Below are 206,449 nucleotides of genomic sequence, written 5' to 3'. Positions count from 1 at the left end.
TCTCTCTCTCTCTTTCAAATAAATAAAATCTTTAAAAAAGAAAAAGTCACCTTTCCGGATGGGCAGACCCATGTGTCAGGTGGATCTTGACTTTTAAAAGAACCATCTAAAAAAAAGAACCATCTAGCACGGAGGCTATCAACCCTGCTTTTAAAGTCATCTGGTCCCTATTCCCCTATTATTCTCCTCCAGCTTATTCTGTCTGCAGATGAGGATAGGGACCTGGGTACCACACCCAAAGGGTTGATGGGAGGGATCGGTCAACTGCAAGTTGGAGGAGGGCACTCCCTGATAATAAGGGAAAGATTAGGGATCCGGGACATCTCTCAGGCCAGCCCAAGGTTTGGGATGCCTAGAAAGTGGAAAGGGGTGTAGTCTGTTTCTAGGTCCTCCAGGATCAGGGTCATCCCAGAGGATTGGAGAGAAAGGAAGGACATGTGTCTTTTTATGTAGATGTATGGTAGATTTCAAAATTTTCCCCTTTGGTTGTTACTCTGTTTAGCACTGTCAAAATGCTGGCTTTCTTGTAGTGATCACGTGTGGAGTTTTTTGTGGGTTCCATGCTTCTTACCCAAGCTCATACTCCTTGATGTGGGAAGTCTGGCCTGGTTCAAATGCTTTCACTCTCCCTTGTCCCCACCCTCTCCAAAGGTACAACCACAGCTTTTTTCTTGTGTGGAATATTAGCAAGAAGGCTCCAGCCCAGCCACCTTCCCTGTGCCCATTGGTCCTATGAGGACATAACAAAACTGGAGGTGTCCAGTCTGCTCCACAGACCTCCCCACTGTCTACTGTATTATGCTTTCCAACTAGCATCTTTAGGTGGGCTCAGAGCAGATCAATACAGGCACTGTACAAGCTGACACCCCTATGGAGAGTCAAAACTATTCTGGGCACTTGGATCTTCCAGATTGTCCTCTTGAAATCCCTCCCTTACTTGACAGTGATGGAGCCCACCCTCTCCACACAGTAATAGGAGAATCCCCTTTCATTACAACACTGCTCTCCCCCAAGACTGAGGACTTGGCTGAGAAGACTCAATCTCCTCTCTCTCTGGCTTTCCCACAGAGATACCTGGAGGGAAGGAAACCAGAAAGTAAGGTGGCTGAGCTGCTTCTCAGTAAGTCCTGGGGAAGGTGTTGGGCTCCATTTTTGGCCATCTCCTAGAGCCTATTTGCAGTTGAGGCCATAGCGACAATTTCAGGGAAACAAAAAGTGTTCACTCAACATTCTGTACCAGATAAGATTTAATCCTGTTGTTCAAATACTCTGTATCTTTCCTGGTTTTTGTGTCTCCTTGTTCTATCAGTTGCTGAGAAAATTGTGTTACTCCCAGTGTGATTGCAAATATATCTATTTCTCCTTTTTGTTTAGTTAATTTTTGCTCTCTCTCTCTCTCTGCCCATATATATATGTGCTATTGGGTGCATATAAATGTGGAATTGTTATACCCTCTGGTGGACTGGCCCTTTTATATTATAAAATGTCTCTTTCCTTTAGGACTGCTCCTTGCCTTAAAATGTACTTTGATGTTAGCATAACTTTCTTTTGACTAGTGTGTCTTTCTTCAATTTTACTGAATCTTTGTATGTAAGGTGCATCCCTTATAAGTAGTGAGTTGCCAATTTGATATCACCAGATATCTAGTTGAACAATCTTTTATCTTTAAATAGGGATATTTAGGGACACCTGGGTGGCTCAGCGGTTGAGCTTCCGTCTTTGATTCAGGGCCCGATCCTGGAGTTCCGGGATCCAGTCCCACATTGGGCTCCCTGAGTGGAGCCTGGTTCTCCCTCTCCCTATGTCCCTGCCTCTCTCTTTCTGTGTCTCTCATGAATAAATAAACAAAATCTTTAAAAAATAAAAAATAGGAATATTTACTCAATTTAAATGTAATGTAATTACTGACATATTTGTGTATAAGTTCACCACTTTTATACTTTGTTTTCTACCTTTCCCCCTTCTTCCAGGAAGATCAATCTTTTCTGTTAAGGTCATTGCTGATGGGGTGATGGGTCATTGCTCCCCTATTGTGGAGGATAATCTTCAGTACTTGAAGTCTACTGATTTAACTGTTAGTTTCATCTTAAAAATTCCTCCAGAGAAACACCTACATTAATATTTGTCCAAATATCTGGGTACTGTGGCCTAGCCAAGTTGATACATAAAGGTGACCATTAGGAAAGCCCAGAGTACTTGACAGGCCCCTCCCTACAGTGGCTCTGAACCCAGTGGTTCTCTCCCTTGCCCAAGTCTGCCAAAAGCACTGTTAAGCTTTTTAGTCTCTTCGTTCCTCCTCAGCTGCTTCTTCTTTTTTCTTTTTTAAGATTTTATTTTTAAGTCATCTCCACACCAAACATGGTACTTGAACTCCCAGCCCTGAGATCAAGAGTTGCATGGTCCACTGACTAAACCAGCCTGGGGCCCCACTGCTTGATCAACTGCTTGATCAACTGCTCTAGCATGGAAAGATGCCTCAAGAGGAAGATGGCACAGAATACCAGATTTACCCAAATAAGTTTACTCTCTCTAGAGACCTGGCCTTTTATGTCCAGCCTGCTTTGGTAGTTCTAGGTGCCTTCAACCAGATATGCTTTCATATTTTATCCCAGTGGAGGATCATTGAGATGCTGAAATGGACATTTTATGAAATCCAACTCCCAATGAATAACTCTTAAACTTAGAATGGAGCAATGCCTCCGTAAGATGAAAAATAATGCACATTATATTAAATAATACTAGAATAGGATCCTCAACGGTGTATTGGGAAAGAATATACTTCAATATTATCTGTGTAGCTAACAAAGCACAGTCACCTGGATCCCCCCTCAGATTTAATGAATCAGAACCTGTGGAGGTTGGAGGGGATGGGTTCAAAACACCAAACTAGACACATTTTAATTAAATACAAGGATCCCATTTGTAAGGGCAAACATTAAACACTGTTTTGCAAATTCTAAATAGTGTAATAAAAATACAAAAAATAAAAGGCAGAAATATTGGTTGAAATAAATATTTTCAGATGATATCTACCTAGAAAAGAAAAACTTCAAACTAATAAATTTATTTTTTAAAATATTTTATTTATTTGTTTATTTGACAGAGTGTGAGAGAGCACAAGCAGAGAAAGTGGCAGAGGGAGAGGGAGAAGCAGGCTCCCCAAAGAGCAGGGAGCCTGACACGGGGCTCGGTCCCAGGAACCTGGGATCATGACCTGAGCCAAAGGCAGACGCTTGCTTAACCAACTGAACCACCCAGGCACCCCCAAACTAATGAATCTAGTTAAATAACTAGATATGTGTGTATAATAATATATGTGTATATAATTAAAAATATATATTTCTTATACATCAGTAATGAGTTAGAAAATAGAATAAAGGGCAGCCCTGGTGGCCCAGTGGTTTGGCGCTGCCTTCGGCCCAGGGCCTGATCCTGGAGACCCAGGATCAAGTCCCACGTCAGGCTCCCCGTGTGGAGCCTGCTTCTCCCTCTGCCTGTGTCTCTGCCTCTCTCTCATGAATAAATAAATAAAATCTTTAAACAAAAAAAAAGAAAATAGAATAAAAATGTTAATATAGTAGCAATAAAAATCTGAAAACCTAATTAAGAAAACAGAACTCTGCAGAATCTGAAGTCTACTGATTTAAAATATGATATGATATGGTATACTCAAACTGTGGAAAGAGCCAAGATGTCCACTGACAAGTAAATGGATAAAAATGATGTGATATATATACACAACAGAATATTACTCAGCCATCAAAAAGGACAAATACCTTTTGTCCTTCATGTAAATATAAAGGACGTTTACATCAATGTGAATGGAACTGGAGGGTATTATGCTGAGTGAAATAACTCAGAGGAAGACAATTTCCATATGGTTTCACTCATGTGAAATATTAGAAAGCACAGAGGATCATAGGGTAGGGAGGGAAAACTGAGTGGGAAGTCATCAGATAGGGAGAAAAACCACAAGAGACTCTTGACTATAGGGACACCTGGGTGGCTCTGTGGTTGAGTGTCTGCCTTTGGCTCAGGGTGTGATCCTGGGATCCAGGGATTAAATTCTATATCAGGTTCCCTGCTTCTCCCTCTGCCAGTGTCTCTGCCTCTCCCTTTGTGTCTTTCATGAATAAATAAATAAAATCTTAAAAAAAAAAGAGAGAGAGAGAGAGACTCTTGACTATAGAAAACAAGCTGAAGGTTGATGGAGCAGAGATGTTTGGAGGGATGTGGTAATTTGGTGATGAGCATTAAGGAGGGCATGTGATGTGATAAGCGCTGGGTGTTATATGCAACTGATAAATCATTGCACACTATATATGAAACTAAGTATGTACTTTATATTGGCTAATTGATTTTAAATTTTAAAAAGAGAAAAGATTAATAACTGAAAAAATACACAAATTAATACATATTGGCAATAAACAAGAAAAGATGTGTAAAGAAAAGATGTGTAAATCGAGTATGGGACTTGATCCCAGGGACTCCAGGATCACACCACGGGCCAAAAGCAGATGCTCAGCCGCTGAGCCACCCAGGCGTCCCAGCAAAATGATTTATAATTAAAATGTGCATTCTACTTGATCAGGAAATTTCTTTTTGGAATGTTCTAAGGAGATAATCCCAGAGGTTCACAAGCATAAGTGAAAACATATTCAACACAGTATTGTTTATAATAGTGACAAATTGGGGACGCCTGGGTGGCTCAGCAATTGAGTTGCCTGCCTTTGGCTCAAGGCATGATCCCAGGGTCCTGGAATCGAGCCCTGAATCAGACTGCATGGGGAGCCTGCTTCTCCCTCTGCCTATGTCTCTGCCTCCCTGTGTGTCTCATGAATAAATAAATAAAATCTTTAAAAAAAAAATAGTGACAAATTGGAAACTAGTCAGCCAAACAGTAGAAGATTGGTTCAGTAAATACATTGAAATATATGCAGCCAATAAAACAGATGCTGGTAAAAAAAAAAACAAAACAAAACATATTTATGGGCACAGAAAAAAGAAATTCCAAGACATTGTGTTAGGTGGTAAAAGTGGGATTTGTTTATTTCTTCATGTAACCAACATTGAGAGCCCACATACGTCAGGGCCTCCTCTGGTGACAGGGAGATTCAGCAGTGAGGGAAAAAAAAAAAGTAAAAGTAACTCTTGCCTTCCTGGGGCCAACATTCTAGTGGCAAATGAAAGATAATAAGAAGTGAAATAAATTATGTAGTTATAAAGCTGTGTGTACAGGATAATACCATTTTTCTAAATGTGTATTTGTGTTGAAAATGTCTGCAAGGACTTTATTTAATTCATAGTGGCTTTCTGCATGGTGGAGATTTTTATTTTTCACTTCATACCTTTTATTCCCTGAAGTGTTTTGAATGAGTATTCCTTTTAAATCAGAAGAAGATAACTAAATTTCCATTTTGACAAAAATAAAATGGCAAAATAATGTCTGAATAAATGATACTCACTTTTGCCTTTCCTCAAAGAAATTAAAAGATCAACAACTGTCAAGTGGAAGAGATTTTTTGACATTAAAAAGAAGTGCATGAGGTGCCTGGGTGGCTCAGTTAGTTAAGCCTCTGACTCTTGATTTCAGCTCAGGTTATGATCTAAGAGTTGTGACATGGAGCCCTGCATCAGGCTCTGCAGGGGGCAGAGAGCCTGCTTAAGATTCTGTCTCTCTCACCCTACTCGCACACATACTATCTCTGTCTCTCTAAAACTAAGAAGGAGGAGGAGGAGGAGGAGGAGCAGCAGCAGCAGCAGCAGCAGCAGCAGCAGCAGCAGTGGCAGCGGCACACAAATACTGATCAAAATCACAGTGATGTGGAGTAGCATTGCTGGTGGAGATGCAAAATTATACAACCATTTTGGAGAGCAGTTTGGAAGTCTCTTACAAAACTAAGCATACCCTCACCTAAATACCCAGCAGTCACACTCCTTGGTATACAAATGAGTTGAAAATTCACATCTATACAAATACCTGCTCAAGGGTGTTTGGAGAAGCTTTATTCTTAATTGACAAAATTTGGAAGCATCTAAGATGTCGTTCAGAGAGTGAATAGATAAACTGTGGTACATCCAGACAATAGATTATTATTCAGCACTAAAAAGAAATGAGCAATCAAACCATTAAAAGACATGAAAGGAACCTTAAATGCATATGACTAAGTGAAAAAAAGCCAATCTAAAAAGGCTACAAAAGGGGATCCCTGGGTGGCGCAGCGGTTTGGCGCCTGCCTTTGGCCCAGGGCGCGATCCTGGAGACCCGGGATCGAATCCCACATCAGGCTCCCGGTGCATGGAGCCTGCTTCTCCCTCTGCCTATGTCTCTGCCTCTCTCTCTCTGTCTCTCTGTGACTATCATAAATAAATAAAAATTAAAAAAAAAATTTAAAAAATGGTTTAAAAAAAAATAAAAAATAAAAAAAATAAAAAGGCTACAAAAAATAAAAATCCACATACTGTGCAATGCCAACTGTATGACATTCTTGAAAATGAAAACTATGGAGACTGTGAAAAAAATCAGTGACCGCCAGGAGTTGGAGTGGGTGGAGAGGGATAAATGGGGAGCACAGAGGATTTTTAGGACAGCAAAACTGTCCTGTATGACACTGTAACAATGGATACATATCACACATTTGTCAAACCCTATTGAATGTACATTAAAAGTGAACTCTAACATAAACTGTGGTCTTTGGGTGATAATGACATGTCAACATAGGTTCATCAATTATAACACATGTATCAGTTTGGTTTGGAATGTCGATAGTGAGGAAGGCTATGCATGGCAGGTAGGGCACGTATGGTAAATCTCTGTACTTTCTGCTCAATTTTTCATAAACCTACTCCAGAAAATAAAGTCTATTTAATTTTTTTTGAACACACAAGAGCTATCACCTCCTCTCCATTAGGATGGCTACTATCAAAAAATGTTAGTGAGGATGTGGAGAAATTGAACACTTATATGCTGTTGGTAGGAATGACAAATGGTGTAGCTGCTGCGGAAAACAGTGTGGTGGTTCCTTAAAAAAACTTAAAATTACTATGTCATCCAGGAATGCCACTTCTGAGTATAAACCCAAAAGAATTAAAAGCAGCGTCTTGAAGAGGTATTTGTTCATGTTCATTAGCATTATTCACAGCAAACAAGAGGTGGAAATAACCCAAGTGTCCTTCAGTGGATGAATGAAGAAATGTGGAAAATGCCTGCAGTGGAATATTATTCAGCCTTAAAAAGGAAGGAAAGTCTGACACATGCTACCACATGCATGAATCTCGAGGACATGATGCTAAATGAAATAAGCCAGTCGCAGGGCAGCCCCAGTGGCGCAGCGGTTTGGCGCCGCCTGAAGCCTGGGGTGTGGTCCTGGAGACCTGGGATCGAGTCCCGCGTCGGGCTCCCTGCATGGAGCCTGCTTCTCCCTCCTCCTGTGTCTCTGCCTCTCTCTCTGTGTCTATGAATAAATGAATAAAATCTTTTAAAAAAAATAAGCCAGTCACAAAAAGACAAACACTGTATGATCCCGTTTACATGAGGTACCCAAGTTTGTCAAAGTTGCACAGACAGAAAATAGACGGCTGGTTGCCAGAGGCTGGGGAAAGTTGTTGTTTAATGGGTACGAAGTTTATTTTTTGCAAGATGAAAACATTCTGGGTATTGTTTGCACAGTACAGTGAATATACTTCACATTAGCCAACTGAACACTTAAAAATAGTTAAGATGGTACATTTTATGTTACATGTAGCTTACCACAATTAAAAATAAAGAATAAAAAAATAAAAGAAGTGCTCAATCTTCCTAAGAATGTTGTGAAACACAGACACCAAAAAAGAAAGAACTTTGTTTTGTTTGTTTCTTTTGTTTTGTTTTTTAAGAAAGACCTTTGATTAAACTTCAGTAAAGCAAATGCTACCAGACAAAATCAAAAGGCAAATCAAAATGTTAAACTGGGAAAAAAATGCATATTTGCAATTGTTGGGATAGGCAAAAGGTAATAGTATCACTAATGAAACGTACCAAGAACTCTTACAATTCAAGAAGATCAAAGTGAACCATCCAATGGAAAAGTAGACGTGAACCAGGCATTCTCAGATAAAGACCAAAAAAATAAAGTTAATAAATGCCGGATGTGTTCATTCTCATTAGTTACCAAATAATTTTGCATTTTAATCTAATTTTATTTTTTCTAAGTTTTTTTTTCTAAGTATTTCTGAGTATTATTTTTTTCTAAGCCCAGCATGGAGCACAACTGCGGTTTAAACTCAAAACTCTGAGATCAAGACCTGAGCTGAAATCAAGAGTCAGAAACTTAACTGACTGAGCCCCTCAGGTGCCCCTGAAATTTAATTTTAAAACAAGAAGGTCGTGGGCCACCTGGCTGGCTCAGTCAATAGAGCATGTGCCTCTTGATCTCAGGGTCATGAGTTCAAGCCCCCCATTGGGCATAGAGCCTACTTAAAAAAATAAAATATGAAACAAGAAGATACTAAGTTTCTCCTTTTGAATTAGGAAAAATTTAAAAGATGGCTAATTGCCACGTGGTTCTTTTGGGCACAAGGAGAGCTGGAGAGGCTCAGTTGAGCTATTGCCCACTGAAGCAAACAACTCAAGATGCAAACACTTATTTCCAATTTTTCTTAAAAAAACAACAACAACATTGTGTGTATTACTTTTACAATTAGGAAAAAAACAATTCTAAGTTGATAAGTCATATGAAAATTACATATTTCCAAATGTAATAAATGTACTGGACCAAAAAAAAAATCATTGCTACACAATGTCTGAAGTGTGTGAAGAAGGAGGTGGTCTCATAAACTATCGGCAGGAATGTAAACTTGTACAACATTTTCAGAAGACAATTTGGCAGTTTCCACCAATATTTCAAATGTTTTTGCTTGGACGCCTGGGTGGCTCAGTGGTTGAGTATCTGCCTTTGGCTCAGGTTGTGATCCCAAGGTCCAGGATCCAGTCCCACATCGAGCTCCCTGCAGGGAGCCTGCCTCTCCCTCTGCCTGTGTCTCTGCCTCTCTCTCTGTATCTCTCATGAATAAGTAAATAAAGGCTTAAAAAAAAAGTTTTTGCTTGATCAAACAATTCTGTTTAAGAAAATTATTATATAGATACACATGCACATAAATGCACAAGTATAAAGTTTTATTAATTGCAACAATGTTTACATAAGTAAAAAATTGGATGATGGGACACCTGGGTGGCACAGCGGTTGAGCATCTGCCTTTGGCTCAGGGCGTGATCCTGGAGTCCAGGGATCAAGTCCCACATCGGGCTCCCTGCATGGAGCCTGCTTCTCCCTCTGCTTGTGTCTCTGCCTCTCTCTGTGTGTCTCTCATGAATAAATAAATAAAATCTTTAAAAAAATGGAAATGACCCAAGAGTCCATCAATAGGATATTGTTTAAATAATTTATAGTATATCCCTACTATGAAAAACTATGCTAGGGTTTAAAAAATTATATGAACTGATTTGGAAAGACGCCCAAGAATATTATTAAAAGAATGTGGCAGGACGCTTGGGTGGCTCAGCAGTTGAGTGTCTGCCTTCAGCTCAGGATGTAATCCTGGAGTCCCAGGATGGAGTCCCACATCGGGCTCCCTGCATGAAGCCTGCTTCTCCCTCTGCCTGTGTCTCTGCCTCTCTCTCTCTCTGTCTCTCATGGTTAAATAAATCTTTAAAAAAAAGAGAGAGAATGTGGCAACTTTCAGAATAGTTGTAAAAATATATGTTATCATTCCATTTTTATAAAGCAATATAAAATTGGTAGAAAAATCTGGAAAAATCAGAAAGAATATACATCATACTGTTAACAGTGGCCACCTCTGATTCAGGTCTGTGTGAGATTGCAGGAGAGGTTTCCTTTCTAAAATACACGTTTTTGTACTCTTGAGGGTTTTTTTGCATTGAGTTTTGAAACCCCGGGTGGGGGGGAACAAATCTGAAATGTGGATTTCCTCATAGTATGAAAAATTGAGTACCTCTGGTACCTGATTTAGCCTCCTGCTCCCCCCGCACCCCCACTTCTCTCTGTCAAAGTCCAGGCAGACTGCACCTCCCTAAGAATTTCCTCAGAGCTTCGGTTTATTCAGATGGCTTTCCTTTCTGATCTCTGGGCTCCTTGGACCCGAATCACAACGAACTCCCTTTGATTACAGGTTCCTTATTGTTGACTCTGCCAACCAGGTATGAACATCCTGGCCTCAGTGCTGAGTGCTTAGAAGGAAACAGAGCCAACCCTGACACTGTGAAGGGAAGTGATGCCCACCTTGGATTCCTGATCAGGATGAGAGAGCCTGATGCCCTGTACCCCACCCATGGAGGGAGATTCAGGAGCTCCTGACCCGGCCTGAGCTCCTAGCTTGGCCGGCGAGGACTGACAGCACTCTATCCCTGCTGGACAGCTCCTACCTTGTCTGTGGCCTTGCATGCCCCACCATCTAGTGAGGGCTTTTGCAGGGATCTAAAAGGCTCAGGGAAGCTTCCCGTGAGGCCCAGGATTTAGACCTCACACTAAGCACTCTGGCTAATTGTCAAAATGTAAGTATACCTCACGATGGCTAGTGGCCCTTCCTCACAGGGGACAACCACAAGCCCTCGTGTAAAGCCTTCCCTAACCTATCCTCTGGTTTCTTTCACACCTTATCCACACTTCTATTAATCCTCAGTTCAGGGATCCCTGGGTGGCGCAGCGGTTTGGTGCCTGCCTTTGGCCCAGGGCGCGATCCTGGAGACCCGGGATCGAATCCCACATCGGGCTCCCGGTGCATGGAGCCTGCTTCTCCCTCTGCCTGTGTCTCTGCGCCTCTCTCTCTCTCTGTGACTATCATAAATAAAAAAAAAAAAAAAAAAAATTTTAATCCTCAGTTCATGAGGAAGACAGACCTGTACGAGGCCATTGCCCCAGGATACCCAAAACCAGGTAGAAGTCCCATGCAGTGTCCCCGGAGTGGGTGCAGTTGCACCTGTCTGGACAGCTGAAGGGAAATGTCATTCATACCTGGAAAAGAAATCCAGCATGCCCTCCTTCCCTGCTGCCCTCCACACAAGCTCCTTAGTCTTGGGCTGAGTCACGAAGGGGGCAGTATTCCCAGGACACCTTAAGCAGGTATTTGATGCATGCCTCTTCTGGTGAAGGATAGGTATCCTGGGCACCCCCAGAGTTTCTGATTCCACCCATCTGGGTGGAGCATGAGAATGTGCATTTCTAACAGGTTACCAGGTCATGCTGGTGCTGCCTTCTGGTAAGGCTGACGACCACACTTGGGAATTTCTGGCTTTGAAGATGAAGCAGAATCAGGAAGACCAGTGTCAAGAAGCTGTGTCAGGACAGAGCCTGAAGCAGAGCAGGGCTAGCAGGGGTGAATGGCAGGCTGCAGAGCTGAGGGGGCATCTCCAAGAGGAGGGCCACCAGGAAGGGAGCCCAGCTGGTTGCAGAGCATGAAGGAGAGACTAGTGTCTAGACTGGCCTGGAGTCTCCAGCCCAAAGGACCAAAGGGAAAGACTCTGAGGTAGAGAACCCAGTAGACCCAGCAGTGTTGAGGAGGGGACAGGGCTCAGGTTTGGAGGGTCATCTAGGGTGAGGACCCCAGGGATGTCCGAAAGGCACCCAGTAATTTCCATCTGGATTAATCATCAGGTGTAAGGACTGTGGGAATGTGGGGCTGAGAGGACCTGCCCCAGAGCTGGTGGCCGATAATGATAGTCTCATTTCCCACACTATCAGCCCAGAGGGAGTGCATGAACTATGGAAAGAAGAGCAAGAACCACAGGACTTGAAACATTCTATAAGCTTGTGAGTCTTGTTAGGCGTGTTAAGGCAGCTCCCTTGGTCTGTAATTTCCAAAATTTAGGAACTGACAGAGGGAATCCAGTAAGGAAAGGAAAACAGGAGGGGACAGTGAAGTTCCAGAGGTGGCTTACAGTGTCCAGGCTGACTTGACCCAGCATTTAGAAGCTTATGCGAGGGGCAGCGGGTGAGTAGGGCACATGGGATTTCTTTCCCAGCTATGAATGGCATTTCCCTTCAGCTTTTAGCCGTCCTGGGCTTGTATCAGACAAGGCAAAATTACACTCCCTTTGGGGCCCAGCATGGCTGTCCCAGGCCGACCCCAGGGTGGGGGTGCTGCAGGCAGCAGGGCCTGAGGAGGGAGGTGTGGAGGGAGGAGGCCCACTGCCATTCTTGGTATGGTTCTGTCTCAGGGAGCAGAGCTGCATCTGGCCTCACTCTGGGCAGCTTATAAGGCCTGGTGTGAGTTTTGTTGATGCAAGTGCAGCATAAAAGGAACAAATCCGCCAGCACCAGGGCTGTTGCCACTGGAGTCCTTTTGCATACATTTTTCAAATGATAATTCACTCTACCCAGCCCCCTTCCCCACCCCCCAAGGCCGATTTATTGAAAAAACCACCTTATATGGTAATATTGTTAACACACCGTCAGCTGGCCTTTTTAGGGACTCTGTTTAAAGAAGATCCGCCTCTGGGGTTTTATATTGCTCTGGTATTTATGCCAAAGACGCAGCAGCCCTCAGTCACTGGGAGAAGGACCTCTCGGATACTTGGTGAGTACCGCACAGCTTCTGCTAGCCCTAACTTTCCGGGGCGCCGCCTGGCCCCCGGGTGCAGGAGGCGCCTCCAGATTGGCCTGGCTTCTGTGACGCCGGCCCAAGATCACACGTCAAGGCACTTGGTGGGCAGTGGTGCCTCCAAGCGTGCCTCTGCCTTCCAGGAAAGGGGGATCCTGGACAGCCCTGTGCCTGGACGGCGGGCGGGATACAACACCTGTGGCCTCTGTTCACCCTGCTCACCGGGGCCAGTGCGGATCTCTACCCTCACGGCCTTTGTCATGACTCAGAATGTCTGAGAGTCTGTTTCAGGAGAGCAGATGCTTTGTGGGGTATCTGAATCAAAGCCAACAATGGTCCCAGTATCTGTGAGATGTCTGTGTTGAGAATGGGAATGTATTTTCTTCAGTCCCTTATGCCGTCTGATTCATACTTGGCTGAGATGAATGGTGTATTTTCTCAACCCCTGAAGGCTCCAGGGTCACTGGGGGTGTGGAAAGTCGGGGCTGGGGCAGGGGCAAGTGTCCTGTGACATCAAGCAGTTTGAGGGCTGGCAGGGACAGGAGAGCCATCTAATTCATTCTGAGGACACTGAGGTCTAGAAAAGTTAAGTGTTGCCCAAAAAGTTCACAGCCAACTGTGAGATCCCCCGCCGATGCCCGTGTCCACCCCGCTCATCCCCTCAACACATACACACACACAAATAATTGGGAGGGGAAGGAGACCAAGGGACTATTTGCACTCTTGTGACCAGAGTCTGCTAACATCTGCTTGTGGCTGAGGCAGCTTGGTGAAGTGGTAGGAGGCCTTGGAGACAGACTGCCCAGCTGCCAGCGTTACTGAGTGACCCCAGTTTTCTCATGTGTAAAATGGGAGTACTGGTATCTCGTCGGCAGGGCTGTTGTGGGGATTAAATGAGATCATTCATTTACAGGGTGCACAGATGGACACTGTCAGTGCCCTGCCCTGAGTTTTCAAACTTTAAGAATCACCTGGAGGACGAGTCAAAACCTAGATTGTCCTACCCCCTACCCCGGTCTCTGATTCAGTAGGCTGGAGTGGGGCAAGTTCCCCGGTGATGCTAAGGCTACAGGTCTGGGACCACAGTTTGCACAGGGAGGTTCTCAGCGCTTGCTTTTCCTAGCTGAACAAGTTTAGACTTTGAGGTCAGCCCTTAGGGCCAAAAAGCAACAGAGCTTCCTCTAATGGAGATGGATGAGTACTGGAGAAAATGCAAAGAGCAGTGGATACTACATGCCAGGCCTGGGACACCAAATGGGCAGTATGATGTCATGACCTTGAGGCTAGATCTCTTTCCTCCTTCCCTTCGCTCATTCCACCAGCATTTATTGAGTACTTTTTTATGTGCCAGGCACTGTTCCTGCTCCTTAGGGACAGTGTAGGGGCTTCTGCAATCACTAGGAGGGATGACCAAAGAAGTAGATAAAGAAAGCCCAGGAGGAGCCCTCACCCAGCCCAGGAGTAATCAGGGGTGGCTTCCTGGAGGAAGGGGTACCTGAGGTGGGTCCTGAAGTAGGACTAGTCGCCGTGTCAGGGAAGCATGGTCTTTGGACTGTTTAAGTGGTTCAATTCCACCGAATTTAGATTTCAAGGCAAGAAGCAGGGAGAGTTAAGGTCAAGAGGGGCAAGCAGAATCGGATTAGTAGGGTTTCATACACTAAAGGATTAAGCAATGAGGGACCACAGAAGGGTGAGGGCAAGAGATCTGCCCTTTGAAGGGACTGCTCTGGCAGCTGTGAGGAGAGGGGACTGGAACCGGGTGGGAACCGCAGTGTGCCGGGGTCCTGAGCTGTCCCCCCACGCCGCCAAGTGGCTCCAAGATAGAAAGAAGAGAGCCTGAGGATTGCTTGGGAGGCGGTGGGGAGGAGTCGGGTGTTGGCCTGGCCTCCAGGGTGGGCGGTGCTATTCTCGGAGGCGCAAGTCCAGGTAGAGGACAGTGATGAGCCAGAGTACTGGAGGTGGAGTGAGGTGCCACGGGGCCTGGGGTGCACTTGCCCCGCAGGCAGTTGGTTCTGAGGGTCTGGAGCTCAGGAGAGGGGTTCTGGACTGGAGTGGAACCAGAAGAACGAGTGAGAGACCCGGATGAAAAAACAGAACAGGCCCAGATTCCTGAAGATCAGAAATATTAGTAACCAGAGTCACTTTTAATTTAATTAATTGTATATCAACCAAGTCAAGATAACATAAAGGTGATTAAAGATGCTGCTAGAGTTTTCCACCGCAGAAGTGTTTTTCGTTAAATTATTTCTATCTGCCAGCCTCACCAATTGTGTGGATATCTGTGTGTATGTGGATTAGGATAGGCAGCTGCTTAATGTCATTTGAAGCCCTCCCTCCAAAATATTTCTCCAACTATTGTTTGAAGTCTCACCATCTGAGAGTCCTTCCTTTTAGGGTTTAAACTTTTCACTTAAATGAAAATGTTTTTGGAAACTGGAATATATTCAACCATCCCTTCAGTAATCATTGATTTGTGAAGTGAATGGTTCCTCTCCTTCCAATATGATAGATTTCATCCTGGGAGCAAATTCTTTTTTTTTTTTTTTTTTTTTTAATTCATGAGAGACACACTCAGACAGGCAGAGACATAGGCAGAGGGAGAAGCAGGGTCCCCACAAGAAGCCTGAGGCAGGACTTGATTCCAGGGCCCTGGGATCACGACCTGAGCCAAAGGCAGATGCTCAACCAATGAGCCACCCGACTCCCAGGTGCCCCTGGGAGCAAGTTCTGATGGACAAGAGTAAGAGAAATCATAGGAACTATTATTTTTGCAGCCCTTTACAACAGGGGTTGGCAAACTTTTTCTGAGGAGGATCAGATAGTAAATATTTTAGGCTTTGCAAGTCTAAAGGTTTCTGTGGCAACTACTCACAATTGCCATCATAGAGAGAGCAGCCATAGACAGTATGTAAATGAACAGGTGTGACAAGTTCCAATAAAACTTCATTTATCGGCATTGAAATTTGAATTTCATGTAGTTTTCTTGGGTCATAGAATATCATTCTTTGTTTTTTTTTTTTTTTAATTTTTATTTATTTATAATAGTCACAGAGAGAGAGAGAGAGGCAGAGACATAGGCAGAGGGAGAAGCAGGCTCCATGCACCGAGAGCCCGATGTGGGATTCGATCCCTGGTCTCCAGGATCGCGCCTTAGGCCAAAGGCAGGTGCTAAACCGCTGCACCACCCAGGGATCCCCTGTTTTTTTTTTTTTTTTTTGCAACCATTGAAAACTGGGGCACCTGGCTGGCTTAGTCAGTGGAGCATACGACTCTTGATCTCAGGGTCGTGAGTTCAAGCCCCATACTGGGGATAGAGATTACTTTAAAAAATAATAAAAAAGTTTAAGAAAAAAGAAAAATGTTGGGATACCTGGGTGGCTCAGTGGTTGAGCATCTGCCTTTGGTTCAGGGCGTGATCCTAGAGTCCCAGGATCGAGTCCCACATCAGGCTCCCTGCATGGAGCCTGCTTCTCCCTCTGCCTATGTCTCTGCCTCTCTCTCTCTCTCTCTCTCTCTCTTATGAATAAATAAATAAAATCTTTAAAAAAAAAAAGAAAAAATGTCAAAATCAATCTTAGCTGCTGAAGTGTATAAAAAGTGGCATTAGTTTGCTGACCCCAATTTACAATTTATGGAATACTTTCATTTCCGTTATTTCATTTGCTCCATCATACCAGGAGATAGCCATTACCTTTTCCATTTTACCATTGAGGAAATGGAAGGCCAGAGAGGGAGGTGAGGCGGGGTGTGGGGGGACTGGGCCATGGGAAAGGGTGCCCTGAGGGAGGAGGAGGGCAAAGAAAGGGAAGCTGGAGGGAACTCAGAAGTCAAACTTTGAGTCCTTCAGAGCGACAGGTTGTGGGGCTAACATCTCTGCCCTCATATTTGCCTGAGAGTGGCCAGGGACACGAAAAAGTGGACAAATTCTTTGCACTCATTGCATCTTTGGGTTTTGGTCACCTTGAGGGGCGAGGGTGGAGCTGTGTTTCTAACTCTGTGAAATCCTCAGCGAAGACCAGATGTAGTACGTGCCAGAAAAGCCAGAACAATTTGATTGACTTTCTCTGAGCAGAAAGTGGTTGTGACCCCAGGAAACCACAGTGACTTTGGCTCTGGCTCAGCTGACACGCTAGAACCTAGCCACAGATTGCCAGCGAGCAGCTGGGGAAGATCTAGAATTTCTCCTGGCAGAGACATTCCCGGAGAGCCTGGCTCCACAGTAAAACCCTTCTTCCCAGGCAGCGTGGGGCCCCATGGAGGCCCCACTCCAGGCCAGCAGCCCCACCCCTGCCCTCACCTCTGTCATTTCTCATTTGGTTCTGACTTCAGAAAAGCAGATTTCAATTCACCTAAAGTGCTACAGAACAGCATTGTTAACAGCTTTAAGTTGCTTTGTGGCTTGTCTCAGCTGCTCTGCTTGGGAAAACAAAGTCTGACATTCTCTTTCTGGAGGGGGATGCAGGGGGAGACAAAGGTGTACGTTGATAAGCCAAGCAGGCTTGAACTATAAAATCACACCAGAGAGAAATGCTTAGGGGACCCTCAAGGGAGATAGTCATAGATTCGCAGCTTTTCCTCTTGGCCACCTTCTAGCTTTTGAGGTAGTTTTCCCCTCACAATGGACCACCTGCTAGAACAGGGGAGCACAACTATTTGCTGACTGCCTTGTGAATAGTGGGCATGAGAATGGACTGTGGGGACACAGGAATCCCAGGGGCAGCGCAGACCAGGTCTGGGAGGGGGCCACTCAGGTGGTGGGACTGTCACCCAGCACATATTGAGCACCTACTATGTGCTTAACGCCCAATTTAGGTTTGGGGGCTGTAAACATAAATCACAGACTACACACATAAACACAGACTTAGTCCTGCCATAGGAGGAGTGCAGAGACTCAGAGAGAGAAATGAACACAGACTCTTTTGTTTAGGGCTTTTGCTGCCAACAGCTCTAGAGAGACAAGCAGAAGCAGAAACACCAAACATGGAGAAGTTAGGACAGCTTCACTGAGGTGATGAGGAAGGTGTAAGCTTCGGGCTTTGGAATCTGTCCGGGTTGATGCCCGCCTTGCCTCTTCCTGGCCAAGAGACCTTGGGCCAAGTTCTTAGGCTTCTCTGAGACTTGGCTTCCAAATCCGTAACATAGAAATAAAAGATATCTTCCTTTGGGGGTTTTGTGGCGATTAAATAGATAATTTATGTGAAGAGGTCCACATTTTTTAAATTAAAAATAATTTTTACCAAAAATGGAAACATGGAATATTCTATGTTTCACCTAGTGATGCAGCTTGCACCTTTTCCATTGCATTAAATACTCTGCCCTCTCCATTGTATGAAGGTTTCTAGCAGTTAGTTACAGACCAATTTATTATTCAACAACTTCTTTTGACATTAGGTTGTTTCTATTTTTGGTTATTTTTTTTTTTAACTTATTTTTGTTTATTTATGATAGTCATACAGAGAGAGAGAGAGGCAGAGACACAGGCAGAGGGAGAAGCAGGCTCCACGCACCGGGAGCCCGACGTGGGATTCGATCCCGGGTCTCCAGGATCGCGCCCTGGGCCAAAGGCAGGCGCCAAACCGCTGCGCCACCCAGGGATCCCTATTTTTGGTTATTTTAAGCTGTATTACATCAGCTCTTATCCAAATCTTTGCATGTACCCATGAGTGATTCCCAAGGATAAATTCCTAGAAGTACCTTTGTAGAGTTCAAAAGATATGTACAGGGCAGCCCGGATGGCTCAGCGGTTTAGCACCGCCTTCAGCCCAGGACGTGATCCTGGAGACCTGGGATCGAGTCCCACGTCAGGCTCCCTGCATGGAGCCTGCTTCTCCCTCTGCCTATCTCTGCCTCTCTCTCTCTGTCTCTCATTAATGAATAAATAAAATCTTTAAAAAAAGAATTAAAAAAAAAGATATGTACATTTCTAAGATTTCCGATAAGTTTTTTCAAATTCCCCTTCTGTACTACTTCTGAAAAGTAGTACAGTTTGATGATCATCAGTTATGAATGCAAACCCACCTCCCCACAGTTTTGTCAGCAAAGGTCGCCCCAAGAATTGGACACAGTATTCCAGCCAGAGGTGGGGTTAGCTTTTATGCTGGCCACAAGAGTGGCCAGAGTACTGCTAACGGTCCAAATATCCCAGGTCCTGCTCACAGATGCTAAACCAGAGTATCACAGTTTGCTAATTTACACTCATGTACAGAACCTCGTATTTACCCTTTTAAATTTAATATTATTTGCTTCAGTTCATTTTCTCTGTTTCTTGAGATCTTCTTGGGTTTTGATTCTTCCTTGCAACATATTTAATATTACACCCTCTTCCAGCTCTGGAAATTGGTTGGCATGTGCTCTGTATTTTCATCCAACGCATTTATAAAAATGTGTGACAAAGGACCAAGAGTGGAGCCCTGAGGCATATCGCTGCCTCCAGGTTGATGTCGACCCATTAATTAACACCTGTCAGTGACAGTACCTCAGGCAGCTGTAAATATGCCTAAATGAATTGATTGTTCAGCCCACATGGCTTTGTCAATATAGATATCACAAGAGACCTTGTCAGATGCCACAATCAAGTTAAGCTTGTCTCCCACCTTCTCCTGCATTCCCAGCCCACAGCTGTCCTGGGGAAGAAAAGGGAAGGCTGTCACTGCCAACATTTGTTCTTGGTAAACCCTTACTGATTATAAGAAATCACTGCTTCTTTAATCATGCTTTCTTTAACAGTGCCTTCTGGAACCTGCTTAATGTGCATATCAAGATTATCTGAGGTTTTAAAAATCCTCTTTCTTTCCCTCTTTGAACACTGGAACACACTTTGCCCATCTTCAGTCTTCTGACATGGTGGGAAGTTAAAGATCTCTGCAATCCCGAAACTGCTCGGGCCAGAAACAACATTGTTCTAAGCAGCCAGGTGAAGGGACTTTCTTTCTGTCTCCACCACGTCGCAAACCTTGATTTCCCCTTACCAATGTTGGGTCTTATTCTGAAAATTCTCCTCGACAACCAATGATTAATTCGCTCATTCATTTCGATGACAAACATTTAAGAGCCCACTTTGTGCGAGACATTGTGTTGGGCACACTTGAAGAATCGCGGGGGAACAGGACAGACTCAGCTCTTGCTTTTGCAGAGCTACAAACAAGTCAGGATACGCGGAGTTGATCGCTGCTTGTGCAAGTCCAGGGTGCTGTGGGGCAAAGAAGGGGGGACCCAACAGACAGGTGGGCCAGAGGGGCCTCTTGAAAATGCAGTGTCCAATGCAGAGGGCTGGCAGGTGACAGGAGTTACGGTAGCAAGCAGATGTGTATTGGGGAGAGTGCTCCAGACTCTGTGTCTAAAGGTCCAGCAGGGAGAGAAGACAATACAGTTCAGAAAGAAAGAAAGTCCATATGGGCAAAATGAGAAGGCCAAGAGGGGGCAAGAGGGAAGGAGAACCTGGAGTCACAGGCCAGGCTAGACCTTGGGGAATCTTGTACCCTGAGTCAGAGATCTGGAGCTTGATCCACGGCCATGGGGAATCATGGAGGGGACAGGGACAGAGGCAGAGCTGGATCTAGAAAGTCACAGTGGCCTCTTCCCTAGCGAACACTGCTTTGAACATAACAGGGAGAGCTCCCTTTTAGCCTTAAAATTATGTTACTAAGCTTCTGCTGAGCCTTGACTTAGCCTTTCTGACGTCATATGCATAGGTCTAAGGCTCTGTCTCCTCTTTCACTTTGTCCACCTTCAGCATGAGGTCACGGAGGGACCAGCGTGAGGTCACGGAAGGACCAGGTCTCTGTAGCACTTAGCTCCTTCCCGCCTGTGGTCGGGTATTCTGAATGAAGCTTCCACAGGCCCCTCCTCAGCAGCCACCTCGTCCTTTCTCTGGACTGCTGAGAGTTGGCCTCCCTGAGTCCTGGGACAGGGCCCTTCTCACCGCCACCCAGTCTATCGCGCCACCCCCCACCCCCGCTCCCCCTGCCCACCCCCCTGGCTCCCCAGGCTAGGAGGTTGTCTGCGCACTGATTCCTGAGCTTTTGCTGCTTCTCCTTTGTCACTGAGTGCCAAGAAGTTGCCAGATGTTGTCTTCTAGCCTCCCCGAAGGAAAGAAAACCTGCAACAGGTGTGGGAAAAATAAATTCCCTCACCACGTTGCAGCCATCCCAATGTCACGAGGAGCATCAGCAGAGGGTCTACTGTTTTCTCTGTGAGGAGAGAGGGGACCATGCTTCCCATCAGGAATCCTCTCTCCTCTTGGGCTGCCCTTCCTCTCTGAGGCCCTTCCACCCTTAGGATTGAACATTTCGCCCGTAACTACTGCATAATTTTTTCCTTAATGGCATGTTATGATGTTGGTTTTTCTTATAACCTATACATGAATACAGGGTCCTTGGGAAAAAATGGAAACATGATGGCTTAACCCAGCACCTCCTCTTCCAGGCCCCTTCCTCCTCCAGAGGTAATCAGGGCAATCAGTTGAAGACTTTCTTTTTCGGAACTTTTTTTTTTTAATTTTTAATTTTTTTATTTATGATAGTCACAGAGAGAGAGAGAGAGAGAGGCAGAGACACAGGCAGAGGGAGAAGCAGGCTCCATGCACCAGGAGCCTGACGTGGGATTCGATCCCGGGTCTCCAGGATCGCACCCTGGGCCAAAGGCAGGCACTAAACTGCTGTGCCACCCAGGGATCCCTCTTTTTCGGAACTTTTTGCTCTGAGTTCATGTCCACAAAGAGAAAATGGTGGAAAATACACAATATTGCTTTGTGCTTTAAAAAGAACTCCTGTAAATTGTTTTATATTACACGTTCTACTCTGCAACTTGTTTTGTTCACTCAGTGGAATGGTTTACAAACCTATCCACTTTATTTTTTTTTAAAGATTTTATTTATTTATTCATAGAGACACACAGAGAGAGAGAGAGAGAGAGAGAGAGAGGCAGAGGCACAGGCAGAGGAAAAAGCAGACTCCATGCAGGGAGCCTGACGTGGGACTCAATCCAGGGTCCCCAGGATCAAACCCCAGGCTGTAGGCGACGCTAAACCGCTGGGCCACCGGGGCTGCCCAACCTATCCACTTTAATCCCTATAGATCTGCCTGCCTCTTCTCTGGACTTCAGTGTGGAATCCTACAATTTGGATCTTTGAGTTGTTCCAAGTTGTAAGTTGGTGTTTTTCTCGAGTTAGAGTACCTGTTTCCCTACACCTTTGCCAACACCTACGGAATCTTAACACTATAATGGGTGAAAATGGTCTTATTTCCCTTGTACTTCCCTGATAACTAGTGAGGCTAAGCATCGTTGCAGACTTGTGGGACATTTCTATTTCCTTTTCTGTCAATTATCTATTCATACTCTGTTTTTCTTTTGAGCTGTTTACTTCTTTCTTAGTGATTTGTAACAATTCATTTATATTATAAATAATCCTTCGTTGAATATACTGTGAATTTTTTCAACTCCTATCCTAAACTTCACATCTTTAGAGATTCTCTTCATTGGATTAAAGCTTTGTAGCCATTTCAGGCCCTTAAGAGACACATGGATTCATTTGTTAGGGCTGTCAGAACAAAGTACCTTAGAGAGGGTGCCTTAAACAACACACATTTATTTTCTCCCAGTTCTGGAGGTTAAAAGTCTGAGTTCACAATGTTGGCAGTGTTGGTTTCTTCTGAGGCCTCTCTCCTTGGCTTGAAGATGACTACTGCCTTGTTGCTGTGTCTTCACGTGGTCTTCCCTCTACGTGTGTCTGTGTCCTAACTTCCTCATCCTATTAAGATATCCATCTTATTAATTAGATTAGCCATATTCAACACCAGTCAGATTAATGACTTCATTTTACCTTAATTACCTCTCTAAAGATCCTATTGCCAAATACAGTCACCCTCTGACATCTTGTGGGGTTAAGATGTCAACATAGGAATTTGGGGAGGGGAGGAGAACACAATTCAGCCCATGACAACAGGGTAGAGAGAAGAAGTCCACCTGCCAGAGAGTGGGAGTCCAGGTCTATGCCTGTCCCTGGTGGAATTGGGCCCTGGTTGGAGGTGGAGTCAAGCTCCAAAACCGAGAATCCTGTCTCCAGTATGATTGTGACAAGTGGCTGACTACTTCTCTTCTCCCCCTGCTCCAAAGGTGCTCCAGTCCCTGGTTCACTTGGCCACCCTCACTATGTGTGAAGAGGAGACCACCGCGCTCGTGTGTGACAATGGCTCTGGCCTGTGCAAGGCTGGCTTCGCAGGGGATGATGCCCCCCGGGCTGTCTTCCCCTCTATCGTGGGCCGCCCTCGCCACCAAGTATGTGCTCATCTGGACCCAAAGCTTTGAGCTACTAGGAAAAAGTGCCGCATAGTGGACACCGTATTGAACTCTGAGTGTGTGTGAGAGTGTATGTGTGCATGAGAGTTGTGTGTGTGTGTGTGTGTGTGTGTGTGTGTGTTGAAGGTGAGGGACTCTCTTCTGAGTCCCTTCAGATAGAAATATCCAGGACCAAACCCAACATACCCCAGGCATGCAGGGATGGAATTATGTCTGGCTTAAGTCTTTGGGGTTGCTAGGTTTGGAAGAAACTTTTTACAAACACGTACAAGTAAACAAGACCATGCCTTTAAGAAATGAATACTCTGTGAACTAACTTGAGATCACAGGCTAACAGAGAGACAAAATACTTCACCAGGGGGAACGTAAAGGAGGGAGAGATTAAATCTGAGCAGAGGAACCAGGGAAGGAGAGGCTTTGGATAATTGAGGATGTGGATCTCCGCATAGAGGGGAGAGCAAGAACCAAGATCTGGAGATGTAAAAATGCAAGCAGAGGTGTTTGAGGAAGACAAGTACCAGTCCTGTGTGTGCGAAGTAAGGCAAGAAGTGTATAGAAGGCCTTGCTCGCTCAGAAAATGATATTGCCTTAGGAGCGAGAAGAGAGGTGAGCCCACAGGAAACCCTCTGCCTTCTCTCCCTGCCACCTCCACGGTCATGGGTGTCTGCCTTGCCCTTGTCTCTTTCTGTCCTGTCTCCAGGGAAGAAGGGTATCTTTCCTATCTGTATCCTTCCTCAGAGACCATCCAATTCCTGGGTCACCCTTCATGAAGCCCTCAGCCAACTCACTCCTTCTTATCTTTTGCATCGCAGGGTGTCATGGTGGGAATGGGCCAGAAAGACAGCTACGTAGGGGACGAGGCTCAGAGCAAGCGAGGGATCCTGACTCTCAAGTACCCCATTGAGCACGGCATCATCACCAACTGGGACGACATGGAGAAGGTATTGGTGGACTCACCCTTTGGGTATAATAATGCATCATCATGACCCTCATCTCCCCCAGGCCTCCGCCCTGTCCACTGCCTCTAAAATGTTTCTCATATCCTTCTTTTCCTTCCTGTCCAACCACATGGCTACTCTCCATGGGGCTGCCAACAGCTCTCACTGGATGGTTGCAATGGCTTCCTGATTTCTTTGTCTCCTGCCTCACCATCCATGAATTCTCTACATTGAGGCAGAACTTGTCTTTCTAAAACCAGATCACATCACTCACCTCTCTGGGAATCTTCAGTAGCTCCTCATTGATTGGAGTAGGAATAGGTCCCTAACTCCCTGTCTGGCATCGAAGGGCCTGTCCCACCCAATGCCCAGGTTCATCCTTGCAAGCAGCTCCCAGCGAGCAGGGCTTAATGCTACCGCTGCCACCCCTTCAGGCATAAATGGCTTCTCTCCCTTTCATGTTCTCTGTCATGATCTCAGGTAGGTACATTGATGCCAGGTTGTTATGCTGATTCTCTAATGAAAATTCTAAGTAGGACTCTCTATAGGTTTTTAGAAGCTTGTGTGTGTGTGCAAGAAGATACAGAGGTGGGGGGCAATTTTTCAATGGTAGTTTGTGATCAACAAAACCATGTGTGTGAAATGCTAATGGAGCTCTTCTAGTATTCTTTTGATAAATTCTGCTGACATTAGTCTGAGAATCCTTGTTTCTGTGAGGAGTGCCTTTTGAAGTGTAATAGAACAGACTGCAACCAGAAATAAAGAATGTTGCTGTGAAGTCTGTAATGCACCCTACTTTTCTCTAAATCCCAGACTCAGTCACTCTGGGTGTGAGATAAATAGACACAACACTATAGTTTTCGCTTCGCACCATGGAGTGGCTAAGAGCTCCTGCCCTGGAGGCAGTGGCAGGGAGGTCTGGGAGCGAGTCTTCCTTTTGAGCCTCAGTTTCCTCATTTGTGCAGATAAAAATACTTTCTTCATTAAATTGCTTTGGAAATTGAATTAGGTACTCAGTATAATCTCAAGGCATCCAACATACTTCATTCTCAATAAATAGCATATATTATTCATATGGATCTAACAGCATCTAATTCAAAAACATATTAGACAAAATATTTTAGTATAAATATATTTTAGCACAGTAGTAACAACGTGTGAACTCTTTATTTCTAAATTTTTTTTTAAATTTCATTTATTTATTTGAGAAAGAGAGGGAGAATGAGCGGTGGGGAGGGGCAGAGGGAGAGAGAGAAAGAAGCAGACTCCCCGCTGAGCAGAGAGCCAGTTGTGGGGCTTGATCCTAGAACCTAGAGATCATGACCCGAGCCAAAGTCTCACACCTAACCGACTGAGCCACCCAGAAGCCCCTCTTTATTTTTTTTATTGTTTTTTTAGATTTTTAAAAAGATTTATTCATGAGAGACAGAGAGAGAGAGAGAGAGAGAGAGAGAGAGGCAGAGACACAGGCAGAGAGAGAAGCAGACTCCATGCAGGGAGCCAGATGTGGGACTCAATCCTAGGACTCCAGGATCATGCCCTGGGCCGAAGGCAGGCACTAATCCACCCCGCTGATCCACGCAGGGATCCCCTCCTCTTTATTTTTTTTATATATTTTATTTATTCTAAAGATTTTTTGGGGGGGCAGCCCCGGTGGCTCAGCGGTTTAGCGCTGCCTTCAGTCCAGGGTGTGTTCCTGGAGACCCGGGATCTAGTCCCACATCAGGCTCCCTGCATGGAGCCTGCTTCTCCCTCTGCCTGTGTCTCTGCCTCTTTCTCCCTCTATGTCTATCATGAATAAATAAATAAAATCTTTAAAAAAAAAAGATGTTTTAAATTTATTTGAGAGAGAGCAAGAGTGAGGGGAGGGGCAGAGGGAGAAGCAGGCTCCCCGCAGAGTGAGGAGCCCAACTTTGGACAGAATCCCAGAACCCATTCCAGTAAAAACAAACAAACAAACAAACAAACAAAAAAAAAAAACCTCACAATTTAAAAAATTGTATATATTTAAGGTGTGACCTAATGACTTGATAGATATTTATATTTGTAAGAGTTACTACATTCAAGCTCATTAATGTATCTATCACCTCATATAGTTACTTTTTTTCTTGTACTGAGAACCCTTAAGATTTACCTCTTAGCAAATTTCAAATACACCATGCTATACATTAAATCTCCAGAATTTATTCATCCCACATAACTGAGACTTTGTACACATTGGCCAACATCTCCCTATCTCCCCTCCCCCCAGCTCTTGGTAAATACCATCCTACTTTCTGCTTTTATGAGTTTGAGTAAAAAAAGAAAAAAGAATCACCATTTTTAATCCTGAAAAATAATCATAAGGTATGTCTGGAGAAATAAATAAAGCTAAAATTTATGAGAACAAAATGAGTGAGAAAAACTATGACAGGAGACTTGCCATATCCACATATTAAAATATAATATAGTTATAAAAATTAAAATAGTTTGGTGCCAGAACAAAAATAAAGAGGAAATACATGATAAATGAAACTTTGAACTCTAAAAGGAGAAAAGGATTATTCAGTGAATTATTCCAGGACAACTGATGAGTTATTTTAGGGATGGAGAGTCTTCTTTGCCTTATACCATTTCACCAAACACATATCAATTGAATATAAAAGCTAAATATAAAAATTCAAATGATAAAAAAATACAATATAGTAAGCATGAACAATCATCAAATTTCTGGTGAACGTAGTCTTAGAGGAAAAGATAACAAATGTGATTTCTTAAAAATTATAACTTCTAGTATGTGAAAAAAAATAACCAGGTTTAAAAGATAAACAATAAATTGCAAAAAAATTCATGAGTGCAATGAAGATTACATTAACAGCTAGTGTAAATTGATCATTAAAAATACATTTTCACCAGACAAATAAACAAAGGATATGATCAATTTGCCAAACAGAAATTGTAAAAAGTTGCAAATATGAAAAAACTTAAACTCATTTGAAAGAAATGTAAATTTTCAAAGTTAAACAATGTTTCCCTATCAAATTATTTCATATACTAAGAGCAAGACCCCTGAATACAGGTATGGGTAAAACGGGCTTTCTTGTTCTGGAGTAGAGTGATATAACCTCTTTCTCGGGAATAAAAATCAAAGTCTTCCAATTGCCGTGCTCTTTAGCCTAGTAATTCCACTTTAAAAATTTTTTCAGGGGGGCCCCTGGGTGGCTCAGTTAAACATCTGCCTTCAGTTCAGTCATGATCCCAGGGTCCTGGGATGGATCCCTTTGTAGGGCTCCCTGCTCTGTGGGGAGTCTCCTCCTTCCTTTCCCTCTGCCCCTCCCCCTGCTTATGTACACTCTCTCTCTCTCTCAAATAAATAAATAAAATCTTTAAAAAAATAAAAAATAAAAATTATTTATTTGGAAACATCCTGAATAGAAAAAAAATATAATATACACAAAGATAACTATGACAGGATTATTTATAAACAAAAATCAAAGATACCATGAATAGTAATATTAAATACATGATGGTATATGATGAAATGTTATGTAAGCATTAAAAATAAATGTTCCACTTATTAAACATAAATGTTTACTATGTAAAAGGATATTATTTATGTTATAGTAATTGCAAAATGGCAGGAAACAAAATTGAGTGTAAAAGTATAAAAATAGGGGATGCCTGGGTGGCTCAGCAGTTTAGCACCTGCTTTCGGCCCAGGGTGTGATCCTAGAGTCCTGGGATGGAGTCCCACATCGAGCTCCCTGCATGGAGCCTGCTTCTCCCTCTGCCTATGTCTCTGCCTCTGTGTGTGTGTGTGTGTGTCTCTCGTGAATAAATAAATAAAATCTTTTTTAAAAGTATAAAAATAGCATAATAATAAATGAATACAAGTATATAAGATAAATAAATGGTGATAGAAATAAGTTTGAAAATATTTAAAGGTGAAAGATTAGTAAGAAGAAAAAGCCAAAGTGCTAATTATTTATTACTAGGTGATGGAAATGTGGCTGATTTTTACTCCTCCTAAAAATATTTTTCTAATTTTAAAATTATTAACATCTTTAACTTTTAAAGTACTTTATAAAAGCTCTAAAAAGTGAAATGAAATAAAGTGCAGGTGTTGGGGCCTAACACTCAAGATTCTGATTCATGGGTCTATGATACGGCCTGGGAGCCTTCACCTATGACAGTCATCCCAGGTGATTCTGCTACAAAGCATCTGGGGCCCATATTTGAAGAAATACTGACATCACTCAATTAAGACTAATTGCCATTCACGCCTTCTGTGAAACTTTCACAGACAGGGCCTCTGTCTACTTATGCCATTTTGTCCGCCTCAGATGCCCTTCTCAGCTGCTGGAGACCTTCCTTTGCCTGCAGGGCTCGCTCAAATCCCCCAGATAATGAACTGCCTCTTCTTTTACTCAAAATGTGGATGTATCTTTGTATGTTGTCTTCTTGGGTGTTTTTCTCCCCTCCAGACTTTGAAACCGAGGTCCAGGGGCCTTATCTGATTCATATCTACCTTCACCACAGTTAGCACCATCCTAACCCAAAGTAGAGTGCCCACAAATATATGGGGGTACAACAGAGGCAGATGATCCTATGCCCTGCCTCTGAGGAAATCAGAGCCTATGTCCCTGCCACTTTGCTGAATCCCTCTGAAATAAAGACTCCTGTTTGGTCATCTTGGATCACTGAACATAGTGGGAAGAAATGACTTCCTCTAAGGCAGTAATTCTCAACAGGAGCAATTTTGCCTCCTGGGGGGCATTTGGCAATGTCTGGAGACATTTTTGCTTGTCACTGCTGGAGAGGTGCTTCTAGCATCTAGTGGGTAGAGTCCAGGAATGCCAAACATCCTATAATGCACAGGTCAGCTCCCCATGTCGTGGAATTATCCAACTTAAAATGTCAAAGTGCTGAGGTTGGGAAACCCTGCTCTAAAACACCAGCCTAGTAATAAACAGTGACAGTTCAAGCATATCTGTCAGGTTCCCAGCAGGACATAGTATACACTCAGTGGGTGTTTTAAAATTAAGGAAGGACTGCTTAGAGAGGTGTGAACAGGGTTATGGGACCAGAAAGGAATGTTGAGGCAGTCAAGTACTAGGAACAGAGGAAAGCTCTTATACCCATAAGCGTGAAGGATGGGGGTGGGGTAGCATCACTACAGCTGGAAGAGGGGCCATCCAATAGGAGCTGGGCTCACAGAGGGCCACAACATTGCTTGGAGAAACACCCTAACCTCTCTCCTCTTCCCACTCCCAGCCTCTTATTGATATCTTTCATCAACCAAACAGAGACAGAAGCCAGGAAGCAAGGAATACCGAGAGATGTAATTGGCCTGGCCCTGCCCCCAAGGAAGAAAGCAGGGGAGAGACAGAAGAGTAAAGAGGAGGGAAGTTCACATGGGAATAACCAATAGACTGAGTATATTGGCTACAGGTCCGCGTCCTATCTGGGACCCTGTTGAAAAGGAACATAATCTCTAAAGGTCAAGCAGAGTTTCCCAGGACTCACAGTCTCCTCTCCAGAACCCAGCCTTTGCTGTGAATATCGTGTCATGCTCCCCCATCATGGGCATACCAACTGGAATTTCCTAGGAGTCTCCTTGTCTCATTTGACTTTTGTCTCAACCAGATCTGGCACCACTCCTTCTACAATGAGCTGCGGGTAGCACCTGAGGAACACCCCACCCTGCTGACAGAGGCCCCCCTAAATCCCAAGGCCAACAGGGAGAAGATGACCCAGGTAAGAGCCCAGAAAGTCTTGAGCAGAAGAATACAGCATGGATCCCTTATCCCTTTCATGCATCAGTACAACAAAAAATTTTGAGGACATGCTCTGTGTATAGTCTATGCCAGGCCCTATGGGAGGTGGGAATAGGATAAATAGGCACAGCCCTTGCTCTTAATAAGGTCCCAAACCATCCTGTGGGCCAAGAAGTGCTGTGATTTCTGTCACATCATCTTTTATCCTGCACTGTCCTTTCAGATCATGTTTGAGACCTTCAATGTCCCTGCCATGTATGTCGCCATTCAAGCCGTGCTCTCTCTTTATGCTTCTGGCCGCACAACAGGTGAGTCTGTTCCCTTCCTGACTTAGAGGGGCAGAAGGGAAAGTGGGGCTCCTGCAGTGGTACCTGCTCAGGAGAATCAAAGGGACAGCCAAAGTCCAGGGAAAATCCTGCTTAGGGCTAACAGAAGGGAAGCCCACGTGGAATTCATTCAGGTCTACCCAGTAGAGCTGGCAGGAATTTACGTGGACAAAACATGTCTAGTGCATCCAGCGGGGGCATTTTCCCTCACAGCCGTCAGTCCCCAAGATTACACACACTTCCCACAACACTGGAATGTTTCTGCTCGTGAACCTGTGATGGCAGATGTATATGTGCTCTTGGTATGGAAAGGTGCTCAAGGAAATGGAGGGAACTTCAAGATAAAGCAATTTGTCATGGGGACTTGACAGCTTCCATGAACATAGTTCAACATTCATTCACTCAAGTATTCATTATTTGTTCATTCATTCATTCATCAGATATTTTCCATTACTCCCTACCATGTGCCAAAGACTGTACCAGGCCATGGGCCATGGGCACACACTGACAGGCAAGAGAGCCCTGCCATCATAGAGCCAACAGTCCACTGTGTGTGTGTGTGTGGGGGGGGGTGTTCACAAAAACAAAATATAATTTCACTGCTGATGACAAGGACAGTGATGGGGAATGTATGATGGTTCTATAGTTTATTTGTTTTACTATTTCTCTACTACTGGACTTTCAGGTTGTCTCCAGTTTTAATATTTTATTGTAAAATATGCTGTGATCAGCATCCTTGTACAAGTATAAGCTACTGGTCCCTGGATATTTATTTTGCCCTACTGAACCATCTTATTAGTGTTAATCATGTCTCAGTTGTTTCTCTTAGGTTTTCTAGGTATACAGCCTCATCATCTACAAACAATGACAATTCTATTTCCTTTTGATAATACTTCTAATTTCTGTTTTCTGTCATATTACATTGACTAGAATGTTTAGGACAATATTAATAATGCAATCTAACAGTATTAACAGTTTCTCCATTGATTATGAAATGGCTGTTGGATTGAGAGAGATTTATTATCATTTTTTTTAAGATTGTATTTATTATTCATGAGAGACAGAGAGAGAGAGAGAGAGGAAGAGACACAGGCAGAAGAAGCAGGCTCCATGCAGGGAGCCTGACGTGGGACTCGATCCCTGGTCTCCAGGATCAGGCCCTGGGCTGAAGATGGCGCTAAACTGCTGAGCTACCTGGGGTGCCCTATTATCATTGTTAAAAAGCTCATTTCCCTCCATGGTTTACTAAGTTTCATCAGTAGGGAATGTTAATTTTTTTTTCAAATTGGCTGGTTTTTATAGTCCCTTCCAGATCTAACATTCTCCATGCACGTACATATGTGTTAGTTTAAAGCCAGAAGGATGTGTAAATTATCTAGTCTCTCTTAAAGAATGTGCAATTGAGATGCACGTTGACTAAGTATGCAGTACTGTGAAAGTGTTTTAAGGAATACAAGAAGAGGTTTTACTTACCTTCTATAAGGTTACAGTCTCATTTGGGAGAAAAAATGATGTTCGCAAAAAGTATTATTGATGATACGGTGGGTAAATTTTCTCAGCTGCTAGAGAAAAATATGGTAGTTGAAGACCATGTGGCAACTGGTCCAGAAAGATGAAAGACAAGAAATTTTCATAGCTCCTATCCCCTCTGTCCATAGGCATTGTGCTGGATTCAGGGGACGGTGTCACCCACAATGTCCCTATCTATGAGGGCTACGCACTGCCCCATGCCATCATGCGCCTTGACCTGGCTGGCCGTGACCTCACTGACTACCTCATGAAGATCCTCACAGAGAGAGGCTATTCCTTTGTTACCACAGGTATCCAGCCCCTTTCCTGATTTTAACTTGAGCTCAAACCAAATCTGTTCTAGGACCAGGTGGTCTCTGATGAAAAGTCTGTGGGCCCCCTGTCCTCAAACTCTCTTGAAATAGATGGGGAGGATCCTAGGCTGGGGCTGGGCCTCTGGACAAGACCAGATGATCAAGGCAGCCTTACTTATGGAGGAAGGTTCCCAACCAAGATGCTCTGGGGATAGGGACAAGGTCTCCTTAAGTGCCCTTGCACAGCATTCCCTCTTTCCCCAGGGATCTCCCACCTCTGTGTCTACACCAGGATCAGAGCTGGGTTTTCCAAGGTTGAATGGTAGTAAAAATCTGATGACACACTTTGTTACCTAGGGGCATTTATGGTTTGTCTGAGGACACATGGAATAAATAAGGTCCAAATTTCCAAGGTGGAGTTGTTATGCCTCAATGCTCACCCTGGGCAAGAGGAGATTTTAGGCAGGGGCTTTCCTAGATTCTGTAAGACCACATCAAATCCTCCTGTATCTCTACCATAAAAGTGTCCTATAAGGCCCCCAGGAAGGCCCATAGCTTTGTCAGCGCAGAGTAAAGACACAAGGAGAAAAGCCCCTGCAAAGTTTTGCCTGAGAATCAAGATTTTTGAACTTGCACTTTAGGAAGAGGAATGAAAAATTAACATGAGTCCTAAGAATGAATCAAAGCAGAAGAGGAGGTTTTCATGGAGATCAAAATAGGAAAACTAACAGAACAGAGTATCTACTTTCTGTCATTTCTACTCTTTCTAGCTGAGCGAGAAATTGTGCGAGACATCAAGGAAAAGCTATGCTATGTGGCCCTGGACTTTGAGAACGAGATGGCCACGGCAGCCTCCTCTTCCTCCCTGGAGAAGAGCTATGAGCTGCCAGATGGGCAGGTCATCACCATTGGCAACGAGCGCTTCCGCTGCCCCGAGACCCTCTTCCAGCCTTCTTTCATTGGTGAGGTTCTGCCCACTGTCCCTGCTAATTGGTGTGGAGGATGTGGAGGACTGGGGAAGGGAGGGAGAAACACCAGGAGTCATGCACACTTTGTTTATAGTTTATACATAGCCCACATTCCCAGGAAGGGCCAAAAAACACATCAACAATACAATCAGATAAAATCTAATTTTTATTTATTTTTAAGATTTTATTTTGTAAGTAATCTCTACATTCAACATGGGACTCAAATTCGCAAGATCAAGTGTCACATGCTCTACCAACCGAGCCAGCCAGGCACCCTGATAAAATCTAACTTTAAATAAAAGGATAAGAAAATCAAAATAAAAGAAAAGCAGAATAGGGAATATAACATAAAACTAAGAATAAGGTTAATACACAAAGCACTTCTTGGATTGCTGAACATTTAGGTCACAGGAGCCAAAACCCAGAGCGGTAAGTTGGATGGGTTTGGGGTCAGATATGGTCTCAGATCCTGACTCTGTCCTTTCAAAGTCTGTCACCTTGAATGTGTTACCTTCTTTAAACCTCGGTTTTCTCATCTATAACGTGGAAATCATGATAGTACCAACTAGATAGGGTTGTAACAAGGATTACATAAGAATATTTCATACAAGGACAACTACTTTCTTGAGGAGTGTATAGGAAGAGTTGGGCCTGTAAGCAAATGTTAATAGACAGTGTAGTGGTACATAGCAACTGAGCAAAGTGATATAAGCCTAAGAAATCAGTAAAGACTTCTTAGGGAAGGAGAACATTTGAACAGAATCTTGAAGAATGAGCATCATTTGATCGTATCTGGGGATGGAAGGAGTGCAGAATGGGGAATGGCATACAGGGTAAATGGAAGGGTACATGTAAAAGCACGGTGGTTGAAAGGTCATGTTCAACTTGGGACATGATGAGAGGAATGTGGTGTGTGCGTGTGTGTGTGTGTGTGTGCGTGCACAGGGGAAACTAGAGGGAGTTGCTGGACCACACAGAGTGTGGTGGTTAATCATACCAGCAATGATGTCCCTGAAAGTTTTAGGCAGCAGTGTAGCAAGACCAGGTTTGTATTTTAGAAAGATTCCTCTAACCTCAGTGTGGAATTTTGTCACATGCAGAAAAGACTAGAGGTGGGGGAGGCCAGGTAGGTCGGCATGAGCTGGTTTGGCATGCAGACTTTCACTGTGAAAGGCCTTGCTGCCAGGATAACATGGACCTGTAGATAAGGGGGGGGGGGGGCTGTCAAAGATGACATGACATTGCATGTCAAAGAAGACACACAATGGAATATTTTTTGACAGTAAGGCTGCATATTGTATGATTCTATTTATAGGAAATGTCCAGAACAGGCCAATTTATAGAGACAGAGAATAAATTAGTGGTCACCGAGGTTAGGGGGAGGGAGGAAGAGGAAGATCACAGTGTCTGCTAATGGGTATGGAATTTCTTTTTGGGGTATTATAAATGTTCTAAAATTTTGGCAACAGTTGCACAATCTGTGAATCTACTAAAAACTACTGGACTATACACTTTGGAAGGGTGAATATTATGATATATGAATTATAGCTCAATAATGCTTGAAAAACGCTGACTCAGGGAAAGTGTTCCCTTAGAAATATACTTCAGCTGATCAATGTGAAAGATCAATGAGAACAGGAGGAACCAAGGGCCAATTAAAGGTCGGATCCTGTAATCTATTTAGGAGGTGATTAAGGGTCTGAACTAAGGTAGCTGCAACAACAGAAGAGTCACTTGAGGAGTCGAAGGTGTGGGTATTTATGAAGTGATGGATGCTGACTAGATACTATGGCCTATGCTAGGCATGGAGTCTGCTGGGATTCATGAAACCACCTACAATTCCATCATGAAGTGTGACATCGACATCCGCAAGGACTTATATGCCAACAATGTCCTTTCCGGGGGTACTACCATGTACCCTGGCATTGCTGACAGGATGCAGAAGGAGATCACAGCCCTGGCCCCCAGCACCATGAAGATCAAGGTGAGTCCTGCCCCAGTTCTCCCCCATCCTGTCCTTCGGACAAAGACCTGCCTACCTGAGCAATGCTCCAAAACAGTCTGCCGGGCCCATAGAGTGGTGGTCTCCTGAGCTCAGTGTTGTCCTGGCCTGGGACAGATTTCATCTCAGAGGATTATGTCCTTGAGCACTGATGAGTTGGAGACATGTTTAGCGTGAGATCTCAAACATAATCGTATGATGTCATATGATTTGAGAAGGTGGTGAAAGAATTTGGGATGAGAACATTGAGGGGTTTGAGGATGCAATCAGGAGGAGAGAAATAGAGGGCAAAGAAAAGAAGCAACACTACAGCATCTTTAGACTTTAAAAAGATGTGGGGGGATGCCTTTAAAAGGATCAGGCGCCTAGGTGGTAAGTGGTTGAGCATCTGCCTTCGGCCCAGGGCATGATCTGGGAGTCTCAGGATCGAGTCCCACATTGGGCTTCCTGCATAGAGCCTGCTTTTCCCTCTGCTTGTGTCTCTGCCTCTCTCTCTCTCTGTGTCTCTCATGAATAAATAAATAAAAATATTTTAAAAAATAAAATAAAGGATGTGAGTGTTACCCCAGAGGAGAGTGAAAGTTCCAGAGAGACAGTTCAGTGTGGAGCAGGCTGCTGGTTCAAACTCACAGGGACATCACTTGATTCCTGGACAGCCTGTGATCTGTTGTCTCTTTTTTTTTTTTTTTTTTAAGATTTTATTTATTTATTCATGAGAGAAACACAGAGAGAGAGGCAGAGACATAGGCAGAGGGAGATGCAGGCTCTCTATGCGGAGCCTGATGCAGGACTTGATCCCAGGACCCCGGGATCATGACCTGAGCCAAAGGTATACGCTCAACCACTAAGCCACCTAGGCGCCTCTGTTGTCTCCTCTTCTCTCCCATCCTCCCCATGTGGCTGCTCACCCAGGCAGCTCACCTCACAGGCCTCATGAGAATGGAGGCCCACCTGTCTTCCACTTCTCCCCAGCCTCTGGTCCCTAAGAAACCATACAGAGCTTTCTAGGACTTCTAGGAACTTTGCTCCTAGCAGGTTTAGAAAAGGAGTTGGGAATCGACTAGAGATAACGAGTAAGTTGAAAGTTACAAAGTCTCACAATAAAGTTGGTCTCTGGGAGAAGGCCTCATTTGAGGAAGTGTATTCTAAGCAACTTTTTTTCCACAAAGGAAGGCTGCCCCAGGCCTTCCCCCTGCCTAACAGATGGCCCTCAGCATAGGGAAGCAGAGGGGGTTACCAGAAAACAGGGAGGAACCCGTGGGCCCTTCTCACCGGGAGCCACTGAACAGCCACGCTTACTGAGGCCTGCCACACTGGAGGCATGGCACCAGGCCTGAGGCAGGGGCTTTTCACCAGGTCTGTGTGTCAAGATACCACACATCATTTCACCCCTAGATTCTGGCTCACCAGATGCGGGGTGCCCCCATTGATAAACAAACACCAGCTTTTTGATGCATATCCCAATTTGTGAGCCACTGCCCTGAGTTTAATGACACGTGCCAGCCTTCAAGGAGTTTAGGATCTAATCAGTAGACATGATCACCGAGAAGGCAACGTAAATAAGACAAGAGGAGGGAAAAGGGTGCTTGAAGCAGGGGAAATAGAGTGAGCAGAGGTGCCCCAGGGTATGTGTGCAGGTATGAATAACCCAGCCAAACAAGACAGCCAGGTTTGTACAGTGGAACCAAGGAGATGGAAGAAGAGAAGTGAGGTGAGGTGGCATCAAACGGGGGACCTCCAGCCCAGGACTATTCAGACTCTTCTCACGACTAGAGCTGTGCAGGAATAAGGCGGCTGTGCTGGTCCTTGAGGTATCAGTCCAAAGGGTGACCGAGTAACCTTTGCCTGACTGAATAACTTCTAAGAACCCTTCTTCTTCTGTAATTCCGTGATCTCTGCAATTTAGGAAAGATGTTGAGAGGGTCTAAGGAGACAAAAATAATCAATTCAGTGTTCGGTTTATTCTAGCACTGAATTCTTAGACTCTATAGTAGCAGTCCCTCTGGAGCCACTTGTAGGTAGAGTTCAAAGTTGTTTCACAGGACAACCAATTTCTAGAGGCTAAGCTCAGGACCTCCAGTGGTGAGGATGAACCATGTATCTGTGAATTTAAGAACTTGTCAGATACCAGTGGCTATTGACAGATGAAGCTCAAGACAGGGTCTGAGTGGACTGGCTGACTCAGGATTGGGAGAAGCCCAGCCTGTGCTGCCCATGCATCTAAACTCCAGGCAGGAGCAGAGAGGCACTTTCCCTCTAGCTGTCTATGTTGATCATCTATCGCTGAGGGACAAGCAACTGTGAAATCTCAGGGATATATCAGTAAATATTTATTGCTTGTGCATCTACAGGTCAGCTGAGAGTCAGCTGATCTAAGTCAGGCATGGCTAGGCAGCTCTGCCGGTCTAGCCAGCTCAGGTCAGGTCCATAGCTCTCAAGATGGGGCCCAGGCTGAAGGGCCAGCAGCTTCTCAAGGGAAGCCCTTCTCATCAAGATGGCAGAGCCACAGCTGTGTGTCTGAGGTACCTTTAAGCTCCTGTTTGTGTTGTCTCTGCAAACGACCCATCAGTCAAAGCAAATACAGGGCCCAGCCCAAAGTCACAGGGTGAAACAGTGCATCCTTCCCATGGCGGGGAAGACGAGGGAGTAAAGATTTGAGCAACAATCTACTCTACCACAGGGTTTATCCTGTTTGTTTCTGACTGTGGAGGCTGTCCTTATCTCGGGCAACCAGGCACTGTGATGAGATGATCTCCTGGATCACCTCCCTGTTCCCTTGGGCACTAATCATGATACACCACATTTATTCTTTGCAGATTATTGCTCCCCCCGAGCGGAAGTACTCAGTCTGGATTGGAGGCTCCATCCTGGCTTCTCTCTCTACCTTTCAGCAGATGTGGATCAGCAAGCCCGAGTATGATGAGGCAGGGCCCTCCATTGTCCACAGGAAGTGCTTCTAAAGTCAGAACAGATTCTCTGGGGATCCCCTTGAGACTGCTCTGTTACCAGTCATGAAACATTAAAACCTGCAAGCCTTACTTCTCTGTGTGGGGCTTTTTTTCCACCCTGGGCTTTTACATAGTGCTAAGGCCTTTTCACTCCTTATTTCTAATCCACACAATGATCCTGTGAGATGCATATATTCCCATATTAAAGATGAGGAAATTGAGGCTCAGAGAAGTTAAGGACTTGCTGAAGATCACAAAACCAAGATTAAAATCTAAGTGTGTCTGACTCTAAAGGTAGTACTCCTACTATACTACTTTGTTTCCCTTTCCTTGAACATGAATAAGAATGAGGGCTAGATGACTCTTTGGCAGGGGTGGGAGGTTAAGAAACAAAGGCTTTCAGAGATGTAAGTCCTTGTGCTCAAGGGCAATACACAGGGAACATGACTGGAAAGAGAAACACAAGGTCTTATAGGCTGTGACCTATAAGTGGTTCAAACACAATGTTTGAATTTGGGTGGAGAAAGATCATAGTGGGCTTAAGATCTCTATGAGGCCCTTTGTTATTGAGGATTAGGCTGTACCCTGCCCCAAAACTAACCAAGAAAGGAGGAGCACTCTTAGGAAGAATATTTTTTTCTTTACCTCCTCTCCTCCTCCTCCTCCTTCTCTCTCTCTCTCTTTCTTTTTATTTGTTCCCCACTCCTGCCCTTGGTCAATTCTGTTAAATTTCACAAGTATTTTCTGAATTTTTAGCATCTCTTATTACTTGGTAAGGCCACGCGAAATTTACATATCCAGCAAAGATGATTCTTTCCCATCAAAATCTCACTGCATAAAGTGAGAGAAGACACATACAAGACAATGATTTGAGGTGCAACAGAAGCACCCACAATGTGCAATGAGAAAACAAGGGGTAATAAGAATAGCTGACATTGGTCAAGAGCTCACAATATATAAGGTCCTGGGTTAAGTAAGAGCTTTCCATGGGTTTCCTCACTTAATCCTCACCATAACCTATTAGCAAATACTAGTATCACTCCCATTTCATAGCTAGTTTACAAGTTAACTTGTTCACCCAGCTAGCTAATAGCATAACTAGATTCCCACCTTTGCCTGGTGTACCCTTCACTCTCTCAAGGGTAATCAAGTCCCACCCTTGATGCTCTTGAGCAGATCCCACTTGGCTGTGAGCCTTCCCAGACACACCTATTTGGAGACAGTGGGCCAGTGGAAGAGCACAGACCTGAATGTCAGACACTCTCCTTCTACCATCCCTACCATTTGTCCTCGGGGGTGGGGTGGAGAAGCATGTTTTACAAAAATCTTTAGTGGACTTATGTCTTAGGACAGATTTCTCAGAAGCAGACCCTGAAGTGAGGATACACGGGCAAGTGATTTAGGGAAGTGCTCACAGGAGAAACAGTGAGCAGAGTAAGAGAAGCAGAAGAAGAAAAGGGAGGAAGCCCAGTAGGGGACCTCTCTGATATGAGTCCCTGAGTCCCAGAGCAGGTGGCTTCACCCCAGTCCCGAGGCAGCACGTGTAAATGCCTGACTGGATGCAATTGGGCTTTCATACTGGCCTATCAGGGATTGGGAAGGCACATTCTGGGGGGAGGTAAAGTCCCAGGCTTTCCACAGGTGCTGGGAAAGGCTTCAGTAGGTCAACAGCAGTCTTGCAAAGAAGAGCTGCAGGCACAGGCTGTTGGGAGAGAAAGCATGGTGAGGAGGCCAGAGGGCACACACACACACACACACACACACACACACAGGATCCAAGGAAATGTGGAGCACTGACAATCCCTGCTATAGAGGAATGCATCAGACTGGGAGAAGATGGGGAGTCTGACTGGTTGTTCCTCACCCTGCCCCAACCCAGTCTTGCCCCAAATCAAGAAGCGTTGTCCTTGAAGTCTTCATTGGAAGTCACATCATGTGCTGATAGTGAGGGGGACATGGATGGGTTGCAGTGGCTTGAGGAGAAAGGAAACACAACAGGAAGTCAACTAAAGATAAATAGCTATAATGTCCCAGGCACTGAAGGTCATACTGAAGGAAGCCATTAGTGAGTATGGAATGTGTACTGGGTGGTATCTGTGTGCAGGTGGTAAGTGCTGCTTATGGTGGGTTATCTTTGTTAACCCTTACCCCTGGGGCTATCGAGCCCACACTCTTAATTACTCCTTAAATGCCTCCCTTTGTGATTAGATGTATCAGTCAGAGTGTATTCTGGGAACTTCTTTAATACAGAGGTTGCTGAAATAGCCAGTAAACTATATGAAAAAGTGTTTCACTGCTTTAATCATCAGGAAAATGCAGATTAAAACTATACACTGCAGACTGTGCAAAATGAAAAAACTTACAATACCAACTATTGTTAAGAATGTGGGACAACCACAGCGTTCACTCATGATGGTGGCAGTGTCGATTGATACAAACACTGTAGAACTATCTACTGTTTGGAAGTGTTTGCTAAAGCTAAACATACAAATAACCTATCACATAGCAATTCCACTCACAGATATTACCCAAGAGAACTACATGTCTCTACTGAAAGATATATGGAAGAATATTTGTGGCAACCCTATTCATGATAGCCCCAATCTAGAAACTCATAAATGTCCAGCAATAGTAGAACGGATAAAATACATTATGGTATTGCGACATACTGAAATATTATAAAACCACAAGAATGAACTATTGCTACATATACAGCATGGTTAAGTTTCACAGATATTATGTTGAATGAAAGAAGTACTTCCTATATGATTCCATTAATATAAAGAACAGGCAAAACTATTGTTTGCTGTTAGAAGTCAACAGACCATTGATTACATCTGGTGGGTAGTAAATGGCAGGACAAATGGGTGCTGGAGATGTTAGCAACGCTCTATTTCTTTATCTGAATCCAAGTAACATGTCAGTTTGTGAAAATTTCATTAAACTGTACACTTATGATCCATATTTTATTTCCTACGTATTACACTCTACTATAAAGTCTAAAAAAGTAAAAACTTTTAGTAGCTCTATTAGAGGGTTGTTGCCTGTCTGCACCTACAGTTGCTGACAATTTCCTCATTTAACCTTCATAATGAACCCAATGGCAGTGAAGACAGATCTTCTGGGCGCTGAGATCCTCTCTTAAACTTTTTTGTATGAATATTTTCCAAGTTTGAGTTTTCGTAGATAAAGAAATGTAGGCAGTATTTTGATACAGAGGTGGTTGTAAGAGTGAGAGCAGAGGATGGTGACAGACTTTAGCTGTTCCAGGATCTATTAGTGCTCCATCCAGGTTATCCTACATAAATTTACAATCTTTATTTTTTTTAATATTTTATTTATTTATTCATGAGAGACACACACAGAGAGAGGCAGAAACACAGGCAGAGGGAGAAGAGCAGGCTCCCCGCAGGGAACCCGATGTGGGACTGGATCCCACATCCTGGGCTCCAGGATCATGCCCCGGGCTGAAGGCAGGCTCCAAACCACTGAGCCACCCAGGGATCCCTACAATCTTTATTTTTTAAAAATGTGCTTAAAAAAAAATAAAATAAATAATAATAAAATAAAAAAAATAATAAAAATAATAAAGATAAAAAATAAAAATGTGCTTAATATACAAACACCACGTCGGCCATCCCATATAAACATCAGTACAACAAGTACCACAACAAGGTCTGTGCTTTTTGTGCAAGACAGGTGTCCCAGCCACCCACCCCTCCGCAACTCCTGGCAATCAGGTCCGTTTCCTAAAACCTCCCACCTCTAGGAGGTTTAACTGTTGGACTCCTGGTTTGACTCTTGTGGTTTCAACGATGGGAAGTGGAAATACCCTCTGACAACATTTCATGAACCGTTCACCGGGAGGTCGTTATGATAATGGGGCGTGGCAGGGCCAAGCCAGTCAGGGCCTCACCCAGGGGGAGCAGCCCAGAGCTGCCCTTGCCGGGCTGCAGAGCACCCCCCTCCACCGACAGCGGGACTCCAGCCTTGTACACCAGCGAGTCTCTCTACCTGGGCTCTGCTCATCCTGTGACCGATCCCCTGCAGATCCCCCCGCGGGCCAGCGTCCCACCCCTTCACCACTGCAGAACCCACTCTATCCGGTTTCAATGAGTTCCACTCACACCCTGAAGCCTCCACCCACTTTATTCTAATGGGACTTTTGGCCACTATGCAAATCGACCGAGGGGACGTCTATTTATTCACTCAAAAGATAAAATAAGAGGTAGGGTGTAATGGACTAATTCGTTGACTCAGTCAATAACGTGCCAGCGTTGTGCTGCGCGTCACAGTGGATGGGAAACAGTTAGTTTGTGTCTATCATCAGACTGCGTCATTTTCCTACTTAAAATAGCTCAATTTCTACTTATATCAGAAAAAAAAAATAGCAGAAAACAAACACCTGGGGGGAAAATCTCGTTTAAAATCACAATTGCGGGGATCCCTAGGGTGGCGCATCGGTTTGGCGCCTGCCTTTGGCCCAGGGCACGATCCTGGAGATCCGGGATCGAATCCCACGTCGGGCTCCCGGTGCATGGAGCCTGCTTCTCCCTCTGCCTGTGTCTCTGCCTCTCTCTCTCTCTATCATAAGTAAATAAAAATTAAACAAAAAAAAATAAAATAAATAAAAATAAATAAATAAAATCACAATTGCTTTGTCTTTAGTTATGACTTATTTTGAAGTTGCACGAAAATACAAAGGTGATGAGATTGGTGAGTTTATGTTTCTTTTACTATGTCGCTTGTCCCACAAAAACCAAGGGGCTCAGCCGCCGGGGCCGCCGCACCCCCGCAGGGGAAGTCTCCGCATCTAGCTACGTTCTCCGCAAACTTCGCGAGAATACAGCCGTCCCTTTGGCCCCTCCCCCAGGCAGCTCGTCCACACCCACTTCTTGCCCGGCGGTCTCCTTGACGTCATAGGTGCGCCGGAGCGCTGGAAAGGCCGTGCCGCGGGCGGAAATGTTCTCGGCGGAAGTGGTCGCTGCGCAAGTCGTGGGTGGAATGACTGCGGGCCGGCTCCTCCGAAGGCTGTTGCGGACACCTTCCAGGTCCATGGCACAGAGCGCAGTCGGTGGCGTGTGCCCCTCCAGGGGCTTGCACGCGGAGCTCGGGCCTCGAAGTCTCTCCATCGAAGGAAACATTGGTAAGGGCCGAAAAGTGGCTGCAGCCAGAGAGGCTGAGAAAGGGAGCTGGACCCAGACCACCTCTCCCAGTCCCAAACCCGCCCCCGCCGCCGCTTCCCCCGCAGTCTGTGCCGCGGGGCCTTTCACCTCCCAAAGAGGCCTTTGTCTTTTTGATTTTTAGGATTTTCAGTACTCTTCCACAGCCACGAAGTCTGTAGATAGAACAAGAGTTCTACCAGCTTGTTGTGATCGAAATGGATGTGACAAAGAGCAAGGTGCAATTTCCTTGTTCTCCTAAGATAGGGTTGCCAGATTTAGGCGGGGAAAGGTGCTCATTTAAGATAGGATTTCAGGGGATCCCTGGGTGGCTCAGCGGTTCAGCGCCTGCCTTCGGCCCAGGGTGTGATCCTGGGGACCCGGGATCGAGTCCCACGTCGGGCTCCCTCCCTGCATGGAGCCTGCTTCTCCCTCTGCCTGTGTCCCTGCCCCCCTCTCTCTCTCTCATGAATAAATAAATAAAACCTTAAATATATATATATATATATACACACACACACATGATAGGATTTGAGATAATATACCATTTTAGTGTGTGTCCTATGCAATATTTGGGACATATGCTAGAAAAAATTATTAATCTACAATTAAAATTTCACTGGTGTCCTGTATTTTATCTGGCAGCCCTACCCTAAGAGTTCCCAAAATTCAGTTATTCAGATACCACTTACATTAATTTTACCATGTTTTTCTTCTAGTCCCATATAATATCTTAGAATAAACTCAAACTTTTAGACTTAAAACATGTATTAAAAGTAATTTCAAAAAAAAAATAAAAGTAACTTCATAAGAGTAGAGACCCAGTATCTTAAATAAAAAGTAATAATAAAAAAAGAAAGCAAAACACTTCAGCTCACTATTAAATTCTGACTTGACGCCTTTACTAGCTAAGGTGCTGAGCCCTAAAGGGATTAGTAGGTGTTGAGGATTGAATACATTCTAGCCGCAAATTGAGAATTTCTCATTTTATTCATTCAGTAAATAACCCTTTGAGCAACTTCTGTATGCCAGCACTGTTCTTGGCCTTGAGGATAAAGCACCAAACAGAACAAATACAAATCTCTGCTCTTGTGGAACTCTAGTAGCCATAAGTAATAAACAATACAAATTGGGTAAACAGTATATTAGATAGTAATGAATGTGATGGAGAAAATTAAGGGATGAGGGATTAAGGGAAATGGCAGTTTTAGATAGGGCACTCAAGACAGGCCTCACCAAGAAGGTGACGTTGGAACAAAAATCAGAAGGAAACAGGGAATGAAACCATGTGGAAATCTGGGAGAAGAATCTTCCAGGCAGAGGGGAGACCAAGTGCAAAGACCTTGAGGTAGATAGTGTGTTCAGGGAACAGGAGGAAAGCTGTTGTGGCTGGAACAGAGTGAGCAAAGAGGAGAATGAAATGGGATGAGGTGTGAAGGTAAGGGATGGATTGTATGGGTCTTGCAGTCCATGGTGGATTTTTACTTACCATTGGAAAAGGTTTAAGCTGTCAAGTGACATGATTTGACTTAAATTATAAAAAGGTGACTGGCTGATATGTTGAAAGTAGAAGGTGTCAGTAGGTTATTGCAATGATGAGTTGCCATGAGTTGGAGCAGGGTAATAACAGTACTGGTAAGAGACAGTTGGATTCCAGTTACCTTTTAAGGCAGGGCAAATTGGATTTAGCAGATGTGGAATGGGAGACAAAAAAATCATTTTGGCCTGAGCAACTTGAAAAATGGGAGTTGCAAATTTTCTTAAATGGAGAAGGATGGGAAGAGCAGACTGGGGGCAGGGATGGCTTCAAGATTTTATCTTTAGGTGTGTTAGGTTTTTCTGTGCTTTTTATTAGATACCTAAGTGGAGATGTTGAAGAATCAGTTGGATATGTAAGTCTGAAGTTCAGTCTCCCTGGACTGGAGGTACAAATGTAGACGGAATTTGAAGTCAGGAGACTGTGTGTGTTGATGGAAAGGACTAAGCCATGGGGCACCCACATGTTAAAGAGATTAGGGAAGGAACCAGGCGAAGGAGACTGAGAAGGAATGACCACCGAGGTCAGAGCAAAACCAAAAGAGAAAGAAGGGTATCTGGAAGCCAAGTGAAGAAGATGTTCAGGAGATGGGAATGTTCAACTGTGTAATGCTGTTTAAGTAACAGAACTTTTTTGGTGAACTTGAGAAGAACAATTTTTAGAGGTGGTAGGGGTGAATGTTTGGCATAGTTTCAAGGAAAACGGGAGGTGAGGAATTAGGAGACCCGGGATTAAGACAACTGTTGGGAAGTTTTCCTGGAAAGAGGAGACATAGGGTGGTAGCTGAAATGGGAAGAGGGTTGGAGGGGGTTGTTTCTAGTTTTTTCTTTTTGTGAGAGGAATTCGATCATGTGTGGAAGCTGATGGGAGCGGTCTAGTAAGTAGAGAGGGAAAAAAATTGGTGAAGCAGGAGACAGGATGTAATTACTGGAGTGACTTTAGCAAGCAAGAAGGAATGGAATCTATTGCTGAAGTGGAGAGATTAGCCTAAGCTAGGAGCATGGTTTATCCCCATTAACAGTGTGAATGGCAACAGAAATGAGTACTGACTGGAGTAGGTGTGGTGGGAACTTGGGACTGGCCTTTTGGTGGTTTTCTCAGTGAAATTGGAAGAAGGCTCAGCTAAGCAGAATAAGCGTGAAGAGAGAGGAAAGACATGAATTAGTCTAGTGAGTGAGCAAGAAAAATGTCGAGCTGCCAGGTAGTAGTAAGGACCCACTTGGACCTAGTGGCCATGAATCGAAAATGAGACCGGTCACCATGGCTGTTTCTCCAGCCGAATCAGAAACATCAAAAAGATTGAGAAGGGAGGGTCCTCCTCCCTGCCTGATGGTGTTAACCACGTTCTGTCTTTGGGAAACATGCCTCTAAAGGCAGCTCTGTTCTCAAGAGCCCAGAGAACTACTGACGTACTTCACACAGTAAGTACTGGGACACAGGCCATCGAATGAAGTTTGAGCTCCGTCTCCCAATTTTCCTGACCTTTGCTTCTGAACCTTTCTAGATGTATATACTTGTTCCTTGCTTTCACTCAGACCAAGACTTACTGAATACCTTATATGAGGGTAGACTCACATGTGGTACAGTTCCTGTCCTATGTGGAGCTCATAACCAGGTGGGAGGAGCAGACTTCTAAACATAATCTCTGTACCATGTGATGAGTGTTTGTTTGGGCGTGGAAACTCCAAATCTCTGGGGTAGGAATCCCCAAGGGGAAGACAAGGAAGAAATGTTGCAGGTAGAGGAGGTAACATTTGCCAAGGTAAAGCCTGAAGATACATGCAGTTTTCATAATAGATGTGCCTGAATGGCAGAACAAGAGGCTGGAAGGGTAGACTTGCCAGATGTTGAAGAGCCTGTGCACCATGCTGCATGGTGAGAGGCTACTGAAGACGTGAGGCCAGCATGTGCCGTGACCAGGTTAATTTTGAAAAAGAAGTTGGCCGGATGGAATGAACAGAAAGCTCCATAAAGCAGGCACTTATCTTGTTTGCTTGCAATACCCAGAGCGCCAGGCATCCATTGTGTTGAGTGAATGAACAGGAACAGAATTTGGAGTAGATAGACCAGTTTTGTGGCTGTCATAGTAGTTGGAGTGTGGGAAGATGCAGACTTGGACAGAGGGAATGGAAGGACAGAGAAGAATGGAAGTTTGAGAGGGATTTTGGAAGTGAGATTGACAGGACTAGGTGGCCACTTGGAGGTAAGGGTTAGAAGCATAGAAGTTGACAGGTTTACAGTTTGGATGCTACTGAAAACAGGATGGGAATAAAGGAAGAGGAAGTCTGGGGAGGTAAGAGTAAAATATTTGGTTATCAGGTGCCTCTGAGACCTACAGAGACAGATGTTCTGAGGTAGATTAGGAAATATGCCTGAAACCAGGAGAGATGGGATGGAGATTTCAGATAAGGAGGCTGTTGATTGTGGGGGTGACTGTTGAAGCCTTGGGAGTGAATGTACTTGCCCAAGGAAAATGTGACTAATGGCAAGTGGACTGGGGGAACCCTAATCTGGCTGTTCCAAGTTTTACCTCCTACTGCTCTCCATCACCCCACACACCATGATGACTGTCCTCAGGCAGAATTAGTCACTGCCTCCTCTGTGTGCTCTTGTAACATTTTGTACCCACAGCTGTTGCAGCACTTGAGTTCTGTGGGGATTGTTTGCACATTCAACACCTTCTCTGGATTGGCCACTTAGTGTCTGGCTCATCTTTGCATCACCAGCCCCTAGCCCCCTGCCTTACCCATTGTATTCTTTCAGTGTTCATCAGATGCTTGACTCCTATGGTGTGGTACCATGTGGAAGTTAGTCATTGGTGCCCACGGAGGGAATATTTTAAACTGCTTTACAATCAAGTCAGGAGTGATCTCATTCTCTAATCACAGGTGACATCCCCAAACAAATCAGCACCTCTCCAGGACACCTGAATAGGGGAAGGTAAACCCCTGTCCTAACTCAAGTTAGATATATATAGAGGGACTTTTGTAATAGTTGTGCTACTCTGAGTCTGTTGATCTGCTCCTTTAAGTACAGACCACAACATGTAAGGAAAATGGGTCAGTGAAGTAGCACCTAATGGCACCTAGTTTGAATTATGAAGGCATATGTCATGTGTGATTGAAAATCAAAAGCTTGGTGCCTACAATCCCTTAAAATGTAAGAAATAAAATAATCTATCATGTAAGTGCATTCATGGCTGCAGTGTATTATTGCTTCCTAGTTAGTTATATATATATATAAAAGCCGGTTATTTTATAATTACAGAACTCATTTGAAGAAAGGATTGCTGTATGAAATGCTGGCAGTAAGTTGTCTTAGAGCATTCTCACTTTGATTTTCAACCAAACCAAAAAAGAAGAAACGTTGTCACTTTCACAGTCTAGAGAGTTGTACATAAAGCAGAGGAGAGAGCTTCCCTAATAGCATGTTCTGTATATTCTGACGTCACTAATGTGCATCTATTGCTTTTATTGCATGTAAATAATTGGAAAGAATCGTAGGGGGGAAATGCCCATTTACTCTAAACGTTGTATATTGAAGTCTTTGTTTCTGTGATTCACCTCATTCCATCCATCTCCTTTCCTGGTACCTGGCTAGATACTCAGGATACAAAGGAGTATCCTTTGTATGAACTGACATGGACTGACAAAAGTCTTCAAAGAGCAAGGGGAGAGAGTCATGGGTCAACAAATATTTATAATGTAATACCTTGGGAAATCAGAGCAGGCAGTGGTTAGGTTAGCTCTGCCTCTGGGTGAAGTGGAGCCGGAGAGAGTTCATGAAGGCTTCACGAGAAGGTGACAGTGAAAGAATGAATCAAGTGGTGGGCAAAGTAGGGGGGAAGGTGTTCAGATCAGTGAGAGGCTCATGCAGAACAAGAGGGGTTTGGATTGTGTGCTGGGAACTGGGAACAACGTCTCTATCTATCTATCTATCTATCTATCTATCTATCTATCTATCTATATCTATCTATCTATCTATCTGTCTGTCTATCTATTCATCTATCTATTTAGTAAGCATAGTTTTTCAAGGGAAAAACAGTAAGAGGAATCAGGGCAAAAGGTATTAAGTTTCTTTTAAGCCTGCTGAGTGATTTTTCTTAAGTTTGCCCAGAATGCTTTTGGGCCCAGAGCCTTTCTGACCTTGGGTGCTTTGTTTCACCAGTGCAGTATAAGCTCCTGGAGGGCAGGGTCTTAGCCTCATTCATCACTTAAGTTACAGTACCTAGCACTTGGTAGCTCTTCCATAAAACATCCAGTGAGTCAGTAAGAGTGAATAAATGGAGACAGCATTAACTGCAGTGCCTGAAATACAGGCTTTAAATGTTCTTTGGAAGACTTTTGTTTAAGAAGTTTTATATTAAAAAAATAATAATAAAAGAAAAGAAAAGAAAAGAAGTTTTATATTTACTGCATTAGTTTGCTTTTTGGTAAAAGGTTTCAGGATTGGATGTTTGCCACATATTTCATTTTGCTCAGGAGAGGGAAATGCCTGGAGGTGATGGTATGTTTAAGAGGCTCGTATGAAATACAACTGTATTACATTGAAAATAACATATTTGGGGTATTATATCAGATAGTATCTTACTGCTAGATTTTAGCAGAACATAGCAATAGCGGGCATCGTAGTTTATAGAAAAATTTGTGGAAGGAAAAAAAACATGACTTAGGAAAGGATGGAAATTACTGACAGAACTCTTTGATTCAGTTTGTGGAATGACAGTCCTGGTGCTAATAAAAATCAACATGTTGAACTAATATACTAAGAAAGTACCTCCTACCTTTTTTCAAGTCAAGGCACATATAATAAAGTTCAGTAATAGGAAAGTTTGATTCTGAGATCTGATACCTCCCAAATTTCATGATATTAAAAAGTTTATTGAGAGATAACAGTGAAGCTAGGATCTAAATAAATTGTGAAAATGATATCATAAGAGGCTGGTGCTCTGCATAGAGACCAGACAAAGGAAGGAATTTATCTTGTTTGCCCAGTGCTACATGAAGAGGAGTGGTTTGGTGGGCAGGGAGTGTTCTGCTCGCCAGGAGGAGGCCAGTGTAGCAGGGAAGAAGCAGACAACACCACTCTTGGGAAGCCCCTGGGAACACTTAAAACATAGGTCATAAACAAACAAACAAAAAAACCCAGGAGCCTGGGTGGCTCAGCAATTGGGTGTCCGACTCTTGATTTTGGCTCAGGGCATGATTTCAGGGTCATGGGATCAAACCCTACGTCAGGAGTTGGCTTGAAATTCTCTGTCCCTCTCCCTTTGCCCCTCCCCACCCAAATAAATAAATTAATCTTAAAAAAAAAAAAAAAACCCAACAGTCAAACCCAAGCAGGAAGAAAAAACTTATGCTTAGATATTCTAGCACTAAAAAGGTTATACTGTGTGTGGTTTTAATATAAATATATAACTTTATCTTTTAAAATTATTCCATATTTGTGGTTGGTGCCTGGCACAGCTGAGTTCCATTGGAATACAGCTTAAGAAATACTGCCCTATGGCAGATGACCCAGGCTCTGAGCTTTATAGCAACCTGAATAGCACAGCTCTGAGGACCTGCCACCACAATTTATTGTCATTCTTTGTTGCAACTGGCTTTTGATTACTAAACTGGCTTTCCAGAAGTTTCGAATGGGCAGTGGGATGCAGATAGAAGTATTGTCCTGGTGTAGATGTTCCAGTAATTGGAATTGTATATTTTCCATTACATCAAATTTGTTGGCATTCCGGGTTTTGTGTGTTTAAATGGCATGAGTCAGTTTCTCAGAGTTCTGACTGCCCTTAGATGAACTAATAATGTCTGATTTCAGAGGTGAAGCTGGCACTCTCTAACCCTCAGGGCCCTTTTCCTCTGCAGTAGTTTCTTGGATTATTTTTAACTTCCAAAAAATGTAATTCCAACAATCATTCAATCTCAGCCATCTCAATTGCCTTAATCTTTTCCTATTAATTAAAATAGCTTTTTGGCTGACAGGCAGGGACCATGTTTTAGATTTAATCAGCAACCTGCAATCTAAATTTTGCCCATCTATGCCAAATATTTTATTTTATTTTTTTTTTATGCCAAATATTTTAAAGTAGAGGCTACTCAGGACAGGCAGGCATCTGATAAATATATAAACTCAACCAATTTGTAATTCCTGTCAGTCTGTTAGGTGCTTCATGACAAGCCTATAGGCTTTTTTTTTAATAATAAATTTATTTTTTATTGGTGTTCAATTTACCAACATACAAAATAACACCCAGTGCTCATCCTGTCAAGTGCCCCCCTCAGTGCCCATCACCCATTCACCCTGACTCCCCACCCTCCTCCCCTTTCCACCACCCCTAGTTCGTTTCCCAGAGTTAGGAGTCTTTATGTTCTGTCTCCCTTTCTGAGATTTCCCACACATTTCTTCTCCCTTCCCTTATATTCCCTCTCACTACTTTTTATGTTCCCCAAATGAATGAGACCATATAATGTTTGTCCTTCTCCGATTGACTTACTTCACTCAGCATAATACCCTCCAGTTCCATCCACGTCGAAGCAAATGGTGGGTATTTGTCGTTTCTAATGGCTGAGTAATATTCCATTGTATACATAAACTACATCTTCTTTATCCATTCATCTTTCGATGGACACCGAGCCGTGGTCATCAAGACAGTGTGGTACTGGCACAAAAACAGACACATAGATCAATGGAACAGAATAGAGAACCCAGAAGTGGACCCTGGGTCAACTAATATTCGATAAAGGAGGAAAGACTATCCATTGGAAGAAAGACAGTCTCTTCAATAAATGGTGCTGGGAAAATTGGACATCCACATGCAGAAGAATGAAACTAGACCACTCTCTTTCACCATACACAAAGATAAACTCAAAATGGATGAAAAATCTAAATGTGAGACAAGATTCCATCAAAATCCTAGAGGAGAACACAGGCAATACCCTTTTTGAACTCAGCCACAGTAACTTCTTGCAAGATATATCCACGAAGGCAAAAGAAACAAAAGCAAAAATGAACTATTGGGACTTCATCAAGATAAGAAGCTTTTGCACAGCAAAGGATACTGTGAACAAAACTAAAAGACAACCTACAGAATGGGAGAAGATATTTGCAAATGACGTATCAGATAAAGGGCTAGTTTCCAAGATCTATAAAGAACTTCTTAAACTCAACAACAAAGAAACAAACAATCCAATCATGAAATGGGCAAAAGACATGAAGAGAAATCTCCCAGAGGAAGACATAGACATGGCCAACATGCACATGAGAAAATGCTCTGCATCACTTGCCATCAGGGAAATACAAATCAAAACCACAATGAGATACCACCTCACACCAGTGAGAATGGGGAAAATTAACAAGGCAGGAAACCACAAATGTTGGAGAGGATGCGGAGAAAAGGGAACCCTCTTACACTGTTGGTGGGAATGTGAACTGTGCAGCCCATAGGCTTTTATTCACTAGTCTGGTATGTGGTTTTAGAACCTATATTTTTAATTTTTTTTTAGGATTGTATTTATTCATGAGAGACACACAGAGAGAGGCAGAGACACAGGCAGAGGGAGAAGCAGGCTCTCTGTGGGGAGCCTGTTGTGGGACTCAATCCCAGGACCCTGGGATCACACCCTGAGCCGAAGGCAGATGCTCAACCACTGAGCCATCCAGGTGTCACTAGAACCTATATTTAAAAAAACAAAAAAAAAACCCACCTCTGTTGATTTTGATCAAATTGTTCTGGATAGCAACCTCAAATATAAGTATGCATCAGGATCATGTGGAACATACTTATAATTGTGTATTCCTAGGCCCCAACCCCAGCGAGTCAGATCATGTTAGGCAACCAAAATTAAGACCCAATGAAGCAATCAAAACAATTAAATGCAAAACGTCTCATAAATAGTTAAGTATTAGTTGATTCAGTTGCCCAATGCGGTAGGAATTCCATGTGACCTAGAGACATTCTAAACTTTATGGAAGAGGTGGGGCCTTAGGCAGAAAGGATTTAGACACAGGCCAGGAAGAGCAGGGGAAGGCATTTATTCACTGAAGTGTGGGAAGAGAAGAGACTGGGCGGATGTACAAAGGCACACATGGGCTGGGTGGAGATGGAACTGAGAGATGAACATGACTGTACAGAATACACAGATTCGTGTTGTTTGTTCTTACCCTGTGTTGTTCAGACATGAGTTGGGGTGGTGTGTAATCAATGGCACATATTGGATGTGTGGGCTCTTCTGAGACATCCTTTCACTCCCTTTTTTTTTTTTTTTTAAGGTTTTTATTTATTCATGAGACACACAGAGAGAGAGAGAGGCAGAGACACAGGCAGAGGAAGAAGCAGGCTCCATGCAGGGAGCCCGATGCGGGAATTTATCCCAGGACTCCGGGACTGTGCCCTGAGCCAAAGGCAGATGCTCAATCGCTGAGCCACCCAGGCGTCCCCATCCCTTCACTCCTGATCAGTAACCTCGAGTGGCTGATAGAATTGACTTGAAGGGTGCCTCCCTTCCTTCTCTTGGTTCCATTCAGATTCTCCCTAAGGATACAATTTGTTTGAGAAAGATCATCTATGATAGAGGGAATTGAACTCTGACATACTCTTAAGTCATTTTTTGATTTTTATTTAACAAATGTTAAGTAAATTTTTTTTATTTAGCTTTTGTTTATTCAGACACAGAGGTGTTTTTTTTTTTTTAACGTTTTTTTTAACATTTGTTAAATAAAAATCAAAATTGCAGTGATGAATTCTTACCCAGAACTCTAGGCCAAGTATAAAGGATGATTAGCTAGTCCAGGTCAGATGTGTCAGGGTCTGGAAAAGCTTTATACAGGAAGCACATCTGGGCAGATTCAAAGATTGAGTAGGAGGTGACAAGTGAGAGAAGGTGCTCCAGGAAATGGGAGTACATATGCAAAATCACATTTGCAGGAAAGAACATGGCAGGATTGGAGTTGCAAGGGGTTTAGTCAGCAGTTCAAGGTGCCTAAAAGAAGCTGAGGCCAGGGAGGTACATGCAGGGACCAGATCTTGATGTGTCTTGTAGACCTTGGATTTTGTCACGAAGGTAATAGGGAACTGTCAAGAGGGTTTTTTTTTTTTTTTTTTTTTTTAAGATTTATTTATTTTATTCAGAGAGAGAGACTGAGAGGCAGAGACACAGGCAGAGGGAGAAGCAGGCTCCATGCAGGGAGCCCGACATGGGACTCGATCCCTGGTCCCCAGGATCACACCCCAGGCTGCAGGCGGTGCCAAACCGCTGCGCCACCAGGGCTGCCCTGTCAAGAGGGTTTTAAGCAGTGTTATTTTGTGTTCAGTGTGGCTGTAGTATGAATGATGGATTAAAGAGGGCAAAACTAGACTCAGAGAGGCAGGAGATGAGAACCTGAATTTGAGCTTGGAGGTGGGAATGGAATGAAAAGGACAGATGGGGAAAATGTAGAAGGCAGGTGTGGAAGGACTTGATGGCTCCTTGAGGTTTGGCAGAGGTGGTTTGGAGGGAGAAGTTCTAACAGTTAGTGGATGCTGCTGCCATCCCCCAGGGTCTGGGGGTTATGGGAGAACGTTCAGTTTGGTGGGGATGATGATGACTTCATTCATGTAGGGAGCAGATTAACTTTGAGGTGTTTGTGGGACATCCTACTGGAGGTGTCTGGAAGGTGCTTGGATAGTGAATCTGGAGTACAGGGAGGTTATGGGCCAGACATTGGCGTAAATGGGAAGAGGTTCTTTGTTGTAGGGTGATTTCATCTCAACCACTGTTTTCTACCTCCTGCCATCCCATGGTTCAGGCTGCTATTCTAATTGGTTTGCCTACTTCTGTGTCAGTCTGTTCTTACACAGCTGGGAGAGTAATCTTTTAAAAATGACATGGGATGGGACTCCTGGGTGGCCCAGTGGTTAAGTGCCTGCCTTTGGCCCAGGGTGTGATCCTGGAGCGGGATCAAGCCCCGCATTGGGCTCTCCGTGGGGAGCCTGCTTCTCCCTCTGCCTATGTCTCTGCCTCTCTCTCTCTCTGTGTCTCTCATGAGTAAATAAATAAAATCTTTAAAAAATAAAAATAAAAAATTAATGAATTAATTAATTAATTTAAAAAATGAGATGGAGGACATCTGGGTAGCACAGGGGGTGCAGTGATAAACAAAACATAGGATGGACTTTGCCCTCAAGAGGTTGTATGGGAGATACTAAACAAACACCGAGGTAACTAATACCAAATTGTTACATGCTAGGAGAGAAAAATGCAGGATGACTCTATAATAGAGCTCAGGAGACCAGGGAAGGTTCCTCTGAAGAAAATGCTGTCTGAGGTACGATCTGAAAGGTGAGGAGTTAGCCAGGCTCTGGGTAGGGGAGGGGCAGTCCAGGCAGAGGGAGCCATATAAACAAAGGCAGGGAAAGAGAAAGAACTTAGTGTATGACAGGACAGAAGAGAAGCCTGAGCCTAGAAGAGGCCTGGTCAAGTGAGGGAGAAGAGTAGCTCCAGAGGTATGTAAAGGCAGGTAGGCAGGCGAGGCCAGATCAGCCAGGGCCTCCTAGCCTGGTAAGAAGTTTGAATTTATTCTAAGGGCAATCAGAAGTCCATGGCAATAGTTTAAGCAGGGAAGTGATAAGATTCCATCTCATTTTTATTTTTTTATCTTATTTTTTGAGATTTTGTTTATTTATTCAGACACACAGAGAGAGACAGAGACATAGACAGCCCTATGAGCCCATAGTAAGGACTCCAGGAAATACTGGTTAGGTTTGTTGAATGAATGAGGGTCATAATCTTCATTTTCTTCCTTGAAAATCTTTTTTTTTTTTATTCTGTCACAAAATAAATATGATTCAAGCCTGACAACTTAAGTAGCTGATTTCCTCTGCTTTTGGTAGTCCTATTACATTTTCAACTGTTATTAAATTACTCTGCCTCTGGGAGGTTAAGGTGTTAACCTGCAAGTCAGATCTTAAGGGCATTTTCCACCCTCTTGCTTGTGTTAGCACGGCCTCACCCATCATCAGTTGGACAGTGGTATGGTGCTGAGCTTTGAAATTGGGAAAACTGGTACTTGTTGCCTTAAGTTGGGCCTCAGTACCAGAGTTTAGTAGCAGCCTTCTTCTGCCCGGATTTGGGAAGTGTCCCAATACATGCTCTTTGCATTGCAGCTGTGGGAAAGTCCACCTTTGTGAAGTTACTCACGAAAACTTACCCAGAGTGGCACATAGCTACAGAACCTGTAGCAACATGGCAGAAAGTCCAGGCTCCTGGCACCCAAAAAGTAAGTTTTCAGTTGTGGTGGGTAGTTGGCAGGCACAGGTGAATAAACTAATTGTAATAATCTAATTTGCTCTGAGTAGGTGAAACAGCCCAGTTTGAGTCTCTTTTCTAAAATACTTTCATTCCAGAAAGCAGACCTCATATGCCAGAGAGGATATGTCTTGTTTGAATATGTTTAGTTTTGATTTTTGTGGTTTTTACATGTCTACATAAGTGACTGCCTCTGTTCTTTGTGGTTTCCCAAAGCATGTCCAGCCATCCTGGCTTTGTCATTCCTACTTTTGAGTATATTACTGAAGCTGACCTTCAGGATTAATAGCTAATTATAGTGATTTTTACTTATTTATGAAGTGTTAGAAATTGGAAGGGACTTCACAAACATCTTGTCACACTCTGAGTCAATGCAGAAATAAGAACCCACATTTATAAAGCACACACTTTGCCACACACTATGCTGAGCACTGTACATTTCACTTAGGCCTCATGACATAGAACCTAGTGTTAGGTCTGCTGCTTTGTGAAGGCACCAGCCATATTCATGTGAGTAGGAGTTTGGATGTGAATCTTAGAGGTAGCTGAGGGAATGGCACTACATTGCCGCAATCCATACACTCCTCCTATAGCCACCAGGAACATTTCACTCAGTGGCTTTTTCTGGTTTTCAACAAAACTCTTAATTGTTAGAAAGTTCTTGTATGAACCACTTGGCGTCCCTGTGACTCTGACTCATTGGTTCAAGTTCTGCCTCTTAAGTTTTTAACTTTTCTACATGACAACCATTTGTATAGTTGAAGGAAATGATTTGTTTGCTCTTTCTCCTCTTTGAGCCTTCTTTCAAGCCAAACACCATTTTCTTCCAGATTGCCCCTCATTCTGAAGTAACTTTGTCTAGGCATTAAGATCCAGTTTGTTAGTTTTTCCACTTAGAATTTACTAAGAATGAAAAAAAGAATATTATAGAACTTGTTCTAGGTGGCATTTTTCTGTTATTCCAACTCAGAATTGTGTTACCTATTTTGGCAGGCACGTCATACTTATTGTGGACATATGTTTTTTAGATTTGTGTCTCTGTGTGTATGTATGTGTTTGTGAAATTCGCTTCCCATTTTTATAAAGATGTTTATTTATTTATTCATGAGAGAGACAGAGACAGAGATATAGTCAGAGGGAGAAGCAGGCTCCCTATGGGGAGCCTGATGTGGGACTTGATCCCAGAACCCCAGGATCATGGCCTGAGCCTAAGGCAGATGCTAAACCACTGAGCTACCCAGGCATCCCTTATTTTCCATTTAGAAATTAAATTACATACCTTTCTCTGAGTATGCCACAGGTTACCTTTTGTGGAAATCTAAAAATATTTCCACAAATTGTTTGATGAGCTTTTATTTAATTTTTTCCCCCAGTCTCTGACTTTATTTATTTTTTGTATTTTTTTTATTGAAGTTCGATTTGCCAACATATAGTATAACACTCAGTGATGAGCTTTCCTTTAAGAGGTAAACCCTACTCTTTGAGTGTGGGCTGGACTTAGCGACTTGCTTCTGATGAATAGAATGTAGCAGGAATAACAGTGGAACTTGCTAGAGTAGGCCTTAGAAATTGTCTCATTTGCCTTGTTCTGTCTTGATCACTTTTGGCTCTGGGGTTAGCCAGCTGCCATGTCATGAAGCATCCTGTCTGTGAAGAGGCCCGTGATGCAAGAGATTGAGTTTACCTGCTAACAGCAGTGTGAGTGAGTCTTGGAAGTGGATCCTTCGGCCCTAGTCAAGTCTTGAGATGATTGGCCTCAGCAAACATCCTGACTGAAACTTCATGAGAATCCGTGAGGCAGAACCAGCCAGCTAAACTGCGTCCTGATTCCTCACCCAAAGGAACTAGGATAATGAACATTTTTTGTTTAAGGCACCAAACTTTGACACAATTTGTTATGCAGCAGTAGATACCTAATACTTATATAGTCCCATTATCCAGAGGTAAATTGTTAATGTTTTAGTTCTCTTAGATTTCTTTCTAATTAGGATAAAAATGTATATATTTACATACACTTATATGAATGTATAAAACATATATACATTTACTTTTTTATTTTTTTAATTAATTAATTTATTTATGATAGTCACACACAGAGAGAGAGAGAGGCAGAGACATAGGCAGAGGGAGAAGCAGGCTCCATGCACTGGGAGCCCGACGTGGGATTCGATCCCGGGTCTCCAGGATCGCGCCCTGGACCAAAGGCAGGCGCCAAACCGCTGCGCCACCCAGGGATCCCTACATTTACTTTTTTAAAACAAAAATTGGGGCAGCTCGAGTGGCTCATGGGCCGGGTGGCTCAGCAGTTTAGCGCCTGCCTTTGGCCCAGGGTGCGATCCTGGAGACCCCGGATGGAGTTCCACGTCAGGCTCGCTGCATGGAGCCTGCTTCTCCCTCTGTTTGTGTCTCTGCCTCTCTCTCTGTGTCTCTCATGAATAAATAAATAAAATCTTTAAAAAATAATAAAAATAAAAAACAAAACAAAAATTGTAATTGTTACCTGCATGGTCTTTGATATATAAGGTCCTCCTTTCATAGTAATTTTAATGATTGCAGTGTCATTAAATGCAGTATACTGCATACTATGATCTTTTTAATTTAATTAATGTAATTGATATACTTAATATATGTACTATATGAATTTCTTCCTGTTACAATGATGAATATCTCTTTTCTTGTTAATAGCTAAATATTGTGCACTTTGTATTCTCTTAGGATAATCTACAATTGGAATTGTAATGTCCAAAAATTACACACCTTGTTGACACCTGTTATAGTTTACAAAATTTTCCTTCAGAAAAGCTGTACTTCTGTAAGCTTTCCCATACTTCTGGCAAGACAGTAGTATTGTTTTTCATCCCTTCTAATATGAGGGGCAAGAAAACAGTGTGTTATTTTGTTATACATTTCTCTGATTACAGTGAATTCAATGTCTTTTTATGTTTATCAGCCATTTATTAGTATTGTTTAGTGACTTGCCTATTCAGATCTCTTACTTTTTTCCCCCCCTTCCACTGAGATCTTCAAATTTTTGTAATGGCTTCATGAGAACTCATTATATGTTAAGTATCTTAACTCTTTGTCACATATTGCTGATCCTTTCCCCAGTTTGTCATTTTTCTTTTATCTCTATATATCTATATCTCTATATATGATGCATTCTGCAGTATAATACTTCTAATTTTTTTATATAGTCAAATCTTTTTCTTTGTAATTACTGCCCTTGATAAAAAAGTTTAAAAAGACCTCTCACAGTCCAAAATTATAAAAAACATATGCCTATATTTCTTCCTCTTACTATTATGGTTTTATTTTGCTCTTTATGTGACTTTGAAAGTTATAGGAGGCTTATTTTCCCAAGTCATTATTTACTTTTCATAGAAGTAGTCTTGTTTAGTTTATTCCTGAGTGGTTATTTATTTTCTTATTATTGTGACTGGGATCTGTTTTCCTATCATCTTTTTCAAACTGATTATTATTGTTTTAAAGGAAAGCAGTTAATTGTTGTTTGTCTTATAATTTTTTTTCTTTATTTACTTGAGGATTTAGAAAATAATGGCTTTCTCTAAATACTTCCCATTTGTAAGTTTTCAGATATCCATACTTCACCTCTGTTTTCTTGTTTTCTTTTATTGGGTAGAAGTTCCAGAGCAGTATTAACTATAATAGCATTGATGGTAGTCAGGCTTATCTTGTTCTGTCTTTAATGAAACTATCTCTAATGTATTAGTGTTAAGTTCTGTGATTGTTGTTTCAATAGATCATGTGGAGGAAGTACCCTTCTAATTACTAGGATAGGAACTGTTTTCCTCAGGATCAGATGTTGAATTTTCATCAGAAGCCTTCTTAGATAAATTGAGTGTGTGTGTTTTTTTAATCTCTTAATATTAGTCAGTAGATCTGATAATGGTGCCATCTGTATATTCTAGAATGAACCCTTTTGATCATGGTACACTGTTCCATTAATTTGCTAATAGATTATTTGAAGTTTTGCATGTATATTTGTATATTTAATTGGTATTACTGTTTTATGACAAGTGTTACATCAGGATTATAAAAATGAATTGAGAAGTTTTACACTGTTTTAGTGTAGGAATTACCTATTCTTTGAAGGTAGACTAGAAAGCATTTTTTAAATAATGTGGATTCAGTGCTGTTTGGGGGGAATAGTTACTGGACAGCTGTTTCCTCAGCCATTCAGGGTTTGTGGGTTTTTGGTTTTGCCTTTTTTTTTTTTTTTCCTTCTTGAATTGAATTTGATAATTTTGTTTTCTTAGAAAATTGCCCTGGGGCGCCTGGGTGGCTCACTTGGCTAAGCATCTGCCTTCCACTTGGGTCGTGATCCCAGGCTCCTGGGATAGAGCCTCATGTCGGGGCTCTCTGTTCAACGGGAGCCTGCTTTTCCTTCTCCCTCTTCCTGCTTGTGTGCTCTCTCTCTCTCAAATAAATACGATCTTAAAATAAAAAGCAGAATCTTAAATCTTTTATTGAGATTTCAAATTTAATAGTGTAAAATTAGTACTTTTTTTATACTTTAATCTAGAATTACTGTGTTTTTTTGTCTGATATTGCTCATTTGTATTAATATTTGGGGAGAGATGGGCAGCCCAGGTGGCTCAATGGTTTAGCGCCTCTTCGGCCCAGTGTGTGATCCTAGAGACGAGGGATCGAGTCCCATGTCAGGCTCCCTGCATGGCACCTGCTTCTCCCTCTGCCTGTGTCTCTGCCTCTCTCTCTCTCACTGTGTGCCTATCATAAATAAATAAAAATTAAAAAAAAAAATAAAAAAAATAAAAATAAAAAAATATTTTGGGAGAGAGAGATTTGATAATTATTCTTTTTTAAAGACCCAGTTCATGGATTTCATTAATTCTCTTAGGACTTGCCTTATAACTCACTGATTTTGGCCTTTGAATTTACTCATTTTTTCTAAGAACTTCTTTGTATATTTAAAGCTCTTTAAGTTGAATGATTAGTTTGTGTATTTTTCCCTTTTTCCTGCTTTAATAATAAAAGCATTTGTGACTGAAAATTTTCTTCATGAGATAAGCTTTGGCCTTGTCTTCTAGAGTTTGACATACAAGGTTTATACAAGAATTTTAACTGAAATTTCCGAAGAGGTACACCTGGGTGGCTCAGTCAATTGAGTGTCTGCCTTCGGCTCCGGTCATGGTCCCGGGGTCCTGGGTAGAGTCCTGCATTGGGCTCCTTCATCAGCGGGGAGTCTGCTTCTTTCTCTGCCTACTGCCCCCACTGCTTGTGCTCTCTTTCTCTCTCTCTCTCTCTCTCACACAAATGAATAAATGAAATCTTAAAAAAAAAAAAACAAAAAAAGAAAAAATTTCTAAAGAGTTTTTAATTGTAGTTTTGATTTATTCTTTGCCCTAGAAATATTTTTAAGGTATTTTACATTTTCTGAGTAGATATTGTGTGTGCATTCTTTTTTTACTGTAATTTTATTTTGTTATGGTCAGAAACAGGGCTTATACAGTTTCTAATTGGGGGAATTGCTGAGGTCTTCTTCATGGCTTATGTATTATTGATTTTTAGGTATGATCAATTTGGTAAATACCATGGACTTTTAAGAAGGATGTATTATCTCTAAGGTATGGAGTTTGATGTGACATATATTATAAATTCTACGATGCCATTGATTGTAAGATACATAATCAATTTAATAATACTTCTAAGGAATTATTAAAACGTCTGTTAAGGGGACACCTGGGTGGCTCAGCAGTTGAGCATCTGCTTTTAGCTCAGGGTGTGATCCTGGAGTCCTGGGATTGAGTCCCGCATTGGGCTTCCTGCATGGAGCCTGCTTCTTCCTCTGCCTATGTCTCCTCCTCCCTCTCTCTGTGTCTCTCATGAATAAATGAATAAAATCTTAAAAAAAAAAAAAAATGTCTGTTAAGTTTAACGTAAACCTTGTAAGATGTACCTCAATTCCAGGTATGTGAAAAATAATAATGATTTAATGGTAACAATTTAAAATAAGCTCTCATTTTTGGGGTCTACTTTTTAAATTCTGAGAAAAATGTGTTAAAGTTTTATACTTTTATCCATTTCTCCTTGTATTTTCAAATTAGCTCTGCTCTTATATTTCTATTAATTGCATGTAAAAAGATTCATGATTAAAAAAAGATTCATGATTCCTTTGTGTAGTCTTTATTGGTTTATTGTATAAAAAACCCTCTTGGAGCATTTAATTTTTTTTTTTAAATACAATTTTGCCACATCTGCTTTCTTTTTATTTGCATCTATTTTGTGGATTTCCTGTCCTGTACCAATGCATGTCATCTTGTTATAGGTATTTTTTTTTTTACAGGATTTTTAGTTTCTATCCAGTGTTAGGGTTTGCTTTTTCTGGAATTTGTCTTTTTTTATGTTTAATTTCTTTCTGTCACCTTACTTTGTGCTTTTATCTCCTTTTTCCCCTTTTTGTTATATTTATTTTCTTTCCTTTTTCTCCTCTTTATTCATATGAGAAACTTACTATTTTTATCCTAACAACAGAAACACGTAAATTAAAAATGTACACGTTTAAACCTATCTTTCAGTGTTATTGGAGTCTCTGTGAAAAAGAAGCCGAAACAGAACTCTACTTTTTTATTACCTTGTCAGGTATATTGAAATTATCTGAAATTTTGTAGATCCAGAATGTTTTTACATTGTGAAATTTCTTTTTTAACAATAGAAATGCGACATTCAATTTCATAGCCATGTAAATAATAGTTCTTTAGTTATTACGCTTAGCTCTTTTCTACTGGTTGATCACTGACCAGTGTTTTCTTACTACCACATCTTCCCATTTCTTAATTTTTCAGTTAGTTGAAATATAGAGAATTTTTTCAGAAATGGTATGTGGGTGGTATAATTTCTCAGTGATTGCTTGTCTAAAAATGTCTTCCTTTTGCTCTGGAATATAAAAGGTAGTTTCTGTTGTAGAGAAGTATTATATGGTTTCAATCCTTTTTTTTTTTTAATAAGTAATTCATGTGATTTCCTCCACCATTAGGTTTTTGTTTTATTTTTATGAATTGTCAGCATTTTGGCAGGATAGGTCCTATTGTAGGTTCTTGTGCATGTGTGTGCATGTGTGTGTGTGTGTGTGTATTTATGAAAGCTGTGTAAGTAAATATATATGAAATCTTTTCTGGTACTCTGAATTTCTCTGGTGGAAAGTGTCACGTCTCAGATTTTCTTTAATTTTTTTTCTTTGGCTTTAGCTCTTGTATGAGATCAGTTCCTTCTTACTATAACCTCTAGTTGTACCATGGTTTTATTTATTTATTTATTTTGTACCATGTTTTTAAACTTTGTTCTTAAATACCTAGATACTACATGGTTCTATTAATGATTCTCAGTGATGATGAAATTTGGTAAGAGAGACACATACTTTATAAATAATGGTCTTCTTTTGCCTATCTCTTTGTTGGGGGTGGCATTTCCCTTCTCTATATTCATTTCTTTAGGTAGCTTTGTCTGAGCTATAAGTACTATAGAGTTGTGGATCATTTTAACTCTTGTTTGGAAAGTTGTTTGAAAAATTCAAACAATTCAAACAAAATTCATTACTGTGGGGTGGAACACAAGTGACATTACATCCTGATATATCTTTCCAGAGGAAAGAAAGGAAAGGCAAAAAATACCCTAGAACAATATCACAGTGTCAGATCTCCTCCTCCTTCTAACCTATGTGTCTTCATTTCTGTCATAATTTTCTGGGTATTTTTTTCTCTTAGTTTAAGGAAAATGTCTCAAGCTTATATTCTGTATAATATTCACTAATTAGGTTTACTGCAGTATATAGTCTGCTAGCTACTATCTTCATAGGGTGCTTTGTTTTGGCAATTGCATTTTTCTCCTCTAAGAATGTTCTTTTTATATTATTGTTTTTATGACAGCCTGTTCTTATCAGTGTGGCAATCTCTTGAATCTCATTGAGATTTTTCTGTTTTCTTTTGTTTCTGGCAACAGCTCTGTCTCCTAAGGGGCTGCTTGTCCTGAGCATACACATTAGTTTTCTCCCTTTGAATTGCTGAATATTACTATATCCGGTTATGGTCCCTCTCTTTGTTTATATGTTTGAAAGGATGTTTGCATTTGTTCTGTAGCTGAGATGGGTTCTTTCAGAAATTGTTTGCCCTGTACAGTTTTTTGTTACAGAACAGTCTCTCTTTGGTAGCCCAAAGGCTGCTGATGGAATAGCTCCCACCCGGTCAACCTAGTACATCTGTATACACTCCATTCAGTGGGCTTTCATGCAGTCTCATAACTATGCTGCACCCCAAGGGCTCCCTACAGTTTCTAGTGACACCATTAGACACTCAAGTGGATTCACATTCGTCCTCCTGCTTCTACTTCCAGCTCTTAACCAGGGGCCATTTGTGAGACTGCTGCGTGTTTGAGGGTTGGAGGATTGGAAGGAAGAAAAACATGTGATCCATTCTGCTCTATCTACATTGCTCCCATGAAGCCTTTCAAAGAGCTGGGATCTTTCTTTGGAATCTGTGGTTGTATTAGCCAAATTGGACCACTTGTGATTGTCTTAACCTTTTCCCTTTCCTCTTTTTCTCCACCCCAAATGCACTTTTCCCCATTTCTGTCAGTGGAAATTCCATGTATCATTTACTTCCCAGCTTATCTTTATATGGAGAAACATTAGAATGAAGTTAGGGGAAGCCAGGTTTGAGTCTCTGTTCTGCACTTAACTTGAAACCTTGGATAAGTAAGTTACTTGACCTTTCTGAGTGAATTTGCCCCTTAAGAAAATGTGCATAACAGTAGTGCCCTCTTCATGAAGCTGTTTTGAAGGTTAAATGACATAATAGCATGTGAACACTGAAAATAAATCTTAGTTTTGTTTTCTGTACCCCTGACAGTGTTGACCCTTTGTTACACCTCATCCATGTAGGCCTTCAGTTGATGTGACTGCATGAATTCAGATCCAAAGTGCTTTGTACAAAATTCACTTTTGTCCTGAGTCAGTGGCAGAGCCCAGGAAAGAATTGAAGGCTCTTGATATCTCACACATCATCCCACCTGCACATGCTGGGTCTTCAAGGTACATTTCATAAAGTCTCCAGAATGGTGGAGGAAGGTTTTATTTGTTTTAATCCCTTCTGTAGGAGAGAGAGAGAGATCTATTTGGTTTAGTTGGATTTTCAAAAAAAAAAAAAAAAAAAAAAAAAAAACCCATTGCTTTCTTGTCTGGGTTGAAGTTTTATAAAGAAACAGCCACAGATGGAAGCTCAAAAGAGAGGGGACATAGTGTTACAATGGAAAGATTTAATTCCAAGTAGTCTTAGATGGTTGTTGGTTAACTCCTTGTCAGACAGACTCCACAAACAGTGAATGTCCTGATTCTCTGTGTGTTTCTTCCTCTGCTCTTCTCTGGTTTGTTGAAGGTGGCATGTCCTCTCCCTCTCAAATCCTCAGTTCATCAGGTAGGAAAATCTCTTTCTTGATTATATAGCTTTGATGAAACTAGGGGATAGGATTATGTCTTTTTAGTAGAAGGAAATGTTTGTAATTGCTTCCCTCATTGATTATTAAACCATGGAGATGGAGAGGAAACACTATGAGATAAATACACCTTCTAGGAAATTCTCCTTTTTTGCAATTTCCCTCTAGGCCTTCACTGCCCAAAGTCTTGGAAACTTGCTAGATATGATGTACCAGGAACCAGCACGATGGTCCTACACATTCCAGACATTTTCTTTTATGAGCCGCCTGAAAGTACAGCTGGAGCCCTTCCCTGAGAAACTGTTACAGGCCAAGAAGGCGGTACAGATCTTTGAGAGGTCCGTGTACAGTGACAGGTAAGACCCTGAGCCCTTCACTGGTTACAGGCTCCATGCTCAGCACTGCATGTTTTCCCTTCTTGCTCTGCTGTGGGTATTGATAATTGTACTTTGAAAAATGCTGCATTTTCATTGTCCATTTACATCTAAAGATGCTAAAAGTTGGTTACGCATTTATTTCCAAATTAAACAAACTAGTTCTCCTTCTTAATGTTCCCATAAAACCTCCTAGAGGGAAAAAATAAGTGTTGTGTAATTTTTTTTAAGATTTTATTTATTTATTCATGAGAGACAGAGAGAGAGAGAGGCAGAGACACAGGCAGAGGGAGAAGCAGGCTCCATGCAGGGAGCCTGATGTGGGATTGAATCCCAGGACTCCAGGATCACACCCTGGGCTGAAGGCGGCGCTAAACTGCTGAGCTACCTGGGCTGCCCCTGTGTAATTTTTAATCTCAAAATCATGCAAAATATATAGAACAAATCCTATGGGCTACATCTTCCTTCTCTACCCCGAGAGAGCTCACTCTTTATAAAAGCTAAATATGTGAATTACAGTAATTGGGCTATAGGTTTTGGTTCTTTTACAATTGTTGGGTATATTACTACATATTTTTCTCTCCACTTTCCCAAGCCATGCCTCCTGGACTAGGAAGATGAATTACATATAACAATCCTGGTTGCTTGGAAACATATTCACCATGGATTTTTTGATTTCCAGCCCTTTAGTGAAGTAGGCATGTGAGAGACCCCTCAGAAAAAGAAAGACTTTGTTTAGAAGCTATAAGATCTTAACGTTTTCTTGTAAAGGAAGAGATGAGAACTGATTTTTCTATTGGCAACTACACATTCTCAATGTTTTCTTTAGGGCAGCCCCCGTGGCGCAGTGGTTTAGCACCGCCTGTAGCCCGGGGTGTGATCCTGGAGACCCGGATCGAGTCCCATGTTGGGCTCCCTGCATGGAGCCTCCTTTTCTCTCTGCCTGTGTCTCTGCCTCTCTTTCGCTCTCTCTGAATAAATAAATAAATAAATCTTTATAAATAAATAAATAAATAAATAAATAAATAAATAAATAAATACTCTCTTTAGAAGGGGGCATTTTTGAGATAGAATAATTCATTATATATTCTAATTGTGAAGATGACTTAGATCCTTTCCCTTTAAAAAATTCATTCATTCACTTCTTTGCTTAGCACAGATTTATTAAATCCCTGCATGTTCAGATACCAGGCTAGAACCTGGGGCTGTAGCAGCAAGCAAGGCAGACCCAGAACCTGCCTTCAGGCAACTCTCTGGGACCCCGCATGTCCTCATATGTGTGATATGTGTCCCAAAGGAGGAATACATTTGTTGTTTGGGAGAGTGGATGACTGGGAGGAAGACATCTAAATCTTTTCTGTTTGAGTTAAAAGAAACAATAGTATGTGGTTCTAGAACAAGGACCCTGATGCCTAGATCCTTACACTCATTCTCTGTGTCACCTGCATGATGACTATAGTACTTCCCTCTCCTTAGTCCTTTGCACCCCAACTCTCTCCCTCCCCATCACCACTGGCTGTGGAAAATTGAGAGGTGTTCCTCTTTAAGAAAGGGAGGGCTTGGGATCCCTGGGTGGCGCAGCGGTTTGGCGCCTGCCTTTGGCTCAGGGCGTGATCCTGGAGACCCGGGATCGAATCCCACGTCAGGCTCCCGGTGCATGGAGCCTGCTTCTCTCTCTGCCTGTGTCTCTGCCTCTCTCTCTCTCTCTCTGAGTGTGACTATCATAAATAAATAAATTTAAAAAAATGTTTATTAAAAAAAAAAAAAGGGAGGGCTTATTAACAGATAATTCATTTCTCTCTCTTTTTTTTAAGATTTAATTTATTTATTCATGAAAGAGAGAGAGAGGCAGAGACACAGGCAGAGGGAGAAGCAGGCTCCATGCAGGGAGCCCAACGTGGGACTCCATCCGGGGTCTCCAGGATCAGGCCCTGGGCTGATGGTGGCGCTAAACCACTGAGCCACCCGGGCTGCCCTCATTTCTCTTTTAATAAGATTTTAACTTCTAAGTTTCCTGTGAAGAAGCTGAAAGTATTTTTCAGAATTGAATTACAAAAGTCATCTCTTTGTTGCCTTCAGCTAGACTATAGCTAAACCATTCCAGACTGAGAAAGTTGACTTTGGGAGCTCCCAGATTAATTCCTCACAGCCTAGCAAAGAAGCAGGTATAGTAACAACAAAGATGTCTTGCATACTTTGTACTAGTCTTCCAAGCACCTTGTAAGTACTACATCAATACTCAAAACAATCCTATGAGTCAGGTTCTACCCTTATGTCTTTGTACAAAGGAAGAAATGAAGCTGAAGGAATTTGATGACTTGGCCATGGCAACACTGTCTGAATTTTGGGGCCAAGCTCACACTCAGGAATGTGATGGTGCAGCCCATTCTCTTAATCACAAGACTTACAGCCTTGTGGTATATATTTCTTGGGCCATTCCTGCACAAGGATTCTGAATTTCATTTTCCCAGAAGTGGCCAGTTGCTAAGTGTTACCTTAGAAACTGGAGTTCATTGTTTAGGACGTAAATTGTGTTTTGTATCAAGATGCCTGAGGTTTGAAAGTAGAATTGACCCTTCTGAAGCAGTGGTTTCTTGTTAGCTCCAATTTCCTATTTACCAGATGCTCCTTTAGTTGTGGAAGTAAGCAAGGGGCAAGCTAGTTTGATTTTTAGATTTAGCTTTCTTGTACCTGGATTAGAAGCTCAGCAGCAAAGGAAGCAAGTGAGTAAGGGCTCATATCTGCTTTCTTGATAATACTGTAGTTAATGAGAAATGCATCTCCTACTCAATAGGTGACACCGCTTCAGTACATTTCCTTCTCCACTTACCAACCACACCCGAGGATGGCTCAGCAGCCTGTAGACTTGGAAGCCCTCACAAGCCCTGAATTGTTTTTTTGTTTGGGGACTAGCTGCAATAATAAATCTCTAAAGTGTGAGTTTTCATGAACCGTATGCCGTATTTTCTGGCTGGTCTGCAGCAGGGAGAATCACTGGTGACCAATGATAATCTTTTCTAGTGCCTTTTCTTCAGGGGATTAATGCAGTCGGAGAGCTGGGATTTTTGGCTTCCAAAGTCAACATGCTATTTCCCATCTTATTGTCAAACAAGGAAGGCAATACAGGTTAAGAATTCAAATTTCTTAAAGATTGATGAGCTAGAAAGGTTAGGTGGCTTGAATAGACACGGAACAAGTTGAGTATTGATTTTTCTGCATCTCTCCCTTTGCCTTTCACTCCATTTCCCATTCTTCTCCCCTCTCCCAATGCCACCTATATTTCCAACCAGGTATATCTTTGCGAAGAATCTTTTTGAAAATGGTTCCATCAGTGACATCGAATGGCATATCTATCAAGACTGGCATTCTTTTCTCCTGCAGAAGTTTGCCAGCCAGCTCAGATTACATGGGTTCATCTACCTCCAAGCTACTCCCCAGGTAATGCGGAACGGAACGTCAGGCCTTAATCTTCAGGGCTATATGAAACCTAAGAGGTGACATTCTCCAATACCCGATATTCTGAAGAAATTTTTTTGAGAAGTTAGATTGTGGGTATTATCTGGAGCATGGAGAGCAGTGTAGGTCAACAGTCTCCTGTTCTGGCATCGAGCACCCCATTTCCTACAAGCTTTCTGCAGCAGAGGGCTAAAGCTGATGACTTCTAGAAAGGGTTCTTCTCCATGTAACACCAACGTAGAGAAAATTGGGCATTGCCTTTGCCAGCCAGAGTTTGCAGATTGGCTCCTCTGTATAGGTCACCTATAGCCAACTGCTCAGCTCTCCCTTCCCTCAAACTGGGTCATTGGAGTCTGGTGGTCTTGATGGTTTCCTAAATAGGATGCCAGGAGGATGTGGAGAGTTTCCTCACCTCACCCTGATACTATCATAATTTATAGCTGCCTTTTGAACCTTAAGGGTGCCACTGGTAAGTCAGAATGGGCTACAGAAGTTACATTCTGTGTCTTTCTGATTTGGATGCTGGAGCCAGCCTCTCATGCATTAGGGTGATGTCATGGAAGGAACACCGAAGTCTCGGACTTCAGACCGTGGACAGCCCTTAGAAACTTTTCCCCTGGAAGGGTTCTTGTCTGTCAGACCCAGTGGTTCAGACTAGTGGTCTCTAAGGGCTCTTCTGGAGTGGGATTCTGAGTCAAGGCTGGAAGTATTTTTTGAGAGATGTGTCGCTCTCGGCTTTCAGATATGTGTCGTGTGTGGTCACTTGTCAGGTATACTGCATAATTTTAGGAGGTATGCTCCCTTCTGACTAGAGGCCATACTTTTTGGAGATGAGACTGAGCCTTGTGGATGGAGCAGGCCTGAGAGCAAACTGAGCAGGGTCAGAAAATAGTGGGGAGAGCCCATTCCATGGGCTTGCAGAAGAAGGCCAGCAAGAAAGTCTTCTTCATTCCTTTGTGCACTTGGAATGACCGTGAGAAGGGGACAGTGATGATGACAACAGTGGTGGTAATCATGATGACAATGATGCTGTGACCAATAGATCTTTATGGAGAGACTGACTGAGATCTTTCATCTGGGGTAGAATGAGGGGGTTTGAAGGATTCTTGCAATTTAGTCGTAGAAAAAGCAAAGCTTTAAGACTGGATGGAGATTTTGGTGGTTTTTTGATGGTTTTAGAGCCAGAGACCCAGGAATCCTTCCCCAGAATCACCCCTGATCCCTCCTGTGAGATTCAGAGGGGACTATATCCAAGGGAAGAGCAGAACAGAAGTGAACACATCTCTGTGTGAAAAGCCATGCAATTGCCCCATACTCTACTACAGAACTGTGGGAAATACTGAGGTTAGAGCTTGTGAGATGGACCTAGTTGGGGCATTTTGCTCCTTTCTACCTGTTCTTCCCTAAGTTCTAAATAACAAGCAAGCCAACAAAAAAATCAGTCAAAAGAGAAATATCTGGGCCTCAGTGTCCCCACCCCACCCTATGGAATCAGGAATTTGGTGCAGCCAGCCAGGCCTTGCCAGGGACTGTTGGCAGCATGGGGACAGTGTGTTGGAAATGCCTGGCTTAGAGGGCACTTGGGTTTAGTTTTGGGAAGCACGGTGGCCAGATGCCCTAGCAGAGTCATAGTCCAATTGCTGTCCAAGCAGCCACTCTTCCTAGGGCAGTTGTTGAAGGGAGCAGGTCACCAGGAGGGGCTCCCCTTGCTGTTCACAACCACACTTTCTTACATTCAGGCGAGCTCCCCTGGACGACTGATGTCAGGAGACACAGGACTAAAGCACTGCTTGCACAGAACTTTTTAAAAAAGAATTTGTTGTAACCATACCAGTGAAACAAGAATTTTACCAAATGCTCAAAATAGGAGTTTGCCTATTAATCATACTCCTTGGAATTTACTCCATAACTGTGCTCCCACATGGGCATAGTGGCCCCTGTGCAAGCCACCTTGTTTGTAATAGCAGATCATTGGAAACAACCCAAGTGCTCATGAGTAGAGACTGGTTGAATGTATTATGCTCTGTCCATTCATTGGAAGACTTGAAGCCACAAAAATGGGAAAACACTATACTAATATCACAGTTTCCAAGGCATTGTTAAGTGAAGAGAAGCTGGCACAGTGTGTGGGATGCTTTTTACAATTATGGTGTTTTTTTGAAAGGTGGTGGTAATAAGGTGTATATGCATGAATTATTTCTGAAAACATACCAAAAGTTATCATCAGTTGTGAGTGGGACAGAGAACTGGACCGCTGGAATTCGGGGCTATAGAGCTGTGTAATGGGGAATAGAGGCAAACAATGGGAAATGTTTTGAAGGCATCAGAAGTAAGGGTAGGGTGTAGGGCAGAAAGAGAGTGGAAAAGAAAAAGGAGGTTCATAATAAAGGAAGGTAGAAAAAGAAAAGATGAAAGCAGGGGAAAAAAGGTAAATATAGCTGGGGGATGAGGTCAGAACTGCAAACTGTGAATACTGACCACTGGCTCTGCCAGCCTAGCGCTCAGCCCTGAAAAAGACAGACTATGGCTCTCAGCCACTGTGCCCCCTCTGCACACCCTCTGTTGCCTAATACAATGGAAATGCCACCAGTGGCCTGTGTTTCCCCAGGACCTACTGCATGCTCCAGAGCTGGTACCAGAGATAAAGGGGGAGCCCCTGCCTCCTCCAGGGAATACGTCTCTGACTGCTGGGGCCCAGGGCTCCCTCCCTTATCTGAACTGCTACCCTGAAGGTCCAGACCTCACAGTTTAGCACATGTTTTGTGTATCACTTTACTTATTATCTAACTAAGTTATAAAATTCCAAGGACAAAGACTTCATCTAAGTTTGGGATGATAATTGATTAGGGGAAAAGATTATTGAGGAGTAAGTGCTAAAAGTATTAACCTATTAGATCTGTCTCCGTTAATCTGAAAAGTTGGACATAAGCTCATAAATGAAATTTTTTACATGACTTCGTCTCTTTAGAGGAAAAGTGGGGTACACAGCAAGGACTCTGCATCTTCAGGAATATTACACACTTCATTTGGGAAGTTTACATTTGGGAATAAAGTTTTTTAGTGTTTGAAAGTGGATAGTCCTAGGTCAGTGGTTAATCCACCTTTTCTTCCCAGGACAGATGACATTGAATGATGAAATGTTTGCCAGGTGAAGAGAGGAAGAGAAGTAATCAGACAAAACAAACATTTGGAGCAAAAGTCTCAAGGTGGTAAAGAGCTTGGCCTGTCCCTTGGGTCCAATCTGGCTACCACTGACTCCAGAGAGGTACTAAGGAATTTGAGGGTAGAGGGCTAGAAGGGGTGGCCAGAATCCGGGATGGCCTTATGTGACAGGTAAAGGAGAAGACGACATTCTCTGAGCCAGTGTGCTTCAGATTTTACTACCAGATGAAGGCAGAATGGAATGGTGCACTCTCTGGAAAGGGGGAGCAAAGGAGAGTTAGTCTTAAAGCTCTTTTTTTTTTTTTTTTTTTTTTTAGTTCTTTGTTTTATCTTTGACCTGTGCAGAGTTTGCATTCTGCTCCAGAGTCAGTGAGTGACAGGATATGAAAGACATGTTTCAGATTACTTAACTATTTTGTAAATTGGATGCTCCTCATACTTCCTTGAACCTGGGGCTTTATGGCTACAGGCAGTAAGGAACCTGTGAGGTGTTTGCAGCAAGGAGAGTACTGCCTTTCTCTTGCATCACTATGGAAGAGTGGGTGGAGGAGGTTCACTGGGAGGAGAGAGCAGCTATGGCCAGGAATTTGACACACCTTAACTTGGTGAGTCCTCACAGCTCCCCGTGGGGTGAGTGGAGTGGATGAAAGGGAAGCCCGTAAAGATGGCACCTCTACTGCATGCATGGTGAAGACAGGAATTGAATCATGGATTTTCTGGCTTTAAGGCCTGTGCTCTTCCCATTCTCTTCACCACCCTCAGAAAGCAGAAGGAGGGCCAGAAGGCTCTTGCCATGGTCTAGGTGAAAGGTGATGAGGACCTGACTAAGGCAGAGGTGAGAGAGATTAAAGGGGATTTAGTGACTTCCTGGATGGGATTTGGAGGAGGAAAAGGTTGAGTAATTATAGCTTCCCAGGGTGGATGAAGTTTGCCATTAACCTGTGACTGAATAAGAAAACAGGATAGTAGAAGCAAAGTCGTGGCTTATCATTCCCAGGTTCGACATCATGAGAGGGTCTGAGAGACCCTGAGAATTACATCATCACAGCCAGCGTAACACATGAGCCCGTTGTAGCCCAGGGATTGTCTTTTAGGTTTGTTTGAAGAGACTACACCAGAGGGCCAGGGAAGAGGAGAAAGGAGTTGAGCTGACGTATCTCGAGCAGCTTCACGATCAACACGAAGCCTGGCTTGTTCACAAGACAACTGAGTAAGTGGAGAAGAAGATAGTACCACAGACACCTGCCTCCCTACAGCCAGTTGCTCAGACATGAGTCCAATAGGCAGCCCCATAGGAAGGTTCAGAATGTACCCAAGTGGTTAGAAATTCAACTGAGAAACTTAGTATTAGATATAATCTGTATATTCTTTTTTTTTTTAATTTTTATTTATTTATGATAGTCAAACAGAGAGAGAGAGAGAGAGGCAGAGACATAGGCAGAGGCAGAAGCAGGCTCCATGCACTGGGAGCCCAATGTGGGATCGATCCCAGGTCTCCAGGATCGCGCCCTGGGCCAAAGGCAGGCGCCAAACTGCTGCGCCACCCAGGGATCCCTAATCTGTATATTCTAAGAGACTTTTTATTAGATTGTTTCTCCAGCTTTTTTTGTTTTTTAACGTTTCCCTAGATTGAACATTGTAATTGATGATGGTGATATAGTTGACTCGGGGTGAAGGGCTGAAAAATTTTAGAGAAATTGTCCATTTTACTAAGTTGTCAGTCCTAGTTTTGGCCTTTCCTCCTTTCAGGCTTGGTATATTTGGGGCTTAAATATTTGGGGCTCTGACCTTCAGTATCCATCTCAAGACTAAAGAAATTTCAATCTTCCTCTTTGCAGCCAACTTTATTAAATTCTTCTTTTTAAACTGTTATTTACATGCAGTTTCATTGAGAAGCCATGTGACTTTAGATCTGTTCTTGGGATTATTAAGATGTGGTGAGTGTGTGAAGGTTGGTTCAGCTTTCCTTTTTCTGTCCCCTGAATGTTCATACTTCTTACAGGCTCCACTTTGAGGCTCTGCTGAACATTCCAGTGCTGGTATTGGATGTCAATGATGATTTTTCTGAAGAAGTAACCAAACAAGAAGAACTCATGAAAAAGGTGGGGAGCACCTTAACTCCTGCTTTTAGTGATTTTCCTTTATCACACTTTTATCTTTGCTTCAGACTTCAATATAATGGGTCTTGTGCTTTGTGCTTTAAATTGCATTTCATACTCCAAAGCCTGCGGGACCTTGTACAAGTTACAAATAGAATCCCTCTTTTCTGAAGCATTTGGGGCTAATAATTGTTAAATAATTGACTTCCCAGCTAACTTCCTCCTCAAAGGTGTTTTTGAACTGGGGAAATGTAATTTTTGGATTCTCTTCCCAGCTCTGCCACTTGATACCATCTACCCTGCGCAGGTCATTTCCTCCCCTTGCCTCTTTTCCCTAACTCACAAAACCTCGTGGACATGACTGCATACGCAGTGTGGGTGGACTATTGTAGAGTCCGCTGAAAATATGAAAGTTAACTTTTGGTTTTTCTCTTTACCACAGGTAAACATCTTTGTAAAGAATCTGTAACTGGTACTAGGATGTTCTGGCCATGATCTGGGCTAACTTTCTAAAGCTGGAAAAATCCTGAGTCATGCACCTTGCTATCTCCTTTTACCCCTAGAGTCCTCTGACTCTCATGTCTATGGTTGGTATTAGTCTTCGACTTTGCAATTATTGTCTTTTATATCTCAAGGACTTATACAATAAAGTGGAAGTTTTGCTTCTTTTGCTAATTCAGTTGTTGGTTTATCTCTTGGTGTCTGCTCTGAATTCTCCTCCTGATGAGGACGACTTGAGGACAGCCATAGCTTTTCTTCTTGAAGTCTTCCCCACCCAGACTTCCATGTATCATACAAGGGAGACTTCTGGTGTGCTCCGTTGTTCCCTCTGACTTGCCCAGGCAGGGATTGTTTGCAGGATTCCCAAGCAAGCCCTGCCCTGCGCATGAATGAGAGAAGTACAGTGGCTCGGGAGAGGGTGGACACTCAGTGTGAGCTCCTAGAGCTAGGGAATGGAACCTGAACTCTAGGATGTTCCTTCCTCTCTTCCCATCCAACACTCTTGCTAGGAGGCATGGGGCACTTAGACCTTTGTGCTAGATTGAAGAATGAAAGGGAGGGAGAAAACAAATCAGGAGCCCCATAGTCCAGTATCTCACATTTAGAGTTTGTTCATCATAGCACTCTGGCCTGCCCTAAATATCGTCCCCAGAGGGTGTCAGGTGATCTCAATGGAGTGACTGCGCTGGAAAGAGAATTTTTTGTGCTGCACTTCAAGCTCCAAGGACAATTCATTGTTAAGAGAAAAAAAAAAAAAAAATGCATGGCTGTATAGAATTGAAGTGTTCCATTGCAAGAAACCTGCAAGTCCATGATTCCCCAGGAGCAGAATTCCTGCACTGAGCCCTTGACAGTTGTGCAAGCACACAGGAAAACAAAGCTCAGGCATCAGTGTCCCAGAAGACAAACCTGTGTTTTCCTTTATGCTTTATGAATATGAGTGTGAGATTGGCTTCTGACAAATGCATGCTTGTTATGAAATAGAAGCACAGCATTTCTTTACCCTGCTTAAATTTTTAACAGCTTTATTGAGATATAATTCACATATCATACAATTCACCTAATTAAAGTGTACAATTCAGTGGTGGTTAGTATAGTCCATAGGGTTGTGCAACCATCACCACAGTCAATTCCAGAATGTCTTCATCACCCCAAGAAAAATTGCCAACCAACTAGCAGTCATTTCCCATCCCCTGTCATCTCCCTTCTCCCACCCCAGTCCAGCTCTAGGCAGCCACCAATCTACCTTCTGTCTCTAGATTTGCCTATTCTGGACATTTCATATACATGGAATCATATAAGATGTGGCCTCTTGTGAATGGTTTCTTTCACCTTCAAGGGTTTCAAGGTTCAGCCATGGTGTTTCATGCATCAATGTATTCTTTTTTATGACTAAATATTTCATTGTATGAATATACCACATTTTGTTCATCCATTCATCTATTGATAGACACGTGGATTCTACTTTTTGGCTATTATGAATAATGCTATGAAAATTCATATACAAGTTTTTAGATTTTAATTTTTCTTGGGTATATACCAAGGAGTGGCATTACCGGGTCAAACGTTTAACTCTTGGAGGAATTACTAAACTTTTCCGAAGTGGCTGCACTGTTTTACGTTCTCTCAAGCAATGTATGAGTGCTCCAGTCTCCCCAGGTCCTTGCCAACACTTGCTGTCATTTTGATTATAGCCATCCTAGTAGGCTGTCATGGTTTTGATTTATATTCCCTGATGGCTAATGATGTTGATCATCTTTCCATGTTCTTACTGGTCATTTGTATTCCTTCTTTGGAAAAATACCTCTTCAAATCCTTTGTCCTTTTTCAGTTAGGTTCTTTGGCTTTTTTTTTTTTAATGTTTTATTTATTTATTCATGAGAGACACAGAGAGAGAGAGAGGCAGAGACACAGGCAGAGGGAGAAGCAGGCTCCTTGCCAGGGCGCCCGATGAGGGACTCGATCCCGGGACTCCAGGATCATGCCCTGAGCCAAAGGCAGGCGCCAAACTGCTGAGCCACCCAGGGATCCCCGGTTCTTTGGCTTTTTATTGTTGGGTTGGAAGAGACTTTAGATATTCTGAGTACAACTTTTTATCAGAGACATAATTTATAAATATTTTCTCCCATTCTGTGGGGTATATTTTGATAGTGTGCTTTGAAGCACAAAAGTTTTGAAAGATTTATTTATTCATGAGAGACAGAGAGAGAGAGAAAGAGAGAGGCAGAGACACGGGCAGAGGAAGAAGCAGGCTCCTCACAGGGAACCCGATGCAGGACTTGATCCCGAGACTCCAGGATCACGCCCTGAGCCGAAGGCAGACAGTGAACCGCTGAGCCACCCAGGCATCCCAAGAAGCACGAAAGTTTTTAATATTGACTAAGCTTAGTTTAGTCTTGTGCTTTTGGTGTCATGTCTAAGAAAGTTTTGAACAACCCAAGTCAAACATTTGCTGCTGTTTTTTTTCTAAAAGTATAGTTTTGGCTCTTATGATTAGGTCTGTGATTGATTTTGAGTTAATTTTGGTGTGTGGTATAAAGAAGGGTTCAGTTTCATGCTTTTGCATGTGCATATCCAGTTGTCCCACCATTAGTTATAAAGATTATTCCCTTCTCCTACTGAATTGTCCTTTTACTCTTGTCGAAAATCTGATCCACTTGTTCTTATGTCTGTTTTCTACTTCAGGCTTTGGACAAGACCTGGGATGGACATAGGATTTAAGTACATTTTAGAAACTCAATGGTTTTGGTTCTTTAGCTTTTAGGGGCCCAAATATTTAATTTCCATTTACAGGAACCACTAATGTAGAAATCACCTATACACCCAGAATAAGAGCACTAGGCCCCCACCCTCCTTCCTCTTTCCCTCCCTCCTTCCTTCCCTTATTACTTGTTTGTTTATTTGTTTATTTATTTTAAAATATTTTATTTATTTAGTTGACAGAGAATGAGAGAGCAGGAGCAAGGGTGGAGGGGCAGAGGGAGAGGGAGAAGCAGACTCCCCACTGAGCAGAGAGCCTGATGCAGGGCTCCATCCCAGGACCTTGAGATCATGACCTGAGCTGAAGGCAGATGCTTCACCAACTGGCCCACCCAGGTGCCCCTTTACTCATTTAATTAGTCATCAAACAGTTATATGTGCTGTCTGCTAGAGACCGAGGAGATAACAGTGAGCACAACAGAAGGCAGACCTTGTCCTTACCTTGCAGAATTCATCAAATAATGGTGAAGGTGAAGACCACCGAACAAATAATTGCAGGTGTGTTGAGCGGTCCAAAAGGAGAAGTACAGGTGTTGTATGGAGACCTGGGGCAGTAGGAGGCAACATAACTTGGGACAGCCCCCCTAGGAAAGTAACAGCTGTTTTTGAATTCTGAAGAGTGAATGGGGCAGGGTATTCAAGCAGAGAAAAAAGTCATGTGCCATGGCCTTGGTGTAAGAATGAGGCATTAGGCCCAGGTTGTCAAAACCAGATGAGGCTAGTGGGTTTATCATTTAGGAATACATTGATATCTCTCATACTCTTCACTTAGCCTGAAAGCCTAGAAATCCAGTGTTTCTTTCCCTGGGTAAACTTAGCGCCATCAGGAGTCTTACATGGGTGAAATACTTTGCCATTGTCCAGATTGGTAGCTGAAATGGTCTAGAGAGAAAGTGGTTTAACGCGGAGCAGTAGTTCTGGGCCAGAAGCACCCAAGGAGGTTGGGTCTGGGAGGAGTGTTTAAACATGGAGACCAGCTCTACACGGTGAGACCAGTCCGGTGGCTGTCCCACTCCCCGTTTAGGTTGCGCTCCAATATCACAGAACTCGGATTAACACAAAAATAGCCAGATTTCTTTCTCATTTATGTTGTGGTAGAACCTGCTTTTCTGGAACCAGAATATTACCTTGATGAGTTTATAATGTGAATCGAGATTGTGAAAGTTCTCAAACTCTCAAGGCTTTCAACATGAAGGGAAAAGGTGATAGTTTGAGGTGAAAAAGACTGTTCATTAAATGCAAACACTAGACTCTCAGGGACAGTGAAGCAGGGACATCCTCATCCTCTAGCTCTCTTCCTGTATATACCCTTTCTCGCCAAATTCTGGTTGTTCCTCCCAGGTTCATTTTCCTACAAAAATACAGTGATGCACTTCCAACTGAAAGTCTGCTCAGCCTTCAGCCTTCGCTTTAAGGAGTGCGCACTTTACATCTGGACCACTTTCTCCTTGGTTAGTCCCTTCTGGCTGTTCGATTATTTGGTGTCTACCTTGGCTCATTTCTGTCGTTACCCACTGTTCTGAGTGATACTGTGTTTGTTTGTTTGTTTGTTTGTTTGTTTGTTTTTTGCTGCCATATCAAGTTGCCACAATATGGCTTAGAGTAGCACAAATTTATCTTCTAGTTCTAGGTCAGAACTCTGACATGGGTTTCACTGAGCTAGAATCAAGAGATTGTGAGCAGGGCTGCATTCCTTTTTGGAGGTTCTGGGGGAGAATGTTTCCTTGCCTTTTCTGTCTTCTAGAGGCTGCCCACATTCCCTGGCTTGTGGGCCCTTCTTCCATCTTCAGGACCAGCAAAGTCTCTGACCCTTCTTCCTGTGGCCACATTTCTCTCTGACCACAGCCAGGGAAGGTTCTCTGCTTTTAAAGACCCATGTGATTATACTGGGGCAGGATACTTTCCCCATCTCAAGATCTTTACCCTTAATTACATCGGCAAAATCCCTTTTGCTATTAAGATAACATATTTACAAGGCATTATGGGATTAGGATGTGGATGTCTTTGGAGGGCTGTTACTCGCCCTTGCAGAGATCTCAAATAATAACATGGCTCCTACTTTTATCATGGGGTAAGGACTTCTTAAGAACTTGCATATGTGGAAAATGGGAGTCATTTGTAAGAGCAGAGGGACGAGTACAAAGATGTCCAGGGTATTACCCGTGCCTTGACCTGATCAGCCTAAGATCAGGAGCAAACCTGTAGTTTGACAAAATCAGATTTACTAATTCACTGTGATAAAGGAGACCACACTAGAGGACCTATGGGTGTCTTACCAAACAGGAAAAGAGAGAATTCTAGGATTTGGGGGAAGAATAGAGTTTAGGTCGAAATGTAAACGAAGCAGTACTTTGATAGGCTCAAAGCAAAGCAGGTCTGTATGTACAGGAGTCAACACCTGGTCTGAACTGCACAGCAGACCCAGGTTCATTTCCTACAAAAATACAAAGTTAAGATAAATGTGGACTGTTGGGTTCAGAAGCCCCTTATCTGAAGCTCTGAACCTGAATTGCAAATCGAGACCCCTTCATATGTCAAAGTAACTTAGATCCTCCTGGCAACAGAAGGGTATTTCATTTTTACTGATAAAATTTCAAACAGCGAAGTTTCTGATGGTCCATCATGTTAGAGAAGAAGGTTTCTCAGTGGGTCAGAAAGCAGTCACACAAAGATGGGGGTGGTTATGACACTTTGGCTGCAGTGTGCCCTTGGGAGGAATATTGTTTCACAGTAACTTTGTTGCTGGCCTTACCGAGGGTCTGTCCTCCCGGCCTGATGAATGGCCGGGCAGCTTTGGTTTTCTTAGTCTGAACTAATTTTTATGTTCTCACTGACTTTGGTTATCTATTCAGAGCCATTTTTGTGTCACCTATGGCTAACCCACCACTCTCAGATTGCTTGGAAGCAAATCCCAGACAGGAGGATGACTTAAAGCTAGCTCCATCTGGATCTCTGCGTATCATTACTTGGCTATCTTCTGCTCAGTGTGTGCAAAAAACAGTTCTTACCTCCACCCCCACCCTAGGGCAACTAAGCCTGTTTCTCCAGCTTCTTCATTCACCTGGGTGACCACATTAGAAGCTAGAAGCTGTGGAGTCATCCTCATCCTCTAGCTCTCTTCCTGTATACACCCTTTCTCGCCAAATTCTGGTTGTTCCTCCCTAAAAGCTCTCAAATCTTCCCTGCACCTCAGTGTCTGCTTCTCCAGCTGAAGGTGTGTAGTGGACCTTGCAGTCAAATCCTCCAAATTCCCTGACCCCACTTCCTCTTTCATAGCAGTCACATGGTTCCCTTCCTAGCATGCTGTGCCAGGAGTGGCTATGGTGCCTACTCCCTGCCCTGCCTGCCCGGTACTACCATTGGCAATCATCTCATCTCCAAGCCACCTCAATTCAACCGTGTGCAGTCTTACCCCCTTGTCTGTGGTTTCACTTCCCACAGTCTCAGTTACCAGCAGTCAGTCATGGTTTGGAAGCAGATAATCCTCCTGATGGATTGTGGGGAAAGTCCATAGTAGCCTAATGCTACCTCACGGTGCCTACATCATTCCCTTCGCTTCATTTCATCACCTGGACATTTTATCATCTCACAGCATCACAAGAAGAAGGGTGAGCACAGCACCCTTCTCAAAATTAGTTATTTTGAGAGAGGAACACCTGGGTGGTTCAGTCAGTTAAGCAGCGCCTTCCACTCACGTCATGATCCCAAGGTCCTGGGATTGAGTCCCACATCAGGCTCCTTGCTTGGCAGGGAGCTTGGTTCTTCCTCTCCCTCTGCCTCTCCCTCTCTCTCTCTTTCTCCCACCTTTCCTCCCTCCCTCTCAAATAAATAAAATCTTAAAAAAAAAGATATTTAAGAGAGCACATTCATGAAACTTATAGGATATTGTTACAACTGTCCTATTTTGTTATTATTGTTGTTAATCTCTTACTGTGCCTACTTTATAAATTAAACTTTATCATAGGTATGTAGGTGTAGGAGTAAATCTAGTATTTTTAGGGTTTGGTACTACCTGTGGTTTCAAGCTTCCATGGGGGTCTTGGAATGTATCCCCATCAGATAAGGGGAACACTACCTTACAAAAAAATAGTGGTTACTCTATGTAAGCACAGCTTCAAGTCAGGTCTTCTGCTAGCCCCTGCCACCAGATGACTGCCCCTCAGTCCTTTCTGTATAGGAGTATTAGAGATGCCGTGTTCATATAACCTCATCTGTCACTACTCCTACCATAAACCCCACAAGCCTACCTATGGTTCCAGAAGACCTCTTGTGTTTCCCACAGATTGAAATGCTTCTCTCTCATCTTCTCCCACTTTTTTTTTCCTGAAAGAACTACTGATTCTGCCAGTCCCAAGTCTCCTCCTCTGTGCGGCTCTACACTTGCCCCCCACAGAAGGAGCCAGTGTTTCTGCTCTTGGACACACTGCTTGCTATTAACTGTGTCCAACTCTGTATCAGACCTGAGTGAACGTTGTCTGAAGACCTCTCTCCCTGCCTGGGCTTTGCCATTTTTTGACACACAGTGTCTTGGTCACTTAGCACAGTGTCTGGCTTTTATCTGTTAACTGCTATTTGGTGAATGCCCAATATAGACTTGCTAAATAAATGAATGATGTAACTAGAGACATGATCAGCCTTTTGTGGGGTCATTGGGTTTGTGAGCTCCATAATGGAATCACCAAATTTTGAAGTGCCTCCTATGTGCTAAGCATTACAAGGATAAGCAAAAAAATTATGAGCCCAGATCCCACCCTCAAGTTGTCAGGGAGCTCATGATTATTGAATGCCGACTGTGTGCCAGATACCCTACTGAACACTGTGAATGTTATTTCATCCTCTCTGTAATCTTATAAAGAAGATTTAAGATCCCAGTTTTTTACCAGTGAGGAAATTAAAGCCCAAGGGGAGTTGAGAAACTCACCCAGGCTCCTGAAGTAAGTGGTGGAGCTGGGACTCAAACCCAGGTCCCTCCTGATTCCTGAGTCTGTTCTCGTTCCACAACAAGCTGCTTGTTGAGGAAGACAAGACTAAACTTTCAGAAAAGAAGATAAGCATGCATTTCTTTGGCTCCCTATTTAGATTTATCAGTCCATGCTGGTTGCCCGGGCAGGAAGAACTGCTAGCTTACTAACGCTGCTAGGTGGAGGCCCCCAGGAGCATCCTAAAGATGCTTCGGCCCCTGTGGGCCCTGAGCAGGCAGACATGCTTCCAGTGGCCCAGATCTCGTCTTCCTGGCAATGGCACCTCCAACTGGTGAGTCTCTTTAGCACCGGGCAGTAAGGTGCATTTGGAAATTCAGCGAAGATTCTGGAATGCCTTTACAAATGCCTTGCTACCCAGCTTCCTGGTCCAACCTGGTTGTTGTTCTCAGACGATTCTCCTAAAACAGCTTTTAATCATATTTAATGTTCTCCTTTAAAAAGATTGGCATCTAAATGCAAAGTGGTATCCTGGATCGGATCCTGGAATAGAAAAAGGACATTAGTGGAAAAACTAGTGGACTCTATATCAAGCCTGGAGTTTAGTAAATAGTAATATACCAGTGTCAACTTCTTAGTTTTGACAAATGTAGCATACAATGCAAGATGTTAGCATCAGGGGAAACTGAGTGAGGCATATATGGAAACGCTCTGTACTATCTTTACAATTTTTCTGTAAATCTAAAATTATTCCAAAATGGTCACCTGGCTGACTCAGTCAGTAGAGCATGGTGACTCTTGATCTCGGGGTTGTGGGTTCAAGCCCCACATTGGGCGTAGAGTTTATTTTTAAAAAAATTATTCCAAAATAAAAGTTTATTTAAAAAAGGTTGGTGCCTCTTACAAAATGATGACCAGGCTCTTCTTTAACTGGGTTTTTGGGATCCTCCAACCTTATCTTCTACTCTGTGAAAGAATCCTCTGTTCTAGCTACATGGTTTTACTCACTGTCCTCTGAACAAAGTTTGTGCTCCCTTCAGCAATGTACCTCGCTGGACTGAGAAACTGCCAAGAAATCGTCATGGTCCTTAATTGCAAATAGAAGGCAGTTACTATGGACCTAATGAAGCTCAGGCTTCAAGGTTGTCATTTGCAAGGTTCCAGAGTGCCCGGCATGGCTATTGGGAGAATGTGATCCCCCTGTAACTCCTCCTGCCACACGAAGTTCCTCACCGACCTGAGACTCTGGTAGGTATATCTTAGTTGCAGTCTCAGCCACATGCCTTGGACACGCCAAGTAGTAGCTGCAAGGAAATCTGAGAGAGACGGTATCTGACTTTTCTTTTTTTTTTTTTTAATTTTTTATTTTATGATAGTCAGAGAGAGAGAGAGAGAGGCAGAGACATAGGCAGAGGGAGAAGCAGGCTCCATGCACCGGGAGCCCGACGTGGGATTCGATCCCAGGTCTCCAGGATCGCGCCCTGGACCAAAGGCAGGCGCCAAAACGCTGTGCCACCCAGGGATCCCAGTATCTGACTTTTCATCTTCACCGTGAGAGGCTGGCTCTGCCTCCCACCACAGTGAGAAAGTCCCCGAACATGGGAAGAGGATCCATTCACTGGTTCCCCACAACTTGGCAGATGTTCACTACAGGTGGGTTTTTTAGAGCCTGAGCTTACACTGGGCACAGCGGTCCCAAGTGACACTTGTGAAATCAACTTAGTCTGGCTTGGAGGATGCTTGGTACAGACCATGCTCCTGCATTTGATTCGTTAGACCAGGATCAAAGGGACTTCATCTCCCGAGAACACTTGAATGAAAACCTTTACAGTGGAAAGGGCCCATGTGCATGTCTTTGGGAGCAGCAATGGAAGAGAGTAGTACGGGGGAGGTGGCAGCCTCATCTGAAGCTGAGGGTATTCCCCAGGCAAGAGAACACCATCGTGGGAGAAGGCCTGTGTTCTCTGCATCCATCGTGGCCCCATCACCCCTACCCCTACTGCAGCTAGAAAACTGGGGGCGTCTGACTCCTCCCTCTCACTCATCCTCAATATCTGGGTGATCATTGGGAGCTAGCAATTCCCCCTAATGTTTCTCAGCTCTGTCTTATCAGCAAGCACCCTCTTCAGGAAACTGGTCTAGATGCCCTGCCTGTGTGCTTCTGTTGCATGGATCTTAAGGTTTCCCCTGCCACCATAGCATTAAAATGGTCCATTTCCTCGTCTCTTTATTAGATCACAGAATGCATCCTATCTGTCTTTGTATCTTCAGGGCCTGGCACATAGGAATGCACAGCTCAATCACTATTAAACCAAAGGAAAGAAGGAAGAAGGGGAGAAGAGAAGTAGGCTGAGCTTGTGAAGAGTCCCTGAACTAAGCAATGAAATATCCCCATATTCCAATCCCTTTATGCTGCTAGCAAAATACTACATCTCACCAGGTGCCAGACCAGCTCTCTGCCAGGCTCTGAGCAGCCTCTCCAGCATGAATGGTACAAGTCAAAGAGCTCTTTGAGTCTGCTCTCAGATCCCTCCCGTCAGGTGATCCTGGGGCCACTGGGGACCATGCAGGGCCCCATGAGGAGGAAATTGCAGAAGACAGAAGAGGCCCCAGGCCCTAACTGGATAAAACTTCCCCAGATTGCCCTCCTCAGACTTCTTCTACAGAAAAGAGATACAAACCTAAGTCACTGTTATTTGGGGTTTTATCATTGTATATAGCTGAACGGATAATCCAGTGGCTCTAAGCTTGCTGTGACATTCTCTCTTGCCTTCTCTGGGGCCCTGCTCGCAGGGCAGGCAAGTGTCAGAAACCTTGCAACTAGAAACCCCGGAGAATGTTACCTGGCGCTGGTAACCCCTCACAGGGGATAGATGGTTCCTGGGTCCCCACTCCAGCACACGGGAAGGATGAGGAAAGGGGGTGGAGAGAAGCTGTGTTACCCTGGGCAAGTTATCAGGCCTCTCTACTCCTTAGGTCCCTTGCTGTGAAAACAAGATGATCTTCAAAAGTTCTTATAGCCTCAAGTTCATAATATTTGCCTTATGAATGAAAAAGTAGCATGGAAGAGATGGAGGGCTTGGGCTTAGGCATCACACCTGGGGTCCAGTCCCAGTTGGGCCACTAACTGGCTCTGCAACTCTGACAAGTTCCTGAACCTCTCTGAGTCTCAACTTTAAGTCCAAAAGTGAAACTATCTTTGATCCCACTTCATAGGGCTGTTCCAGGATTAGAAATACTGTAGACAAATGTTTGGGCACAGAGTAGCCACTTGGTAAGTGGAGCTGGTAGGTCTGTGTGGGTGGAAAGTCCTTCAGAGAGTCTAGCTAGCTGAGCCTTGGGCAGTGAGGTGAGGAACATGATGGGAGGCAGAATGGTGAGGACAGACCCAGCAGCTAAGCAGTTGGGCAAAGGAAGGATTATGTGTGGTGTGAAGAGTGGGTACAGTGTGGTCCCAAATGGGGAGAGATGACGTGTCCCTAAGCGTGATGCAAGACAGACGGTAACAGGTGCTGCTTCCAGCTAAGGGAACTGTGGTGGGTTACAGAGCACGGGAGCTGGGCACTCCAAGAGGAGGGTCTGTAGAACAGAAGCTGGGATGACAATGACTGTGGAGTTAACGCCATGGACCAAAGCAAGGAGCTAGGAATGTGTCCTGTGCGTCCTGGGGGTGGGGAGGGCAACTGTGGATGCGGAATGCTCATGTACTTTAAGTAGAGTGCTCGGGCCCCTCTTCTCTGCAAGGCAACGACAGCACAGGCCAGCGAGCCATTGCCGCACACACTGCCTCCTACCAGCCTCCCCTCAGCACCTCTGCGTGTCTGTGAGGCCAGAGCCAGGAGGCCTGGGTCAGGAACGAGCCTCTGAGGTCCTCCGAGAGGCCTGGCAGGGGTGCTGATACAGGACTCTTGTTCAGAAGGTAAAGGGCTTGGAGAGCAAGCAAGCAGGCATTCACTGCAGCTTCCTTCCCGCCTGGCGGCTGGCTGTGTGCCCTGAACTTGACCTCAGATGACCCGTGTGTTCCCTTCCTGGAAACGGTTCCATTGCCAGAAGCAGTTGAGCTTTGGCTTTGGCTTTCTTTCTCCTTCAGAGCAGCGACTTGCCTCAGCTGAGACTGGCTCTGCGGTGAAAGTCTTCCCACTACCTGAGCAAGACCTTGCTTTCCTCTCTGTCACCTGCCAGTGGGTGTCTTGAAATCCTTGTATGAAAAAGTGAGTTTTGTTTCAGGCATTGTCCTTGCTAACAATACCTGATTAGTTGTTTTGTGGATTGGGTGGGCATGAAAAATAATTCCAAAAATGCTTGGATTTGTCACTGATTAGTGTTGCCTTTGGAAACTAAATTCAGTATTACCCCAGTGAGAGAAAGGAACTGCAACATTTTCTCTTTAGTCAAATATATATATATATATATATATATATATATATATATATATATATATATATATATATGTCTACCTACCACACTTACCAAAGAAAGGGACTAATTTCTAATCAGCATACAAACTAGAATTTATTAATCCCAAATAGGCTACTTCGGTACAATGTCTTTTCAGACTTACTTTGGAGCCAGTCTATGGGTCCCAGTAGAAAGCAGGGCTCTGTTCATCATTCAACAGGAATATGTTGAGATATGGGTCCCAGGCACCGTGTCGGACGCTGGGAGTAAACTGGGTAGCAAGGCAGGCATACTTAATGAATGACCTCTTCACTTAAAAAAAATGTATGTCTTATCTAGGTTTGAATACCATCTTAATCATTACATTTGGGGTTTTTAAAAAAGATTTTATTTATTTATTCATGAGAGAGAGAGAGAGAGAGAGAGAGAGGCAGAGACACAGGCAGAGAGAGAAGCAGGCTCCATGCAGGGAGCCCAACATGGGACTTGATCCTGAGTCTCCAGGATCACGCCCTGAGCTGAAGGCAGACAGTTAACCACTGAGCCATCCAGGCATCCATCAAATTCATGGTTAGGATGCCTGGGTGGCTCAGCGGTTGAGCATTTGCCTTCGGCCCAGGGCGTGATCCTGGGGACCCGGGATCAAGTCCCATGTCAGGCTCCCTGCATGGAGCCTGCTTCTCCCTCTGCGTGTGTCTCTGCCTCTCTCTCTCTGTGTCTCTCATGAATAAATAAATAAAATCTTTAAAACAAAATTGGTTCTGAAAGATATTTTCGACTGTTTTCTAAAATTAAGCTCCTCTTCAAAGGATAGAGAATGAATTCACTGATTGAAACTACCCAGAAAAGAAATGTAGCTTAGACAAAGGCAATCTCAAAAGAGGAATTCCCAAGACATTTTAAGCAGTGGTCACAACCTCCCAAGGAGATGGTTAAGTAAGAACATGTCTTTGGAAGCAGAATGTATTTAAAATGCAAAGGCACATTTTCATGACAACAACGTTTGGGCTTCTGGAAACCAGCCACCTCTCAAAGCAAGATGACCAAATGGTCTGAACAGCTCAGATCTATTGGCTGCTATCCACTGGCCATGAGCCCTCAGGCTAGGACTGTCCTGGGCATCCACATCTGACAGCACCTGCCTACAGAATCTCCAAATCAAGTCAAATTACAAGACTGACAGAGCTTAGAAACAAACCTGCTTATTTGCATGGGTTCTTGTGTTGCCAAGGATATTTCATTGATCAAAGATAATTGTTATCATCTGAGTTTCCAGGTTCTAACAAAGAACTCATTCTATATGATTTCTATTTCACACAGACCTTTCTCATTTATCCTCTCCTGGAAGCCATGCCCCAACTCTTGCAGTAGGCATTAAATATTCCCATTTTACGAACAAACTAAGGTTCGGTTACATGGCTTCCCTGAATCACACAGCTACAGAGGATCACTCACTGATGAAGCCTGAAATCAGGTCTTGTAGTTCCTCCACCACCAGACAGCAGCCTAAACTTCTGCTGGAAAGTGAGATGGCTTGGGCAAGCGGCTGTTCCCAGCCCGGCAGCACATTAGACCACACCCAAGTGTGGCTAGATGTTGCCAAGCACATGAGGCTTGGGGTCCCCACCCAGATCCATTCAAACATAATTTCTGGGTGTGGGGCCTGGGCACCAGTATTCCTAGAGTTCTCCAGGTGGCTGCAATGTGCAAAGCTGCAATCATTCTGTTGGTAATCAGGATTTGCTTCCTTCTTTCTCAAGGAACTGCTTTCCGTTTGTCTTTTTTCAAAAATAATTTTTTATTTCTCAATTATAGGAATAATACTTATTTGTAGAAATTTTAGAAGAAAGGTATGAAGAAGAAAACAAAAATCATCAGGAGATCCATTGTTAATGTTGTGATGTATTCTCTTCCAATCTTTGCATAATTACTTACAAAGTTTTGATAATATAATACATCCTAATTATTTTCTTTCAATTTCATATTTCGTAAATGTTTTCCAATGTTGTCAAATATTTTTCAAAAATACTTTAATATTAAAACATAAAAGGCATATTTAAGATGTATTTATTTATTTTAGAGAGCTGGGGCAGGGGTAGAGGGAGAGAGAGTTGTAAGCAGACTCAAAACAGCCCGGAGCCCACCACAGCGCTTGAACTCATGACCCTAAGATCAGGACCTGAGCTTAAACCAAGAGTAGATCGCTTCACTGACTGAGCCACCCAGGTGCCCCAAAACATAGGAGATTTTTGAAGATATGGTTGACTTTAATAATAATTAACATTGGGCAGCTGGGTGGCTCAGTCAGTTAAGTGTCTGCATTTGGCTCAGGTCATGATCCCAGGGTCTCAGGATCGAGTCCCACATCTGGTTCCCCATGGGGAGTCTGCTTATCCCTATGCCTGTGTCTCTGCCTCTCTCTCTATCTCTCATAAATAAAATAAAATTCATGTTTTATTGTGGTCCGAAATAGCCAAGTGACAGGTGGATGTGGGTCATGGCCCTAGTCATGTCTCCATTAGGACACCCCTAAAGAATGGCAAGAAGACGGAGGCATCAGCTCAGCTCATGCTCCCTGGCTCCGCAGATGAATAGTACAGTGTTGGCAATACAGACTACCTCCCCAGGAACGATGCCAGACTGACCTCGGATGACTCAATCCATTAGCGCAGGTGTTCCCAAGAACGCCTCTCCTGCTCCATAGAAAAAGACTGCATCCTTTTAAAAAAAATCTCTAGCCCATTTATCCTGAAAGACTTCAAAAGCAGAGCTTCTCAGTTTGTAGGGTGCCTAGGAATCACCTGGAAGTCTTGCTAGGAGGCACATATTGATTCAGCAGCTCTGGGGCCCACTGGGTTCTACACCCCTACAAACCCTCAGCTGTCCTGATGCCCTAGGTCCACAGATCATACTTGGAGTGGCAAGAGTTTGAAACTTCTTTTCCTGATTGGCTGCAGGATGATGGCCCAGGCACTTGGCCTTTTCAATTCTAAGGCTCTGGTTGGAACAAGTGGATCCAGGGGGTCTGAATCCAAGGCAATGTGATCCATGTCTATGAAGAAGGAGGCTGCAGGGTGAGGGCAGGGAGGTAAGCAGGAGTGAGAACCGGGTAGCCACTAGAAGGCTGAGAGAGGGCACCAGTTCAGGATGGTTTAGAGTGGAGGTGGCAGGCCCTAGGGCTGCTTGAATGTGTAGGGAAGGATGTGTTTGGAGAACTGCTGTCTCCAGCTGGGGAGACTGAGGAGGGGCTCCTGCTCAGTGCCGAGTCTCATCCTGGGCACCTGCACATCATTACCTCCATTCTCTTAAGTAATACATAATATCCTCACTGATTATTGTATAAATTTTAATTCTGGTTGTCATGGCTACATATGGTTAAAATACTGTAAGACCCTTTCTCCCTGAAGGGGGAAGAGGAACCAAGGGATCGGATGGAATGGAAAGAGGGGACCTGGGGATCCCTGGGTGGCTCAGCGGTTTAGCTCCTGCCTTCAGCCCAGGGCGTGATCCTGGAGACCCGGGATCGAGTCCCACGTCAGGCTCCCTGCATGAAGCCTGCTTCTCCCTCTGCCTGTGTCTTTGCCTCTCTCTCTGTGCCTCTCATGAATAAATAAATAAATAAAATCTTTAAAAAAAAAAAAAGGAAAGAGGGGACCATTTGAGTCCCTACTACACACCAATGTCCGAGATAGAACATTGCCATAGCGAGGCTCATTTGATTCTCTGCAAAGGAATCTGCAAAGGAGGTAGCCTAAGTAGCATTTTGACAGATGGGAAGGAGGCTGGGAGAGGGGAATTACCTCGCCCACAGTCACAAACCAGTACGCAGAGGAGCTGGAAATGGAGCCCAGGCACCCAGAGGGAGCATCTCAATTTTGGGGGAAAGGGAAGAGTGTGTGGGGGGAGGGGGATGCACAATGGCCAAGTGGAGTGATGGGATCTGGTAGGGGCTCTGAGGATTGGTTTGCCTGCCCTACACAGTTCCTGCAAATGGGGTTTGACTCTCACCCATAAAGGATATGGGGAAGTGGAACCTCAAGAATGAAAGGGATTGAAATCAAGTTCAGATCTCAGATGCAAGCTGAGCAAGCAAGCTCCTGCTGAGTAGAGATGGAATGTGAGCAGCATATGAAAACAAGGTCATGGGACAAACAGGTTAAAGTTGAAGCCATCTAGTAGGGACACTTGACTCTTTAGAAAGCCCTTGTACTGCTCTGGCTGAATTCTTAAGATTTAAAGCTCAGGAATTTCATGATTTTTATACTACACGTTATTTTCTGTGCTTTCCTCTCCCCAATTCTCCACTTTATGTTTCACATGTTCCTTTTAATTTTGTTTTTTAAAAAAGATTTTATTTATTAGAGAGAGAGAGCACAAGCAGGAGGAGGGGCAGGGGCAGAGGGAGAGGGAGAAGCAAGTTCCTCATAGAGCAGAGAGCCAAAAGTGGGGCTCAATCCCAGGACCCCAGGATCATGACCTGAGCAGAAGGCAGATGCCCAAACCTACAGAGCTACAGGCACCCCTATCAGTTAAGTTCCTTTTAGAAAGGCTGACTTTGTGGTGCCTTGGTGGCTCTGTGAGTTAAGCATTCAACTCTTGATTTCAGCTCAGATCGTGATCTGCAGGTTGTGAGATTGAACCCTGCACAGGGGCTTAACATTCTCTCTCTCCCTCTCTCTCTACCCCTCTCCCTCTGCTTGACCTTTCTCTCTCTCTCTCTCTCAAACAACAACAATGACAACAACAAAAGGCTGACCTTGTTGGAGGATTTGATGTTCAACTACTAGGTAAATCATAGGATCGTGGTCCAGCCAGTTTCACCCCAGAACCTCAGGTCTCCATATATGCTGCTTCTTGGGTCTTGTTGGGGATGTCTCATATGCACCTTAAATGGACATGTCCTTGGTGACCTCATTCAGCCACCTGATCTTCCTCTGGTTCTACCATCTACCCTATTGTTCTTCCAGAAACCTCCTCCATATACCCTCATGTAATTGATCCCTACCCTGTTGATATGGCTCCCTAAATCTCTCTCTAGTACTTTTCTCCCTCCCCACCTCACAACTGTAATGGAGACCACCATCATTTTTTTTCTCACCTGGGTTCCTATAACAACCTTCCTGCTGGTTTCTCTGCCTTCATGCTGAGACTCCAATACATTCCCGGTACCACAGCAAGCCCTGAGCAAGATGTGGTCTCTTTCTGCAGCATAGTAAACGTGACAGACCTAGACACTCTTAACAATGTACTCTTAAGAATGTGATGGGCAGGTTCAGTCTTGAGAGACCATCAAAGGCTTCCTGAGTTGTCACCTGAGTTTAGCCAGGAAGGATGAGTGGGAGTGAATGGCGAGAAGGCAGGAAATGCTTCTGTCATAGCTTTAGAACTTTCCTCTTAAGCAGACAGGCCCCTGGTGACACATATGCCCCGAGTCCTTTCCTCTGCTGGATACTCAATTTACAAATTAATTTCTACTGAGCTTGCCCCACTGCCACTCATCTTTGCCATCATACTTCCCTCAGCTCAGATTTCTTTTGCCTGGGTCTAAATATCTGAATCTTCTCTAGTGGGAGAAACGACAACCCAATAGAATGGGAATCTCAAATACATGTCCTCAGGAGGGAGAAGCACTCATGAAATGGGTGGAACTGATTGCACTTATGCCTCCGGTACCCACATCCACCTCACCTGCTGACACTATTCCCTATGTGTTATTAGCACTGTTAACCAAATACGTTTGCTTCTCCAGGTTCATGGAAGCATTGCTCCTACTACACTTCCTTGCCACCTTGTGACTTGCTAGTGAAATTAGAGTGGAAATGACATGAATTATTCCTAGGTCAAAACTTTGAGAATTAGTGCTTGGTTTGCCTCATCCTCATTTCCTGCCTTCAGGGTTGAGGAGGCAACATGTCCAGTTGGAGCTGCCTGTGTCGCCATGGACAACAGAGCTGCTGCTGACCCCCAATGGACATATTTCACGATTGAGAAGTAAACTTTTGGTCAAACCACTGAGACCTGGGGATAGTTTGTTATTACAGCGAAACCTAACTGATCCTGTTATATCTGGTCAAATCAAGGTGTGAGTGGGGGACACCAAAGCCTTTATCCCTCTTGGGTATTCAGCAACCTGAGTCTTGAAGTCCATCAAAGTTCCCACCCTCCTGCCCAAGGAGGGTTGGAAGATTTCCATCATGGTTGGAAGATTTCCCTTAGGTTGGAAGATTTCCCATTATGGTGGGGACCTTGCATTCTCCTTCTAAGTTATATAGTCATTTTGATTCACTCTAAATTCAAAATAAAGTCACAGAAATAAAACATGAAAGCTTTTGCTGAGCTACTCAAAAATGTAGTCTAGATACCCTACACATGTCCTAGTAACCAATGCATGTCCAAAAGGAATCTACTGATGAATCTCCCTTTCCCCATGAGCAAAATGTCAGCTTCTGCCCCCTATCAGCCCTGACCCTGGTAGGCAAATTTCAGAGGTCCTAGATTGTAGGCCCATTTGTGCCACCTGGTAGTAAGTGACCTTGGACACATTACCTCTCAGAATCCCAGTTCCTTTATCTGTAAAATGGTGATAATAATAAAAGCCATGTCACCGAAAGAAAAGGAAAGTAACATTTGCACTTGCCGTATTATCACTCTGCAGACAGAACGATAATAATGTATGTGGAAGTGCTTTGAAAAGGGAAAGCTCTATGCAAACATTAGCTGATAATATTTTTAACCAATACATGACCAGAGAAGAAACACATCCCCAATCAAACTTCCCAATGCCTTCAATCTTTAAAACCAAGCCCAGGCGTGCACATGGGTGTGTATTTACATTTCTGGAAAACGTTCCATAGTACAAAGCTCCTTCAAACAGGGCAAACTGCTTATTAGCTAAAGAGAAGGAGCAGGGTCGAGCATCTCAGAGGACGTTAGTCACATGCGATCATTTGCAGGTTCCGCAAACAACCAGCAGTGTTGATTCCACGAAGTGACTTCCAGAAGAACCACACGGGCACATCCAACACAACTTCCTGTGCTCTTGGCCGGGTGCTGAATCAACCGCAATTCCTCAGTGGAGCTGGAAGTCAGCCCCACCTCCATCCCCAACCAGGGAAACGCCCCCTGCCAACCCTGCAGTGCCTGCAGTCCACTGGGCTTGTTTCCTTCGCAACGGGATTTCCCTTTCTAACCCTTGGGGCAGCTGCGGCAGCCAGGTCCTGACCTCACCCGAGCAGTGGCCTAAAAAGGCTCAGTCGTCCGTCGCTGGGGGTGGAGCCCGCCACGCCAATTAATAAAAGGAGCGTCTCTAGGTCTACCTCCTCTAAGCGCCTCGGGCCTGATCCTGGCCGCTGCCTGGGTGCTGAACTTGCTTCTCGACCGCTTCCAAAAGTCCAGTGCTTCTCAAACTTCAGCGGGCATCACCCGAAGGGCTTGTTAAAACTCAGCGCTGGGCCCCACCCCGTTTCTGCTTGAGTAGGTTTAGGGTGGGGCCCGAGAGTTTGCATTTCTAACAAGTTCCCAGGTGTCGGTGATGCTGCGCCTGGGGACCAGTGTTAGCGAACCACTGCCTCTAGCTTAATGCTGCTGCTGCCAGACAGAGCCGCTCGCTGGGCACCACCACCGTCCCAGCTGTTCCAACTCGAGTGGTGTGTGAGGAAGGAGTAACCCGGCAGCGCGGGAGGCTGCAGACCCAAGAAGGCCCACTGGAAAAAACCCTTGGAAGCCTGTGGGTCTTTGGTGTCACTGGGATATGTCATTGATCAGGTTCTACTGACCTCCTTTCTTCATTCGACACATATTGATCGAGTGCTAGGTCTAGGATTACAAAGGTGAAAAGACAAGGTTCCGGCCCTCCAGGAGCTCATAGTAATGGGGAGGGAAATGTGCAAACAATTACAATGCTGATAAGATAACTGTTGCAAAGGGAGGGTGCATTAAACTTGGGGGGGGGGGCGGGAGAGGTGAGGCTCTGGAATCCGAGGGTCTGGAAGAAGTTTTATGGAAGGACTGGCATTTATGCTGAGACTTGCAGGATAAGTGGGAATTTGGCAGGTAGGAGGAGTAGCTGGAAGCGGGAAGGGGGTGGTGAAGTGGGAAGGGGTTTCCCTAGGTACAAGGAATGAGCAGATGAGACTGCCGAAGTTCGGGGTTCCAGAGGGAGAAGCAGTTGGGAAAAACACAGGCAGGTGTCGGGCTGGGCCTGGTTTCCCTCCCACCTCTCTGGCTGCTCCTTCTCAGTCTCTTTGGCTGGCCCCTTGTCAGCTGCTGTCCCTCAGGAGCTGGTGTTCCCTGGGCCTCTGTCCTGGCTGCCTTTGCCTCTCATTCTGCATGTCCACTACCAATGCGCTCCTCCACACCTGGGGCCTCACTTAGACTGTGCTTTGCAATGGGGCCCATGTGTGTTTCCAGCCCAGGCTTCACCTCCTCAATTCTACATGGATGGCTCTATAACTCTCTCCTCCTGCACTCTGTCTTGGTGAATGGTACCAGCATCCACCTAGCTAGCTAAGCCAGAGGATTTTTTTTTTAAGATTTTATTTATTTATTCATGAGAGATACACAGAGAAAGACAGAGACATAGGCAGAGGGAGACGCAGGCTCCCTGTGGGAAGCCTGATGTGGGACTTGATCCCACGACCCTGGGATCTCAACGTGATCAGAAGGCAGATGCTCAACCACTGAGTCACCTAAGTGTCCCCAAGTCAGAGGATTCTGTGAAACAACCCCCTCATAGGTAGCTGGTGGAAACTACTTTGGCACAGTAAATTGCTCTGAATACAGAAGGAAAGGTGCCGGCCTTAAATTCTGAATCTACCATTTACTAGCTGAGTGACCTTGGGCAAGTTACTTAATCTTTCTGTTTATCTGTAAAATGAGTTTAATGATACCACCTACTTCACTTGGTTGTTCTACGGATACGGATATGACAATAGCTGTTTTCATTTATTATGCCCTATGAAGAAAAAAAGAAGGAACTGATTTGAGGTAGCATTGTCCCAAAAGCCCTTGGCCAAGTACTTGGATTCTCTCAGAGATGGTACCTTGTCCAAGGTCACTCTGCTAATAAATACCACAGTGGGGTCTGGAACCCAGAATTCGCTGTCCCTAAGCCACATTCTTCACCCCATTGTCATACTAGATTGTGTAACAAACAGGGAAATGCTTATGGTATAATGTTAAGTGAAAAGAGGGCCGCAAATTGCAGAGTGCATACAATCATGTTATTAAAAAAAAAAAAAAGAGGCAACTAATCTACAAATAGAAAAGGCTAGAAGGAAATATAGCATATGGTTAAATGTGGTTGTATTTGGGTGATGTTTGTCTTCTAATTCTCTGTGTATTCTACATTTTCTCTAATATGTGTAACTTTTATTAAAATGGAATTATTTAAAACATAGACAACTTCAAGTCCACAACCTGTTCTTCTGTTTGATTGAAAATTACACCAAGTATCTCTTTTCAGTTCTAGACTTACTTCCCTGAACAGAAACTCTTTAGTCCTCTCAAACACCCGGGTAGGAACTAGGTCTTGCAGCCACGTTCCCCACCCACCCACCCACCCACCCACAGCTGACAACCTGGCCAGTGGTGCAGCCTGTCAGAAAAAGGCCTGCGAGGAGGGAAGTTCCAGGCAGAACCCCGGCTTTTCCTCCAGTCTAGGGCTTTCTGGACAGCGCTACTTGAGATCGGTTACTTTTTTTGTTTCTTCTAAATAGCCCGCCGAATGCTCTTTTTCCAGTTCTGGCTGAGTTGTTAGCTTCAGCGGGTCGGGGATGATTGCCAGGCACCTGGCTCCCTGAGCACCGCCCAAACTGGTCAGGCCAGTCCGCCCCATGGTTGTTTCTGCCAGGACTTGCCCGCGCGCGAGTGTGTGTGTGTGTGTGTGTGTGTGTGTGTGTGTTAGAGACCCACCCTTCTCCCCAGCAACCCAGGTAGGTGGAAGGCAGCTGCGGGCACCAGCCTGGCAGTCAGGCCAGATGGGTGGAGCTGAACTAATATAACCTGGAATTTCAACTTGGCCTGAACAACAGGTGAGGGGAAAAAAAAAAAAAAAAAAAAAAGCAGCAGCGAGAACGGGCAGTTTGGCAACTTGGAAATATTCTTGTGCCTTGCTCCTTGTCCTTTGCCTGGAAAATAGCCCAGGGTGACTTTCCAAAGTGTCTGCACTGGCTAATGGGGCTTGGCTGCGCCGCGGCCCCCTTGGAGGCTCCCCGAGCCCCTCCTGAACGCTGTCCTCCGCGTTACCCTCCGCGACGCGCCCGTTCCCCCTCCTCTGGGAGGCAGGGCGGGGGTATCGGATTAGTCTTTGTTTTCGACGCGAAAGAGCCGAGCGCGGCGCGGGGGAGGCTCGCGATGGCACGGCCCTGGGGTCCGCCTGAATAGGGCGCTCGGCCGTGGCCCTTGCGAGGGTGCCCCGCGGCCGGCCCGCAGCCTCTGCCCCCGGTGCCCCCTCCTTGCCGGCCAGGCTGACTCGGTACGCAAACGCGCGATGTCCCCCATTGTCCTGCCTCGGAATCGGCGAGCGGCAGCCGGGAGAGGGGGGTCAGTCGGGCCCGGGGCTCGGGGCTCCCGGGGGCTCCGGGCCGCCGCGCATCGCTCGGGCCCGCAGGGAGCGGCAGGAAGCGGGGACACCGGGGCCGGCGCGGCCGCGGGCCTAGGCTGGGAGGTCCGCGTGCCCCACCCCGCGCGGCCCGCCTCGCCCGCCGGGGCTGCAGAGGCGCCGGAGGGCCGGGGCCGCTGGCCCGAGGCGGGCAGCCGGGTCCCGGGAGGGCGGCGCGGGCGTGGGGAGGTCCTGCAGGTGCAAAGGCGCGGCGGCCGGGCCGGGCCCTGCCGCCCCCCGCTCGCCGGCCGCCTGCTCCGTGCCCTCCCCCCGCGGGAACTCCCCCCGCGCGCAGCCCCGGGCCCGGCGGAGGGGGCGGCGGGGCCGGCGGGGCCGGCGGGGCTCGGCGGGGCCGCACGTGCGCGCCCTCCCGGGCGGGGGAGTCCCCGGGCGAGCACGTGCCGCGGCGCGCGGGGGGCGGGGAGTCCCGCGGACGCCTTCATTGCTGCTGCTGCTGCCGCCGCGGCCGCCGCTGCCTCTTCCTTCCTCCTGCGCCGTCCCCTCCTCGGCCCGGGCGGGGGGCTCCGCGCGCAGAGCTCGGCCGGGCCAGGCGCTCCGTGAGGCGGGCGCCCCAGGCGGCGGCGGCGGCGGCCGCGACGGTGGTGGCGGCGGCGGCGCGGGCCGGGAAACTTTGCCCCTTTGTGCGCTCCGCCCCGGAGGCGGCGGGCAGGTCGGTGCAGTCGGTGCCTTTCCGGCTCCAGGGGTGGGGGAGGGGCGGCGGGGAGGCGTGGGGGGCCCGGCCGGGGCGGGGGAGGGGACGGCCCGGGGGCCGGCCGGGGGGCCGCTACTTTGTTGCGGGGGACGGGGCGTGGGTGCCACGGGTCACAGTGTAGCGGAGCCGGGCGGGGGCGGCGGGGCGGGGCGGGGGCTGCGGAGCCGCCGGAGCCGAGCGGCCGAGGCCCCAGAACAAAGGAGCCCGAGCGGCGGCGCGCGCGCGGCCCGGCCCGAGCTGGAGCGCGCCCCCTTCTCCGCGCCCCCTCGGCGGAGCGGGCGGCCCTCCCCGGGTCCGGGCCGGCGGGCGGGGGGCGCGGCGGGGCGGCCGGCGTGGGCCACCGCGGGCGCGCCCCGGTCCAGGCCGCTTCCGTGCCGGGCGCTCGGGCAGCACCGCCGAGGGAAGCTCTGCGCAAACTTTATTTTGGAAGCTCTGCTCCCTTGGGGAGGCCCCGCGACCTCCAGTGAGGGGTGTGTGTGGGAATTTTGGTGAAACTCTCCCAAGCCCGTGGGGGTGGGGTAGAGGACAACTTGCTTAGAAATCTCACCTGGATCACCCCTTCAGATTCATCGGGCAGGTTCCCCCCGCACCCGGCGGGCGCTTCTAGGCCTTCTGGCCCAGGCGGGGAGCGGGCGCTGGTGCGCCCTGCCAGAGGTTCTGGGCAGGACTTCATTTGAGCAAGCCCTTTCTCTTCCCCCATTTTCTCTTTTTCCAGAAGCAGGAAGAGGTAACATGTGAAAGTTGTCGCCGAGCCTCCAGTGATGCGCTTCCCCTTTTTCTGTCTCTGTTTTAGGCAGCGCTGCCTTCTCCATCATCCGGCCCCCCCCCCACCCCCCCGCCCCCGGAGGAGAAGTACCAGGAGAAACTCCTCACCCTGCCCAGCCCCCACCACACACCCACCTGCTTACCTCATGCCTGGGTCCAGGGTGGGTGAGGGTGAAGAACCCACCCAGCCAAGATGATCCCTTCTCTGGGGACCGCCGCTGGCGTCCTGCCCCAGATCCTGGGCCCCAGCAGATGGGAGAGTGGCCCCCAACTGAGCCCTATCAGACTGCTTCAGAGGAGGTGAAGAGGCGCCCATCCTGGAGACTGGAGCTACCTGCCTTCACCCTTGTGCACTCTTGACTGTTTTAGGAAAGAAGGACCCAGTGGTGGCCTTGGCAGGCGGCGGGAGGCCGGACCGTGGCTCCGCTCCGGCACCTATGCCCCTACCTCTGGCAGCATCATGAGCCAGTTTCAGGTGCCCCTGGCAGTCCAGCCGGACCTGCCAGGCCTTTATGACTTCCCTCAGGGCCAGGTGATGGTAGGGGGTTTCCAGGGGCCTGGGCTCCCAATGGCTGGGAGTGAGCCCCAACTCCGAGGCGGTGGAGATGGGCGAAAGAAGCGAAAGCGGTGTGGTACTTGTGAGCCCTGCCGGCGGCTAGAAAACTGCGGGGCTTGTACCAGCTGCACCAACCGCCGCACGCACCAGATCTGCAAACTGCGCAAGTGTGAGGTGCTGAAGAAGAAAGTGGGGCTTCTCAAGGAGGTAAGCTGGCCCTGGCTTGGCTACCCCGCCCTTTGCACCAAGGCGCTGTACTCACAGGGTCTTGTTAGAGACCATCAAGCCCGTTCTTTCGTTTGGATCCTTTTGGTCTTTGAATGGGGCCGTGGGTAGGAGCCGGCTTGCTTGCGCGCATTTGCCGGGCTGACAGTTTGTACGAGAGTGCCCAGGGGGCTGGGGTCTCCGGTTAGCACTCTCATCGCTGATGTTTGCATTTGATGCAGGACCTATCCAGCCTTGTTTCTAGGAGGGTTGTTTTTTTTTTTTTTTTTTTTTTTGTCCTGCTTGAAGCCTCAGATGTATTTCAAGGTCACACCAATGCTTGGGTGACATGGGGAATGATGGATTTGGAAAGGAAGATTTGGGGTGATGGTGTGGTTTTGTGCTGCCTTGATGGAATGGAATGTTTCGTTTCCTGAGCCTTTTTTGGGGTACCATCATTCTCAGAAAGAGGGCAGGAGAGCCCTTTGGAACTGGAAATTTAATGACAGTTCATGATTTGGGTTCCCCTACCGGACTGAGGTACTTCTGGAGGTCAAAGACTTTTCTTTATCTCTGTGTTCTCGGGACCTGGCTCGGTTCCTTGATGTGTAGTTGGCACTCGGAGACCGAGTGAAAGAATGAATGAATGCTGTGCCTTTGAGACACTGTCAGGCGCTGGGAAGAGTACTCCCTTTATTTGGAATAGGGGGACAGAGGGAGGAAAGGAGGAGTGGGGATGAGATGAGAGGGGGAAGTGGAGAGGTAGTGACCCTGCATTGGGTCTTTCCCATCTTTCCCTTCTATTCTGATGGCGGGCTGCCAGCACGAGGTTGGTGGCAGCCTCGATAGCCGAGAGTTGGCAGAAGTAGGGACGAGCGAAGTGGCGCAGCTTGGGAGGAGCGGTGTAGCAGCTGAGGTCTCTCCAGGCAGCGGAACCCGCGCTGGACAGAGCCGGAGGCCTGCGCTGTGTCTGCGGGGCGCCTGCGCTCTGCCACTGATTTGTCCAAGGGCTCAGACAGCTCGGGCCCCCTCTCTGGGCCTGTCTTCTCCCTGGGGAAATGGAGGGGTTGTGCTTGATGGCCTTTGAAGCCTTTTCCAGCGGGGCTGGGAGCTGCTGCGCTTCTGAGGGCTAGGGCACCTGTGGCTTCCCTGGGCTGGCGGCTGGCGCTCGGGATTTCCCTGACTGCTGAGCGCCCAGCTGTGCCGTGAGCGTGGTGGGGCTGTGGTCCTGTGGCCGAGAAGAAAGATGCAAGTGTTGGGGGCAGGGTGGTGGGTGTTGCTGGGATGTTTTTTTGCCCCCTTTTACCTTTTTTCTTGTCCATTCCTGGTGGAAGTTGCATATCGTGCATGGCCCAGGACCACAGACTCGGTGCTCTATTTCCCTGGTCTCTGGTTGGAGCAGACATCTGGATCATATGCACAGCTCCCCACCCTAGCCTGGGAGACAGTGTCCAGCTGCTGTATGTTGCGGGTGTTGTGGGGAGTTGGCATCCTGCTGGCCCAGGGCCCTTCGGTCATTTCTGAAAGGGCGGGGGAGTAGGGGTAGGCTTCACTCCTGGGCATGATGATATCTTGTGTGTTGGTGTAAGGAAGATGTGCCTAGACGACTTTTAAAGCTTGGTTCCACTGCTTGCTTCCTTCAGGCATTCACTCCCCTTCTCACCCCCTCAGTTTCACTCCATTTCTCCCATGATCAAACCGGAGGAGGAAGGGGGCCTAGCTTTCTAAGCTGGATATTCCTGGAACCAGCGGCCCTGGTGAACCATGTTTGAGCTTTTCTTATGGTGGTACCGATCCAGCATACCTTGGTGAAAGGGGCAGGGAGGGAGGCCAAGGTCCCGTCATCTTTGTACAGAAGCTGCTGGCCTGGGCTGTCGGGTGATCATGGTTAAGATACACGGATCTGGCTTGGCTGAGGCATAGAGACAGCCCTGCTGAGAGATCTATATATGCCTGTGGACCTCGCTGTGGCTGGCTGCCCCTCTAGGCCCCCAGGGTCTGTGGCTGGTGTCCCAAGGTGTCCCAGGACAGAAGGTCCACATACTGGTGTGTAGACCAGTGGTGGCCCACAACAAAGCTCTCCCAGTTTCTAGAGAAACAACGAAAAGGGGGCAATGGAGTGAACAAACTTTTTCTGACCTGCTTTAAGGATAGGTTCCTTTCTATTTGATGTTCAAAATGTGCTTTCTTTTACAAAATGAAGATGCTGATAGAAAGTAGACCTATTTTTTAAAAGTCTTGACTTGATAAAATACAAGATGGTAATTAGTATTTCTAGGTTTATGACTTTCTTTTTATTGGTCCATGAAAGCTGAAAGCAGGGGAACCACTGTCCAGGCTACGCTGCATTTAATGAATGTATCCCTGGAGTAGTCACAGAGCTGAGAAACGCCCAGAGAGGCTCTGTGATTGAGCCGGAGAACCAGCCCAGCATTTACCAGCCCCAAGGGGACTCCTGGGACCTTAACCATTAGATTTGAGCTGCTGTGTAGCAGACATCCTGGGATTGGGGAGGTTGGGAAAGGGGGAGACATGTTACTGGCATCTGAGGATTTTTTTTTTGACTCTGGAATAGAATTTTAGAGTTTGGCCCTGGTTTTTCAGGTGAGACAAGCACAGCATCCAGGAGTCTTTTGAGAACTAATCCATTTCCTTACATCCCTGCTCCTGGGCATTTCTTCTCCTAGGCACCTTTTTCTTCCATCCTGTCTCCACCTCCTGCTGCCTTTGAGCTGACAGCTGCTTTGTGTCATTCTTTAAGGGGGGAGCATTATCTTGGGTATCCCATCTTTCTTCCCTGCTCCTCATTCTGTTTTGCAGTGTGTGTCTATATGTGTGGAGGGGGAGGTGCTCTGGAGCCCCTTCACTCAGAAAAGAAGTTCAGCATTTTAAGACTAGAGATAGCTCCCAGGGATGCGTCCTCCCACCAGAGCCAGGTGATTGCTTCTCTGGGACCAGAAGTGAGGTAATCCACCTTGATGTGGTTCATTCTTGTACGTGGCAGGAAGGATTTAGATCCCAGGCTGATGTTCAAGGCTGTTAGTGTTCCTTCCCATTCTTTTTGCCTGAGTTCTGGCTTATAGCACAAGAAGATGCTTACTTAGTAAAGTAGGGTTTGGTGGGGGTAAGGACAAAGTAGGCCTCAGACCCCAGAGTAAGCACTGTGCTTCTTACTGTGTTGAGTATCAGTTTCTTGCTCATTCTCTCTCTCTCTCTCTCTCTTTTTTTTAAGATTTTATTTATTCATGAGAGACACAGAGAGGGGCAGAGACACAGGCAGAGGGAGAAGTAGGCTCCATGCAGGGAGCCTGATGTGGGACTCAATCTCGGGACTCCAGGATCATGCCTTGGGCTGAAGGCAGGTGCTAAACCGTTGAGCCACCCAGGGATCATCATCGTCATCCTCCTCCTCCGCCTCCTCCTCCTCCTTTCTTCTTCTTTTCCTCCTCCTTTCTTCTTCTTCTCCTTCTTTCTTCTTCTGTAGGCTTCACATCCAGCATAGAGCCAAAAGCAGAGCTTGAACTCACGACTCAGATCATGACCTGAGCTGAGATCAAGAGTTGACACTTAACCAACTGAGCCACCCAGGTGCCTCTTGAGCATTGGTTTCTTATATGTCAGATGGAGTAATCCTTCTCTGCAGGGTTGTTGTGAGGATTAATGGCGATTAAAATATGCATAATGTTGGGCACATAGTAGTTGATCAATAGACAGGGACAAAACCTTCCTAGAAATCTAGAGAAGATGGTTGGGAGTGAACCCCAACTCTGAGGGGGTGAAGGGTGAAAGACAGTGTGGTATCTTCATGCCTAAACAATTATGCTTTAGTCTCTGAGTTGTAGTTGTGGAGATATAATACAGATTAAATATTTATCTCAAGACCTCTTCTAGCTTGTTCATAGAAGAACCAAGGAGCCAGACCAAAGGAGGGAGAAGTTTGCCAGCCTTTCTGCTGCTGGGAGGAAGCTAGACCCCCAGGAGCAAGGAGCTGCTGTGGTCCGGGGCCTGACAAATTGCTCATGGATGAAGGAAATAAACACCTGATAGGAAGAGTAGGAAAATAACTTTATGGAAAAAACAAACAAACAAACAAAAAGAACAAAACTTGCTTAGAAAAACACATGAAAAAAAAAAAAGAAAAACACATGAGTAAGGTTGGGAGCTTGACTAAGAACATTGTGGGTGAAAAATGAAGATAAATGGGGGGGAAAATATATATAGTGTGAAAACACTGTCCAGCCCTCAGCCAAGTGGATTCAGTGGCTGAAACAGCTCTCTATGCCAGTTTTGAGACAAAATACCTCAGAATTGGAAATCTCCCAACAGTATCAGAATTCTTGCCTTGCCTGTCAGGAGTTCTGTGTTCCTGAAGACAGAGGCTGTGAGGAAGGGGTGCTTTAAGTTTGGCCCCAGTTCCCACCAGCAAAGGGAGAACTGACTGATAGGTAAAATAGAGGTGATGAGATTCTTTAGAGAAAGGAATCCCGTCTTAGCGTTCATGAAGCCAGAGTGAAAGACCGGGACAAGGGGAGGCATTTACTACAGCCTTTAGAAATCGTTTTTCAGATGCAGTTTTTAACCCCATGGCCACATACTCTAAAAGGGAAGTTAGCCGGAGGAATAGGATTGCTCTTTAAAAAGGAAATGCTGACAGTACAGTCCTGAATGGTGCCCCAAGGAGGAAGGTGGTGGGACTCAGGGAGAACTGAACCATCTGTGTGGCTACAGGGTCTGCTGTGCAGTGAGGGCAGATGGTGGAAGACTGTGGGAGGGGGGTGCGTGTCACTGTAGGTAGATTCAGGAGTGGCCTGACCCCTGAAGAGGAGTGTCAGGAAGTCCAGAGGCCCGAATGTGCTGAGGCTGGTGGAAAATGCTCAAGACACAAACGTCTTTTATATATTCCCTGGGCAAGGATGAGAAGGAAGAGTAGTAGGTTTATAACTTTGGGCTTCATGACTGTGGATGGGGAACAGCCACTGAGGCCCTGTCCTTTTGGGAGGAGTGAGGGTGGGGAAGACCACAGTGTGAGTGCTTGGGAAAGGGGGCCAGCCAGCTGCCTCAACCTGAGTCTGAGCCATTTGCTGCCTATGGAACACCTTCACCTGTGCTCACAGAGTGACAATTGTTATGTGATGTTGATTGTTGAAAAGGGGACCAGAGACGGGCAAAAAGTCCAGGTTTTCAGAGAGATTTTGGAAATTATTAATGCATAAGCTTGATGTCAGTTTTTGACAGCTCTAGAGCAGATTGTTAAAAAGGTGGTTTGTGAGACTAGAAAGGCAAGTGGTGAGCTTTGGTGGGGGTGTGGTCCCTGTGGCTCTTTAAAGCAGCCCAGCCAGATTAATAGATCTGGATTTCTGCAAATAAATGGCATCTCCTGCAGCTTCTTGGACAGATCAGAGGGCCAGTTTTTTTTTTTTTTTTTTTTTTTTTTTTTTTTTTTAAATCATCCTGAAGAGAGGCTACTGGCGTAACTGCCCTGTTCAGTCTTTTTTATCAACCATGGGGATCAGGGATTCCAACTTACAGTCCCCTGGGTTCCACTCCCAGGGATTCTGATTTAATTGGTCTGTGGTGAACCCAGTTGGGCTGGGGCTCCCCAGGTGTATCTAATGTGTAGTTAGAGTAGAAATTCTCTGAAGCAGATAAGACTGAGATGTTGGGCACTGACCTGGGCTCTTCTACTGCAGGTGGTTCACTTGCCCTGAGTTTTAGAGTAACTGAATGGTTCGTGACCAGATATCCTCCTTGCCTATCAGTGGACCAACAGCACTGGCGTTACCTGGGAGCTTGTTAGAAATGCAGAATCTAGGACCCTACCTAGGACATACTGAATCAGAATCTGTACCAGATTCCCAGGTGATTGGTATGTGCGTGAGAGTTTGAGCAGTTGATCTTCAGCACTTGTATGACTGGGGAAAGGGGGTGGAGCTTGGAGAAGGGGATGAGAAGTAAGTCTTGATGAGCAGCTAGAGAATTCCTGCTGCCAACAAGAGTAAGGAAGATGACCCAGCCCCTCCCTCCTTCCTTCCCTTCCTTATTTGAGAGAGAGCATGCGAGTGCGCACCTGTGTGTACACAAACACACACCAGGTTGGGGGAGGGCAGAGGGAGAGAGAAACTTAAGCAGACTTCAAGCTGAGCATGGAGCCCAACAGACACAGGGTTCCATCTCACAACCCTGAAATCATGACCTGAGCACAAACCAAGAGTCGGGCTCTCAACCAACTTGAGCCACCTAGGTGCCCCCAACCCATTTCTTCACCCTGCAGATCAGAGAGACAAGAGCCTCTTGAGATTTACTTTGGGCTTATTCTTACTCTTCTGGAGCCCATTACCTTCTTGAGTTATCAATAAAACCCCATAAGAACCTGGGGAACTTGTATGTGTGTGTGTGTTGAGAATGGTAAGGAAAGGGCTCTCAGAAGATGTCTGCTGGTAAGCAGCCTGGCTCAGGATCTTGGAGCACATGAGAGAGGAGTAGTTGGTGGTGTTGTGAAGAGGAGAGGTGTGTTTGTAGAACCTTGGGTCTTACGGGGAGGCTTGGAGACTTAGCGAAGAGAAGACAGGTGTACCATCTAACTAAGATGTTGGTAGGGAGTAGGTGTGTCAGATCTGTGGGTGGGGTTGGATGGTGAATGGTGATGGTGGAGGTGAGACTGGGGCAGTTTGGAGAAATGGACCCCAGCCAAACTTGATGGAATTTAGTTAGTAAATCCAGAGTCTTACACTTGTTTAAGAAAAGAAAAAGTAATGCAGAAGTAAGAATCCCTGGTTTCCTAGCAAGTAGGAAGAGCTGAAACTCAATGAGGGTTGTTGAGAGCTATCTCCAGATCTGTCAGAGTGATCATGGGCAGGGTAATTGAAGGAAATGGGTCTGTTCAGCTTGGACATGAAGAAAGCTAAGGTGAGTGTTATGTGAAAGGAGTCAATGTCTATGCGTAGAGGAGTGTGCAGAACTTTTAGTAGTGGGTGGAAGTTTGTAAGCAGGGAGATTGAACCCATGTTAGAAAAAAGAATTGACTAGAAGCACCTGCTGGCTCAGTCGGTGAGCATGTACTCTTGCTCTCAGGGTTGTGAGTTCAAGCCCCACTTTGGGTGTAAAGCTTATTTTAAAACAAGAAAAGAAAAAGAATCATCTAATATTTACAAGTATTAGACAAATGTACCAAAAATGAAGAGCCACAGTGGTTTAGCGCCTGCCTTTGGCCCAGGGTGTGATCCTGGAGTCCTGGGATCGAGTTTCGCATCTGGCTCCCTGCATGGAGCCTGCTTCTCCCTCTGCCTGTGTCTCTGCCTTTCTCTCTTTCTGTGTCTCTCATGAATAAATAAATAAAATCTTAAAAAAAAAAAAAATGAAGAGCCAGCCCTGAGAGCGGGTGCCTCTCCTGTGCTTGCACGTGTCTGGGGATAGGCTGGGTGTTGACTGGTAGGGATGTTACGAGGACATTCTCTATTAGGTGGAGGCTTCCACGCTTGGTGTCTTCTGCTAAGACTGTAAAGTATAGCATCAGGCCTGTTTTCATATTAGACAATTACATTGCAGAAGAAATATCTCTTTTAGGCCATGAAAGATTTTGGTCAAGTTCTAGACAATTTTAGACCTAGACCTAATCTCCGACCTGCATTGGAATAGTGTCTCTGAACTTTCTGAAAATTTCTGCCAAATAATATGTGAAGGTGCGGAGGTATGTTTTCTCAGGGGAGAGGGCCCATGGTTTTCCGCGGAGTCTCAGTAGTATTCATGGCCTTCCGAAATTGAAGAAATATGCTCTGAGTTGTCCACTATGGTAGCCATTAGCCGTGGTGTGGCTTTTTAAATTAATTGAAATGAAATAAAACTAGATTCAGTAACTCAGTTGCACTAGCTACCTTTCAGTTGCTCGAAATCCACTTGTGGCTGGTGCCGTGTGTATGCGATAGTATAGATCCAGAACATTACCATTACTATGAGAAGCTCTTTTGAAGATGGAGTTTTCTTGTGTGATCTCTGAGCCCTCACTGAAACCTGTATCTGGGTTGGGAAATCATTGTTTCTGCTGGCTGCTCTCAGAAGGATATTTTGGATTGGGATCTCTGTCCCCACCCCAAGGTAAGTGGTGAAGGGTGTGGAAGGGACTAGTGCTTTCCTGGGTTCTAACACACCCTGAAGCTCATTGCTTCTCCTTGAAGGCAAGGGCTGTGTTTTAATTGCATGCTATGGGGAAAGAATAACAATAGGTGTGGCTCCGCACCCAAAGGCTGTCTCCAAAGCTCCCTAGGGGGAAGTGGCCTCTCCCACCCCCAGTCTTGACCAGCAGCCTTGGCTAACCCTGCCTGTGTTTATATCTAGCGCTGTTGTCTCCTCTTTGCCTTGGGCCTCTTATTCTGGAGAAGGCAGTGCGGGGACCCTACCAGTCAGAAGACCACATCAGGGGTCACAGGAGTTGTCACTAATTCCCTACTCCCTTCCTCATCCCTTCTTTATATACAGCTCCCTTGTGGATCCAAGGCAGGATGCTCAGGAAGGAGAGGGGTTAGAAAGGAAAGGCACTCCTTCATCTTCCTTGGGCCCAACTGTGGCCTGCTTCATCTTCCTTGGGCCCAACTGTGGCCTGGCTGGCTCTTCCGGTGGGTGGGTGGGGGTCCTTCAGGGCTGCTGTAGGCCTCTCCCTGGGTGTGGTCATACAGGGCGGAGGCTGCTGGCACACCTGCAGTGGACACACCCCTCTGTGGCCTTGTCTTCTGTCATTTGCATAAGAAATCCGATAACCTAAGTTTTTATTAGTCTTGGAGGGAGGGAGAAAAGAAAGCTGGCAGTTTGGTTGCGGGGTGCCTGGCTGGCCTTCAGGTGACTGCAGGTCTGGGGGTTGCTCGCTTCTGTTGGGTTGCACAAGCTCTTCTTGCACTGCTGGCTCTGCCCTGTGTAAGTTCCAAGTCCAGTGTGCCCTACCTCCTCACACCCAGCCAGAGTCTGGACAGAATAGTGTACCTACTGCTGCTGGTAGAGCAGCAATTCTGGATTCTCCAAATGGAAGGGGAATTACATTGGGTAAAGTCATTTCAGGACACTTACCAGACTGCATGTGCCCCATAGGCCCCCACTGCTCCTAATTATTGCCAGAGGAAGCCTCAGGAAGGGATGTGGAGAGGCTGGATCAAAAGCAAATACCAAGGTACCAGACTAGAATCTATTCCACTTCTGAGCCACCCGTGTGGGAAGGACATGGAGTGACTCTCTCTTGCCTCTCTCTTGCCTCATCTTTTTCTCTTTATTGACTGCTCTGTTCTTTAAGGGTATGCATTCCTGCTACAGCAAGGTGTGGGGCATTGGGAAGACCTGGTGCTCGGACAAGGAGGAGAGGCACCTTCCTGGTATGTTTCCTTGGACCCAGGACCTGCAACGTCCCCTGTGCCCAGGGAGGGCCGTTCTTCTCTCTGGCATCGGCTTTAGTTTCCCAGAGCAGGACGTCATCTGCTCTGACTTGTAGACTTGCGAGTTGCCTTCCCAGCCTCACTCAGCGAGTCTCGCCTGGGACTGGCTGTGCGCAAGGCGCACTGGGCTCTGAGCCTCGGTGGGTGAAGAGGAGGCAGTGCTTATGCCGTCCTTAATGAGCTCACAGTCTGGGGAGGGAGACAAGCATGGAAACAAATAATTACAATACAGTCTGTCAGGGCTGTAAGGGAGGGACGCCTTGAGGGCAGAGACCAGCCTTACTCACCTTTGGGCCCAGTGGGGAAGGAAGGGCACATGTTCTGAGAGTTTTAATGTGGCCATATGTGAAGGATGAGGGGGCTTCCAGGAGGAAGGGGGCATCGTCCCTGAGCCTGAGGTGTGTGGAGATGCTTCCTGAATGCTCACGGCTGGTGGCAGGGGCTACCTGAGGGTATTCCCAGATCCTGCAGGTAAGACACTTTGTGTTCATTTCTCTTGGAAGTCTTCCACGGGTGCTTTCCCCAGCTTTTTAAACCACTCAGCATTCCTGTCCTACCTCTCAATGAGCTCTTCAGGTCTCCTGTTGTTTGCTTGGATCCTGGAACATTTGGTGACCCAGGCTGTTGAATTTGGGGTGAGGAAACGCTGATGAAGTTCATAGACTAGAAGACTTTCTCACCAGCTTCTAGGAGGGCATGCAGAGTATGAGCAGAGCTACAACCGCTGTCTGGTGGGGGTGGGGTGGGCAGGTGCCTTCTGTTTGTCAGTGTGGAAGCACATGGGTGGAGTCGTTGGCTGGCTCTGACTGCATTCTCTCGGACATTGCTGGGTGTATGGGTTCATTCAGTCTGTCTCTGCTGCATCTCCAGGAGAAGCACCTTTTTTCCTCCTCTTCCTCCTCTTTCTCCTCTTCCTCCACTTCCTTCACTTCCTCCACTTCCTCCTCCTTCTCCTTGTGACTGCTGTTGACACAGACTTCTGCTGCCAAAGCTAATTGTGAGGCCTGATCAGTGAATGAAGGCAAAGGCAGTTGCCATGACAACCGCAAAGAGTTTCAAATATAGGGGATGATGTATGTGATGCGCTGCAATTACTTGGGTGGAAATTGATGCGTGGACACCGGGGACTTCAAACATAGGCTCTGAAGGTGGAGGGGGTATTGGGTTTCTTTGGCACAATGCTTTTTTTTTTTTTTTTTAAGATTTATTTATTTATTCATGAGAGACACAGAGAGAAAGAGAGGCAGAGACACAGGCAGAGGGAGAAGCAGGCTCCATGCAGGGAGCTCGACATGGGACTCGATCCTGGGTCTCCAGGATCACACCTCAGGCTGCAGGCGGCGCTAAGCCGCTGCGCCACCGGGGCCACCCTGGCACAATGCTTTGTGTGATGGAGAGGGAGGAAAGAAAGGTACGACTTCCCCCATAGTTGACTTCAGTTTCTTTTTTTTTTTTTTTAATTTTTTAAAATTTATTTATGATAGTCATACAGAGAGAGAGAGAGAGAGAGAGAGAGAGAGAGGCAGAGGGAGAAGCAGGCTCCATGCACCGGGAGCTTGACGTGGGATTCGATCCCGGGTCTCCAGGATCACGCCCTGGGCCAAAGGCAGGCGCCAAACCGCTGCGCCACCCAGGGATCCCTTGACTTCAGTTTCATTCAGTATTTGGAATGTTGGGCAAAAACCCCTCAGGGGCTTTGGGAAGGCACAACTCTAGCCATTCTGGTGTGTGTGTGGGGGCAGGACACCTAGCCAAATAGCACCAAGTGTCAAATGAGAAACCTTAGAAGTACTGTCAGCTGGCTGAGGATTGGGGTAACCCTTAAAGGCTTCCTGGAGGAAGTGGGTCTTGAACTGAACTTTAAAGCTTTGTGGGGAGTGACCTCATTCAGGACACAGCTGTGCCAGAGAAGAGAAGTTTGTCTATCCTCTGCCAACTCTAGAAGAGGTAGGTTGATATGAAAATCATAGAACTAGGGAAACCTGGGTGCCTCACCAGTTGAGCATCTGCTTTTGGCCCAGGGCATGACCCTGGAGTCCCGGGATTGAGTCCCACATCAGGCTCCCTGAATGGAGCCTACTTCTCTCTCTGCCTATGTCTCTACCTTTCTTTCTCTGTGTCTCTCATGAATAAATAAATTAAAAAAAAAAAAGAAAGAAAGAAATGGGTGTAACTGTCTTTAAAAAAAAAAGAAAATCAGAACTATACAAAGCAGCCCTGACTGTTTCACTATAAGTGAGGGATGGCAAGAGCCCTGCTCAGTCATTTTCTTGTTGTGTGACCTTAGGCAAGGTGCTTAGTCTCCCTGTAAACTAATTTTTCTGTCTGTAGAATGGGTGTGAATAATTCTATTTCACTGGTTTGTTTTGAGGATTAAGCAAGATCTGCTCTGTAATGCTCCAAGTATGGGGTACTGTATACAGTTGGGGTTGATGTTTGGTTGATGTTCTTGCACGAGCTCCTGAATCTTCGTCTGGATGTGTCCCCATTCACTAGTCTTTGCGTGGTTTCTGGCCTGTGGGTATCTGTGTTACAGAGGTTCTCAATGTTGGGGGTAATTCGTGTGTTCTGAGAGTAAATCCATTTGCCTCTTCTCAATGGGGATGGCTATGTCCCTATTCCCAGTGGAGAAGTACCCTTAGCCCCTAGGGGTCCCAAGTACCTCTGCGTCAGTCACTGAGAAGGCCAAAATGTAGAAAGAGAGGCCAGTAGAGATGGGAGAAGGTTGGTTGTGGGCTGTGGAGAGTGTCTCTGCTGGGAGCATGGCCTTTGTGACTCCTTGGAGCCCTGGCATTCCAGTTGCCTCAGGAAAGGACAGGAGGCCAGTGTGGGACAGAGATGGGGGGGGGGCAGGTGGACTGCCTTGGGAGACTATAGGCTCTTCTAGTGTAGCCAGAGACTGCTGGGGGAGTGAGCTAGGATCCGTGGGTGCGGTAGGACTGAGTTAGCACTGAAGTTGGTGGAGGGAGGGGGGGGGGGGTCAAACAGTCTCCTGCAGGCTAGGGAGGAAGACATGCGCTGTCTGAATAGGGCTGAAGTTCAGCTGTAGTCTGGTTTAAGCAGGTCCTGCCCTCCCCAAAGAGCAGGTGTCCCTCCGATCCTTAGGGACCTCAAAGAGAGGTCACCAGGAGAATGGCCTCCACATTTCAGCACCCAATCCCCTGCCTCTCCACCCTCCTTGCCTAGAAACTCAGCACATTCCAGCTCTGTGCAGAGCCTAGTAAAGTGGGGAAGACAGGGCCTCTGCCCACCTGGGGAAGACCGCCGTGTAAATAAATAACTGTGCTTGATTGTGACTGGTGCTCTAGGAGAGGCTCTGAGCTGTGCTGTGAGGCCCTGGAGGAGTGGGGGATGCTTGTGGGGGCTAGAGGAGCTGGGAGAGCTGCACAGGGAGGGGACAGTCAGGGAGGGCACCATCTGAGGAAGCCTAGCACCAGGCGGGGGAGGGGCAGAGGCAGCGGAACTGAGTCCAGAAGCAGCCTCATGAAGTCTCTGAGGCATGAAAAACGTTACTATTCTCAGACCCATAGCTTGAAGGGAAGTGGTTAGGTTCAGATGACCCTGTCCCTTTTTTGCATTTCCCTGGGGTTGGCAGAGGGAGAGAAGGGTTAGAGATCCGGAATGAGAAAGGCCTAGATTGGAATTCTAGCTCCCTGCTCACTAGCTGTGTGTTGGTGGGCAAGTGACTTAACCTCTCGAAGTCGGCTTCCCCATTAGAGCCAAGGCTGTGTGTGGAGGAAGTCAAAACCCCAGTCAGATGCTCCTATGGCGTAATTGGCACTGGGCCTGGGACATAGCAGGGGCTTTGATAAACTGTGGCAGCCGCAGCAGCAACAGTATGAATTGTTACTGTCCAAGCATGTTAGTCACTCTTCCCCAGCAGCAGACTGCATGTGGGGTGACTGGGTGGGCCGGGGGTTCCAGGGACCATAGTGAAGAAGGGGCTTCACTTGGCCTGGCCCAGGTAAGAGCTATGTGGTACAGAAACCGTTTCCCATCTTGAGCCCTGGCTCAGGACACTGCATCACGCCTCGCTTCACCTCACCTCGCTACCTACCCTGGAGAGGAGCCAGAAGGGCTGCCCTCTATCCCCAGAGGGGAGGCAGGTGTGCGCCCTAGCGCTTCTTGGAGTCTCCTCACGGAGGCCCATTTTGCTGTCTCTCCTAAGGCAGCTCATCCTGTTCTGAGTATCCACCTTGGGACCTCATGGAGGAAGCAGCAATTGGGCTTCTGTGGTGGGACAGGTAGCAGAGTGTGTCCCTGAAACAGAGGCTCTCACGCATCCTGATAAGTCTGACCTGTCACCTTTTCCTCTGTAGCCTCAGCTGTTTCATCTGTGAGATGAGGAGTAGCACACAGCGAGCTCCCCCAGGAATTAAGATGGGAGCGGGCTCTGCTTGGTCATATGGTGGTCTCTGTGCTCCGTTTCTCTGTAGAGTCTGTCCAGGAGTTAGCTGGTATTTGTAGTTTCATTCAACAAGAGAGCAAAGTGAGGCTAAGAGAGGTAAAGTAACTCGGCCAAGGTGCTGCAGTGAGCTGGTGATGGAGCCAGGATCTGAACCAGACATGCGAGCACCAGAGTCTGTGGGCTACCCCCTTCCCAGGAGATGGAAACTCTAGGGTGTTCAGCTCCAGGGAGGGGACAGCGTGGAGCAGGGTGTACCCAGGGATGCCCAGGCAGTGAAATCCAGGAGTGGTTTGAAGGACCTTCCTCTCCCCATTCTGTTCTTTCTTCCCTTGCCCTTTTAGTCTCCTGGGTGTTGTAGCGTTCAAAGGCTCAGAGTCTGGGGAGTGGAGGCCAGACCTCTTAGGGTCTGGGTCACTGCCCCTCCTCAGCCTTTCGCAGGGATGGGAAGCCCTGGGATCTGAGGGACCCCTGAGACTTGATGGGCCACCTTCAATGGCCTTTCTGAGAGAGGAGGAAACATCCTAGTGGTGGTGGTGGTGGTGGTGGAGGCTGTCTGGATGGGGTGGGGTATGTGCAAGCATGAGGGATGAGTGATCTAGGGTGAGGTGTGGGTGTTTGTGTGTAAGGGGAGGGCAAGGCTGACTCGGTGAGGCTTTGAGCCACGGGCAGTGTGGGCTTCAAGCAGTCTGTTTTCTGAGGTGGGCGCTAGAGGGAGGGAGGAGCCAGGACTGTGTTATGGTTAAGAGTCTGGTCTTTAGAGCCAGATGGATCCGGCTTAGACTCCCAGCCCTGCTGTGTTCTCGCTGTTGTCACCTTGGGTAAGTTCCTTTACTTCTTGCCTTGTTTCCTTATATACAAAAATGGGGTAAAGGTTCATACCGCCAAGACTTTTTTCTGTTTCTTCTTCTTGGAAGATTGCAGGGGCCGGGCCGGCACCGCTCCTGCTCTTACCGGAGCACCGTCCTCGCTGCTGCGAGGATGAGGCAGCTTGCCGGTGTCCTGGAGAGGGGCCGGAGGGGGAATCCCGCCAGTCCACCCCAGCTCCACCCCGGCCGCCGTCTGTCATCCTTGACCCTGGAGGCGCAGCGGACGCCCTGGGTACTACCTTCAGAGGCCCCTCCTCGGGAGGAAGCGGGGTGCCCCGGGATCCCCGGCCTGCCGGGGAGCGGCAGCAGACCTGGGCAGCAGCCAGCGCGGCTCCGCGGCACCCTCGGCGGCGCCCCCGCCTCCCGGCTGGGCAGGTCCAGCCCCCGGCGGCCCTGCCCCCGCCCGGCGGGCCGCGGGGATTGGCTGGCGAGCGCGCCGCCCCCTCCACACCAGCCTCCCGGCGGCGGGGAGGGGAGCCAAGCCGGCAGCTGGCCGCCGCCTCCTCTGCAGTGCCTCCCTCCGTGTGCTCCGGCGGGGATAATGGGAGGCCCGCCGGCCGAGGCACCGCGGGAGGCCGGCCGAGGTAGAGCGGGCCGGGCGGGGCGGGACGGGCCAGCCGGACGCAGGAGGAGGGGCAGGGCCCTCCTGGGGCTCGGGGGTGGAAAAGGGAGAAATGAAAACAAAAACACAGGAAGGTGAATGAGCCCAGCCACCCGGAGTCTGGGCGGCAGCTGGAGGCAGGAAGATGGTCCCTGCGATCCTTTCTTCCCGCGGCCCGCTCCCCCCCACTCTCCCCCTCCCCCTGCGGTGGTGCTGGGGGCGTGCAGCAGGAGGACTTTGCTTCTTTCCCGGTGTCTGCCTGGCTCATCCGCCTCTCTGGCTTCTTTTGCAGGTGGAAATAAAGGCTGGTGAAGGAGCCGGGTCGTGGGGACAAGGGGCTGCTGTCAAGGTACCTTGTGTGTGTGTGTGCGCGCGCGCGCGTGCGCGTGTGCACGCCCGCGTGCGCGTGTGCACGTGTGTGTGTGTGTGTGTGTGTGTGTGTGTGGTGGGGGTGAAGTGTTTGACTGGATTGGATAAAAATAAAGGGTCTCCTCTGGTGATCCCTTAATCTCCCGCTGCGTGTGTAGCAGCAGCTGAGGGGGAGGGGTGGTGGGGGTGTGGGCGACCAATGAATTCTCAGGCCTGTGTGGGTTTTGTTTGGATTCTTTTTGCTTTCTCAGCTGGATGGTTTGGGTGCAGTTGGGATTGGGTTTGTTGAACTGTTTTGTTTTTTGTTGTGGTGTGTGTGTGTGGTGTGTGTGTGTGTGTGACATGCAACCTACTCCCCACCCTTGCCTCTGGAAATCTCTTGAGAATGTCCCTGGTACTGTTGGTTTGCATCCAACCTGCAGAAATCCCGGGGCGCGGTGTGGGGGGGGGATTGTGCTCCTGAGTCTGAAGCTGATAGGGTGTCATTAGTCATGCTGTCACCATGGAGATGGCTGGAGAGGAGAGGAGGTGGTGGGGGTGAGGATATTTTGGGTAGGGTGGGGGCTGATGCAACATCATGACTGGGAATCCGGCGGGCGGCTGTTGTTACTCTGTGTAGCTTGGTGTCTGGGGGACTGGAAAGAGAATGTTACCAGGTGCGTGGGAAGCAGAGAAGGAGGCACTGTGATCATCTTGAGGGCCGGGACTAGGGTATTTGGGGCAGTGCAGGCCAGAATCTGGTGGGGTATCAGCCATTACTAGGGAATATAGATGTTCCTCTCAGGTTGGCAAGGACCAAGATCAGTAGGATTCCTTGGGCTTTGCCCCTCTTTTCAGGGCTGGGGACCCGCCGAGTGTTTGGGATTACTCAGCAGTATCCTCTGCTGGCCCAGGGTGGAGAAAACTGAGCAGGAGGAAGCTTCATGTGGCTGCCGCTCCAGTCAAGAGCAGAGAAGCTGGGGAAGGAGTGTGGGGATTCTTGGGCAGGGGTATGCAGGGAGGGGGCCTGTTCCTGCCCCTGCCCCTGCCTCAGCCCTACTTTCCCCTTTGGCTCGTGGAGCCTGTGGAGAGCTGTGGGAATCAGGTTGCTTGGGTAGCAGGTGGGCAAGCTGCTGAAGTCCCCAGACACTCTTAGACTTTGGTCCCTGGAAATCCTCCCCCCTGCTTCCTGGGAAAGCTGTGGGAAGCTCTGTGGAGGTGCTGGAAGTGGCAGCCTGCCACCTCACTGCCTGGGTGGGGACACTGGCAGGGAGGGGCTCTGCTTCTCCACGTTGGATGGGGGCTCCTGGGTGAGGTGGCTGCTGGATGGATCAGGAGCCAGGGTGGTTCCCTGGCCTCCTCCCAAGGAACTTGAGGCAGGGAAGTGCTCGGAAGAGGGCATGAATTTTGTTTCTGAAGCCTATTCTGGGGGAAGAAGAAGAGCCAGGTGGCATTAGCTCCCCTGGGGAGCCGGGCATGCCTCGGTGAGGCTGGGAGTAGTGGGCGGACCCTGAGGCAAGCAGAGGGTGGTTGATACTGGCGGTGCTATGGGTGGGGGGGGAGAGAGCTGTGAGCTCACTCGCTCACTTCTCCAGAGCAGAACCCCCGTTCCACCTCCACTTCCTTCCCTGGCCTCCCACTGCTGACTGAGGGAGCTGTAATCACTGTGCGCTGAGGGCTGTGGGCATGGAGATCATGCAGTGCACCTGTTCTGCCCCCCACCCTGGGGAACACAGGACAAGGGGATGAGGACAGATGGGCTCAGGGAGGAGGCAGTTCCCCCCCTCCTCTGTGTCTCCGGCCTTGTCAGCCAGAGCTTCCCTCTCTGCTGGAGGAAGGACTGCTGGCAGGTTTGTTTACTCCCCGAAGCACCCCCCTCCTGCCTAGTGATGGCTTCTCTTCAGTTCTTTCCAAGTGTGTTCTCCATTTCTCCCTGCCTGCATTCTGCTGGCCCTGCAGTCCTGCTGGAAGCTCTCAGACTAATACCTCAACCTTTGGTGTTGTGAGCATGCGGCAGAGGCTACTGCAAAAAGCAGAGGAAGCCTTTCAACCATGTCTTCCACCCTCCCCCTTCTCAGAGTAGGGCCTGAGCTGGCTGCATTTTTGAAGTTCTGAGATTGTGTCTGTGCTTATTGTTATTGTTGTCTGTCTGAGAATCCTAGCCTCCCCTTGGCCTGGCTTGACATTGCCAACAAGCACTTAGATCTGACATCTCCCCCTCTCCCTCATTCCTGGTGCCACCTTTCCCTCACATGGAGTTTTCGTAGGTGGCTGATCGGGTGTGGTGTCCCACATACCCCGATGAGGCAGTTTTACCAGATCCTCTTCCCTCAGCAGGTCATGGTGTAGGAAGATGTGTCTGGTGCGTGAGCTCCTTCTGAGACCAGGCCAAGACTCTGGGACGTGGGACAAGGGGATGTCACATGTCACAGTCTGTGTTCCCACAGGATGGGTGCAAGATGGGTAAAACCTCATGGGTGAGCGGTATGCAGCAGGCAGTGAGAACACGCTCATCTGCTGTGTGCTGAGTCCTGCCAGAGTTTCAGGAATATCCATGATGTAGGGTTTGCGTAATGCCTAGCACAGGCACAGAGTCGAGCTTGATAAACGAGATTTGTCATTTTACTGGCTATTGTGTTATGTGTCTACCCATGATATCCCAAGGAACATGCCATAGCACACACTGTTGCCACCGCCTCCTCCTTGGCAGCCTGGACAGGAGTGAGTGCCCAGTGCCGAGAGCTCCAGGCCACCCCTGCTTTCGGGCTCCCACGCTGCTCCCACGCTCTGCCTCATGGGAATCCTTGACTGGCTGAGGATGTCTGGAAACTATTTTGGGACTGTGCCCGGGATCTCTGCCTTCTGTCTCTCCTTTGGACCACTGCAGAAATGCCCCTTTGTCGAGGATCTATGATCCACACACTGTGGGTGACTCCTACTACTTCTTGCTTGCCTGCTCTTCCTTCTCTCCAGCCCTTTGTGAGGGTCTAGCAGAAACTCCTTTCCTCTGAGGTAAGTTTACAAGCAGCAGTGAGCTTGGGGAGATAAGGACTCAGGTGAGTGTGTCCGGCTAGAGCAGGAAGGGAACCAAGCCACCCCCACCCCCAAGTGATAAAGACTGCAGTTAGAGTCCCAGAACCCGGCCCCACCTCCTTAGTGACCCCTTCCACTTTAGAATGTCCTGGGAGGGGAGAGGACAGTGTAGGGTAGATGTGTGAGTGAGCTGAAGGGAGAGTCTTCCCAAAGCCTGCCACAGTGCAGGGGCCACTGCCCCTCAGGGATCAGAGTGAGGACTCCAGTGGTCCTCTCGCTGGGTTTGCTGAGGAGGAACCTGGACTCCGGGCTCCCCCCAGCTACTAGAAATGGTCTTTGTGGTCCTGCGGAGTCCCTTCCCATACCCTGAGGCTGTAAGCAAAGGGTTTGGCTTGCTGGGGGTGGGGGCAGGGAGCATGGGAGGGGCTTTGATTTGGCTCCGCTTCTGGGTCTCCCAGCTCTCTTTCCCACCCTGACCTCTTGGGCTTTTGGCCTCATTTCCTCTCACACTGACACATCTGGGAGTCAGCTGAGCACTCCCCCTGTTTCCAGCATGTGTGCAGCTTCTGAGGTGGCTTCCTTGAGGGTTAGTTTCCAAAGCTTTGGGACAAATAGGGGTTAGGGGATGGCTCAGATGGCGAAAATATCTTGATTATCATATTATCCAGGACTGTGATCCTACTCCTCTTCTGTCCCTTTGTCTTTCAATATTTACAAGCATTTACCGAGTTCCAGGTACAGTGCTAGATCCTGAAAAAGAAAAGAAGTCATTATTTGCTCTTCACACTACCACTGGAAGCAAGAGACATTGCCTAAATTATCCAAAATCATAACTCGAGTGACAAGTTGTGTTTTTTGTGCAGCGAAGCCTTTTGAATTTCTTGTTTGGGGCTGTGAACTTGCACATGGCTGACCAGACCCTTCGCCCCCAGCTGTGCCTATATCCTAGCTCTTTCTGTTTGCTTTCATCACTGGCTCAGTGGACCTCAAGGGACTTTGCAGGAAGAATCCATATGCCAGACTTGTTTTAAGTAAGTCGGTGTTTCTGGAATCTCTTGCTTACAGATTAGGGTAGTGCGGTCAGGAATGAAATAGTTGGGAAGAAAGCTTAGTTTTGAAAGGAGAGTTGGTGTTGGTTCTAGATGTGTTGCGTTTGAGATGCAGGTAGAGCAGGCTGGAGATACTGTGCCTGGGTGTTCCTTCTTGAATCATGAATCGGCCTTCTGATCAGTGGGAATGTGTGGGTCCTGCTGCTTCCTGCCTCAGGGTTCCTGTGGAGACATGGGCTGAGAAGAGGAAGCGGGGAAGTACAGTTGTCTGGTTTCTTCTCTCTGTTCCCCACTCTGTTCCTATGCATTAGGCATGGGGATATTTCATGTTCCTGGACTTCAGTTTTCTTTTTAAAATGAAGGGGTTCCCCAAAGCTAGTTTTTCTCAAACTAAATGTGGCAAAGTGCCAGTTTTCTTTTCTTTTTTGTCTCTTGACTCCCAAAATGTTGCAGATAGAAACCTAGTCCTACTTTGTACCAGAGTTTGCAGCTTGCACCAGGCATGGCTCACCTTGGGAGTTCAGCACCATGCAGATTGGTCTGTGAGCCACTGATTGGGGCCTGGCCAGCGAACATGCTCTTGCTTGTCATGGCAGGTGCAAATAGCTGCGATGGCTTTAGAAGTTGTGGACTGGTGATAAACAGTTTATGGGCCATATCCTGAGCTGCATTACTTCTGAACTTTGCTTCTGGGAGAGCAGACAGTCTCTGTTTTGACCCCCTTCCTCTGCCCCTTTCTGGACTTCCCCTCTTTTCAGTACTGTCCATCTGGAGGACACTCGGAAGAGTAGGGACCTTACTATCCCAGAGATTCTTTCTGAGTACCTTGAAAGATATCCTTCTGTAGTAGATAAGGATGCCTCCTCTTTGCCCTTTCTTCTTTCTTCTCTGTGAGTCTCAGATTCTGATGGAGAGGTGTCAGAACCTGTGGAGGACCCTGAAGGGGCGGGAGTGTCAGTGCGTGTGGGCGTGTGTGTGTGTGTGTGTGTGTGTGAGAGAGAGAGAGAGAGAGAGAGTGTGTGTGTGTGTGTACCACATGCCTGAGAGGAAAAGAACAGTTAAGGAGAAGCCAGGTCTCCTGCAGATGCCAGAGCAGACTTGGGCCCTGCAAGACACCAAAGCTCCATTGCCTCAGGCAGGGCACCTTGACTTGAGCTTTTTCCATTTGGCAGCTCTCAGTCATCCAGAGGTGTAGCTCTTTTTGTCTGAGGGCTGATCATGAACTCTGTGCTGATTTCTGTAAGGATAGGCATCTCAATATTTTTGATGGCTAGAGTTTGTACATTGCCTTCCTTCTTGATCCCACCTTCCACCCTACACACTCTGCAAAGCTTATTGCTTATTGTTTTTTGTTTTTTTTTCTGTTGAGGCTCTCTGATCTTTTCATTTAGGTTGCTAAAGACTAGACGACAAACAAACAAAACAAAAAAACCCCAAGTTCCTACTATCCCGGCTGCCTCATCCTAGAGGAGAGTGGGCAGGGGCTCAGGTATAGGTAACACTGTCCTGCTGCAGAAATATTCCTTACGAGGCAAACATCCCAAGGTTGGCAAGATTAGGGTCTGAGCAAATCCTGGTTACCTCTGAAGCCTAGAACTCTGGTGCCCTGGGTGCTTAAGTAATTGGATTTCTCAACCCCGCCTCCAAGCATTTTTCACATGTAATCCTAACCTCATGGGCCTTGGGAAGGAAACAAAGACATTTGAAAGGGTTTGCAACTTGTCCCTGACACTGAGCTCCTAAACTCCCTGCCCTATTGACTGAGTTTTCCTGGTTTGCCTCTTCTGCATTATGCACCCACATCCCCCTGCCCCCTCAGTGTTCTCCTCCCCCAGAGTCTGCTCTTTTTAGCCTGTGGACCTTGGTTTTGGGCCCTGCTACATGGAGTGTACAGAAGGAGCTCTCTCTGCCCGTCCACCATCCTGTACCTTAGGAAGTTTCCATCCCTGATTTCTGCTGGCTGCTCTGCAGGAGGTGGAAGAACTAGGGAGACGAGTATCTATGGCAGAGGCAGGGACCCTAGAAAGGAGAGTCCCATCTGCATCCCAGGACAGACTCTGCTCCACCTTCTCCCTTGAGTGTGGGCCAAGGTCCAGGTCCCCTGTGCCAAATCATTCTTCTACTGGCTTGAACAAGTTCAGGCTGGGTGCAGGGAGCACCCTCTGACCACCAGGCTCTGCTGGACTCAGAGAAGGGAGGCTGCCTTCCTGAATGGGATCATTGTTGCCCTTCACCCTAAGCTCAGTGATGGTGGGGGGCACACAGAGATGGATTTTTCAGTGCAGTGGAGGAGGCGGTGCCCCAGAGATGTCCATTGTGTTTTTCCTGGTGCAACACATCCCTTTGACTTCTCCTGCTGTGTTCTCCATCCTGGAACGTCGTTCACGGCCTCAGCTCATCCCCACTCTGACCTCTGTGCTTTGCGCTCTGCCCTAAGTTCTAGACTGAGCAGAGAGGGCCTTTCAGGGAGCTGCTTTGTAGGGTATAGGCCCGGGACTCCTTTGTGTCAGTTATCTAGGAGCTTATAAGATGCTGTGGGGCTGCTGGGCCAAGATAGCCATCTGCTGGGGTCAGACCTGTGGGTTCCTCACTCACACATTTAGGTAGAGTGAATGCAAGATGAGAGCGGTATGGGGGTCCCAAAGGTGAGTGTTGGACACTCTGGGCAGGTGGTCTGTGTGGCTTCCCTTCCTCACTGACCCTGCCACTTGTCTCTGAGCCAGGTCCTATGTGATGGTTGAGCTATACAGTGACCTCTGCCCTATAGCCTTTCTTCTCACTGTTATTTTTTCCTCAGTTTCCTGTTTTCCAGCTGTGGGTTCCCAGTGGTGTCATTTGGACCCTGAGTAGTAGTTAGGGCTTAGTTCTGGGGTTGTGTGGTTGGAGTGGTACATGTCTTGGGGCTGTACTGGCAAGTGATCCAGAGTACTCTGAACACTTGGCTGGGAGCCAGAGCCCAGGGTTCTGTGTCCAACCCTTGGGAAGCTCCTCTCCCACCCTTCCAGAGGCTGCCTCCTTCGTGTGGGGGCATGGCTCCCCACTGGTTTCTGCATGAGGTCTGGGGGGAGTGGGGTGTGGAGGAGGACCTGGGAGGGTGCCAGGGCACTTCACCCCTAAATACTCGCTCCTACCCCCAGAGCCTCCACAAGGACAAGCAGGGACCATGCTTGAGCTTGCTAAGAGAGTGCCTGGTGGCCAGTCCCTCTGGTTCAGCTAGTTTACTGGTTCTCCATCCCACTGCATGCTAGAATCATCTGGGGAGCTTTGAAAAAAAGAAAATATCAGTGCCTGGGCCCCAGCCCCTAAGAGGCTGATGTAATTAGTCTGGAGTAGAGCCTGGGTGCCAGCATTTTTCAGGACTCCTCAGGTGATTCTGATGTGTGCTCAGGGTTTGAAAGCCAATGCCCTCATCCGGTTTGTCTTTCCTGTGTCTCCCACAGTGCCCCCAATTTTTTTCCCATTGATAATTTTAATAGTAATAAACAAAGAGTCTGGAAAAATTAAGGCAACGAGACATGTCAGGCAAAATACTGGATTGAATATTCTGTTCCATGAAACTGATCCATGAGTTCATATTTATTAAAACCAGAATTTAAGAATTTAAGAGGGAAACTGTCAGATCACAGAAACTGCATATTCTCCTCTCAGTTTTTAATTATTAAATTTTTTAAAAAATTGAAGTATAGGGATACCTGGGTGGCGCAGCGGTTTAGCACCTGCCTTTGGCCCAGGTCGCAATCCTGGAGACCCGGGATCGAATCCCACATCGGGCTCCCGGTGCATGGAGCCTGCTTCTCCCTCTGCCTGTGTCTCTGCCTCTCTCTCTCTCTCTCTCTGTGTGACTATCATAAATAAATAAAAATTAAAAATTTTTTGAAGTATAGCATACACACAAAAGGGTACATGCTGTATGCAGTTTGGTGAGTTTTCACAAAGTAAACACACCTGCATAACAATCACCTGGCTGGAGAAATTAGTCCTCTCACCCTATTCCCATCATCCAGGATTTCTGTGTCATTTGCACAAAGTCAGGTCAGGATATGCATAGTGCAGTATTGTGCCCTGGCTTCAGGCCTGGAGGGCTTCAGCTTGTCCTCCGCCAGGAGCAGCGCTCCGCACTTGTGTGAGTGATAACCGAGGATTTTTCACTGCTAGGACCCAGGGTGGCGGAAGCCCGCAAGCCCCTCCCCTGTGGAACTGCAGCTGGCTACCTGTAGTTCCATCACTCCCTCAGCCTTTAGGCTTGCCAGCCCTCAATCTTGGCTAAATCCAGAACTCTGTTACCATTTTTTTAGCTTTTTAGTCTCTTTTTGTATTTTACAGATAACACATGTTCTTTGGCAAAATTAGAAAGTAGAAATAGAAGGGGAAGAATTTTCCCATAATTTCACAACCCAGTTAACCACCGTTCACCCGTGTTCCTCCAGCCTCGACTCTGTGCACACAGGTGACCCTTGAACAACATGGGTTTGAACTGTGTGGGTCCACCGATACGTGCATTTTTTTTCCAATAAAAATTGAAAATTGGGCAGCCCGGGTGGTTCAGTGGTTTAGTGCCTGCCTGCAGCCTGAGGTGTGATCCTGGAGACCCAGGATCGAGTCCCATGTCGAGCTCCCTGCATGGAGCCTGCTTCTCCCTCTGCCTGTGTCTCTGCATCTCTTCCTCTCTGTGTCTCTCATGAATAAATAAATAAAATCTTTAAAAAAAAGTCATACAGAAAACACACTGACAATACCATACTGTCAATTTTCAATTTTTAAAAAATATTTTATTTATTTATTCATGAGAGACGCAGAGAGAGAGGGGGGCACTCGATCCCGGGTCTCCAGGATCACACCCTGGGCCGAAGGCAGGCACTAAACCACTGAGCCAGCCAGGCATCCCTCCATATGATTTTCTTAATAACATTTTATCAGATTTCTTATAAGAATACAGTAGATCATGCATATAACATATAAAATATGTGCTCATCAGCTGTTTAGGTTACCTGTAAGGCTTCCTGTCAACAGTAGGCTATTAGTCGTTCACTTTTTGGGGAGTCAGAAGCTATATGCAGATTTTCAACTCTGGCAGGGTCTGTGCCCCTAATGTCAGGTTGTTCTAGAATTAACTACTCATTTTCTGTTTATAAAAATAGAGTCATGCCACGTTATAGCCTGCTTTACCCTACCTATAACTAGCTGTAGTGTTGGTTATTGAGCACTTATCATGTGTGTGGTGCACTGGGGCAAAGTTTTCATATTTCTTGTGACAACTTCGAGACAGGTGGTGGTAGCCCCACCTTTCAGATAAGAAACCTGAGATTCAGGCCAGTAGCCTGGCCAAGGGCCCATGTTTCCTGAGGGGTGGAGCTGACTTCAGACCTGATCCACTTGTCAGTAAACTACTGCCTCTCTCCTAGGACTGTCCTTCCATGTTAAATTCATTTGGCAAATATTTAGTGAGCAGAAGCCATTGTTCTCTTTAGTGATTTTTTTTTTCCCTCCCTTTTCACTCTAATATGAATGTCTCTAGTGTTTTACCCGTAAGCATGGTATTGCTGATTGTTTGAGGTCTTTATGTCGTGTTCGGGAACTTGCCTCTTGTTCCATTTTATTAAGAAGTTTTTCCTTATTAGTAGTGGATGTTTCATTTTGTCACATCTATTTAACGTGGTTTGAAGGTGAAATATTTCTCCTTTGCCTGTTATTTGATAAGTTGTGCTAATGCATTTTTTAATACTGCACTATCTTTACATTCCTTAAATGTTCTATACTTGATAATGGGGTTTTTGTTTTTTTAGCATGCTGTTTGATTTATCAGTATGGGAGTTTTGCATTTATTTTTGTGAAAGAGATTGACCTATAATTTATCTTCTGTGACTGTTATAAAACATTTATTCTGTGTTTTCTGTGAAAGTAATCTGTTTTCAAATTTAATAGCATCATATGTATATATTGTTGCTCTTTAGTTTCCTAAGTAGCTGTGATTTTTTTTCACTTCTAACCTCATATAATAATTTCTTTTTTTAATGTAATTTAAAAGCACATAAGATTTGTCAGTTGTGCTTTCTGTTCCTTTTTTTTTTTTTTTTTTAAGTAGGCTTCATGCCCAACGTGAGGCTTGAACACACGACCCTGAGATCAAGAGTCATGTGCTCTACTGACCGAGCCAGCCTGGCATCCCAGCTTCCTGTTTTCTAAAGCATGAATTTTTGCTTTAGTATTTATTGTTTTCTTAGGTTTATTTGGTATGTGCTTTTTCTAGATTCTCCATTGGATCTGTAAGACAGTCTATTTCTTTTTCTACTTTTTTTTTAAAAATCACAGACACATTTAAAAATATGACATTTTCTCTGAGTTCTATTGAGGCCTCTTTTGCAGGTTTTGCTATTTCGTGTCTGCTAGTGCACTTGGGGAGATGCTGATGGCACACCCAATGTGAGAATACCAAGTCCTGATGCAGTGTGGCTCCCTTTCCTCCCAACCAGGGAAAATGACTGGATGTGGAACAATGGCAGGGCTAGAGAATGCCCTTGATTACTTTTAGGGGCTTTGTCTCTAAACCGCTGGGCTGGGCCTTCATAATAGCTTACCAGCTTAGCAGCCAGACCTGTGGAGGAAAAATTTTATTTTATTTTATTTTTTATTTTTTTATTTTATTTTATTTTTTTAGATTTTATTTATGAAAACATTTTTTTAAACTAAACAAAATCAGTTTGAATTTATTGCTTAGGACTAGAGCATATCCTAGGCCCATATAGAAGTTTCAGTAGTGTTTAGAAAAGTCTCTTGCATTAGCAGCAGAGGAATTGAAGCTAGAAGCTAAGGAGAGTAAAGTTGCAGGGGGCGGGGGGTGGGGGGAAGATAAAATTTTGACCCAGAGCTCATGACCTAGCTGAGCTGGCTTAGGCTGTAAATTCAGGTCTTGCTCTGTGTGTCTTTCATGCACTTCTGGAAGATAAGGCCCAGTTGGTGCCCTGAGGCTGTGAAGAGTGCTCTAGAATGGACAGGACATTAGGGTAGGAGAGAGAGATACATAGCATTAGGAAGAACAGTATGGGCATCTTTTGGGGATAGTCTCCAGTGTTCGACTGAGAATCCATGTCTTTATTCCCCCTAGAGCTCAGGGTGTAGGGCAATGATGATCCCAACTGGAAAGGCACAGTCTCCCCTCTTCAGGTTCAGCAGAGTCTGGTGTGGTGGGGAGCCCTTCGCACCTGAGCCTGAACTTGTTGAAACCAGCAGAGAAAGGGTTTGGCTCAGGGGTCACACTGGAGGGAGGAGGTGCAGCACATCAGGGGATAGATTTTCTTACCCTCTACTTTGACTCCATGGAGGGCAGTAAAGGCCAGGGACAGAGAAGGGGTGGATTTTGAGTTTAGCCTAGAAACCACTAGCAATATTATTTCTTTTTTTTCCCCAAATGGGAAATACAGTTTTGGACCTTAACAGTAATACATGCTCATTTGACAAACTCAAATAATATAAAAGGATATAAATTAGAAACTGAAAATTGCCATTTCTTCTCTATCCTGGTATAATCTCTATTACCAATCTATGCATATCTTTGTAGACTTTAAAGTGAGTACATGAACTTACTACTTTTCCTGCAGTAATGTGTTTGTACCATACCATATTTTTGGTGTTCTTTTATTTGCTCGTTAATATGTTGAGGGTATCTTTCCATGTCAGCACATCTATCTTAGCCTTTTAAAGGCTGTAGAGTCTTGCATTTTGTGTGTTTATTGTAATTAAATTGATTCCCATTGATGGACGTGTACAGTTCCAATTTTTTGTAATTATAAATGTTGTGGTCATTAAGATATTTGTACATATATTTTTTGGCTATTTGTTCAAGATATAATTTTTTATATATATATATTTTTTAAGACTTTATTTATCTATTCATAGAGATGCAGAGAGAGAGGCAGAGGCACAGGCAGAGGGAGAAGCAGGCTCCACGCAGAGAGCCCGACGTGGGACTCGATCCCGCGACTCCAGGATCATGCCCTGGGCCGCAGGCGGCGCTAAACCACTGCGCCACCGGGGCTGCCCAAGATATAATTTTGTATATGATTTGATAGGGATTGAATTATTCCCAGATATCTCTAGTCTATTTATTGAATATTTATAGTATTCCGAGTGGTTTATAATTATACTTTAAGCATTTTATAAATTCTCACGTATTTGTGGGCATTCTAGAGCCTCTCTTCAGTTCCACTGAATTATTTATCTGGTTCTTTGTCAATATTTTATGGTTTTAATTATAGCAGTTTTTATATAACAGTTGGATTAAAAAAAAAAAAAACTCATCCCCCCCCCCCCCGGTTTTTTACTTTTCTTTTGTATTGCCTTGTCCAAATAAGCTTATAAACAACTTGTCAAATTCTGTGAAAAATGTGATTTTTCAGTTGGAATCACATGGAATTTATAGATTATTTGGGGGAGAATGGAGAGCTTTACAATGAGTCTTCCTATCCAGGAAATAGGAAGTATATTTTTCCATCTATTCTAGTCTTTTTGTGTGTCCACCAGAGTTTTAAAGTTTTGGCTCTCACACATTTCTTATTAGGTCGGTCCTTCCTTCCTTCCTTCCTTCCTTCCTTCCTTCCTTCCTTCCTTCCTTCCTTCCTTAAGATTTTATTTATTTATTCATGAGAGACACAGAGAGAGAGGGGGGCACAGACACAGGCAGAGGGAGAGGGAAAAGCAAGCTCCATGCAGGGAGCCGGATGTGGGACTCGATCCTGGGTCTCCAGGATCAGGCTCTGGGCTGAAGGTGGAGCTAAACCGCTGAACCACCCGGGCTGCCCCTCATTAGGTTCATTTCTAGGATGTCATAGGTCTTGTTGTTACTGCAGTGAATGGGATCTTTTTCTCTTACACTTGCTTTATTTTTTAAACAAAATTATTTATTCATGAGAGACAGAGAGAGAGAGAGAGGCACAGACACAGGCACAGGGAGAAGCAGGCTCCATGCAGGAAAGCCCAATGTGGGACTCGATCCTGGGTCTCCAGGATCAGGCTCCTGGCTGAAAGCAGCACTAAACCACTGAGCCACCCTGGCTGCTCCTCTCTTAAACTTTCTTAAAGTTATATTTACTCAAGTAACCTTTACACCCAGTGTGGGGCTCGAACTCACAACCCCAAGATCAAGAGTCATGTACTCCTCTGAGCCAGCCAGGTGCCCCTGTGTTACTCTTTTTAATCTGTTACTGCAAGTATATTGGAAATACTCTGGGTTTTGTCATCTGCTCTGTGATGCGATCTCTCACACTCCCACTGCCTGGCCTCCAGAGGCCCCTCGGTCCTCATGCACAAAGTCTGTACTTCTATAGGAGTACTTTAGGGCCTGGTATGAGTTCTTGTGGTGAGGTGCTTGTTCCTCTTACTCAATTTCATTTCCCAGTAGCTGGCACAAAGCCTGGCCTGCAGTAAATCCTTTTAATAAATGCTATAGAATCAAATTGATGAGAGAGACAATGAGCTTCACCTCCTCAAAAATGTGACAACCTAGGCCGGTCTGAGGAGTGGAATCTAAAGCAGCCCTGGCTGTAAGCCTGGAGACTGTAAGCTGGATAACAGACGTGGGGCACCTGCCTCATCCCCCACAGCAAAAAGAAGGTCCTGGGTTGTTTTCCCACAGGCAGACATTAGGGAGGGGCCCTGTGAACCCACACTTTGTAATTACCCTGGGACTAACAGCCCACTTGTCATTAACTCTCATTAGTACTAACTAGTAGGGAGAGTTGCCTTCTCAGTTCCCAGATACCTGAAGGTCGCATAAAACACAAACTTACCTGCAACTGCTCTTTGGGGATGAAGATTTCATTGAGGCTGCAAGTATGGCTTACAAAGACCACTGGTGAAATTGGCTCCACTTCTGTGTGCCTGGTCTCCTTTCTTGAGGTAGCAGCTTTGTTCTTTGCCCTGCTATTCTCCAGAGTCTAAAACTCCCACAAGTGTCTTCTTAGAGCCTGTCAAGGCATTAATCCTTCCTGTTGGGTTTGCATTTTTATTTACTTATTTTTTAAGTAGGTTCCAGGCCTAGCATGGAGCCTAGCTTGAGGCCTGAACTCACAACCCTGAGATCAAGTGCAAGCCCCTCTGTCCTGCTCCCCTTCCACTCAACCCATAACTGTAGCTCCCTGGTCTCTGCTGCCCCAAGAGCTAGGATGGAGATTGGAGCTGTCTGTCTGCCTAGGAAGGCTGTGTCTACTGAGAGCCATGAATCCGGAACATCCCCCTGCCCTGGGAGATTTGGGAATCTCTGCTGTTGTAAAGCAGGGGCCAGATTCCTGCCTCCCTAAAAAGAAGGTAGGGGGAGGGATCACTTGGCTTGTGTGTGAAAAAGAAATGCCAGTTAAAGGTGGGCTGTGAGCCACTTCGCAATCACCATAAGAGTTGTGTTGAGCATCTGGTTCAGGGTGTCACTCTGGTTGTGTTTGCAGCAGCAGCACTGAACAGTGCTGGGTTAACTGGTGATCTCCGCTCCTTCCCTTTCACATTCAGGTGGCATAGCAGACAGGAGCACTTTCTCTGGCTCCTCTGCTAGCTTAAGTCCCCTGGGAAACAGTGGAACCGAGGGATACCCAAGAGGTTGAGGAGGGAGGGGAAACCTTGTTCTGTTCCCTACCCCATCCGAGCCTTACTCCCTTTCCCACTGCCTGCCTGGGGCAAGGGAGCAACCCCAGGGCTGAAGGAGGTCACTGTCAGCCCTGCAAGCACCATGCCAAGTCCTTGAGCCCTTTGTGGCAGCCATGCTGCATCTCTGCCAGCTCTGGATGAACTGCCTTCTCAGGGTGCTGAGCAGAAACTGACAGATGGACCTCCATGAACCTGTGGAGCTGTTCCAAATGCCTCTCCTGTAGCAGAGCACATTCTGGCAGGGAGGCTGGGACACAGGGCTGCTCTGGACTTCAGCTCACCTGGTGGAGGATGCCTTTTCCTACCCCTGCCTCCCCTGCCCACTTGTTGCCCTCTTTCAAGAGCAGAAGCCCTGACCACTGACTGGTCGAGCCTGCATGTGCACATAGTGGGGGGTGGGTGGAAAGAAACCACTGTCCCCTGCCAACCCCGTAAGACCCTCTGTTCACCCAATTTCTCAACTTGTTGAGACTCCCTTTTTCTGTACTTACCTTCATTCCTCTAGGGTTATCAGTGGGGCAAAGACTTCTCAGAAGGTATTTTGGGGACCACCTGGTTCCAGATCCCCTCTGTGGACACACAGGGTGGATCTCTGAGGGTAGGACCCGGGGATCTGCAGGTGATTATTGTGTCCCCTGGAGTTTGAGAATTTCCAGGCTGCAGAGTAATGTAAAAGGGCTCTGTTTATTTGGGGCTCCAATACTTGATGAGGATTGAAAGGACATGCCTTTACAAACGTGATTTGTGGGGCAGCCCGGGTGGCTCAGCAGTTTAGCACTGCCTTTGGCCCAGGGCCTGATCCTGGAGACCGGGGGTCGAGTCCGACATCGGGCTTCCTGAATGGAGCCAGCTTCTCCCTCTGCCTGTGTCTCTGCCTCTCTCTCTCTCTCTGTCTCTCATGAATAGATAAATAAAATCTTTTTTTAAAAGTCTTATAAAAAAAAAAAAAAGACCGTGATTTGTGAAAAGTCCAAATATTAGGTGAGGATTTGTGAAAATCCAAGAGAGACAAAGCATAAAAGCTGTTAAATTTTAGGTAAGGTCAAACTCTAGGAAATAAAACTTTTTTTTGTTTGTTACAAAGAATGCAAATTCATTGCAGAAAAACTAGGAAGTTTAGATAAGCAAATAGAGAAAACACCTATAATTTCACCACTTTGAACTCCTGTTAATATTTGGGCCTTTTTATAACAATCATATATATGTTTTTGTTTTTCATTTTAAATGTCTGTATTTTCTCCGATTACCAATAAAATAATACAAGTTTATTATAAAAGCTTTATTTTTTATTTTAAAGATTTTATTTATTTATTTGAGAGAGATCATGAGTTGGGGGGAGGGGGCAGAGAGAAGAGGAGAAGCAGGCTCTCCTGCTGAGTGACATGGGGCTCAATTTCTAGGACCCTGGGATCATGACCTGAGCTGAAGGCAGATACTTAACCAACTGAGGCACCCAGGTGCTCCAATAAAATCTTTATTTTTTAATTGGTATAAAAAATTGGCATAACATTTGATTTACAAATCTCTTATTGCTATGTTTAGTTGGATATGCACTTCTATGTGAATTTATTTTTATTTCCTTTGCCTACTTGTGTGTGTGTTTATGAATTAGCTTTGTCTATTAGTGGTATTCTTATCAGACTATGATAAATATTACCGAATTTTAAATTTTTTAATGTTTTATTTTGCTACATTTTTGTTGCACATGGTTATATGATCAAATCTTGTTCCAATTGTTTATCAGTTGATTATTTATTTATTTACTTATTTATTTTTGGTTGTGCTACACAGAACAGGCACTGCTTTTGCAAATTTTAAAAGGGATTGAAGGAGATTGGACAGCTAGATATAGGACAGACCAGTGCTTCTCACATTTTAATGTTCATCCACTTTGCCTAGGAATCTCTTTATGATGCATTTTCGATTCAGCAGGCCTGGGGTGGGGCCTGATATTCTGCATTTCTAACAAGCTCTCAGGTGATGCTGCTGCTGCTGTTTTTGAACCAGACTTCAGGTAGCAAGGGCCTAGAAGTTCCTAACCCTGGCTGATCACAGAGGTACTTGGGCATTTTGGAACACACAATTTTTTCTGGGCCTTACCCAGAAATGTCAGGCTGTGGAACTGAGTCCCAGGTTGGCCATGTGTGGCTAGGTAACTTAGAGACAATGCTTGAGCCCCTCTGACGCCTTGGACTCCTTGTCTGTGAAACAGAGAGATAATGCTTACCTCATAGGGAACTGTGAGAATTAAATGAAAGAATAAAAGAGGTCAACATTTTTATAAGCTAAAAAAATAATGTAATAACTCTTGGGCCTGGTGCCCTTTTTAGGGGGAGGGGTAGTCAGAGGATATATTTCTACTTGTCTGGTAATTGGTATTTTTAATATTTCTGCCTCTTCCTAGAAAACTGTCCTTTGGTTAATATTTTCAAAGTTTTTAGTAATGCACTTCATGCCTTATTCACTGATAATAGTTATATTCCTTTTCACATTTCTAATACTGTTTTTCTTTTTCAAATGATCAGCCTTGCCAGAAGTTTATTTTGTTAGTCTTTTAGAAAGCCATCTCTTAGATTCCATTTATAAATACCACTACCTTTTCTTTTCTTTTCTTTTCTTTCTTTTCTTTTCTTTTCTTTTTCTTTTTTTTCTTTTCTTTTTTTAAGATTTTATTTATTTATTTATGAGAAACAGAGAGAGAGAGAGAGAGAGAGAGAGAGAGAGAGGTAGAGACACAGGCAGAGGGAGAAGCAGGTCCATGCAAGGAGCCTGATGCGGGACTCAATCCCAGGTCTCCAGGATCATGCCCTGGGCTGAAGGCGGCGCTAAACTAAACTGCTCAGCCACCCAGGCTGCCCTATACTTTGTTTTCTAATCAACTATTTCTGTCTTTACTGATTCCATTTTTTCTACATTTTTATTTATGTTTTATCTTTTAAAAAGTTTTATTTAGTCTCTATACCCTAGATGGGGCTTGAACTCACAACCCCGAGATCAAGAGTCCCATGTTCCTCTGGCTGAGCCAGCTAGGTGCCCCTTTCCTGCAGTTTTGAAGTTTTTATTATCTAGCTTCTTGGCTTGAACCTTAATTTATTTTCCTTTGTATTTAGTAAAAGTATTTATAGAAGCAGCTTTAGAAGAATATAGAAAAATTTTTCTCTGTAAAATAGCTATTATTTTCATTGACCTTAATCTTCAAATCTGTGATTGTGATTTCTTTCCACAGAAACAACTCTATTTTTATACTCAAATCAGTTTCCATGTTAGTGATATTTAAAGTACATACTTACCATGACACATACAAGTAGTGTAAATAAATTGGAAAGAAATATAATTGTGATTTTGATTCCCCCTCCCCCCCCTTTGACTCTAGAGTTATTTAGGAGACTGACAGGATTTCCAGATGTTGTCTCCTTTTGGTTGGAGAGGGATGAAGGCTGCCCTCTCAGGGCTGTACTGCTTGCCTAGGTTGTGTTCTGTGTTCCTTGTGGGGCTGTGTATTCTGGTGGAGTTAGTGCACATGTGTTGCTGAAGCTTCTGGTTAGCCTCTGGGGTGTGCATGAGAAGAGCTGTCTGTGCCCTGCGCACGTGGAAGGGTTTTGGGAGGAGAACAGGGTGGTCTATTATCTGAAGCTTTCTACTTCTATTCACAGCCTCCCAGACACTGTCCAGGTGGCCCCTTTCTTACTGCCTTCTGCGCTGAGCTGCTTGTCCAGTGTCTGGGGTGGTGTCATTTGCCATTTGGAAGACCTGAAGTCTGGGTGGAGGGGAGACTTGAGTGTCCCTTGAGAGAGCCTGAGTTCTGGAACCCTCCTGCTGCTGCTGAGGAGCTGTCCTCTTCCTGTTTCCTGTCCTTGTCTGTAAAATGTGGAGAATGTTACCTTTTTTACAGAAGCTAGGAGAGTCTTAGCAATCATCTAGTAACATAATTCTTTTAAAAACTATTTTAATTTTGACACACTTTCAGAGTTTCAGAAAAGTTGCAAGAATAGTGCAAAGAATTCTCTTCACTCAGATTTCCAAATGTTAACATTTTACTACATTTGCTTTGTTTTCTTTTTCTAATTTTTATTTGAACCACTTGAAAGTAAGTAGCAGACATGATACCTTTTACATCTAACTACTTGAGTGTGGGTTTTCTTTCTTTTTTTTTTTTTTTACATTTTTATCTTTTAAGTAATTTCTACTCCCAACATGGGGCTTGAACTTAAAACCCCAAAATCAAGAGCGCATGCTCTATGATGGAGCCACTCAGTTGCCCTGAGTGTGGATTTCCTTTTCTTTTTTTTTTTTTTTTAATTTTTATTTATTTATGATAGTCACACAGAGAGAGAGAGAGGCAGAGACACAGGCAGAGGGAGAAGCAGGCTCCATGCACCGGGAGCCCGACGTGGGATTCAATCCCGGGTCTCCAGGATCGCGCCCTGGGCCAAAGGCAGGCGCTAAACCGCTGCACCCAGGGATCCCGAGTATGGATTTTCTAAAATCACATAAACAACTACAGTGCCATGATCAAACTCAGGAAATTAACATACATACAATATTGTTACAGACCTGATCTACAGACTTTACAAACATTAACATTATTAACATTAATCTACAGGCGCTATTCAGATTTTGCTCATTGTCACAACCAGATTTATAAAGGGGTGAAAAAACAACCCAGGTCACACATATTCAGTGCTCAGGATTCTTAGTCTCCTTTAATATGGAGTGGATCTTCAGTTTTTCCTGACATTTGTAAAGAATTATTTAAGAGCAGATGAGGAATTTGAGGCCCAGAGAGATAAAATGACTTATCCAGGGCCTATAGCAAGACAACTTTGGAAGAGGTGGGGCTGGCAATCTGCTGTCTCTGCTAAAGTGCTGTTCTGGGCACATGCGCCCAAGCCACCCGCCCCCACTCCAGAGGAACACCTCGCTACTAGGTCTTTATCATCAGCCACTTGCCTTCTCCTGCCTTTGCCCCTCTGTCTTTTCAATGTCAGGCCACAGCACCCCACCCCTTTCCTAGCTGATTTGGTATTGGCCAGAGATCAAGGCCATAGCTGGAGAGAGAAAGGGACTTTAAAACTGGTCCAGTCTTTCCCTTGAGAACAAGGCTGAGGAGCAAGGATAGTGGCCTTGGGTGGGGCACAGCTGCTGCTTTCTGAGGAGTGACACACTCAGGTTGAGGATGTGATTTTTAATCTCCCTCCCCTGGCAGTTTTGGGGTTAGTGGCTAGGACTTGTTCATCTCTAGCCAGAAGTGGGAGGCTGAACCTAAGTATACGCTTCACCTCCTTACCTGCCCTGGATCCTTTCCTGGAGGTTCTGGAGTGGTCGTTTGCTTGACAAGGTGGGGACACTTAGCCGGTAGTTGACCATAAGGTTATTTGGCAGTAGCAGTGTGCTCTTGTATTGTGGGTATTAAAAACATGATTCAGTTTTTCAGCAAAATGGTTTGCATTTAACTTTTTAATTTTTTTAAAAGATTTTATTCATGAGAGAGAGAGAGAGAGAAGCAGAGACACGGGCAGAGGGAGAAGCAGGCTCCATGCAGGCAGCCTGATATGGAACTCGATCCTGGGTCTCCGGGATCATGTTCTGGGCCAAAGGCAAGCGCTAAACTGCTGAGCCACCCAGGTGTCCCATGCATTTAACTTTTTAAGGGCATGCTAATTGTTTAATACGTATTGTCTTATTTGCTTTTATTATACTGAGTCTTTTGCGGACTCCCCTCCCCAAATTTTCTTTTCCTTTTCCTTCTCTTTCTTCAATAAGGACCTTTTGAACCAGTCTCCAAGTTTCATGACTGTTACCGGTGGCTGCTCAGCTGATCACTGGAGTTTGTCAGTGGTTCTTGGTTTGAGGGACTGTTGCCTACTCATCTTCAGAGCACATCCCTTTCTTCCTAAAACCACACCTTGTCACCACAGCAGCTTGCTTTCTGTTCCTCACAGGAGGTACTGTGCCCCTACCATGCTGGGTGGCTCTTCGCTTCCAAGTGCAGCGGTGGAGTGGAAGGTGGTCCTGACCACCAGCACCTCACCCTGAGAAAGGACCTTTCTTGTTTTCACTCTCACTTGTGACCCAAGGGGGAAATAAATGTCAAACTCTTGGTGAAAGGATCACAAAGGAGAGTCTCTGCTAGGGTTCCTGCCATCCCTCTGTCCCCCACCCTTCGTTGTCGGGGTGGGCTCACCAGCTCAGTCATCTTCTCTTGAGTGCATGTAGTTTCTGTTTTTGTCCTAAAACTTCTTAGAGTTGGAGATGTAAGTTTTCTCTAAAGGATTTTTTAAACTTACAATTTGATTGCGATATAATTTACCTGACATATAATTCATCCATGTAAATTATACGACTTAGTGGTTTTTAGTATATGCAGAGTTTGTGCAACCATCACCACAACATTTCCATCACTCCAGAAAGAAACTACTCAGTAGCATTCACCTCATTCTTGTCTCTATGGATTTGCCTAATCTGGACATTTCATGTAAATGCAGTCATACAAAATGTAACCTTTTATGTCTGACTTCCTTCACATAGCATTTTCAAGGCTCATCCAGGTGGTACCATGTACCAGTACTTCATTCCTCTTTATGGCTGCATAATATTCTTCCCCACAGGCAGATTAGAGACCTGTCTTGTAAGTTGTCACCGAAATGATGTGAAACCCTTGTGCTGATGTGATTAAAGTCCTACCAGTTCTTAGCAGGGTTGTTACCTACAGCCTTTGGGCTGATAGAGTCTAACCATTCAGCTGACCAGAGCTCTAGCTCGTGGCAACTTTCTTCTATTCCTGTTCTTAGAGGAATCCTAGGCCCAAATAGAGGTAGGAGGAGAAGGAGAGAAACTACCCTAGTAGTCACTATATGCCATGGAAATGCAGCAACACACGAGAGAACCTTGACCTTCACCTCAGGGGCTCTATGTATGCTCTGTGTGTATGCTGTGCATGTGTGGCATATATGTGCTAGAGAAAGCAGTGCAGCTGATTTGGATGAAACCCTAGAAGAGCTAACGCTATGGGAAAATACCTAGAATACAGTCACAGAAGAAATGAGCATTTAAAAACCCTGAATACACTCAGTGACCCCAATTTTATAAACTACATGCATGTTGCATAGGAAAAAAAGGCACCAAATGTAAACTATAGTCCTCTCTGGGAAGTGGGAGTTCTTGTTTTTACTTCACTTTCTAACATTGCAGGGAGAGAACTTCCTGTTTTTCCATCTCTCTCAGCATCTTCTATTGAAACTCTTCTTTACCTTTCTTCTCTTTCTAAGGACTTTTCCATATTCTTTTGGGTCACCCACCAGTTTTTCTTGGCTCTATAATGAGTTTTCATGTGCCTGTGATAATTCTATCAGTAGCTACACAAGGGGCAGCTTCACTCAGAGATAAAGTCATAATTAATAGCAGTTTCCAGTGCTTTCATCACGTACTCAAGGCCACAGAGTATGTGACATAGGTTTATGCTGCCATACTTAATTTAGAGATAGTGGTACGGTCGTCCTAAAGGAACTTTCCTTTGAATGAGACCTAAGATGAATTCAAACATGTCTAAAGTCTTTGTTTATGAGGCAGAGACTGTTCATTCACTGCTGCATCCCCGAGGCCTAGAAGTAACATTCGTGTAGGAAGTACTCAATACGTGTTTGCTGGAAGCATGCCTGAATTCATACATATGTATGCTATATATGAAAGATGTGGTTGTTATGATGTGCCGATAGCATCATTAGGTGAAATTTTAGGATTCTATGGGACCACTATACTGTTCCTGTTTTTTAAGAAAACTCCCTTCCCTCTTGTGTCCTTTGCCTGCATGGTTTTACCTAGTCGTAGTCATGACCTTCCTACAGTATGGTATTCTGTAGGGGTTATGGGGTTTTTTTTTAACTGATATTCCATTGAGTTGTATTATAATTTACCCAACTGTTGCCCTCATCCAGAGTTTTCAGTTGCCACTAATGCATGGAAAAGATTTTTTGAAATGCAAATTTATAAACTTAAGTTCCTAAGAGTGAGATGGCGGGATCTTTATTGCCCTTGATATGTATCTATCTGTCTACCTACCTACCTGCGTATCTACTTATTTGCTTTTTTTTTTTTTTACCATTTGAACCAAAAGAAGAGATTGAAGTAGTGAATTAGGCAGGCTGGCCTTGGAGTTGGGGGCCATGTCCAAGGCTCAGTGGATTGAATAATGAAGGACAGTGTGTGCTGGGGTGAAGGCAGAGGTGGGCTGACCAATAACGGAGCCTGGGGCTACAGTTACCCCCTGTGAGATAAGTGAGCAGAAAATGGAGAGAAGAAGGATCTGAATCACTGCCGGAGGAGCTGTTGGCAGGACTAGGGTGGGCTTGCATATGGAAGCATAAAGGGGAAGACCTCAAAAGGTGACGGGAGGTTTGAGCTAGGATGCCCAGGAGAATAACTCTTCATATGAATTTTTAAAAAGCGATGTTCAGGGCAGCCTGGGTGGCTCAGCGGTTTAGTGCCGCCTTCAGCCCAGGGCCTGATCCTGGAGACCTGGGATTGAGTCCCATGTCAGGCTCCCTGCATGGAGCCTGCTTCTCCCTCTGCCTGTGTCTTTGCCTGTCTCTCTCTCTCTCTCTCCCTCTCTCATGAATAGATGAATAAATTCTTTAAAAAAAAAAAAAGTGATGTTCAGAGGAGGAGTTGCTGTAAGAAAGGGGACAGGTGCTGAGTAGGGGGGTGGTGGTGGTTTTTTTTTTTTTTTTTTAAGACTATTTTTAAGTAATCTCTACATCCAATGTGGGACTTGAACTCAAGATTCTGAGATCAAGAGTCACATGCTCTTCCGACTATGCCAGCTGGGTGCCCACTAAGTTAGATTTTTTTTTTTTTTAAGATTATTTATTCATGAGAGACAGACAGGGAGAGAGGCAGAGACACAGGCAGAGGGAGAAGCAGGCTCCTCGCAGGGAGCCCTGATGCAGGACCCAATCTCGGATCCTGGAATCATGCCCTGAGCCAAAGGCAGATGCTCAACCACTGAGCCACCCAGGTGTCCTGTCCCCCAAGTTAGGTTTTAAATGTGTTGGGCTTACATTGCATCCAGATGGAAATGTGTCCTGGAGCTGGAGAGCAGGGTGGGGGCCTGAGGAAAGGTCCAGGAAAGAGGAAGCTTTAGGATTACTAGTGCAGGATGAGCTTGGTGGAGCCTTGGGTGGAGGGGAGGTTTCCAGGAGAACAGAGGGTAGAAGGGTAGAGAGTAGCTTGGTTGAAGGGATAAAGGAGGAAATGGAGAAAGGAAGACCAAGATCTAGCAGCCTTATGGAAACTGGGAGGGAGGTGATTGGGGGGTGCGCCACAGGAAGGCTGGAGAGAGGAGGACTCCCACGGCCTTTCTCATCACCCCTGACCCTCAGAGAGCAGATCATGTATGAGGAGGGCTGGGGTTTCTGTGCCCTTTTCTCCAACACTGCAGATAGGACTTCCAGATGAACATATACAAGAACCCAAATTCTTGGCATCTTTGAGTTATCTGGGTTTATCGACCAGTAGTGCCTGCAGATAATGAGACTTGATGCTGAGATGTGTTGTGTGATTTTTTTTTTTCTAGGAGTTTGGGGTGAATAGAATTTATTCACACTCCCTAATTTCCCGTCACCAGGCTTCCCTAAATGGCAGTCTCCCCGCCACCCCATCTCCGGTTCCTAGCAGTTCCTAACCCACTGTGTCAAGTCAGTTTTATGACTGATGGCTGGAGGCCCCTCTGCCACAAATTACTTTAACTCCAGATTTTTGGATGATGGCTTAAAGATCCATTTCTTTGAATGAAAAAAAAAAAGGTGTAAGTTCTCTTGAGTCCTTGAGAAAAGAGATGGGGGCAAACTCACCTGACAGGGGTCCAAGGGAGAGGCTGAAATCCATGGTTTGTGTGATTCATGTACACATGTGGGAGCTCATTCTCCAAAAGATGAGAAGCCATGGGCATCCACACTCCCCTCCTGAGTTCCGTTGGCATCTGCCACTCACCACTGTTGAGCCTTGGGGGTGTGTTGTCCCTCATTTATCTGTACATCCACTAAAATGGATGTTGGGTTGTTGGAAGACTTGAAAAGGTTAAATTCGAACATCAAAGTGCTTGCTTAATCCGGGATTTCCACCCGCCTCTCCAAACTGTTAGCTGCTCCCTTGTCAGCCTTGTCCTCTAGCCTCCCTGCTTTGAGACACCTGAGGGGCCCGAAGGTTCTGTGGGCTTTGGGCACCTTTAGGGAACGTGCACGGGGCTGCTGGTCAGAGTTGGTGCCTAGTGGACCAACTGCTGATGGCGAGTTTGCTTTCTCATTTCCTCCGTTTAGACTTTGGGGTGGGGAGGTGGGTGGTGAGAACCGGGTGTGGGCAGTCGGGTGGGTGGAGCTGCGGGAGTGCCCGGCCTCGCCGGGGGCTGGTGGGGGCTCTTCTGGACGTGCACTGCGTGGTCCGGGCGATGGCCCCAGCGGCTGCCGGAGGGGCGCGCGCGTGCATGTGTGCGCGTGGGGGCGTGGGGCTTGCTTTCTGGCCCGGGAGCCGCTCTGCGTCCTGCCCTGGTTCTCGTGCGCTGGCGGCTTCGGAGGCAGCTGCTGCGCCTTTCCCCAGGCCTCAGATGTGGTCGGCTCGATTTCCTCCGGCTGGCCCCGGCCGGCCCGCCACCGCCGCCCGCTTCCGTGGGGAGAGCTGGGCGCCTTGGCTCAGGAGCAGGAGCCCCGGCGAGGGCGCCCCGCCCCCACCCAGCGCGCACCCCTCCGGCCGGTGGCCCGGTGGCCGGGTCTGGCCGGGTCGCGTGGGGAGAAGGGGCGGATCGCGCCGCTGGGGGGAGGCGGCTTCGGCGAGGGGGCGGCTTGCAGGCCTTTACCTTGGGCTTGGGGGGGGGAGCACAGCGAGCCACAGAGGACTTTTAACAAGTGGGGAACCTCAGCCTCTGCGCCCCACTTCAGCCAGACCCTGTCTTCCCACTCCCGTAGTGCTGCTCATCTTGTAGGATTTTTCCTGCTTGCTCCGTGTGTGTGTGTGTGTGTGTGTGTGTGTGTGTGTGTGTGTGTGTTGGGGGGATGGGGAACACAAACACGTCTCTAGCAACAGAAATAGCAAGAAGAAGCTTCACCCACAAATTCCTCTCGGGGAAGCTGCCGCCAGTCTTTGTTCAGAGGCGTGCACAGTGTATGCAAAGTTTCAGGTGTGTTGTGCCTTCACTATTCTTATACTTTCCCTCCCTAAATAAAAATCCGATACCTACAATAAATTTATAAGACTGTGAACAAGAAAGTATTCCTATTCCATACCACCCCGAGATGAGCATTGTTAACATTTCTGCATATTTTCCTTTGGTGTTTGGTTGGTATGCCCAAGCCTGCGTCGTGGATGGAACTGAATTCTTAAATTGGGCAATATTTTGAATCTTGTTTCTTTTCTCCACTTCAAATAGTATATAAATACTTCCCCTGTCATAAAAACCCTCAGAAAGCATCTATTTATGAATCCAAGTACATTCTCGAGTTTCTTTTTTCATTTAAGACATTTCCCTGTGCTTCTATGAAAATGTTATTTTTTTATCATTTTAAGCAGTTTATACATCTGATGAAGTAGTATATATTATAATTTAGTTATATATTATTTGAAATGTATACTTGACCTAGTGTTTTATGTACATCAAATAGATAAAGCATGATAATGTACCCATGAAGTACCTACCCAAGATAAAAATTAGAACATGGCCAAGATCACTGAAACTACCTGGGTGTTTCCCCTAATCCTACACCCCTTCTTCACCTCTAGAGGTTACCACTCCCATGAATTTTGTGTTTATCATTTCCTTGTTTTAAAAAAGTTTTAATTAGATACATTTAATTTTATATTATATGCTACATTTTATTTTTTGTTTGAACTCTTTTGAATTGGTAGACTATAGTCTTTCAAGGCTTGCTTTTTTTTTTAAACTCAGCCTAGTTTCTGAGATTTGTATTCCTGTGGTTCATTTGTTTGCACTGCTGTATAGTATTCCATTGTCCCTCTGTGGTTGGTAGGCACTTAGAATATTTCCACAATTTGGTTTTTATGAGTAATGCTGCAGTGAACATTTGTGTGCCTATCTCTGATGCACATGTGCAAGTTTCTCTGGGAGTGGAATTGCAAGATCATAGGGTAAATGCATGTTTAACATTAAAAGAAAGCACCACAACCCTTTCTCTTTTGCTCTCTACCAGTGGTATATGAGAAAAAAATTCCTGCTAACCACGCCTCCCCAGCATTTGGTATGAAACTAAGATTTCACCCCTTGCCATGTACTTAGTACTGTTAAAAGTGTTCTTCATTTGTTAATTTGTTTAATTATTACAACTTTGTGAGGTTAGGTACTATTATTACCCCATACACAGATGAGGAAACAGGCATAGAGAAGTTAACTTTTAACCCCAGATTTACAGATAAAGGAATGAGACAAAGAGGTTAACTAACTTGTGCAAGGTCACACAGCTAGTGAATGGTATGGGCAGGATATAAACTCAGCATTCCTTTTTTCTTCATTTTGAGATCTTGTTCATTTTATTAGATTAAGTTATTAAAATAATAAGGTAAGCTAGAATCCAGTTAACCAAGACTGTATTCAAATGATATTGTAGCATCCTGCTATACCGTGAATGAAATAAAGAGGTAATGTAAATACATGTACAAAATAACACTTAGGATGAAAGAATGCATATTTATACTATATTTTCCAAGGGAAGGTTGCCCATGAAGAAAAAGCCAGAGACAAGTATTCATAAAAGAAGCAACAACATATCCTATGGACACCATACCAGTACTTATTTCAAAAATAGCCAATGAGACCAGAAATGATTGAACATTGATGATTTTGCTCTAGTGTACACCAACAGAATCGAACTAAATACTCTTGCTATTCAATTCTATATAGAGGATATAAAATGGAATCTCACAGTGGTCTTGTATTTCTCTGACTACTAAGAAGTTGAATATTTTTTTCATGTTTATTCCCATTTTCTTTTCATGAAGAAAAACCAACATAACATTTAAAAACAATTACCCTATCGTTGGGGCACTTAAGTTATTTGTAATTCTTTACTGTTAACGCTTCAGGGGAAATCTTTGGCACATGTATTTAATTTTAATTTCTTCTATTTATTTTGTTTACATTTCGTCAAGTGAGATTAGGAATACTTAATGTTTAAAAATCACGGTGCTCAAAAAAAAAAAAAAATCACGGTGCTCTTCTGGATGACTGTGTGATCCTGGGAAAGTTACTTAGCCTCTCTGTGTTCAGGGTCCTTGTTTGAGGAGGTACATCACTACCCTGTAGGAGTTTATGATGATTGGAGGAGATAAGTGAATGTGCAGTGATTAACATGATACTCTAAGAGGTTCCATCAAAGTTACTAGACTTTTCTTAGTTCCTCCTCTTTTCCTTTCTTCCCTCAAACCACATTGGTTACTGTTGGGTCAGAAGGCAGGAACAGTCTCAGCCCTGTGCTTCTGCCAGATATTGTGACCTCAGGGAATTAGGCTTGAGGTCATTGTGTCTAATTCAGCTTTTTTCCCAAGCATCACCCCAGCCATTGAGAGATCTGCTGCATCTGTATCCAATTTGTAGTTGGAAAAAAAAAATTAGATTTTAAAGTGTTTTATTGAGATGTACATATTAACTACAAGAGCCACTATCACCCCCCACCTCACTCAAGAACACCCTTTGCCAATGCATGACAGTCTCCAGAAGTTAGATATAAACCGCACTCCCCACCCCTACCCCCAAGATTTGCTGTCTGCAGAGAACTTGTGTGCAGGAGAGTGTAGACATGGGACAGGGCTAGCCAGTGTACTCAGACGCTCCCCCCCCCCCCCCCAACATATGCAGGCAGATGTGCACAGCCACTGAAAGGGCTCTCATAAGTCTTTTTCCCCACTCACAGATTTGTTTCATCAGTAAATCCCAGGAGGGGAGAATCCTCTTAAGAGATGAATAATTGGCTATTGTGGACATTGCTGCTATAAACATTGGGGTGCAGGTGTCTCGGCTTTTCACTGCAAATCGAACTCCAATAAAAAAATACATTAAAAAAAGAGAGATGAATAATTGATCACCTCGAGACTGAACCTGAATGAGCCATAAATACAACCCCTGTGCTGAGAGGGGGTGGGGCCATCAGTTGGGGGAGGGGAGGAAGGACTTGGCTGCTGACCTCTAGGACTAGGGGAAAGGGCGGAGCTGAGAAGTCCAACCCCTTGAACAGCTGCTGGAGGGCAAAGGAGCTGAGCTGTTGGCGCAGGCTGTTGGGAAAATGCTGGGTGGGATCTACTGGCCAGCTGGGTGGGGAGCAGCCACTGCTATCTTGGAATTGGAGGAGAATTCATTCTTGGAGATTCCACTGTAGAGGATGCATCCCAGACCGGCCCTGCCTCCCAGCCACTGGCCTTTAGTGGAGGCTGACTGCAGACTTAGCCATCCTGTCTGGAAACACCTTCCCAGACACATTTCTTCCAACATGGTGCGTAAGTGCTGAGGGTCTGCAGAACCAACCCCTTGGACTCTGTGCCTCTTCTGACTTCCCCCTTTCCTGGAGGCCCTAAGATGGTGTGGTCAACAAGGACTTTGATCTCGAGATAGTAGTCTTTAACCTCCTTCCTTCTGTTTCCCTTTGATATAGGGTATTGCCGATACTCTGAGAGCCAAGAGGATTTGGAAAATCTAGTGTCTTTTCTGCCTGCTTCCTGTGTTATAGACAAAATGAGATGTTTGGTGGTGGAGTTCCTCACTTGTCTGGAGCCCCTTGGGGAGAGTGGGCTGTTGTTGAATACCCGCAGATGTCTGGGCGACCAGTGATGGGGGCATTGGGAGCAGAAGGGAGTTGGCTGTAGTGGAGAAGGTGGATGGGACATTGGGAGTCCTGAGCATGCAGGGTTCAGGGACCAATCCCAGCAGATGTAAGCCTCGGAGTTTCCTCAGGGTGAGAGTCATGACTGGGCTTGATGTGCTTGTATGCACATATCAACTCTTCATAAAGTGGGGTAAGGGACTTAGTCTCTTCTTGGATCTGAGAAGGGCTTTTACTCTGCCTGTCTTCCAATAACAAGCTCCTGTTGCTCCCCATTGAGGGGAGAGTACCTCCAGCTCGGACAAGGCTGAGCCTGGGTTGGGTCAGAGCCTTCCTGGTAACACTGTGAGGCAGGGAATGGACTGGGTATGGTTGGGTGTGTGGATCCCAGTGAAGCCAGAGTGGGGTTTGGTACCTGGAAAGTGGCTATAGAAAGGAAGGGACCCACTTTTGGTGGGCTTTGCATGGAGGACGGATTAGGGACAGGCTTTTCTAAGGTCAGCTGTTAGGTTTTCGAGTCATTTATGGCAAAGGTATTCCTGATGGCACTGGCAGCCTTGCAGACCTGGCAGTGCATGCTTTATGATGGGGTCGTAGCAGAGTAGCAACCAGCAACTCTGCCCAGAACTTGCCCTCCTCCTCCTCCTCAAGGTGCAGAGGTGTAGGGGTTGGTACCAGCCAGGTCCTGGGAGGAAGAACCGGCACATCCTTTTGAACACCTGCTGAGTGCTCTTTGCTAGGTTCTGAAGGTGTGATGGAAGCTTTAGTGGAGGAGCCTAGTGTCATTGGTCATACTCACAGGGACATACTCACAGGGAAAGATCCCCCTGCAGAAGGAATGTTGACTGTATGTTGACTGTAGGAGCTGACTCAGACCCTGTGGTCAGCAGGTCTGGTGAAAGGAGAACTTTATCAGGAGGCAGTTGATCCTGTTTCTTGTCTCAGCCCCTACATGTAATCATCTGTTTCCACAACCATGGCCCATTCTCATTTTTCTGCTGTTGCCTTAGTTCAGGCCCTTATCACTGATTTGGATATTAGTCTCCTAACTGGTCTTTAGGCCACCAGCCGTGTAGTCTTCAGTCTGAGTTCTACAGGGGACCCTTGATGGCACCTCCAAAAAGGTAAATCTGCTCTGTTTGGTTCATGCCATGAGCCACACACCTGCCCTCCCCATACTTTATACTCAGTGCTCAACAGCTTATCTTTCCCTGGGCCCACAGGCCTTCTCAAGATTGTGTGCTTTTGCATACACTCCTCCCTCCATCTGGAATTCCATCTCCCCTCCTCCCTCACAAATATCTGCCCATCTTTCAAGCCTCTCAAGCTCCAAGGTTACTTTGAAGTGAGGTGGTTGTTTGTTGTTTTTTAAGTAAACTCTGTGCCCAACATGGGACTCGAACTCAGGGGATGAAAAGTCTCATCCTCTACCAACTGAGCCAGCCAAGCACCCCAAAGTGAGATCTTTCTTGACATACATGTCCACCTGCCCAGACAGAAATGACCCTCACCCTATGCTCCTGTGTAGACTGCTTTCACAGCACTGATATACTTTAGGGCATTTGTTTATAATCTCTTTTCACTTATTAATGTCTTGATGTTCCTGAAATAGAGTCTGGTCGTTATGCCACCCCAAAATTTAGTGGCATAAATAAATCATTTTATTATGCTCATGGAGTCTTTGGATTCAGAAGTCAGGAAGGACACAGCATGGGAAGCTTGTTTCTGGTCCTTGATGTTTAGGGCCTCAGCTTGGGAGGCTCATAACCTGGAGGGAACTTGACCACTGGGCTTGAATCCTTGAAGGGTTTCTACATTCATACATTTGGTGATGGATGGCAACTGTTGGCTGAGACTTCCACAGGGAATGTCAGCTCAGACACCTGCATGTGGCCTTTGTATGTGGTCTGGGTGTGCTCACAACGTGGTGGCTGGGCCCCATGAGTGTGTGTCCCAAGAGAACCAGGCAGAAGCTCTATTGCCTTTTGCAGTCCAGCTTTGAAAGCCCCTTCCACCATTGTCATAGCCCAGCCAGATTCAAGAGGAGGGAACATAGACCCCACCTCTCCATGGGATAAGTACATGTGTGATGGAAGGATATAATGGCCATTTTGGAAAATATAATCTGCCGCACACAATAAGCACTTTATGTGTACAGATGGCATTCTTTAATTCTGGAAGCTGAGCAAGGGTGGAATAGGAAGAGGAGTTACAGAATTGTGCTCGGATTCTTGAGGGAAGTTGAGGCATCATCAACAGAAATGGTGGGTGGGGTAGCATGGGACTGAGGGTACACAGGGTTCTTTAAAGGAGCCACTGGCAGATTGGCAATTAGACAATGTGCACACACACGCCAAGGCTCAAATCAGGTGGGCAGGAATGGAGAGGGAGGAGATGGGACAGAGAGATGTTCTCCTTTAGAATTGTTTGGGTCACCTGTTTGGGTATGCTGACCAGGCGCATTGAAAGAACACGGGTGATGCTGGGGTTGGGAATGTTGGCAAGTGTAAGAACATGATCAAGAATAGGAGCTTGGAAAGGTGGCTGTTGCAGACAAGCTGCCTCTCTATGGGCTTGTAACGCATCCCGGGACTCAGAGCTAACTGGAAGTCAGCTGAGAGGTCCAGACAAAAAGCAGACATTGGGGAACATCCTTGGAATGGCATTTTCTGGAGCCCAGAGGGGAGTGAGGATTGAGGGAGACAGCATGGGGAGGGTCTTAGAGCTGGGGCATTTCTGAACTGAGATTTTGAAAGGGTCTCAACTAGCCTCAATCCTCTAGCACTGCCCTGCCTCTCTGCCAGTAATAACCTGATAACTGCCTTGTTCCTTTTTCAAAGTCTCCACTGATAAGAACATGCTGCCTCCTGCTTGTTAGGGAGACAAAGTTCAATGTATTAGCATCTCTAAGTATTAAGTCTTCCCTAAATTGAGCCTACAGTACACCTCTCTAAAGCTTTGTCTGTTTTGTTTTGTTTTTCTTTAATTTTATTTATATATTTGCCAGAGAGAAAAAGAGCACAAATAGGGGTGGTTGTGGAATGGCAGAAAGAGAGGAAGAAACAGTCTCCACTGAGCAAAGGAGGCCCATGCAGGAGCTCCATGCAGGGGCTCCATGCCAGGCTCCATGTGGGGCTCCAGGCGGGCTTGATCTCAGAACCCTGGGATCATGACATGAGCCAAAGGCAGATGCTTAACCAACTGAACCACCCAGATGTCGCGCTTTATCCATTTTCTGATTCCATCCCTTAGAGTCCCTCAAAACGACTCTAATTCTGTGCCAAATTGACAGACTTCAGGTGTGTAAAGACTTTCATGAGTTTTGTCTTCTTCAGAACCAAAAAGGACCTGTTCCTCTGTGGTTTTTAACTATCTTGCTTGCTCTGCTCTGTGTCCCCTCAAGGGTAGCCCCAAAAGAAGCCCAGGTTCAGGTAAGGACTGTCTGGGCAGAGTGGGGCTGTCACTGCCTATACTATGGGTCCTGTTCTGGTCAGGTCATGACTGTGTGTGTGTCCAGCTATGGCTTGAAACCCATTAGTGGACTATGAAATCAACTCACAGAGTTGCAACCTATAAAAAGCAGAAAGGGAGGGATTTGTGTATATAGTAAGGGGAAATAGTATTTCCCAACTATTTGCCAACTTGTCATATATAAGTATATGATGGATCATGTTGTAAGTTGTATTTCTTACTGTGGATTGTAGTAAAGAAGTTGGAAAAAACCCTGGGTTATAGGACCCCTGAAGCTGCCAGATTATCCTATTGTGTGGATCATCAGCTAGTCTTTCACCTCTCCTGATCCCTAAGACATTTTATTTTTAAAGATTTTATTTATTTATTCACGAGAGACAGAGAGAGAGAGGCAGAGACACAGACAGAGGGAGAAGCAGGCTCCATGCAGGGAGCCCAATGTGGGACTCAATCCTGGGTCTCCAGGATCCTGCCCTGGGCTGAAGGCGGTGCCAAACTGCTGAGCCACTCAGGCTGCCCCCCTAAGACATTTTTATGTGCACTACTGCCATCTTTGATTTGCACATAGGTGGTTTGGGGACTAAGTATAAGACCCTATTTATCCTGTTAGATTTTCTTTCTCTCCAGTCTGTGACCTTTTGGCACTTGGTCCGGTCATTCAACATGGCTTTATCCCTCTTATTTTCAACATCTGCCTATTTAATAAGTGTGCCTTCTCTATCATTATTGATAAATATTTGAACAGGACAGTTCTGAGGACAGAGCCAGTGGCAGACCTTTAAAGACCTCCCCTCTCCCTTCCCCTACCAGAGTTTCTACACCACTTGAGTTTGAGCATGGTCATTCTGCCAGTGGTGAGCCAGCCTGTCTGGCCTGTAATTCTCTCCAGCTGGCCCTCAAAGGGATCATGGTAGGCCCTAGAAAACTTAAACATCTGTAGTCCAAGTCACAAATGCACATGCCTACAAGGGCTTGGCAAGTAACACAAATAATGAAGTGATAATTAATCCAGGCAATCAGTAAATAACCTGTAAACCCTGGCCTTGGTTTCTTTCTTTTTTTTTTTTTTTAAATAATTTATTTTTTATTGGTGTTCAATTTGCCAACATACAGAATAACACCCAGTGCTCATCCCGTCAAGTGGCCTTGGTTTCAAGAGTGCATCGTGGAATGGCGAGGTTGGGGGCAGGCTGGAGCAGTAGCCACTGCTCATCTGCCAGGTAGAAGTGTGGAGCTTCAGGACAATGTGGGTTTCATGTAAAATTTGATTTTTTAATGTTAGCAAGACAAACACACAAGAACCTAACACTGTGCAGGCCAAACAAAACAGATCTGTGGCTGATTTGGCCTACAGCCCTTGAATTTGTGATCTATCAGGCAGGATATCTCCCTGTCTCCTTGGTCCAATGACCATAGGATACAAAAGAGTGAGGTTAGTTGGATGTTGATGGCATTTGTTGAACCTGGCTCCTTGTGGTTCCCTTAGTTACCCACACAGGAATCTTACTGGCACTGATCTCAGTGTACTAGAGTCAAGAGTGATGCTTGCTTTTTTCTTGTCTGATGGCATCCTCTCCTCATGGTATGTTTCTTCCCAAATCAGTGGCAGGTGTTGAGGAAAGCATCAGTGGGATCCCCTGACTGAGAAACTGGAATTTAGCATTTCTTAAAATACCCCCCACCCATCCTGGCTTCACTTCCTTCATTTTAGTGTCCGCTCTTCCCTCTCTTCTCCTTTCTGTCTAAGGAGCATTTTCTTTCCCAGGGAATTCAGAGGCATAAGCGCCAGCCTAGCCCTTCCTTGCTCTTATTCACAAACCAAAAATAACTTTTTAAATCCTTTTAGTTGTCTTGACCATTTTGGGGAAGCCTCAGCTCCCGCAGCATTAGTCTTCCTGACACTGTTTTTGTAAATCCATGCTACTCTCTCATGTTTCTTCTGGGTTGTGCATGCTCCTTCTGTCTTTTACCCATAAGCATGTAAAATTTGGCCACTTTGGACTTCATAGCCTTTGCTGTCAGGTTAATTTAGGTTTCTGAGAAGGGACTAGTGGGTGATCAACCACGTCATACCTAGTTCCATGTTCACAGAGATGGTCAGGGATAGGCGGCATGGTCCGTGATTGGTGGGGGATGGAAAGCCTCTCACTGGGTTGAGAGAGTATTGTAGCCACTGTGGGCAGAAAGCACAGAAGTGGTTAAGACTTGGACCTTGTCTTGAAGGTTCTACCATCTGGTGGGGGGGGGGGCAGCTGCTTGAATGATAGCAGGGGTGTGTGTGAAAAGTGCTATTAAGGTAGTGTGAGAGCCCTGGGGAAAGGAGCCATGGGTAAGTCTGCCACCCAGGTCGGGGAGGAGGTGGCATTGAACTGGCGCTTGAAGGATCAGCCAGAGTGATCCCACAGCAGCTGAGAAAGGCGTCCCAGGCAGCGAGAACTGCGTGGGCAAAGCTCAGAAAAGCATGAGGGTCCTTTTTGGCCAGAATTGGGTAGCAGTGAGGATGAGGTGGGAACCGTAGGCTGTGGCCTCTGCTCTTCTCCCCTGGGTCTGATCCCACATCCCACCTTCCCCACCACTGCTTTAGAGCCCATGCATAATGGTCTCCCACAGTCTGGGGACTGGTATCATTCTAACCATCTGTTTAATACACTTTATGTTCCAACTTACAGAAAAGTTTCAAGAAGAGTACCTGGGACTCTCACATACTAAAATTGTTTGCAAAAAAAAAAAAAATTTGCATCTTGCTTTAATTTGCTTTATCATTTTCTGTGTATATTTTTTATGTGCATATAATATTTTCCTGAACCACCTCAGATTGTTAGAGATACTGTGTTCCTTTACCCTGAATACTTCAGTGTGTGTGTGCATCTTAAGGACAAAGACATTCTTTTACATAATCAGAGCAAAATGATCCAAGCCGAGAAGACTGAGATTGACAGTGTGATCTTATCCGCAGCCATATTCAAATTGCATCAAATGTCCCAGTGGTGTACCTTCCAGCTGTTTTCTCCAGCCTGTGATCTAACTCATGAGCATGCATTTCTCTGTCTTGTCTCTTCTGTAAGCCGAAGATGTTTGCAAAGATGTTTGTCTTTAAAAAAAAAAAAGAAAAGAAAAGAAAAGATGTTTGTCTTTCTTGTCTTTGAAAGTTTGAAGAAAACAATCCAGGTACTTTCTAGAATGCTCTCCAGTTTGAGTTTATCTGATGTTTCCTCATAATTAGATTCAGGTTGTACATTCTGGCTGGAGTTCTGTGTGAATGATGTTATATCCCTGTCAGCATATCATGTCAAGAATCTCATGATTTTGGTTTGTTGCAGTATTGGTGACGATGATAACTCTGATCATTTGGCTGAAGTGGTATCTGCCAGGTTTCTCTTTAATGTTGTAACTCATTGAGTTTTGAGGAGATGTTTTGAGACCATGTATATATCTTATGCCCCATTAAGCTTTTAATTGCTAGTTGTAGGATCCGCTGATGATTTGCCAAATCTATTGTCCCCTTTATATTTTTTTGTTGGCATCCTGCTGTAAAGAAGAGCTTTCCTTCCTAGAGGGATGAATTCTGAAAATTGAATTTCTCATCTTTGTATTAGCTTTTAACTTGCTGGGCTTGGCCCCCAGGCTCCTTTCTTTTTATGCTCTCCCCCATCCTGTCTGTGTGCTTTGCTGGACATCGGGTGTATAGTGGTGGTTCTTAGGCTTGGGAATAGACCTGGATCTTCGTCCAACTAGCAGCTTACTTGTCACTGGCATGACTGGCACGGCAGGGGGCTAAATGCACGTGGTGTCTGTTCATCAGTGTTTCTCTCAGGGCTGGCTGGGGCTGGGAGTGGGAATGTCATCTTGTCACTAGCTCTCAGGGCTTATGTGAGTAACAGGCAGAGGAAAAAAAACCCTGTGGGTTCCTTTCCACTGAAAAACTCTAGCTGACCTCTTGTCCAGGTTGCATTTTCCTCAAAGCTGCTCACCCCCTCCCTGTAAGCACAGACACTACACACTTACAGCATATAGCCTCTTGGTGTGCTTGGTTAGCTTTTTCCTGACCAAAACTGAAATCAGCGTGGTCTTGGTGTTGCTTCGGTTATTTTGAGTTAAAGATCTTTGGTGAGTCCTTAATAAATGCATGGTTTCTGGGGAGCCTCTTCAGTATGATCAGTCTTAGCTCAAAAAGGATCTGAGTAGCTTTCAGAATTCTAGATTAGGACCTCTTTAAGATCTGCCTTACATTTCTATTGGTGTAGCTAACTGGGAAAGGAGACATTAAGATGAATTCAGGTTCAAGCGGTGTCAGGGACACAATTTGCAAGAAAAGCAATTTTTTCTTGTGGGTTTAGGTATGCATCTGAGTGGTGTGAAGCAGGGTGATGCTTTTCTAATATTATGGCTCATCTTTTTCCTTTTTTTCTCTCTTTCTTCAGACAGGCTCAGAGCTCAGCCCAGTTGATGGACCTGTTCCAGGTCAGATGGACTCAGGGCCAGTGTACCATGGGGACTCAAGGCAGCTAAGCGCCTCAGGGGCGCCGGTCAATGGTGCTAGAGAACCCGCTGGACCCAGTCTGCTGGGGGCTGGAGGTCCTTGGCGGGTAGACCAGAAGCCCGACTGGGACGCTGCCCCGGGCCCAGCTCACACTGCTCGCCTAGAAGATGCCCACGATCTGGTGGCCTTTTCGGCTGTGGCCGAAGCTGTGTCCTCTTACGGGGCTCTTAGCACCCGGCTCTATGAAACCTTCAACCGTGAGATGAGTCGCGAGGCTGGGAACAACAGCAGGGGAGCCCGGTCAGGGCCCGAGGGCTGCTCTGCTGGCAGTGAAGACCTGGACACGCTGCAGACGGCCCTAGCCCTCGCTCGGCATGGCATGAAGCCCCCCAACTGCAACTGCGATGGCCCAGAGTGCCCTGACTACCTCGAGTGGCTGGAGGGGAAGATCAAGTCTGTGGTCGTGGACGGTGGGGAGGAGCGGCCCAGGCTCCCAGGGACTCTGCCTTCTGCTGAGGCTGGCCTCCCAGTGCCAAGCACCAGGCCACTCCTCAGCTCTGAGGTCCCCCAGATACCTCCCCCAGAGGGCCTGCCCCTGTCCCAGAGTGCCCTGAGCATTGCCAAGGAAAAGAACATCAGCCTGCAGACGGCCATCGCCATCGAGGCCCTCACACAGCTCTCATCTGCCCTCCCTCAGCCTTCCCACTCCACCTCCCAGGCTTCTTGCCCCCTCCCTGAAGCCTTGTCCCCTCCTGCCACTTTCCGATCTCCCCAGGCCTACCTCCGGACTCCCTCATGGCCTGTGGTCCCCACTGAAGAGCACGCATCCTTTGCTCCTGACAGCCCTGCCTTCCCTCCAGCAACTCCTAGAACAGAGTTTCCTGAAGCCTGGGGCACCGACACCCCACCAGCAACTCCCCGGAGCTCTTGGCCCATGCCCCGCCCAAGCCCTGACCCCATGGCTGAACTGGAGCAGTTGTTGGGCAGCGCCAGTGATTACATCCAGTCAGTATTCAAGCGGCCTGAGGCCCTGCCCACCAAGCCCAAGGTCAAGGTGGAGGCGCCCTCTTCCTCCCCAGCCCCAGCGCCATCCCCGTCCCCCATGCTCCAGAGGGAGGCTCCTGCACCATCCACAGAGCCCGACACTCACCAGAAGGCCCAGACCGCCCTGCAGCAGCACCTTCACCATAAGCGCAGTCTCTTCCTGGACCAGGCCCACGAGACCTCCTTCCCTCCTCCCACGGAGCCTCTTGCTCCAAGCTGGTGGGCCCCACCAAGCTCGCCTGCCCCACGGCCTCCAGACAGACCACCCAAGGAGAAGAAGAAGAAGCCCCTAGCACCAGCTGGAGGTCCCACGGGAACCGAGAAGGCCACCCCTGGGATCAAGCCCAGTGTCCGGAAGCCCATTCAGATCAAGAAGTCCAGGCCACGGGAAGCGCAACCTCTCTTTCTGCCTGTGCGGCAAATTGTCCTGGAAGGGCTAAGGTCCCCAGCCTCTGAGGATGCACAGGCACATCCACCTGCACCTGTTCCTGCTTCCCAGGGCTCTGCTGTCCCCCCGCCCCCAGAACCTTCTCTTGCGCTATTTGCACCTAGTCCCTCTGGGGACAGCCTGCTGCCCCCTACTCAGGAAATGAGATCCCCTAGCCCCATGACGACCCTGCAGCCGGGCTCCACCGGCCCTCTTCCCCCTGCCGATGACAAGCTGGAAGAGCTCATCCGGCAGTTTGAAGCTGAATTTGGGGATAGCTTTGGGCTTCCTGGCCCCCCATCTGTGCCCATTCAGGACCCCGAAAACCAGCCAACATGTCTCCCAGCCCCCGAGAGCCCTTTTTCTACCCGCTCCCCCAAGCAAATCAAGATTGAGTCTTCGGGGGCTGTGACTGTGCTCTCAACCACCTGCTTCCATTCAGAGGAGGGAGGCCAGGAGGCCACACCCACCAAGGCTGAGAACCCCCTCACACCCACCCTCAGTGGCTTCCTGGAATCACCTCTTAAGTACCTGGACACACCTACCAAGAGTCTGCTGGATACACCTGCAAAGAGAGCCCAGGCCGAGTTCCCCACCTGTGATTGTGTTGGTAAGTCCACCTGTGTGTCGGGCTAGGAAAAGCCTGGTGGGCTTGGGTTTCTAGGCTCATTGTCTTGTCTGGCAAACATTTATCATGTGCCAACCACCCCGCTGGAGCCTGGGGACACAGAGAAGAGTTCACAAGCTATGGGAAAAGACACTGAAGGAAACCGATAGTGATGTTATGTGGTGTGTAGCATATTGCTGGAGGTGGGCGCAGGTGCTTTATCAAACAGATTGAGGCGAAAGCATCATAGAGCCCTTCCTGTGGGAGATGGTGATTGTGTTGAGGTCTGAGCTTGGTGGCTTTGAGAGAGTGGGGCTTATTTGGATTGTTCTTGGTCTAAGGGGGAGCAAAAAGGGAGGAGTACGTGTGGGGATGAATAAAAGGTGACCTGAGAGGCAAGCAGGGACCAGATCTTACAGAGCCCAACAAGCTGAGGTCAGGAGTTTGACCTGATTTCATAAGTAGGTATAAGTGAACTTCTGAGGGTTTTAAAGCAAGTAATCTGTCACCTTGTGCTTCTCAAAGACTTTGCTGGCTTGTGATGGGGAGAAAACCTAGGTGGGGAAACCTGTAAGAAAGGTGTCATGAGCCAGACAAGAAGTAACAAGGGCCTGACTGAGAGAGAGAGTGGGTGGGCAGAGGGCCTCTCAGGGAGGGCATGTGGGGTGAGGACAGTCCGGGTCTCTGCCTCGGTGGTGCTGGTCCCTGAGAACATATTTGAAGGAGGGGTGATGAGTTCTGTTTGGACAGGCTGAGAGCCTAGAGCTCTGAGTTGTGGGTTTGGATGTAGTCAGCATCCAGATGGTGGCTGAGGCTGTGGTATGGGTAAGAGGACTGACGAGTTGGTCCGTTTCTGAGCCTTGCCTTCTAGTAAAAAATCAGGACCAGGGCTGCAAGGACTGCTTCTGGGGGCTTCTGTCTTGGGAGGTTACTGATGCCTTGGGAAGTCCCACGTCGACTCTAGGGCTGTGGCTCTCTGCTATTTCTGGAATGTTTCATAAAAGAACACAAAAAAGTGTTTAAGTTGTTGCTCGAAAAGCACATTGATGCTAGTGAGGAGCATGTTGAAATTCTTGAGATTTTATGATACACAAAACAGGTCTTACAAAAAGGCTGTACTCTCTATTTGTTAAAATAAATTACTATCAGGTCAATTGGGTAATTCGTTGGGATGCTGTGTCCTTGTCAGTAAGGTGGAGCTGGGATGTCTTGCCCACTCTGGCTACCCCAGACTCCTGTACTCCAGACAAGGAATCACTTGGGGAACAAGGAAAAGTTGGCTCCTGTGTTTCTATCTGGGGGTGAACAGAGGTGCAGGGTCCTGCCAAACACTCAGGGGTTGTAGCCCCTATTCATTATTGGATCTTAATAATGAGATGACTTCGAGGGCCTCTTTCTCAGCATTTTGGAGGAGCTTGTTCTGATCATGGGATTTGGGCTCTTCCCTTTGCCCTTTTCTCTCCTTGCATCGGTATGTATCTGCCCGTCTGCCTTGTACTTAATACATTATTAGGTGGTTCTCCTCCTGCAGTGGAAGACAGAACTTTACTTGGTGCCTACACCATAGTTGGTCCTTACTAAACATTTTAATTATTGAATTCAATTATTTGGATATGGTGCTTGATCATACTAGTTTTGTTGTTTTTTTTTTTATTTATTTATGATAGTCACACAGAGAGAGAGAGAGAGAGGCAGAGACACAGGCAGAGGGAAAAGCAGGCTCCATGCACCGGGAGCCCGACGTGGGATTCGATCCCGGGTCTCCAGGATCGCGCCCTGGGCCAAAGGCAGGCGCCAAACCGCTGCGCCACCCAGGGATCCCTGGTTTTTTTTTTTAATTTGAATTCTAATTCCATCACTTCCTTGTGAATAAAGTAAAAATGATAGTAGTATCCCCTCACCAGGACTGGTGAAAGATTAAATTAGTTCATATGCATAAAGCACTGTGTCTGGCACCTAGTAAGCACTATAAGAGAGTCATGAAGCCTATTGAGTGCAATAAGGCAAGAGAAAGAAGTAAAAACATACATATTATAAAGGAAGAGAAGTGTTGGCTATCACTTTATTCATCAATCATTTGTTACTAGCTCTGTACTACAACTGTAAAGGATAAAAATTAGGAAACATGGTTCATCTCTGAAAGACTGTGTGATGTGCTTGAAGCGACAACCCAAACCATAAGATACTCAGTCACCCCTTCAGCAGGCATCAGACATTTGCCTGTACAGTCATATGGATGTGGCTGGATGGTTAAGAGTGTTCTGAACCCCCAGGGTTGGTTGTCATTATGGAAGGTAATGTTTTCTTGTGGAAACTCTTGTTCCACGCTGGGTTTTGAAGCCTGCAGTGAGCACAGATGGAGAAAGGCAGAAAGGCACCCACTGCTGCAGCCCCAAGAATGCATGAGCACCATCCCCTGGGCAACAGGAGCCAGCTAGATGTAAGGCCAGTAGCACAGGGCTGGGTCTGAACCCTCAGCGTCTGCATGCCACCAGAGAGGGCAAGTCTCAGCTTGAAGCCAGCGAGCGGAGGAGCAGATGGAAGAATGTCAGCACCCCACACACCCAGCAATAGCAATGCCGGCAGCTGCTGCCCCTCAGCTGGGGAAGGGCAGGGCAGTGGGCAAGACCCACTACCACCAATCCTTTATTGTTCCAGTTTGTGTCTTATCTGTATCCAATCCTAAACAGGGAATTTGAACCAAACCTACCTCGTGTTGTTAAATGTTAACTTATGGGAACCAGTAGACACAAACAGTACATAAATAATCATCGTGTTGTTAAATGTTATGCTTAGTAGGAACCAGTAGACACAAACAGTACATAAATAATCATCTCACCTATGTGGAAGGAAGGGACTGGGAGGAAATATGTCAATAGTGGCTGTCTCTGTGGTCAGACAGTGGGTGACTTTTCTCATATATGTTTTCTGAACTTTCTATAATGAAATATGTATTTTATAATCAAGAAATGTTTTGAAAGTGTATCCTGGAATAGCTTGGAAGACAGTTTGTTGAAGGCTGGTAACCTTGCGGCAGAAGACTGGTGAGGGAGCTACTGAGAATAAGAAGAATCGTAGGAGTAGTAATAATAACACTGATGAAATACTTGCTCTGTTCCAGGCACTGTGCCAAGTACTCTACAGTTACCACCTCATTTAATCCTCATAACATCTATATGAGGGGGTACTATCAGTAGTACCATCTTAATGATGAAGGAAGCAAACTTAGATTCAGTCACACATACCCAGGTCCCATATTCAGCATATGGCAGAGGTAGGATTTGAACTAGGCAGTTGGACTCTTACCCATCCTACCATAATACCGTGATGGAAATTGTTTAGTTGAGAAATGAATCCTAAGTAAAATAGTGGTATTAAGAGTGAAGAGGGCCAAGGAAGAGGGGATTCACTTGGAAACAGCTTCTTGAGGTGCTGAGGTTCATGTTAGGGAAAGCCATCCTGTTTTCCAGAGGTAGTTGGAGATCCCATTTCTGGACAGTTGCTTCCATCAGCCAGTATGGCAGAACTTGTCCCTGTGAACTCAGGCTCAGGACAAGGGTTAGGAGTAAAGGCTGCTCACTCTGGGATTAATGTCAGATGGGAACCGTCTCGTATTCCAGAAACTCATCCTTTCCAACAGTGGTAGGTAGAGAGGTGCAGATTGCAGGTCAGTTTAAGGAAGAATTTTCCATAGAAGGACAGTGAAATTTGGAGACACCATTATGTGCTTATAATAAACAACTTTATAAAAGCATAAAAAGGTTTTATAGCATAGCAAAAGAAACAGTATTTAATGTGATGATTTTTTGCCAAATCGGCACTTTTGACCAATATGGGCTTCACCGGGTAATCAAAATCCCATATGCCAAGAGCACGGTTTTTCCTTGTATAAAGACTGTGAGTTTCTGAAGGTATGGGTGGCATTCATATGGACTTATTCTCCAAATCTTGAAATACTAGAATTAAAGGCACCCTTTGAAACTTCAAAGAAATAAACTCAGAAGATGTGAAAGGAAGTGCTTTTCTCCAAAAGGCAGAATGATATATATAGGTCTCAGAAAGTCTGGGTGAGCGAGGGGTGCTGTCCAACAAATGTGGCTAGTAGTAGTGTCTATTGGGTAACTTCAGTCCAGACCACAGTTCTGAATGGGAGACAGAGAGACTTACCTCTGTTTACAATAATAGAAAGTCTACTTCCTGTAGTTTCTATGAGGAGGTATCCCCTCCCCCCACCCCTGCCTCTCATTTAGTTTGAGATGAAGAGGAACTTCATGTGTTTGAAATTTTTTTTTTTTTTAGACAATGGAATATTTGGATCCTGCATAAAGGTGGGGAGATCTGACTCTGGGTCAGATCAGAAAGGTATCAGAAAGAAGCTCCTGGAGGAGGTGATATTTGATGTGAGAAGTTTAATGGATTAATAGGAAAAAGGTAGAGTGTTCCAGGCAAAGGAACATGAAGATTACGGGGGTGAAAAATACATGAAAAACCACATGAAGATGTAGAGTTGAGAAAACCTGGGGAAATGCAAGTAGTTCTGGTGTGACTGGTACACTGGATAAAAGATTGGGAGTGGCCAGACAGAGGAGCTTCAGGGGAAATGGAGACGATACTGAAGGCAGAGAAACCAGTTTGCAAGCTCAGGCGTGGTTCAGGCAAGAAATAATGGGTTCCTGAACTCAGGGAATGACATTGAGTGGGAAGGAGGAGAGGAGTGGATGGATAAGAGAAAGGTTAGGAAAAAGAGCTAACTGCTGGCTGTAGGAGTAAGGAAGAAGAAGCAGTCCCAGGTGACTCTTGAGATTCCAGACTGGGTGACAGGGTGGACAGTGGTGCCATTCACCTAGATTCAGAATCCTGGGAAGGAAGCAAGTTTGGACATTGAGATATCTGTGGGACCTGGAGGTGTGCATCCAGGTGGGCCCTGCAAGTTGGAGGTCCTAGAGCAAACTGATGGTAGTTGACATTTCAGCTGTGAGCGTTCCATCAGGCTGAATGTGTAGGTCAAGAAGAGGCCCAAGAAGTGAGGATACTAGCTCAAACAGGAGACTGTGAAGGAGATATGAAAGAGATGTGGAAAGAAATTGAGGTGGGGGGAAAGTTAAAGAACCATTGGAGAGGTTGGGAGGGCTGAGAGCCTGGGTCTGAAGAAGGGTCACAATTTAATGCTGGATTATTCTTTGTCTTCCAAGATTTGTTATATGTACATTAGTTTCATCGATTAAATCCCAGGTTCCTAAGGAAACAGGGACTGAATGTTGTATTCCTAAAACGTGGAAACTGGTACCGAGCACTTGGGTAAATGCTCTTCATATTTTTTGGTTAACTGGGCAACCTTATTCTGCCTCCATATTTAAACTCTACAAAGACATCAGATGAGTTTAGGCATGATCTCCTTCCCTTTAATCTTTGTCATCAGTGAGTATATCTGTGTAATAAAGGCATTTGTGTCTCTACTACCTGGAGGCCTGGTGCACTGCCTACTGACTCACAGGCAGCTCACCCATGATTTTAGTTAAAAAAAAAAAAAAAAAAAAAAAAAAACCTCATCTTGCAAACATAATCTAGGGTAGGGCCCAACCATCTTCCTACCCACTGTGTGGATTTATGACTGCCGGGAGGCAAGGAGCGAGCAGTTAGTTATTGGCTGTCATGGAAATAGAGTCTAATTATTATATAAGCTTAAGCTGTTTAGCTTGAAGTCCCCTGAAACGACACAAGGAAACAGGTATTTCTCTAGGATTGTTTGGAAAAAGAAGACTGGTACATAAAACCTTTGTGTGATCTTGACACCTATGCATTAATTATACCAGTTATCAGTCGTCTGTATCAATGTCATAGAGAGGAGAAGTGCCTCGGCTTGTGCTCCCATGCTCCCATGTCTATCCCTGGCCATCATATTTACCACTGGGAAAGTGTGGGTGCTTCAGTCTCTGTAGAGAGGGGTGGGAGGAAGATATGAGGTTCACTTAGAAATTAAGGATCCTTCTTGCTGTTAGGCAGTCATGAGTAGTTTCTTGTGTTTAGTATCTCTTGCTGATAGCAGAAAGGATACATTTCATTCTCTCTTTAGCCTAGTGCAGAAGTAGAACAGAGCATATTTTTCCATCTTAATGAGCATAAAATTAAGTGCATAGGGTGAAGAAAAGCACTTAGAGCTACATAACCAGCATTTTCTCAAAAATCGGATTTTTCTCTCCTGAGCTCTGCCCCAGAGCTTCTGTCTTTTAGGGAGGGAAAATCACTTTTGTCTACTCCAGCTGCTCAAAGCAAGACATAAAATAGATTTTTCTTCAGGGAGAGTTGAGCTGTTCCCTTGCTCTGTCACTTTACCTCCGAAGAGTAGGAAGACACACTGCACTGGGCACTAGGAGGAGGATCAGTGACTTACTGGCAAGATAGCAAAAGAATCCTTTCCTAAAAGGAACAACAACAGAAACAAGAGAAAATTCATCAGCCGAAAGTTTGGAAATAGCCCCAGTCTTAAACCATGAATTCCAGGGCTGTCTACTAGCTTAAGATCAGTTGAATTAAAATAAAGGATGATATGGGGTATATATATATAGCTCCCAGTGTTAGGTGAAACAATAGTGGACTCTCAGAGAGACATGAAGCTGGGAGAGAAGGGCTAGAGACTACTCCTCTGGAGGGCATTCTACGTGGACAGTGCGGAATGTCAATGGGCATTCCCTCCTAACTCTAGCTTCTCATGGGGATCAGGTACAGGGTGAGGATGGCCAGAGAGGAGAGACTGGAAACCATATCCTAGGAGCCAGCTTTGTAGCCGAGGGCCAGCAGCACCAAACAAAGGCTATTGTGCACAGAGAAATATTTGCTGAACCACCAAACAAAAATCCTGCAATCTGTGGGACTTTATTTTAACTTGATGTCTTATCAGAGTGACCAGCTCACTCCCATGTGAAGAAATAAACCAAAATCCTAGCATCAGGACAGAGTACAACCCAATCCTCAACACAAACATACATACATGTTTAGAGGTGTTGGCCCCGGCAAACTCTGCCTAAGGATAAAATTTCCTAGTTCTAACAGTCCACAGCCAGCCCTAATTCCTCCCCTGTGCCTTCAGGCTGCTGAACTTTTGAACTAATAGTTGAAACCTCTACATCATCTAGTTCTTTAGCTTAATTCCAAGGGAAGAATTTGAGCAGTGTCCAGGTAAATAGGAATAAGGACATTCCACCCACTCTGTTTGGGGCAAATATGTAGACCAGTGGCTTTCAACCAGGAGCTCTTTTGCCCTTCTTTTCCCCAGGGGACATTTGGCAATGTGTGAAGATAGCTTTGGTTGTCACAACCAGTGTGGTACTACTGGCATCTAGTGGGTAGAGGCCTGGGATGCTGCTAAGTCTTCTATATTCTTACACAGGGCTTTACAACACAGGGTTATCTGGTCCAAAATATAGTACCAAAGGAGAGAAACCCTGGAGATAAACTTTTCCATGGAAAGATTAATTAATAAGCAAACAAACAAGCCAACATGCAACCCATTCAGATTCTGTGGGAAAAGTGAGGGATTAATATAGTATTTAGAATGAAAACTTTACATTAGAAAAAACAAATTGGAAGAACTGATATATATCATCAAGGAAGTTGAAAAAAAAATTCCCTTTGAAACAGGAGGTGAAAGATGAAGGGTAGAATAAAATTACAGAGAAGTCACAGAGGTACAGATTAAATTCCAGAAGGATGCTGTTGTACAAAGCACACATAGCTGCACCAGAAGCTGGAAAAAGTGGAATCAGAGTTACAGGAAAAGCAAATCAGTGAGGAAGAGGGACTTGGAGGTCACTGCAAAACAGGAAAAGAAAACAGAAATGGTCCTAGCCAGGGTGGGGAGATAAGGGGACTAGAAGAGGAAGGAAGGAATCCTGTATGCAGATTCACTGTCAGGAATGCTGGCAATGTTCACTGGTGAAGAGCATGAAACAAACTGAGCAAAGGCAAGAGTCAAAGAATAGAAAACTTTGGAAGTGAAAGAAATGAATGAATAAAAATGGCCAAATAATGAGCCTGGTGAACTTATGGAATTTCAAGGATAAAGAATCACTGACAAATGAATTAACTGAAAAATTAAGTCATATATACTCATTTTTTAAGCTTAAAAATACTTTTAAAAAACGTTCTTTTAATTGAAACACTTATAGGAAGGTATACAAACCTTAAGTATACAACTCAGCCAGTTTTACAAAAGGCACGCACTTTTGTAACCACAGTTAGATCAAGAAACAGCTTTTCCAGCACCTCAGAAGCTCCACACCCAGTCACCTACACCTGACTCCCTAAAGCACACTGTAGCTTGCAAACCAAATCTGGCTCTTATCTGTGAGCTAAACACAATTTTTATGTTTTTAAATGGTCCCCCCCAAAATAAAAAGAGGAATAATGTTTTGTAACTCATGGAAATTAGATGAAGTCCAAATTTCAGTATCCATTAAGTTTTAATGGAATATAGATGTTCTCATTTGTTCATGTATTATCTGTGGCTGCTTTTTTTTACTACATCAGCAAGGGTGAGTACTTGCCACAGAGACTACATGCCCTGCAAAGCCTAAAATGCCATCTGGCTCATAACATAGAAAGTTTGCCAACCCCTGTCCTAATGTAGCTACTTTTCTGACTTCTTAACCACATAATGAGTTTGCCTGTTCTTGAATTTCATATGTATCATATCATAAATACATATGTATTCCTTTATATACTGACCTGTTCAGTGTTGTGTTTGTGAGATTCATATGTGTGTGTAGCAGTACCTATAGTCCTTCCTTCTTATTGCTGCATAGTATTGTGTTTTATGATTATACCACAGTTTATCCATTTGGTCATTGATGATCACTTGGATTATTTCCAATTTGGGAGTTATTATTTTATATCATGCTGATATAAAATATTCTTCTCTATGTCTCTTGGAACATGTATGTATACATTTACATATTTCCTTTGGACATATACCCAAGACTGAAATTGTGGTTCAGCTTAGTTGCTACTATTGCAGTTGTGACAGTTTAAACTCCTACCAGCAGTGTCCCATATCCTCACCAGCAAATAGTATCATGGTCTTTCTACCATTGTGGAAGGTGTGACAGGGTTATCTCATCATGGCTTTAATTTGCATTTCCCTTAGGATTAATGAGGTTGAGCACCTTTCATACCTGTTCATATTCTTCTGTAGAGTACCCACTCAAGCAATTTGTCTATTTCTCTATTGTGTGTCTGTCTTTTTCTTATTGATTGGCAAGGGTTCTTTATTTTTGGTGGATATGTGTATTGCAGTTCTCGGAATATTAAAAGTTTGACCCAGGAATTGTATACCTAGTTAAGTTGCCATTCACACATAAAAGCTTCATTAAAACATTTCCAAATACACAAGAACTCAAATTTTCTAGAGATGAATCAGATAAGTAATGGATTGGAGAATTTATGTATATGATGGGGCTGATAGTGAACACTAAATATATTCAAATGTGAAATCTGCATTTAAATAACTGATAATTGTTTTTCTAAAATGGGTGATTTATTTACTTATATTTGAAATTGTTTTATATTAAATACCTCTTTGATAACAGAGAGAAAAAATATATGTTCAGAGGATACCCACAAAAAGCAGGAGACAAAGTGAAGGAGGAGGGGGGAGAAATTGTAGGGGTGCTAACTTCTTTCTCTGCAAAAGTACAATTAGCATTACTAAAGACATACTATAGATTTTTCCAGATTACGAGGGGTAGGGAATGGGTAGTAAAAGAAAATATAAAACCTGTAAAAAAAAAAAAAAAAAAAAAAAGGAAAGAAAAAAAACAAGGACACAAGCATGGAAAATATAAAGTGACAGGAAACCATGCATATATTATGACAAATATAGAAAGGGGAAACTCGTGTATTGAATTTAAGATGAATAGCATTAAGCAGCACCAAAAAAGGTTAATGAACTTTATTTTACTACAAAAAAAAAACAGAAGCATATATTGCTCACTGATTCAGAGTATATACTGCATTCTATAGAACATTACCCCAACCTTGCCAAGTATTGTCATCTGTCTGGCACCATAACCTAGTAAAAGCCTATTGCTACAGAGAAGATACATGTATACACACACATATGTATATGTATACATGTACACACACACATATAGAAATAACGTATATATATATAATGAGATGTATTTTATATAATATATAAATATAATAACGTATATATATATAATGAGATGTATTTTCTCAGGTATATGTAAATATATATAATGAGATATATATGGCCTTATGAATATATACACATATACATGAGAATAATAAACTTTGTAAATGTATACTAGTTTTATAACTAAGTGTATTTGATTATAAGTTTAATTTTTTTCCATAGAATATCTTCTCCCTGATATAGACATAATCAAGGAAACGGATCTATCTTCATATTTAAATCTATCTATCTAACATGTTTTTATATATGTAAAATCAGGAAAAGCGATGTGGTTAGAAGAAGCAATGCTTTTAAAGGGCTCCTTGAGCTGCCTTGGAAACTGCTACAAGGGAAGGAATGACTGCTTTTGTTTGAAACTTGGAGCTATGTCTGCCTTTTGGTTTTAGTCGCCTTCCCCGAGAAACCTATCTAGTGTCAAGGCTGCCTTGGTTTTGGATCTGTATCTTTTTTCCTAGCTGCTGGAATGGAGTAGCCAGGATTTGGTTTGCATCTTCTTGAAAATCTCCTTTCTCTATCCTTTAGCTGGGTAAGTTTTGAGCTTTTCTGATTTGGGGCAGAAAGTAGTGACGAAAAGCTACATTATGTTCTAGTTCCAGTGCAAGATCCTGCAGTCAACCCATTACTTTGACTTTTCTCCAGACAATAGAAACTGGAATAGAGCCCAGAAGTTCTGGCATATTCTTATATTCTATTTCTTTATACCATGTAGTCTCCTAGCGCCTATAAAGAGCTTTCAGACCACTACTTCCAACACCCACATTCTTACGTTTTCTTTCCCTAGCCTCCCCTGGTCTCCCCTCTCCCCCACCCCCACTCCATATGCTTCCTTCTGCAGTCCTCTCTGTTTTATGTTCAAAATAGTGTATATTTAGAGCAAGTCCTTTTTAATCCTTTACTTGAAAATATTCATTCATTCATGAAACATTTAAGCATTGACAGGTTGAGAACAGTGCTAGGTGAACTCCATCTCAGCTAATCCTCGACAATTCTGTAACGTAGGAACATTATTTTAACTGCTTTTAAGGCTCATAAGGGTTGTGTAACTTGGCCACAGTCATACAATTTGTTTGGCAGAGTCTGGACAGCAGCTGCCTATTGAGTTAGTACTGTGTGCCAAAGACTGCACGGAGCCCTCTGTATAGTTTGCGCAGGAAGGCATGAGGATTAGAGATTGTGAAGGTAACTCATCACAGTTCCCTAGGTCTCTGCAAAATCCATGTTCTTTCTGCTGGGCCATGCTAACAATAAAAATGTGCCGTGATACCTGCCTTGATATTTCTGTTGTACGCAAGGTGCTCTGGGGATCCAGAGGGAAAGTGGACCTGAGAAGTGCCCTGGGGTTTGAGAAGAGGTGGCATTTAAACTAGACCTTAAGAGAGGAGTTTTTCCAGAGAGAAATAAAGGAAGCTGCTGCTGTCAGTGAGGAAACTGGTTTAAAGACACGCAGAGATTGCACAATTGTGTGATAGGAGTTGTGCTGGCCTCTGAAGCATGCAGGGCTGGGAGGTGTACAGAGATGGCTCCCAGGGGTCTTGCAGATTGTGTTTTGGAATTTGAGTTCTGTCTTGTCTAACATGGAGTTATCAGTGGGAAGTGGTGTGATCAGAATTTTGTTGTGGGTGTATAAACTGGTAGAAGTGGGTAGAATAACTTAGGAGAGCTGAGATCAGTTAGACCATGCCAATAATTCAGGCAAGAGCCTGACCCAGGACATTAGTGGGGGATGAAGAGCCTATATGAGCAGAAGCCATAAGAGGCAGGCACGTCCCATCAGTTCATCAGCTGGACTGCAACATACCATTGTAAACCTTTTTGGAGGGATCAAACTATTTTATTGAGGGCCTTCAGGTAAATGTCAAAGGTCTAGGAGTTCAGTGAGATCTAACATCCTCAGCCTGGCCGGGACCTCCCCAGCTTCATAGTGGCCTGAAAGTACTGCAGACCTTTTCTTCCTTGTTTTTATCTTATTTATTATGTTTTTATTATATTTTATTATATTTTGAGAGAGAAGGGAGGGGTGCAGAGGAGAGGGAGAGAGAGAATCTTAAGCAGGCTCCATGCCCCCTGCAGAGCCCGATGTGGGGCTTGATCTCACAACTCTGAGACCATGACCTGAGCCAAAACCAAGAGCTGAACGCTTGCTTAACCAACCAAGAGCCACCCAGACGCTCTTTCTTGTTAGTGTTTAAAGCCAGGCACACAACTGAACTCATTTTCACACACTTGCTCTTATTCTTAGTGTGGGTAGTGACCCAAACACCATTTTGCTTGCACATAGTGTGTATCTGATGTATGTACACTGATGTACGTGTAATTGAGTGTGTATACTGACTATAGTATATTACACATGCAATACTGAAATTTGCTTTTCCTTTCCCACTTAAGATATCTGGGAGGGAGATCCCTGGGTGGCGCAGCGGTTTGGAGCCTGCCTTTGGCCCAGGGAGCGATCCTGAGGACCCGGGATTGAGTCCCACATCAGGCTCCCAGTGCATGGAGCCTGCTTCTCCCTCTGCCTGTGTCTCTGCCTCTCTCTCTCTCTCTCTCTCTCTCTCTCTGTGACTATCATAAATAAATAAAAATTAAAAAAAAAGATATCTGGGAGGTCATTTTCTGTCAGTAAAGCTGGAGCTGCCAGATTGGTTTTGATGCTGCTTAGTATTTCATTATATGGATGTGCCATAGTGTCTTTAGAATACATAATGTATCATGATGGACATTGAGATTTCTGATAGTTTACCATTACAAATGATGCAGTGAGTATTCTTGTATATATATATCATTTTGCACATATCCAGATTTCCAGAAATGAGTTCTTAGAAGATTTGAAATTCTTTGAAATTGCGGAGTCAAATGGACTCATGTGCATTTGTAATTTTAACATCTTGCTAAATTACTTTCTATACTGCTTGTTTTCCTTACTCTCATCAACACAGGACGTTGATGGTGACTCATCTGGAAGTTAAAACTGGGACCTTATTGTAACTTTACAGATGCTTGAGCCATTTGCATTTCCCTTTTTATCCTTTTAAATTTTTCTGAGTTATTGACCTTATTTAGCTATAGAAGCTCTTGATATTTTAAGGAAATTAGCCTTTTGTCTGGTAGTAAGTGCTATAGTTTTTTTGGTTTTGTTTTTTTTTTTTTTTTCAGTTAAATTTATCAGGATTTGTATGTGTATGGGGGCTTCAGAATCTCATGTGATACTTAGAGAAGACTTCCTTTTCCAGGATTTTTTAAAAACTTGCATTGTTTTCCTATCAGAACTTGCATAGCTAAATATTTTTGTATTTAAATCTTCCAACTCTTTGGAACACATTTGCGGGTCTTATGTGTAGATCTTATCTACCCAAGTAGACCCTAAACTTTTAAAAGGCAGCAATCAGGTATCTTCCTTTCTTGAATCCCCCATAAACCTGAGCATAAGGTTCTACATAAAAGAAGTATGATAACATTTTTTTACATTTTAAAAATTGTGAATTTTTATAAATAGGAAAGTACACAAAACATTCATACACAATTCAAGGAAAATTTACAAAATGAATGCCTGGGTAACCACAACCTAGATAAAGAAATAGGCCATTTCCAGCTCCTCAGAAGTCCCCTGTACACACATCCCAGTCACATTCCTCTCCCATCCTCCAGAGGCAACCACTCTCTTGACTTGTGACAATGATTTTCTTGTTTTTCTTTATAATAAGATTGGAGCTTATAAAAATCACCATTGTTTGTAGGTAAAAAGCCGTTGAATGTCTGCAATTTCATATTCCAACCTAATAATTTTTCCACTTCTGTGTGGGTCTTTAAACAGTATAGTTTAGTTGAGCCTGCTTTTCGATACTCTTTATTTTTTTATTTTTTTTTTTTAAAGATTTTATTTATTTATTCATGATAGTCACAGAGAGAGAGAGAGAGGCAGAGACACAGGCAGAGAGAGAAGCGGGCTCCATGCAGGGAGCCCGATGTGGGATTCGATCCCGGGTCTCCAGGATCGCGCCCTGGGCCAAAGGCAGACGCCAAACCGCTGCGCCACCCAGGGATCCCTCGATACTCTTTAAATGTAATATCACCATATTTGTTCTTTGCTATGCCTCTTTCCTTTACTCTGATGTTGTGGTATTCATGTTGTTGAAGATTGTCAATTCTCACTGCTACATAGATCCCATTATACGACTGTGCTACACTTTATTTATCCATCCCACTGTTGCTGGATTATAGGTCTCCAGTTTTGTCTATTACAAGTAACGTTGCTATGAAAATCTTTGTACATGTGTTTTGATGCATGAAACTAAAATTTGTTCTAGGATAGAATCCGCAAAGAGGGCCCACTGTCTAGTTTTGTTTTGTTTTTTAAATGCCAAATGATATATATCTATTTTTAAGATTTTGTTTATTTATTCATGAGAGACACAAAGAGAGGCAGAGACATTGGCAGAGGGAGAAGCAGGCTCCACGCAGGGGAGCCTGATGGTGGGACTTGATCCCAGGACCCTGGGATCACGCCCTGAGCTAAAGGAAGAGGCTCAACCACTGAGCTACCCAGGCGCCCCTAGTTTTTTGTTTTTTAAAGCTTTTAATTTTGAGATGATTTTACATCTACAGAAGAGTAACAACATTGGTACAGAGAGTTTCTGTATACACTTTATCCATCTGCCCCTAATGTAAACATCTTACGTGATTATAAGTACATTTAAAAATCGGACATTAGGGGATCCCTGAGTGGCGCAGCGGTTTGGTGCCTACCTTTGGCCCAGGGCGCAATCCTGGAGACCCGGGATCGAATCCCATGTCGGGCTCCCAGTGCATGGAGCCTGCTTCTCCCTCTGCCTATGTCTCTGCCTCTCTCTCTCTCTCTCTCTCTGTGTGACTATCATAAATAAATTTAAAAATTTTTTTTAAAAAATCGGACATTAATATTGGTACAATACGATGAACTGCAAACTTTGGATTTCATCAGTGTTTACACTAATGCCCTTTTACTTTGTTAGGACCAGTGCAGGATACCACATTGCACTTAGTTGTCACATTTCTTTATTTTTTTAAGATTTTATTTATTTATTCATAGAGACAGAGAGAGAGAGAGAGAGAGAGAGAGACAGGCAGAGGGAGAAGCAGGCTCCATGCAGGGAGCCTGACGCAGGACTTGATCCCGGATCTCTGGGATCACGCCCTGGACTGAAAGGCAGCACTAAACCGCTGAGCCACCCAGGCTGCCCCACATTTCTTTAGACATAAAACAAACTTACCAACTATAGTGCAGTATTTGTGTAAAGTTCTTTTTGTTTTCAGTCTTATACTTTAGCTGGTCAAAACTGTTTTCCAAAGCCATTGTTATGTAGTCATTTGGGTCTCATTTTTTTCACTGAGAAAAATTCATTTAAAATTTGCCCCCCCAGGGATCCCTGGGTGGCACAGCGGTTTGGCGCCTGCCTTTGGCCCAGGGCGTGATCCTGGAGACCCGGGATCAAATCCCACATCGGGCTCCCGGTGCATGGAGCCTGCTTCTCCCTCTGCCTATGTCTCTGCCTCTCTCTCTCTCTCTCTCTGTGACTATCATAAATAAATAAAAATTAAAAAAAAAAAATCGGCCCCCCCCCCAAAAAAATAAAATAAAACAAAATAAAATTCACCCAAGTTGTGTGCATCAATAATTTGTTCCTTAAAAAAAAATTGCAGTGAACATCATATAATGTAAAATAACCATTTTACAGTAAGCATTTCCTTGGCATTTAGTACATTTACAGTGGGCAACCGCCACCTCCGTCTAGTTCCTAAACGTGTTCTTCGTCCCAAAACAAAACCCCATGCTTGTTACTCAGCACTCTTTCACCTCTCCTAGCCTCTGGCAGCTGTCTGTTTGCTTTCTTTTTCTGTGGCCTTGCCCATTCTGGATATTTCCTGTGAGCGGGATCATACCGTCTGTAATGGTTTGTGTCTGGCTTCTTTCACACAGCATCATGATTTTGAGGCTCCTCAGCATTGTAGCACGTATCAGTACTTCACTTCTTTTTTGTTTGTTTGTTTGTTTAAATTGTGGTAAAATATGTATAACAGAAAAATTGCCATTTTAACCATTTTAAATGTACAGGTGTACAGGTTAATGGCATTAACTACACTCACAATATTGTACAACCATCATCATGGCCTGTTTCCAAAACTTTTTTATCACCCTACACTGAAAGGCAGTAAGTCCCTCTTCTCTACTCCTGCCAGCCCTGGTACCCTCCAGTCTAATTTTTATCTCTTTGAGTTTGCCTCTTCTAGGTATCTCATCTAAATGGAATCATATAATAGTTGTCCTTTTGTGTCTGGCTTATTTCACCCAGCATAATATTTTCTAGGCTCATCCATGTTATAGCATGTGTCAGAACCTCCTTCCTTTAAAAAATTTTTTTTTATTTTTTAAAAGATTTTATTTATTCATGAGAGAGAGAGAGAGGCAGAGACACAGGCAGAGGGAGAAGCAGGCTCCATGCAGGGAACCCAACGTGGGACTCTATCCCTGGTCTCCAGGATCAGGCCCTGGGCTGAAGGCGGCGCTAAAACGCTGAGCCACCCCGGCTGCCCAACCTCATTCCTTTTTATGGTTGGGTGATATTCCATTGTGTGACTACCCCACATTTTGTCCATCTGTTGATAGACATTTGTGTTGTTTTCACCTTTTGGCTCTTGTGAAAAATGCTGCTGTGAAATTGGCATACAGGTATCTGTGTGAGTCATTATTTTTTCATTCTTTTGTGTATATCCCTAGGACTAGAGTAGTTTGCCTACCCCAGTCTAGAATGCATACAGCGGTAAACTGAATTCCAAAGTGGTTACACCACAATCTTATCAACACTTGATTTCATCAGATTCTTCAGTTTTTGCCAGTATGCCCTGTGTGCCATGATGTTGCACTGTGATTTTAATTTGCACTTCCTGGTTCCTAATGGGATTGAACACATTTTCACATGTTTATAAGCCATTTGAATTTCCTGTTTTATAATGCATCTGTTAATTTTCCTATTGGTGGTTTGCCTTTCTAAATTAATGTTGATGAACCGATGCCTCCAAATAATGTTTACTCTGTGTTTCTGCAGAACAAATAGTGGAGAAAGATGAAGGTCCGTATTATACTCACCTGGGATCTGGCCCCACGGTAGCCTCTATCCGGGAGCTCATGGAGGAGCGGTGAGTGACGCCCAGGTGTCCAAGCAGAGGTGGGCAGTTGTTAAGAGAGCGTGGCATTGAAGCGCCTCTCATTGTCATTGTCTCATACCAGACAACGTACAGGAAGGAAGTCATGATATCCAGACTGTGGAAGGTTGACTATGGGTCTCTCTCTGTCTGTAGGTCTGCCCTCTATATCTACCCCTCCCTTGTTCTTCTCCCTCTCTTGAAATATTTTTATTGATGAAATGTGGTTAAATGACTGTGTCCTATAGTGTTTCCCAAGGTCTGGATTTTCTGCTGGCTTTTCTGCAGTATTGTTCACTGTGTTCTTCTGTCCTCTCTATGGCCTATACATTCACAGTTAAAGGTAAAGACTTCATGGGAATCAGATAATTTTTTCTTTCTTTTTTTCAAAACTACTTCATAGGTGGTATTTTGTACCTTCTTCAGGAGTAACATAAGTCTTATCATTGGCCAGTGGCTGCCTATTCAGGTTGTGTCCTAAGTCGTCCTGACACTGTCCCAGCAGTCTTTGATAGCTTTTTTGATTCCTCATATGGCATTATGTTCTGGGCTTGCATTCTACATTTATCCAAGAAGTCCCAGACTTTTATTGGGGGAACAAGTATTTAGAAAACAAACGCTGGTACTAGGTATGCTCTTTGTTTCTAGGCCATTTCAGTAGAAAGAGCTAAGATGTATGTGTAGGGTTTTTATTTTTTGTTATTGATTAGTGATTAAATACATCAGAGTTTACATTGACACTTAGAATTCAAACTCAAGACTACAGGGTTTTTACTTAACAGCCCTGTTTTATTTATTTATTTTTTTAAAGATTTTATTTATTTATTCATGAGAGACACACAGAGAGAGGCAGAGACACAGGCAGAGGGAGAAGCAGGCTCCAGGCAGGAAGCCCGACATGGGACTTGATCCTGGGCCGAAGGCAGGCACTAAACTGCTGAGCCACCTAGGGATACCCCTGTTTTATTTTTTAAGCAGCTTGTATAGATAGAAGACTTTAAAGTCTATGTACATGTACATAGCAGGTATTAAATGCTATGAGTTCCGGTGTATAGAAAAGTAAAATAGCTTGGTGATTGAGAGCATGCAAACACTGCACTAGACTAAAAGGTCTAATCCTGGCCCTACCACTTCCTGCTGAGTCCTTGGGTAAGTTGCTCTGCTTTTCTGTGACTCAGTTTTCTTATCTGCAAAATGGAGATGATAGAAACACACATACATTGTAGGAGAGTTATGATGATAAGTCAAAACAATGTCTGTGCTTGTAAGGAAGGACCATGACCATATACAAGGCACCTATCTCATATATCCATGTACTGATCGAAATTTTATAACATTAGTGTTTTTAATAGCAAAGGCAAAGATTATATAGACCTACATACATGCTTGTACATATGTATACAGATGTGTAGAAGGCTAAGTGGCTTAAAGTTTCCATATTTAGGAAGCATATTTTGTCTGATCAGGGGGGGCCAAATGAATCCTGTCATTAATGTAGCAGAGAGAACATGATTTTGAACTGAAAAACTGTAATGGCATCCCTGAGTAAATGTAAGATGGATGCAGGACTGTGATCTCCTGTAATGACTCTTAATTGTCCTCTACCATCTGGAAACATTTATATACAAAATAGCCCATCAGAAAAGCATTTGATCAAAGACCCAGTCTGCAAATTCAAGCCTGATTGAAAGGGTACCTCTGAGTCCATAAGAATGAAGCATTTAAGACAGGGTGTGTGTTGGACATGCATGCCTCCCCGTGTTAGAATGCGTATACGTTGCAGTGCCAAGGTTGGGGCAACCGGTGTTTTGGTCAATGATTTTTTTTTTTTTTTGTAAGAAATCTTGACATTCATTGGCAGATTGAGGGCTGAAGGACAATCCAATGTACAAGTTGATCTGGGACAGGTTTTTTTGTGTGTGTTTGTTTCTTGGTAACAATTTTACAAAATTTCTAGACACCTCTTTAAATAACTTTTAGAGAAGAGTATGTTTTGTTTTTGTTTTTAAAGACTTTATTTATTTATTCATGAGAGACACAGAGAGAGAGGCAGAGACACAGGCAGAGGGAGAAGCACACTCCTCACAGGAAACCTGATGTAGGACTCGATCTCGAAACTCTGGATCACACCCTGCGCCGAAGGCAGACGCTCAACCACTGAGCTACCCAGGCATCCCAAAGAGTATGTTTTGAAACAAGGATTAGGAGATAGTGATAAAGTTGAGATTTGTCCTTTTTTTCCCTCATTGCTTTAAAAATAACAGCCAACTGTGGATTCTTCAGAAACTGATCCAAGGGAGGAATTCCTTTCAAGACCAGGAATACTTGTGTTTTTCCTCAGCAGCTGGTTTATTTTTATCTTAAGGACCTTGTAAATTATGTAACAGATTGCATTTCCATCTTTGTTAGCTGCTGGTAAGCTTAGAGCCAGATTTGCATACCCCTATTAGGAGCAATGTAATTTCTCATCATTGGCCCATGGGAGCACCCATCCAGGTTCACTCCTAAAGTCCTTCTGACATGACCCAAAGGAGTCTTCATTAGTTTCGTTTATTTCTCATACGATGAAAGTTTCTAGGCCCATCTCTCAGGAATACACATAAGACCCTACTGTTTGCATTTTGTGTGCCAACATTATGTTCACCTTTTCCCCCTTCACTCTGATTTCATCACCTGTTATTTTTATCTTATAGACATCTTTTTAAAAAGGTTTCTTGTGGAACAAGGAGAGGAATAAACAGTCAGTGAACATCACTAGGCTGGGCGTCTAGCTTGTGAATGGTCCAGGCTGTCTCTTTCCCTAGACTTCTCCCCCACCGACCCTTTCTCTGTAGGACCACAGTACCGCCAGAAGTTGGCCAAAGGCAGGAAAGGGAAGCAAACTGAAATCAAGGAGACGTTGGTGATTTTAGCCTCTCTGGTAAAGATTTCAAAAAAAGAGGGGGAGGTCAAAAGCAAATTCTAAAATATTCTCCCAACTTATTTATGGGTTCCATTCGTGGGAACCCAAGTCCCCATTGACATAGGTAATTTTAGTCAGATGTTCTTTTTTAAAAAAAAAAAAAAATTTATTTATTCATGAGAGACACAGAGTGAGAGGGAGGCAGAGACACAGGCAGAGGAAGAAGCAGGCTCCATGCAGGAAGCCCCACGCGGGACTCGATCCCGAGTCTCCAGGATCATGCCCTGGGCTGAAGGCAGCGCTAAACCACTGAGCCACCTGGGCTGCCCTAGTCAGTTGTTCAAACCCATATCTGAGAATGGTGTGCTGCAGAGCCCCGTGTCATCTAACTGGGAATGGGATTCTCTGCAGCCTAGGAATTCATTAAATCCTCGTTCTAAAAACAGAACAAGCACTGTGCTGGCAAATCCTCTGAGTTTAGGGGAACTAGTCTCATTGTTCTGTGATAAATGTAACCCCAAAGAAGTCCAACTTTAGATTGGCAGTTTTCAAACTTTAGCATGCTCCAGAGTCTCCCAGAGGACTCATAAAAGCACAGATTCCTGGCCTCACCCCAGAGTTCCTGACCCAACAGGTCTGGGATGGGACCTGGGAATCTGCCTTCTTCCCAGGTTCCCAGGTGCACCACCCTTTGAGAACCACTTGCTGAGATGATCAGATTATCCTTCAGAATAAGATTTCAGCCTATCCTTTAAGACTTAGCTTAGTATCTAGAAGTTCATCTGTATACTGGGACGAACACTGTCTAGACATTCTAGAATATCATCTTAATGATAGGCCAGTGGGAAGACATTTAAGAAAAAAAAAGTCAAATTCAGAGTTGATTGGTTGTCTTTAAACACAGAGAGAGTTCTCGGTAGTTGTGTGTTGTTGTTGTCGTTTTTAAAGGTCTAGCTCATCAGATAGAGCTTGGCCCTTTTATTTGCTCTTGAATATGAAGTTCAGCTCAGGAAGTGTTTCTCACATGGGTGGGATGGTGGGGAAGGTACTGGTCAGAAAGCTCCTGTCAGTGTCCTCAGCTCACCCTCCTGTGGGGAACACGATATCCTGTCCATTTCGGTGAGAGCAGTGTGGACACCTCAAGCTGTTCTTCCCACAGTGACCCCAGGACACACCAAGTACCCACGCTTTGTACTTGGGGGCCACTTCCTGATAAATGTTTGTGAAATTGAAAGTTTTCCAGGAACCAAACAAAAGCAGCACTCTTTGGTCTTTTCCTCTTGAGCCAAGCCATACTGTATACGCTCCCCAGAGTCCTGTCCCCAAACACATTCTATAAAGGGACTAATAACATAGCCATAGAATTTTCATGTACTAATCATCAGAAACACTTCTTACCTCTTCAGTGAGTGTTGTCTGTTTTACTCAAGATCTCCATGAACTCCAAGAAACTGTACTTTTAACAGCATTTTAAAAAATAATTTGTTTTCTTTCCAATTACAAAAATAAAACTTGTATATAAAAGTGTTTTTTAAAATTATTTTTTAAAAAGATTTTGTTTATCTATGGGAGACAGAGAGAGAGACAGAGGCAGAGGGAGAAGCAAGCTCCCTCTGGGGAGCCTGATGCGGGACTTGATCCCAGGGCCCCAGGGATCACGACCTGAGCTGAAGGCAGATGCTCAACCACTGAGCCACAGAGGCATCCCTAAAAGTCTTTTTTTTTTTTTTTAAAGCTAAGAAAGAAAAAAGCTCTCTAGCAGTTATCCAGAAGAAACTAAAAAAAAAAAAAAATTTTCATGCATACCCTTCAGTTTTTTCTAAGCACTTATACATATTTGTATATGAGTTTTTTAATAAAATAATTTTTTATTGGTGTTCAATTTACCAACATACAGAATAACACCCAGTGCTCATCCCGTCAAGTGTCCCCCTCAGTGCCCGTCACCCACCCTCCCTCACGCCCCGCCCTCCTCCCCTTCCACCACCCTTAGTTCGTTTCCCAGAGTTAGGAGTCTTTATGTTCTGTCTCCCTTTCTGATATTTCCCACACATTTCTTCTCCCTTCCCTTATATTCCCTTTCACTATTATTTATATTCCCCAAATGAATGAGAACATACACTGTTTGTCCTTCTCCGACTGACTTACTTCACTCAGCATAATACCCTCCAGTTCCATCCACGTCGAAGCAAATGGTGGGTATTTGTCGTTTCTAATGGCTGAGGAATATTCCATTGTATACATAGACCACAGCTTCTTTATCCATTCATCTTTCGATGGACACCGAGGCTCCTTCCACAGTTTGGCTATTGTGGACATTGCTGCTATGAACATCGGGGTGCAGGTGTCCCGGCGTTTCATTGCATCTGAATCTTTGGGGTAAATCCCCAGCAGTGCAATTGCTGGGTCGTAGGGCGGGTCTATTTTTAACTCTTTGAGGAACCTCCACACAGTTTTCCAGAGTGGCTGCACCAGTTCACATTCCCACCAACAGTGTAAGAGGGTTCCCTTTTCTCTGCATCCTCTCCAACATTTGTTGTTTCCTGCCTTGTTAATTTTCCCTGTATATGAATTTTAAACCAAATGGGACCAATCATAAGGTACCCACTGTTTGCAGCTGCTTCCCCCCACTGCTTAATTGCTTCCATATTAGTACATATGATAATGTTGAATCCTTTTTGATGGCTACATGGTTTTCCGTTATATAGCAATTTATTTATTATATTTTATTTAGCCAGTCCTATACTGGATATTTAAGTTTCTAATTTTTCAGTTGATGCAACAATGAATATCTTATTCCTAAGTCTTGGTGTATTTTTTATAGTTACTTCAGAGATAGAAATTCCCAAAAGTAAAATGGATGAGATAAAGAATATGGGTCTCCCCTGCTGTCCAAAAGTAGAGCATCCCCTTGAAAACTTTCCTAAACCAAAAATGACAGTAAAGCAAGGAAGCAGTTACCATTAACTTACTTGGAAAAATGTTTAAGCATTCCTGGACTCCCAAAATAATCTCTTTTAGGCTTCTCTGATACCTTAAGACACATCTTGCTAACAAATGAACAGAATAAATCAAAGCAAAGCACAGATGCTCACAGATCAAGTTCAGAACTCTGGCCACTGGATGCTAAGATGCTGAGTGGATGTTCTGGGGAAGGAGCTTAGTGGGGCCACTGTTGCCGTGCTGCTCGGGACACACGCTGCCTCCATAGCAGCTCATTGTGAAATAAACACCGAGCACTATATTTATGTTTTGCCTTTTTTCATAAAAGCAGAAATTCTCTTCAGATTTCTTTCAGTTACCAAAAAACAGTTGCTGATGTAGGTGTTTTGTAAAAGCAGAATGGGTGTAACGTGAACTTCTGAAACATGAGGGATACCTGTATGTGTACCTGTATGTGTGCTTACGTAGAGAATATAAGCTGTACTAGGGTGTGATAACATTTTTCTCTATTAAATAGTATATTAAAAATAATAGGCCATGACTAAATTGGAGTCATTACAGAAATACAAGGATAGTTTGATTCAGTCTGTTAAAATAGCACACTGAATTAATTGGTCGAAGGAAAAAAAAAACCAGTCATCTGTGTCCTTTTGATGCTAAAAGTACTTGGATAAAAGTAACAATTCTTGATTAAAAGCCTTTAGAACAGGAGACCCTTAGTAGATACCTTCAAAGTGAGGCAGTCTCTGTCTCTTTCTGGAAGTCTGCTAGCTTCATGCTCAGTAATGAATAGTTGGCAATATTTTACAGTTGAGGTAGGAAATAATCAAAGGTGCCTTCTAGCATTTTGGGAGCCCTGGCTGGTGCAGAGAGACAGGAGACTGAACGGGGTATAAAGAATGGACAGGGTGAGGTGACAAATGACCCTGTTTGCAGATGATATGACTTTGTGCCCAAAACTAAAAAGCTATTAAAAATAAGATGGTTCAGTCAGATGGATAGTTACATTGTTAAGAATTAATACTTAATGAGCTCTTTCCTCATGCCGGGAACTTCAGAGTATTTTAAATGGTGCACCCTCCGGGGACTATCTCATTTGTTCTCTTTCCAAGCCTAAGAAGTAGGAGCCCACTTTATCTTCATTTTACAGGTTAAGAAACCGAGATGTAGAGAGGTTCAGTCATGTGGCTACAGTCTGTGACCAGAAAGTGGCTGGGCAGGCACGCAGGTCACCACTGTCTGCAGCACTGTAGCCATGTAGACTTGGGTAGGGCAGTTCAGCTCTGGGGACGTAGCTTCATCACCCTAAGGTTAGATGGCCTCAGAATCCCTGAGCATGTGTGTGGACACCAGGGCTGGAGTGTGTACAGGATGTGTGGGCTGTCCGGGGCAGTGACAGAGCCAGTCGGTGCTTGGTAGGGTCACTTCCCCCAGCCTCAGCTCTCTATCCTCATCATACTTCAATGGCAGCTGGGGATTGTGGAAAGAAAAGGCTTTTCCCATTTATTTTTTTCTGTTGATTGACTCTATCAATAACTAACTCTCAAGGTGGCTCAACTAACAAGGCTGGGTACAAAGGTCTGTGTTTAGCCTTCAGTTTGAGTACCCTTCCTGGAGGCTCAGAGGTCATAATCAGGGATGTTGTGCTTGCCAGCCCCCTCTGCCCTGGGATAGAGCTGGGCAACATAGACCAGAGGCCCTGGGAACCTGTAAGTAGCCAGTGTGTCTCCGGAGGCTCTAAGCACAGAACAAACATTTCAACTCTCCTTCTCTGTTTGAGCCCATGGCAATCTAACCCATGCTGATGCACACTGAGGCTTGCCTTCTTGCCATAAGCTGCTCTCCTTTGGGGCTTCGCTGTATTAATGGTGGTTTCTGTCTCCCTCTCCAGGTATGGAGAGAAGGGGAAAGCCATCCGGATCGAGAAGGTCATCTACACTGGGAAGGAAGGGAAGAGCTCTCGCGGCTGCCCCATCGCCAAGTGGGTGAGTGTCAAGACCCTGTGGCCAGGGCTGTGCTTCACCTCCCTCCCTACAGGCCTGGCCAGGGGTGTGCAGAGGAAACAAACATGCTTACTGTCCAGGGGAACATCAAAGCTGGCATCTGTGCTTGGTTAAGGTCATCCCCACCCTTCAACCCCTGGCCTGAGCTATTTGTCCTCGTTTTGTTTAAGTGCCAGCCCCTGGCATCCTGGGCTGGCCTCAGAAATGCTCTAGTCCTTATGCTCAGTTCATACTCTCCCTGTGGTTGAGGGGAGGCGTAACGATGTCATCTCACTCAGGGCCGGGCCCCACCGTGGACTATGTGACTCCCCTGCCCCTCCATGTGCTGCCCAGCATTCTTATCTCCTGTCCCAAAGAACTAGGTCTCCAGGCAGAATTGGGGATGGTCAGGCATCTGCTTTACTTCTCAGCCACTGTTTCCTGTGAGGCAGCCGAAATGGGCTGAGACTCCCATTTCACCATCCCACTGATAGTTTTCCAACCTTGCCCTTCCAGTCCTCAAGGAGATCTTTTAGCATCACTGCAGAATCCGTGCTTGTGACAGCAGCAAGACGATCAGGTAGCCATGAGCCCAACACTGTGCTGGGTGCCTTGTAGGGGGATGTGCACGGAAAACGGAAGGCTGTATCCCTGTGCTCAAGCAGCTTGTGATGTAGAGACCCATGAGATAAACTCACAGAGACTTGAATAATCAAGGTCCAACTTTGAGAGGCAGACTTAGACTCAGTGCTGTAAAGTTCAGGATCCAGGGGCTCTGATGGTGGGAAGAATGGGAGGCTTGGTTTCTCAGAGGAGGGGGATGTGCATGGGGCCATGAATATGGCACTGTGAATGCAGAGCCATATTGAGTGGGCTGATGGGGGAGTAGAAACGTTTCTGGCAAGGAGAGTCATGTGAGCAAAGGCAGAAGGCCGCAGGAACATACAGCTCACTTGGAGTGGAGGAATGGGTAAGATGACCTTTGTCAGCCTGTATCCATCTGTGCACATGCCTGTTTTTATCTGGTATATATGCCATGCCTTTGCACCTTTGTTTTTAATGAACATAAAAGGTGTCTGAACCTGAACTACCACATATCTATTTTTAGAAATTTTTGGTCAGTGTTGCAGAATTATATACAATAAAAGAATCTGGCAGGCACCTGGGGACCTCAATTGGTTAAGCGTCTGCCTTCAGCTCAGGTCATGATCCCAGGGTCCTGAGATTGAGCTCCGTATCAGGCTCCCTGCTCAGTGGGGAGTCTGCTTCTCCCTCTCCCCCTCCCCCCACTCATGCTCTCTCTTGCTCATTCACTCTCTCTCAAATAAGATATTCAAGAAACAACAACAACAAAAAAGTGACCTGGAACTACATAGAGCATTCACAAGTATTAAGAAGCATACTGTCCCCACTCTCCTGAAAGATGGGCATTGCAGTGGGGGGTGGACTGTATCTGTCTGTAGGCTGATCAGGGTGTGGTGCTATCCCCCAGAGAACCCATTTGTGATGTGGCACCTGCCCCTTATTCTTGTTAATTCATGTAGTCCTTGAGGAAATCCAAAGTCTTGGGTGGGAAACTGAAGATCCTCACACAGGTAGAGCCTAGGGACTTCTCCATCTTCAAAACAGTGGCTCAGGGGAAAAAAACAGCTGGCTATATGGGTGGTATTGAAGAAGAGAGTATGCATTTCCAGCCCCAGATACCCCTGGTGAACAGCACATGTGGGTGTCTGCTGGACCTGAGGTCAGAGGTGGCCAGGTGAAGGGTGAGCTCAGTTCCTGGAGAAGTGAGAGAGGCCGTGAGAGGGGAGCAGAATGAGGGGAGGAGGACCTTGGTCTGCACATGTTGATCCTCCAGGGTCTGTGGACAGATGCCCAGAGCAGAGCACACATGACACCTGATGTTTTGTCCAAAGGAGGAAACAGCTCATGGCTATCCCTTAACCCTGGTGGGTGATGCTGGCTTTGAAAGAAAAGTCCAGATAGAAGGGAATGCACTGTGACAGTGTTCCCAAAGATGGGATCTGGTAACGGAAGATAAAAGGAAAGAGGAAAGAAAAAAATTTTTTTAAAGATTTTATTTATTGGGTGGTGGAAAGGGGGGTGGGCGGGGGGTGGGGGTGACTGGGTGACGGGCACTGAGGGGATACTTGATGGGATGAGCACTGGGTGTTATGCTATATGTTGGCAAATTGAACTCCAATTAATATATATATATATATATATATATATATATATTTTTTTTTTTTTTTATTCATGAGAGAGAGAGGCAGAGACACAGGCAGAGGGAAGCAGGCTCCATGCAGGGAGCCTGACACGGGACTTGATCCTGGGTCTCCAGGATCCCCCCCTTGGCTGAAGGCAGGTGCTAAACCACTGAGCCACCCAGGCTGCCCAAGAAATTGTTTTTATAGTAAAAAGCAAATGGTGGTAGGTCACAGATTATTACAGTGGTAAGAAAGCAGTGGGGCCGAGTTGTGTGTTTTTCTTTTCTAGCCATCTCCCCTAGTGCAATGGACTTCTCTTGCTGTTTGCCTCCAGAGCCACCAAATATCCTATCTGCTTTGGTGGTAGAGCTCATCTACAGAGTTCTACCTCCTTGGAAGTTGGAGAACTTTTCCTTTTCCCTGTGCCCCTCCATTGGGAAGTGACCCATAAATGCAAAAAAGGGCAGATTATTCTTGGAGGCATCATGGCATCAAGAGCCCAGGCAGTGGTAGTCTGTAGCTCTGGGCAAGTGGCAGCATGTAAGCTGCCTGTGGTGGATGACACTTCCTTGGGTTCTCCCTTCCCTCTACCTCCTCTGGTCTCCTTTCTAGAGCCTGAGTTCTCATTTCCAACCGGGCTCACATCTGTCTTTACTGCCACAACCCCCAACCAGTACATTCATCTACAAGTGGCATGCCTGACAAATTCAGGACTTGACTGGCCAGCATCTTGGCAACAAAGTTGAGGCTCACCATGGGTGCCCAATAAATGTGTGTTGAGAGAAGGATCTAAGAAAGCAGTGGGATGACCCAGCCAACCCCCTGTAATCTCCCATCTTAAGGCGGCCTCAACAAAGTGTGGACATTGTCAAGTGTGGGAGTAAGGGAGTGACCCAGGTCACATTGCTAAAGCTCAGTATACACAGAGATGTGCCAGAAGCAAACACCAGAGACAGTGAAAGTGGGATTTTTGGTACAAGAGCCATGGAGATGCTGCTTGGGCCAGTCTGTAAAGGTAACTGGGGGCAGAAGGCAGGTATGTGAAAGCCCACTGAGGTCATGGTGGACCAGACCTTCTGGGGAACCCCAGGGGTCAAAGCTGAGTACCAAGAATAGGAGCCTGCATGGAAGACAGATTGGGACTTCTGTTGGGTACAGTGGTCAGGGAATTCCTGCCTGGAATCTGAGTGAGCTGTCTGTGGTTCTGTGGTAGCTTCTGAACTGCCAGTGTAACCATACCATGCTCAGGTGTTGGTGTCTTCCTGTCCTTCTGTTGGCCTTTTACTTTTGCACTTTGTGCATTCAATCCTGCTGGTTTCCTTTGAAGGGCATGTCGGGAGCTCTGCTTTAGTTTTCTTAGAGTTTTTTTTTACTGTAGCCATAGGCCTGTGAGGGCATGGCCACAGAGAGCTGAGCAAAGATTGACAGTAGTGCCTCAGAAACCCTGGTGACGGGGACTGCTGTGTGATCAGTACCTGGGATGTACGCAGATGCTCACGGTATGCCGGAGCTCAGTCTGTGGAGACCAGGCAGTCACACAGGGAGCCCTGTCACAACCTGACTTAATGACATGTTCATAGGTTACTTTTCAAAAAAAAAAAAAAAAAAAAAATTTTTTTTTTTTTAAATAACAATGTCACCGATGCCTCCCTGGATTGGGCTCAAAACAGGAATTCGTGGGGAAGGGACGTGTTTTGTTTAGCACACAGGCGTCCCTTAAAATTTTGAAGGAAGTTTTGACATCTACAACGTGGATAAACCTTACGGCTGTTACACTAAATGAAACAAGCCAGTCACAAAAGAACAAATACCATGTGATTCCATGTATAGGAGGTACTGCGAGTAGTCAGACCCTTCAGAGAGTCAAAAAGTAGCATGGTCATTGCCATGGACTAGGGGGCAGGAGACAGGGGAGGGAGTATTACGTAAGTACAGACTTTGGGAAGATAGGACGGTGTAGAGGTGGACAAAGTTCTGGTGGTGGCTGTGCAGCAACGGGGAATGTACTTCTACCGCTTAACAATGGCCACAATGGTAGATGTTATGCCATGTATATTTTACCATGATTTAAAAAATTAAATTAAATGCTCACATCCTTAAAAGGAGAAATTTCATGTAAAAGACTGGATTTCTATTTTCTTCCTGTTAAAATTGGGCCAGATCGCTGTACTAGTCCCTCTAGGCAGTGGTTGATGGAGAGAAGGCCTGGCTTATTCCTTTTGAAGAGGAAAGTGCTTTTTTACTGGGCCATGGTCCACACAGCTCCCCAGTCATCCATCTGGCCCATTCTCCCATTTATACTGCCTGGCTGGCTGCCTCTCTGGTCACCTCCCTGCACTGATGTATGTATAACCAAGTGTGTCTCCAGCCCAGGCATTTCCTGACCCTGAGACCCAGCTGTTGGGGCCCTATTAGAAGTAGCCACTCAGATATTCCCGAGTCCTTCAGCCCTCGCATGTTCCCAATTAACATGGGAACAACCCACACCTCACCCACTGTCTTCTTCCACAAAAGTGGGAGTCCATTTAAGACTTTCTTCTGTCCCCCAGGCCCTAGAGTCAGATGGTCCCAAAGTCAGCTTTGTCCTCAATGTGTCTGAAGGCATTCCTTCTCCTGTTTCATTCCCCACTTCCCTAGTCCAGCACTTCATACACTTTGGCTTGTGTTATGTTTGAGTGGTCTCCCTCTCTTTCTCTCTCTCCCACCCCAACCACCTGCTCCCATTCTAGAGCAGGAAGCTGCTTGTGAAAGCCCCCTGTGAAACCTGCCCTCCTCCCCAGTCCTGGTCCCCTCAGGGCCCTTCCCAGTCTGCCCTCCTCCTGCCCCTCTTCACAGGCCCTCATCAGGTCACAGAATTAGTTGGGGTTCTTGAAGGAGATCAGCCATCTTGTGCCCCAGTTCCTGGGCCCTTTGCCATGCCATATCTTTGGAGCCAAGACAGAGTTCTGGGAGTGAGAGAGAACAAGGGGAGAACCCAGCTGAGGAACACTGCAGTGCAGAGCCGAAGGCCCTTGCTTTTTGTGTTGATAGCCTTATGGAGATGTAATTCACATACCATACAATTCATTCAATCAAAGTATACAGTTCACTGGTTTGGGGTATATTAGTAATTTTTTAAAATTGTGTTAAATTATACATAACCTAAAACTGGCCATTTTAACCATTTTTAAGTGTACAGTTCAGTGATACTAACTACATTCACATTCTTATGCAATCATAAGAATGCTCTATATCTTCAAAACTTATTCATCATCCCCTCCAGAAACTCTCTACCTGTTAAATAATAATTCCCCATTCTCTCCACCCCAAGCCCCTGACCACCACCATTCTACTCTCTGTCTCTGTGAATCTGACTGTTCTAGGTACTCTGTGTAAGTGGAATCATACACAGTATTTGTTTTTAATGTCTGGCTTCTTCCTTCCTTTTTAAAAAGATTTTTATATATTTATTTAAGAGAGAGCTTGTGCACAAGCAGGTGAGGAAGGGCAGAGGGAGCCGGAGAAGCAGACTCCCCGCTAAGCAAGAAGCTTGATGCAGGGCTCTGTCCCAGGACCCTAGGATCGTGACCTGAGCTGAAGGCAGATGCTTAGCCCACTGAGCCACCCAGGTGCCCTGGCTTATTTCACTTGTCACATGAGTCAGATTTTCCTTCCTTTTTAAGGTTGATGACTGTTTCATTGATGGAGAGGCCACATTTTGTTTATCCATGTATCTTGGGTTGTTTCTGCTTTTGGGCTGCTGTGAATAGTGCTGCTCTGAACCAGCACCTGTCCTGGTCCCTGCTCTCGGTCACCTTGGGTATATTCCTAGGGGTGGCACTGCCTGGTCATATGGTAATTACATGTTTAGGCATTTCAAGAAAATGCCAAAAACTGTTTTCCACAGCACCAAAGCCCTTTCTTTTTTAACTAAAATCATATAGATATGCAGCATTTTCTCTGCAGATATTTTAGGACCATATAAAAAAAAATCTCTGAATATATTTTTGCTTATAGTTTTATTTGTATATTTTTAGTTTTCAGCCTATACAACTCATCGATAACTTAGATTTTGTAATTATTTTTTATTTTGCTCTTTAAAAAATAACGTTTTCATTTATTATTCCCTAATTATTATAACGGTCTCTTAGTCTGTATGGTTGCTGTCGCCAGGTTGTGATACCCTGTTGACACTGCCCTAAAGACCTGTACCCCCTGGTCTGATTGGCAGAGGTGAGGCGGGGTGTGGCATCCCCAGCAGAGGAGCGTGAGGGCCAGGCTCCTATAGTTAACAGTGCCAACCCCACCCCACATCCCTGCAGGTGATCCGCAGGCACACGCTAGAGGAGAAGCTGCTGTGCCTGGTACGGCACCGGGCGGGCCACCACTGCCAGAATGCTGTGATTGTCATCCTCATCCTGGCCTGGGAGGGCATCCCCCGCAGCCTCGGAGACACCCTCTACCAAGAGCTCACCGACACCCTCCGGAAGTATGGGAACCCCACCAGCCGGAGATGTGGCCTCAATGATGAGTATGTGGGGTGGGGAGGGGTGGGGGCGTCTCCAGCATTGACGAGTGGGACAGCTGGGTCAGGTGTCCATCGGCAGGGTCTTGGGCAGCCCATGCAGGGGACTCTTCCCCTCCCCCCACCTACCCCAGGGCCCTGTCTATCCTGCAGTCAGGACTGTGCTGAAAGGAGCTCTCCCATGATCCTGACCCCTGGGTTCTTCTGGTCCTGGCAGGAGAGGGTCTCTTGCTTTGGCTCAGCTTTGCTGTCGAACCTCATATGAACTCTGAGGCTCTAATGGTAGAACCACCGTGAAAAAGTGTATGAGTGTTCTGCAAGTAGAAGGCATCAGTGGTATTCATAAAACCTGCCCTTCTAGGGTCTTTTCCCATTTTTACAATTAAGGTATTTTTACTTAAAGTAAAAATTCATCCTTTTAGGTATACAGTTTCAAGAGGGTTTTTAAGTTTTTATTTAAATTCCAGTTAATTAATACACAGTGTAATAGTTTCATGTTCACAAGTTTGAAGAGTTTGGACAAATGTTTACACTCATATAGCCACCACCACCAAGATCTATAACAGTTTCATCATTCCCCCCAATTCCCCTGTGCCCCTTTAGAAGCAAGTCTCCTCCTGCCTTTGGCAACCAGCAGTCTTGCTTCTTGTCCCCTAGGTTTGCCTTTGCAAGAGTGGTCCATAAATGGAACGAGACTGAGGATAGCCTTTGGGGTCTGACTTCATTCCCTGAGTGTAGTTTCTGAGCTTCATTGGTGGTTGTGGGTAGCTCATTCCTTTTTACTGCTGAGTAGTATGCCCCTGCTGGATGCATCACCATTTGTGTACCCATTCCCCAGTTGAGGGGCATCTGGATTGTTCCCAGATTGTATTAGTTGTTGAATTATGATGTCAGTGTTTATTTGTTTAAAGGCCTGTCAGCACCTGGGCCTGAGGGAAGCAGGTGTGTTCAAGCCCTGTAGTTTACATTACTTCCCTCTCGTGTCATCTATGTTGGAAGCTGTCATGATATTAGAGTCAAGGCAAAGGATAAACTTTATTGGGGTTTTGACTAGATTCTTCCCACTGACCTCAAACAACCTATGAGCTTCTCCCAACAACAGATTTTTAGACCTCCAGGCTCAGGGGTGGGAGCAGAACAGGCTGCTTAGAGCACACTCTGTACCCAAGGACATTTGGGCAAAGGGGCTGAAGGCAGGGAAGGATGTGGTCCCAGTCACTGGGAGGCCACGGAAACCAGGCCTCAGCGGGACCTCCCCTGAGGGAGAGAGGAAGATTTTCAAACAAAAAAGTGTGTATGTGTGCCTAACATGTGACGTACATTGCAGCCGGACCTGCGCTTGCCAAGGCAAAGACCCCAGCACCTGCGGCGCCTCCTTTTCCTTTGGTTGCTCCTGGAGCATGTACTTCAACGGCTGCAAATACGCTCGTAGCAAGACGCCTCGCAAGTTCCGCCTTGCAGGGGACAACCCCAAGGAGGTGAGCAGAGCCCCACAGAGCAATGCAGCCCTCCCACTTGCCCCCTTCCACCTGGGGGTGGTGGTGTGGGGTATTAGCACGCCTTGACTCAGATGTGTGGGGAATGCCACATTATTTTTTTTAACTGACCTGTTCTTGCTGTGAAGTGTAAGGTATCTGGGGTGTGGTGTGGAGGGGTGTGATGAGTAAAAAATTAAACTTAACCAAAAAAAAAAAAAAAAAAAAAAAAAAAAAAAAAAAAAACTTAACCAACACTGGCTACCTCACACTCTTCCAGCTTTAAAACAGTCTCTTTATGGTAAACGTTCAAATTCCTCATCCGAATGTGACCCTCTTCACAGATCGTTTCTTCTCTTCATTCTTCCTAAGATGTCTTTTGGGGGTGGGGGGTGGGTGGGAGGTTTAGCAGGAAAAGGAGCCTCCAGGCCATGGGCCATTTTCTGGAGCCAGTGTTGGACTTCCCAAAGTGCCCCCTCATCCTACCTGGCTGCCAGGGAACCTTTCTGTGCAGTTGGCCACCTGTCTAGATCCTTGGTCTCTCCTTACTGGAAGCCTGGCCTGGGTCTTAGACACCAGACTGGTGTCTGCACAGGATGGCTTCTCCGTGACCGCCTTATCAGGTCAAGCTGCCTTTTGCTCTGCCCCTTTTCCTCTGTTGCTCTGCTTGTGAAGGCCACCCAGAGAGGTGGTTTTCCCTCTGAGTTCCAAATGCTGAGAGGGTACAGGCCTGTCTGGGCCTCTTGTCATTTCCCCTTCAGCCTCCGCCCCTTCCCTCCTCCCTGATCTCCTGTGAAGTAGGGTAGTGGGTCCTTTTGAGGGGGTCTAGGCAACATCTCGATCCCCTGGCTCTGCCTTCCACATCTCCCTGAGCTCCTTGTATCAGAGGGTTTCCCCCTTTCCCACAGGTATGAGGACCCCCCCCCACCCTTGGGCACATGTTTTTCTACTGTACATACAATAAACTTTTATGCTTAGAGTTCCCAGCCTTGCTTTTCAGAAGTAAAAGGAAGCATTTTCAAATGTAGAACCCTTTTACCCTCAAAGCTGGCATTTATTTATTTTAAGATTTCATTTATTTAAGAGAGAAAGAGAAAAAGAATGGGAGAGACAGAGAGAGAGCATGAACAGAGGAGCAGAGGCAGAGGGACAAGCAGACTCCCCACTGAGCTCAGAGCCTGACTCAGGGCTTGATCCCACAACCCGAGATCACTACCCAAGCTAAAACCAAGAGTTGGACACCCAGCCGACTGAGCCACCCAGGCACCCCAAAAGCCTGGCTTTTAGACTATTGCATGAGCTAGTCTAATAGTGTCTAATAGTCTGATTTGACACTAGACCTTTACTTATGGCGGCATCCGCCCTCCCCTGGAAGAGCAAACACAGTTGTTTCAGTGAAGAGAGGAGCCCCAGGGCTGTGGGAAGTAGGAATCACTAGGAGTGAAAATGCATTGCTCTGATTTCTCTCACATACTTGCCCTGTTCCATCACCTAGCATTTCCGTGCACTTATGTAGTGCTGAGCACTCTGGCCAGCACCTCACAGGTGAGCATCTCAGGCTCACGACACCCCTGGGTTGTGTGCTGCCACTGCTCACTTTAGAGAGGAGGTGCACGACTTGCCCGAGGCCGTATGGCAGTAATGGTGAAGTCAGGCCTGGGTTTTTCTAGGCTCACCAGCCTTACCCTGTACTCTGCTGGCCTGGGGCCCACGATGTTGGTGGCAGCCTCTGGGCTGTAGACAGGGATTGGGGGTGGCTCTGGCCGCCCTACTGGACAGACAGCCAAGCCACTGTTCCTGCACTTCCATTTTCACTTCTATATCTGTCTTCTTACTCTTTGCTCTATGTAAACTCTTCATGCCTGTGCTCAAGGCTTTCTGGAGATCCCTGGGCCCACCCCTGCCAGCTCCACGTGCCACCCTCAAGAGGGCCAGGCTGTGGGTACCTGAAAGCTTGACCCAGGTGTAGCTGGGGTGCTGCTGCTCTGTCCAGGGCAGTGGAACTTCTGTGAGGATGGCAAAATTCTCTGTTAAAAAAACAAAACAAAACAAAAAAACAACCATAGCATGGGGGCCACATGGAACCACTGAGTATTTGAAATGTGCCTAGTAAAACAGGGGGACTGAATTTTTAATTTTAATTAAAACCAGTATATATTTCAGTAGCAGCTCATGGCTCGTGACTCTTGCACAATGGTGCAGGTCTGAAGCATAGAGCTTTGAGGTGTGTGCACCTGGCCTATGGCAGGCTCTGGGCCTGGCTGGCTGTGGGATTCCTAGCACAGACCTTGAACCACCTCTCTCTGCCTTCATTTACCTATTTGTAACACTGAAAGAAAAAGCCACGCTTGTTGCTCCTGCTTTTACATGCCTTCCACACCACACTTCTGACTTGGATGTTGAGCACTCCAAACCAACAACCTGTTTTACGTGTTGTGAGTGGTGCTGAGCTAGCACCTGGGAGGGCAGCAGCCGAGTGGTCAAGATGGCAGGACCTTCTGGCCATGACTTTTCCTGAGCCTCCGTGTCTTCCCACTCTAAAACAGACATGGCACCATATCCCTCCCAGAGGGAACTCTGTAGAAAACACCTGTTGGCACCTTGCTTCCGACCTTCCCAGCAGCCCAGTGATGGTTCTCAGTGATGGTTCTGGAACAGAGGTTAATTTCCAGTGTGTAGAGTCAGCCAGGTGGGGCTGCTCTGGATACATGTAACTACTCTTCTCTCCACAGGAAGAAGTGCTCCGGAAGAGCTTCCAGGACCTGGCCACTGAAGTCGCTCCCTTGTACAAGAGGCTGGCCCCCCAGGCCTATCAGAACCAGGTACTGGGTCTCAGGCCTTTCCCTACCCACGTGTCATCCACATCTGTGTCCGTGCTCCCTGAAGTCAGGAAGTGGAGACTGGGCTCCTCCCACTGTGCTCCATGTAGGAAAGGCTAGAGCAAGGATGTAGGTCTTTAATAAGATCCTTTCTTTACACTGAGCTAACTGCATCCCAGACCATCTCTCCTCTATCCCTGTATTCATGCCTCTCCCCCTAGTAATCTTCCACCTCCTCTGGTCTGGCTTCTCCTGGGGAGGCTTGTGTTTCTTTCTCCTGTCACCCCTTCATCTCCCAGGTGAGGTGAGGGGGATTTGAGATAACTCAGAAGGAAGTAATTCCTACAAAGGCTTCAGCGAGAAAGCCTTCTTCCTGCAGCCCATGCACAGGGCAGCTGTGGTCCTTAACCAACCAACTTCCCTCTTCCTCCCATCCCTAGCCTCCCTGGTTCAGAATCCAGGCCACTGACCTCAGGTTACACAAGCTCTTCTCTTTGGCTGTCTACTCAGGTGACCAATGAGGAAATAGCGATCGACTGCCGCCTGGGGCTGAAGGAAGGGCGGCCTTTCTCGGGGGTCACCGCTTGCATGGACTTCTGTGCCCACGCCCACAAGGACCAGCATAACCTCTACAATGGGTGCACAGTGGTAAGGGACCTGGGACCTGTCACAGCGCCCCCTGCGGGATGATCTTGGGGGGGTACTGGTTTGTGCAGACCGGTGGCCTCAGAGTAGGGAGGGACCTGGAGACAAGAGTCTCAGATCTCTGGGAGGTGCCCTGCCAGACTGCCTGCTCCTGCCCACTTCTCTGAGAAATGCATGAACTGGAATGCTTGGACAAGGCTGGCCTTGCCTCTGTGTCTCAGGCAGATGCTGCAGAGTGCCATCTCTGGGACACCTGGAGGCCCTCACTTACCGAAAAACCATTCTAGGTCTCCATGAAACACTTGGATGTAAACCCAAACAACCTCTTGATTCAGCCATAGAGTAAATGTTTATTGTGCCCCAGGTGCTGGTCTAGATGCTGGGGAATAAAATGGACCAAGTCCCGCCCAAGTGTGTAATATTAATTGTATCAGGTAGTGATGAAGGCTGTGAGGAAAAGATGGAGTAGGGGAAGGGGGAAGATGAGAGCAGATTCTGTTTGAAAGGCCATAGGCAGAGAGGCCCTTCTGAGGAGGGGCACCTGAGCTGAGACATGAATGAAGTGAGAGTAAGGGACAGGGGGTGGGGTAGGGTGGGGGGTGGAGTGTCTAGGGTTGGAGCGCTCCAGGCAGAAGGACCAGCACAGGCCAAGGCTCAGAGGCAGGCAGGGGTCAGTCACAGGGAGTCCAGAAGGCAGGCAGGGCTGGGAGTGGTAGGATCTCCTTTATGAAGTTAGAAGCATTCTCTTGCTCCTGCAGGTGGAGAGTAAGTATGGAGGCAGTGGGGAGAATGGGAGGAGGCAGCCAGTTAGAAAGCCAGGACAGTGTCCAGCCTAGAGGTGATGGGGCTTGGGCAGGAGTGAGGGTGGGAAGAGGGTAACTGGACAACTTTGGGTGACTTTGAAGGTACAGCCAAGGAGATTGCTGATGGACAGATGCAGGATCTGAGAGGGAAGGACTAGGGAACCGCTCAAGACTTTTTGCTTGAGTACCTGGCCAAGTGCTGGTATGATGCACTGAGTTAGAGACTAGTTGGAGAAGGCCAATTTGGGAGTAAAAATGAAGAATTCTGTTTTGAGATGCCTGCTAAATGTCCAGGTGGACCTGTGGAGCAGGCAGGGGAGGGGCATGTCTGGAGAGCACGTAGTTCACAGGTGCAGCTACAAGGCCGGATGCAGTCACCAGAGGAGTGAGCGCAGATGGAAAAGGGGAGGTTTGCGCTTGAGTGGGGACCACCTCGAAGGAATGACCCCAGCTCTCTTCTTTGCTTTTGAACTGGGTTCTGGGCAGGCAGGGCTCCCCGGGAAACTGGGAGAGGCAGAGGCACTGGCAGTTCATCTGAAAGGGGGCTTCCAGAGTTTGGGTGGAGCTTGGATCTGCCACAGGGATTGACTGCTCTGCTCTGAGGTTTCATTTCTCTACCTTGTCCTCTTCCTTGTCCAGGGCTGGAAGCCAGATGGGGCAGGGCCTTGTCCACACGGTACCATGAGGGTTTCTAGCTGAAACAGAGAGAAAGGGAGGGACCTCCAAGATTAGGAGAGGGTCAGGGAAGGAGGAGGAAACACCAGGAGATAGGAGCACAATGAGATTATTTTGATCCCAGAGCTTGTAGAGTTTAGAGTGGGGAAAAAAAAAAAAAAAACTGTTTTCAAAATGAACAATATTTTTTCTAATTAAAAAACTATTCATTGTTTTAAAAATAAACAATATTAAAAAAGTATAAAGTAAAAGTTGCCTGAAATCTCATTGAGATAACCAGTGTTAGCATTGTGATGACCGTTCTTTGATGCCCATACACACCTGAGTGTATGTGTATGTACAGCTACATACATTTTACACAAATGTGATCACATTATATGTATGTGCTGTTCTATGACCTGTTTTTCTCAACTTAAGAATACATAACGGACAGCTTCTGTGTCACTGGATGTAGATTTACTTCACCATGTGGTAAGGCTGTATGTATAGCTCTGCCAGCATTTATGTGACCATCCCCCTATGGATGGACAGTGGGTGCTTCCAGACTCCCGTTCCATAAATCAGAGGTAGGGTCCACCCTTACCACATCTTGGTGCAGAGGTGGAATGATCTCCTTGAGGTCCCAGGGAAAGGCCATTTATAGGCTTTAGAGTGCTGCTTCTCTGGCTTACTTGTAACACAGGGCTTTCTCAATTTCTTTAGTCTTTGCCCGCCTGAGTGGTAAACATAAGGTCTCATTGTAATTTGTGTTTCTTCTATTACTAGACAGGTTGAACATCTTTGTCTATATTTCTTACTCATTTAAATTTTATCTTTGTGACTATCCTTTATGTCCTTTTTTTTAAAAAAAAAAAAAAAAAACAAGGATAGGGGCAGCCCGGGTGGCTCAGCGGTTTAGCGCCGCCGTCGGCCCAGGGCGTGATCCTGGAGACCTGGGATCAAGTCCCACATCGGGCTCCCTGCATGGAGCCTGCTTCTCCCTCTCCCTGTCTCTGCCTCTCTCTGTGTGTCTCTCATAAATAAATAAATAAAATCTTAAAAAAAAAAAAAAAAAAAAAACAAAAACAAAGATAGCCACATCTGTTGACATTGGTAAGGTATCTCTGTTAAGGAGAAAAACACCCCTTCTGTCATATCTTATTCTTTGTCTTTTACTTTTGCTCTGTTGTTTATTACATTGGGTTTTAGGGAATTATTGGAAGCAGGGCTGGTGGTCAGTCCAACCCAGAAGGTATGCAGGGTTCTGATCAGAGCAGATTCTGAAGAGCCACACATACTTTGAAAAGAAACATACATGGTAGAGTGTGACACCAAAGGAGAAGCTATAGGTGGAAGGATGAATAGAGCTGACTTCATAAAAATGAACAGTTTCTGTTCAACAATAAAACACTGTCATCAGCACACCTGGGTGGCTCAGCGGTTGAGCATCTGCCTTTCAGCTCAGGTCATGATCCCGGGGTTCTGGGATCGAGTCCCACATCAGGCTCCCTGCATGGAGCCTGCTTCTCCCTCTGCCTGTGTCTGCCTCTCTCTGTGTCTCTCATGAATAAATAAAATCTTTAAAAAAATAAAAATAAAACACTGATCATAATTGAAAGGCCACTACAAACCGGAATACAGTATTTATAACAAGTGACAAAGGAAATGATAATGTTTATATACAAAGATTACATGAATAATTAAAAATGAATAGTGTCGTATAAAAATGGGTAAAAGGCATAAAACTCACCAAAAAAGGAAGACAGTTGTATTAAAATATACCCCCCTCCAAAAATAAAATATACCCAAGTATACCCAAGACTTATTTGATCAAATATGATAAGACATGAAGACACAGACATGACTGTCAGGAAGGCAAAAGTTTATACTCACAGAGCTTTTTTTTTTTTTTTTTTTTTAAGATTTTAGAGACAGAGAGGCAGAGACACAGGCAGAGGGATAAGCAGGCTCCCAAGAGGGAGCCAGATGTGGGACTCGATCCCAGGACCCTGGGATCATACCCTGAGCTGAGGGCAGACGCTCAACCACTGAGCCACCCAGGCATCCCTCACAGAGCCTTTGGAAGCACATGCCCCACCAGGCCATGCAGAAGCACTGGGGTTGGTCAGGAGGCAGAGGGATGAGAGGAATGAGAGGGGACAGTATGCCTCAGAGCCCTTATTGGAGGTTTTGTGGGAAGGAATGGGCAAGGCCAAGTAGGAGAGCTGAGTAAGCCCAAGGATTTATTAGGTTGAATAATTTCTGGGTCTCTGGGCCATAGGGGTGGTCTCCAGGTGTCCTCCCCGGTCCTGGGTGATATAGGGCAGTAGGAATACTGGCTCAGCGTGCGAGAGTTTGATAAAGGAGAGAGTTGGCTGTGTGGGCTCTGGATTGGTTGGTTTGTATATCAGGGTGCACCTGAAGGAGGTCATTTGCTATCTCTAGGAATTAGATAGTCTTGGGGGAGAGACAGCCCCTCTAGAGTCAAGGCCCCAAATACCAAAACATGAAGAACACACAAAATAACATAATAATATAATATAATAATAATAATTATATAATATAATAATAATACAGCCAACACAAGAGTGAAGAGTAAACTTGAGAGGAAAAAAAAATAAAGCCTCATTAGTAATCAGAAATGCAGATCAATGAGATACATTTTGATAATGAGCAAAATGTTTTTAAAAATTGATGGCAAAATTATAAGCAAAAGTGTAGGAAAATGGAAACTCATCTTCTGCCAGTAGGAGTGAAATACTGAGGAGAATCATTTTGGAGGGCAGTTTGGCAACATGTAGCCGTTTACTTCACCGAGTTTATTCTAGGAATTATGTTTTTTAGAAAATTTAGCTAAAAGTATATAAAAGTATTTATGATACAAAAAATTGGAAACAACTTTAAATGGTGATGAAGGATTAAATGAATACACTGATGCAGTAGAATAATATGCAAGTTCTTAAATCACAATGGGGGAGAATAATGCATAATAAAATATTCATACTACGTTTAAAAAGAAGTTATTATAAAATTGTGTGCATAATGCAATCCTATTTCATTACCAAAAGTGAGTGTGGGTATACGTGTATGCAATATGATCAAAGTGTTTATAGTGATTATTTATGGATGGTGGGATTATGGAGATAATTATTATTTCCTTTTTGCTGGCCTAAATTTTCTACAAGCAGCACATGTAGTTTTTAATACAGAGTATTTTAAGAGCAGAAGGAGGCTGAGTGTTCATCCAGGGCACAGGGGAATAACAAGGGTGGGAGGTCTGCGGTGATGAAGCGTAATGACAAGAACATTCCGCTGGAGGGCACAGCATAGCTGCCAGTCCTACTGGGCCCCTTCCCAGCCGTGTGACCTTGGGCCAGTCATCTCCTCCCCTCTCAGCTGCTTGAGGGTCGCAGGAGATAAAAAGGAATGGATGTCCTTTGAAAGCTGTAGAGCAGATTCTTTTTTTTTTTTTTTTAAGATTTTATTTATTTATTCATAGACACAGAGAGAGAGAGAGAGGCAGAGACACAGGCAGAGGGAGAAGCAGGCTCCATGCAGGGAGCCCGATGTGGGACTCGATCCCGGGTCTCCAGGATCACGCCCCAGGCTGCAGGCGGCACCAAACCGCTGCGCCACTGGGGCTGCCCTGTAGAGCAGATTCTAAATGTTGGTGATACTGTTACTCTGTGAACCAGGGCAAATGTGCTTTTAAACACTCCTGGGAGAGTGGATGGCTGATGTCAGGACTGTGTGGGGAAGGTGGGAGGGAGGTCTTGTATGCAAGACGCTCAGTCCCTTCCTCCCAGCGCTCAGCTCCTCCAACCCCGTGCATCCTCCCTCTCTCTGCTCGGGGCAGGTCTGCACCCTGACCAAGGAAGACAATCGCTGCGTGGGCAAGATTCCTGAGGACGAGCAGCTGCACGTGCTTCCCCTGTACAAGATGGCCAACACAGATGAGTATGGCAGTGAGGAGAACCAGAACGCCAAGGTGGGCAGCGGGGCCATCCAGGTGCTCACCGCCTTCCCCCGCGAGGTCCGGCGCCTGCCTGAGCCTGCCAAGTCGTGCCGCCAGCGGCAGCTGGAAGCCCGAAAGGCAGCAGCGGAGAAGAAGAAGGTTCAGAAGGAAAAGCTGAGTACTCCCGAGAAGATCAAACAGGAGGCCCTCGAGCTGGCCGGTGTCACCACTGACCCAGGTGTGTGGGGAGAAGGTGCCACCAGAGGTGGCACTGTCCGGGTGGGGGGTTGTGGCCCCGCCCCTCTTCCTGCCTCGAGCTAGAACTCCAGCCCAAAGTTCTGGGGCCTCTCTCAGCCATCCAGACCCCACATTATCTTAACTTTGTCAGCACGGCGTCCACAGCAACGCCAGGACATCAGGGCCGGGGAGTCCGCGGCAGGAAGGTCCCGTCTTCCCGAGGAGGAGCTGGACTTCTCCTCCAGCTAGTCTGAGCATCTGCAGAGTGTGCTGTGGCCTCAGCCATGGGGTCTGCAGTGGGGGTGGCAGCGATTGTGGGTGTGGGGCAGCTCTCCTCCCTCCTGAGCCTTGTCCCCGCAGAGGCTGGCACTCAGTGGGTGGAGCTTCACTGAGGACCTGTGGGGTGGGCCAGGGAAGGGAGGAGGAGGAGCACTGTGGGGGGCCCTGGGCTCCGCCAGCCACTCCTCCCAGGGCTTCAGCAGGGCTGAGAAACCCTCAGCAGAAGAGGGAGGTTCCATCCCCAGTCCTCTTGCCCAGGGCCTTTGTGGGATATGGTTCTCTCTGCTCCTTGTCCTGCCTCCTGTCTTCCCCAGGCCTGGCTCTGAAGGGTGGATTGCCCCAGCAAGGCCTGAAGCCCTCCCTCAAAGTTGAGCCACAGAACCACTTCAGCTCCTTCAAGTACAGCGGCAATGCAGTGGTAGAGAGCTACTCGGTGCTGGGCAACTGCCGGCCCTCCGACCCCTACAGCATGAATAGCGTATACTCCTACCACTCCTACTATGCACAGCCCAGCCTGACCTCCGTCAACGGCTTCCACTCCAAGTACGCTCTTCCATCATTCGGCTATTATGGCTTTCCATCCAGCAACCCCGTCTTCCCCTCACAGTTCCTGGGTCCTGGCACCTGGGGACACAGTGGTGGTGGCAGCAGTTTTGAGAAGAAGCCAGACCTCCATGCTCTGCACAACAGCCTGAGCCCGGCCTACGGTGGTGCTGAGTTTGCCGAGCTGCCTGGCCAGGCTGTTCCCACAGACACCCACCACCCCACTCCTCACCACCAGCAGCCTGCTTATCCAGGCCCCAAGGAGTATCTGCTTCCCAAGGCTCCCCAGATCCACCCAGCATCCAGGGACCCCTCTCCCTTTGCACAGAGCTCCAACTGCTACAACAGATCCATCAAGCAAGAGCCAGTAGACCCATTGGTCCAGGCTGAATCTATACCCAGAGACCCTGGTAAGATGGGCAAAACACCTTTGCCCGAGGCTTCTCAGAATGGGGGACCCAATCACCTATGGGGACAGTACTCAGGAGGCCCAAGCATGTCCCCCAAGAGGACTAACAGTGTGGGTGGAAGCTGGGGTATGTTCCATCCTGGGGAGAGCCCTGCCATCCTCCCTGACAAGCTCAGTTCTTATGGGGCCAGCTGCCTAACCCCTTCCCACTTCCCGGATGGCCAGTGGGGGCTGTTCTCTGGTGAGGGGCAGCAGCCAGCTCCCCAACCTGGAGGACGGCTTCGAAGCAAACCGTGGAGCCCCTGCAAGTTTGGGAACACCACCTCGGCCTTGGCTGGGCCCAGCCTGACTGAGAAGCCTTGGGGGGTCGGGGCTGGAGATTTCAACTCTGCCCTGAAAAGTGGTCCTGGGTTCCAAGACAAGTTGTGGAGTCCCCTGAAAGGAGAGGAGGGAAGGATTCCCACCCCAGGGGCAAGCCAGCTGGACAAAGCCTGGCAGTCCTTCAGCATGCCCCTGGGCTCCAGCGAGAAGCTCTTCGGGGCCCTGAAGTCTGAGGAAAAGCTATGGGATCCCTTCAGCCTGGAGGAGGGGAGTGCCGGGGACCCCCCCAGCAAGGCCACGGTGAAGGAGGAGAAGAGTGGTGGGGCCGAGGAGGAGGAGGAGCTGTGGTCTGACAGCGAACACAACTTCCTGGACGAGAACATCGGTGGTGTGGCCGTGGCCCCTGCTCACGGCTCGATCCTCATCGAGTGCGCCCGGCGGGAGCTGCACGCCACCACGCCCCTCAAGAAACCCAACCGCTGCCACCCCACCCGCATCTCGCTGGTCTTCTACCAGCACAAGAACCTCAACCAGCCCAACCATGGGCTGGCCCTCTGGGAGGCCAAGATGAAGCAGCTGGCGGAGAGGGCCCGGGCGCGACAGGAGGAGGCCGCCCGGCTGGGCCTGGGCCAGCAGGAGGCCAAGCTCTATGGGAAGAAGCGCAAATGGGGGGGTGCCATGGTTGCTGAGCCCCAGCATAAGGAAAAGAAGGGGATTGTCCCCACTCGGCAGGCGTTGGCCGTGCCCACAGACTCAGCAGTCACCGTGTCCTCCTACGCCTACACGAAGGTCACTGGCCCCTACAGCCGCTGGATCTAGGTGCCAGGGTGCCAGGGAGCCAGCGTACCTCAGCGTCGGGCCCGGCCCGAGCTGCCTCTGTGGTGCTTTTGCCCTCACACCTGGGGGCGGGTTGGGGGTGCAGAAGTCTTTTTATCTATATATACATATATAGATATGCATATATATGTATTTATGGTCCAAACCTCAGAACTGACCCGCCCCTCCCTTCCCCCCACTTCCCCAGCACTTTGAAGAAGAAACTACGGCTGTCGGGTGATTTTTTTCGTGATCTTAATATTTATATCTCCACGTTGGTTTTTTTTTTCCCCTCCTCCTTGTTTGGGGCGGGGAGGGGGGGGCTTTTATTTCCTCTTGTTTTTAAAACTCTATCCTTGTATATCACAATAATGGAAAGAAAGTTTATAGTGTCCTTTCACAAAGGAGTAGTTTTAAATTCCATTTAAAATGTGTATTTATTGGATTTTTTAAAAAGCGACAATAGTAATGGTAAAGGATCGGCAGGAAAGGCCAAAAGCGCTCATTCCTGCCCAGTCGTGCTGGGCCCAGCGAGCCTGGCCCTCTTGGGAGCTGGCAAGGTTCTCTCAGCCATCTGCCCCTCATGAGCCAAGTGCAGATTGTAGCCACCCGGTCCATCCCTCCTGACAAATAGGCCTTCCCCTCAGGGGAGGGAGCCCTCAGGACAGCCTCTGTCCTCCCGTAGGATGGGAGAATCTGTAGAGAAACATCCGGGGTCCCTTTTCTAGTCACCGGCTTAGAGTCAGGGACGGGGAGGCAGGTGTACCCCAGGCCAGGCACCTGAGATGCTGGCGTAGATTTCCCCCAGAAACCAGGTTGGAAGTAGACCGCTTCAAGCTTGCTAGTCTCCACACTGAATCCTCTCTGTCCGTTATTTGTCAAGTCACACGATGTCATGGTTCCCTAGGCAGCACCTCCTGATGGAGCTAGAGTTGAGAGGCTCTTAGGAGCCGTTTCCACCGGGTTGACAAGCCAATGAATCCTGGGCTGAAGGAATTTGAGTGGCAGTTTTTCTAAAAATGCCCCAAAGCCTATGCTGATACTGAAAAAGGGCTACTGTATCTCTAAAAACAAGAAGTTGAACCCAAGCTGTGAAAAGCCAGCATGGCCGTGTCGCTTGGCGCGCGGCACTGTGCAGAGCCTGGTGCTGTAGTATCGTGCTGGGACTCGCTCCCCTGGCTCTTGGGCAGGTCGCCTCCTGCGGGAGCTCAGCACACCAGTGTAACAGCAGTTAATGCATCTCTCTCTATTCCTGGATTTCCACCTCCGACAATGGTGCAGGCCTCACAACCCAAGCCCTTACCCCCCCCCCCCCCCCACCCGTGCTGTTGTGAGCAGGGCTGGGCTTGCACTTAGCGATTTTCAAATGCAGGAGTCAAACGTTTTCAGCAGGTAGCTATGTTTTTTCCTCCCAAATTGGTGCCATTTCTCTATTGGATCATTTTCTCCCTCCCTTCCTTCCCTTTCCACCCACTTTAACTTCCCATTCTAAAATTCTGGTGCATTCATTCAGTTCTTTGAAATGAGAATGTGGTGCTTAATTTTTGCAACATTGTTGAGAGAGGTTGGGCCTAACTGGCGGAAGCAAGATTCATGGACAGCAAGTCAAACTTCCTGGAGTGTTTGTTTTTTCTGTGGTATTAGCAGAATTTCTATCAGGCTACCCATGTGGATGTGTGTGGTGAGTGGGAGGCTTCAGCAGGACACGCAGAGGGGACCATGGCCACACAGTGAATGACAACCAAGCCCTGAGAGAAATGTCAGATATTTATTGAGCAGTCTTATTCAGATGTGGGTCTTCGTAAAACGAGTTTAACAATCAGATGACGATGCTAAAGGCAAGTTCCTGAGCTTCCAGGTGCCTTGTGTATGAGCTGAGAACCGAGCCGCTGGGTGTTTGCTGTAACTGTTCAGAAGCCCTGGCGGAGAGTCGCTGTAACATGTCCTGAGCATTTATGTGGTCTGGTTTTAACTGTAAATAGTGAAAGATTTTTTTAAGCACTTTTGCCTAGATTTAAACAGCAACTTGAAAAAAAAAAAGTATGTTTTAACATGTCATTGTGGGAGAAATTGTAAATAGTAGCTGAATATTTAACGTGCTTTGTCTATCCTTCACTTTTACCATATTCTGTAAAGTTGCATTTATTTTACAGGACAAAAATGAAATATTATTGCTTTTGAAATAAATACCCAAGAGCTTATCAGGATTTAGAATTATTCAGAACTCAGATTTATAGGAAAACCTCTGACCTTCAGTTTGACAAGCTAAAGGAAGCAGAGTTCTTTAATAAGCATGCTGATTTTCTAGTTTTGAGGAAAAGTTGGGTCCTTTAAATGCTATTTTGCTTATCGCATCAGTACTTTTATGCAGGTCTCATTTGACTCCGTGCTTAGGTAGATGCGGGGGTGCCTTGAAAACTTCATTTTAAATGATCTTAAGCAAGAAATACAATATTTTACGAAACATTTTGGAGAATGTGACCGTCTGTATGACCCGGGAAAGCCCCAGGTTGGCTGTTGGTTTGGAAGGTCCCGAATGTAACCCAGGTGATTCGGATACTTGGCATGTGTGAATCTTCCTGATGTATGTTAAATATAATCTTTCCCTCGTCACCCTTTGGTAGCAAAGCCATCAGATGAAAGGAGAAACCGATACAAGCTCAAAGCATGTGATGTCTGTCCCGCGGCCCCAACAGCCTCTGGTCCGTAACTTTCTAGACTAGTGTGTAGGCTGCTGTAAGGTGAGTCAAGAGGCAGTCTCCATTGGATGTTCCCGTTCCCCTCAGAATGGTGTTTCAGAAATTAGGTGGTGCTGTTGCCATGCTTGAGTCCATGCTGATTTTTACACACTACATGTATAACCTACCTCAAATCTCAGTCATTAAAATTAGCATGCTTTAGACGTATATTTAAAAAGTAACTATGCACAGCTCCTTATTCCCCGCCCCTTGCTGCTGAAGGTTTCTTAAAGAGAAAAATCAAATTTTTATTTTTTACTGGCACTATCATTTTTTAAGTCCTAAAGATGATTAACAGACATTTTTATCATGAGAAGAAAAATAAAGCCATTGCAACTAACAAACCTAACAGCATGACCAAGTTGTAGAGTAATAATATAGCAACGAGAGATGACGGAGTCTTCGCGTCCTCTCCCCAGTGTGCCCTGTCCACAGACGCCATCCACATGCAGCGCGAATATCTGGTTCCCCTTTTGTTTGGTCTCCCCTGCCTTTTGCATGCAAGGGAAGTGCTTGCAAAATTCTGTGCTAAGAGATTTTTAAGATAAAAATCGCTTTGCGGCAGGTTCTCACAAAATAACTGGTGCTAGCTCAAGAACCCATTATCAGAAATCTTGACTAAAGTTGTTTCATGGATTTTGAGGTTTTGTTGTTTCTGGTGTTGTCATTTGGTTTGGAATTTTTTTTTTTTTTTTTTTTTTTTTTTTGCCAGGGCCTAAATTTCCCACATGCTGGCTTTTGTGGGTCCTGCTTGCCCTCTCGCTGGGGTGACCATGGTGTGTGTGGAAAGAGCTCAGACCCTGCCCCTTCTTGGTCCTTCCACCAGCCTCTTTTGGAAATGGTAGCTTGCAGAGCAAGGGATTTTTAAAGTGCTAAAGCAAGGAAAGGAGCAGAGCTCAAGTGCTTTGTATGGAACAGCACTAGATGTGTGAGGACAGTTGATGAGTAGATGGTGATCTGATTTCATGGAGAAAAAAAATGCAGTCAGACTTTGTGAAGTGGAAGCACCGCCAGATCTCAAACCAAGGCAACGCTGGTGGAAAGTTTAAGTGATACCCCTGACGTGCCTCAACCAGTCTCTTTCCTTTTGTTACTGAAGTGTGTTTTATGGACTAGGAAGCATTTTTATGAATTGAAATAGTCTAAATAAAATGGTGCTATGGTGTTTTAATGTGACTGTCCCTGATCCTGTCCTGCTGAGGTGCTATCAAGGTTCTGAAACCGCAACCAACCAAAAACAAGGTGGGCTCCAGTCTCTCTTGGCTTCCCCCTCTTCCCCTTTTGGTGCTGTCTCCTTAGACCTCTGTTTACCGTGCTAAAACCTGCTCTGAGCAGTTTTTCTGTTTCATTTGATTATTCTTCCCCTGGTGGCCAAACACAGGAAGGCAAGTTCTAAAGGCAGCTGGCTCCCCTGACTGTGAGGGGAGTGGGCCTGCCTGGCGTGGCAGGTGCTCTGGTTACACGTCTGTCCTCTCAGGCCTCATGAGAAAGAAAGGGGAATCTGATCCTCCTGCCGTTTCTACATGGCAGGCATTCTCATAGCGAGGACACACAGCTTCCTCCTCCAGCCCAGGGTGCCAGGTGGACACCTGTGAGGGTCTCCAAAGGCACTCACATACTACGGCATCCTGAATGGACCTCCTTCCTCCCCTGGCCAGGGCCAGGGTGGGAAGCAGGCTCACTCCTTGGCTCCTCACAGCACTTGCCCCAGCGTTGCTATCATCAGTGACCCCCCTTCCACCCACCCTGTGTTCAAATAAAGGAAGGAGCTTTCTTTGCTCACTTGAGGCCACTGAGGCTGCTTTTTAGTTGGTGCTAATCTAAATTTCTTCTTGGGTCCACAGAAGTTGTTTGAAAAACGTAACAGGAAGCTCCATTTTGTGTCATCCACTGTCACAATAATTTTTTTAAATACCTCAAAAACAGGACATTGTGACAACTTCAGTGAGGTAGATTCTGTGAGGGTCCGATACCTGCAGGTTGCCCATCTGATGACTTACTTGACCTTGAAGAATCCAGGGTCATTTTATTTTTCACTCTTCGGCAGTTAATAATGGCAGGCCATCTAAAGGAAGGCGTGTGGTTGACTTTATTTCATTTTCTTTGTAAGTTTTGCTCTCGAATAAAATGTGAATCTCCTAGGCCCATCTCATTGAGCTTTTTCTGGCATTGTTGCTGTCATTTGAAATGACTTCCTCAAAACCTACTTTGTCAGCCAGCGGCATCTGCTGTAGTACACGGCCAACGTCGACATACCCTGGACCAAAACGTTTTGAGGTGCATATCCCAGCATAGGTTATACAGCCCCACACCCACGCGTGCATAGAGCATTTCCACGTGAGACTCCGTCTTGGCGCTCCCAGCCCTTCCTCCCGCAGAGCTGCCCCCAAGAGCAGAGCAATAGGCTTCTCCCCTGAGCAGAGGCTGCAGCACAGAAATGCAAGGCCGAAAGTTGCTTTTGGCCTAAGGATCAGTGATGATTTGGCCTACTTCCTCAGTTGCTTCTATTCTGATATCAGGGATGCTTTTTGTAGTGGTATCATTTGCGCTCTTCTCATTTTGACTACCCGTCGTCATTCAGGGATAATTCATCACTATTCACATGGGGATTTAAAAAATACTATTTGGCTCATTTGAACATCCAAATTTTCTTGATTCCAGATTTTTTTTTTCTTTTGAGGGGAAAAAGGAGGAGAAAAACAGGAGTGATGTCATTTCTTTTTCACATATTCTAATTATAAAAAGAAATAAGGGCAGGTCATATTGTGGCATATTAATGCATTAGACTTAATCTAGAACCCTTGTAGCTTTTTGATGTGTTTTATTTCTTCTCTCTTTGAATTCCTGTTTGGTTACTTGGCTTCCAATGGAGGTGAACTTAACAACCATACTTGAATATTCCGTCTTGACTTTGTAACTGTGGCTACTTGAAATGAAGTTTATCTGGGGTTGATGGATGAATGGTAGATTTTTGCAATGTCTCAAGGCAATAGGATGTGTATTATTAAACTGTAGATATTCTTAGTACAGTAAATTTATGCTGATAATTTTATTTTGTATAATTTTTACCTTTTTGTTAATATTTTTTCCTCCCACTTTATTGGTTTGCCTCCTGAGCTACCCCTCCTTACCCTCCCTTCTCCCCCAGTGTTTCAGTAAATTTAATTTAGGGTGCCTAGAAATTGCAAGTATGTATCCTTTTTTGATTTGTATTTTATTATAATTTACACAAACAACTGGGTTTGTGAACTGTATTACTCCTGGTATCTTTAAAATATTGTGGGTGTTTTAATAAATTTTATATTTATTTTTTGCACTCAAATTCAGAGTGGGTCCTTTTTTCCTTCACCAACCCAACCCTCCCCCCACCTTGAACCAGACCCAGATTGTGGTATTTAAGGTTCCCTATAACCCTGCCATCCCACTGTAGGTTGTACATGCACCACTGAAGCCCTCACTGACAGCAACGGTGGAGCCGGGCCTCGTCTCCTCCTGCCAGCTGCATAATGTCAAAGGCCATCAGTTTTTAGAGCTGCATATGCAGAGGCAAAAGAGATGGCCTTTTTCTCATCTATGTTTCTGCTTTTGGTTTTTTTTCCCCTTTTTTCACTCAGTTTGGAGACTTCCCTCCTCCCACCCACCCCCCAACTAATGTTCACTTCTGATGTAATATTTGCTAAAGAATGGCTGAATTCAGCTTCATTCTGATGACCTGAACACCAGGTCTAGTAGGGAGAGCCACATAGCCCTAGACTTTGCTGTCCTTGGGAAGAGGTGCATATGAGGCCCCCTTTTAGTTTAGATTGCCAGGGCTGCTGCAGCAAAAGTGGTTCTAAGAGGGAAGATGATAGCAATACAGGCCTGCCTCAAGAAGCAAGAAAAATCTCAAACTGATCTTACAAGTAAAGGAGCTAGAAAAAGAACAAAAGCCAAAACCATCAGAAGGAAGGAAATAATAACAGATTAGAGAAGAAGTTATATAGAAACAAAAGGAACAGATCAATGAAACCAAGAGCTGATCATTTGAAAAGATGAA

At 45.5% G+C, this 206,449-nt stretch overlaps 3 protein-coding genes and 2 long non-coding RNA genes across 9 annotated transcripts; 3 read left to right on the top strand and 2 right to left on the bottom strand.

Moving 5' to 3' along the window:
* Positions 1 to 12,443: 12,443 nt before the first annotated feature.
* ACTG2 (actin gamma 2, smooth muscle) lies at positions 12,444 to 37,741 on the top strand. Its single transcript, XM_038561741.1, has 9 exons — positions 12,444 to 12,570; positions 22,708 to 22,869; positions 23,703 to 23,831; positions 29,454 to 29,564; positions 29,808 to 29,892; positions 31,569 to 31,730; positions 32,504 to 32,695; positions 34,504 to 34,685; positions 37,520 to 37,741. Exons 2-9 carry the CDS (start codon positions 22,744 to 22,746, stop codon positions 37,661 to 37,663), a joined length of 1,131 nt encoding a protein of 376 aa, XP_038417669.1. The 5' UTR covers positions 12,444 to 12,570; positions 22,708 to 22,743; the 3' UTR covers positions 37,664 to 37,741.
* Positions 37,742 to 42,564: 4,823 nt separating this feature from the next.
* On the top strand, positions 42,565 to 74,863 carry DGUOK (deoxyguanosine kinase). Of its 3 annotated transcripts, XM_038561736.1 has the most exons (7): positions 42,570 to 42,797; positions 55,491 to 55,603; positions 65,266 to 65,453; positions 68,762 to 68,909; positions 73,184 to 73,299; positions 74,092 to 74,191; positions 74,631 to 74,863. In XM_038561736.1, exons 1-7 carry the CDS (start codon positions 42,614 to 42,616, stop codon positions 74,655 to 74,657), a joined length of 876 nt encoding a protein of 291 aa, XP_038417664.1. In that variant the 5' UTR covers positions 42,570 to 42,613; the 3' UTR covers positions 74,658 to 74,863. The 3 variants fall into 3 exon arrangements, with proteins under 3 accessions (XP_038417665.1, XP_038417664.1, XP_038417666.1); XM_038561738.1 differs by lacking the exon at positions 55,491 to 55,603 and having other exon boundaries at positions 42,672 to 42,797; XM_038561737.1 differs by lacking the exons at positions 68,762 to 68,909; positions 73,184 to 73,299 and having other exon boundaries at positions 42,565 to 42,797.
* A 7,659-nt stretch (positions 74,864 to 82,522) lies between these two features.
* On the bottom strand, positions 82,523 to 99,384 carry LOC111090655. Its single transcript, XR_005372549.1, has 3 exons — positions 98,987 to 99,384; positions 86,930 to 87,037; positions 82,523 to 82,911 (listed from the first exon to the last, which is right to left on the bottom strand). It is a non-coding gene; the product is annotated as an uncharacterized LOC111090655 (long non-coding RNA).
* Positions 98,925 to 205,735, top strand: TET3 (tet methylcytosine dioxygenase 3). Of its 3 annotated transcripts, none has more exons than XM_038561732.1 (11): positions 98,925 to 99,606; positions 115,184 to 115,240; positions 152,656 to 154,795; positions 172,085 to 172,175; positions 179,918 to 180,011; positions 186,517 to 186,725; positions 188,047 to 188,197; positions 190,927 to 191,016; positions 191,524 to 191,661; positions 196,972 to 197,308; positions 197,901 to 205,735. In XM_038561732.1, the coding sequence occupies exons 1-11, from the start codon at positions 99,304 to 99,306 to the stop codon at positions 199,676 to 199,678; spliced, it is 5,388 nt and encodes a 1,795-aa protein (XP_038417660.1). In that variant the 5' UTR covers positions 98,925 to 99,303; the 3' UTR covers positions 199,679 to 205,735. The 3 variants fall into 3 exon arrangements, with proteins under 3 accessions (XP_038417660.1, XP_038417662.1, XP_038417661.1); XM_038561734.1 differs by lacking the exon at positions 98,925 to 99,606 and adding an exon at positions 109,206 to 109,487; XM_038561733.1 differs by lacking the exon at positions 98,925 to 99,606 and adding an exon at positions 114,758 to 114,874.
* LOC119869819 lies at positions 191,147 to 198,669 on the bottom strand. Its single transcript, XR_005372548.1, has 4 exons — positions 198,106 to 198,669; positions 193,720 to 193,849; positions 193,080 to 193,156; positions 191,147 to 192,410 (listed from the first exon to the last, which is right to left on the bottom strand). It is a non-coding gene; the product is annotated as an uncharacterized LOC119869819 (long non-coding RNA).
* Positions 205,736 to 206,449: the final 714 nt, after the last annotated feature.

This window comes from Canis lupus, chromosome 17 (assembly GCF_011100685.1).
Source record: "Canis lupus familiaris isolate Mischka breed German Shepherd chromosome 17, alternate assembly UU_Cfam_GSD_1.0, whole genome shotgun sequence".
Lineage (NCBI taxonomy): Eukaryota > Metazoa > Chordata > Mammalia > Carnivora > Canidae > Canis > Canis lupus.
This window is presented reverse-complemented; position numbering and strand designations above follow the sequence as displayed.

Bases quoted from the DNA above. Each gene is read 5' to 3' on its own strand.
- TET3 (XM_038561732.1), top strand. From the start codon at position 99,304: ATGAGCCAGTTTCAGGTGCCCCTGGCAGTCCAGCCGGACCTGCCAGGC. The intron at 172,176-179,917 runs GTGAGTGACGCC...CTCCCTCTCCAG, and splicing joins CGGGAGCTCATGGAGGAGCG to GTATGGAGAGAAGGGGAAAG. The intron at 191,662-196,971 runs GTAAGGGACCTG...TGCTCGGGGCAG, and splicing joins TCTACAATGGGTGCACAGTG to GTCTGCACCCTGACCAAGGA.
- ACTG2 (XM_038561741.1), top strand. From the start codon at position 22,744: ATGTGTGAAGAGGAGACCACCGCGCTCGTGTGTGACAATGGCTCTGGC. The intron at 29,565-29,807 runs GTAAGAGCCCAG...CTGTCCTTTCAG, and splicing joins ACAGGGAGAAGATGACCCAG to ATCATGTTTGAGACCTTCAA. The intron at 31,731-32,503 runs GTATCCAGCCCC...TACTCTTTCTAG, and splicing joins CTATTCCTTTGTTACCACAG to CTGAGCGAGAAATTGTGCGA.
- DGUOK (XM_038561736.1), top strand. From the start codon at position 42,614: ATGTTCTCGGCGGAAGTGGTCGCTGCGCAAGTCGTGGGTGGAATGACT. The intron at 65,454-68,761 runs GTAAGACCCTGA...ATTTCCAACCAG, and splicing joins AGGTCCGTGTACAGTGACAG to GTATATCTTTGCGAAGAATC. The intron at 73,300-74,091 runs GTAAGTGGAGAA...TACTTCTTACAG, and splicing joins CTTGTTCACAAGACAACTGA to GCTCCACTTTGAGGCTCTGC.